Here is a 288,358-nt window from a genome sequence, read left to right on the forward strand (position 1 = left end):
TCATTACAACCGGTTGTTAGGATAAGGGGTGCTTCTAGCTCGCATGGCCCAACAGAGATTGATAAAGGACTAGACACAGGATTGTGAACAGGGGCGCCTGAGAAACCTACTGAAGTGTTCGTTAAGCCAGACAAAGGTGCGCCAGGGAGTTTCGCATGCATGATTGAACTTTTTGCCGCACCAGTATCCAACAGAAACGGTTCGACCACGCCTGATGTAACTACTGCGACATAAGGTCCACTCTGATCAACTGGAACTGATACTACTCCCTCTCTTTGCCTGTGGCTGTCCTAGTACTCGCTTCTCTGAATCTGTTCATTATGATCGTAGTAATCCTCAACATGATACTGTGAAGATCTACTTGGCTGTGCAGGTTGTACATTTCGCTGATCGAAATAATTTGATGGGCGATCGGCCTGTGGTATCATAGTACCACGTCCTCTACCTCTATGAGTTTGCATAGATCCAACACTACCTCTCTGAGCTGGGACACCACTGGTCTGTGCGTGCAGTACTGGACACTCGTTCTTATAATAACCCTCCTTTTTACAATAGGCACACTGATTCCATGCTAACTGTTGTCGAGGAAATCCATAATTAAATCTTTGGGACGTCCCTTGCTGGAATTGCGGCTGTTGCTGAAACGGGGATCGCTGCTGTAAATCTGACTGGTTCGAGCGAGGCGGATATGCCTGTTGCAATAGTACTTTAGTCTTTAAATCTTTTGTTTTCTTTTCTGACTTTTCCTTCTCTTCTTTCTCTCTATTCTCGTAATACTGGGCAGTTGCAAGTATCTGTGCTGTCGTCGATACTGCCCATGCGCTTTCTGAATCCTTTAACTTATTACTAAGCTCAGGTAGTAAATTAAACACGAACTTATCGACAAACAACCTCTGACCTCCCTCAGTACTCATATCTTGCCCACTGTGGTCTACGAAGGTCTCTTCAAATCTAGTGAAGAAGTCAGAGACGCTTTCGTCCTTCTTCTGTTTGCATGCTGATAGTTTATCCCAATTTACCCGTAACGCTGGCATCAGCGTTTTCATCAAATTAATTATTCTGCCAGGTAAGTCAGCAATCAGAGGTTCAGGTTTAGCTCCGCCAACTTGTTGTGCGTCTGCCGCTACAATAGCTGGCCAATCACCTCCTAAGGCGACTGGGTGGTTCTCTTGCCGAATCTTGGCCCATATAGGCTGTGGCACTACGTTGCCAAATAGCATTTCAATATCTGCCAAATTCATGATACACGCTTGGACTGTTTGCGTCAACTCTTTATAATGACCAGCAGGATTTTTACGCGGGTCTGGCAATGCTTGTTTTACTGCTAATACTTCAGCTCGCTTCCAAGGGATGTGTATCCACACTCTCTGGAATTGTGCTGGAGCAGCTACAATATTATTAGCCCCATCAGCGGCAACTGCTTCGCGCCATATGGGCGGAACTTCCCTCATCGGATACTGACCTCGTCTTTTCCTAGTAATCGGTGAACCATCATGGTCCCTTGGCATTCGAAGAGGGGAATCATCTCTATACGCTAAAATCAGTTCTACCGCTTTCCCTACTTCTGAACCTATCACCATTCCTGCGGCGAATTTCTGCTGAATATTTATCAGATCAGAGGGGACAGTATCTAAGTCATCATCATCCCATTCTTCACGTACAAGGGAACACATCACGTCAAAAACATAACGTTGAGTTGGTTCGTTCCATTGCATAAAGGTGTCTAACACTCTTTGTGCATCATACTTCGCAGCTTTCGACATCCACCTAAGAGCTGTCGAATCTAACATTTCTCGTTCCTGGGGACCAGGAAGCTGGCTACGTCTCTGTATAGAGTCAGAAACGGGGGTCCCAATTAAAGACCTGTAGAGAGGAGTTAAGATGTTAGTTACAGAGTCGATTATCTTCCGACGAACGGAAAGCGGAGTCAGAATGACAGGGCTTGGGGACAGGGCAGCTGAAGCAGATGATATAGTAAGGGTGGGAGTAGTAGGTAAAGCAGTTTGTGAAACGACAGGCAAAGGCGGAATAGGCGACCCAGGAAGAGGGGGCGCCGTGGGATCATTAACCACGGGAAGGACAGGAGCTGGAATCAAAGGAAGTGGAGCACCTATTCCAGGCTGACCAGCAGCTGGCTGTACAACAGGTAGTAACTGTGGTGCTGTAATACCCTGTGCATACGGTGGAGGTGAGCTCAACAGGTAGGACAACAGAGGATCCTTTTCGAGGTCCTCTATCGGCTTAGCAGGACAAGATGGCAATACAGGGTAACATTTATCAATTTCCAAATTATATTTACTATTCGCCATCTCTATTGCTTTCTCAGTCTCGTTGACATGCAGCTGCCTAGCAGACTCCATTAAAGTCAACCCTTTCTCTTTCTGTTCTTTCTTTGTCTTCCTAATTTCTCTCTGTTTGGCTTCTTTACGCCATACGCGAAAAGAATCAAACATTGGCGGCCGGGCTTTCCTCTTAAACAACTTCATTTCTAGATTGTCTAGGATTTCACTTTCGAAGCTACCATGCGGTGGCCAACTAAGGACACCATCTTTTCTGGTATAACGAACCCATACTTCATTATACGTAATAGCACCCACACCATGTTTACAATAGAGCTCATATGTAGGAGTTCCAATCGGAGGAACCGAACACGAATCCTCCAACCGGGAATCCCCGTTGCAACGTAACAAGGACAAGAAACAATTACTACTTTTAGTCATGACAAACGAAGACAAATTTTAACCAAAATGCTCAGAGAACTTAGGCCTACCAAAATGAACCAATACCAAAAACAAAGATTATCCTAACAAGAGCAACCAATGATAATCTACGAATCCAAAACAAACGTATCCAGACAACCAAACTGAGCACGACCCACTTAATACTTAACTGAAATGTGGAAGACGTCACCAAGGAGAACCCGTCTACGTCTCGCCGTACTAAGGTCTGCCCCTCGGGTCCAAGACAGGGCGACAGTCAGGGCAGTGGTCCTCTGTAGCCGTCTGGGAACGGGAACCCTCGTGGAAGAGATCGTCGGGCCACTTTTACGACATGCAGGGATCGATGAAGCGGGGTACCTCCCTCCGGAATCTTCACACGAAGCTCCTCGAACTTTTCAGGCTTTGGACCGGTACCGGATGACGTCGCCCCACGTTGGGCGCCAATATGAGGTTCTGGACTTTTAAGAGTCCAGAGGTGTCAGGGAAACAACACCCGAAGACCCCTGAGTTCCACCTGTCTCGGTGCACAAAATAAACAGAGACGCGGGTTTCTCGATGGCGGCGTCAAAGACCAAGGTTTATTTACTGCAGGGACACAGAAGTCATAGGAACCACACAGAGGCAGAATCTAGGAGACTGTTCAAAATGCATTAAGTGGGTTGCTCCTTAAATACACGAAAAATGTCTTGAGGCAACATTACACGAATATTTCTCATGCTCAACCCGGTATCCCAAACAGACAATAAATATACATCAAACAATAATTAGTTGTAGGTTTTCGGTATTCGATCAAATCCCCTTGTCAGTTCTCCATTCTCTGCCCGATCCTCCCCATCATAAAAATCGTAACCTCCCCATTGTAAAAGCCCAGAAGGAGAGGAGTAGAACCAGGTGCAAAGGATTGAAAAGCATGATCAGAGGTGTTTATGGATCATAAACGGGCATGGCTATCGTCTTCGGCCTCTCGGTCAGGACAATGGACACGAGAACCAGTATAGTAGGACTGGCCTCAGGCAAGGGAGGCAGCTTGATTCTGCCTAGTCATGTAGCGTCAGCCTTTCTCGGGACTCGAGCTTACGTGTCCTTAACAAGGTGATCCTGCCGGGGTCATCGTCCGTTCATTGACTATGTGAGGGCAAGAAACAAAATGGACGCCGTATCTAAAATGGATGCCATGACTTGGCAACAGAATGCCCTATTCTTCAGTGAATTCAAGCTCGTTGCGTAGCGAAAATACTGTCATGTATATAATGGATCATTTGCGGTTCATTGGTACCAAAATCGTGTCAGTACTACGATACCGAATACTCGGGTTCGGATCGCTACGGAACCTCAGTGTGATGTGGTTGTGTATAGTTGTGGTTGTGTTGTGGTTGTGTGATGTGGTTGTGTGTAGTTGTGGTTGTGGTTGTGTGTGTAGTTGTGTGTGTAGTTGTGGGTAGTTGTGGTTGTGTGTGTGTGGTTGTGGGTATGTGTTGTGGTTGTGTGTGTAGTTATGGTTGTGTGTTTGTGTGTGTGGTTGTGTGTGTGGGGGTGTGTGGTTGTGTGATTGTGGTTACATTCAATTTGATGAGAGTTAAGCAGAGATGTCTGCATTCAAACCAATAGCAAGTAATTGTAACTCTGCAGCTACACATATCCAGTAAATAAGATATACTTCTGACAGTAAGGTACTGTCATTTCTTTCCCAGTTAAATTAAAGGTGAGTACAAATATGTTCATGTTATAAGGCAAAAGTTAAAGGCCAGAGACAATTGGGAAGCAATCTGGTATATTTTGGGAACCAATGGAATTGTCTGAGTATTCCCAGTTTCCCTGAATTGACAAAATAGATGCACCATTTTTCTCACGATTGGATTTAAAAACCATTATGCTTGCGACTGAATCTAGATGACTGTTGTTTTTTTTCTTAATTGCAACAGATTGTAAGATTTCATTAAGGAAGCTTTTACGGAGAGGTCAGGGGTTCGAGAGTAAATCCACATCCAAACAAGCATTGGCCATGCGGCTCACTGAGAACATCAAAGCGGCCGAAAGGGGAGAAAGGAGGGGTGAGTACAAGCCGAGGTGACAAGAAGGGCTGGGGGAGAAGGGAGGGGGGAATGCCAGCAGCAGAGGAGCCTGATTAAAGCCGACGAAAAGGGAGGGGGAGAAGGGCGGAGGGAGTGCGAGCAGCAGCTGTGCACGTGCACGCCAACGTGCACTCAAGCTTTAGGCCTGGGTAGCATTTTGAAAACCTGTAAACTGAATGCTCTCCGAGCAGCGCATGTGCGCTGGCTCAGCAAGACCTTAAAAGGGGTGCGGTGCATTTTAATAATGGGACACTGTTATTGGGTTCAACCTCCCTAGAAAATGCAGTCATGGGGTGGAAGCATACAGATATCTCACCAGTATCAGGACAAGCATTGGCAGAGTCAATAGGTTTTGGCTAGCTGGTATGAAGGTTAATTAAAAAATGCATATGTACACATTGCAACCATATGTCACAAACGTGGAAACGATATGGCTGGAAGCAAAACAATTTACATTTAAAAAAACACGCACTACACTCTATTTACTAGTGATGTATTTAAATTAGTATTATCATTCACGAAGGAGACAAGAATAAATCACCACCTAACCAGGCACCGAGGTTGCAGGCAGCTACAATGTTATACTCACACTTAAACACTTTATAACAGCATCTTTCAAAAGATGAGAGAAAATAAATCACCATTTTGGGCACCCAAAGTACAGTCATAATAAACAGCTAGTAAAGTTAATATAAAACACACAATAGAAGACACTATGAACTGGATTCATCACTGAAGAGAAAGGAACTATTTTTAGTTGGATGTGAACATCGTGCGCTGGATTTCTGCAGTCGCTCAACGTCAAGGAAACCGATGAGTCCGGTGGGTGAACCACTGCCCGTTGCTGGATACTGTGGTGGGCGGAGCAGACTATGAATGACAGTTTGAGATACCAATGGATAGAGCCTGCTGATGAAGGCCTATGTATATATACTACATTTGGATTTTTCTGAAAAACAATAGTCTGGTGGAACAGACACGGTGTCTCAAAGGCCAGCCCTAAAAGCGATCCCTTTAGAGGTGGGCGCTCTTGGTCATTCCATAGATCACTCCTGTCAGCTTGCCAATGAGGAGACAGATCCCAGGCTGAGCACACTGTGCTGACAGGATCCTACTTCTCTTCACAGGATTCCTGGAGACCTTCTTCCACCTTGGAGTGACAGCAGAGACCCTCCCTCCCTCCAGGCAATGCAAAGACCTGAGTATACCCTCCTGCCCCTCACACTGCTGACAGAACTGATGGAGCCAGATAGAGACACTTGAGATTGGTGAATGTTCACCCTGAAATATGACAGAATGTTTCCCACTCAAACTGGAAACTCACTGTAAATAAAACTAGCCCATTCTCCAAGTGTCTGGCTCTTGTGTCATCTCTCAGCCGCTGTTCTGCAGCCCCCCTTTTTAAAAAAATATCTCCGGCCTCCTCGTTCCAAAATACATTTATCATCTTACAACTCTGCCCCTCTGCTTCATCTTTATAAAATATATTTTTCTACAGCTGCCGTTTGTGACATCCTCAACCAGTTCTGAATTTTACGTTATTATAAATGTGCAAGCTCTTGTATTTCAGCCTATGAAACAAAACCACATTTCCTATAATGTTGCTTGCTATTATGTTTCAAAAAATCCAAAAAGGCGAAAATGTTACACATCACACTTGTTTTCAAAGTCCTGCATTTTTCCATCTGAGGGGAGGCAGCAGTCAGTGCTGCGCCTGCGCACAGGTGTTATTGCTGCTGCGCAGTTTTTCCTTACATGACGCAAGTGACAGGAATCTACATTACACACAGCGGCTTTACCCGATGACAGTAAATATCATTACTTCTCCTTTACATGGTGACAGTGATTGACTTGTACACAGTGCTCTCACCTGGTGGAGTCAACTGTCTCCTACCTCTCAATCCTGTCCTGTCCCCGGCAGGACCCGCAGCGCCCCCGCATTCCTCCCTCCATCCTTGCAATGTGGACTGAAGTAGGGCCGCAGGGTGGGGGGGAAGGAGCCCCCGGAGAAGGTGTGGAGCAGAGACCGGTCAGTCACATTGTACACCGAGAGCCTGCGCCCCTCATAGTCCAGGTAGAGACCCACAGCCCTGGGGGGCACACAGGGGGCCAGGAGGATGGAGGGTCCAGCGAGAGCTCTGTATTCACCATCTCTGAGCCACACTGCCCAGTATCCATTCTTAGGTGATGCTATGATCCCCCCCTTCCTGCTCGCAGCCTCGTCACACACCCCCAGTTCCCAGCCCCTCTTGCCCCCCACCTCCACCTCCCAGTAATGCCTCCCGGAGCTCAGCCTCTCCCTCCCCAGGACAATGATGCATTCATCGAATCTCTGGTCCGTGACGGGCCGACCCTGGTCTCTGCCTCCGTCCCTCACGCTCCTTCCGTCCTCGGACAGGATGAGGTTCCGATGAGCGGTGTCCGGATCCAAGGTCACCGCAGCTGCAGGAGAGAGAAGCAGAGAGATTTAACCATTCAATTAAAGCAGTGACTCACTCAAGCACACGGCACTCGCAACCAGGTACTCACAGTGGCACAAAACCTCATCAGCCTCATAGCTATTCACATTTCTACAACAAGCATTTGCAATGCAATAGGTCTCGCATTTGTGAGAGGTAGGACTATTGATGTCATATATTACAATATCTTTTACCTATGTGTTTTTTGTTTGGAGTGCAGTGGATGTATGTGGTGTGGACTGGTAATATATGGGTTAAATTGGAGTTGTTAGTTGTGGAATTGTGTGTGGTGTGGAGTGGAATTGTGTAGTGGAATAATGAGGCAGGGTGTGCAGTAGAAGTATGTCGATAGTAATTATGTGGTATTGAGTATACTGGAATTATGTGGAGTGGGATTGTGTGTCATGGGGTGTAATTATGTGCAATGGTATTTTGTGTTGTGAAGTGGTATATAGTGGTGTTTACTTATGTGGTGTGCTGTTGAATTTTGTGGCATGATGTGGAATTTTGTGGCGTGGACGGGATGTATGTGGTATCTTGTGTAATTGTGTTGTTGAGTTGAATTATGTGGTTTGGTATTGAATTATGTGATGTGGAATAGAAATGTGTATTGGTGAATTGTGTGGCGTGGAAGTGTGCGGTGTTGAGTCAAAATTATATTGAGTGATATTATGTGGCATGATGTAGAGTGTATTTATGTCGAGTGTTGCTATGTGGCAGACTGGATTTATGTGCAGTGTATTTATGTGGTATGGAGTAGACTAATTGTGTGGGGTTGAATAATATGGTGTTGAGTGCTGTTATGTGCAGTGTAAATATGTTGTATGGTGAATTGTGTGGGGCTGAATTGTAGAATTATGTGGCGTTGTGTGGAATAATGTGGCTTGGTGTGGGTTATAACTGTGTGGAATTGTTGGAAAGCGTTCCCCGGGGAGGCTGCGGAATACGTTCCTGACCACCCGGAGGCCCACCTTTCCCAGAGTTAGGCCTAGCAAGAGCGGGGAGGCCCTTCCTGGAAGGGTCTCGTACCTAGGATCGCACACGCTGCACTTACTCTCTTCAGATAGAGGGACACCACACAGTAATTCTTTGCAAGATAATAGATTTTATCGTTGGTTGTCAGGGATCTTTATGATCCGGAAGGCAGGAGCAGAATTACTGCCACAAGCGGCAGCGATCTCGTGATGAGGGGTAAGAGGTAGCGGGACAGTCTTTGAATCAGTGTCTCTGCGGAGTATTCGGCGCACAGCTCTCAATCCTCGAGCTGAGGGGATGTTGCTTCTCTCGGCAATCTCTGCCGATTCTCTTGGAGGAGCGGGCTCAGAGTCACTCAGCAGGCACCGGAGGTTCGTAATTCGAGGAGCCGCGACGGCGTCAGCAGGGCTCAGATGGTTCAGAGTTCGGGGAGCCGCGACAGCGTCAGCAGGGCTCAGATGGTTCGGAGTTCGGGGAGCCGCGACAGCGTCAGCAGGGCTCAGATGGTTCAGAGTTCGGGGAGCCGCGACAGCGTCAGCAGGGCTCGGATGGTTCAGAGTTCTTCGGTTCGGGGAGCGATCGAGCCGCGACCAGGTCAGCAGGCTCTCGTCAGTCCAGGTCTTCTCTGCCTCCCGTCCCTTCAGCACCCCTTGTTATACTCCCCCTCCTCTTTGAAGTCCGGAGTCCTCGCCGAGAGGGGTCTTGGTGCCTGGGGGCGGTGTGTCGGGACTTCCTGTCGCTCGGCCCTTTGATCTGTTCAGGTGGGTCCGGGAGGGACTCCAGATGCCCAGCAGGCGAGGCGGCCGCTCGCCGGGGGCCTGGTGGTCGATCGAAACCTCCCTCGGGGAAGTGACCAGAGGTGTGACAGGGTCGGCGCCTCTCGGTCTGGTTTGGGGGGTTTCGCTCTCCCTCGGCCGGGCATGCATGTTGGGGATCTGGCCGGCCCTCGGGATGTTGGGCCATGGGGGCCGGAAGTCTGTGACATCGAGGATCGGTGCGGTTGCAGGGTAGCTTGCTGGTTGGGAGGGCCCACGCCATGAGGCCGGTCTCACACGTGCCCCCCCCAGCTGAAAGGCGGGGAGAACTACCCATCCACTTGGGGGTTCTCCTCGCTGAAGCGGAAGAATCGGGACAGGCCGTCCGCGTTGGCGTGGTCCGTCCCGGGGCGATGTTCCACAGTGAAATCCATCCCCTGGAGGGAGATGGACCAGCGTAGCAGCTTGGGGTTTTCCACTCGCATCTGCATCAACCACCGCAAGGGTCGGTGATCTGTTTGTACTCGGAAGTGTGTTCCGAACAGGTAGGGACGTAGCTTTTTGAGGGCCCAGACTACTGCGAAGGTCTCTCTTTCAATTGTGCTCCACTGCTGTTCTCGGGGCAGCAACCTTCGGCTGATGAAGGCTATGGGCCGATCTATGCCTTTGTCGTCGAACTGGGAGAGGACTGCCCCGATGCCGTGTTCCGAGGCGTCCGTCTGGACCACAAACTCCTGGGCGTAGTCGGGTGCTTTAAGCACCGGAGCCGTACACATGGCGGCTTTTAGGGCGTCGAACGCCTTCTGGCAGGAGGGAGTCCATTGTACTTTCTTGGGGTGTTTTTTGGAGGTTAGTTCTGTGAGGGGGCCTGCGATGCTGCCATAGTTCTTAATAAACCTCCGGTAGTAACCGGTGAGGCCCAGGAAGGCCCGGACTTCCGTTTGGGTCGTGGGGGGTTCCCAGGACAAGATGGCGTCGATCTTCGGCTGGAGGGGGGCGACCTGCCCGCTTCCCACCTGGTGACCCAGATAGGTTACGGAGCCGTGCCCAATTTGACATTTGCTGGCTTTGATGGTGAGGCCGGCCCGGCGCAGAGCCAGCAGGACTTGTCGGAGGTGCTGGAGGTGCTCGGTCCATTGGAAGCTGAATACCGCTATATCGTCGAGGTATGCTGCGCTGAACCCCTCTAGTCCGGACAGGACCCTGTTCACCAGCCGCTGGAAGGTGGCCGGGGCATTCTTCATTCCAAACGGCATCACCCTAAAGCGGTAGTGCCCATCCGGGGTGGAGAAGGCGGAGCGCTCCTTGGCTCCCTCGGTGAGGGCAATCTGCCAGTATCCACTAGTTAGGTCGAAGGTGCTGAGGTAGCGAGCGGCCCCGAGGCGGTCAATGAGCTCGTCGGCACGGGGGATAGGGTGAGCGTCCGCTCGGGTGACCGCATTGAGTCCTCGGTAGTCCACGCAAAACCTCAGCTCGGGGGCGACACCCGGGGTAGCCGCTTTCGGAACCAGGACTACCGGGCTGGCCCAGGGACTGTCGGAGGGTTCAATCACCCCGAGGGCCAGCATCTTCGCTACCTCGGTCTGGATGCAGGTTCGGACCCGATCAGGGACCCGGTAGGCCCGGTGTCTCACTGGCGGGCTGTCGCCGGTGTGCACGTCGTGGACACACCAGTTGGTGACCCCAGGGGTTAGGGAGAAGAGGTCCGCGAACTGCCTTAGTAGCTGGCGGCAGTCGTTGGACTGTTGGGCTGTGAGGGTGGTTGATAGTTTCACCCCCTCCACGGAACCATTGGTCTCTTTCGCCCCCAGGGGGTCTGGAAGGGGCTCGGTGTCTTCTTCGGCCCCATCGTCGGTGGCCAGGAGTAAACTCAACTCCGTCCTTACAAAGTGGGGTTTGAGGCGGTTCACGTGGAGAACCCGGAGGGGGTTCCGCGGGGACTGCACATCGATGAGATAGGTGACTTGGCTCTTCCGCTCGACCACCTTGAAGGGTCCAGTCCATTTATCTTGGAGGGCGCAGGGTTTCACCGGGGCTGAAGGACTGGGTTATTCTAAGACCCAGCGGTGCCAGGGAACAACACCTGAAACCTTCGTGGGTTACCTGTTCTGGCGTACGAAACACAGAGACACGGGACACTTCCAGCGACTTCAGAGATCAGCGTTTATTTACTGCAGGGATACAGAGGTCACAAGAAGTACACAACGTGTAGGTTCTCGGAGACTGCTTCAAATTGCAAAAGTGGATCGCTCCTTTTATACACGTTTTTGCCATAGCACAGTATGGCAAACAAAGGTTACAACTCAGTTCCCACAATAAACTTCAAAAGAGTCGCGTTCATGTTTCAGGAGGCCGGAACATAATTACAACAGTATCGCCAGTTCCCAACTGTAAAAACATATCTTCTCTGCAATAAAACACATTCCATCCTGACCGTAAACACATTAGGAGAAGGGACGAAAACAGATGCAAAGAAAGGACAAGGATGCACAACAGATTAGAGAAGAGTGTTAGGAGTAATAAAGGAAACTTGATAACGGGATCAGAGACCTCGTGTCTAATGTATGCATGACTGAAACAATAGACCGGCACGGCAAGATGAGCCTCGAGCGGGGCCATCTGCCTTCGCCGTGTCATTTCCCCCGTTGTAAAAGTCACACTCAAAGGAACACGAGTCCCTCGTGTAAGCTTGGGAGTCCCAGGGTCACGAAGCGGACAAAGTCCGTTCGCTGGCTACTTGAGGGCAAGAAACAAAATGGATGCCGTATCTAAAAGGAACCCGAGGGTTCAGATGAACAAACCCAAAAATAAGACGAACCATATGTGGTTGTATAGCGAAACTGCGTACACCCACTATACTCGTCATTTGCGGTTCGTAGATACCCAACTCATCCATATTCGTCACCACTCAAAAAGTGTCGTTCCGTCCCACACGGAACCTCAGACGCTCCTTTTGCCCTTATGTAGACAAGCACTAGTCAAGATCGGAATCTATTTCAATATTCATCAGATCGTTCAGTTGCTGCTGGAACATCATTCTATTCATTAACGTCTCCTTGGTAACAGATGGCCGTCTTATACACGTTGTAGCACATAGGCCACATAAGGCAGGACCACACTGTACACAAAGACAACACATGAACAGAAACGTTACAACAACCCCTACGATCATCAGAATCTTCCAACCCCAAGTTGACATCAGGCCCCAAAACCATCCTAGAAGCGTCCAATTACCTTCGTCCACGTGTATGGACTCGGAAATCTTGTGCAACTTCGAGATGGCTTGGTAGACAGTTGGAGCATTGTCAGGAATAAAAATGCAACAACTCGAATGGATAACTTTACACACACCACCTCTATCTGCAAGAACAACATCTAGAACCATACGGTTCTGCAACGTCATGAGTCTATCCGCCTGAAGTTCAGCTGTTAAATTACCAAGGGCAGTAATATTAGCAGTCGACTCAACTACACGGGTCAACTGTCTTAGGTTCCTACTATTAACCATAGGTCCCCAAAACGGCAAGAAACCCTTAAAGAAGTCTCCTGCTTCTTGACCGGCAGTATCCTCTTTGCTAATAACGCCTCTCACGACTCTAGTTTTGTGATAATCTGAGGCGACCGTGAAAGTCGGTGGTAAAAGGTTCGCAATATAACAGGTACCCGAAAAATCACGGGGTAACCATGTATATGCGCGTTCATAACATACAAAATAAGTACCCTTAGCGGTCAGAAAAACAGGGGAGGAGAGCATCGGTAGAACATACGTGTCAGTGCAAGCACTGTTCCCAAGTTGTGCTCTCGGATTTCGACCCAAGCCTTTCAAGCAGAAATTACCAAGGTGTGGTACAATCCTTATTGGGGACGAGCTCTTAAGATGTCTATCACCCACTGACGTACTATACTCAGCCTCGCTCAGATCCTTATAAGCCTGCACCTCTTCATTTGGGATAAGCGATGCATCAAAAACATCTCTATCTAAATCCGCTATCGCTATCGCCAAAGGCTTGTGATACGGCCCAGGACCAAAATTGACAGAACGTGGCTCTTGACTGGGGTAGGAATCTAGTGCACTACGGAACATAGTTTGGAATGCTCGAGCTGAACCCTGGGAGCTGTAAGGAAGGACCAAATATGGAATACCCCTATCCATGGTATGTGGCATTAACCCACACACCCAACAATTGGTAGTATTCATCACCAACTGATGCTGATGTAGCAGCTGAACGAAGGAGTTGTTCATAAATTCCGCACGCCTAACCTGTTCATGTTGAGGCAGAGGATGAAAAGAATGTGGGGAAACAGTGGTGAGGGAGCTTAGCTTAGGAGAAAAGGTAGGTGAAGCAGAAGGTAATAACAACTGTACTCCAAAATACACTCCACCCACCAATAACATAGATACGGTCAGAAACAGTAGGAACACCTGAAACAGAAAACATTTTGTTCGTACAACTCTCCTTAACTCTGATCTCTGCGCCGACATCCTTTCTACTTCCAACAGCTTAGAGAATACCATCCTCTACAAACCGTCCGTGACGTACTTGACGCACTTCGTTCTGAGTAGCGATTATCAATCCCCAGGAGTTCCCAGGAATCGACAAAAGTAACCGACCTAGCGTCAGAAACCTGCTAAACAGAAAGGAGTACCCGCACGGCCCTACGGTAACCCGGATGGTAGGGTTTCCTCAAAACGTTCAGTTTTATTACAAATCTCTTAGCAGTGGGACAGCACATAAAAACTCAAAAAGAAAGGATATAATTGTCCATAATGTTCATAGCATCAAAAAGCAAATATACTACTAATTTTTATTAGTCCTTGAACGAAGAAAGTATCGACTTCTTCCAGGTCGAGGTTGCTCTACAAACAATTGTTCAGCTGGCGCAACAGTGTTCGATGAAGTGGACAACGAGTCAGACCTTGGGTTCTCCGCTACCGAGGACTCCACAGGTAGGTTTGGCCGTGACGAATCATCCCCAACAGGTTGAGCGTCACTAAACGGCACAAAGTGCAAAGGAGTCTCAGTTTCTGTTGCCGAAATCCCAGTCCTCACCCAACCGTCCGTTGGTAAGGGGATCGGTACCTTTTTCGTATGGCTGGCGTGGACCCAGTTCTTCCGGCCCTCCAGTCGAACCGCCGTCCTCGTTGTCAACAAGACTTGAAAGGGTCCTACAAATCTTGACTCCAAGTTACGTTTCCGACCGAAATTTCGGGTAACGACCCAGTCGCCTGGCCGGAGCTGGTGTCCAGGACCCTCTGTCTGCGCCGGTAGAGCTTCAAAGACCTGTTGATGGATTAACTGTAGTTTAGTGGTCAAATCGTGCAGGTAATCAATTAACATTGGATACTCAAGACTATCAAAAGCCCTTGGCCTCGGGACTCCCCAAATATTCGCAGGGCGGCCGAACACAATCTCATATGGGCTAAGCCCTACTCGAGAGTGTACGGTCGCTCTGGTCGATAGGAGAGCCAGAGGCAAGGCATCAGGCCATGATAGACCAGTCGTAGCTTGAATCTTGGCGAGTTTTAGCTTCAGGGTACCATTGTACCCTTCAACCAAACCCGCTGCCTGAGGATGATTAGCACTATGGAATTTTTGACGAATTCCAAGGCCCTTACACACACTCTGCATTACACTTCCCACAAACTCGCTTCCATTATCCGACCACACGATCCGTGGCATTCCATACCTAGGAAAGTACTCCTTCAGCAGGATTTTTGCTGTGGACAGGGCAGTGTTATCCTTAAGAGGATAGGCCTCAATCCATCTGGAGAACGCACAAACCACAACCAAAACATACTTCAGGTTATTGCATCTCTCCATATGGATAAAGTCCAGCTGGATAACCTCAAAAGGAAAAACAGGAGGAGCAAAATGACCAGGTGGAGTGGGGGTGCCCTTGCCAGGGTTGTGCATCAAACACACCATACAATTCTTAACCACTCTCTCGGCACATTTAGCAATACCCTCATTCCTCCATACAGGGGACAAGAACTTACATATTCCTTTCGCACTAATATGAGCCATCGTCACAACAGCTAATACGTACGCATCTGGTAACATCCACCTCTGACATTCCGTCAGGTCAACCCAACATCCATGCATATCCAGCTTTCCCGTACTTTCTTTCCACTTAGTCTTTTCGGCTTTAGTAGCCTCATTCTGAATTGCTTTCACACTCTCAATAGTATTTTCACACATAGCAGTCTCCGTCGGCCACCTCACTGAACTCGTGACATACATTCGGGTCGCAAGATCCTTAGCCGTTTCCTTAGCAATCTCATCTGCAAACGCATTACCACGACCAACATCATCCGTCACTTTCCGATGTGCACTACATTTAACAATTGCCACTTGTTTAGGCAATGTAAGTGCATCCAAAAGGTCATTCACGAGCTGCCCATGCTGAATCTTCGTACCATGCGATGTCATAAATCCTCTTTCTCTCCACAGTCTTCCAAAGTTATGCGCAACACCGAATGCGTACTGACTGTCGGTAAACACATTCACTCGCTTTCCTTTAGACAAAACACACGCTCTTGTCAATGCAATCAACTCTGCCGCTTGTGCTGAATTCTGATTCAATCTCACAGTTTCCACAACCGTGCTCAACGTCACTACAGCATATGCAGTCGTCACATCGCCATTCGGTAACTTAAAGCACGAGCCATCCACATACAAAGTACCATCGGGATCTGTCAAGGGAGTGTTTATCAGGTCCACACGACCCTTTGTTTCTTCCTCAGTTCGTAAATAACAATCATGTGGCGGCACATCATCTGATTCCATATTAATCGGCAACAATGTCGCCGGGTTCAGTACATTACAACGTTTGATCTGTATGTGACTTGCCAAAAGGGTCAGCTCGTACCCAGACAACCTTGCACTCGCCAGATGTTGAGTTTTTGTCCGATTCAAAAGAGTGTCAACTGCATGCGGAACCATCACCATTAGCATATTATCCATAACAAGACCTGCGGACTGCCGAATAGACGCCGCTGCTGCCGCTGTCGCCCTCAAGCAACTTGGCAACGCTCTAGCTACTGGGTCTAAGGTCGAGGAAAAATATGCACACGGGCGCTGCTTGCCACCAAATTGTTGCGTTAAAACACTCAACGCACAACCTTCCCTCTCGTGGACATATAATGTGAATGGCTTACTGTAATCAGGAGTACCTAACACGGGAGCCGAACACAGCGCATCACGTAGTTCAGAAAAACTTTTCTGACATTCCTCCGTCCATGGCAAAGGAGTCGAAACGTCCTTGCACGTGAGAGCTATCAATGGCTTCGCTAACAGTGAAAAATTTGGAATCCACTGTCTACAATATGACGCGATACCTAAAAAGGCACGCACATCTCTCTGAGTCATCGGCACAGTCATTCGAGCAATTGCTGCGATTCTTTCAGGGGTCAACCGTCTTCCCGCCTTTGACAATAAGTGACCTAAGTAGGTAACTTCTTGACAACAATATTGCAGTTTAGAAGGTGACACTTTGTGGTGCAAGTCACATAGATGCTGCAACAGAGACACAGTAGCAGTCTTGGAAACTTGTTCAGTGTCTGCAGCTACCAACAGATCGTCGACGTACTGAATCAAAGCCGCACCAGTCGGCAGCACAAATGCATCTAGTTGACTCTTAAGAGCTTGGCTGTAGATCGATGGGCTCTCACAGTAGCCTTGAGGTGCGCGTTTGAACCGGAAACTGCGACCTCCTAACGAAAATCCGAACAAATCACGACTTTCCTCAGCAATCGGAATGCTGAAGAACGCATTCTTCAGATCGATTACCGAGAACCATGATGCAGAGGCTGGAATCAGAGTCAGTAAAGCTGTAATGTCTGGAACCACAGGAAACTGCGGGACAACAATTTTATTTACTTCCCGTAAGTCAATAACTAGACGGTACACAGGAGGCTTGGACGGATCAGTTCGTTTCAGAATAGGCAACACGGGACTATTACACACGTTACCTCGTGTCTCCTCGATAACATCTTTATCGATCAGATCATAAATGATCGCTAATAGTGCCCGTTCACCATCAAGGGAAATACGATACTGTGGTATGCGTGGTAAGCGCGCATCAGCTTTCAATTGAACAACATAAGGTGGTATATCCAGCAGGCCCACATCATTGGGACCTGTCGCCCACAAAGAAACCGGAAGAGAACTCAATTCCAGTGGGAGCTTATCGATCGATAGATACATAGGGGAAATCACACTCTCACCCAATGTAAGCTCCACGCCCGTAGGAGAGCAGTACAAAGTCGCATGCAACCTCTTCAACAAATCCAAGCCCAAAAGATTCTCACCACAACCAGTAGTCAAAATCAAAGGAGCTTCTAACTCATGAGACCCAATCGTAAGGGGCAAGGGGCTAGAAACTGGATTGCTAACAGGGGCGCCAGAGAATCCAACGGAAACATTCGTTAAGCCAGACAAAGGCGCGCCAGGGAGTTTCGAATGCATAATGGAACTTTTGGCTGCACCAGTGTCCAACAGAAAAGGCTCAACGACGCCCAATGTGGCTACTGCAACATAAGGCCCTCTCTGATCAACCGGAACTGATACTTCTCCCTTCCTTTGTCTATGGCTGTCCTAGTAGATACCGTCCATATCAACATCACGCTCGACGTAACAGTCATCCACATGATACTGTGCAGATCTACCGGACGATGGTTCGCGTCGATCGAAACAATTCTGCGAGTCTGAGGAAGTGGCAAAACGCTCGGCCTGATTCTGAGTAACTCCACGACCTCTACCATGGGAAGCCTGTTGAGGACCACTACGTCCTCCTCGAGCCGACACACCATTGTTCCTATCACGGAGAACCGGACAATTAAACTTCAAATGGCCCTCCCCTCGACAATACGCACATTGATTATATCCCAACACAAAACGAGGTGCGGGAGAGTCATTTCGCGTCTGCGATCTGGAGAACTGTGATTGTGATCGATTTAGCTGTTGCGAGTCACTGAAATTCGAGCGCGGAGGATAGGCTTGCTGCAATAAGACCTTAGTTTTAAGATCCTTCGTTTTCTTATCTGCACGCTCACTTTCCTCCTTTTCTCTATTTTCGTAATATTGGGCCGTAGCCAATATTTGAGCAGTGGTAGAAACAGCCCACGAACTCTCAGAATTTTTCAACTTGTTGCTAAGTTCGGGCAACAAGTTCGAAACAAACTTATCAACAAACAGCCGCTGACCACCCTCTGAACCCATGTCCTGGCCACTATGATCAACAAACGCTTCCTCGAATCTCGTAAAGAAATCGGAAACGCTTTCATCCCTCTTTTGCTTGCACGCGGTCAACTTGTCCCAATTGACGCGCATCGCTGGCATAAGCGTTTTCATAAGGGTAATTATCCTCTGGGGCAAATCCACAATAAGCTGTTCAGGCTTAGCCCCACCGACTTGCTGAGCGTCTGCCGCCGTAAGGGCAGCCCAGTCACCGCCTAACTCGGCCGCGTGATTCTCGTGACGAATTTTCGCCCAAATCGGCTGAGGCACTACATTGCCAAACAACATGTCAATATCAGCAAGGTTCATAACAGTAGCATCCACCAATTGGGACAGCTCCTTATAATAACCTGCAGGATTTTTACGGGGATCAGGCAAAGTTTGCTTCACCTGTAAAACCTCCGATCGTTTCCAAGGGAGGTGTATCCACACTCTCTGAAAATGGCCTGGGACAGCAGGGTTAGCATTAGGATTACCTGGCATCCATACTGGGGGAACTTCCCGCATCGGATATTGACCAGGTTTTGCCATCCACTCTGCAGTCTCTTCCTTAAACAATGCTCGAGGTTGCACTGTACATCGAAATGATAACAAGCGTTCTAGAGCAACTCGAACCTTGTCACCTACGATCACACCAGTTGTGAACTGATGCTGGAGCTCAGAAACCTCAGACGGTACATTATCTACCACATCATGATCCCACTCCTCCTTCAACGATTTACACAATTCCTCAAACACGAATCGTTGAGTGGGCGCATTAAACTGAGAAAACGTTTCAAACACTACACGTGAAGTGTATTTAACAGGATTACGAATCCATTTACGTGCCATTTTTACCAGCGATTCACGTTCCCTACCATCAGGAAGCTGGCTGCGCCTCTGAGCGACATCTGAAAGAGTCGAGCCGAGTATTGGCCCAAAAAGCGGAGAATAAAGAGTAGCAACAGCAGTCAGGAGACTGCTACGAACAGAAGGAGAAGAGGAAGAAGATGCAGGCGCAGCAACAGTAGGGGTGGAGGCAGTAGAGGTAGACGCGGCACCAGGAGTAGCGGGAACGACAGACTGAGGAGGGACTTGGAAAGGCGCAGTAGGAAGAGAAGCCGGTAAAAGAGGATGAACGATCTGCGGCACAAGGGGATTCGGGAGAGCGGGAGGAACGGCGGGCTGACCAGCAGCCGCCAAAACAGCAGGTTGAGGAAGAGGTAGAATCACAGGACCCACAGCATCGGGAGCATAGGGAGGTGGTGATTTCAACAGATAAGACAATAGCGAATCCTCTATCGCTTCTTCTCCCGTCTTATCGACATTAGACGGTAGCACCGGATAACATTTATCCACCGCCATATGATGAAGTCGAGCACTAACTTCCTGCTCTTTCTCATCTTTGTCTCGCTGATACTGTTCTGCATTTCGCATCACCGTAATAACGCCTTCTCTTTTATTTTTCTTACTCTGTTTGATTTCTTTCTGCTTGGCCTCTTTCCGCCATAACCGGAAGGAATCAAACATGGCCGGCCTAGCCTTCTTTTTAAACAGTTTAGCTTCCAAATTATCTAAAACGGCAGTTTCGAAACTACCGTGTGATGGCCAACTAAGGACGCCATAATTTTTAGTGTAGCGGACCCAATATTCATTATATACGATAGGATCCACGCCATGGCGACTATAGAGCTCGTAAATTGGAGTTCCGACCGGAGGTATCGGACATGAATCCTCCAGCCGGGAATCCATTCTGCAACATTTGAAAAACCCAAACAAAGTACTACGGCCAGGCATCGTGCACACTAACCGAGTTTACAAACTTCAAGGGCTATCGAATTTATGATATCCTCGCAAAAAAATGCAAGACCCTCGGTTTTTGGCAATTGCAATCGTCAAATAAAACCCAACAACTAAGAACCACGAATGCTATGGAACCATGCAAACAACAAAGGAACACTGGGAGCGACCCACAAATACTTAACTGAGAGAACAATGGCGTCACCAGGAAGGCCCGTCTATCGTCTCGCCGTACAAAGGACTACGCCAGGCGCCAAAACAGGTCGACAGTCAGGGCATCAGTCCGTCGCAGCCGTCAGGAGGCGGGGATCTTCGCGGGAAAAGACGTCGGGCCACTTATTTCGACAACTGGATCGATGAAGCAGGGTGCACCTTCCCTCGGAGATTTCACACGAAGTTCCTCACGATCGTCGGGTGTAACGCCCTGAACGTCTCAGGATCGTTTAACAGACACGATAATGAGGACGCAACCACTTGTGAAGGGTAAGTTATTTTAATGAAGGCACAAATAACACTAAGAATAAACAAAAGTTATAGTCACTGGAATCCTCCAGGCTATGTACGTTACCAGCCCACCGCACGGATGGTCCTAACCGTCCTCTGCATATACGCCGGTCCCGGCGTATGCCAACAGAGGGCAGAAATGAAATGGCCGACAATGCCAATCGGTAGGCTGTGAGGGGCACGAAGAGTGTTGGGGAGAATCGAGGAGTCAGGGAAACACCCAGCCGGGGTCTCTACCTGAAGGGAGCAGCCGCTCAACCTCTTCCTCAGACTGCACCGGGACGCGGAGTCACCTCCTGGTGATGCGTCACCGATACCCCAATCAAAAGTAAGAAGACTGAACCGAGAGCAGCCGCTCGATCGATCCTGTGGACTTCCGAGTCTGTAACGCGGCAAACACCTCCTGGTGTGCGTGACAGCTGGCAGTCCCTGTATCTCTGGTCGGGCTGGGAGTTACGACTCCAACCAGCAAAAGCGCCACTGCGCTTTGACTCAACCGAGTCAAAAAGCGAAGCTCAATGGTTGACCGGTAGAGCTTCCGGGTCCTTCACAGGTGACGATGGGGCAAGACACGGCCCAGGGAGTAACGACTCGACCTACCTCCGTTCTTGCCTTACTGGAGCACCACTCCGGAACACTGCTCTTCACGAAGCAGGTACGTCGGTGTAAACACAATATCCGACAGCGTTGTACCTCCCGGTTCCTCCCTTTATAGGGCGTGTTTTCCTTGAGTTATGTAACAGCTCTCCTGTTTACATAAGGGCGTGTTTCCTTGAGTTATGTAACAGCTCTCCTGTTTACATAAGGGCGTGTTTTCCTTGAGTTATGTAACAGCTCTCCTGTTTACATAAGGGCGTGTTTTCCTTGAGTTCTGTAACAGCTCTCCTGTTTTCATAACCTCTCAACCGCTAAGCATCCTGGGAGATGTAGTCCGTTGTCGCTGGTTACCGTTTTCCTCCCCACGCATGACAGGAATTCTTGACATCGGGCTTTGGACCGGTACCGTTGATGTCGCCCCACGTTGGGCGCCAACTGAAGGACTGGGTTATTCTAAGACCCAGCGGTGCCAGGGAACAACACCTGAAACCTTCGTGGGTTACCTGTTCTGGCGTACGAAACACAGAGACACGGGACACTTCCAGCGACGTCAGAGATCAGCGTTTATTTACTGCAGGGATACAGAGGTCACAAGAAGTACACAACGTGTAGGTTCTCGGAGACTGCTTCAAATTGCACAAGTGGATCGCTCCTTTTATACACGTTTTTGCCATAGCACAGTATGGCAAACAAAGGTTACAACTCAGTTCCCACAATAAACTTCAAAAGAGTCGCGTTCATGTTTCAGGAGGCCGGAACATAATTACAACAGTATTGCCAGTTCCCAACTGTAAAAACATATCTTCTCTGCAATAAAACACATTCCATCCTGACCGTAAACACATTAGGGGAAGGGACGAAAACAGATGCAAAGAAAGGACAAGGATGCACAACAGATTAGAGAAGAGTGTTAGGAGTAATAAAGGAAACTTGATAACGGGATCAGAGACCTCGTGTCTAATGTATGCATGACTGAAACAATAGACCGGCCCGGCAAGATGAGCCTCGAGCGGGGCCATCTGCCTTCGCCGTGTCATTTCCCTCGTCGTAAAAGTCACACTCAAAGGAACACGTGTCCCTCGTGTAAGCTTGGGAGTCCCAGGGTCACGAAGCGGACAAAGTCCGTTCGCTGGCTACTTGAGGGCAAGAAACAAAATGGATGCCGTATCTAAAATGGAACCCGAGGGTTCAGATGAACAAACCCAAAAATAAGACGAACCATATGTGGTTGTATAGCGAAACTGCGTACACCCACTATACTCGTCATTTGCGGTTCGTAGATACCCAACTCATCCATATTCGTCACCACTCAAAAAGTGTCGTTCCGTCCCACACGGAACCTCAGGGCCATGACCCAGACTTGTTGGCCCGGCTGAAACTCGACCAGCGTAGCATTCTGGTCATACCAGCGCTTCATCTCTTCCTGGCTAGCCTCGAGGTTCGCCTCTGCGAGTTCTCGGAATTTCCGGGTCTGGTTGCGGAGCGCCAAGATGTATCGGAACACATCCGGAGGGGTCCCCCGGAGAGTCGTTTCCCAACCCTCCTTGACCAGGCTCAGGGGTCCCCGGATGGGGTGTCCATATAGCAGTTCGAATGGGCTGAACCCCAGGGATTTTTGTGGAACCTCCCGGTAGGCGAACAGGAGGCATGGGAGGAGGACGTCCCATCTCCGGCGTAGGGGTTCCTCGAGGCCCATGATCATTCCTTTCAGTGTCTTGTTAAAGCGCTTGACTAGGCCGTTCCCTTGGGGGTGGTACGGGGTGGTGAACTTGTACGATACTCCGCACTGCTGCCAGAGGGACCTCATGTATCTGGAGATAAAGTTCGTACCCCGATCACTCACGACTTCGCGGGGGAACCCCACGCGGGAGAAGATCCCCATCAAGGCCCGGCCTACCACGGGGGCCGTCACGGTGCGGAGAGGTATGGCTTCGGGGTAACGGGTGGCATGGTCCACCAGGACGAGGATGAACCGGTGGCCCTGGGCGGTCTTGGGGTCCAACGGTCCCACGATGTCGATTCCTACCCGCTCAAAAGGGGTACTGACGACGGGGAAGGGTTGTAGCGGAGCCTTGCGCTTCCCCCCACTCTTTCCGCTGGCCTGGCACGTGAGGCAGGACTTGCAGTGGGCCTCCACATTCGCTCGCATCTTGGGCCAATAGAAGTGGGTGACGAGTCGCTGGTAGGTCTTATCTTGGCCTAAGTGTCCGGCCAGGGGTACATCATGGGCCAGGCCCAGGAGGAGACTTCGGAAGCGCAGGGGTACCACTAGTACTCGGGCCGATCCCAACTCGGCCGACTTCTGTTCGCTGTACAGGAGGCCGTTTTCCCAGTATACCCAGTGGGTGCCGGTCCGGTCGCCTGCTGCTTGGGCCTCGGCCTGTTGTCGGGGTCCAATGAGGGAAGGCCAGGTGGATTGTTCTTGGCAGAATTCTTCTCGGGAGGGGCCTCCTTCGCAGTGCCACTGGGCCATTTCCGGCAGGTCCCCGAGCTCGGTCAGGGGTTCGGGGTCGGAAGGCACGGACCCCTCGTCGGGAACGGTCGCTTCGTCCGGAAGGGGGTCGTTGGCCTCGGGTGGCGCATCCGGGACCTCGGGGATGGTGGCGGTGCTCCGCGGCATGGTCTCCCCCCCCTCGGAGGAAGGCACTCTGAGAGTCATCGAGCGCGTGGTGGCGCATACCCATTCGGGTAGGCCCATCATCTCGAGATGGGCTCTTCGTTCCACTTGTCCCCACGGGGAATTCTCAAGGTCGTTGCCCAGGAGGCAGTCCATGGGCTGGGAGGTTCGTACCGCCACTTTTAACTTGCCGGTGACTCCCCCCCCATTCGAAGGGAACTAGAGCCATCCGGCAGAGGCTCTCGGAATTGTCTGATGATATGACGGGACAAAAGGCGCCGGGCAGGATCTGCTCTTCGGAGACCAGGTGACAATGAACCGCCATGACACTCGCCCCGTGTCCCGGAGGCCCTCGACGCGGTGACCGTTGACCGTCACCTGCTGTCGGTACTTCTTCGTGTTAGCGGGCAGGGACGTTCCGGGGACCATCTCCCGGTCCCCTAGGGAGACCAAGGCCATGGCGGCTGGTTCCCATTCTTCGGAGTCTTCCATCTCTTCCCCCAGGGCTACGGAGGCCATTTGTCGAGCCGGCGGGGTTGTTGTGGCGGTTTGCTGGTACATGGGACATTGAGGGTCGCTGGCATAGTGTCCGGTCTGTTGGCAGCGGAAACAGGTGATCCTCACACGGGGCCCCGGCCTCCCCGGTGGCCCGGTGCTGGCTGGAGGTGGAGCTGGAAAGGGTTGAGGTTGTCCTCTGGGGGGCTGAGTGGGGATCCCCCCGGAAGTTCCCTTGGCCGGCCTTGATTCCCTCCGCCCCTCTGGCGGGGGGGTCCCTGACTGTGGCGACCGTAGTCTCCCACGGGACCCCGGGAGGCCCGGGTGTTTACCCACCGGTCAGCCTCGACGGCCAGTTTTCGAGGGTCTGTGAGTTTGCTGTCCAGGAGGTGCTGGAGCAGCTCTACAAAGCAATTAGCGGACAAGTGTTCCCATGCGATTAGGTCGAACAGCTCCTCAAAGGTGGAGACCTTGCTGCCCTTGATCCACCCGTCCAAGGCCCGGCTGTAAAAGTTCACGTACTCCACCCAGGTGGTACCGGGTATCTTCTTGCAGTCTCTAAACCGTTGCCGGTACATTTCAGGGGTGAGCCCATATCTGGCTACTAGGGCCTCTTTCATATGACTGTAGGAGTTCATCACCGTGGAGGGCAGGTCCAGCAGGGTATCTCTCCCCTCGCTCAGGAACCGGCCCCACAGCCCAGCCCCCCAGTCTTTCTGCGGGACTCTGTGGGAGGTCATGGCGACTTCGTAGGCTTTGAACCATTGCTGGATGTCGTCGTTCTTATAGTATTCCTTCACCACATCTTTGGGGATGTGGACCTTTGGTTCCACGTTGGCGGAGAGGGGTCGGGTTTCCGAGGGTCTGGCCTCCGCATTCTTAGCCTTGAGCTCGATCTCTTTCAGGCTACGTTCGTGCTCCAGTTGGAGTTTTCTTTCTTCGTGTTCTCTCTGTCGTTTCTTTTCCTCGAGTTCTCCTTGTAGGCGTAACTGTTCTACCGCCAGCTTCTTTTCGGCCAGCTTTAGCTCTCCTTCGATTTTTAATTTTGCTAGTTCTAGTTCGTGGTTGCGACCTCTTTCTCGGTCCGCTAGTTCCTCTGGGGATAGGCCCCCTCGGGGGCGCCGTTCCTCCCCGGGGTGCTTCGTGGTTCGTTAGGAGGCTCTCCTTCTGTTTGTGTCCGGGGAGTTCCCGCCTCGACCCAGGTTTGTAATGCTCCCTGGAAGTCCTCTTTCGTGCTTAGTCCGGTGGTAGCGATTCCAAGGTCTTTGCAAAATTGTTTCAGTTCTCGGTGCGTATAAGATTCCAACTGGTCCTCTCGGAATGTCGTGCTCGGGTTGGTGCCTGCGGCACCTAGGGAAGTTTCTCCTTCCATTTCTTCTGGGTAGTGCGTTAGCCGTCTACTGCACGATCTCTAGGTATTGGCTCGGATCCCGTCGCCTGCCACCAAATGTTGGAAAGCGTTCCCCGGGGAGGCTGCGGAATACGTTCCTGACCACCCGGAGGCCCACCTTTCCCAGAGTTAGGCCGAGCAAGAGCGGGGAGGCCCTTCCTGGAAGGGTCTCGTACCTAGGATCGCACACGCTGCACTTACTCTCTTCAGATAGAGGGACACCACACAGTAATTCTTTGCAAGATAATAGATTTTATCGTTGGTTGTCAGGGATCTTTATGATCCGGAAGGCAGGAGCAGAATTAGTGCCACAAGCGGCAGCGATCTCTTGATGAGGGGTAAGGGGTAGCGGGACAGTCTTTGAATCAGTGTCTCTGCGGAGTATCCGGCGCACAGCTCTCAATCCTCGAGCTGAGGGGATGTTGCTTCTCTAGGCAATCTCTGCCGATTCTCTTGGAGGAGCGGGCCGCGAGTCACTCAGCAGGCACCGGAGGTTCATAGTTCGAGGAGCCGCGACGGCGTCAGCAGGGCTCAGATGGTTCAGAGTTCGGGGAGCCGCGACAGCGTCAGCAGGGCTGAGATGGTTCGGAGTTCGGGGAGCCACGACAGCGTCAGCAGGGCTCAGATGGTTCAGAGTTCGGGGAGCCGCAACAGCGTCAGCAGGGCTCGGATGGTTCAGAGTTCTTCGGTTCGGGGAGCAATCGAGCCGCGACCAGGTCAGCAGGCTCTCGTCAGTCCAGGTCTTCTCTGCCCCCCGTCCCTTCAGCACCGCTTGTTATACTCCCCCTCCTCTTTGAAGTCCGGAGTCCTCGCCGAGAGGGGTCTTGGTGCCTGGGGGCGGTGTGTCGGGACTTCCTGTCGCTCGGCCCTTTGATCTGTTCAGGTGGGTCCGGGAGGGACTCCAGACGCCCAGCAGGCGAGGCGGCCGCTCGCCGGGGGCCTGGTGGTCGATCGAAACCTCCCTCGGGGAAGAGACCAGAGTTGTGACAGGGTCGGCGCCTCTCGGTCTGGTTTGGGGGGTTTCGCTCTCCCTCGGCCTGGCATGCGTGTTGGGGATCTGGCCGGCCCTCGGGATGTTGGGCCATGGGGGCCGGAAGTCTGTGACATCGAGGATCGGTGCGGTTGCAGTGTAGCTTGCTGGTTGGGAGGGCCCACGCCACGAGGCCGGTCTCACAGGAATGGATTTATGCTGCATGTTGCGGAGCTGTATTTTGTGGAGTGTAATTATAATTTGAGTGTAAATGTGTGGCATGAAGTGTAATTATGAGGTTTTTGGAGTTGAATTGTGTTGTGTGAAGTGTAATTATATGGGTTGGAGTGGTATTAAGTTGTGTGGAGTGCTATTATGTGCTGTTGAAATATGAGGTTTGGAGTGAATTGGAAGTATGCGGTTTTTAATTTTTAGGATTGTAATTATGTAGCATGGAGTGTTGTAAAGTGGAATTATATATAGCTGAGTTGTGTGGCATGGTATTATGAGATGTTCAAATGTGCTGTGTGTGGTAGAATTATATGGTGTGGATTTGGACAAGCAGTGGACACTATGTCCCTTATGTGATGGGTTATAAAGTTGCTGATTGTCTCTAACTTTGTCAAATTAACCTGGGTGTTTTTTTTTAGCTTTATTATTAGTAATTTACTTATGATGCATGTTTGCAACATTACACCTTCACTATACTAAAGAGAGTGGTAAAAGAAAAGGGTAAAGAGATCATATAAAATAGAATAAGTCTCTGTTCACTACATTTACATGTTTTCAAAAGCTGAAGCTTAATATATGTGACAAGGGACTTGTATAAATATAGGGAACGAGTACAGGTTTTAGGGATTCTCCCTTCTCATGAGCGGAGCGAATACTGTTGAAGATTGTTTCGGTGGTTAAATGAAAACATGTCACCAAACATTGGAACTCCACATGGCTATTCAAAATGCCCATTGTGCACTATAAGTAGGGTGAACACCTGACTAATATGTTCTTGGACAGCCAGCTCATATACACAACTTGGAAAGAAACGGATGACAAAATGATGTGTGCATACAGAGAACATAAAAGAGGCAGCGGAACCTGGAAGACTAAAATCATGAGTGATCATTCGCAGGCCAGCTATCAGACACGCATGCACTGAACCTGGCACACTATTCGACATGTCTACCATTTAGCAATACTATTGTCTGTAGACATACTAAAAGATTTTGTGTAGAGGATCCTTGTTGTTTAAGAACTACTCCTGGGTTGCAAATTATAGCCCTGAATCAGCAGCAGAGTTGCCCTGAAACTTTGATGTAGGTACCCCACTAAGTATTTTCCAGTCCACCACTACTGCTGCAGTGTTTTGCAAAACCTACACGAAAAAAGGGGAAATTTCAACTCGCAGAATCTATAGTGTTGTAATGTAGAATGTTACTGGCATAAAGTGTCCCTGATGACTTGGGGGCTAGTTGAAGTGTTCAGTGACAGCAGTGTAACTAAGGGTCCCCGTGTTAAGTGACTAAATTGCGTCAGTTATCTACTCCTCTCGATTCAAGAGGTATCCAGTTTTAATGTTTGGTGGGCAAGATGGAGATGGGAGGTAAGTATTTAGTAGAAAGGAAAATAGCTTCCGTCACCGGGAAGCGATGCTGCCAGGTGGATAGCTTCCAGACTTGCCTCGCAGCCCCTAGAGGAAACAAAGGTATGGGAGAAGTTCCAAATTGTTCCCTGAGAATGCCACTCATGCTCTCGCACAACACTTGAAACGCCCACCACCATCTGCAGTATCTCTAGTCTTGGAACTCCGATTAACCTCTTCGCTGCGGCGTAAATTCCGCCGCAGCGCTTCCGCAGTGCTGGCATTCCAATCGCGGGCGTGGTCATGACGTCTCCCGGCCGTCGTCCGCACACGCCCACCGTGAACTCATGACGGCCGGGAGACATCATGACATCATGAGCATGGAAGAGGTTAAAGGAAACATATCTATCAATATTTGAGACCAATGGTGGCTCTAATGCAATGGCTCAGAGTGAAAGTGCAAGAATACAAGAACCATTTTCCCTAAGGCCGACTAATGTTCAAATTGCCTAAACCGATCTGACATTTCTTGACAAACAAAACCACATTTTTGGAAAGGAGTATTTGGGGTTGTCTTTCTCCTAGAGGCGAGGATAAGAAAACAAGTCTGGCAGTACCACATCCTGAGAGGTGTGCTAGGTCAATAGCTTTTTGGTTAAAGGAGGGGTCTAGTCCAGGGCACACTGTCTTTGGATATATGAATAAAATAAACCTTGAAAAAGTAGTGGTTCCCACAACTAGAAACATCCTAGTGGATGAAATGGACTCTAGAAACGTAACTTGCATTAGTAGGATTTGATTTTCACTCTGTTATCAGCTTCAAAGGCTGAGATCAGAGGTCTTAAGCAATACTCAAGATAGAGGGAACGAAAAGGTAAGCAGCATGTGGTCCAGAGGGACCCTCCGGCTCCCGGGTAACTCCACAGTACTTTAAAGGCTTTCATAGATACTCACTAGATCTGCATTGCAGCGCAGATGACCCAAACAGAACACTCCAAACTACGGAGAGCGGGCCCTCACTGCCCTGTCATTTCTGCAGAGCACCTCATTGCTTTCCTCGCTTCTTAAAGATAAAGGGGGCATCTGGACTGCTGGATGACGACCACCATTACACTTAACATGCCATGACTCTGTAACCTATCCTATTTGTTTTCCACAGAGAAAGATAGAGTGAGTGAAGTTACCTGTTGATACAAAAGGTCTAGGAAATGATAACCATCCAAAGTTGGGGTACTTCCAGTCAGGGAGCCAACTCCTGCTCTGCCTATACGAAATCACTTGAATCATTAATTCTAGCAAATCCCACATTCAGAGCCCTGTGTACAGGCCCGGTTCTAGCGGGTGAGCCGGCCCACCCAAACAGGAGCCTTGGCCCTCGCAGTGAGGGCTTGAAGGCAGGCGCGCAACGGCATGGGGCTCAAAAGGCTTCAATCCCCACCAACCCCCCCCCCCCCCCCCCCCCCCCCCCGGTCGTGTGTGTCAGCCCGGCTGAGACAGCTTCCCGGGCGCACACAGACAGAAAGACAGATTTCGAGATTATCGCAGCCGCACCGAGTACTTCACAGGTCTTTAAAAGACCATTTACATGTTAACGAGGCTTTGTTTATTTTTTCACCCGTTCATCTCCACATGGCGAAAGGCGACAAATCCTTTCTTTGGCAGGGGTAACCGTTGCCTACTGTCCTGCTGCGTGGAATTTCTTTTCCTATGCAGCGCAGGAGAAAAGAAGTTTGTTTATTCCTATTCACCTTTCCTGACCCCTGCAGCAGCTTATCCCATCAGGCTGTGACACAAAGTTTGACTCATGGAGTAGGTAAGAGAATGTGTCACTATTTGTTTTTCTTTTATAAATCTGCACAGGCCCAGCAGGACACATACTTCGTGTGTGCTTCATTTAATCAGTTTTTATCATTATGATGGCTGATGCAGGACAACAATAAGACAATAACAGATGCCCACATAACGCTGGTGATTAATGATCCTGCTGGAGAGCAATCGTTATGTTATGTTATGTTAAAACGAGTCTTTTATAGCGCACGGCTACTCCGAGGAGTGTCCCGGCGCTTTAGCAAAAACCCGAGAGGTAAAACAGGGTAGATGGAAGCAGCCAAAGATTACTGAGAAAAAAGCCATGTTTTCAGCTCTTTTCTGAAAGTCAGCAAGTTATTGACTTTCCTCAAGGAGACGGGCAAAGCATTCCAACATTGGGGTGCCAGATGACGGAAAGAGCGACCTCCAATTGTAGCCAGTCTGATGGAAGGGACAATGGCCATGGACAAAGAAGTAGATCTCAGAGTTCTGCTAGGAACATAGAAGGCAAAACGCTTCCTGATGTATATGGGCCCTATCAGGTGGAGTGCCTTATGGGCAAGGGTTCATTTGCCTGTTAGTAGTTTATAAATGCAGATGAACTGTATTTTTTATGTGGAAGCTCAGTGGGTTACTGCCTTTGTCACAGAGATCCTTGTGCTACCTGCAGTTCAGAAGTTACAATCCTAACATAGGACAGTGACCAATGAACTGAGTATGTTTGGGCAGATATACATTTTTATCAGTAAAGCCAACCCCAACCACTGGAGTACTCTTTAAATCCTGAGTTTGTGCTTCTCCAGACCAAACCCTCTTAAAATACACCTTGTAATCCTCATTGGCTTATGTGACATTCCCTGTAGACTGATTTACATACTTGTATGATTCGTTGTCTCAGTATAATGCGTGCGTGGTGTATAGTACTGACACGCTTGACTGATACGAGTAGCGCTGTACAACAAATGAAATGCATATGAGAGAGGGGCTATGTAAAGATGAGGGGCACTGTTGGAGGGTGGCAGTGAGGGAATCCGAGGAGGAGGTCAATAGGGGGAGGGGCTATGGAGCGATGAGGGGCACTGTTGGAGGGTGGCAGTGAGGGAATCCGAGGAGGAGGTAGTAGGAGGGGCTATGAAGCGATGAGGGGCACTGTTGGAGGGTGGCAGTGAGGGAATCCGAGGAAGAGGTCATGGGGTGGAGGGGGGAGCTAGGGAGAGATGAGGGGCACTGCTGGAGGGTGGCAGTGAGGGAGTCTGAGGAGGAGGTCATGAGGGGGATGGGCTACAGAGAGATGAGGGGCACTGGTGGAGGGTGGAAGTGAGGAAATCTGAGGTCGTCAATGGGGGGGCCATGGAGGGATGAGGGGCACTGGTGGAAGGTGGTAGTAAAGGTATTTAAGGAGAAAGAGGTTATTGGTGCGGCGCCAAAAAAGACTTTCGCATCAGCGCTGCAGCCGGCCCGGTCAGGGCCTTTCTGTTTTTGTTTATTTAATTAGTAGTCGGGTCATAAGGGCTACTGTGGAACATACTTTAAAGTGTGTGCTAATTATATTTATTGCTATATTCAATGTGTTAAGTTTGAAGGTGATTTTACCGGGAAAATGTAAGTGGAGCCCGATGGTGCCTGATTATAGGGCTGGGGCCCAAGGTCAGCTGTGAGATAAGGTGCACTGGAGAGGAGTAGTGGATAATCAAGCCTGTAAGGGAGTGCGTTGCAGAGCCCGGGGTCAGGTGGAGGTAGTAATGAAGAGGAATTTTCCCTGAAGGCTCGCACAGAGGGCGCCCGAGAAGTGTCACTTGCCTGATACTCCCACCTCAGAAACCTCCTCTTCCCATCAAAGGAACATTACATGGAAAAAACACGTTTTGAGAGTGATAATATTTAGAAAGAGATTTGGAAAAGAGTGCGTTTTACTGGGTCTTGTAAGACTAAGAAGAGATAAAGGAGGGCCCTGAAGCAGGCCTGCCTAGACATATATGCGACAAATCGAGTCCGCAGTGGCACACCCAAATGCACCCTTGGCCCACCCAAATAAAAATTTCTGGAGCCGGGCCTGCCTGTGTATAAGAATTAAGCGTGTGGACACACAAAACAGTCTAAAAGGCAGTTCACAGTCGCAGCATCTTCGCCTATGTTTCGAATACAGGCTTCTGGAACACAATTTCAGAAAGTCACGTGCACATACAGAGGAGTCTTTTCAAATGCAGGCAGAACGCAGACATATCTACTACGAAAATTACAAGAAACCAGGGCATACCTGCAGCACTTTGACACTACCACCATCGCCTGCGTCTAAAACGAATACGCTGCGACACAATCTCTGAAGCGACTGCAGGGATAGAGGTCGTAAAGGAGTGCGAAAATGGTGAAAATAGACAACAAACAGCCCCGCAGAGGTCCCAGACAGCCACCGCTGAACGACGAAACACTGGGCGACCCCACAGCAACGATGTAGAGCAGGAGGGGGCAGAGTCGAAAGCCCTGCTACGAGCGATGCAAGAGTCCCTAGACTCTAAACTGGACACTCTAAACGGCCTTATGGAATCCAGCACTAAATAAAAAATGCCCCGAGGGGACACGATCGAAAAGGCAACAAAAAAAACCAAAGAGGCTCGCGAGTGGTGCGCGCACGTGCGCCACAGCGAGACATGCTTTCAATAAACCACATAGCCTATTGGTGTCTATTATGCGCACCAAGCGCGTAATAGACACCAATAGGCCATGGGCAGAGCAATGCGCCCGCCTTTGGCTAATTGCGTGCAGTCTTTTATAAAAAGACGCAAGCAAAGGCCAATGGGGTAGCACAAAACGAATCGCACAAGTGTGTGCGATTCCTAGGTCAGTGCTAAATCGCCGTTTTTCACCTCCTAAATGTCTCGCAGTGCAACGCTAGGCGCGAGACCTAAAAAATGAAGACGTCATCCAAGAACCATACTGCCCCTCGGTGTGTGCTCCTCCGTTAGTTTCTTTACTGGAAATCAAGAGAAATGACAGTACTCTGGAATAATTAAAGACACAGCGCCCTCCACTGGATATGAAGATGAATGACAGTCTCTCTGAGAGCTGCACGCCAGGTCTGGGATATGGGATACCGGGTCTGGGTTGTAACTTGTAACATCGAGAGTGAGGTGGAGCTTTCATACAGTAACAACAACATAATACTCAGTGAAGATAACTAAAATGAAGAGGTGCTCAATGTAAATAATGAGTTTGCTTAAGCGATGAAATGATGAATAATGAAATTAATAAATAATGAATGCATTATACATGCTGAAATAGGGAGGGATCCCCTCTGTAAAGTAGTGTGCTCTTGTCTCACATATTTGGAAATAAGGCACACGGACACAGTGGTATATGGTACTGGAACTGGCCCAGGGCACGTGCGCGTGGCCCCTTTTATTAGTCGGCTCACCTGACTTGTGACGGGTGGGTGTAGAGCTTATGTACAGCACACTCATGGAACATTGGACATGTCCAGCAGGACACTACATCACTCCCAAACTTTATTTAAAAAGAGATGAACAAGTTCAATCTGTGGTAAAGAACAAACAAACAAAACACAGTACCACTGAAACTATTCAGGTCATCTGCCAGGCAGTACTTGATCTCTTGACCACATGTCCATGCGGTTTTAGTCCACCTAAGTGCTGTCATTGGGACCAGCCTGGTCTCATGTTGGGGGAGACTATTGACATAGTTCAATGTGGGTGCATCCAAAGCAGTGGTTGAGTCCACTGCAGAGATATCTTTGAAGGCACTCAGGCTCCAGGGACGGCAAACCTGCAAAGACGGAGGGCGACATTTATGAACAGTAGTCTTCCTAGAAGTCCTTGTTGCTTCCCAGTGTCCGCTGCTGGAGCAGCTTCAGCCTTCCCTCTCATGCCAGGACTCCCTTCTCACAGGAATTCCTCGAGTCCCTTTTTTGCCAGGCTGCCACAGAACTGGCTCGACTGTGCGGGGCCTCTCATAGGCTGCGCGAAGGCGGCGCTAAGGAACTTCCAACAGGACCACGGCCAAGTCGCTCTTGCAGCCACAAAGGTTGGTTGTCTCAGGGTCTGGATGCTCTGGCCGTCAGGGATCAAGAGCGCAAATCTTCATCAGATAGTCTTTGGGTGGCCAGTTTCAGTCGACAACCTCAGTGCATCCTGGTGCCTGTTGTGGAGCTGCTGCAGACGCATCTCTCTTGTTAGGAATCCCCTCCCACCGGAATTCTCTTGAGGCCCTTGCCCCTGGATTACCACAGGAATGCATGGCTGTGCGGGGCCTCTCGTAGGCCACGCAAAGTGAGAGCTGCGATAACATGTCACTGAATACAAGCGCGTGCCGCATATATGGTAATCGCTGCACGTGCAAAACAGGAAGCCAACAAAGGCTGAGCCCCAGCGCTTCCGACGCCGCAGGCTACAAACATGTTACCAGGGGGTTGAAATCTGTACCGCCACAGAATCAATAACTGTACCAAAGTGTCCAGTGGCGTGGCATAGCAATCAGGGACCCCAGTTAGAGAAAAAAAACATGGTCCGTCTGCCCCATTGTCCAGTTGGCCTTACCTTCAGCAAAGCAGTTTCAGTTCGGCAACGCATTCAGTTCTTCTCCCTGAGGTCCCGTGTCGATTACATTAAATAAATTACGCGGCTGAGGTGAGGTGAGACCCAAGCATGAGCGAGCAGTGGGCAGCACTGTCTGGCAGTGGGCAGCAGCACTCACAAACACGAGCCACGAGGTGTCTGTGGCGCGGTCTGCTCGCCTTCAACGTGACTTCACGGCACGGTCACAATCACACTTGGGCCTTCAGTGTAGAAATGGCCAATCACTGTACGCATGGCTACATAAGCTATGACAGTGATTGGTCATGCTTGGCTACACAGTGCCCATGCGTGGCACCCAATGCTCAGGACTGCGAGCCAAACCAGACGCTGCTCCAGCAGTGCCAGGAGAAAAGGATTGGCTTGGGCAGGGGATACTCCCCGCTCATTAGGAGACCGGGGACTGCGGCATGAAACAACCCTAGGTCTCCTAATGTGCAGCCTAGTGCGCATGTTCGAGCTGGTATGAAAAATAATCAGCCCAAAACCGAACATGCGCACTAGACCACCACCACTAACCCTTGCTGCGCCTGCTGCCAGTGCGTGCCCCACCCCCTTCAGAGCCAGACATTGCATGCCTGTCGCCTGAATGCCTCGGGTGTGGCACGGTGACCTGCACGAGGCCAGATTAATTATTCGAGTGGTCCTGGAGGAGTAAGTTAAATTAACTTAAATTGTTTAAGTTAATTTAGTGACACAGCACCCCCAATTGTGTGTAGTGGGGCAACGCCCAAGCGCCCTAATGGACGCACTGCCACTGGATGCTGGTGCTGGGCTTCTGTGCAGAGCTGGTGGTGGTCGATCAGGGCAACCTTTGTGGAATCCTCCAGCCTTTTCAGGTGAGTATTTAATTGTTGCTTGGCAGTCTTCTTTTTTTTTTAATAAAACATATTTTATTAAATTTTCAATTTACAACCCATCAATTACGGCATGTTGCAGATACACTATATCGTAGTACATTGCAATCATCGCACAACTATCCCATCCCTCCCTCCCAACTTCGTCTGGCACCAACCATTCATAGCGCATATGGCAAGGTGTACTCCTGTCCACTCCCGACTGCAAATAAACATTTAAAGTGTATGTATGCTCCATATGGCGCAGGATCCTATAACTATGGAACTCCATAAACATGAAACCTGGAGAACTGGGGCTGGGCGATGAGACAATTATTAAGTCTGGGCTACCGGCACAAGTGGCGTTGCCAAGGCCCTGAATGCTTCCAGAGTGCTTTCTAACTGGGTACTAGCCCGGCACTCTAAAGTTACTGATGACAATGTCAGTCAAAATGTCTTAGGGTATGACTCAAATACACAGTAATATATACAAATAGTCCTTGCTGTCCCCTGTTACTGCCACTCATTTAAGAACTAAGGCACTTTTTTAGTCCACAAGAAAAAAACAGTAATGTCTTAATGTGTGTTCTGCATAGAAAAACATGGAATTTAATGTGTCTGGTCAAAATACCATATTTATGTACAATTCTAAAAGACCTTTCTCCTTGTTGCGTTAATGAGATTACACAGTACAGTATACACATTCATGTATTGTGTTTGTATACAAATCAAAACAAAAAGACGCCCCGTCTCCTTATTGAGTTAATACATTTCTACAGTACAATATAAACATTTGTCATCAGTCTACACGTTTAGTCTCTTAAAGACGAGCCACAGCCCTGTGCTGTCCCCGTCAAAGAGATGACTCTTTTGCGCAAACCCCGCGCTTCCTCCCGGCGGATGGCAGCACTCTTCGCTCCACCCCATCTCACTACTTCTCCATGCCAGCCGTGAAGCTGCGGTGCTGTGGCCGATTTCCACCACATTGTAACGGCGCGCTTAGCCAGGAGCAAAGACAATCTACGAAGTGAAGTTGCACTTTCTGCGCCTTGGGGCGTCGTATCAGTCCCAGAAAAGACACAGCAGGCGTGTCCGGGACTGGGATCCCAACCGCAGCCGTTAGCAGGGATAATACCTCTGACCAATAAGGGGTAATCACTGGGCAACGCCATAGCATATGTAACAAGTCAGCCTCCTCTAATTTGCATCTAGGACAACAGTGTTGTGTGCCCGGAAAGATACACTGCAATCGGTGCGGGGTAAGATACGCTCTGTGTAAAACCATATATTAGATGAATATGAATTTGGCGTTCCGTGGGATTCTCCTAGGATATGCCAGAGCTCTGTCCCAGTCCCCGTCTGTCAGGTCTGTCCCCAGGTCTGCGGACCATTTATTGCGTAGGTCAGTTAATGGGACTCTAGTGTGGGTGGTAATGCCTTTGTAAAGCCACTTGGTAAGGTGGCGTCTGTTATCGATCAGGTAGGTCATGAAGACCATTTTGTGGCGTGGGGGTTCCTCCCTGCGTGGGGCCCAGTGTTTCTTCACATTTTGCACGAGTGCAGCATGCAATAGGTACAATGCATCCGTGACTCCCTGACGCCGTACAAAGTTACCATGATCCATAAGTATGCCATCATCAAATAGGTCACCTTCCGTGGTCACACCGCCCTCCGCCCAGGGAAGCAGTCGTCTTTTGGTGAGTAGGCCAGTGGGAGTAGGTATCCCAAGAAGTGATGTAGTATCAGAGTAGGGGAGGCAGCTATGTGTGTAGTGAGTGGCTTTTTTCCAATAGGTAAGCGTGGTGCCCAGAAGCAGTGGGGCGTCCATCGGGATCCTAGCCTGCGGGAAAAGCAGTGCGTAGAGCCGTCCTTGGTCCACAACAGCAGAGGAAAAATCGGTTTCCTGTAAATTGCGTCATGCCAGCCAATAAGATAACCATTGCAATTGGCCCGCATAGCAGTATGCCCGGAAGTCTGGAGCACCCAACCCACCCTTATCTGTGTCTAATTGAAACTTGGTTAGCCCTACTCTACGGCGGCCATTACCCCATATCAAAGCGGAGAGTGTAGTGTTCAGGGAATTAAGCATCGGGGTCGGGATCACGACCGGCAAGTTAGTAAAAAACATACAGGAGACGGGGCAGGACCACCATTTTCGAGATCGCTACGCTGCCCATCACGTTGCTTGGCAGTCTTCTTTCTGCTGTGTGCTTCATGGCGCTGGGGTTTGGCACTCCCCAAGGGGGCAGCTGGCAGCAACTTTACACGGCAAGCGGTTTCTCACCTAGACTGCTACACTTCTTTAGGGGATGGGGGGGGAAGGGGAAAGGCACGGCAATAGCTCTGTTCTGCTTCACAGTTTTCTGGCCACAGTGCTCGTTTCCCACACAACACTTTCTGATGGGCAGCTTCTGCTTGCGCTGTCCTTTTTAACTTCTCTTTCTGTGGGGCTATCACACAAGTCACTCTTGCCAGGATAAAGGCGGCAGGTAGCGGGCATCTTACGGGCGCCTCAATGGGAAGAATCAGTCATTGTGAGGCCCTCCGCATACTTTGATGAGCCCGCGGAGCGTCCGACCTTGGCGCTGCTTTTCTCTTGTTGCTAGCTGCGGGTGCTTGGGCGCAGTCCCCTCTAGGGCAGTGCAAGAGGTGAGGTTTCTCTTCTTGGGATCTATGTCGGCGTGTAGTGCAGATACTGTTCAAAGAGAGCAACAGACTCCCCAGCGGGCTGCCTGTCCTTTTGACTGTTACTCTCCACCAAGAACCCCAACTAACCCAGCACAAAGTAGCAAAGCCTACAAAGGCAGCGCCCAAAAAGGATAAACGAACCACGGCAGTAGAGGAGGGTGGTAAACCCTGCAAGTGCAGCCAGAAGTAGCAAACCATAAAACAGAACATCCACCAATCCCTCCTCCCACCCCCCAAAACGCTCAAAGTGCATCCGGAACAGTGTGATAGTGTAGGTGTCATCTATGTGTTCATGAGGCAGTCTCCCTGCCAGTGGTGGAGGCCAATTCTGACAGTCGTAGGATGCGGAGGTATTTGGGGCAAGTCAGCTCTCGGAATTCTTGCATGAGAAGGGATATGTGTGAAGGACTGTTTAGAATAAGATGTTTGTGTGTAAATCGTGTGCTGTGAGTGAGGAATGAGAGCTGTTCTGAGGGCGGTGAGCTCTGTAGAGTGGAGAGATGCGCAGAATGGGACCTCTGTCAAGAACTATGCAGGTGGAGGGCTGTGCAGAGAGTGGAGGATAGTCCACGGAGACGAGGCTGAGCAGAGAGTGGAGGGCTGAGCAGAGAGTGGAGGATAGTCCACGGAGATGGGGGCTGAGCAGAGAGTGGAGGGCTGTGCAGGGAGTGGAGGATAGTCCACAGAGACGGGGCTGAGCAGAGAGTGGAGGGCTGTGCAGAGAGTGGAGGATAGTCCACGGAGACGGGGGGCTGAGCAGAGAGTGGAGGATAGTCCACGGAGACGGGGGCTGAGCAGAGAGTGGAGGGCTGTGCAGAGAGTGGAGGATAGTCCACGGAGACGGGGCTGAGCAGAGAGTGGAGGGCTGTGCAGAGAGTGGAGGATAGTCCACGGAGACGGGAGCTGAGCAGAAAGGTGACCCGAGAGCTCAGGGCTGCCTGTACGGGAATAGGTCGGTAGTGTCTGCAAGGCTGTGCAGAGAGGAAGACTGTACCTGTGATGCAGTTTTCAGATAGAAGGCCTGGCCTGGATTGGGCAGTGCTGTTCAGTGACTGCTCTACAGAGAATGAAGTGCTGTGCTGGGGTGAAGAGCTGTGCGGGTCAGTGAATGGCTGTGCAGGGAGAAGGATGGGTATTTAAGTATCCCAAAAAGTGATCCCTGCAAGTGCTAATCTACAACAGTTTCAGCTGCAGTTTTAGGGTGGCTTATGTCTTAAATAGCTAAAAAGATGGAGCTGTGGTATTTTACCACCTTAGCTGGTCATGAGTGGTTCTGCATCACAGGAATGTAAAAGCTTGTTCCCCTTTCGACTGAAAGTGTAGCAGCTTTTGTTGACATATGAAAAGTAAACAACTGAAAATAATGCAACAGCATACACAAAGTAGCATAACAAAAACATGAAAACATAACAGGGCACAACCCAATAAAACAGCCAAAGCAGAACACAATACAACCGCAGTACAACACGATTTCACTTTGCTTCTCTTTCCCAGCAGTCATAGCATTTCCCAGCAGTGCGGCTGTTCCCAAGAAAGGTGCCGATCTCAGCAGTAGCTCAGGCCACAGCAGTCCTGCAGAAGCCAGCAGCGGTGATGTATATCTGTTCTCTCCCAAATAACTTGTCTATGTTCTGATGCGCTGTACTGCCAAAGCGGGAACACCCCAGAACATGCAGATAGAGCCCCTCTATGTTCTGATGCGCTGTACTGCCAAAGCGGGAACACCCCAGAACATGCAGATAGAGCCCCTCTATGTTCTGATGCGCTGTACTGCCAAAGCGGGAACAGCCCCAGAACATGCAGAAAGAGCCCCTCTATGTTCTGATGCACTGTATTGCCAAAGCGGGAACACCCCCAGAACATGCAGGAAGAGCCCCTCTGTCTAACACAGGCTTCTCCAATAAGTAGCTCGTGAGCTACTGGTAGCTCTCCAGGTGCTCTGTAAGTAGCGCTCCTGGGTGCAGCCTAGCCAACTAAATTAGAACCTTTTAGTCCTATCTAATTAACATACGTATGCCAAAATTGACAAGCGTGCAAATATGTGTATTTTCATAACTCATTAGCTGTTCGGAGAATATGGCTGCATTTCTAAAATATATTTAAAGCTGATATTTGAGTGATACAATTCAATCAGTGTTGGGAGACTTATTACCAATAATATTTACTTGGTGCTAGGGGAACTGCAGCTGTGGATGTTGGGTATTACCCATGTGCAGGCACTCCACATTAACAAAGCATTCTTTCATTACTGGTAGCAGCTATGCCTGATGCACCGAAGGGATCACTGCTGGTAATCTTTGCATATGGCGGCCACCAATGTAATCTTGCCTGATGTGGTCACTATTACATCTCTAATGCTTGCAGCTCGGGAGGATTTTCATTGGACGCTCTTATTACAGAAAAGGCTGGAGACCCCTGGTCTAACAGCAGAGACTCTCCAACATGCTGAACATTGTTAATATATGAATGATATCAAAAGAATGTGAGCAGAGACTCTTAGGTGCAGCTTATTGCAAGTACTTGTATAACAAAAAAAAATTAAAGAGAATTAAGAAGTGAGGAATCATAAAGGACAGTCTTTAGTTACCTGCAAAACTGCACATCCATCTCCACTCTAGAAGAAAAACACAAGAAGAAAAAAGGAATATAAAAACAAGCAGAAAATACACAAATACAGTTCTACAATCGAGGACTAAAATTTAAAAAGAGTCATATTTTTATTGGAAATGTTTGAAATCTAATATACTGAAAAAGACCATTACTCTTATCCTAACCCATACTCCACCCCAAAGCTAATTGTTCAGCATCCCTTAGGCGAATCCTAATCCCATTCGAGATTCATAAACAAAACCAAGCCTAACTCGGTTCTATACCTCACCCTAAATCCATTTCTTACCAAAACCGTAACCTAATTCCATACCACATAACAATGAATCCAGGTCCAACATTTTATCCTAACCTTCACCCATACCACCTAACTCTTAGCCTTACCTTGGCCCTAACCCTAACTATTAACCATGACCCTTCCTTAACCCTATACCATTCCCTAAAATGAACCCTTGACTTAACCCCCCAGACCCTTCCTTAACCCTATACCATTCCCTAAAATGAACCCTTGACTTAACCCCCCACAATCCATTCAAAAATCACTTACAGTTCATTTTTGTAATATTATACAAACTATTTTGTTTATACATTAATCTCTGTTTCATTTGTAAAAAGAAAAATACATCCATTCATTGGAATACATTTTCAGCAGGGGTTGGGAGATGCCGGCTGAGAGCAAGATGGCGGTAGCGTAGAGCTTCGCTGCGGAGCCTTTACCTTGTCCTCCCACACTGGCTAAAAAGCTGAGATATTTCTAAGGGACTAATTGTACCTGCCTGATGCTGCTGACATTGGGAGAGACTGTTTGGAGCATCGCGGCCCCTGCTCGAGCCGCAGAGTTCCAGAGGATCGGTGTTGCAGATGTGCTTTTTCAAAATCCGCGGAACGGAGCGACTTACTGCAGCTTGCCAGAGACGGAGACGTGAGCATCGAGACCCAGAGCGGCCGTGCTAGAAAGTACGCCCATACAGCTGGCGGGATCCCTGCGATGCTCCTTGAGAGTTTGGACTAAGCTCCTGGTAGCTGCAAGCGGAAAAATAATTTGGAAGGCGCAGAGAGCCTTCACCACCCAAGTCGACGCGACATCTACGTGAGCAGAAAGAGATGGCTGGGACCAACACTGTTCTACTGTCCCCCGCAAACATGGAAGCACCAGCAGGTAAGCCCCAAGAGAATCGAACTGTAAAAAAACAACTAGATACAGGGCTGCTAAGCGCAGAGCTCTCCATGATAGAAACCAAGCTGCAGGCAAAAAAGGTGGCATGCTAATGGCCGTAGAAGAAGGAAAGGGGATACAAGAAGGTAACAATTCAAACATTACTCTAACAACACCCCAGCCGGCTATAACAGCATTTTTTAAAACCCGGGATGGAGTGACAAGCAGAGACCTGAACTTGGATAATCTACAACCTAATCTGGATCCTGAAAACAATTCTAACAGCTCGGTGGGCATTGATCATACTTTTGCTGTATTGGGGCCACAAGAGTCACTGGTAGCTAAGCACTTCAGTAAAGACACACCCTGCGATCAAAGGACGGAGACCCAGGATGTAGGACTTAATATTCCAGCTTTAATACAGCTATCTCTACCCGCTGAGGCACAGGATCCACATGCTCAAGACAATAGGGTAGAGGGTTTTTCACAGGAGGGTCCAGGTTGTGGCACGGCGGTTGACAAGCCAAATATAACTGATGCTATATCCGAGGTTGCTACGGACGGGCCGGATAAATTTTATTCTCTGACTGAGGATTCACGATCAGGGACCTCGGACTCAGAAGCAGCATACAGTGATTCGGATCATATTGACACTACCTCAGGGTCTAGTAGAGTTGAAGCCCCCGAAACGACTCGCAAACATCATAAAAATTCACGGAGGACTTCAAAAGGGGCTAAGGACCTTAAGGACACTCGGAAAAAGAAAAATGATGGTGCTTCCGGTCTAAAATGGGATTATTCAGACACTGGGATTATCGGCCCTCTTGATCAAGTTCCGGGGTTGGGTGGTACTCCCTCCTTTTCTGAACATCTCGGGGAGCCTGGAACAATGGGTAAATCGATGGCGAGCCTCATTTTGGAGACTATTAAAGATCTTCAAGCAGAGACTAGAGCAGATGGGAAAAAGACAAGACAGGGCACAAAAAAAACTGGAAGGAGCTATCCGGAAAGTAGGGCGCACATGCGGCAAAATCTGTTAAAGGCTGGATGCTATGGAACTAAGAACTGTCGTTGTCGAGAAAGATCTGGTTGCTGTGAGAGAGCAAACAAAGACCCACAAAGCTCAATTGTCTGATGTAATGTGGAAACTGGAGGACGTAGAAAACCGCCAGCGAAGAAACAATCTTCGAGTCCTCGGGGATTAAGGAAGGCATGGAGGGGGAAGACATTCGGGGCTTTATGTTAGGTCTTTTCAAGGAATCCTTTCCAGAGCTTATCGGCTGGGACTGGGATCATTAGATCCAGAGGGTACATAGGTTCCCCTTTGTCCCCCATAACTTACCTAATAGAGATTCCAGTCAGCCAAGGGCAATTCTGGTATTTTTTGGTAATTTTTCTTTGAGACAGGCTATTTTTGAGAAAGCCCGCCCGGAGGCTAGACGACAGTTTAAAGGGGCCTCCTTTTTCGTACGCCCCGATTTCTGCCACATAACTGTGGAGTGTAGATGACGTTTAAGGCAATTAATGAAGTCATTTCAAGATTCTGGGTTTGAGGCTTTTTTGTTGGTTTCAGCAAGGCTAAGAACGATTGTTAAAGGGGCTGTCAGATTTTTCACGTCAGAGATCCAGGCCAAAGAGTATCTGGAACAAGCTCAGGGGGAGAAGAGAAAGGCATAGGAGGAAAAAAAAAAATAACAAAAAAAAAAAATCTAAAAAAATCTTCACATATGCAGGCGACTGAGCAGCACAGGGGGCTTTTAAGTTTGGTTAAGAGAAAAAGAAGGAAAACCTTAAATAGGATATACAAGGTGGTGGGGAGGTGGGGGTACAGTAGTGCTTCACGTTCGCCCTATCACACAGACCTGTGAGCTCTGGCTGCTTTCACAGGGAGGGGGTGGAGCGAGGGGGTGGTTGGGGGGGGGGGGTGTTTGTTGGCGATGAAAGCAAACCACAGATAAAAAAAACTGATGAGCTTTCTTCGTATGTTTGTGATATTAGAAAGCAATCTGGAAAAAAATGTGAAGGGTACTAAAGGAAAAAAAGGAAAAAGATATACAATTTTGACGACTAATTTATACAGCTATTTTTTGTTTAAGGCTAATAATCTGCATATGAATTGTTTGATCATTTTGGGGAGATGCGCGTTAATGATTTATGGCTAAATTGCGCATTGAGACTGTAAATATTTGTGGTCTCAATGATGGGGTTAAGAGAAGAAGGATCCAAGAAGATCTTAAAGTCTTACATGCAGACTTGATTTGTCTTCAAGCGACTCACATAGCCTGTAATGATCACAAAATATTGGGTAACATAGATTTTAATTTAATGGCCTATACAACGCAAGACGTCAGGACTAAAGGGGTGGCAGTTTTGATAAACTACAAAAATATTATAGGTGCAAGAAAAATTGTGGATAAACATGGTAGATGGATAATTACGGCAGTCAGAGGAGGTACTCGCTTGTTTACTCTGTGTTCAATCGATGCCCCTGTTTTAGATGATCCTTCGGTGCTAAACTTCTTAGCTATGAGCCTTATATAATTTGTGGTGATCTTAATATTAATGGATCGAAGTATATGATTGATAAATCTGCGGGTGCAAGTAGGAATCGCAAACCCCAATCGTCCAAGGCGCTTAAAAATGTGATTAAAGACATAGGTTTAGTTGACGCGTGACCTAGTTTGAGAAATTCAGAGGCTGGATATACCTACTTCTCTGTGCCTCATCTTAAATTTGCTAGACTAGACTATTTTTTGGTGTCTCCCTCTCTCATGAAGGATTCCAGGATTGAAATATTTCCAAGGATAATGTCGGATCATAATCCTTTGGTTTTTGAATTTCCTGTGTCAGGAGTGAGAAGTGTACAGAACAATTGGACTTTTGAGAGAGCATTACTCACTGACCAAGACTATCTGAGTCATATGAAACGCTGTATTATCGAGTTTTTCAGCTTCAATAAAGATAGTGCAACCCCAGGAATGATTTGGGATGCATTTAAAACTTCCGTGAGAGGGGAGACACTGCGCGATATAGCTTGATTAAGCAAAGAAAGAGCTCAGAACAAATTAAAGGCTACTATCAGAAAATCGCTGTTTTGGAGACTGAACTAATTGAGATGGTAAATAAAGGTGGGGACCTCTTTACAGTTACTGGTCTGATAATGGTGACTAAAGCTGCTTTGAATGATTTTTATCTGGATAAAACAGCCAGAAAGTGCCTCGCAAAAAAGCAACAATGCTATGAATATAGCGAGACAGTTGGTCGATTACTAGCTGTTAAGGCGAGACAACAAACAGCAGTAGGACACATTAAACGGATCAGGAATCTTCAGGGAGATCTAGTTACGGATCCAACAGAAATTAGGGAAGCTTTTAAAAAGTATTATGAGGAGTTATATACTGCTGTAGATACGCCAAAAGAGACAGGGATGTCATATGAGTATGAATTTCTATCTAAAACAAAAATATCTCAGAAGGAAGCTTTTTTTTTGGGCACTGAAATCTCGCAGGAGGAGCTTTTTTTAGCTTTGCAAGATCTTCCATCAGGCAAGGCTACGGGCACGGATGGTTTACCATTAGAATTTTATAAGATCTTTATTAGTGAGGTGGGGCTCGAGGTTTTGGGGCTATTTAAGAAGGTTAGAAATGGGGCAGCACCACCAGCATCATAGGGGACTGCCAATATTATTATCTATGTAAAGAAGGGGAAGTACCCTTTGAACCTGGGCTCTTATAGACCTATCACACTGCTAAATAGGGACACAAAGTTATACTCGAAGATATTTGCATCCCGTCTTAACAAGATCATGCCACAACTAGTGACAGCTTGGCAACATGGCTTCGTTCAAGGTAGGGGGACGGATGATAATATTAGGCGCCTCATTGCTCTATTTGATGCGGCAGATGTTTTAAGGAAACCTATGGCTGCTGCCTCTTTAGATGCTGAGAAGGCTTTCGACCGCGTGTCATGGAAATATCTCTGGAAGTAATTGGAAGCCAATGGGTTGGGTTCAGAGTTTATTACAACCATTCAGGTATTATATGCGAAACCTATAGCTCGTTTACAAATAATGGGAGGGGAGTCTGAATCATTCTTTATAGGAAGAGCAACTAGGCAAGGTTGCCCTTTTCCCCCTTGCAGTTCGCACTATATATATATAGACCCTTTTTTGCGCTGTCTTGAGTCTTCTCCCATTATCTCTCCAATTACGCTGCATGTCTGGGAGGTAAAAATAATGGCATATGCCGACGATGTAGCGATAATCACATCCGAACCTGATAGACCAACGGCCGAAGTTGAACTACTGACAGATCGCTTTGGTTCACTTTCAGGCTATCAGCTGAACAGAGCTAAAACTCAGATATTGGCATATAGATACACCACTATTGCCGACAGCAGGGTGGTTGATGAGGCCACATATTTAGGTATACGTATAAAAGCAAAGGTTGACGACATTTTTGATATAAACCTTACCCCCATAATTGGAAAAATAAAAAATGATATGTGCCGATGGGATAACTTAAAACTATCAATAATTGAAAGATGTAATTTGGTTAAAATGACCATTTTGCCAAAATTATTATATATGTTCCGCACGATTCCGCTTGAAATCTCTAATGATTGGTTTAAACTGATCGAGAGGGAGGTTTCCAGGTTTATATGGTCATATAAGCGTACACGGAGATCGAATGCTTTCTTATCCCTTCCCAGGGATGGGGGGGGGGGGGGGTCTTGGATTACCTCATTTTAAATTCTATTATTTGGCAGCTTCTCTACAATATTATTGGCCACTTTTCGGTGTAAAAAAGGAGATAGTTACTGATTCTAACCTCGTGACATCAATCTTTGAGTACTAAATTGGTTCATGCACCAATGGTTGTCTTTTAAAAATGTATGAACCTAGCTATTACAAAAAAGCCCGTTTTAAGACTGTTAGCGGCATTTCGAAATTGGACTGGGATTAGGAATAAAATGGGGATCGGCACAGATATAGCAGATACACACCATTGATTGAAAATGAGCAGATATCTGAGGCCTTGTCAGACTGGCATTTGCAGAGATGGGATAAAGCAGGTGTTTATAGGATAGGCGATCTTTTAATAGGAGAACATATTGCATCTTTTGAGGAATTTAGGATTAAATTCAATATTGATCGTCGAGATTTTTTTAAGTTATTACAAATAAGAGATTTTCTTCTTAAAAAAGCTGGTGGTGGGATGGGATTTTCAGCTATACCATTGATGAAAGTCTTAAGCCATACATCCAAACTCTCAATTTCTTCTCTTTATAGTTTATTACTGGAAAACGTAACGGATGATCTCGAAAAACATGCATTGAAATGGCAGGCTAGGGCTGAAGTCGTAGATTCATGTTTTTTAAAGACTATAGAAATGGGCAATTTGGTTCTATGTACTGCCAATTTGCGGGCACAACATTTTAAGACTTTGTTCGATTTTTATATCCCGCCCGCAAAAATTGTTAAATGGGGGGGGTGGGGGGGCACAGAAGAAACCCACTGCTTTAGGTGCAAGGTGTATGATGCGGACGCAACTCATATTTTTGCAGCATGCCCCATTTTGGATTTATTAAGAAGAGAAATTTCAACTTTTTTTCGAATTGTGCTGAAAAAAGAAACTCCGCTTTCTCCTCAGTTAATGATACTTGGGGGTAACGATACAAGATAGTCACAATAATGAGTTTTTATTTATAGCCATGGCAGTGCTTAGACTGTGTATCGCTTCAGCATGGCTTGACCCTTCTCCCACAACTTTTTCGCAATGGAAAATACGGCTGGTTCATATATTAAATCTTGAAAGAGCACTTTATGCACAAAAAGGTAAAAAGAGCAGAGAATTAGGAATGAAGATTTGGAATCCATTAAAAGATTGGGTTAATGGACTGACCCAGGAATCTTTCTAGGGTATATTGCAAGTATATTATAACCTGTCTTGTGTTTTTTTTTTTTTCTTTCTTACATTGTTGTTGATTTTCTTTTTATATTCTTAGATGACGATTAATTTGCCCAGATATGGAATGCGGATGGAATATGTGTTTTGCTTTCAGTACATTTGTATCTGTTGTTCTATTTAAATAAAATAAAAAATATATATAAAAAAAGGAATACATTTTTAGTATATTAAACTTATGGCAGAACCTCTTTGAGTCATGACTTTTCACATGGTTATTGCAAACGGTGCACAGCATAGAACGCCATTCGAGATCCTGTGCGTCATATATAGGTGCCTGGAAGGCGGATCTCCCACTACCCTTTAGGACAAGATAAAGTGCTCCTAGCCCTCTAGAATAGATTCCCATTGTACAATGTCTATGCCCCAAGTCTCATGATCTGCAAAGCGAAAAACACACGCTTTCATATTGAAACTGCCTGTGCTCCCTGCTACCACATAGGTGGTTTCCTTCGAAGATGTTAAAGATATGTAGCCGAACAATCAGAACAAGTAACATCTATGACATTAGTCCTTAGAAAGCATGCCTCTTACACCAAGGATGACCATGTATCCACAACTGCCATGCCTAGGACAGGGATAACTTTACTTATTGTGAGTTTTGTAAAGTGCTGTTTGTTGCTTTCCTGATACTTCACAGCTGATAGTGTACAAATAAGTGAAGGGACAGGGAGACTGAAGTCCAACCGGAAGGATGGATTTTGTGTCTGATGTTCCTCAAGTGCAACTCTTGATCTGTGATGAGTTCCGTTAGAAATCAAGTCTGGATAGTTCTCTTTTCAAGAGTTTCCTGAAATGTAAATGATGGGCAGAGGGCATTCCACCCATCCTTCATCCTCTTGAACGACTATTGACGGATAAGGTCGGCTGATGATAAGCAGAGGTTTCAGCTGGGGTGGAGCGTACGGGCAATTCCTGCAGGTACTCCGGACCTTTGCCCAAGTGGGCATTGGTTGTGGGACTGAGAACACTGTATACTGCACCACAAAAAATATAACCATATTGCTTCTCTCAAGAGCACCTAGACGTGTGCACTATATAAACAAAACAAACCAACATGAACCAAGGTTTCATGTTATGCATTCTAGAGAAAATGCATATATTCTTTAGAAATGCTTCGGAACATAAACTCCCAAGTTTATGTAAATTGCTATCGCATTTATTGTCCAGGTTGGCCACAAATTGTCTCTGCCCACCGGCCAATGAATAGAGCTACATATTATTGCATGACACTGTACTAGTCCAGCTCACTTTAGCTCTAACAGTGCATCCCAGTGTCAAAAGATGCAAGAGAAAACTAGACACTGGCTGCCTCTCTGTCAGCCTTGTTTGTGCACCACTGGAAAGTAAACCCTAGATCTTTAAACTTTCTCACAGCCTGAGGAAAATGCTACTTACCCTCAACAATGAACTTTTTAATGGGATGCCATATCTACCTATAGATTCTTCACCTCGTGAATCTCTCCAGGTGCTAGATCAAATTCAGGAAATGTATAGCTTTCCCGTACTGACCAGTGGTGCGATGGCTCCAAGTCAGCTCTGACTCTTCATCCCTATACCTCCCATCCAAACCAGACATTATGAAGCTACTGTGCACTCTCAAATCAGTTCTCCATCTTTTTCTCCCCCAGGCCCTGAGAGGCAGAGAGAGGCCTAATGAACTAAAAGGAATCCCTAAAAGGCGGAGAGAGGCCTGACAAGCTTAAAGAAATCCCTTAGATGTGGAGATCGGCCTGACGAACTAAAACAGATGCAGTACACAATACCTAATCTCTTGCTATTTAACCAGCACAGCATCCAATCATCAGAGTGGGGAAGTGTGTGGGTCGGTAAGGAATCAGCAGATAAAAAGAGTAGGCACTAAAGGATTATGCTACTTACCCTGTAAACATCTGTTCTTGGCATGTAGTGCTGTAGATTCACATGCTCTGCAAACTCCTTCCATCTAGGGTTGGGTCCAAATATGTGCAAGTTGTTTTTCTTTAATGTATTTTGAGTCACGAGGTAAAGTGACTCCTCTTGGTGATAATGTGCATGGGCATTGACTTCATAGTTTGATTGTATTCCAGCAGGCAGGCAGGTGAGAATGGAGTGTTAGTAAGTATCAGTAAAGAGATGTCCATGTTTATGAAAAGGTAAAAGGAACTGCAACGGCCACAGGTGTCCAATGAGCAGGGTAGGCAGCATGTGAATCTACAGCTCTACATGCCAAGAACAGATACTTACAGAGTAAGTACCATAATCCGTTTGAGGCATGTGAGCTGTAGATACACATGCTTTGCACAGACTGTATAGCAGTGTCCTCCAAAAGCAGTGGCTAACCTGTGGGTGTTGCAGATGTTTGGTAAGTGTACGACGCACTGCCTGACGCACATTAGCTTGTTGGCGTGCTAGAACATCCACACAGTAATGTTTAGTGAAAGTGTGTGGTGTAGACCATGTAGCCTCCTTACATATGTCAGCTATTGGGATATTGCCCAGACAAATCCATGGACGGCCCTATTTTACTAATACAGTGTGCTCTAGGGGGTGTAGGTGAAGTCCTTTCAGCTTTGACATAATATGTCTGAATACATTTAATTATCCATCTAGAAATGACTGAATTGGATATGAGCTTTTGTTTGTGAGGGGGCGAAAAAACAACAAAGAGTTGTTTGGTTTTACAAAAGTTTTTGGTTCTGTTAATGTAATAGATTAGAGCTCTTTTAACATCTAGTGTATAAACAGCCCTTTACACGACTGAGTCTGGTTGAGAAAAGTAAATGGGTAACAACTGATTGTTAAATGAGTAAAGGAAAAACCACATTTGAAAGGTGTTGGACTTGGCCCTTCTGGCAGGTTCACCCCTGAACTTTTTTGATTTTTATTGGTGACTGGGTATGGTGATTGTTTGGTCTCTGCGCACTTTCCCTGTGTCCCAGGGTAAAGTGCGTGCGTGCTCTGAGTGCATGTGGTGAGATAGGCCTGCCCTCCCATAGGAATGCATGGGGAATGTATGTGTCCCTAGTAGTTCCTGATGCGTGGGGTGTGCAGGCCCGAGTTTGGTATGTGCGGACTCGTGGGAGTGAATGCTGCGCGATGATGTGTGCGGCGTGCATGTACCTAGTGTGGAAGTGCCACTTCTAGAAGTGGGCACTTCTGTGTGCAGTGTGTCTGTCGCGTGATTGGCTGGTCATGTCATGTGACGGGCTAGGGATTCCCCAGTGTCAGGATGAGTCACCCAGTGGTGAATGGGGAGATCAGCAGCTAGATGGGTGGGAGGAGTCCACCTGGGTCCTGAATAGGACAGGGTTTTCCAAACACAATGCTGGCCCCGCCCCCTGTGGTGCGACTGACGACCCTAGCCCTTCCAGTGAATAGAGTGAGGGGCTGAGCACATCAAGGGTGCTCCCCAACCAGCTGCGACTGGTTTTCCCCCTCACCCTGACCCCAGAACAAAGGGTTTGCATGTATAAAAATGGGGCTGTGTCCCCACAGAGACTGTTCTCTGCCAGGATCCTACCGGAGGGGGGCTGCTGCTGCTGCTGGACCGGAGGACCGCCACTTGGACTACCTCCCTGCCTGGAGGCCCAGTGAGCTGGCTCTGGGTCCAGCCTTGCCCCCACCCCTGCCTTGCTGTGTGCAGGGGAGACTTTTTTTTGCTGGACTTTATTACCCTTCTTAAAGCGCTGGGAGCGCTTTATTTGCAGCCCTAAGCGCCTGGGAGCGCTTTTATTTGACTGGGAGCGCTTTGTTTAGGACACCAGCATAGGGGAGCGCCTTCCGGTGTGCCTCGCTGAAGCCTCCAGTGCCTGAAAGTGCTGGAATTGCCTTCGGCGCAGAGAGCGCCTATTTCTGTGCTCTTGGCGCCAGGAGCGCTTTGTTTCTGATGGCGGGTGCCCACCCCGCTTAGTTGATTATTCCTGTGCCCTAGCGGGTGCCCACCCCGCCAGGAACTTGCCGCTTGTTTCTGCCCTTGGATACTTGAAATCCGAAGACGGGAGCCCACCCCGTGCTTCGGAGAGAGCCGTGTTGAATTCACCGCCGGCAGCCCGAGGGTTCGCTGACGTCACCTCCCTGCCGCGCTGGGATTGGTCCAGCGGCAGGGAGCATCACCCATGTGACCGGGGCCGTAGCGAGGAAGGAAGCGACGCTCTGGTTCACGGACCCAGGCGGGAGCCTACCCCGCGCTGGGACGAGCGGTGGAACAAGTCCCTCGGTGCCTAGGAGAGTGGTGCCGGCGTCCGGAGGCTTCCTGAGTGGGACTCCACCCCCAGCACTGCCGGTGACCGAGACCAGCGCCTCCAGCCGGGTGAGTGGGGCTCTGGCCGGGAGGGTGCACAAGGCAGCCGAGGGGGTTGCTGAGCGCTGGTGCGCTCCAACTAGGTTCCCCCGAGTAAGGCTCCAACGAGGCGCCTGGTATTCCTTCAGAGTCCGGTGTGACTCCAACGTCGGGGGCATTTCTGTCGCACCCAGAGCGGCCCCGGAAGGCAGCGGGTCGCTCCCACGAACAGGGGCAATTTGTTCAGAGCCGTGAAGGCTCCAACGAGCGGCAGATATTGTTCAGAGCCTAGAGGGCTCCAACGTTACCGGGGCATTGCTTACGTGCCTGAGTGGCCCCAGATGGCAGCGGGCCACTCCCACCTTGCCCCACATTAGTTACAGAGCCCGGAGAGGTTCTAGGGGGCATATCTTGTGGACTTGAGCCCACGTGGCTCCTACGTTGCCCCCAGTAACCTTTTCCACAGCTGCCCAGCACTTAGTGGGCAGCTGCAACGTTTAGGTGGGGATAATTTACATTCTGGCTGGCGCAGCTGGCGCAGCTTTTCTGAACGCAGGGCGTCCTAGCCCCTACCAGGCCAGTTGGCCCAGGGACTGCCACAGATAGTGGCTATTGTGAGTTTTTGCGCCATTGTTCCTTTCCTGCACCTCTGAATGTGTTTATGCGTCATGTGCTTGTTTTACACCTCTAAATGTACTTTATGCATCCTGTGTTTAGGTGCTTAGACCCCTACAGGTAGAGTGATACTTAGGTGGTTGTTTTCTCCTTAGTACAGGTGGTACTAGTAAGGTCCTAGTTCCCTGCGTGATATTCCTAAAGGTGGTTAGGGTTGCGTAGGTGGTACTTTCTGGTTACCAGTAGTTACTGGTTGTGTGCTATATGTTCTATTTTTAGTGCTACAGTGATTGTATGTGCTATGTTCTAAAATATTATTCCTACGTTCTATGTGGCCCTGTCCCCTGTATATATAATCCCTTGTAAATTCTGCCCGTGCCTGTTGGCACATTGTAAAGTGTGTGTTTTTATCTAATGTGTTGTGTATAATACAAAGGTTATTTTTATATAATACCTTGTGTGGAGTTTCCTTTGTGGTGGGCCTTGGGTGTTGTTGCTGGGTGCGTGCGCAAACGCTTTACACATCGCCTCAGGGATAAGCCTGTCTGCTCGTGCCAAGCTACCAAGGGGGTGAGCAGGGGTTATCTTTGGCGTGTAACTTCCTTGCCCTGACTAGAGTGGTGGTTTCTGCCTAACTTTGGCGCAAGCCTTAGCCAGCCAGAAATCCCATTTCTAACATTGGTGGCAGCGGTGGGATTTGGACTTGCGTTTGCGCTGTACCGCAGCGGCAACTGGCCACACTACAAAACTCTGCATTTAGATAAATCACATGGTATAGGGATTATTGTTTTAAAATTGTTTTTAATTGTCATTTCTTTGGAAATGTGTTTTTGTGCACTGTGAGTTAGGTGTCCCTAGCTCGGGAGGGTAGATGATCCCCCTTAGTGCATTGTGTTTTCTGGATTCACCAGAGGGTGGGATCCAGTGGTGGCAGCGTAATAGTGTCCTGTACATTTGTCCCCCGCCCTGCGCCCAGAGTTGGTACCTGTGTCACGTGGTGGTCAGGTTGAGGAATCAGGGGTGGTAGAAACTGCCTTACCAGTCCGAGGGGAGGGTTGTGTGTGGATGAGTGGTGAGTGGCACTAGGCAAGTGAGTGTGAGTTCTCTGGGTTAGAGAGCTTGCTGAATCTTTTTGTGAAGTGTGTACTCCTGTTAAGCTCAGACCCCTAGGTTCCCTGTGTGATCTTTTCTCTAGAACGTCTGCCAGAATGGAGCCTGCTTTTGATCTCAGTGATCTAGTTTATTACAGTATGCAGGAGTTGGAAAGGTTCTGTAGAGAGAGAAACATAGGGGTGAGCGAGTCAGACACGGTGTACGAATTGAGGAACTACATGATTGGATGGCAAGCAGATGAATGGGAACGTGAGCGCAGTGAGGAAGAAAGGGCCCGGGCCTCACACCTGGAGGGTGGTGGGTCCGTGGGGAGCCCTGAAGATTTAGAAGAAGATGACAGTACCTGGACTCCAGTAGAGAGTGAGGACCCCGTAGGTAGGGAGTCCCTTGCTGGGTCCAGCGTAGGAGATAGCGCCTCATCCCTTTCCTTGTCCCCTGAGTATAGTGGTAGTTTTCTGGATTCCCCAGTGAGGGTGGAGTCCAGGGGGGGCAGCGATATAAAGTGCAGTACAGAGAGTCCCAGTCCCCCGAGTGTGGTACCTTGTTCCCGAGAGGAGGAATGTAGGTTGAAGTTCAGGGGCAGTAAGAAGCTGTCTCACCAGTCTTGGGAGGAGGCTGTGGAGGAATGTCATGATGCACTGGTGGACTGGTTGGTGTTTAACCCGGAGCAGGATTTGGATGGAGTACTAAATATGATTATCAAGGAGCAGATGCTCAGTAGTTGTTCTCCAGGGTTGCGCCAACACCTGTTGAGGTACAACTCTTTTTGTCCATTTGAACTTGCAGAGGAAGCAGACCGCTGGGAAAGGGCCAGAGGTTCTCTAGTGTCATTAGTGAGTGATTCCAACAATAGTGGGTCAGAGATCCTCCAGCCCAGCGTGGTGGAGGAGGCTCAGTGTAGCCCAGCTAGGTCCCAGGATAGCGAGGAGGGTGTAGGGGCTCACTGCCTGGCTCAGTGGAGCAGGAGTGAGGGGGTGACCGAGGGTCCCCAGACGCCCGAAACCCTGCCTCAGGACTTGGATGGTTTCATGAGGGAACACCAAGTTGGGGACCTAGGCTGTCCTGTTAGTCCACTTGAGGAAGATCTCTTAGTGAGTGGAGGACCTGGGGCACCTGTAACCAGGGCTCCTGTGGTTCTGGAGTCTGGCAGTACCGCTCCGGTAGAGAGGGTACAGGAGTCCAGCGTGAGTGATTGGGGGATGAGTTCCCCAGTGGAAGAGCCGGTGGGTCAGGGACTTCCCAGTTGGGCTAGGTTCCCGTGTAGTGACCAGGGTGACACCACTTCTGTTCTGGGGGATCTCCGCGCACTGTCAGGTGGACAGGGGACGGGAGATCAGCGCCAGACAGACAGTCGCTCGACATACGTGTCATTTGATAGCCTCAGGGGGATGGAGTGGAGATCCCCAGAAGTCCTGGAGTGCCAGGCAATTATTCCACCAAAGGTTCTAGGCCGGAGGTTGGAAGGCCAGGTTCGGGATCAGCCTGACCTGAAGGGTGGGTCGTCTGTAATCAGCGTCCCGACCAGTTTTTCTTCCAGAGGTACCGCCCCAGTTGGTAGGGAGCAGGGTTCTGGAAGGGGGTGCAGAGGGTGGGAGAGCCCACCTCTGCCCCCGGTACAACCTGAGGGGTTAAACCCTGGGTTGGAATGGCGTTCTAGGTGTACCCCTCGCCAGAGGAGGAGGAACCCTAGGAGAAGAGGTAGGGGGAGGAGAGCCTTCCCTGAGACTCCTGGTCCGCCTGAGGGTGTAGACCCTAGGCTGGAGAACCAGTGGCAGTCTAGTCCTGTCTTTCAGAGAGGAAGAGTGGAGAATGGCCGCTATGTGCCAGGGGTTACTACCCCCCACTCTGTGGTTAGGCAAAGACCAGTGGCACCTGGGTGGCCTAGGGCCTGGTCTTGGCCGCGGACAACTTGGGAGTACCAGTGGGGTAGCCCAGTTGGTCCAGACAGTGGTGTTAGAAAGAATTCCATGAGTTTGCCGTGGCGTAGAACCGGAGGGTGTCCCTGCAGTTGCGGGCCCGCGTCCGTGTTCTATCGCCCCAAGCAGGGAAGTCCATCACGGTGGTGATTGGGCTGCCCTGCGTTTTGGCTGGAAGGGGGTTGTGTTGGACTTGGCCCTTCTGGCAGGTTCACCCCTGAACTTTTTTGATTTTTATTGGTGACTGGGTATGGTGATTGTTTGGTCTCTGCGCACTTTCCCTGTGTCCCAGGGTAAAGTGCGTGCGTGCTCTGAGTGCATGTGGTGAGATAGGCCTGCCCTCCCATAGGAATGCATGGGGAATGTATGTGTCCCTAGTAGTTCCTGATGCGTGGGGTGTGCAGGCCCGAGTTTGGTATGTGCGGACTCGTGGGAGTGAATGCTGCGCGATGATGTGTGCGGCGTGCATGTACCTAGTGTGGAAGTGCCACTTCTAGAAGTGGGCACTTCTGTGTGCAGTGTGTCTGTCGCGTGATTGGCTGGTCATGTCATGTGACGGGCTAGGGATTCCCCAGTGTCAGGATGAGTCACCCAGTGGTGAATGGGGAGATCAGCAGCTAGATGGGTGGGAGGAGTCCACCTGGGTCCTGAATAGGACAGGGTTTTCCAAACACAATGCTGGCCCCGCCCCCTGTGGTGCGACTGACGACCCTAGCCCTTCCAGTGAATAGAGTGAGGGGCTGAGCACATCAAGGGTGCTCCCCAACCAGCTGCGACTGGTTTTCCCCCTCACCCTGACCCCAGAACAAAGGGTTTGCATGTATAAAAATGGGGCTGTGTCCCCACAGAGACTGTTCTCTGCCAGGATCCTACCGGAGGGGGGCTGCTGCTGCTGCTGGACCGGAGGACCGCCACTTGGACTACCTCCCTGCCTGGAGGCCCAGTGAGCTGGCTCTGGGTCCAGCCTTGCCCCCACCCCTGCCTTGCTGTGTGCAGGGGAGACTTTTTTTTGCTGGACTTTATTACCCTTCTTAAAGCGCTGGGAGCGCTTTATTTGCAGCCCTAAGCGCCTGGGAGCGCTTTTATTTGACTGGGAGCGCTTTGTTTAGGACACCAGCATAGGGGAGCGCCTTCCGGTGTGCCTCGCTGAAGCCTCCAGTGCCTGAAAGTGCTGGAATTGCCTTCGGCGCAGAGAGCGCCTATTTCTGTGCTCTTGGCGCCAGGAGCGCTTTGTTTCTGATGGCGGGTGCCCACCCCGCTTAGTTGATTATTCCTGTGCCCTAGCGGGTGCCCACCCCGCCAGGAACTTGCCGCTTGTTTCTGCCCTTGGATACTTGAAATCCGAAGACGGGAGCCCACCCCGTGCTTCGGAGAGAGCCGTGTTGAATTCACCGCCGGCAGCCCGAGGGTTCGCTGACGTCACCTCCCTGCCGCGCTGGGATTGGTCCAGCGGCAGGGAGCATCACCCATGTGACCGGGGCCGTAGCGAGGAAGGAAGCGACGCTCTGGTTCACGGACCCAGGCGGGAGCCTACCCCGCGCTGGGACGAGCGGTGGAACAAGTCCCTCGGTGCCTAGGAGAGTGGTGCCGGCGTCCGGAGGCTTCCTGAGTGGGACTCCACCCCCAGCACTGCCGGTGACCGAGACCAGCGCCTCCAGCCGGGTGAGTGGGGCTCTGGCCGGGAGGGTGCACAAGGCAGCCGAGGGGGTTGCTGAGCGCTGGTGCGCTCCAACTAGGTTCCCCCGAGTAAGGCTCCAACGAGGCGCCTGGTATTCCTTCAGAGTCCGGTGTGACTCCAACGTCGGGGGCATTTCTGTCGCACCCAGAGCGGCCCCGGAAGGCAGCGGGTCGCTCCCACGAACAGGGGCAATTTGTTCAGAGCCGTGAAGGCTCCAACGAGCGGCAGATATTGTTCAGAGCCTAGAGGGCTCCAACGTTACCGGGGCATTGCTTACGTGCCTGAGTGGCCCCAGATGGCAGCGGGCCACTCCCACCTTGCCCCACATTAGTTACAGAGCCCGGAGAGGTTCTAGGGGGCATATCTTGTGGACTTGAGCCCACGTGGCTCCTACGTTGCCCCCAGTAACCTTTTCCACAGCTGCCCAGCACTTAGTGGGCAGCTGCAACGTTTAGGTGGGGATAATTTACATTCTGGCTGGCGCAGCTGGCGCAGCTTTTCTGAACGCAGGGCGTCCTAGCCCCTACCAGGCCAGTTGGCCCAGGGACTGCCACAGATAGTGGCTATTGTGAGTTTTTGCGCCATTGTTCCTTTCCTGCACCTCTGAATGTGTTTATGCGTCATGTGCTTGTTTTACACCTCTAAATGTACTTTATGCATCCTGTGTTTAGGTGCTTAGACCCCTACAGGTAGAGTGATACTTAGGTGGTTGTTTTCTCCTTAGTACAGGTGGTACTAGTAAGGTCCTAGTTCCCTGCGTGATATTCCTAAAGGTGGTTAGGGTTGCGTAGGTGGTACTTTCTGGTTACCAGTAGTTACTGGTTGTGTGCTATATGTTCTATTTTTAGTGCTACAGTGATTGTATGTGCTATGTTCTAAAATATTATTCCTACGTTCTATGTGGCCCTGTCCCCTGTATATATAATCCCTTGTAAATTCTGCCCGTGCCTGTTGGCACATTGTAAAGTGTGTGTTTTTATCTAATGTGTTGTGTATAATACAAAGGTTATTTTTATATAATACCTTGTGTGGAGTTTCCTTTGTGGTGGGCCTTGGGTGTTGTTGCTGGGTGCGTGCGCAAACGCTTTACACATCGCCTCAGGGATAAGCCTGTCTGCTCGTGCCAAGCTACCAAGGGGGTGAGCAGGGGTTATCTTTGGCGTGTAACTTCCTTGCCCTGACTAGAGTGGTGGTTTCTGCCTAACTTTGGCGCAAGCCTTAGCCAGCCAGAAATCCCATTTCTAACAAAAGGAATTTAGGTTGGTGCGCAGGACCATCCTACTCCTGTGTATTTGGAAGTAAGGTTCTTCTAAGGTTAGTGCCTGGAGCTCACTGACACACCTAAGTGAAGTAATGACAAATAAAGAAGCGACATTGCAAGATAGAAATTGAGGGGAAAAGTTATGGAATGGTTCAAATGGTGGAGCCTTAAGTCTGATAAGAAGGATATTGAGATTCCACGTGGGTGCAGGTGGATTTCTGGGTGAAATTATTCTCTTAAGGACGTCCAGAATCGCCTTCATAACAAAGATAAGTGTTGCCTGTTTTGAAGATAAGCGAGATGTAAGCATATTGAAGTGAAGGGAAGGTCAGAAAGCTATAAATGGAGAAGGTACCAAACAATGTTTTGCACTGTTGCATTAAATGGATCAATGTGCTTATTATGGGACTAAAAGATACATCTTTTCCATTTAGCTGCATAGCATGCTCTAGTTGTAGACCTATGAGCTTCTTAGAGAATGGTCATACATTCAGGTAACTAAATTCTATGACCTCAGGAGCCAAATCGCAAGGTTGAGTTCCTTTGGAAATGGATGCCTGATTTTTCCATGGTTCTAAGTGAGAATGTCCAGACTGAGGTGAAGCTTCTCATGCGGAACTACTGAGAGTTCGAGTAGTGCTGTGAAACAGGGTTGGCGAGCTAGTTGAATGAGGGCGAGAGAAGTTTGCCTGAGCCTCCGAACTAGACACAGAAGAAAAGGGAGAGGCAGAAAAGAGTAGGCAAATATCCTTGACCAGTTCATCCATAGAGTATTGCCTTTGGATAGCGGGTATGGGAAACTGGAGGCGAAGTTTGGTCATTTTGCGTTGTCTGCGGTTGCGAACAGGTCTATCTGTGGAAACGCCCACTTGCGGAAGTATGGGAAGAGGACTAAGGGTGGAGTTCCCACTCATTGAATTGCTGCTGCACCCTGTTGAAGAGGTCGGCAAAGTTATTGTCTGTTACTGGGAGGTGTTCCACTAACCGATGGATGCTGTGACGCATTGCTCAATGCCAAATGGTCTGAGATAGGCGTGATAACTCTAGAGAGTGTCCCGCCAGCTTTCGTAATCAGTACATGGCTGTCATATTGTCCGTCCGGACTAAGACAACATTGCCTATCAGGTGAGGTAGAAATGCTTTCAAAGCTAGGTGAATAGCTTGAGGTAGTTGATGTGGAAACCCTGGTGTTTGGTGTCCCAGAGACCCTGAACTATAAGATCTTGCAGGTCAGCACCCTATCTTGTGAGGGATGCGTCCACTGCCAGAAAGAATTGTGGGAGGGGGTAGTTAAATGGCCACCGTTTTAACAAGTTCCGCCACTGCAGATAGTAATGAGTGCGGCTGTCTATCAACACCAGATTCTCTAACCGAACCTGTGACGGAAACCACTGGCGTGCTAGACGTTCTTACAACGGACGTGTGTCTAATCATGCATGTGGCACTATGGCGATGCAAGAGGCCATCGTACCCAACAGACGCATGACTGTTCTGACCCAGAGTTGTTGATTGGTTTAAAAGTGTGCTAGCCGGGTTTGAAAATTTTGAACCCTTGCAGCATTGAGATAGGCTAATCCCAGTTGTGTGTTGAGAACAGCACCTAGATATGGCTGAACATGTAATGGGTGAAGATGGGATTTTTGTATGTTGATGGTAAACCCCAGTTGATGGAGCAGGACTATCGTGACCTGAGTTTGTTGGTGGCACAGAGGATGGGTACTGGCTTTGATAAGCCAGTCGTCCAGATATGGGAAGACATGGATGTTTTATCTGCATAGATGTGCTGCTACCACTGCAGTAGTACCCCGAATGGGAAGAGATTGAACTGATAATGCTTGCCGGCTATGATAAACCTGAGGTATTTGCAGTCTGCTGGATGGATTGGGATGTGGAAATTGACGTCCTTTGAGGCTCGTGCTGACAAAGTCGCCCTGCTTAAGAAGTGGGATCACGTCTTGGAGGGTGATCATATGGAAATGCTCGGACAGGATGTAATGATTTAAGGGTCTTAGATCTAGGAGGGCCTGTGGTGAGCTTTCCTTTTTGGGATGAGAAAGTACAGGGAGTATACCCCCAATGTTGAAGAGGGATGGGTTCTATAGCTCCTTTGAGCAAGAGAGCTTGAACATCCTGTGTGAGCAGTGTTTAAAGTTCCAGAGAGAGTTTGTGAATGAGAGGTGGAGCGTTTGGAGGAGTGGTGATGAGCTCCAGACAATAACCGTGTAGGATAATTTCCAACACCCACTGATCCGATGTTATGGATTGCCAGGTGGGGAGAAACAGTTGTAATCGACCCCTGGCAGGTGTTAAATAATCAGGGGTAAGGAGAAGTGAGTCACTGCTTTGTGATGGGTGTGGCACCATGTGAGGGAGCAACCCTACCATGATCCTTGGAGTTGTTACCCTTGTACGTGCCCCTGTAATATCCGCATGAAGGGAAGCTGTGACTTTGTGCACGATATGATGAAGAAACATAAGCAGCCCAAGCAGAATTTATCTACAATAGGAACTCCCATCAGAATTAGAAGAAGGCCGGTGAGCACAGTGTCATTACCACCAGATATAATATCCTTCAAGCCAACACGACCAGCAAAGGCAGATTCACTAGAAGATTGCAAACGAGAGGGAGATTCCAGAAGGGCCTCTGAGGCTGGTCAGACAGTCCCAAAATATGACACTGCCCATAGGTAGAGAAGATGGGGAGTAGGAACAGCGTTCTAAATGTTTAACAGAAGTTAATCTCTTATACCCAGCCCTCCAACAACCAGCAGCCTGCCCATATACCCTCCATAATTCATGCATAGGAGAAGTCTGTCATGCACACTAGGAATGAATATGGGCCTGTCTGGCCTCCCACTGTACTCGCTCGGCTCCTGATTCAAAATGATGGGAGCTCTCGAAGGGTAAATTCAGTAAATCAGCCTTGCAGCCCTCAATGTACATTAGGCACCAAACCAAGCCCTAAGATGAAGAGATACAGAGGAGCCCAAGCACCTGGCTGAGCCCACTGTGTCATAACCAGAGCTAAGGGCTTGTTCACCAGCTCCAAAACCATTACACTCATGTGATCAGGAAGAACTGAGACTATCATCTGGTCAAAGAGCACAGGAGTAGCAGACCAGCAGGAATAGAGCATTTCAAAAGTGGAGGGCCATCCCTCCTGAGAAAACCTGTCTCCCAGACAGAGCAGATGAAGAAGAATAATGGAGGTTGTTGTCTAAGTAGGTGTGAACTCAGGGTTAGAACACAAAATAGTTGGGTAATTAGGAGCCAGGCGATAACGGCGGACAACTTGACCTCTGACCAGCATTAAGGAAACCACTGTACTCCAAAACAAGATTAATGGATTCGGTTATATCCTGCTTAGTTACTTATGTTTGTCCTAGTTTACCTAGCTCCTAGCTGCTCAGGCAGTGTAAGTGTTCTGAGTGGAATGTTGATGTGATGGAGATGCATGAAATGCTTGGGTGTCATTGATGAGGACGTGTCCATTGATGAGGACGTGTCCATTGATGAGGACGTGTGCATTGATGAGGACGTGTGCATTGATGAGGACGTGTGCATTGGTAAGGATGTGTCAATTGATGAGGACGTGTCCAGGACTTATTTACTAGCTCATGCGAGGCATACATGTGGCTCCTCTAGGTAACCAATTCAGAAAACTCCTGGACCTGAGGAAGAACAGAACACTACTAGACCTCATGTCTGTGACCCTAGAGGAGCCCGAAAGGACTGGACCTTCTCCCTGTTCTACCCAGGACACAGAAGTGAACTCCAAGTGTCATATGGCTGACTACCAGCTAAATTTACAGGGACACAACAAGCGACAAGAGGTGTTTTCGGCATTTGACCAGAGGCAAATGGACCTGGACCGGACCCTGCTGTTTAGCCTCTGTCTTACACCATAAGTCTCGAAGTGCCTACCCTGAGGTCATAGGTGGCTCTGGAAGTGTACTCCTGTGGTGGATTGGGACTTAAAGGACTAAAGTCAGAAGGTAAAATCTTTGGCCAGGATGAACCTGGATGGTGCTCCATGGTGGTCACAGTTAAATTGCCTCTATGTTCCAGGCTACGCCGACCATTCAATATCATTGGCACTTTCTGCTTCTTTGCACTAATCCTATTTAAAACTTTAAAATATCATAACATTACCCTTAGCGGATTTTGGCATTGTGGTGTCATTCTGTTTACAAAAATGTCCTCTATTTTTCTAATTTGGTTTGGAATTTTTATTGTATTGCATTGCGACTATATTACCATTTTGATACTGCATAAATACTGTACAGTGTCCTAAGTTAAGCCTGTCTTCTCTGTGCCATTGCTACCAGGAGGATGAGCTCAGGTTAATTTAGTAGCTTTGAGGGTTCAACAGGATAACAGTTGTGATTATTTCTTGAGGTGGCCAGTCACCCACTCCAAATAATAATCCAATTTCTTGCACCTTTCAACATTACCCTGGGAGAGGATTTGGACCGCTGGCACCCTTTTTGCCCTAAGAGTGTACATCTGATTACCACCAGAGCCTTTAAAGAGGAACCAAATCAACCAGGGCCCAGAGTGGGCCAGAAATCGGACACACAAAGAGTAGAGAAGCTGGGGTGAACACAGGCTGACCAGGGATTTCAGGCAACCACAAACAGAGCTACAGCACTGCAAAAATATTCAAAACAGAAGACCTTCAGAAGAGAGCTTATTGAATCAGCGTTGAACGGGAATAGATGTCAGAGCACCAGGTGGTGTCATATATGGCTCCGTGATATCAATTCCGGGTCCAATCCAATCCCCACCTGAATAGCAATATATGCTTTACAGATGATGGTAATGTAGAAAATGGACATATAATTTACATTTGACCGGTTATCATACTAAGTAGCATGGACATATCCGATGAAGATCCCTGGCAGTCTGAGGAACATACTTAAGCTGGGCATACATGAGTGGCATACATGAGCAGCATCCTATGGCAGCAGCTTGGCGCATAACAGCATCTATTTTACCAGGCACAATACTGAAATCGGCTTCTTCTATGTGTTTCACATATCAAGTTGGTCTTCTCCTCCTTGACAGTCCCTCCTCCAGCAGGGCCAGGCACACTCCTTTCCTCTTAGAGCAGACACACTACACACTAGCTTCTGGGCTCTATGCAGAACCTTAGCTTCTTGAGCGAGTTGTGCAGGTGATGCCCACTTCAGCTCTGGGAGAATGCCTGTTCTGCAGACACCAGCCCTGGTCGCATAGCAGCTCTCCCAGTGACGATCTGAGTATTCTATTACTTGGCCAATAAGAACTTGGTACTGGTAAAACATCTGCAGGAGTCCGGTTTCTGGAATAGGTATGCAGTGATCAGGAGTCTCAGAGGGAATGCTCAATGAGGTCACTGAGATACCATCAGATCAGCGTGTCCTGCCGGTAGAAGGTTTGGCGTGCAACCAAACCTTCTACCGGCAGGACACGCTGCAAGTTTTTGTCCCATTCGGGGAGATGATACCAGACGATAATCAGTTTTGATATGAACTGGAAATTGGATATATTGACATCGTGAGAATTGACATTGTCAAAGACTATTTTCGCTAAGTTTTGATTTTATGAATACGAGATCTGTGTACTGTAAATTCACCGCTCAAGCCCTGAGGAAGTCATTTGGCAATTCACCATTGACGAAACACGTGTTGGCTGATGAGCTGTATGAACTGAAAATGATTGTACAAATTCAAAACAAGAACTGGCTGTATTATATGATGGAACTGTGAACTAACAAGTCTTCAAAAGAAATTGCGGAACCGGAAAATTAAGACTGTTTATTTATGGGATATTACTATATTTCTATATTGGAGTTTGATTTCTCTTGTATTATATAGACATATACATTTTGATGTTGCTCAGGGAATAATCTTTGTAGTTTCAGCAATTGCTTTGCAATTTTATAGTTTCAGCCTGGGGTAGTGGCCGATTGCATTTCCCTTTGATGCAACTTTTGTGAATATAATTAGTTACTCTAACCAATAGACCGAGCGCAACAGAGACCTCACTACTCTTCTGTTAAATTTATGGTTATTGTATATATTATACTTGTGATCTCCTTGTGCTCCAAGTTTACTAGGTACCAATCTGGAATGTATTTTCTTTTGTAAAATTGATATATTTGCCACCTGTGTATGGCAAATGACTGTCTAAAACTGTTAATCTTGACCTCGTTACTCAAACAATATGCGCAGCCACCTTATCTATCAAGTCTGCTTCACAAAACCACAAAAAAAATATAAAAACAAACTAAATATGAATCCAGCGAGTTACAAATCTATTTGCGACATGTCATTTTACCACATTGGAAGTGTGGTTGTTGCGCACTCAAAGCCTGGTCTTCAGTGGAGCTTAGACTCTGCAAGAGCAAAATCCTTTCATACATCAGCCCCTAATTGCGCAATTTAAGGACTAATGGGAGGGATTTAGAGTTTGACCCACTTTGGCTACCAAGGTAGCTGTGGTTGATATGGTAGTCTGGGGCAGGAAAAAACAGTGGTGGGTATGTTGTTGCGATGGATACCTTAAAATAGGATGGTGTTGGGCCTGCCCAAAATGTTTCCCCTACAATCAGAAAAAAACAGGGGCTGAGACATCAGCCAGTTTACCAGAAATATCTCAATGCTGGCCTCCTCTAAATCAGGTCATAAGAATATCTGAGAAATTAAGTACAATATTCTTATTATGTATTCAAATTGAAGTCAGGAACCACTTGGCAGAACTTTGGGTATCTTGTAGGACTCACCTGAACTTTTATAAAAGATTCACGTCTACTGAATAGAGTTAAGTCAGTTACTGAACTATCAGCTTTCAACATGTCCCTGGTCAAGCAACAGGTCCACTCTGACTCTTATCCTCATGAGGTTGACACTGCGGAGCATGACACTGGATGAACACACAGACAAGCATTTTCAGATCTTCAAAGTTGGAAGCCGGTGGTACAGAGTTTGTTGGACCTGGACCTCTCTGAAATGAAAGGGCACCCCATAATTTTGCCATCCTTTGCTAAAGTCTTTTTTATTGGCTTTTAGGACTCTGCATACTTTTTCCCTGCTAACCAGTGGCACTGTGCTTGTGCAACCCTTCTAAACATGGTACACTTAATTTACTTATAAGTCTCTAGTACATGTACACAGTGACTGTAAATTAAATGCGACTAGTGGGCTGCTGAACGCATTGTGCCACCCACTTATGTAGCACTATAAAAAAATATCTTAGTCCTGCCACTGCAGCCTGTAGTGCAGTTTTACAGTGTCTATAAATGACCCTTTTCCCAGGCCCAAACCTTCCTTTTTAGGTCAAGCCTAAGTGGCGCATTCGCTGCTCTGCCAGGGATGCTGTATTCGAGTATGGACTTGAAGCTCCGCCCACTCTTCGCCCATATTTTTCATTGGCTTGTGTCATTATCCTTTGTAAATGCTGCCTTCTGATTTGTTAATAGGCTTGTTAGTCCCTCCTTAGTACCACCGTGTCTTCATTTGTAACCTCCCATGAGGACTGGCCCTTTTACTTCTGTTGTTACATGGTAGGTCTTATTTAGTCTGTGTGCACTACTTTCTTTCAAGAGTGTCTCTTACTGCAGGCACAACTTGCTTTCCTACAACATTCAGTGGGACCTGCGCGCTTTCACTTTCCAATCAGCCCGGAACACGATTTGATGTTCTTTTTAAAATTAATTACTATGGCACCCACCTCACGTACATCGTTATGCACCGCTTGTTAATTATTTATTCTTGCTCTCTTATGACAGTGGCTCTGCTTCCACTATCGGCACTATGGGTCCACAAATTCCACACGCTGTTCCTTTACAGAGTCTGCGCTGCTCCTCAGCCTGGAAATGTAGCATTTCCTTCTTGTTCTCCATTCCCCGCATTCATAGGATGGAGCCCCGCAGCCAGCAGCAGTTGCCCGTCCCTCCTCCCAGCTCAGCCTCCAGAGAGAGCAAGCCCGAGAGGCACTCTCCCTCCCCATGCTCCGGCACACACCGTAGGGACAAGAGGGGAGCTGGAAAGAACAGCTGCAGCCCTTTTCTGGCTCCAAAGACCGCTTATCCATTCTCTCACCACAAATCCCCCTTTCCTGGTTTCTGCCTGGACAGGCTGGACGTGGGCGGTGTCACCCAGCCCCCACTAAGCTCATAACAAGCATTTGCAATGCAATAGGTCTGGCATTATCGAGAGTTTAAGCTATTTACATTGTAAATGACAATGCCTTTTATTTATGTTTTAAAAACCAACACATAAATAAAAGGCATTGTCATTTAACAATGCCAATAGCTCAAAGTCCTGCAAATGCAAGACCTATTGCATTGCAAATGCTTGTTTAATACTTATAAGTCATCCCTAATGTAGGCCAACCTCCCCTAGGGCAGGGTGCATGGTATTTTAAAAGTAGGACATACGAGTTTACATTTTACATTTCTCGTAAATTTGTTTTTTTTCAATACTGTAAGGCTATCACTCCCATAGACTAACACTGGGTTGCCTTATTACACTAAATAAGTGCTAACTTCAGTTTGGGAACAGATAGAAAAATTATGTTCACGCAAATGAATTGTAATTTTAAATCCTGTTTAAAGGTAAAGTTGGATTTTAAGATAACATTTTGAAAATTCCACTTTTAGAAAGTTGCCCAATCCAACTGTGCCTAGGTCACAGGTCGGTGAATGGCTCTCCTGTTGTGGGTTGTGTATTGCTTCCAGAGATTGAGACAAAAGAGGCCTGTGTGTGAGGGGTTGGCTACTGCAGGGCTGTACCCTGCCCTGATAATACATCAAAGGAACCTGCCTGCATCACACATAAAAGAATATGACACCAGGCCTGGTCTGGCCTTTGTCTCCCTAGAGAGTGTGGATCCAGGCCCAGGGGAAGAACTGACCAGAACCAGTTTGGGCGTAGCTCAGGGAATCTTTCCACACAATGGCTGGCACCAAGGATAAAAGTGGCCCCTTCAGAACATTTCATCAAAACACTCCTGGTACTGTGTAAGATTCAGAAGGACTGCCCTGCTGTCCGAAGAAAAAAAGATTAGAGTTGCTTGCCTTGAACCCTGACACCCCAGAAGTGACTCAAAGAGTCAGTTGGCTGAACAACTGAACAACGGATTTGGGAGGTGGGAGTCAGGGGAAAGGCCCTGGACTGGTTCAAGAACTATCTAATGAACCGTACAACAACAGTACAAATAGGTACCCTGACCTCACATAGTAGGTCTGTAAGCCTTGGAGTCCCTCAGGGCTCCATCCTGAGCCCAGTGCTTTTCAACCTCTATGTAACACCTTTGGCCAGGGTAATTAGGTCCTATGGCTTTGAGGCAGTGTCATACGCTGATGACACCCAGCTGCTAATCACGTTTGGTCCTGGCCCTACAGACACAATGATCCGTTTTAAAATTGTATGAACCACATCAACACTGGATGGGCAATAACAATTTACAGCTCGACGGCAGCAAGACAGAGATCATCCTGTTTGGCAAGGCCGAAGAGTACTGGTCAAATGATTGGTGGCCCCAAGTGCTGGGCCCATGCCCATCCCCTAAACCAGCAGTGCGCAATCTCGGAATAACGAGTGAGAATAAGTTGTCAATGAAAAATCATGTAAATCTTGCAATAGGCACCTGCTATGGGATTTTGTGGAAATTACGCAAAATCTTTAAGTGGATCCCAATTGAATCCAGAAAACCATTAGTACAGAGACTTATTATAAGTCGTCTGGGCTACGGGGATGCCTTACTAGCCTCCATAAATGAAGATCTATACTCAGAACTTCAGATCTTACAGAATATGGTTGACAGACTAATTTTAAATCTTCCATCGAGAACTCCATCAGCCCCTAGTCGGAGGATTCTTCTCTGACTCCCGGTAAAAAAGAGAGTTTGTTTTAAAATTCTATGCCTTACCCACAAGAGCATACACAAACCGGTCCTAGTTACTTAGCCAAAAAACAAAACTGGTATCAGCCAGGTAGACTCCTAAAGATCCAGCACAAAACATCTCCTCACTCCGTGACTAATTCGCATTGTGAGAAACGGGGGTCGATCTTTTTCCTTTCTTGCCCCGACCTCTGGAATAAGCTGCCATCTCATCTTCTTTCCATCTCGGATCATAAGCTTTTTCGAAGGGAACTAAAAACAAGGTTATTTGGCTATCAATAATGTTGTTTAATTCTGATCGCTAGCCCACACGGACTCTTTGCAAGCGCCATGAGACCTATCAGGTGATTTGTGCGCTTAATACGTTTTTTTGACTTTGACATTGGGACACAACAATCTTCCAGAGGACTGCCCTGCTTTCCAGCTGACCAAACCCAACTGTACCTGACCTGGTCTTCTCCACTGACCTCTGTGGTAGTGAGCCCTGTACCCTACCTCATCCCCCAAGTTCTGTACTCATCTGTGCGTTACTGAAGGTCTTACCAGATCTGACGCAGCGCGGTGCAGAACATTGTAGGAACTCGCATCACAGGACCTCACAGCTCCTGATCGGCAGCTTCCACAGAACCGATGCAGCTGACCAAGCAGAACCTCACATTGCAGCCCCATGCAGACCTGGATCAGCAGCCTCACTAGGACCAATGCAGCACAGAACGACACAGAACCTCACAGACCTGCACCATGGACAAAAAGATGCAACTCTCAGCACGCCGAACTGGGTCCTGTACCCGGTCCCTGCTCTATTGTGGTCCGCCTGAGCTTGTGACTTTGTCCCAGGTCAGCGCAACCAGACCACCGCAGTTAGCTCTTTGTGCTTTTTGGTGCCAATTTCACCTAAAACCTTGCAAAAAAGTTCATACCTCTGGTCCTGCCGATTGGATTTTTGTTTTTCTAATATTATTTTATTAATTAATATTTACTCTACTTGTGTAAATTGGGTTGTCATTTTCTTGTGTTAGGTTTTCACTTTTTTACTGTAGGAGTGCTGCATAACTACTTTACACATTGCCTCTAAGTTAAGCCTGACTGCGTTATGTCACACTACCAGAAGGTGAAGCACAGGTTTATTTAGTGACTTTTGAGGTACACCCTGACAACGATTGTGTCTATTGTTTGCGTGGGGCTTCCACGCCCTCTCAAATAACAACCCCCTTTCGTTCAAAGCTATATATATTACTGCATTCATTGTATTATTAGCTTTGATCCATTGAAGCTCTTTCATATGTTGGTATTTATGTGTCTTAGAAACAACACATCTGCCAACTGAATACATTGATGATCTCATAAATGAAGACATTTACTGTTTACTGGACATCCTTTATAGACAGTGGTTTCTCACCCAGTGTTTGTAATATTTTCTGCAGATCCAGTTCCTTTGCCTTGTCTGTCTCCTCTTCTGTCTCCTTAATAGTATTGTGAGTCGCATGCTGAGCGTTCATATTGTCACACCTTGAGGAGAGAAAAGAGTGGATGCTATTAAATGCTCATCTGTGCCGAAGGTAAGAGTAACGGTACTTGAGTAATCCTGTATTGTGTCTGATAAATGAAAGGAAGTTAAACTTTGTAAATAGGTAGGGAGAGTGCAGCCAGCATGCAACACAGGAAAAATGAGGAATGGAACCGTGGTTTTGGAACAAAAAGGGAGCCTGTACCGTGAGATACTTGATGAAGAAGACTTCCCACAGTTATGGAAGGACTAGCAACGCTAATGTGAGATAAGTAAGGAATACAAGACCTTCGCGTGTAAAGAACCCGAAAAAGAGTGCACCTAGATGGATACATTAATGGAGAGACTTCCCAAAGGCAAGTGTATGACTGGGAATCTGGACTGTCGAATGAAGAAATGAGATGCAGCTCAAAAATAAGAATGGGAGATGGAACATATACAGTGAGGAAAAACAAACAGTGCCAGTTGTACTGCATAATACAGGATATGTTAATGCTTTAAATAGTATTATTTACTTTCATACAAGTAAAATATTTCACCAATGACAAAGTGAAAAAATAAAAAATAAGTTGTAGAATAGCTATAAATATGATTTAAAAAACAAAAAAAGTTTATAGTGCATTATATCACACTTCCACGGTTTCTAAATCCTATAAAAAATGAGCACAATAACCCACATTAATGATACTCAATTTACCAATGTCAGAAGAAAGGAAGCCTGAGTTCGTCTTGCTATGATTCAGACATGCGATCTTCTGAACACCGCATGTTTCAACTCATCAAACCATACTGTTCCAATGAACATCAAAATACTGTTTCATAAAATACAATTTGCAAATTAAGATGAAAACCAATACCAAGAAATCGATATACATGTCAAAAAGAGGAAAAAAGGAAGCGTTAAAGAAAAAGAAAGGCAAAAGATGGACTGTAAACAAAGAACAAGCTTTGCAAAGCCAATGGGTCTAAGCAATCCGAGAGCTATTGGTATGGTCAATGATAATGTCTTTTACCCATGTTGAACAGCAGCACATCTGCTGTTCAGCATGGCTGCAAGTGAAGTAAAAAAGCATGAAGCCTGTAGACGTGTAGAATGGCTGTTGGACTGAGCATGTGAACTAACTGGGTGTGTAATAATTTTTAATTACAAAATCAATACAACAAATAAACAAATCATGCCTATTTTAAAAGCATTCCAGACTATTCAGCAAGAAACCACCTTTTTTGTTTTTTGCAGTTTTATATAGCACCAACTGGATCCGAAGGTATTGTAGTGCTGTACCTGTTGCATTCATTATTTTTTAGGAACAGAGAAAGTAATTGCCCAGAATCACAGGATATTGAGCCGACGCCAAGCCTTGAATTTGGTTACTAAGCTTCAAAGTTGGCCGCCCAAGTAGTTAAGCCACATCCTCTCCAGGTGTTTATAAAAGGAAGCATGGGGAAACAGTAAAGAAGAAAGCTGTCAAAGTAGGAGGCAAGCTTTTCCACTGCACACATCAGGTGAAAATAACTACGGGCGGTGGCAAGCAGCAAACATTGCAAGTATAAAATGAGCCAGGATTTGTCCAGAATCGCAGCATGTTGAGCCTGCCGCTGAGACTCAAACTCAGTCTCCAGCTTCAAAGTCGGCCGATCAAGCAGTTAAGCCACATCCTCCCCCAGTGCTTATAAAAGGAAGCATATGGGAACAGTAAAGAGGAAATCTTTTAACAAACTAGGAGGCAAACCTTTCCACTGCACACACTTCTAAACAAGATTTACATGTCTGTTTACAGGAACGGAGCTCTAGGAAGAATACTGAAAGAGGCAACAGCAAACGGAGAACGGAGCGAGTGAAAACACGAGCGCTCGTGTGAAGTGTTCAAAAACAAAGAACAAAGTAGGTCCTAAAATGGGAGCAGTGTGTAGACTAGTACTTGGTCCATGCTCTCGGGAAGGCTAAACACAAGAAGAGGCATGACGCATGAACGACATGGACAAACTGGGAGAAAGAATATAAGTGCGACGAAAGAGCCAGCAAATGGGAATCCTATGGGTGGGCTGAAATGAAATGAAATGAAATCCGATTTATAACGCGCAACTTAGCCCAATGGGCGTCAAGTCGCCTAACAAACATTACTAATTAAATCCCAAATAAAGGTTGCTTACTGATAGGCTTTAACAAAATACCAGGTTTTGAGTGCTTTTTTGAAAAGGGTAATTGAAGGCTGGGCTTTGATCTCTAAAGGGAGAGCGTTCCATAGCCGGGGAGCCACATTACAGAAAGCCCTACTTCCCCATCTGACTTTCTTAAAGCGGGGAACTACCAACAGGTTCATCTCTGAATAACGAAGGGACCTGCTAGGTAAATAGCAGGTTAAGAGAGAACCCAAAGCATTAGAAGGTACAGCCCTTAAAGCTCCAAATACCAGGGTTAGAAGTTTAAAAGAAATCCTATACTGGATAGGGAGCCAGTGCAGGCTTTTCCTGGCTAAGGTGGCCGATAAGGCAGCAGGTGCCGCTAGAACAAATCGAGCTGCCGCATTTTGTAAAACCTGGAGGCGATGGATAAGGCCCCTATTGATATTACAAAGTATTGCAGTAATCCAGTCTTGACCAAACAACGCAACCACCGTCTGCATACGTGACTGGGGGGAAAGATAGTGAACGATTCTCCTAAGAATCTTAATAACCCCCCAACAAGTAGCCACCGTTCTGTTCACCTGAAGAGTCATGGACAAGGAGGTGTCAAATATAACGCCCAAATTCCTGGCAGAGTGGGATGGAATAGGGCAAGTTCCCAAGGAGGGAGGCCACCACTCATTAGACCAGCAATCCTGATTGTTGCCAAAAATCAGGACTTCGGTTTTATCACCGTTCAACTTCAGGGAGTTTTGAATCATCCATTCGGATACTGCTTGCATGCAGTTCCTAAAGTTGATCGCTGATGTATTCTCTGAGTGGGCCAGGGACACCATAATTTGGGTGTTATCGGCGTATGACACGACTTCCATCCCCTGCGATTTCACAAGCCTTGCAAGAGGGGCCACATAGATGTTAAACATCTGGGTTCCTAATCAATGCTAGATCTTTGATCAAAAATAATGTTGCTTTCTACGACTTTGTGACTGCTAGGAATCCTTCATGGGTGTTTGTTACAGAAACTTGGGCCTCCGATTCTTCGGGCCATGATTTGCTGATGGCTATACCTGAAGGTTATGCACTCCATAGACTGGATAGAACTAGATGTAGAGGGGGCGGGCTGGCTATCCTTTATAACATTTCTCTCACCTGTAGTATCAAAGCCCTGTCCGAATCTTTGGATTCTTTTGAAGCCTTGTATTTTTCTATCTCTTGTTCCCCGTCATTATCTTTTTCAGGCATTCTCATATATAGACCTCCAGGACCTAGATCCGATTTTAGCGGTGAACTTCTTAGAATTTTAGAGCCATACTTTGGTAGGCCGTCTTTTACTATACTTGGGGATTTAAATTTTCATCTAGATGACATGGGATCTAAGGATACACTTTCCTTGTTAGACTCGCTGAACGCATGTGGCCTTGCCCAACTGGTTAGTAGCCCTACTCATCATGCCGGCCATATCTTAGATGGGGTATTCTCCAGCGACCCGAGATTGTCGGTTCTTTGTCAGAATCTTAATAACCCCCCAACAAGTAGCCACCGTTCTGTTCACTTGAAGAGTCATGGACAAGGAGGTGTCAAATATAACGCCCAAATTCTTGGCAGAGTGGGATGGAATAGGGCAAGTTCCCAAGGAGGGAGGCCACCACTCATTAGACCAGCAATCCTGATTGTTGCCAAAAATCAGGACTTCGGTTTTATCACCGTTCAACTTCAGGGAGTTTTGAATCATCCATTCGGATACTGCTTGCATGCAGTTCCTAAAGTTGATCGCTGATGTATTCTCTGAGTGGGCCAGGGACACCATAATTTGGGTGTTATCGGCGTATGACACGACTTCCATCCCCTGCGATTTCACAAGCCTTGCAAGAGGGGCCACATAAATGTTAAACAGGGTCGGGCTCAAGGCCAACCCCTGTGGAACCCCGCACTGCAAGGCTTTAACCGGGGAAAGAAACTCACCAAGCCTGACCCTCTGCTCTCTTTGATCTAAAAAGGAGGACAGGAGACTCAGGACCATACCCGTTACTCCTATCTCCATCAGACGTGATTTTAAAGTCGAGGGAGAGAGGGTATCGAATGCTGCCGTAAGATCCAAAAGGACCAGCAGAGTAGTCTGCCCCTGATCAACCTTCATTCGGATGTTATTTGTCACCATAGTCAGTGCCGATTCGGTACTATGGCACCTCCTAAAGCCATGCTGGGAATCATCCAGGTATCCAGAAGCATCTAGGAAGGCCGACAGATGGAAATTCAGGTGGGATTCCAGCATTTTCGCTGGAGCAGGGAGCAGAGATATGGGGCGAAAGTTTTTGAGTATTTTAGGGTCCAGAGTGGGCTTTTTAACCAGGGCCTTCACAATCGCCTTTTTCCAGGCCGTCGGAAAGACACTCTGTGTTAAGGCACCATTCATCACCTCCATCAGGGGGGGTAATAAGGTATCCCTACATGCTTTCAGCACTTTCAGAGGACAGGGGTCGAGGGGAGAGGCCGATTTTATTCTGTTCCACAGATGATCCATCTCCTCAAGAGAGAGCAACAGAAAAGAGGAGAGAGTCTTAGAGAGATCTCTGGACCCAGTTTCCAATTGTACCAGAGCCCGGGAGAATTGGGGACCCAAAGTGGTCCTCTGAGCTTCCAAGGCAAGATATATGTCCTCGATTTTATTATAAAAGAAGTCTGAGATTTTATTACAGAGCTCCTGAGACCCTACCACTGGATCGGGCATTTGGAGAGAGCAGAGGGAGTCCACAATTTTAAATAATTCCCTAGATGAGGTAAGGGAGGAGGTAAGATTAGAGAAAAACTCCTGCTTTTCCTTTATTATTCTAACCTTATATTCTCGCAACAAGCGCTTGTGTGCCTCACCTTCGATGGGGTCCCATAGTTTTCGCCATCTTCTCTCCTGTCTCCTACAGCTCTGCCTCAAGAGTCTTAATGGCTCAGAGAACCAAGGAGCAGAGGGATTACGCCTTGCTGAATACCGGAGAGTGGCGGGGGCTAGCACATCTACTGCTCTAGTAATGGAGTTAGCGAGTTCTTGTGCAGCTTCCCCGACTTCTCTAGAGGAAGAATAAGACCTAACCCCTATAAAAGGAGAGAGGGATTCATTGGTTATGTTCCTGAAACTCCTTTTAGGTTGTCTACTACAGGCATTTCGCATAGGCGCACTTGCAGGGGAAGATGCTAGTTCCAAGGGTACTGCCAAATGGTCAGACCAGGCCAGACGGATAGGGGAGCCAACCGACAATCTCGGGTCGCTGGAGAATACCCCATCTAAGATATGGCCGGCATGATGAGTAGGGCTACTAACCAGTTGGGCAAGGCCACATGCGTTCAGCGAGTCTAACAAGGAAAGTGTATCCTTAGATCCCATGTCATCTAGATGAAAATTTAAATCCCCAAGTATAGTAAAAGACGGCCTACCAAAGTATGGCTCTAAAATTCTAAGAAGTTCACTGCTAAAATTGGATCTATGTCCTGGAGGTCTATATATGAGAATGCCTGAAAAAGATAATGACGGGGAACAAGAGATAGAAAAATACAAGGCTTCAAAAGAATCCAAAGATTCGAACAGGGCTTTGATACTACAGGTGAGAGAAATGTTATAAAGGATAGCCAGCCCGCCCCCTCTACATCTAGTTCTATCCAGTCTATGGAGTGCATAACCTTCAGGTCTAGCCATCAGCAAATCATGGCCCGAAGAATCGGAGGCCCAAGATTCTGTGACAAACACCCATGAAGGATTCCTAGCAGTCACAAAGTCGTAGAAAGCAACATTATTTTTGATCAAAGATCTAGCATTGATTAGGAACCCATTTCCTAACGGTGATCTGTTGGGCAGAGCGTAGGAGGTGTGGTGAGTGTCATTGTTATGACCATAGGGCAGCCAACACGCCTTACAAATGTAACATGAAATGGAACATAGAAGCCCACATATTGAATACAACAGTCTCTTCGAGACAGTGCATGCACTGTTTAATCGAACCTAAAAAGAGTGCAGTGAAAAAGAAAAGCAAAAACAATATAAACAACAAGCAAAAAGTAAAATATGAGGCACATAAAGAGAATGGAAACTGTCAGATTCAGAATGTGCTGAACAGTCTTTGCATTGAAATAATTTATTCTGATGCTGCGTCCAGTAAAATATGTGCTATTTTCTGCGCCTAGCTTGTTCAACTGCTCTGAGCATAAACATTATAAGCTATGACAAAGTACAAGATAAGTTAGGACATGCAACAAATAACCAGTAAAAAAAACTTAACAAAAGAATATGAATAAAATGCACAAAATGATGAAGAAAAACATATTTGTGTCAGCTGAAGTCACATTTGCTCTATTAGCCTTTGAGGCTTCCTAATAATTCTATCGGGGGAGGGAAGTTAGAACTGGTATACCTTCATAAATATAATTGCCGCTCCTGCGGCTCTGCTGCACCATTCAAACATCATTATGGTCACCTGTAACCTCCTCTGATCGATCAGGTTCACTTGCGCATCCTTCATCTTCATCGAGTTCTTGATGTCCCATCATTCCTTTCAAACGTTTAAACGAGATACACTCTTTGTTATAGACCCTGAGGATTTTGACACCATCACCATAATGCGTTTAAATTGAGAGACCTTCAAGGGGCTATTTCTCAACAGGGCCTCGGTTTTACGCAGCTGTGGCTTTTTCACTAGAACCCAATCTTTCTGCCACAGATCAGAGTCTCTGATGATTCAGGTCAAAGTACTCATGCATCTTTTGCTTGGCTGTCTTATTTACAAATACTTTTAGGTTTAGATGTTTGTACCATGTGTTGAGGCAAACAGGTGTTAATTATCCTCCCAAACATTAACTCAGACGGTGACTTTCCTGTAGTATTTTGTGGAGTAACACGGCAGTCACTCAATACATGGCAGATTGGTTGATGTAGTCATATCTGTAATAACTTTGCTTTTCAGTGGCCTTTTAAATTGTGGACATGAGTCTTTTTGCAATACAATTTGTCTGAGGACACATCGGGGTGATCTTTCCGTGGTCTCTCCCTAGATAATGTATAAAACGAAGAAATTCACTCCCTTTAAAAGATGGCCTATTGTCCGATTTGAAAACTGTTGATATTTTCCATTCTGCAAATATTTCAACCAGAACTGGAAGAATTGTTGTTGCAGAAGTAAAAGTAATATGTCTGACTATGGGAAAAAGGGAATATTAATATATATCTACTATCACATACAAATAATGGCTGCTCTCTAAGGGACCGTAAAAATCAACAGCCACAGTTGACCACATGCTGTTTGGGAGTTCTGACATTTTCAATTTTTCTGGTGGTTTCTCATATCCAATACCCTGGCACAAATGACAGAAACCTATGATCTGTTCAACCCACAAATCCATTTTTTCTCAACATTTTTTTTACCTGTGGCATCAAATTCTATTTCCCTTTAAAACTATCCTATTTGCGAAACCATTAACTTTGCTTGTAGCTCTTCAAACTTTAAAATGTCAACACTCTCTACCCGGTTCACGTATGTCATCAATTAATTTATTCGCTTCCACTTACTGACTGCTAAACTCACTATGTTGCATCTTCTCTGGTGGTTTCCTCAAACTGTCCATTGTCTCCTCTGAATATGCTTTTTCTACATCTGCCAGGCTTCGACTTTGATCTCATGCTATTTGTGCAGAAATATGCTTTCCAGGTGTATGTTGAACGAATATTGTCCCAGGAACAACTGGGCAAGTGCCCACAGTCAACTCGGAGCACAATTTTGGATCTAAATAGAGCACATCTCCAGCAGGACACACTTTTCATTCATTTTATTTAACGCATTGTCACTTTCATTGCCCACTAGAAGCTGCGTCCTCTGGAAGTTAGTTCTTATAATGTGATGCAAATTGGGGTTAGTACTGAGCATTATAACTTGCCATTTCCAAAAAGGAACATTCTTTTGACGCCTCTTGTGCTGCCCTTGTTTTGTTGATTCTCTCAGTTTCAGGCCTTTACTAGAGAATATATGCCCAAAACACGAATGGTCTTTTATTGAAGTCACATTTGTCATCATTTAATGCTAATCCTGTTTCCAAGAGTTTCAAACATATGATGGTGATTTACCACGTTCTTCCATAAACTAATATGTCATCACTATCATTTAAGCTATTTCTTACAGGTCTAATGACTTTTCTGATAATTTCCTTAAATTGTCAGCTGATGAGGATATTTCAATATTGAGCCTTTTATGCAGACATAGCCATTGGGGAGTTGAAAAGTCAGTATATATTGTGACTGTTCATCTGATTCAAGTTGGTGATGCCTATTACAGAAACTTTGAGAAAACAACAGCATCTTTAGGACAGCTTATCACATTTGTTAAGAGGCGCCCAGGATGGCTCGTTCTCACTCTGTAGCAGTATTTGACATATAAATATTATGTTAATTTGGTCTTATTAGGCGCAGGTTTCTAAACCCTTACGATAGTTTCCGTAACAGGTTTCAGTCCGAAGTACCATAGGAAGGGAGTTCCACAGCAATGGACCCAGATAGGAAAACGACCGGCCGCCCATAAGGGACAGCCTGATCCTCGGGACCATGAAATTAACCTGTGTGGCTGAACGAAGAGTACGTGAAGGAAGGTAAAGATGAACTAAAGCTCTCAGATATTGAGGGGCTATGCCACTTTTGATTCTGAACATATAGCTCAAGGCTTTGAACTTTAAGCGGTTCTCGACCCTGAGCCAATGTAGGTCACGAAGGGCGCCTGAATCGGAAGCTCTTTTGGGGATATTGCAAAGGCCTAACATAGATATTAAAGAACAACGGGCACAAAATGGAGCCTTGAGGGACACCAAAGGGTGAAGAGTACATTTTGGAACTGGATGTAGGAGAGAAAACTTGGAAGGTGCGATCCACCAAAAAGTCTTTTAGCCAGTTAAGCGCTACACCAGTTACACCCAAGGCCTTCAAAGCTTGCAAGAGCAGCGCATGAGAGACCGTGTCAAACGCGGCACTTAAGGCAAGGAGTATAAGTGCCACGGTATCACAATTATCCACACGGTTGCGTAGCATTTCTGTGACACCTAGTAAGGAGGTCTCTGTTGAAAAGCCTGGTCGAAAACCAAACTGTGAACTATGTAGGAAATTATGCGATTCAACAAAAGATGATAATCGAATATTAACATGTTTTTCCAGCACTTTCGAAAAGGCTGGGAGCAGAGAGATGGGCAGAAAATTAGATAGCTGTGTAGGATCAGCATTGACCTTTTTTAAAAGGTGAAGAACCATTGCGTGTTTCCACATAGATAGTACCTTAGCTTCTATTAGGGAGGCATTAAGCAACTCCATGATTAGCAGCAGGAATGATGTTTCAAATTTCTGGAGGACAGAAAGAGGGACGGTGTCCCTGGGAGAACCAGATTTGAAGCTATTCAAAAGTTGCCTAAAAGAGTTGATGTCTAAAGGTGCCCAAGTTATTAGATTGCTAGTGCCTGTCAAAGATCTACTAGCCTGAGGGGTCGTACTTATAATAGGCTGATGAGAAGTCCTCATGTACTGTTGGACTGGCGTCAGTATGGAAAAGAGTCCCCCCATACCCCAGCCGTTCCCTGGGGCCAATAAAGCAAGATACCAGAAAGAGTAACCTGAGAACTAATGATACGTTTAAATAGTGCAGCTTCACAGCCAATAAAAGGTAAGTCTTTAAATTTGCAAGTGTAGTAATCTTTGTAAATAATAGCAATACCCCCACCCATTTTTAACCTCCTGTCTCTCCTAACTATTAAGTAATTGGGAGGTAAAGCAAACGCAATGTCCGGTCCTGAGGAATCCTGTAACCAGGTTTCCGTAAGAAAAATGGCGCAGGGTGTTCATTGACCAAGAGGTCGAAAATGTCTGACTTGTGTTTGGGGAGTGATCGAAAGTTTATGCTATAGAATACATAGACATTACCGTGATTTTTGCGCTGATTTAGGTCTGCCTTAGCCTGGGTCTTATTAAACCTTACAGGGGCAATAAATGTCGACACAAATGCAAATCTTGTTTCTTTTTTGGGCACTGTTACAGTAGGGGACACCCATTTAGTTGGTCCCAGTACAGGTTCTCTAATGTCTTATTCTAGCAAGTTTTGCATCTCTTCAACTTTCTGCTGGAAATGTATTGGTACTCTTCTACGATTCTGTGCTACAGGTTTTTTTGCATCATTTACATTAGTATGTTATCTGCAAACCTTTAAATTCTTGCAGGCCTTTGAATTATTAAGGAAATCATTGCATTACTTTGTGATCATCAGTGATTCTCTATGGCAACAAGGCCCATCAATTGTACTGTAACTCCGCTAAGTAGACAAGTGGCAGGAGTTTCAAATCAAGTCAAAGTTTACTAACCTATAGACGCTCGTCTTCAAAACAATATTACACATTAAAATGATACATTAAAAATGACCCTAAACTTCCCGCCCCCCTCCACACCTCCCCGATCAGTCCAATTCTACACAATCTGTTAATTCCCACAGATCCCCAAAAAAAGGTATAAAAGAGCTTGTATCATTATATGCCAATTCTTGCACTCAGTCCTGGTACGTGCAATCAAGAATCCTAAAGGGGGGGAAGGCGTGGCCAACTGCCGAGGGAAATGGCTGCACGGTAGTTGAGCTCTGTCACGCCACTCCCGATTAATCCGTCAATCTTCATCGTGCCCTGGCCAATATCGCCCGCGCTGGTGCCTGGCTGCTTCCAACACCTTACCCCACGGCTGGGTTAAGTACGGCCTTAATCAGAGGCACCTTGGCAGGGAGGCGCCCTCCGGTGTGTTTCGTAGGCTCCTGCGGCCCTGTGTTCCTTCCTGCACGTGTGCAATAAAATCTATGCCGCGGCTGTGGTGAGGGGTACGGGCCCTTGCAGCCTGATTTCTCCCTCACCCCGGGAGCGGCTGTGCTCCGGCAAAATCCAACGGCAGGCACGCATTGTCAACGCGGCCTGTGAAGCCTCACGGCCGGTACTCTGGCCCATCCACCAAGTGGCGCCTCCACGAAGTGTTGCAGTACACAACAGTAGCGGTAAGCTCAGAGATGCCCCCCCTGCGATCAGAGAAGCCCAGCCTGGCACAACGGAACTGTGACTGTTTACGACAGGACATCCTGCGCATGGATGGAGTCGCTCCACTATTCCGACTGTGTGTGACCTGAGCCAGCAATCCCCCCTCCTCCCTCCTCTCCCCCCCCCCCCCCCGACGCCTAGGGGTGGAGGCGAGACCTTGGGGGCTCTATTCGCACCTTGTCTCCAGTGGAGGGGACGGTGACACAACTTCATCCTCACCCGACAGGGAGTGGTGGCCACAAGATACTGCTGTGTTGCCGGCGTGGTGCTTATTGGAACTCCTCTAAACGGGCGGTGAGAGCCCAGCCGGCGGAAAAGCGTCAGGGCGGTGTGGGCTAATACCCACTGCAGGCAGCGGTGAGTAGCTGGCGCGTCTCAACACCCTCCCTTCCCCGGCATCTTGAGCCCACCATTGGCACACTGGCGATCGGCCACAGTGGTCATAATGCGGTTCAAGCGAAGCTGGAGAAATTTGCGTGGCAGAAGGGCCATGAGGGGGAGCAATCGAACCCCAAGCCAACGGGGGAGCAGTTGGAACCTACACTGCAGGGCATTTTATCGGATACAACGACGGTGTGTACCTCACTTGAAGCCCGTATCGACAGTCGCCACAGAGGTATCTTTGATAAGAGCGGACATGAGGAAAATGTCAGACCGCGTCAGGGCCATCGAGGACGCCACAAAAGCACTGAAAAACGATGCAGTCCTTCTCAAGCGTCAAGTGTCTGAACTCCAAAATTCACAGGAGACACTGACCCTGCAACTTGATGACTACGATGGCCGCATGAGACGTAACAACGTCTGAATTTTAGGTGTGCCGCAAAGGACAGAGGGTCAGTCAGCTGACCTCTTCGTTGAGGAATTGATTCTCCAGCAGCTTCAGCCAAAGGCTTCTCAACGTGCTTTTCAATTGAACATGCACATCGTGTGCCTGGGGGCAGACCCAAGCCTGGGGCGCCACCCTGGCCTCTCCTGGCAAGGGTGTTAAACTTCCGCGATAGAGATGCCATTCTCCAGACGGCGAGGGCGGCCCCACCACTAGTGATTGATAACAGCGAAGTCACCTTCTTTCCCGAGTTCACCCTGAGAGTTCAGAAACAGAGGCGTAGCTTCCTGGAAGTGAAGCGCGCGCTGAGGGATCAAGAAATAGAGTACTCCATGATGTTTCCGGCCAAGCTGCGGATCGAGTCGAATGGTAAACTGTGGTTCTTTACTAGACTGGAGGATGCATGGGACTGGCTCAAGGGCTGGGGAACTGTCGGTAAGCATCCCCATAAGCCCGTGGGTGGTTCTGGGGCTACCGGCGGGCGACGACAGCTGCAGGGGTCTCCGCCCGAGGGTGAATCGGTGACTCGGAGCCCGGAGGGATAATGTTCACAGAACAGCAAGTATAAGTGACTGCCTATGGAGTCGGTGGGCTCCCTGTGCAAGCATTACGTAGACATAGACTGTCTTGGAACGCATCACCATTTGTAAGGCTACTGATTTGCTGCGAGGGTGTTGCCGTTGATGTCATGTTATTGCAGCAGGAACTCTCAGGTTGTTGGAACTATACGTTGTGGGGTCAAATGGTCGGGGTTGTAAGCGTTTTTCCATTTAGATGCCCCAGGGAGTGGGGTTGTATCACAATCCCCAATCTGTTGAGGGTGGGCGACAGGCACTCTGCAAGTTGGGGTGGTGGGTGGTTTGGTGCCTGTTATGCAGGGAGGCAGGGTTGGGGGGTGGGTGTTGGGGATGGGGGTGGGGGGGGAGAGTGTTTTTTGTGTTTTGCTCTTGGTACTTGTGCAATGATGCTTCTTGTTCTCTTTCACGTTGCTGGGTCCACTAGATTTACGCAACCTCACATCTCAGACCATCTACCACATCGCTGCACTCGCGCTGATACTAGCACAGAGTATTTTAATGCTGCCTGGTTTTTGTATTTAGGTTCGTTTTTCTGTTTGATTTTTCCCTGCTTTTAGCCTGCTTGCCTGTAGCCTGCGCCCCTCTCTCCCCTTACCTGCATTTAAAAACGGCATTTCTGCCTGCCAAGCACCACCATTTCGGTGGGTCCGGGTCCTGGGGGTCATTTTGGGCGCCATCTTTGTTTGGGACACCTCAGCCAGCGGCGGCCGCCATCTTGGAGCGGACTCGCACGCTCAGGGCTGATTGGAGAGCCTATTTAAGGCGGGCTTTGGCGCGGTGCTGGTCAGACCATCTACCACATCGCTGCACTCGCGCTGATACTAGCACAGAGTATTTTAATGCTGCCTGGTTTTTGTATTTAGGTTCGTTTTTCTGTTTGATTTTTCCCTGCTTTTAGCCTGCTTGCCTGTAGCCTGCGCCCCTCTCTCCCCTTACCTGCATTTAAAAACGGCATTTTCTGCCTGCCAAGCACCACCATTTCGGTGGGTCCGGGTCCTGGGGGTCATTTTGGGCGCCATCTTTGTTTGGGACACCTCAGCCAGCGGCGGCCGCCATCTTGGAGCGGACTCGCACGCTCAGGGCTGATTGGAGAGCCTATTTAAAGTCGCTCCCTCACGCGCAGCGTGACGCGCAGGTGGACGCCTTCGCTTAGCCTGAGTCGTGCCGGAGTCCTGCCCGTCTGCGCCCGTCAGCGTCCCGGAGGCGACGGGGCGGCGGGGGAAGCTGGTCCGGTGACACACTGGCTGAGATGATCTGTTATACCTCTGTGATGTTGCGGGATTTGCGGGGCCTCTCTAGCTCCTGCCGTTCCGTTTTCCCGGGGCGATTTAAGGGTAAACGCCGTTGTCCGTGTTGTGGCTGGACGCCTTTCTGGACCCATGTTAATGTTCCTCGCCCTGCAACGGCTGGCGCACAGCATCTTTGTTTGCTGCTGAATACAAGGTCGGTAGGCTGCCATGCCCTGCATATTTACGATCTCCTTGTTAGGGAAAATCCCCTTTGCCTGCTACTTACCGAAACCTGGTTGGGAGAGGCTTCCAATCCGGATGTCTTCTCAGCCATTCCTCCGGCGTACAATATCTTCCGGCAGGATAGAGTGAAGGGTAGAGGCGGGGGAGTGGCGGTAGTGGTGAAAAAGAGCGTTTCCTGCTCAGTTCTTCCTCTTAATTCCATCGGGAGCGCTGAGTCGCTCGCCTTCACGCTCAGACTGTCCCCGGGCCAGGCCCTGAAGGGGTTGTTGGTCTACAGGCCACCAGGCCCTTTGGGTTCCTTCCTGGAAGATCTGCAGACAGCTGTCTCTGAGTTGGTGCTGACCTCACAGCACTGCGTCATGGCTGGTGATTTCAACCTCCACCTTGACGTAGCGGATGACTCGGATGCGGTCAAACTGTTGGATATTACATCTCCACTGGGATTGTTACCGTTCGTGTCGGGGCCAACCCATGAGAAGGGGCATACCCTGGATCAGGTGTTTTCATCTGTCCCTCTTACGGAGGTTGACACCCTGCCGGTGCTCTGGTCCGATCACAGGCTGATCAGATTTTCGGTGCTGGAGAGTGCGCGGCCGGATAACAGTGCCTCAGTCTTGTCTAGACCGACCTCGAGAGCGCTGCACAGAGTGACACCTGACATGCTGGAACAGGCGCTTCTGGATCACCCATGCCATCTTTCGGGCGATCTGGATAGCGACACTGAGGCTCTGCAGCGGTGGCTCTTTGATAGGCTGGACGATCTGGCCCCCAAGGTAGCCCTCCGATCCACGGTGGCACGGCAATCTGCACCATGGTTTACGGAGGCTCTTCGTGTGGCTCGCAGCCAATGTAAGGTGGCCGAGAGGGCCTGGCGACGTTTGTATGATGGGGAGGCTAAACTCGCCTACAAGGTGGTGGTGAAGGCCTACCATCGGGACATTCTGGGAGCTAAGAGGGACTATTTGGCTAGGAGGATCGAGGCATCCGCGAACTCCTGTAAGGAGATCTTCACCATTGTGAAGGAGTTCACGACCCCTAGTTCCCAATCGCCCCCTCTAGTTTCTTCAGATACGTGGGCAGGTGATCTGGCCGGCTTCTTCACTAATAAGATCAAGGCGATTCAGGCCTCCTTTGTGGAAGGACCGGAGGATGGAAGCGGCGTCACCGGGGCTGGGTGCGGATTTCCGCACACACCGACGGCGGTGCTGTCTGATTTTCCTGCTGTTTCCAGCGATGTGTCCAGGCAGCTGTTGGCCAATTTGAAATCTGGCTCGCCACTTGACCCCTGCCCCGCCAAATTTTTGGCTGGGATGGCGGAGGTGGTGAATCCGCTGGTTAATCCCATCCTCAACGCCTCGCTGAGGGAGGGGAGGGTCCCCAGCTCTTGGAAGAGAGCGATGGTGATCCCCCTCCTAAAGAAACCGGGTCTCGACGTCGAGGTTCTGGCCAATTATAGGCCAATTTCACTTCTTCCGGCCCTCACGAAGATCACGGAAAAACACGTCCACGGTGTCCTGTCGCGCTTTCTGGAAGCTAACAATCTGCTCCATCCATCTCAATCCGGTTTCCGTCCTAATTTTAGTACGGAAACGGCATTGCTAGAGGTCACTGAGATCATCAGGGAGACTCTTGATGTCGGCGGGAGGGCGATGCTGGTCATGTTAGATCTATCGGCGGCCTTCGACACCGTCCCCCACAGGGCGCTCTTAGCGAGGCTTTATGACATCGGCCTTAGGGGGACGGCGCTCAGGTGGTTTACATCCTTCCTTGAAGGCCGCCGCCAGACGGTCTGGGTTTCCCAGAGCTCTGCCGAGATGCCGCCATTGGGAGTTGGGGTTCCACAGGGATCTGTGTTGAGCCCCACGTTGTTTAACATCTTTATATCCCCTTTGGCGGCCTTGGTGGAAGCATATGGGGCCCAGATCATCTCTTACGCCGACGACACGCAACTCCTCTTCACATGCGGGAAAGACCAGGAGTTTGATGGAGGGAGAATTCGGGACTGTCTTACATTGGTCTTTGACTGGTTCCAACGGAACAGTCTAAGGGCCAACTCGAGCAAGTCCGAGGTTCTGTTTTTTGGTTGCGGTGTCGATCCGGAGTGGCAGCATTGGTGGCCGTCCGACATGAGCCCTCCTGCACAGTCTTCCTTGGTGGCTAAAAACCTGGGTGTCAAGCTGGACAACCAGCTATCGCTGCGAACACACATTCTGGGTCTGGCTGGCACCTGTTATGGAATTTTGAAAATGCTCCGTAAATTCCTGCCCCTGCTGTCTGAGGAGCACAGGCGTATTACTGTGCAGGCTCTCGTCGGTTCGAGGCTTGATTATGCTAATGCCCTCTTCCTTGGCCTCCCTGATTACCTAGTTCAGCGCCTACAGGTGGTACAGAACTCTGCCGCCCGGGCTATCTTTGGCCTGCGTAGACGAGCCCGAGCTTCCGGGCTGCTTCAGGCGCTACATTGGCTGCCTGTCCGGAAGCGGATCCAGTTTAAATCCCTGACTCTGATGCACAAAGCCCTGTTTGGATCAGGGGCTGGATACCTGCGGCGGAGACTAGCCTTCTATCGACCAGTCCGCTCCTTGCGCTCGGAATCCCTTTACAAAGCGGTGGTCCCTCGGGTGAGGAAGGCCCGCACTGGAGGGCGCTCTTTCAGCTGCAAAGCCCCACAGCTGTGGAACTCGCTTCCTCTTTCGCTGCGCAGCACTGTCAATTTGTTCCAGTTCAGGAAGAGCCTGAAGACCTGGCTTTTTAATCTTTAGGCTGTTCTTATTGCTTCAGTTTCAGTTCTTTTTCTCATTCTTTTGCTGTGTTGTGTTATTTTTATTCTGAGATGCAGGTGGAAAGCGCCGGGACACTCTTTTCGAGTAGCCGTGCGCTATAAAAGAACGCTGTAACATAACATAACATAACATCTTCAGTATGGTATTGACAACTCCATACACTGACTCTATCCACAGCGCCATGGGATACACATATGGGTTTTATGGTTGGATTTGCTTGCCTGCGGGTGGATCCCAACACTGGGTGTACTTACTTTTCCCAACAATGCATGCTCACCTGGCTTTGCAGGCGCAACTGCCCTATCCTGAGCCCGTTGCTTGGCCCTGGACACAAAACTGTCCGCGTTTCACTGCACATATGGGATCACACTTAGAACTAAAACTCCTCACATGGAACGTTAATGGCCTGGGCGACAAGATTAAACGGGGGGTAGTTCTGCAGTACCTGCAGCGCCAGGCGCTAGACATAGTCCTAATTCAGGAGATGCATCTAATTGGCAACTTATGTGGGGCATTATATAGATGGGGTTTTCGTCTGGTTGGTCACTCAGGGTTCACTTCGGGTTCACGTAGGGCTGGGGTGCTCTTATACGTAGGGGAAGTCCATATATTGTAAACAAGACTTGGTCGGATGACCAGAGTAGATATGTGGCGCTCTTGGGCACTTGGGAGGGGCAGGTATTCAATGTCGTGTCTGTTTATGACCCCCTGGACTACAGCGTCCAGTGTTGCGAGACATTGGAGCGCTCCTACTTGACCTACCAGTGGGATTATTGGTGTTGGGAGGAGACTTTAACCTGGCAATGGACGGCTCCAGAGGTCGCCTTCCTCCTCGGAGTGACCCTCAAGCGGGATCTCCGCTGTCTGAGTTCTCATCTGCGCTTGGTGGATATATGGCGTTGTCTTACCCCTACCACTACGCAATTTACTTTTTATTCTGGGGCCCACAATAGTCAATCACGTATTGACCACATGTTCAGTTCTTCTATGCTTTCTATGCGTCTTGCGCGTGGAATCTCAGATCATTCCCCGATTCTCACAACACTAACCCTGGTGCAACCTAAGTGCCGCTCTACTCTCACCATAAATCCTTGAGCACTTAAGGTACCCCACATTAGGGAGAGCATGTGTGCTGTGGGGGGCATTCAGCGCTGTTATGAAGGGCCGAGCCCTGTCGCTTATGGTGGGGCATAGGAGAGAACTCACAAATCGCGTGGTTGAGCTAGAGGAGGAAATCCTTGCTAAAGAAAAAGTCCTGGCGGCTGCCCCTGATCTGGAGGTGCAACACTCGCTAGACATGGTGCGCCTAGATTATCACCAGCTTCTGACTGAAGCAGCTTAGGCTAGATACACCGCCACCCGGCACAAAATATATGATCATGGCGAGCGGATGGGCAGGCTTTTGGCCTGGTTGGAGAGAAAGACAAGAGCATCCAGGTGGGTGTACTCGATCTGTGGAGATGACGGGGAATTGCTCACCGACCCCCAGAAGATCACCGATGCGTTCACCCCTTATTTCTCGTTGGTGTATACACCCGCTGAGACGTCCCCGTCTGCCATGACTACGGAACTTCTGTTGACTTTTAAAGTCACCTGCTTGTCCGAACACGACAGAGACTCCCTTGATGGCGACATCACAGAGACCGAAATTCAGAAAGCTATTCAGGATGTGCGTTCTGGTAAAGCCATGGGACCGGACGGGCTACCAATTGAATTTTTTAAACCAATGGCATCCAAGCTGTCTCCCCACCTACTGCAGATGTATATTGAAAGTTTTGATGCGGGGGTTCTATCACCTGAAATTAGGTCCTTTATTTAGCCTCGCCTACGCGGTCAAACTTGCTCATGACCTAGACCAGTCTTTATCTGACACCAAACATTGGCGATCTCTCCCTCCGACTCTCCTGGGACGTGACGCACTTTTTCGTTCTGGTTTCGTTAATTCAGCCAAAGGAAGCTTTGAGTCTGTTTGTGAGGGAATACAGGGTTGAGTCTCTACGCTGGATGGTAGTCCATAAAATTTCTTGATATGACTCGAGTGCAACCACCCTTTCCTTCCCTCGATTTTCACAGCTGTCCTTGTGGTAAGTAGAACCAACTTCGGTGACTTCCACCTAGGATCCAGTTGGGTCTTCCGATCGAAATTCCTGACCAAAACCAGGTCACCAGGAACCACGTCATGGGGCTTCACCTCAGTATTGTCGGGAAAAGCTGCGGATACCTGTGAACGACAAGATTGTAGTGCAGACATCAAGGAAGCCAGGTAATCTGTCAGCATATTACAGTCAACGTCAGTTATTTTACGAGGTATAGGCGTCCCCCACATATTTGGTGGTCTACCGAAGATCACCTCATACGGGGATAGCCCTGTTCGAGAATGTGCTACCATTCTCATGTAAAAGAGCGCAACTGGTAAGGCTACTATCCAATCGACTCCTTTCTCTCTACATATTTTGGACAATCTAATTTTCAGAGTTTGATTATGGCGTTCCACGAGACCTGCCGCCTCGACAAGGAGGGAATGAGGAAATATGAATTTTGTGATCAGTTATGTCCCCTATCGTAGACCCCAACGGCTCCATGTACATACTATAAGTACATGTATGTTCCCTCCTGCTCCAGTTTTGAAGACGCAAATATATGTGCGTCCACCGTCAATATGTCCTCTTTCAGATCCACCATAAATGGGTCAGATATTCCTTTCCTAAGTATGAAAGGCCACCGACTTTATGTGGTTCACTTTCCACATTTTACAGATTCAGGCGAGTAGGCCCGAATTCTGTCATCAAGCCTTTTCCTGCCTTCTCTCTCTGAAAGCTCCAGTCTGAGCCTGCATCTGTGACCATGAACTTTGTCTTATTCCCTGCGCGGCTAACGGTGCCTGATCCAGCCCGTCGCCTGCCAAAAACTGTATTTCACCTTCAAGATTATCTCCTCCGCCCCTCATCCGATGCATTCCTGTCTAGCAGTTTAGGTAAACATTCCTTCAGCTACCGTGCAAAGGGGCCAGGCCTCGCTGTCCTCATGCAAGTAATTCATAGCCCTGTTACCATGGAATATTCCTACTCCCTCGCATCTAGTGTAGACACTTAGACGCTTGTACACGCACTAACAGTCAGTATAGTCAGTATAGAATAAGATTCTATCCTAAGAGACCTCTCTTTTTGGATAACGCAGTTCTTTAAACATAGGATATTAGATATGATTTGGGATTAGGTTGACATAACCCCAGACTTCTGTCTCCACATGTAGAGCTAAATGTCAAGTCCCTTTCTCCCTCTAGTTGCACGTCAATCACACGTCATGCGGCTGCGCACGCATCTCTGCCAAATATTTCTGCTGACATTGCAGGATTCTCTTATGGATCCACCCACTTTTGATATCATGTATAAATGACGTTTTCTAGTTACGCCTATTCTAGTCACGCATGCATATTCTATTTTGTCTTATCAGTTGATACGCCTACTGCATCTGTTTTACTGTAATGCCTTTTCTATAAAAATGATTACCTGTCAATAATATATGCCCTTCCTTCCTGAACTTTCGTGGTGATGGAATAGAATGCCAACAATTCGAATTGTATTCCTTTGTATAGGAATAAAGCCTTTTTAAACCTCTAATACCACGGATTCTGCCTCTCATTTTACTGAGTTATTCTTAATAGACTTTACCGCATAAAAAATAGTACCGGTAACAAAATATTTACCACATAAATTGGCGCCCGAACAGGGACACTTTCTCATCTCACGCGCCGGCGGTGCGTTGCAGGCCCGGTCTCCTGCCACAGCTGAACGGACAAAAACGCGTATCTGCAGGATTTCCTGTATCTCCCTCCGGCCAAGCGGGGACGACTGAGGCTGCTATCAACACCCAGATGAGGCGGTGAGAAGTGCGAAGTATCCCGACCAGAGCCTAGCTGAGAGAGCAAGATCCGAGGTATACAGAGACCCGCCAGGTTCCGAAGTTCCGAGTCCAGTCCGGTCCAGTCCAGTTTCGATTCCGTTCCGAGGCCTTCCGTTCCGAGCTACCCGGTGAGTACCATTACCGGGGAGGCATTTAACGTGCACATAGTCTGTGCCGGTCAAGACGGGTTTGGGTACACAAATCCGGTCTGCACTGTTTTAGCAGTGTATCTGTACTGTTTAGCAGTATATATATAGTATGTTTTGCATATAAATAAATATAAATAAGTATTATCTAGTGTCAGTATTATGTCAGTAACTAGTTTTCTATTAGTTATCATTGTTCGTAAAATTGTTAAGTGTTAAATGTTTCGAAATACGTTCTATATACTGTTGTGTGAATGACTGTTCATTATTGTGTTTTTATAAAGTGTGTTCTAGTAATAAGGTCTAAAAATGCCGCTCTTCTCGAAACTAAGACAGATCAAAACTAGAAAAGGTGTACTCGAAGAAGCTGTTCCCATCCCACCTAGGGACACTCCAGGGTACTTTATGTATCATAAGCATGGCCTAGATGCCGTATTATTTCTTGATTTATGGGTGGACTACACCAAAGAATTACCAGAGAGTCAGAGATGGCCCGCAACGGGGACCTGGGATGCAGATTGCATCATGAGAGTAGAAGAAGAATTATGGAAAAAGAAAGCCAGACAGTCACAGAAAGATGCCATTGAATTATGGCGTAAAGAATCATATAGACGTACAGAAAAAGCACTCAGACAGGAAGATAAAGGTAGAGAGAATTCAAATAAAACCCGAGAAAATCTATTACTTGAGGAAGGTACCCGAGTAAAATCAGAACAAATAGACAGACAAAGAAACGCCCTTATGAATGGTATGTATCCGCTTCTGGCCGAAGGGTTACCTAAGGCTACTCCGGAAATACCAAAAGACTTGCCATCTCCATTGTTTCCAATAAAAGCACACCCCAAGGGGCATCCCAGAACCGCAGAAGATGTTTTCCTTTCCTCTTATTTAGACGACGCAGCTCCCGAGTATGCAAATACCGCACCACATAGACCGCTTGCCGATGATGCTCATCGCCAAGACTCTCCGTCTGTACCTCCACAACAACAAGCTCGGACACCCATTCCGACAAGCACATCTGTTTCTACAGTTTTTCCCGCTACGACGGTTGCTGTCTCACCTTCAACAAATCCTTTCACGTCCAGCACCCCAGACGGTGCTACAGGAGGTACGACAGACATTTTTTCTACGCCACCCAGAGGGAATAAATTTTCCCTTAGAGAATTAGCACACCAACGTACGCCCAAATTAGCAACCCCCGACATGCTCAAGGAACTTCTAGTAGATTGTAGATATGATCCTGTACCCGGTAAACGGGACGAAATGTTGCTGTCATCATTACGCATTCGACGAGCTGCAATATATTTAACGAAGCTACCAGGAATGGCTACACATTTAGAAAATATATATCACTTTGTCCAGTCAGGACGAGGTCCTGAAAGTATTAGCAGAGCCATGGAGTACCAGAAAGCGGAGGTACAGGGACAACTGTTACGTTTCCTTATAAACTGTGTAATCAGAAATCAAGACCGGCCTGGGGTAAATCCGGAAGAAATGCAAAAACTTGTCACTTGGGGCCAGAATATATCAGAAGGGAGACATGATAAACAGTTATGTATAGTAGCTATGTACCGAAAGATCCACAAAGAAGTAGAACGAATACACGAAGAAAGATTAGAGATAGACGCCGCTGACCTAAACAGAGAGGAGGGGGAGCAAGAATCAGACCAAGTAGATACAATAGCTTATGTAGGTAGAGGAAGACCCCATAATAACACCAGAGGTTTTAACGACCCAATACGTCCAATACGTCCAGAATGTAATAGACATCTTCCAAACCCTATGCTAAATACAAAATCCCCTGAACACTTATTCCAAGCCGCCGATAAATTACTCCGAGATCGAAGGGGGTACCACGTGCTCGATTCCATGGACGAACAAGAATTAGCCAGGTCAGCAGTACAATGGGCTGACAGTCCCGGCGAATACAATGACGATGTACTTAAACACACGTTTCTGAATCTAGACCCATATGAACAGCGTTTAGCTAGTATATACATGATTCAACACCTCCTTATATTATATAAAGGCCAACACTCCGATCCAGGACCCTTACCTGACATATTGACAGAACTGCTCACGAATATATGGAGAGGGTCAGGTACTGATTTGATTAAGGAAATTCTAGAATCCCGAAACCAATATTTAAATTTCGTATGCCCAGAACACGTTCCAGTTCCCATCATGGGAAGAAAAATGTATCACATAGATAGACAAAATCCGTTACGCGAAGTACACCCAATTAGAGGTGCCGGTGATAATTTTACACGAGTGTTTGTATACACGCCTATAACTAAACTGGAATTATTAGAAATGAAGAAAGTAGTACCCAGCCATGACAAGGATCCAGCAGGTTTCCACCGTGAGATAAAAGACATGTTACTCATGGGAGAGTATACCTACCCCGATATTATGAAAATATTAAAAGTCCTATTACCCGCCGGTGTTTATGAGAAACTCAAAGAAAAGGAATGGGAGGTGGGAGACCAAAAGATAGATTGGACAGCATTAGAAAACGAAGAAAAGGCCCGAGCTGCAGGAGCAGGGCTTGGGGAAAAGACTACAGCACTAGCAGGATTACTAATTCAGGTACTGCCACGTTTATTAACTACGAAAAAGGAAGACTGGGGTGCAATCTCAGCCTGTAAACAAAAATCAGATGAAGACACTAGTGATTTCTATTCCCGATTTGAAAAATGTTTTAGTATAAATAGTGGCATAAAAGCCAGTAGTGAGTCATATCCACATCTGTTTGTGACAAAATTAGTCGAAAATTCTCTGCTACAAGTCAAGAATAGAGTATTGAAATTCGAAAGTACCTGGCAAGGTAATACCCCATCACAGATGCTACAGATGTTACAATATCACCACAATAGAATTAGAGAAGAACAAGAACACGAACAAAGACGTATGAAAGATACGAAAATGAAAATGCTTGTTGCACAATCAGTTCCAGTCGATAGTCATCAAAAGGGTGATTCCGCAAGTCCTGCGAAAGGGACCTGCAACTACTGTAAACAAGCAGGTCATTATATACACGATTGTCCAGTCCTGAAACATAATATTGCCACAGGTAGAACGCATGAGAGACCACGTCCACCTAGACAGGATCAGAATCAACAACAAATCCCTCAGAATGCACAACCTAGGTTAACTCCGCAACAATTAGCTCCGCAACAGGCAGCTCCACAACAGATCGTAGCACCACCACAAGCGCAGCCTGTTGCTGCAACACAAGCAACAACACAACAAATGTATCAGTACGCACAAACAGATTATCCCGATTATCAACGATACTCATGAGATAGCCTAGAGAGGGAAGTTGGCTTACCCCTTATTGAGGTTCCTGTAGACCAAGAGGGACCTTATGTACATAGTGAACTATTAGGGGAAGACAGAAAGTTTTTACTTGATACAGGGGCAAGCAGAACAACTATAAGACGCAGTGAAGTTCCAGGGGCACCCCTCTCAGGCTCACAAAATATTTCCCTTGGATTCTCAGGAAAACCGATAATAAATGACGTAACACAACCTCTTCCACTTACAGTCGGTCCATTAACACGTACTACAGATTTATTGCTTACCAAATCATGTCCAGAAAACTTGTTAGGTATAAAAACATTGAAAGCTCTAGGAGCCATAATATGTTGTTCTCCGGAAGGAGTACGACTATTTTTACGTGACTTTAAAGGTCACTACGTATCCAGAGACATGGATCACCGACTGCAGAATTTACCTACACAGTTATGGGCACAAGGCCCCACTGATGTTGGTTGCATGAACATTACACCATATCGAGTTACACTGAAATCAGGAATAGTACTACCACGAATGCGACAATACAAGTTACCCCCAGATGCTGTAGTGGCTTTACTGCAAATCATTGACAAGCTTATTGCCCAAGGAGTGGTTGTCGAAACTGACTCCAATGTATGTAATTCCCCGATAATTCCGATCCTTAAAAGAACGGATCCAAAAGCACCACCAGTATATCGATTGGTTATTGATCTGCGCAAATTAAATAAATGTATTGTACCACAATACCCTGTGGTCCCAGATATCTCCTCATTACTCACAGCTATTGACTCAGAAGCAACGTTTTTCACTGTAATTGATCTCAAGAATGCTTTCTTTAGTGTCCCAATCGATCTGGAAAGTCAATATCTTTTCGGTTTTAGTTTAAATGGACGAAGTTTTAAATTCACACGCGCACCTCAAGGATTTACAGAAAGCCCCAGCATCTATAGCCAAGCACTGAAACGAGAACTTGACAGTATCCACATGCCAGTTAACACTGCCTTGCTTCAATATGTCGATGATCTGCTGATCACCGCCCGAAGCGAACGTGAATGTGAAAAAGCGTCACTGACGGTTTTAAAATTTCTGGCCGACAAGGGGCACAAGGTGTCCCCTTCTAAGCTGCAATTCTGTATCCAGCGAGTTGTTTATCTTGGGCACTCGCTGTCCAAGGACGGAAGGCAGCTTACACCCGACCGCATCCAGTTAATTGCTAACATGCCACCACCCAAGACACAAAAGGAGGTGCGGGCTTTCATAGGCCTCACTTCATACTGTAGGCAGTGGATCCCTCAATATGCATTTCTAGCAAAACCACTCATCCAGTTGACAACACAGGAGGCAGCCACATCGACTGTCCTCCCTTGGACTCCAGAACATACACATGCCTTCGAAAGCTTAAAGAAAGCTTTATGTCAAGCACCTGTCCTAGCAACACCATGTTACAGTAAACAGTTTACACTCTTTGTTACAGAACGCGAAGGTACTGCTTTGTCAGTACTCACTCAGGAACAAGCAGGATCACACAAACCATGTGCTTATTTCTCTAGTACATTAGATCCAGTAGCTCAGGCACTTCCAGCGTGCCTGAAATCAGTGGCAGCAACAGCTTTAGCAATCAGACAAAGCGATGCCATAGTGTTAGGACATCAATTGACAGTACAAGTACCACACGCAGTAGAGGTTCTCTTGAACCGCACACAAACACAACACTTGACTATAGCGAGACTCACCGGTTACGAATTAACATTGTTTCAGCCACACATAGAAATCAGACGTTGTAATACGTTAAATCCTGCCACACTGTTACCAGTAGGCGGAACAGATCCATTGGCACATGATTGTGTCGAAGTCATTACTATCACGACGAAACCCAGACAAGACTTGACAGACATCCCTTTGTCAGATCCAGACTTGACATTATATGTAGATGGGTCATGTATGAGAACAAGTACAGGAGAGTTAGTGGCCGCTTACGCAGTCACAACAGACACTGAAGTCATTGAAACAAATTGTATTAACACTTTGTCAGCTCAAGCAGCAGAGCTCATCGCTCTGACACAAGCCTGTATTCAAGCCACAAATAAAAAAGTCAACATATATACAGATTCACGTTATGCATTCGGAGTCGTCCATGACTTCGGCGTACTGTGGCGAGAGAGAGGTTATTTAACTTCTCACGGTGCCCACATCCAACACGGACCCCTCATTCAAGCCCTATTAGACGCGATTCATCTACCTACTGCAATATCGATTATGAAATGCAAAGCCCACACAAAAGTTACCGATATCATTTCTCAGGGTAATGACCTAGCTGACAGAACAGCTAAACAGACTGCTCAGAATCAGACTCACACAACTGACATGACAAAGACAATAGTCCTGACACCAACACATTGCATGACAGTTAAGGATCCCGCCCTTGATGTAATTGACATACAGACACATGCTACACCAGAAGAAATAAAGAAATGGACTGAATTAGGAGGGATCCAAACAGATCAAGGATGGATGACGAAGGAAAAATCTATATGGTTTCTTCCCGACTCAATGGTCCAAGTCATCATTAACACTATACATAGTCCAGCGCACCTAGGAGAAAAAGCTATGCTAGACAGCATTCAACACATTTGGTTCAACAAACACTTGCGAGCCGCAGCGAAACAAAAAGTTCGTACCTGTATGATATGTTGTCAGTTTAATCCAGGTAAAAGCATCCCCGTAGAACAGGGTGGATTCCAAACTCCCGATCATGCTTTTGAAGTCCTCCAGATGGATTATATCCAGATGGAACGATGTCGAGGATTCAAATATGTTCTCGTAGTTGTCTGTGCTCTTTCCCGTTGGACAGAAGCATACCCGGTTTCAGATTACACTGCCCCGACTACTGCCAAACAGTTAGTTCGAGAATTCTTCCCACGGTACGGTTTACCACGTGTTGTCTACTCAGATAACGGCCAGCCGTTCTCATCCGAATTAATGAAACACGTTTCCCTTCTATTAGGATACCAATGGAAATTCCACTGTGTCCGACATCCCGAGGCGGCAAGTCTCGTGGAACGCCATAATCAAACTCTGAAAATTAGATTGTCCAAAATATGTAGAGAGAAAGGAGTCGATTGGATAGTAGCCTTACCAGTTGCGCTCTTTTACATGAGAATGGTAGCACATTCTCGAACAGGGCTATCCCCGTATGAGGTGATCTTCGGTAGACCACCAAATATGTGGGGGACGCCTATACCTCGTAAAATAACTGACGTTGACTGTAATATGCTGACAGATTACCTGGCTTCCTTGATGTCTGCACTACAATCTTGTCGTTCACAGGTATCCGCAGCTTTTCCCGACAATACTGAGGTGAAGCCCCATGACGTGGTTCCTGGTGACCTGGTTTTGGTCAGGAATTTCGATCGGAAGACCCAACTGGATCCTAGGTGGAAGTCACCGAAGTTGGTTCTACTTACCACAAGGACAGCTGTGAAAATCGAGGGAAGGAAAGGGTGGTTGCACTCGAGTCATATCAAGAAATTTTATGGACTACCATCCAGCGTAGAGACTCAACCCTGTATTCCCTCACAAACAGACTCAAAGCTTCCTTTGGCTGAATTAACGAAACCAGAACTGTATAAACTAAAATTGAGGTCCAGTAAGTCAGACAATTTGATTGTTTAAGTCCTCTCCAAGGTGAATCGGTTGAATTTGTCTCTGACATGTATCCTCTGGACCGGAATAGAGAAAGAAATAATCAAATGCTGCTCAAGAAGCATGCGTATTGTAAATCATTTCGTAGTCATTGTACAGTAACATTATTAATTTTGTTTTTTCTAAGTCTTTTGATCATCATTGTCAGCATCCTATTGCACATGTATTATCCTATTCCTAAGCGTGCTTATAATATAACTGCAGAACATTCTTTTAGTGAATTACCTCCACATGAATTGTCTTATAGATTTGCGCTGCGCAATAACACTTTTATTAGTATGTTACATCATTCTCATCAAACCAGCAATGCCACAAATTGTTGGATATGTGGCCGACTCCCTCCCTATCAGAACTATAAGGGAGTTTTGCCCCTCTTTCCCTATCCGTTCACACACAATGGCTCCTGTGGAGCATGGTTTAGTTTGATTAATTCCCTAGATTCGAATTCCGCAGTTTATCAAGACAACTGGGTATGGGGAAACCTGAACTTAGTTTTGCTTAAAGTCTGCTACCCTAACAAGGAGGGACTTCCCAAAAGAACAGGAACTGATCTAGAAAATGAAGTATATGGATTAGGTAATTTTACACTTAACCTCATGATCCTGAACGTTGAATCTGAATCTACACCAATCTTGCCCGCCATGTCAGTATTCCCAGTAAAAGGGGAATTATGTATAAGAAAGAATGGTTCCATACACATGGGCCATAGTAAATGCATCACTGTAATAAAATTCAGTGATCAAGGCAAGTCTACATTTAGAGCTTCTCGTCATTCCTACTTTATATGTGGCCAGACCGCATATATACGTCTACCTTTAGATTGGGATGGTACCTGTTACATAGCATTCCTTCTACCACCTGTTTTCCTAGCTCCTCCTGATTATCACAGAAATACCCATTTAGTACACAATAGACAGCAGAGAGATCTCCCAATTGTCGATTACACTGAAACAGCATGGGAAAAATACACAGATTTCAATAAAGGTTTCTTTCCCTATATAGGTACAGTCACTAATAGTAAGCTGATACGTAGATTAACCAGAACCCTTAAAGCAGTAGTGAACGAAACTATTTCCGCCTTAGGCAATTTAACAGAAGAGCAGTCTGCTATGCGGATTGTTGTGCTTCAAAATCGTCTTGTCCTTGACGTCATCCTGGCCGATAGGGGCGGAGCTTGTAGGGTCATCGGATCAAGTTGTTGCATTTTCATACCAGAAAATTCGCCGTCAGTATATAAAGCCATAACCCGCCTTCATAAGATTGTAAGCCAGATACACCAGAGTCCAGGCACCTGGACTTGGTCCGGTTGGTTCTGGGGCGTGTTGTCAGCCTGGGGATGGAGAATGCTCTCCTTCCTAGGTATTGGCTTTCTCATACTATTCAGTTGCTGCTTATGTCTACAATGTGGGCCAGCGATTTGTGGTCTGTGTGCCACCTCGTGTATCCCACATCCAAGTTTTCGTTCGAGATCCCGGAAGAAGAAAGAAGAGCAAATGATGCTATATGAACAGATCGATGGATTGATGAAGATCGATATCTCCTAAGGGTCCGAAGGGGACAAGGAGGGAATGAGGAAATATGAATTTTGTGATCAGTTATGTCCCCTATCGTAGACCCCAACGGCTCCATGTACATACTATAAGTACATGTATGTTCCCTCCTGCTCCAGTTTTGAAGACGCAAATATATGTGCGTCCACCGTCAATATGTCCTCTTTCAGATCCACCATGAATGGGTCAGATATTCCTTTCCTAAGTATGAAAGGCCACCGACTTTATGTGGTTCACTTTCCACATTTTACAGATTCAGGCGAGTAGGCCCGAATTCTGTCATCAAGCCTTTTCCTGCCTTCTCTCTCTGAAAGCTCCAGTCTGAGCCTGCATCTGTGACCATGAACTTTGTCTTATTCCCTGCGCGGCTAACGGTGCCTGATCCAGCCCGTCGCCTGCCAAAAACTGTATTTCACCTTCAAGATTATCTCCTCCGCCCCTCATCCGATGCATTCCTGTCTAGCAGTTTAGGTAAACATTCCTTCAGCTACCGTGCAAAGGGGCCAAGCCTCGCTGTCCTCATGCAAGTAATTCATAGCCCTGTTACCATGGAATATTCCTACTCCCTCGCATCTAGTGTAGACACTTAGACGCTTGTACACGCACTAACAGTCAGTATAGTCAGTATAGAATAAGATTCTATCCTAAGAGACCTCTCTTTTTGGATAACGCAGTTCTTTAAACATAGGATATTAGATATGATTTGGGATTAGGTTGACATAACCCCAGACTTCTGTCTCCACATGTAGAGCTAAATGTCAAGTCCCTTTCTCCCTCTAGTTGCACGTCAATCACACGTCATGCGGCTGCGCACGCATCTCTGCCAAATATTTCTGCTGACATTGCAGGATTCTCTTATGGATCCACCCACTTTTGATATCATGTATAAATGACGTTTTCTAGTTACGCCTATTCTAGTCACGCATGCATATTCTATTTTGTCTTATCAGTTGATACGCCTACTGCATCTGTTTTACTGTAATGCCTTTTCTATAAAAATGATTACCTGTCAATAATATATGCCCTTCCTTCCTGAACTTTCGTGGTGATGGAATAGAACGCCAACAATTCGAATTGTATTCCTTTGTATAGGAATAAAGCCTTTTTAAACCTCTAATACCACGGATTCTGCCTCTCATGTTACTGAGTTATTCTTAATAGACTTTACCGCATAAAAAATAGTACCGGTAACAAAATATTTACCACACTACCTGTGAAGCATTACACCCTGTTTTTCACAGCTTCCCCAGACATCTTGCACCCTTTCGAACACCTATTAACCACACCATCCCCCAGAAAATTAGTTACCAGGCTTTATGTCAAGACGCAAGCACACTATGGGCGGATCCGGGGGCATTGGAACAGTGGGGATCGGACCTTGTTGATCAGCCCACAGACAAACAGTGGGCGTTCTGTTTACAAATGAAGCTTCTATCCCCCAATTACAAATTGAGGCTCATACACTTTAAATTCCTTCATCGATACTACCGCACCCCTTTACAACTATTCAAATTAAAGTTGAGAGCGGATTCCAATTGTTGGAGGTGCAGACATGAGGGAGCAGCCTTTTAACATATGACACCCCTCTGGTCACGTATACATCCCTTGTAAAAGGTACCTCTGGTACCAAGAGCCTTGCGACCAGAGAGGGCCTCTGAGGAATGCAGCATGAACGGTGCTACCCTCAGAGACCCCTCACCTTAACACACACACACAGCCATTGCATGCTGTGTGTTTTGGTGCAGACAAAACTGAAGAGTCAACATGGCATACATCCCGGTATGCCGCGCCCACAAACACTGCCTGGGGCCTAGGCAAGTCACCGCTCTAGCAGGCCTCACAGCCCTAAGCAGGGGTGCAGTATACCAGAGGTGATGGTATAGCAGCAAGGGCAATATGCCCACTCAATGTATGTATGCTCTGTGGGATAGCAGGATGCACACCATGTTTATCACTTTGCTCAATGTTTTCCATTTCTTTTCATACTTGCGTGCTGACTGGAACCGTGCCTCAACTCGATGCACGTACATAAACACTGAAACAATTGCAGCAACTGTGTACCACATTTCCAATCGCACAGCCAATTAACCCCTTCCCTGCGGGGGTATTTCCCCCACGATGTGGGGGTGGAGGTTTGGGGGGAGGGCCGCGGCGCCGCTGTGCTCGTGACGGTATCAGCTCGTCATGACTCACAGTGGAGCCGCCCACTCAACAATTCTTCCACACAGGCGGGGAATTAATCGCGCGTGGGCGGGCCGCGGCCGTTATGACGAGCTGAGCTCGTCATGAGCACAGCTCCACTGTGACTCATGACGAGCTTAGCTCGTCATGAGCACGCAAGAGGATCACAAATTGCTCTTATTAAATAATCCTTGTTTATTCCATGTATTCTGTCATTAATCACACTTTTCTTTTGCTGTACATGATCAGGATATCCGTCATCTAAATTTTTTCAAATGAAACAATTATGCCTTCCAGGCCTTTTACTGCTTCACGTGGGTAACTCAATTCATGTAAAACAGTTATAATTGTCGTAATGTCCCAATGCGTTTCAGGCTCGCTTTCGGCCTTTGTCAAGGGTAACTGTTAGATGAAATTAAAAACCTCTATTAGTGTTCCATATGTACAAAGCTGCAATGTTTTTGTACAGAGATCCATACAATAATTAAATCAAATTTCGATATAATAATAAATTCCATAACTTAAATGTTCTACCACAAAAAGGTAAGAACTCCAGAACCAGCTCAAAAACAAAACCTAATTTGTGCTGCAACTTGTTGGGTGTTTACTGAACGCGGTAAGCTCCCCCGCATCCATCCTCGATCTCGTACTGCCGATATAACCGCGTTACTAAGAAAATACCCAATTGTGCATTGTTTTCTATATTAGCTTCCAGTTTTGTATGTACCCCGCCTGAGTGCGTGTCTCATACCACAACTACATAAACAAACTGCTGACCACTCTCACCTCCCTAAATCCCAGTCTCAACCCCGTAGCTGCTTTTACTCCATTTTAAATACTATTCGATCTCGCGCCTGCTTTCTTTGTGAACGAGTCTCCACACAGGTACTCCAGCACTTAACCCCTCCCTGTGCTCTTCCCCAGGCGTGGTTTCCTCCAATCACTCAACCAACTGATCTTAAAACATAGCAGGCCTACTATTGTTGAGACAGCCCGCTTCTCCACTAGATCTTTATGTAGAGTCCAGTTTAACCTTTTAGAGAACATCATACCCAAGTATCTGTATGAGGGTACCACCTCCGCGTACGTATTACCCAGATGCCATTTAAACAGTGATGATTTTTCCCAAAGGCTATTATCTTAGTCTCTCCATGTTTACCGTGAGTTTATGGTCTTCACAATATCTATTACAGCTACTCAAATTCCTCTGCAAGCCTACTGGGGGTCAAATCCAAAATAGCCAGATCGTCTGCATAAAGGAAGCACAATTTATGCCTACCCCAGATTTTTGGAGAGAAGGAGCTGGTTGAAACAAGTGCTCCTGGGAGATTGGCATCTTTAAGAAAGTGCCCCGTTTGCTCCACCTGGGCCCAGTTCTGTCAGTGCAATTCCTAAGGAACTGCAAGTAAGCTGGAGGGTATCTTCAATTGCTTTAACTTGGCCCACAGGATACTTCGATCGACCAGATCGAAAGCCGAACTAAAGTCCCTGTAGTTTCCATCGCCTTCTGTGACAGGGCCCATGAGCTGAGACTATGATCAACCCCAGAATGCCTTTGTATTTTGGGACCATATCATTGCACTCAATCCAGCTCTTAAGTGAAATGAGGATTACCTTTGAGTACACTTTGGCACCAACGTCAAGGCGGCTTATCAGGCGGAAATTACTCGGGACATCCGCCTCCCTTTTTTTTCATGTATTAGTTCAATTATTGCATCCTTCCAGCTTGGGGGGAATACATCGGACTTTGTCATTGGTACAAAGACTTTGGAGAAGAAGGTTGCCCAATACATAGGGTTTGACTTTATTTCAATTACCAACAAATTATCCGGCCCCGCGGCCTTAGTTAAATTTAATGAGAATATCAGTTTAGCTATAGCTTGCACATAGAAAGAGTCCAAAGACACCTCCTCCAGTTACCTCTCAAAGTTACCTTCCCTAGCCTTATAGATATTACTTAGATACACAACCCAATTGTTTTCGGGAACCGTACACCTTAAGGGGGCAGAAGGTTTCAAGTTACTCATATCTTTATCCTGGAGGGTGCTAATCATAAGGTCCCAACTGGATAAATAGTAGGCCTGCTTTTTAGCACTAATTAAGATCTCATACTCCTTTTTCCTGCAATTGTAGCCCTCTCTTCCACTAGACGCCTCGATGTAGTGCCTCATATTCCCTGCTTTCCTCAACTTCTTCCTTGCGTTTAAGCATTCTTTATCAAACAAAGGCTAGATTAGGGGCCGGCCCGGGATTATCTTTCTTAACCTCATAGTTACACCTCCTAACTGTAGGAGTCAACAGCTTCACTACGTCAGCTACGGTTTCCAAATACCATTCTAGGATTTCTGGGCCTGAATCCCCCCACTCAAGACCCAGGTCATCAGACTCTTGGAATTGCATTAACTGGACCATATATCGTTCATTGATTCTCATTGTCAAACGCTTAGGGAAGTCTACTTCCATTGGGGTCCCAAGTTCTCTTTGGTAAGGGGCTGTTTTCTGGCCACAATCGTCGCTACCTCTAATTTTAAGTACCTTAAAACTTGTACAGATGGAAAAAAAAAACATGCATGTATAAACATATAGTCTATGGGCAGGTCTGATTCCCATACAAGACTGTTTGAGCTGCCGGTATGCCCTCTCTGAACCATCCTAACACAGAGAGACATCCTATTAGTTGCAGGTCATACTTAGATTGGGCACAATTTACCTTTCAGGGCATATTCCTCAACAGAGGATGTATTTATCTTCAAGTTTTAAAGATTTTCTATGGGATTTCTTACTCCAAATTGGAATATATTTGCATTTTGTTGCAGCTGTCTAATACAAATGTCTTTAAATGCGGTCCTATCTATTGCCTTGCAAGGAGTTTTGAATTGTTTCTGTGGTTTTTTTTATTATTCATAAAAACAAGAAAATTAAAAGAAAATGTAAAACCTAAGCTAATAAAAGAAACAAAGTGGACTCTAAAACAAAATGGAAATTAATGGTGGAAAATGTGAAAACATTGTAACAAATAATACAAATAAAAAAATTGGAAGAAAGCAGGAGAAAGAAAGATAAAATAGATAACTTATGACACAAATAAAATACGAGAAAGTGATGAGGCAAAGACCTGCAGCAAACTGAAAAAGAAAGATTATATAGCAACATACTAGTAAGAAAAAGTGAACAAACAATTAAATGAAGGAAAATGAGAAAAGGAAATGGAAGAAAAACAAACAGATTTAAGAAAAAATAAACAAAACAGAAGAAAGAAAATTAACAAAAAAAAAGAAAAACTAAACAATTTATAGAAATGGGCGAAATTTGATGTAGATGTCGTGCAGCTCCGCCGACTGGGTTCTTAATATCAGGAAAAAATCTGCTTTAGCACCAGTGGTCGCAAGGAAAAACACCCCTAGGCACACATGAAGGTCAGGAGATGCGGTTGAGCCATGTTTGGACCCCTGATTCTTGAATACCCAGAGTGGAGGCGAGAAGGAAGTGAGGCCGTGACACGAAGGTGAGAAGCCAGGCATCCTGAAGTGCGCAACGCCCAGAGACGCGGCTTCTCTGACCGAAACTGACATCGGTGCCGTCGGTAGTCGTCGCTGAAGGTGAGCCAGCACCGAGGCATTGCGGCGGGGGAGGCGCATCGGCGACCGGGCGTGTACGCACAAAGAGCAGCAACGGGCTACGATAGCCAGCGGAAGCGAGTGGGGCCCGCAAATCTAGCCCGTGGCGTCAAGAGGCACAGTAGGCCTAACGGGGGGAGCCGCAACCAAGCAGGTGATAGCGGCACTGCGGGAGAGGACACCCTTCGATTACGAGGATTAGGAGGGGGAACCCCAGTAAAGCCGGTGAGACGAAACAGGCACCACAGAGCCAAACAACACGAGGGAGGCGCCACTTGACACCAAAAACCTTCCAATAAGGCCCAGATAAAGAGCAGGCTCCAGCCCACATAGTAAGGCCCACGTGGAATAGAAGAAAGCCTGAGGTGGAGTAAACAGCCCCAAAACAAAACACACAAACTATATTATAGCAACTCACACTCAGCACTGTCCACTGCCTGTGGTACAGTAGTGGACAGGAAGTACTACAGCTGGATAAAACCAAGAGTTACAGAGAGCTGGGCTGAATTCTGGGATCAAATCTAAAATTCACAACGGTGGCGCAAAAACAAAAATAATGGAGAAGTGCTGAAATATAGATACCGCTGCACCAACATCTTAGGGAAGAACATATAATTAACAGCGCTGGAAATTAGGGGCAAGATCGTGAAACTGCAAAAAGGCACAAAAATGGGGAAGGCAGAAAAAACGCAAGCACGTCTAACATTTGAGACAAGAATCACCACGAAACAAACTACAGTGACGGGCGCGGCAGGAGGGCAGATTAGGGGGACAGCTGAGAGTAGCACCCTCGAAACAACGTTGCTGGCCATGCTGAGTAGCCTGCAATCCATTGACAGTAAAATACACTCCCTGAACTTGCGCATAGATAATATGGAGGCAAAAATGGACAAGCAATCGGCAACAAATCATGGAAACGGAACAAAGAATCTCAAAAGCTGAAGACGAACTGCAAACGGTGAGCACGAAAAGCCTGTATATGGAACGTGTCCTGGCGGTCGTTCAAGCAAAGAACGAAGACTTGGAGGCACGCTCCAGCCAGAGCAATTTAAACATATTTGGGGTGCCGTAATCCACAAGTACAGGCAAAATAGAGATATAGATTAAAGACATGTCATTATTTGGAGCCGAAAACCTCTCTGCAATGTTGGTAGTAGAGCGCATCCATCGAGCACTCATGACTCGTCCTCTGCCGGGGGCCCCACTGCGTACCATAATAGCAAAGTTATTAAATTAGTGGGACAGAGACACTGTTCTGAGACTGGCTAGCGCGAAAGGAGAACTACAATTGCAAAACAACCAAATCTCCATTCACCCCGATTTTACGGTTGCTCTGCAGTCAGCAAGGAGAGAGTTCCTACCAGTCAAGCGCCAACTGCAAAAGGCTAACATAACATATGCAATGTTATACCCCGCTCGACTACGGGTGGAGCACAATGGCAAACAGCATATATTTGTGACACCAAAAGCAGCCAAGGACCACTTGAAACAGATAACAGTTAACAAGAAGGCCCGGAACACATCGGGTGGAGAGGACTAACACTTGGCAACACTGAGACCAAACACGAGGATTGCACACCACCCGCAAGTATATGAGGTTTATTAACGTGGCAGGGAATGTTGTGGATGAACTATATGAGAAACCCCTACATGGCTACTGGAACTATATGAGAAACCCCTACATGGCTACTGGTTGCAGAAGATGAACATTACATGGCAGAACCCAGCCACCTTCGTCCACCTGGAGGATGTTTGGACACTGGCGAACCCCCGCGAGGGAACACCCCAGTTGAGTCCAGCACATAGTGCTGTAATTTTGTAGAGTTAAGCGTATGACGTAGTTGAATGTATGTTTGAGTGTGTTTAAGGGGGGATGACTTTAGCTAGTTAGGGTTGCTAAAAAGGGAGGGGGGATGATGTGGGGATGTTTTGACACAGCTTACATACACATGGAAGATACCTTCCCTAGGTTGCACACCTCGCACGATATACAGCGCATGTTTCAGCACCAAAGCATTGAGAAGTTAATGTAGCACCTGTGGGGGATAATGTAAACTTTTTGACATGGAATATAAGTGGCTAAATATACCCCCACAAAGTCAGAATGGTACTCCAGTTCCTAGGCAGACACAACAGTCACGTGGTCCTCTTACAAGAGACGCACTTGACTAAACATCAAGTGCAAAGTGGGCCCCCACTGGGTGACATACCGTATGGCCTCCTCCTACTCTACATACTTGCATGGTGTTTTACTGCTAGTTAAACAAGGGACTCCCTTCACACCCATAACTTGCCACAATGGCGATCAAGGCAGACTTTTGCTGGTACAAGGGAAGTTGGCAGGTAAAGATATTACACTGGTAAACACGTACGCGCCAAATGTAGACGACCCAGAATTCTTTAAAGGGGTGTGGCGACTCATACACAACATCACACAAACACATTGTTTGGGGTGGCGATTTAAATACCTATTTAAACCCTGTGGTGGATCGTTCAGCAGACACCAACTGGCAGGGTAAACAAGCACCTAAGGTCATATGGGGCAGGATGGATGATAAGAGTCTGGTAGATGCCTGGAGATTGATGAACCCCACAAAACAGGAGGGCACATTTATTTCATCTGTACACGGCACATGGTTTAGATTAGACTATTGACTCATTTCTACAGAGGTATGCCAGTGGATAGATGACGTGCGACATCTCCCTAAGACACTATCTGATCATGCCCCGGTCCTGTTGAGGCTGAAAGATCCGGATGTAGCCCCCAGGACATTTACATGGCGCTTCCGTCCAGCGGCTCTACTGGATGCGGTCTTTAAGGAAGAATTGCGAGGCGCAATATTTGAATACTTTAAAGTTAACAAGGGGTCAATAGTCAGCAGCGGCTCCCTATGGGAAGCCTTTAAGGCCACGCTTAAGGGGAAAATGTATATGCACCCAAGCAGGAATATTAAAAAGTATAAGGACCCAATTAACAAAAACTGAGGATACCTTACACTCTCTGGAGAGGGAATATGAACAACAGCCCACAGGGGCTACAATGGAGTCAATTAGAGAACACATGACTTAACGTTGAGACAAATCGCCATGTGGCCCGAGCATATGGAGAAGGGGGAGGCCTGGGCACAGTCTTGCTCAAAAATTGGAATTGCAGGCAAGTGCGGATGCAATAGTTCAGCTGCTTGATTAAGGTGATAAAGGACACTACTCCAATTCGGAGATACTTCATTTAATTAGGGACTTCTAAGCTAAACTGTATGGGCCCAGAAAAACTGCCTCAGTGTCAGAATTGGGCTGTTTGGACGATGTGGTTCTGGCGTGGTTGTCACCGGGACAGAGAAAGTATCTGGGACAACCAATAACAGTAGAGGACGTGAAGACTGCAATCCATGCTCTGCCAAATGGTAAGGCTCCTGGTGTGGATGGCTTTACTGGGGAGTTCTATAAAGAATACTCAGACTTACTAGCTCCGCACCTGCATGCTGTATACGAGGAGGCATACGACAGTGGTATATTACCGCTGTCGCATAGGGAAACACTTACGGAGCCGCTGGCTTGTAAAATAAGACAGAAACACGCTGCTAAAGCACTAGGCTTCCACCTACGCCCATTGATTACTACTTTATATCCAGACGACAACATGGCACTATATATTAGAGAGCCAAATACCCACCTAGCCCTGATAATTTGTGACTACATAAAATTCAAAACAACAAATTTTTTAGGAGGGTCACAAGAAAGGGACTTGGTTTAAGGACTGAAACAACTCCGATCCCCAATAGACACTATGAAACCAAAAGGAGGAGTACAGTCCATTCAAAACAGAAATAGCAAACTAATGGTTATTGTAAAGGTGTGTACGTGATCCTGCGAATAGTTGAGGCACCCCTGCAGGAGATAGGAGTCCATCAGCCCACCCTTACTGGCGGAGCATCGTCATCTGGAACTCCGAGGAATCACTGTCTGAGCCCGAGATAGCAAATCGCCCAGGTGCACAGGCTAGTGAAACCCAGAAGGAAAATAAACTCCTGCCAGGGTGTATACCCAAATAGTCGAGGGCTCCTGTGAAGTGCAGTGCTAAGAGAGTGATGTGAGGTTAAAAATGAATACTTGATCAAAAATGAGTTTAATATGGATTAATCAAGTTTCATAACTAAAAGAACCTATAGTCTGGTATGAATTTTACAGGCTAATTTTTGGTTCGTGTGACAAAAGTATGGTCGACATGTTTCAGCCGGAGCGGTCACTTGACCCGGCTTTCTTCAGGACCTTGAAATTGAAAAAGAGCTACTGCTTAAAGTAATCACATAAAGTGAAAAAACAACAATAAATAAACCCATGCAAACCAAATGTGAATGTGGGATATGTATGTGGCGTGTGCCACCCTACCAGAACAGCTCAAGCATTGAGCGTGAGGACAATGTCTTCATTCCTAAAAATAGAATACACACATAAACCTCATGCACATCAGAACAAAACCATCAGTTGAAAAACAGCAGGGCTAGAGTTAGACGTGCCTTGATTATCAAACAAACTCTTAGCGATGTTTGGAAATACAATTTGTATGTCAAAATAGTGGAAGAAAATTGGCAAAAAACTCACCCAGCTTTATGTGGGAGTAAAGCCTCACCTCACCCGGCTGACTACTCGGAGAAGGAGGCACCGCTCTGTTTGAATGTGGAGAAAGAACCCAGACAGATTGCTGATTGATACCTGTCTGCTTTGAGCTCAAAACACGTATTTCAAACATATTAAAAAGAACCTACAATAATTAAAATGTCCAAAACCTAAAAAACTCCTGACTCCCAAGATGTATTTAAGGTATAGATCTCTGCAGACCCTTGTTATTCTGGGGTCATGTCTCTTAATAAGCCAGTAACATAGTAGAAACCAGTAATAGGTAGAAACCAGTAATTGGTGAAATTATGTATGGTTATTGCCCATATAAACTAGGGGAATACTGGGAATTAGTGAAGGATAATTATAGTGGCTATAAGTGTCCACTACGCTCTGCTTGTTAAATCTGGGAAGATAATTCGTTTCTAGAGCAAAAATAGCATGAGCTCCCAGCCTTCTCCCTTACCTGTCCGTCGATACCTCTGACTGACTCACGAGCTGTCTGGGAGGTATCGACCGGAACGGGAAGGGGCTTTTTATAGCGCTCGCGTGTGAAATAATAGTCCGTGATCGAGATCAGCTGTGTGTCTCGATCGAGACAAGCGAGCGTGTCCATACTGGAGCGCATGCGCCTCAATGATGTGCTAGCGGAGAGACAATTCTCCACAGCGCATGTGTCAGAGCTTTTGCATTGTGAAAATAAATCCCTGTTTGCCGGGAAACTGGCCGTTGTAACCGTGATCAGGCAGAGCCGATCACCAACATGATGAAACCGCACGCAGTGAGTGTACGGGGAGCATACTAGATAACGCGCCTCTAGTGAAATTATTTTTTCTTCTGTCGCGCATGCGCGAGGAGTAGATGGCAGTTACTAGCGCATGCGTGCGCGTGAATAATTATGACAATGGAGCAGCTCTCGAAAACAACAGAAACCAAGAGCAGGGTATAGATGTTAACCCTGATTGCTTTAGCAATTGAAAAGATAATTCGTACTGTTTGCTCACAGCGGAGTCAATAATTATGGCGCAGTGGCTTGGAATCCTAGAGCCAATGTCATGCAGAGTAGGTAAAGGTAACGTGAGGTAAAGTCACCATGTGAACACGATACCAGCCAATCACTCCTGTTGGGAAGGCTAGTAATTACAGCCCCTCTCGTGCCAGTTAGGTACAGGACTGACAGCTAGGTTGTCATTTCGGGGGTCAAGTTGGTAGTGATGCCCAAAAGAGTAATCCAGTACCCTGGTAGTGTACTAGTAAATCGTGTTTAGCCTTTGATGGTATAGAATGACTAGGTCATCAAAACAGAAAACCCCAAAGAGGACGGACATGGAGAAGTTCAGCACGTCCAGATAACTAATCAATAGATATGAAAGGGTGTTTTGCTTAGTGGAATGCGACCCAGTCATTTAACTGGATATGCACAATTAAAAATTGCAAGTAATCATTCAGTATGGCAGTAAGGCTGTCTTAAGTGTAAACGGAGGCCCACGGTATGTTATCATTCAGTCCTTGGGTGTCAGTCTTCAGCTTATAAACCCATTTTTGTTCTTTGGCAAATAAGAATTGAGAAACGTCCGTTATATGTTGGGGAATAAATGGACGTTCCAAGACAATCCACCTGAGGTCCTCAGCTTTGTGTTTCTTAGCTAGGAAATGTTCAGTCAAACAAGTGGATTGTCTCATGCAGCGGATGGTGCTTTTGTGTTCGCTTATGCGAAGCTTGACTTTCCGTGTGGTGTACCCTATATAATGTAGGGAGCAGGGGCAAGTGATTCTGTAGATTACGCAATCCGAATTACAATTCGTGTGGTTGCGTAATAGCCAGGGGCGTTCTGTGCCTATGTCCACAGATGTAGTTTTAATGGTCTGTGGACAGACACTACACATGCCACATGGGAAATGGCCCCGAACAGGTGGTAAGGACCACAAAGTACTGGTCTCACAGACAGGATGTGATAGTGGTCTTGTGTGGACCAGACTGTCTCGCAAACTTGGGCCCTTCTTGAAAGCAAATAGGGGAGGCGAGATACTGCCCGACGCTATGTTCAATATCGGCCAATGCTTGCGTACTGTCTTCTGTATTTGGTTGGACACAGTGCAGAATGTAGTAACAAAAGTGAGTCTCTCGCTGGTAGTCCTTGACACAGCGGTATCCAGTAAGGCATCGCGATGGTTATTAGATGCCCGTTTCCAGGCTTTTCGTACTAGATGTTTAGGATACTGTCGCGATTGTAGTTGTGTTGCTAGTACTCCAGCATGTTTATCAAACAACTGTCTGGTGGAGCAGTTTCTGCGGATCCGCAGAAACTGGCCGACTGGAAGGTTCTCACGGAGTGCCCTTGGATGATGGCTGTTGAATGACAACAAAGAGTTCTTAGACATGGGTTTTTTGTATAGTTCCGAACTCAATGAGTTTTCATGAACAAAAATGGAGATATCAAGGAAAGCCAGACGATGTTTACTGTATTCAATGGTGAAACGTAAAAACGCATTCTGTTGGTTTAGCCAAGAATGAAAGGCTAGAATTTCGTCACCTGTGCCTCGCCATACCACCAGGATGTCGTCTATGTATCTCTTCCACAGCACCACATGATGACGATAAGGGTTGCTGTGGTTGAGTACATAGTTCTGTTCGAATAGGTGGACATATAGGTTGGCGAGGCTGGGCGCAAAAACGCTGCCCATTGAAGTACCAGATGTCTGGAGGAAGATCTGATCTTCAAACTTGAAATAGTTCTCCATCATGGCCAGTCTGGCACATTCCATGATAAAAGGCACAGGGGTGATGCTATCCAAAGACCGTGCTTCTAAGAGTCCTCTGATTGCATCGAGGGTCTCAAGCTGCGGAATGCAAGTGTACAATGACTCTACATCCAGGCTGACTAATAGATCGGTATCAGAATTAAATTCAACCTCAGGTAAAATACGGAGGACATCAGCCGTATCTTTCAGATATGTAGGCATCTCGGTAACCATGGGTCTTAAAAACACGTCTACAAATTTAGACAAAGGTTCCAATAATGAACCAATCCCCGAGATAACGGGACGTCCAGGAGGTGGTCGTTGCTGTTTGTGAATTTTCGGGAGGCAGTAGAAATAGGGTATGACTGGGTTGTTGGTCACCAGAAATTTCGCCTCATGTGTTGTTATCCATCCCTCTGCCTCCCCTTCCTCCACCAGCTGTCTAATCTCTAGGGAGAGTCTAGATGTAGGATCTGACTCTAAAGCCCGATAAGAATTAGCATCTGACAACTGCCTCAGACATTCAGCCCGGTAGATGACAGTATCTTGTAGGACCGTAGCCCCACCCTTGTCTGCTGGTTTTATGATGATCGACGTGTCCTTGATGAGATTTTTTAGGGCGGTTTGATCCTTCTTTGAAAAGTTACAGAAGGAGTGGGGGCGGGTGTCATACAATGTCATTAAATCATGAACCACCGCCTTTTCAAAAGTAAAGACTTGTGGGGGGACCTGATGAGGAAGAGGACTAAACGTACTTTTAGGACGTAATCCAGTATTGACCACCATGATCTCGTTGCCAACGGTTGTGACTGTTGGATCTTTCTCTTTAAAGAAGAAATGCAGCCTGATCTTCCTGAAGAATTTCTCGATTGACCAATCAACAACCACCCACGAACTCGACCAGCGAGTAAACGACCTGGTAGTCAATCTGAGTTCAAAAGTCCTGACGACCGATGAACAAAATGTCCTCAACAAGGGTTTGGGTTTTGTTCCCACACACTCAGGGGATCCATTCACCCTGAGATGTGAAATCGAGAAATTCTTCAGGAAGATCAGGCTGCATTTCTTCTTTAAAGAGAAAGATCCAACAGTCACAACCGTTGGCAACGAGATCATGGTGGTCAATACTGGATTACGTCCTAAAAGTACGTTTAGTCCTCTTCCTCATCAGGTCCCCCCACAAGTCTTTACTTTTGAAAAGGCGGTGGTTCATGATTTAATGACATTGTATGACACCCGCCCCCACTCCTTCTGTAACTTTTCAAAGAAGGATCAAACCGCCCTAAAAAATCTCATCAAGGACACGTCGATCATCATAAAACCAGCAGACAAGGGTGGGGCTACGGTCCTACAAGATACTGTCATCTACCGGGCTGAATGTCTGAGGCAGTTGTCAGATGCTAATTCTTATCGGGCTTTAGAGTCAGATCCTACATCTAGACTCTCCCTAGAGATTAGACAGCTGGTGGAGGAAGGGGAGGCAGAGGGATGGATAACAACACATGAGGCGAAATTTCTGGTGACCAACAACCCAGTCATACCCTATTTCTACTGCCTCCCGAAAATTCACAAACAGCAACGACCACCTCCTGGACGTCCCGTTATCTCGGGGATTGGTTCATTATTGGAACCTTTGTCTAAATTTGTAGACGTGTTTTTAAGACCCATGGTTACCGAGATGCCTACATATCTGAAAGATACGGCTGATGTCCTCCGTATTTTACCTGAGGTTGAATTTAATTCTGATACCGATCTATTAGTCAGCCTGGATGTAGAGTCATTGTACACTTGCATTCCGCAGCTTGAGACCCTCGATGCAATCAGAGGACTCTTAGAAGCACGGTCTTTGGATAGCATCACCCCTGTGCCTTTTATCATGGAATGTGCCAGACTGGCCATGATGGAGAACTATTTCAAGTTTGAAGATCAGATCTTCCTCCAGACATCTGGTACTTCAATGGGCAGCGTTTTTGCGCCCAGCCTCGCCAACCTATATGTCCACCTATTCGAACAGAACTATGTACTCAACCACAGCAACCCTTATCGTCATCATGTGGTGCTGTGGAAGAGATACATAGACGACATCCTGGTGGTATGGCGAGGCACAGGTGACGAAATTCTAGCCTTTCATTCTTGGCTAAACCAACAGAATGCGTTTTTACGTTTCACCATTGAATACAGTAAACATCGTCTGGCTTTCCTTGATATCTCCATTTTTGTTCATGAAAACTCATTGAGTTCGGAACTATACAAAAAACCCATGTCTAAGAACTCTTTGTTGTCATTCAACAGCCATCATCCAAGGGCACTCCGTGAGAACCTTCCAGTCGGCCAGTTTCTGCGGATCCGCAGAAACTGCTCCACCAGACAGTTGTTTGATAAACATGCTGGAGTACTAGCAACACAACTACAATCGCGACAGTATCCTAAACATCTAGTACGAAAAGCCTGGAAACGGGCATCTAATAACCATCGCGATGCCTTACTGGATACCGCTGTGTCAAGGACTACCAGCGAGAGACTCACTTTTGTTACTACATTCTGCACTGTGTCCAACCAAATACAGAAGACAGTACGCAAGCATTGGCCGATATTGAACATAGCGTCGGGCAGTATCTCGCCTCCCCTATTTGCTTTCAAGAAGGGCCCAAGTTTGCGAGACAGTCTGGTCCACACAAGACCACTATCACATCCTGTCTGTGAGACCAGTACTTTGTGGTCCTTACCACCTGTTCGGGGCCATTTCCCATGTGGCATGTGTAGTGTCTGTCCACAGACCATTAAAACTACATCTGTGGACATAGGCACAGAACGCCCCTGGCTATTACGCAACCACACGAATTGTAATTCGGATTGCGTAATCTACAGAATCACTTGCCCCTGCTCCCTACATTATATAGGGTACACCACACGGAAAGTCAAGCTTCGCATAAGCGAACACAAAAGCACCATCCGCTGCATGAGACAATCCACTTGTTTGACTGAACATTTCCTAGCTAAGAAACACAAAGCTGAGGACCTCAGGTGGATTGTCTTGGAACGTCCATTTATTCCCCAACATATAACGGACGTTTCTCAATTCTTATTTGCCAAAGAACAAAAATGGGTTTATAAGCTGAAGACTGACACCCAAGGACTGAATGATAACATACCGTGGGCCTCCGTTTACACTTAAGACAGCCTTACTGCCATACTGAATGATTACTTGCAATTTTTAATTGTGCATATCCAGTTAAATGACTGGGTCGCATTCCACTAAGCAAAACACCCTTTCATATCTATTGATTAGTTATCTGGACGTGCTGAACTTCTCCATGTCCGTCCTCTTTGGGGTTTTCTGTTTTGATGACCTAGTCATTCTATACCATCAAAGGCTAAACACGATTTACTAGTACACTACCAGGGTACTGGATTACTCTTTTGGGCATCACTACCAACTTGACCCCCGAAATGACAACCTAGCTGTCAGTCCTGTACCTAACTGGCACGAGAGGGGCTGTAATTACTAGCCTTCCCAACAGGAGTGATTGGCTGGTATCGTGTTCACATGGTGACTTTACCTCACGTTACCTTTACCTACTCTGCATGACATTGGCTCTAGGATTCCAAGCCACTGCGCCATAATTATTGACTCCGCTGTGAGCAAACAGTACGAATTATCTTTTCAATTGCTAAAGCAATCAGGGTTAACATCTATACCCTGCTCTTGGTTTCTGTTGTTTTCGAGAGCTGCTCCATTGTCATAATTATTCACGCGCACGCATGCGCTAGTAACTGCCATCTACTCCTCGCGCATGCGCGACAGAAGAAAAAATAATTTCACTAGAGGCGCGTTATCTAGTATGCTCCCCGTACACTCACTGCGTGCGGTTTCATCATGTTGGTGATCGGCTCTGCCTGATCATGGTTACAACGGCCAGTTTCCCGGCAAACAGGGATTTATTTTCACAATGCAAAAGCTCTGACACATGCGCTGTGGAGAATTGTCTCTCCGCTAGCACATCATTGAGGCGCATGCGCTCCAGTATGGACACGCTCGCTTGTCTCGATCGAGACACACAGCTGATCTCGATCACGGACTATTATTTCACACGCGAGCGCTATAAAAAGCCCCTTCCCGTTCCGGTCGATACCTCCCAGACAGCTCGTGAGTCAGTCAGAGGTATCGACGGACAGGTAAGGGAGAAGGCTGGGAGCTCATGCTATTTTTGCTCTAGAAACGAATTATCTTCCCAGATTTAACAAGCAGAGCGTAGTGGACACTTATAGCCACTATAATTATCCTTCACTAATTCCCAGTATTCCCCTAGTTTATATGGGCAATAACCATACATAATTTCACCAATTACTGGTTTCTACCTATTACTGGTTTCTACTATGTTACTGGCTTATTAAGAGACATGACCCCAGAATAACAAGGGTCTGCAGAGATCTATACCTTAAATACATCTTGGGAGTCAGGAGTTTTTTAGGTTTTGGACATTTTAATTATTGTAGGTTCTTTTTAATATGTTTGAAATACGTGTTTTGAGCTCAAAGCAGACAGGTATCAATCAGCAATCTGTCTGGGTTCTTTCTCCACATTCAAACAGAGCGGTGCCTCCTTCTCCGAGTAGTCAGCCGGGTGAGGTGAGGCTTTACTCCCACATAAAGCTGGGTGAGTTTTTTGCCAATTTTCTTCCACTATTTTGACATACAAATTGTATTTCCAAACATCGCTAAGAGTTTGTTTGATAATCAAGGCACGTCTAACTCTAGCCCTGCTGTTTTTCAACTGATGGTTTTGTTCTGATGTGCATGAGGTTTATGTGTGTATTCTATTTTTAGGAATGAAGACATTGTCCTCACGCTCAATGCTTGAGCTGTTCTGGTAGGGTGGCACACGCCACATACATATCCCACATTCACATTTGGTTTGCATGGGTTTATTTATTGTTGTTTTTTCACTTTATGTGATTACTTTAAGCAGTAGCTCTTTTTCAATTTCAAGGTCCTGAAGAAAGCCGGGTCAAGTGACCGCTCCGGCTGAAACATGTCGACCATACTTTTGTCACACGAACCAAAAATTAGCCTGTAAAATTCATACCAGACTATAGGTTCTTTTAGTTATGAAACTTGATTAATCCATATTAAACTCATTTTTGATCAAGTATTCATTTTTAACCTCACATCACTCTCTTAGCACTGCACTTCACAGGAGCCCTCGACTATTTGGGTATACACCCTGGCAGGAGTTTATTTTCCTTCTGGGTTTCACTAGCCTGTGCACCTGGGCGATTTGCTATCTCGGGCTCAGACAGTGATTCCTTGGAGTTCCAGATGACGATGCTCCGCCAGTAAGGGTGGGCTGATGGACTCCTATCTCCTGCAGGGGTGCCTCAACTATTCGCAGGATCACGTACACACCTTTACAATAACCATTAGTTTGCTATTTCTGTTTTGAATGGACTGTACTCCTCCTTTTGGTTTCATACTACATAAAATTCGACTACTATTATGGACTAAGCATTAACTGGGCAAAATCGATGATCCTTCCTCTCACGTGAACTATACGATCTAGTAGTACCGATGCAGATGGTCCTGCTTCCCCGCACCATGGCGTAGTACTCTTCCAGACCTAGAATATTTTTCGACTTTGAAATTGTTTACTTGGGAGTCACCGGTAACTCCCCCACGAAGCCTAGTTCCTTTCTGGGAAAGAGCCGCCATGCTAATAAATCAAGCGGAACAAGTATCACTTACTATGGACAATTGGTATCCGTGTTTTCAAGGTAGCTGGATATAATAGAGGTTTCTTTTTGCCCCAGTCCTGATGAGGCCCAAAACATATGGGCTGAAACGCGTCGACTCCACAGTTTGGAGAAGTCCTTCACAAGTGGGAATTATTTGTAAAGAAACTATTGCTCAGACTAATTCAAAAAGAGGGTTACAATTTCCCCTCTTTTGTGTTTTTGCTTAGGGCTATCTCCTTTTTTGTATACGGATTGCTATCAATATTAGTGTTTTTTGGATTTATTCCGCATCCGTAATAGTAAATAGGGTAACAAGGATTGATGTTTATGTACAGGTATATGTGTTGTTTTTAGTATGAACAATTCTTGTATATATATGTGTGTGTATTGTCTCATTTAAAATATATATATATATATATAGTCCTTTGGACTACATTCTGGTATTGGTTGCTGAATAAGAAGTTGTTTTCGGATATTAATGTCCATGTGAGGGACTAATTTACTTTTCCCTCAACAAATAATCCTTTTCCTTATCTATTCCTTTGCATAATGTTTTGTATTTCCTGTGATTCTTGCCAAGATGCGGGTGGAGTATTAGGGAAAACCCCTTTTATATCAGAAGAACCTTCCTTTCACGATGGCGGCAGAACCCTGTTTAGTAGACTTACCATTGGAATGGGCGACAGACCCTATTAAATACCTGGGGGTGTGGGTTCACAGGGATCCCGAGGTGGTGTTTCGTGAAAACTATGGTAGGGCAATGTCCTGATTAGAAGACCAAATATGTGCTGGATTGTGCTTCCACTGTCCCTAGCAGATAGGATAGCCGTCATTAAAATGATAATTTTGCCCAAAAATCTGTTTAATAATGTTCTACTAGTGCTGACGGAAGCTTTTTTCAAACAACTGAGAACACACTTAAAACTTTGAAATGAGCAGGCAAAAAAAAAGAGAATTTGATGGGAGGTACTGGTACGACCATATACGGATGGAGTTTTTAGCCACCAGACTTAAAGTTATGTTATTTATGTGCGCAGGCACAATTTGTACACTTCGGGTACATGCCATATGACTATATACCACATGTAGCAACTGAACAGGACGATGCTGCTCCAATATCGCTTAGGGATCTCCTTCCACACAAGCGCACCCCACGTCCTCCCGAACGGAAATAAATACAGTACACACCATGTTGACGGCTTGGAGGGCACTAACTAAAGAAGCTGGAAAAGCTATAATATATGCCCCGGAGATGCCTCTCCTACATCACCCAAACATGACAGTAATTCAAGAAGACAAAATTGCTTGAGATGCTACAGGAGGCGGGCTTGACCACCATGGGGGAATGATATATTAATGCCGGGCTCGAAAAATCCACTCGCCCCCTCGCATTTGCGAGTCAGATTCAATAAGGTCGGGCTATTTTTAGGTCCTAGGAAGACAAACTGACACTTGACCTCTGCCTCTGAAAGCAGAGCAAATGTGACAAGATAGCAAGATTTAAAGGCATCTTTATTGCTCATAAAGTGAATGAGCAATAAAAATGCTTTTAAATCTTGTTAGCTTGTCACATTTGCTCAGCTTTCAGTCAGAGGCCAAGTGCATTTCAGTTAGGTCGAGTAAATGTTTCACGTTAATAGACCTGCAGGTCTTTTGCACTTTTAATAATTTTTTTAGCCCTGTGGGACGTTCTTGACACTAACAGATGCTGCGGCACAAACAGCAGGCTCCCCACTTTCCACATTTCTTTATTATAGGCTTAGATCGGCAGTGCAAACACACAGCCCATATTTCTCCGGTGAACCCCCCACCCTCACGACACTTCATATCTTATTAACAAGTACAACTAGAAAACACCTTGTAACTAAAGTCTATAATGCGGCACAAAAAGAGGAAATTCCTGGCGGTGGGAAATTGACGGCGCAGTGGAGTGCACTGCTGGATCAGCCATTAGGAGAGGAGGAATGGAGGGTTGTTGCGCACAATTCAGCATGCTAACGTCGAACTGTAATTTAAGGATCATTCAGTTTAAATATTTGCATCAAATGTACTACACCCCGTTACAATTGTATAAGTATGGACTAAAAACCTACTCAAATTGTTCTCGTTGTGAGGTGGAGGGGGCTGATTTTAGCCACCTTGCTTGGGGTTGCCCAAAAATGAATTATGTCTGGATACAGGTCACGGATGTATTAACCGAAATGATCAGGATGAGGGTGGCCTGTACGCCGGAGGTTTGCCTCCTAGGGTTGCTTAAGGAGCTCAGTTCGCTCAATAAGAAACTGGTGTAGTGTGTTTGATAATGGCAAAACGTGGAGTGGCACTGCACTGGGGGAGTAATATTAGCCCCACGAAGGCAGCATGGCTAAAAGATGCAGCGTATTGTAAATCACAAGTGGAACGCTATGCGGAGGAACAACCATTGGCATCGAGGACAGAACACTATTGGAGTCCACTGATGGCTTATTGCAATCAAACATAGGAAATGGAGGATAGGCGGGTTATGGTGCATACTCGAATGCTATTAGAGTAAATACATGGAGAACTGTACGCTTATTCTATGCACTGTGTATAAGATCATATGGGTTAACAGAGGTAGAGGCAACCGATGTGGGAAAGATGTAGAAGCTGAACTGCTAACAAAGAGTGATGGGTAATGCTGTGTTTTGTTATGTGAAGTCGACATGTTATGCGTATGTGTGTAATGTCATAACTTGTAAAAAAATGAATTAAAAATAAATGGATGTAAAAGACAATTTAAAAAAAAAAATGTGATAACACCTCTCCCCGTTGAGTAGTAATTTCCCAAAGATGATTGGACTTTCGCATTTGTGCATTTCCAAATATCTGGGCCAAAGCCAGCAACTCATGCTATCAGGGTTGCAAATGCTATGCTGTTAGTTTCTAATTAGAAGATGGTGAGCTTTCAAAATTTGCTCACCCAAGGGGTAAAAGCACGTTATTTATTTATTTTAAAGGTCTTATATAGCGCAGGCTGGACCCAAGGGTATCAGAGCGCTTTACAAGGGCCACATGAGGAGATATAAAAATAGCAAAAAATACCATGAGGTAGCATTCAGGTCCAATTAAAACAATAGATAACAGCTCAATTTATACGATCTGGGTACAACAAAATGCGAAATTCAACAGCAAGTCAAGAGAAGTGAGGTTATCGTGGAGAAAGGGGGGGAAAGAGTAGAGGGGGGCAGGATGTAAGATTGGTGAGAGGCTGTGAGGAAAAATCAGGAGTATCAGGAAGGGCTTATGAAAGGGATTAGTGCGATAGAGGGAGAAGAAAAGAAGGAAGAGAAAAAAAGAGGTGGGGAAAGGGCGTCAGGAGATCAGAAGGGGGGATCCAGTAGGAAACCGGGTTGGGATATGAACCCAGAGAAGGGCTTAAGGACCCCAGAATTTGCTGAGAAGGTGTAGTTTGAGATCTTCTTTGAAGCTGAAATAGGAGGGGTTGCAACGAAGTTATTTAGGGAGTGCATTCCAGATGGTAGGCCTGGGGTACACCCAGCGAGACAGGCACTAGTTTAGAGAGGCAGTCGTGAATTTTAATTTGCTGGGTTCTGTGTTGGAAAAAGGAGGAGAACCATTTGAGAACTGAACCTTTGAGGCCAAAACGATCTTTTAGAGTGTTAAGTAAAGTAGAGTGGTTCACGGTATCGAAGGAAGAAGAGAGATCAAGGAGAATGAGAAGGGAGGACTCGCCCTTGTCGAGGGAGTGATGGATGTCATCAATTATATTGGGCATGGCCGTTTCCGTACTACAGCCCTTTCTGAAACCTGATTGCAAAGAATCCAACAGATTGAATGTGTCGATGTGGGTGTCTAATTGGCGCAGGGCACATTTTTCAAGGGCTTTAGAGAGAAGAGGAAGGTTAGAGATAGGCTGAAGATTATTTAGGTCGTTAGGGTCAGCAGCAGGATTTTTGAGGATGGGAGTGATTTGACCAGTTGGAGGGGAACAGGGACACATCCCGTGGCAAAGGAGGAGTTGATGATAGAGGTCCAAAAAGGGGCAATGATGTGTTGTAAATCTTGGACAAGGTTGGCAGGGAGCGGGTCTCTGGAGTGAGAGGATGGTTTAAGGCTGGCAATGACGTTGAGGACTTCGAGCTCAGTCACTGGATGGAAGTGATGCCAGGAAGCATTGTTTCTTACTCAAGTATGGTGGGGTCGGGTTCAGAAAGAGAAACGACTAGAGGCAGAGATGAAGGGTTGTGAGGAAGAGTGAAGAGGGCCGGAGAATTGGAGGAAAAATCTGGGGGGGGGGGGTAGTGTGCAATGTGGAAGGGGAATTAATACGAAGGAGTGATCTATTTTGGAGATTTTTTCTGAGAAGTAGCTAGCGATTTCTTCACGTCTCTCAATAGTGGCCTTCACCTTGGGAGGGGCAGAGGTAGTTTGGATTTAATAATGCTGAATAGTTCCCTGGGTCTGTTTTTTGCTTGGTCCAGTTGTGAGCGGAAGAAGGCAGCCTTAGTATTAAGGATATGCTTTTTGTAATTGAACCTGGCGGATCTGAGGAGGGCGAGATTTGGGGGGGGATGGGTTTGGTCTCCAAATGCGTTCAGTCGACCCAAGGGCGTGCCTCTGATTGTTGAGATCCGTATTAAACCAGGATTTGGAGGAGGTGTTTTCCTAAACTTTAAGTTTGGCTGGAGCTATTTGGTCAAGGACAACCACGATGGAATTATTAAAGTGCTCAGCAAGGTCATTAGCATTTAGGGAAAGAGGAGGAAGTCGAAGTTGCGCTTTGACTTTAGTCTCAAGTTCGACCGGGGGAATAAGATGGAAATTTCTGTCAGTTTCTTCTGTTTGCTGATTTTGGGGGGAGGGGGCAGCATCGTGTTAGAGATAGTGAAAAAGATAAGGTGATGGTCAGACCAGTCGATGGGTACGATGGAGGAAAGGGAGGCCAAATCAGTGCTTGTAATGATAGCGTCCAGAGTGGCTCCTTTTGTGTGAGTAGGCGAATGGCAGAGTTGTTTCAGGTCATTAATATCAAGTAGATCCGTAAGGAGGTTAACCATAGGATCATCCTTTTTGTTCCAGTGGAGGTTAAAGTCCCCAGTGGAGGTTAAAGTCCCCGAGGAAGAGGTTTTTAGAAATGGAAAGCGAGGATTGAGAAAGAAGGTCGGACAATTCTTCTACAAAGGGAAGTGAGTCACTAGGGGGGTGGTAGATATTGTGAAGACGAATTGGCGGGAAACCATGCACTCGAAGTTCCGCACCGAGGTATTCAAAAGTAGAATAATCGGAGCACTGCACAAGTGAGAGTTGGAGTTAGTTTTTGTAGATGATGGCAAGACCACCTCCAGTACTGGCAGGTCTATCTCTTCTGAGGATGGTGTAGCCAGGGGGAGAGAGCAGGTCAAGAATGGAGGAAGAGTGATCATTAAGCCAAGTTTCATTTAGAGAGGCGATGTCAGTGGTATCCCTAAGGATAGTTTCCGATATTTCAATCGCATGACAAGCAGCAGAGCGACAGTTAACCAGCAAGCAGGAAAGGGGTTTAGGATTGGATTTGGGAGGGGGGTTGGAATAGACAGTGGTAAGTTGCGGAGGCAGCCTGGGAGAAGCTGGGGAGGTTGGCATTCTGTTAGTTACAAGGATCACAGGGATGGATGCGTGGGGGACAGGAGGGTCTGTAATCAGAGAGTTATGGGGGAAAGAGTGACCGAGGCAACAGAGCTCAGGAGAGGGGAGATGACTTGAGGCGTGGGATGTACTATCTATATCGTTACAGAGGGGGGTAGATTTCCGTTGTTAGTGGAATGAGTTGTTGGTTTGGACAGAGCCCAGGGAAATCGAATGGTTGACACAGAGATCATGAGAGGGGAGAGGTTATGTTAAGTAGTCTTGTAGAGCGCAGCAGCTACCCAAAAACGAGCTTCCTGGCGCTGACTGAAGGAACTAACAAACTCAGGGTTGTCTAAAAGATGCGACTCCATATTCATCTAAAGAGGTGAGTTTTTAATTTGCTCCCTGAAACTTAGCAGAATGTTTTTTGAGCTGAACAGGGAGAGTATTCTGCAGTTTAGTGGTGAGCTAGGCAAAGGGGTGACCACCTCTTGCTCATAATTCTGGGGACATTCAGAAGGGAGCGGTCATTTGATCTCAATGCTGTGGAGGAATGAGATGCTGTAGGATGTGTGTGCCTGGTGAGTATGTTACCTAAGGGCAATGCATAGGGAATTCAATTCAATTCTTCTTTTGATTGGTAACCAGTGAAGTTCAGTGAGCGATGGGCACGCTGAGTTCCTTTTCAGCACACCTAGTAATGCTCGTGCTGCTGCGTTTTGAATAGCCTTCCGTTTGTTAATGACATATGCTGGGCTACTCAGATAAGGAGTTGCCATAGTCCAGGTGTGATAGAATTAGGCCTTGGACCACAATCCTGCGACACTCCAAAGGACGCCATTTGAGCGTTTTCTTAAGGGTTCTTGGCAGCCCGAAACACCTGCGTGATGGCCTTCTTTGCCTGAGCAACGACGGTCAGATCCTTAAGCAGAAAGACACCAAGGCTCTTGACTTCAAGTTTAGGAATAAAGGGTTCTCCCAAACAAGAGGGGGCATAGGAGTTGGTCCCAACTCGAAGGGTTGTTTCCAACCACCACCACCGCTGTGGTGTTACCGTTAAACTTTAAACGTGCTACCTGTTTCACGCATGTAGTAAGCACCTTAGAGATGATATTGGTATCCGGTGACAACGAGATGGCAATCTGCGTGTCTTCTGCGTAGGATACCATAGTGAATCCATAGGAGCAGATGATATCAGAGAGAGGACAAACATATACGTTGAAGAGCATAGGTCTCAACAAAGAACCCTGTTGTACCCCACAATCCAACTTACATGTGATATAATAAATGGCGTGGCATGCAAAGAAACAATGGATTTAACCCAGATATGTGACTGGGGGTGAATGGTTTATTAATTCTGCATTCCGCCCATCATCTGTTCTTTTTGCAATAATAAATGCAATGGCTGCTCTTTACATTTTTGTATGGGACTCTGTAAATCAAAATATTCGTACCTGTTCAACACGCTCTTCACATTCTGGGGAGAGAAACACAAACAAATTAATATGGATCAATAGGGTTAACGTTCACAGTCAAATGTATATTTTAAAAATATTATTTAGTATTAACAAATAACTTTATGCAAATATAAATAAATATATTAATAATGAACACACACACGTTATTCCTGATCTCTGCAGATGAAGGCTCGAGCACAGATTTACTTCATTAACCTATGAATACATTCAGTCTGATAGTTTTCAAAACCAGACTAAAGAGGAGCAGCACAGAATGAACAACGGGACGGACGATCTTGACCTTTCCTTTCGTGAGGCGTTGGGAACATTCCCGAAGGCAACGCTAAATTGGGTTTCGGACTTTAATTCACACTTGTAACTGAGATATTCAGATGAAGTGCTGCAGGAGGTTTCAAAGAATTATCATGTACCCACAGGTTCCTTCCCTTGGGTCCACTCTAGAAGGAGGAAAGGGCAATGAACCGTTGGTAAGGAATAGGTTTCCATATCTGAATGGTTCAATTGAGAAGGAAAACCGAGCAGCGCAAACTTTTCCACCTTGGCTTCGATGGTCGCCCTACTGACTATATCTTTGTTCCTGTCCGGCAGTTTGAATTCTATCTGGAGTTTAAAGCAATGGACCATCAGGGAAGCGACCACTGGGCAATCCCTGCCAACCTATGTGTAAGCTTCCCGCAGAAACTTGCAACACGTTTAGATCCACCATTCTTACAGCTCCTGGCCGCGTACCATTTCGGACTGAATCGATGCAACGACTGGAAGAAATGAAGACAGAATTGATTGGGAAATCTGAATAATCATGTGGTGCGGAAGAAAGGCTAAGACAGAGTTGATGGGTGGTTCAAACATTTGTCAGACCATGAAATCCCATTTGAGGTAGGTAACTAGACAGCACAGCCTAGGGGCTAATAAACATCTATTACAGACTTGAAGCATTTATATAGTCAGTATAGGCAATTACAAAAATTTGCCTTTTTTATAAGCATTGGCATGAAATGTTAGAGGTAATTCAGGCATGGGATCAAGCAGCATTCTGGCAAAAAGTGAATAAACCTATTTACTCCCATCAGGGGATACTTACATATAGGATTGTTGAGGATTCTTGGCTATCATAATTGAAGATTTTGTAGGGTTCCCTGGCAATGCAAGCCAATTTAGAGTTGGTCCCCACCATGAGTATGGAGTGTGATTGGTTACTGGCCAAAGAAATAAAGATGATAAATCGATCGCCTCAAGCTTACCAGGGCAGCAGGGCGGATAATATTCCAGCGTTTTTAATTACAGTAAATATTGATCGGTAGGCTAGGCTTAATGCGCTTCTGTTTGGTTGGATAGCCACAACGGGGATCTATCTTCCATCATATAAAGGATCGGTTATGAAACCAATTCTGAAAAAAAGGGAATGGTAAATGTTCCTCACATTATAGATTGATTAGTCTACAGGATATTTCTGAGAAGGTTTTGCAAAAATCTTACGGACTCCTTTGGAGGGATGGACCTGTAAAAATTAGATCCTTCCTATCGAGCAGAAAGGTTTCCGTGAAGGACACTCGACTGTGGATCGCTGTTTTCAGGAAATCTGTTGCAATAAATCTAAAGCTGTGCTACCGTTTTATAGATTTCCGCGCAGCCATTGGAACTGATGCTAGGGGACTATTCTGAGAGAAACTCAGCTACTGGAAGATACCATATGAGTTACTCAGTATGATCCAAGCATTACATACCGACAACTGGGCGCATATAGAGTTGGATAAAACCGGGGATTATCCAGGAGGATTGCAAATAGGAACGGTCTTCAGCAGGGGTACATTTTGGCCAGACCCTTTTTAGTTTGCTTTTGACGGATTAACCCGCAGTTTTAAAATTGTATAAATCATTCCCATCAAAAGTGGCGGCTGTACATATCCCTGGTCTTTTGTATGCAGACGATCAGATTTTGTTGACTATACTCCACTGGGTTTGCAAAGAAAGGTCTCTTGATGCTTACAGTAAAACCAATTCCCTGAAAATAAATATGGACAAAACAAAGGTAATGGTTTTCAGGATTAGAGAAACCAATTTTACGTGGTTCCTGGACTCTAATCCAGTGGTAGACTCAAATATCTTCGGCTGCTACCCACTAGGAATCTAAAGTGGGATGTCCACATGGAGAGTACAAGGACTAGAGCTTTGCTACAAACAGGGTGCCTGGTTAAGTTTAACCAGGTGCATGGGGGCATGTCGCTGGCCCCTCTTATGAAAGGTTAGGAAGGGAAAATCCCTCCTCTTGGGCAGAGGTTATTGCACTCGCCTCGTCCTCCATTTGGAATCCAGTGGAAAGTGCAGTCCTTAAGAGTTAACTGAGTCTTACCCAGGGAACAATGGTGCACGGTATAAAGAGAGAGGTAAACTTGGTACCTTGGCATGTAATGAGAGTGGGCTGTAACCCCATCGTTTCTAGCTCAGATTGGTGTAATGAGGCACGCAATATAAAAGGTATTGGTGTGTGCTCTCAACGTAAAATGCTCATTATGTCACATTTTGTTGGATTGTTTTTTATAAGACTGCTGGTATTAAGTTTTAAAGATAATTATTTTTCCAATATCAGACACGCTTGAGGTTGCATGCGATTGCGCTCCAGTATGAGATGCGGTTTTATGATGTTACAGTGGGAATTTAACGTTTATACCTTCAATAAGCAGTGTTTTAAGTCTGGATTGAGTTAAGCTAGTTTTAAGTGTATGTATTTATAGTTGTTTTTATGACTTTTTATGGACTATTGTTTCAATAAACTTATTGTTACTACTACTACTACATACCAAAGTGCACCAATAGCACAAAACAATAAATGCTCTTTCTTGAAGATAAGATTAGTTCAGATAAGAGAAGCTTAATATGTGGGGGCAGAATAAATTAAAACTGGTGTGCTTTGGGCTTAGTATGGAAGTACCTCTTTCTCTGGCCACAGGAGCGGTTTCGGGCGTAACTGCATGAGGCACCTACACCCTTCCGCACCGCTCCATGTGGGCCACTGTCAATCCTGAAACAGAAGTGGTTGGAACCTATGTGGTGGTCACCTGTGGAAATCTTAGTTTGGCTGCCTCCAGCCTAGCCAATGTTTGTGCCGCATTGGTTAGAAGGGTGAACCACTAGACCATACAATGAAACGTCCTGTAATGTGGTCCTGTGAAGAACCACTCTTTCAAGGTGGGAAGAAAAGAGTCAACAAACCATTACATGATGCAATGCAACACTCTCTTTGTACATAAAGCCAATGGCAGCTCAGTAATCTTGTGCGAAAGAACACAAGGGAAGAAACACACTGAGCAACAATCACCAGCTCACAGAACAGAAAGCAGATTTAAATGTCGTTCCGAAGGAACATAGCAAAGGGTGAATGAATAACCTTAAATGTACATGTGGAGACACACACACCTGTTGGGGGAAGAATGCAATCTGTGATTGTGAGGGAGAGTGAGAACAAATATATATGCTTCCTCCATTAATAGATAAAAATATGTGCACATTCCTTCATGTGCAATTAAAGCCCTTTATTGGCAATCCGTCCCACATAGGGGTTACCTTTTAAAGAGGTTAGCCCCAAATGGCTAGACCACTTCTTCGGCTAATGGAAACATTGTGTACACACACACTGCTTTGCAATTAAAAAAATCCTTTACTGGCAAATCTGTACCAGGAAAGAGTTGCATTTTAAGGTCACAGGGTACATGTGGATGGACAGGGGTGAATGGCTAGTCTCTCAGTGATGTGTGAGACTGTGTTTGCCTCACATCCCCCCTTAAATGTGCGGAGAAATAACTTTTCTGTGCACTGCCTGAATGATGATGCTGTTTAGGGCCTTTGATCTCACAGCTTTCAGTCTCCACCAAGCCCCGATGCATGTACTGCCTCTACTACTCCAGGCCAGACAAATCGCTCCTCTCTTCTGTCAGAAAACATTCATGGCTCTCTGTGTGCTAAACTCGTGTCACCCAGTCCCTCTCACTCCATGAAGAACCTCAGGTCATCCTACATGGTTCCCTTTACTTCAGATCAATACATTGTGTACTCTATAATACATTTCACTTTGCCAAGCTCCAATGTTGCATGTACACATGCACACCCTCTGCTTAATATAGTTCCATTGGCATGCATTCTATCTTTCAAATTGGTGTTTCAAATAAATGGAAACCTCACTGTAGGAAAGTAGGATCTGCTTTCATGGTTACCCCCACTTTTATCTGGTGTCATAGTGTTTTACTGACTAGTCTGACTGGGATCCTGCTAATCAGGACGCCAGTCTCAGAGCTTCTCCCCTAAATTGGACATGTTGAGTACTTGGGAACACTCCAGATTCGCTACTGGTGTACCCTAATAAGTCCCTTCTATATGGTACTAAGATACCCAGGGCACAGGTACACCAGGGGTCCCCGATGGGCTGAAGCATGTATTATGCCACTCATGGGAAGCCACTCAAAGTATGACTACAGGCCTGCCATTGCAGCCTGTTTAAGTTGGTGCTTGCACCACTTACGACTGATATGAGTTTACTTATATCTGAGCTCACTGCACTTAAAACCTATAAGTCACCCCAAAGGCAGGCCTTTCAATCCTGAAGGCAGGGTGCTCAGTTATAAGTTTGAGGGTACCCCTGCATGAGCAGGACACTGCTACAATCCACGGAGACCATTCCCCCAGATTGTAAGTGCAGCAGCCATTACAATATATAGAATGGCCATGCGTCATTACGAAGGTATGAAAGGTGTCGCCACCTGGATGAAGAAGAGCTGCCTGAAACTCAACTCGGAGAAAACAGAAGTCCTCATCCTTGGCTCCACCCCCTCAGCATGGTGGCCCCCTGCCTTTGGAAACTCCCCCACCCCTACCGACCATGCACAAACTTCAAGTTGGTGGGAATTTGCGATGTCCTAGAAAAATGCACTTTTTTGCATTTTACAAAGTGCCCTTTGGGCATGTATGTGCGCCACATGTGCACGCATGCATATTTCAGAGGTGCAACAGGGTGTCCTTTTGGCACCCTTGAAATTGCGTTTGCGAGTACCTATTGGGTACCCGCAAATTGCGTATGTCTTCCCATTCATTCCTATGGGACTCAAGGCCCATAGGATTGAATGGGAAGGTATTCCTTAATTGTGCGAATCGCAATTTGAGATTCGCAATTAAGGAATATGTAGGAATCACAATTATTATTGCAAAACCTACATACATTGGATTTTGCGAGTCCTTAATAGCGAATCAGTAAAATTCGCTATTAAGGACTCACAAACTACAATGATGATACATCTGCCCTATGGGGTCCAGTTTACGAGGTTGGTATGTTTCGACACGAAGGAAGGTTGAAGGTATACTGATCACCTTGTTCTCTAGATTTATAACCTTTTCTTACCTTCAGTAACTCCACATCCTGCTCCTCACACTTGGAGTCAATCTCTGCGATCAGGTTCCTGAGGGCAGATTGCTGTTCTTCATATTTGGTCAGTGTCTCTTTGAGGTTCTGCACGCTCTTCTTCTCTTCCTCCTCCAGGCTGCTGAGGTGACAAGACTTCTCTTTTTCCAAAAACATCTGGAGTTTCTCAAACTCATTAGTGATTTGCTCTCTCTGGCTCTTGAACTTGTCCTGCAACATAAAAATGAATCTCCTCAGAAATATGAAATTAATGTATCGATCCACTCTGAGGCAGACCCATTATGACACAGGTCTGATGCAATGAATGCATCAATCCACTCTGAGGCAGAACCGTCATGGCACAGGTTTTATGCAATGAATGCATCAATCCACTCTGAGGTAGAGCCATTATGACCCAGGTCTGATGCAATGAATGCATCAATCCACTCTGAGGCAGACCCGTCAGGACACAAGTTTACTGCAATAAATGCATCAATCCACTCTGAGGCAGACCCATCATGACACAGGTTTGATGCAATGAATGCATCAATTCACTCTGACATAGGTTTGATGCAATGAATGCATCAATCCACCCCGAGGCAGACCCATCATGACACAGGTTTGATGCAATGAATGCATCAATCCACTCTGAGGCAGACCCGTCAGGACACAGGATTGATGCAATGAATGCATCAATCCACTCTGAGGCAGACCCGTCAGGACACAGGATTGATGCAATGAATGCATCAATCCACTCTGAGGCAGACCCGTCAGGACACAGGATTGATGCAATGAATGCATCAATCCACTCTGAGGCAGACCCATTATGACACAGGTTTGATGCAATGAATGCATCAATCCACTCTGAGGCAGACCAGTCAGGACACAGGATTGATGCAATGAATGCATCAATCCACTCTAAGGCAGACCCATCGTGACACAGGATTGATGCAATGGATGCATCAATCCAGTCTGAGGCAGACCCATTATGACACAGGTTTGATGCAATGAATGCATCAATCCACTCCGAGGCAGACCCATCATGACACAGGTTTGATGCAATGAATGCATCAATCCACTCTGAGGCAGACCCGTCAGGACACAGGATTGATGCAATGAATGCATCAATCCACTCTAAGGCAGACCCATTATGACACAGGTTTGATGCAATGAATGCATCAATCCACTCTGAGGTAGACCCATTATGACACAGGTTTGATGCAATGAATGCATCAATCCACTCCGAGGCAGACCCGTCAGGACACAGGATTGATGCAATGAATGCATCAATCCAGTCTGAGGCAGACCCATCTGTACTGCTCGATTTTCCCGGCCTTCCGGTGTTGCAGGGCAATCCATATGACTTCAGTCTCTTTCCATCCGAGTCTAAGGACTGGAGTAGTGAGTAGGGCCTATCTATTAGACATTTGTGACACCATCCCGTGCTCCTAGCCTTAGCTCAGGGCCTACACACATAGCCTAGGGGATAGATTCGTTAGCCTTGAGGATAATTTGCCCTATAGTAAGGTTGTTTCATGGAGCTGTGTTGAATTCAGGCCTGGTAGGCCTCAAACGGGAGAGACTCCATCTTTCTTTCTGCTCCGGCAGCCCGGGACCTTTCCAGAGGGAGGGGGATGTTTTAGTTATGAGGTGTTATTCGCTCGGAGAGAACCGGTTCAGGCCGGCCCTTATCGAAGGATTGTATTTTTCTTCATGCCGAAGACACTACATCAGGCCGGCCGGCTGGGAAAGTGTCCTTGGTACGGGGAGGTACAGGAATTTGGTGGGCGGCAGGTTTCGAGCTGGAAATTTCCATGAGGGAATGCACTTCTATATTAGTGAAAGTCTGAGTGAGATAAGGGCACTTGCTTCTAGACCATAGGCGGCATCTGGCCGTTAGCAGAAGAGCTATTACTTATTCCAGGGAAGACTGATGATGAACTTGAATCCAAAGAGGAGAGAGTAGCCGATAAGGACGAGGTTCCAGTGACTCGGAGAGGGAGAAGGGAGCAGACCCACAACTGCAGAGGGGTGACTTCCAGGCTAAGCCTAGGCATAGACGAGAAGGGAACCTAGATGACCATTGAGTACAGGCGACGTACCCTCAAGGTGAAGTCGATCCCTTTTTCTTTGAAGTGTATAACTTAATCTTTTACTTTCCTTGCAGGTTATATATGTATGATGTGTTCCGTAAATGTGCATGTGGCATTTAAATAAAGTATTTAGCTTATTGTACGTTAGCATGTGTTGTGTACTTTTGTATAGGAGGATAGCCTATTCTTTAGTCAGAGTTGCCTTAGAAATGAACAGAGGTTAATCCTGGTCAGGTAAGTGGTAACTGGATGAGGGGGAAAACAAGCCCCTCGAACTAGAGAACAGGTTGTGCTCAACTAATAGTCTTTGTGTGATCTGATATATAGTCCCAATTCCCCTGTCGTGTACTAATAGGATGAGCTCGTGCTAAGGCTGCCGTGTAGGTAGGAGATTCTGGGTCTGACTGAGGCCGCGAGATCGTGTGTGTGTCGCTGCCGAATGGGTAGGAGATTCTGGACCTGACCTAGGTCGCGAGACTTTGTGTGTTGCTACCGAATGGGTAGGAGATTCTGGGTCTGACTGAGGCCGCGAGATCGTGAGTGTGTCGCTGCCGAATGGGTAGGAGATTCTGGACCTGACCTAGGTCGCGAGACTTTGTGTGTTGCTACCGGATGGGTAGGAGATTCTGGGTCTGACTGAGGCCGCGAGATCGTGAGTGCGTCGCTGCCGAATGGGTAGGAGATTCTGGACCTGACCCAGGTCGCGAGACTTTGTGTGTCGCTGCCGAATGGGTAGGAGATTCTGGACCTGACTGAGGTCGCGAGATCGTGTGTGTCGCTGCCGAATGGGTAGGAGATTCTGGACCTGACTGAGGTCGCGAGATCGTGTGTGTGTTGCTGCCGAATGGGTAGGAGATTCTGGACCTAACTGAGGTCGCGAGATCGTGTGTGTCGCTGCCGAATGGGTAGGAGATTCTGGACCTGACTGAGGTCGCGAGATCGTGTGTGTGTCGCTGCCGAATGGGTAGGAGATTCTGGGTCTGCCTAAGGCCGCGAGACTGTGGTTGCTGAGATTGCGAGGCTGTGAGGTCTTGATATATATATATAATAGGAATTCCCTGTCCTTAGGTGGTACGTATATATGTGGTTATTTGGGTGTAAAAAGACCCTAGGGAGGGGGTAACGTTCTGTTTTGGGTCAGAAGGGCTCTGTAAAGCGGGTTCCACCCGATCCGAAAACCCAAGCAGAACATTTGGCGTCACGAACTGTTTACGTAACCTGTGTGCGTTGTGGTTGTCTTGTGTTTGCTTTCGGCGTGTGCGTGATTTTTTTTTTTTTTGTACATTTGCGTTTATACTTTTTCTTTCTCTTTCTTTCTCTCTTCCTTTCTTTTCTCTGCGTTTCTTTTTCTTTCTTTTTCGCGATGTTTTCTAGGAAATCGAAATCTACTCTTAAATTGTCCGTTGATATTCCCGGATGGGATTCAACGCCTTATGGTGCCTTGGCCCGAGAGTGGGCTGACTCTACTGGTCTGAGTGAAAATTGGAATTCTTCTTTGGAGTCGGCGGAACCGGCTGACGTGATTACTTGTTTGCAGACGGCACCTGTATTGAAGGGTGAGGAGGTTCCCGCTTTGGGGCGCAGAGGTTGGGTTATTCTGTCTGCGTATCGGATTCTGCATGAGAGGTTGCTGAAATTGCAGGTCTCTTTTAAGGATGCGGAATCACACCTTGTTGAGATTCAGAATTCTAATACTTTATTGCGTTGTCAGAACAAGTTGCTTTCCGACAAACTTGACACTTACCAAACGGTTGCTGAAAGGGCGGCTGTGCGGATTGCTCGTTACAAGTACAAGAACAGGCGTGGTCGGGTTTCGTCGCGTAAGGTGCGCCTGGCCGTGGCGAAGGCTGGACTGGATTGGAATCCTGATGAATGGGATGGTAATATCTGGGACTCGACTACGTCTTGTTCCTCGGGTGAGGAATGTGCTATGCATGAGCTTTCTCGTTCCCGTCCTGACAGTAAGTCTACTTCTCGCACCTCTGATGGTGCACCCCGTGATTGCGCTCGTTCTTCGGGCGGGATTGATACTTTTCACACTGACTGTCCCTCTACTTGTACTGCTCGGGCTCCTTGTGATGCTCGTCCCGTTGTTTCTGCGCACCCGGTTTTTCGTCGGAAGTTGCAGCAGTCTCCCAATGCTCCGCAGGGTATTTCTTTGGATTGTTTGGAAGATTTTACCCAGCAAGAAATTAGTGATATTTTGCAGCGCTTTCGGCAGCGGACTGGTGAGGCTTTGCTCACATGGATGGTGCGCCTTTATGAACTAGGCGCTGCTGGTATTATGTTGGACACTGGCGATTGTTTGAAGTTTTGTTCTTTGAGTTTGGATTCTACTGTACAGGATCATTTTCGTAACTATAATGGTGGTGGTCAGATTTCTTTGCTCCAATTGGCGACTGAGGGTTGTAATTTGAAGTATCCTACTGAATCTGACTGGCCTGTCAATGACAAGCCGTGGTATACCTTGCGTGATGCTGCGCAACGTCTTAAGGAGGAAGTGATGAAAACGGCTATTTTTCTGGGCACTGCTGACAGATTGCTTGATGGGATGTTGACTTCTTCTGTGCGGAATCGTATCATTCGCTCTTCTCCTGTTGCCTACAAGCAGGTCATGATGACTTTGTTGATTAACCAGACTGGTAATGTACTATCTACGGTGTTGGAGTCGGTACGCCAACTCGGTGAGTTGGGTGAGTGGTTTAAACCTGAACGTCAGTCCCGGCCTGACACCCGTACTCCTGGTGAATATAAATTTACTAGACGTGATATCTTTACTGGTCTTTTGGCTGATGGTGTGCGTCGGGAGGACATTGATGGTGAGACTACTGCTCGTTTGTGGGAAATGTTTCGCAAACGGGGCTTGGACCGGAAGGAGGGTGCCCGGCGTGTTCGGACGACTGAGTGTGATCGTGGTTGTTCTGATGGTAGCGGTGATGATGATCGCCGTGGGCGCTTTGATCGTCGTGATGATCGGCGTCCTGTACGTGATCTGTCCCCTCGTCGAGAGCGGGACAGGGAGAGAGAGGGGGAAAAGGAAAGGGGGAGAAATGATCATGCTTACAGCAGACGTAGAGATGATAGGGATCAATCCCCTGAATTGAGACGGAGGGAGGATCGATACAGTTTGGCCGATCGAAACTCGCAGTGCAATGTAGAGGACAGGAATCCATTTCGTAATAGAGATGGATATGAACAGGAGGTACCGATACCTAAGAAACGTGAGAGTCTTTATCCTGATTTGTCCTGGTACACAGAATGCAGTAAGAATGACTAGGAAATAGGTCAAGCTCCGGTACACAGATGGGCTCACAGAGATAATAGACCCTATGTAGATATTGATATTTTTTGGAGACATCGTAATATCCAAAGGGCCCGAGCATTAGTTGATACAGGAGCGGAGGCCACTCTTATTCATGGAAAATCAAAGAAATTTACAGGGCAGCCTTTCACTATTACCGGATTAGGAGGAAAGGAAACCCCTGCAGTTCAAACTTTGCTTGAAATGAGAATAGGTAGAATCCCTAGAAAGGAATATTCTGTATTAGTGGTGCCACTTCTAGAATTCATAATTGGAATTGATATTTTGAAGGGAATGACATTGCATCTTGATGATGGGTGTTACCAATTTGGAACGACGCATTATATCTCGTCCAGACCTATACGGGTTGGTCGTTTAAGGATGCCCCCCATACAAGTTCCCCAGGCGACCAAAGTGGTTTGTCAGAAGCAGTATCGTATTCCGGGTGGTCATGAAGAGATTAGTACCACCATTCAGGAGTTGGTTGATGCAGGCGTTATAACTCCAGTTACTTCTGCTTGGAATAATCCTGTTTGGCCGGTGCGTAAAAGTGATAATTCTTGGCGCATGACTGTTGATTATCGAGAATTGAACAAACACACGCCCTCTTTGACTGCTGCAGTACCGGATGTTATCACCCTGATTGAAAGAATCCAAACACATCCAGGTACATGGTATGCGTCCATCGATATTGCTAATGCTTTCTTTTCTATTCCAATTGCCCCTGAGTGTCAGGAACAGTTCAGTTTTACGTGGAACGGGCGTCAGATGACGTTCAGAAGTCTTCCTCAGGGCTATGTGCATAGCCCTACGATCTGTCACCGGCTGGTGGCAGAACACTTGACTGAGGTACCAGTTCATCCCAAAATTCAGATATGTCATTATATTGATGATGTTTTGATCCAAGGCGAAACACAAGAGGATGTTCAAACACAATTAGATAGAGTCATTGAGTGTCTGCGTGGGAAAGGTTGGGAGATCAATCCGGACAAATTACAAGGTCCGTCCCAAGCTGTAAAATTTTTAGGTATTAATTGGCATGAGGGACATCGCGAGGTGATCCCTCAAGTTAAACAGAAGATTCTTGATTTTTCGGTTCCGAGGAATAGGAAGGAAGCCCAGAGCTTCATTGGTTTATTTGGTTTTTGGCGCCAGCATATTCCTCATTTGAGTCAAATATTGGCCCCGTTGTACCGTGTTACACGTAAAAAGAATGCATTTGAATGGGGTAAGCAACAACAAGATGCATTTAGTCTAGCGAAAGAGGCAATTCAACATGCTATGGATCTTTGGCCTGTACGTGATGGTGATGTGGATTTGAATGTGTCTGTGCAAGGCCCTTATGCAAACTGGAGTCTGTGGCAGAAGCAAGGCAGGTGCAAAGTACCATTAGGGTTTTGGACCAAAAAGCTACCTGATGCTGGTGAGCGTTATACACCCTTTGAGAAACAGCTACTTGCTTGTTATTGGGCTTTGGTGGATACCGAGCAATTAACATTGGGACATGACATATTCTTGCGTCCTGAAATTCCTATTATGCAGTGGGTTTTGAGTTCACCAAAAACTCATCGAATTGGGCATGCTCAGGAGGCGAGTGTGATTAAATGGAAATGGTACATACAAGACAGGGCACGTGTGGGTCCGAAAGGAGTTGCGTCTTTACATGAGCAAGTGGCGCAAGCACCATCGACTGAGACTGAGAGTGAGTGTTCTGTACCTTTAGAACAGGAGTCTCCTGTCAAGTGGGGTAAACCTTTTGATGATTTGTCCGTCGAGGACAGGAACCATGTGTGGTTCACAGATGGGTCAGCAAAATTTATTGGAACTACACGGCACTGGAAGGCGGTGTCTTATAATCCGGTCACACAAAAACTGTTGAGCACAACTGGTGAAGGGAAGAGTAGTCAGTTCGCAGAGCTCTATGCCGTTTATCAAGTTTTGAAACAGGAGTTACCTGGTGTATGCCATATTTTCACCGACTCCTGGTCCACTGCCAATGGACTGGCCGTTTGGTTACCGACCTGGCATTCCCATAATTGGAGGTTACACTCCAAAGAGTTATGGGGAAAAGAGTTATGGCAAGAGATTTGGGAAATGCTCCCACAGAGTACTGTTACCATCTTCCATGTGGATGCTCACACCCCCATAGATTCTCTTGACAAATTTTTTCATAACATTGCAGATGAGAAATCTAAAACTGCTGAGGCAGTGGTGGACAGACAAGATCCTGATATTGCGGGATTGGCGAAATGGGCACACCAGAAGGCAGGACACTTTTGGAGAGAAGGCCACTAGCAGGTGGGCTGCTGATAGAGGAATTTATATTCCCCTGGACCTAATCAAAAATGTTATTCTACATTGTCCCGTCTGTCAGCATATCAGACAGCGTAAAGTACCCCAAATTGTTAGAGGTCATTTACATCGCGGGAAATTGCCCGCTCAAATCTGGCAGATTGATTACATCGGACCCCTTCCCATGAGCAGAAATTGTCAATATGTTTGCACAATTGTCGATACATATAGTGGTTTGCTGGTAGCTTTTCCATGTAAGCAAGCCACCCAATTGAATACCATTAAAACATTAGAATTGATTATGATGTATTATGGTGTGCCATTCCAAATTCAATCTGATAATGCATCCCATTTTCGTGGAAGATTGGTACAGGAATTCTGTGTGGAAAACAATATTGAGTGGATCTTTCATATACCTTACTACCCGCAGGCCTCGGGCCTGGTGGAGAGATTGAATGGCCTGTTAAAGGACCAGCTACGTAAATTAACAGATGACAAGTATAAAAATTGGCGAGACTTTTTACCCCAAGCACTATTAATCCTGAATAATCGTCCTTTTTTAAATGCTGAATCTCCACTTATGCGTTTGTTCCCCCCAAAGGTTGAGACTATGCCTAATGTAATTAATGAAACTGTGATGTATTGGGAAATTACTTCCGGAGCTCTGGCTCCATGCAGAGCGACCCCAGGGTCGGCAGGCTTAGATTTGCATGCTATGGATGACACCGTTCTGGAAAGCAAAAATCGGGTCATCATTGCTACCGGTGTTGGTATTCATATACCACCGGGGAATTTTGGATTGATCGCCCCTAGATCGGGGCTGGCTGTAAAAGGCATCCAGGTACTTGGAGGGGTAATTGACAGCGACTATCAGGGAGAGATTAAGGTACTTCTGCTAAATAGCAGTGAGAATGACTTGCTGATACACCGCACCGACCGAGTGGCTCAATTACTCATTATGCCTGTTTTCAGTGGTGAAATAATGAAAGGCACTGCCCCAACTTTGCTAACTGTACGAGGCCAGAAAGGCTTTGGCTCTACGGATAACCCTGGAGCCAAGATTTGGGTGCAATCGCCTAAGACTCCCCCTGAACAAGCAGAGGTTATTGCCACCGGTCAGGATAATACTATTTTGGTTATGAGGCCAGGGAAAGATAGCTGGGAAGCTGTCCCAGCTGATAAATGTTATTTACGAGAATGATTAATGCCTGTGTTTGGTTCTTTTTCAGATCATTCTTTGGATTGTTGCTGCAGGATGTGTCGGTACTGGACACCGTTCGGTCTACTTCGGAGAGAGAGAAGGGATCCCATTAACCCGGGATGAATTGGGAACCAGAGTGTTGCGTTCCTTCAATGCGTGGGACTCGTCATCGAACTTTTGGACACTGCTGGCGAAAAGAGTAACTGATGCCCCTCACTTCTGTTTGACACCGATGAGATCTGTGCACGATATCTTAGCGACGTGCCTAGTTGCTGTCCCCGCCTCGCTGGAGACGTTAATAAGCATCTTTAACGTTTCAAAGGCTCGTCCGAATATTATTCTGGGTGATTTTGCTACCCATGCCTATTGTCCTCTATGTACTGAACTGCCGAATGAGCAACTTCCCATCCAATCCCAAATAACTACGTATAACATTACACAAGGTGATCTATGCTTTTTCCTCACATGTAATCCTAATGCAATTTCTGAATGTCTACGTCTCAAGTTAAGAGGCGCCACTGTTCTCACATCTCATGAACGAACTCTGTGTTTCCAGAGGACACCGACCACATGTGCTTCAGTCCAGAACAATATGACTTGCAATAGTTTGGTAGTTACTCCCAGTCACTATCGTGCAATATTGCTACCTGCCGGATGGCTTTTCTCATGTGGTAATACTTCCTGGCCCTATGTCCCTGCGAACATTTCCGGAGGCCCGTGTGCCATTACTAGACTCAGTTTACTTATGTTCTCATCACATCCAAATGCCAACTCTCGTGTGCTCCGAGATACAACTACGTTACAGGAGGATTGTGACTCATCTTTGCATTTATATTCCAAGTCTGAATACCTTAGTCTAGCTGTTTCAATTATTGGTGTCCCTGCTTTGGCGGTTTATAATGCTAAATCCATTGGGAAAATGGCTTGCTGGATGGTCAAATCTATTAATCATACTTCTACAGTCTTGTCTGACTTGCTATTAGACGCCCAGGGTGAACGTAGGGCCATTTTGCAAAATAGAGCAGCCATTGATTATCTTTTGCTTAAACATGGACATGGTTGTTCAGATTTCGAAGGTCTCTGCTGTTTTAACTTATCTGATCATACACAATCCATTCGTGCACACATAGATAAATTGCATGACCTAACTAATGAAGTTAGGAAACACATTGATCAGAGCTGGTTTGACTGGCTCTTTAACTGGTTGCCAGACATGAATATGCTACGCCACACATTAGGTGGCATTTTGATTGCTCTTGTTGTTTTAATTTCTATTTGTTGTTTTATTCAGTGTATCCCTTCACTGCTTCAATTCTGCACATCTGGTACTAGACATAGATCAGTTAGTTTTGTTTCATATTATTCTTCCACAGATGTTAGTTCCGTTTAGTATATATATAATAGACTGAAGTCAAGGGTGGAATGTACTGCTCGATTTTCCCGGCCTTCCGGTGTTGCAGGGCAATCCATATGACTTCAGTCTCTTTCCATCCGAGTCTAAGGACTGGAGTAGTGAGTAGGGCCTATCTATTAGACATTTGTGACACCATCCCGTGCTCCTAGCCTTAGCTCAGGGCCTACACACATAGCCTAGGGGATAGATTCGTTAGCCTTGAGGATAATTTGCCCTATAGTAAGGTTGTTTCATGGAGCTGTGTTGAATTCAGGCCTGGTAGGCCTCAAACGGGAGAGACTCCATCTTTCTTTCTGCTCCGGCAGCCCGGGACCTTTCCAGAGGGAGGGGGATGTTTTAGTTATGAGGTGTTATTCGCTCGGAGAGAACCGGTTCAGGCCGGCCCTTATCGAAGGATTGTATTTTTCTTCATGCCGAAGACACTACATCAGGCCGGCCGGCTGGGAAAGTGTCCTTGGTACGGGGAGGTACAGGAATTTGGTGGGCGGCAGGTTTCGAGCTGGAAATTTCCATGAGGGAATGCACTTCTATATTAGTGAAAGTCTGAGTGAGATAAGGGCACTTGCTTCTAGACCATAGGCGGCATCTGGCCGTTAGCAGAAGAGCTATTACTTATTCCAGGGAAGACTGATGATGAACTTGAATCCAAAGAGGAGAGAGTAGCCGATAAGGACGAGGTTCCAGTGACTCGGAGAGGGAGAAGGGAGCAGACCCACAACTGCAGAGGGGTGACTTCCAGGCTAAGCCAAGGCATAGACGAGAAGGGAACCTAGATGACCATTGAGTACAGGCGACGTACCCTCAAGGTGAAGTCGATCCCTTTTTCTTTGAAGTGTATAACTTAATCTTTTACTTTCCTTGCAGGTTATATATGTATGATGTGTTCCGTAAATGTGCATGTGGCATTTAAATAAAGTATTTAGCTTATTGTACGTTAGCATGTGTTGTGTACTTTTGTATAGGAGGATAGCCTATTCTTTAGTCAGAGTTGCCTTAGAAATGAACAGAGGTTAATCGTGGTCAGGTAAGTGGTAACTGGATGAGGGGGAAAACAAGCCCCTCGAACTAGAGAACAGGTTGTGCTCAACTAATAGTCTTTGTGTGATCTGATATATAGTCCCAATTCCCCTGTCGTGTACTAATAGGATGAGCTCGTGCTAAGGCTGCCGTGTAGGTAGGAGATTCTGGGTCTGACTGAGGCCGCGAGATCGTGTGTGTGTCGCTGCCGAATGGGTAGGAGATTCTGGACCTGACCTAGGTCGCGAGACTTTGTGTGTTGCTACCGAATGGGTAGGAGATTCTGGGTCTGACTGAGGCCGCGAGATCGTGAGTGTGTCGCTGCCGAATGGGTAGGAGATTCTGGACCTGACCTAGGTCGCGAGACTTTGTGTGTTGCTACCGGATGGGTAGGAGATTCTGGGTCTGACTGAGGCCGCGAGATCGTGAGTGCGTCGCTGCCGAATGGGTAGGAGATTCTGGACCTGACCCAGGTCGCGAGACTTTGTGTGTCGCTGCCGAATGGGTAGGAGATTCTGGACCTGACTGAGGTCGCGAGATCGTGTGTGTCGCTGCCGAATGGGTAGGAGATTCTGGACCTGACTGAGGTCGCGAGATCGTGTGTGTGTTGCTGCCGAATGGGTAGGAGATTCTGGACCTGACTGAGGTCGCGAGATCGTGTGTGTCGCTGCCGAATGGGTAGGAGATTCTGGACCTGACTGAGGTCGCGAGATCGTGTGTGTGTCGCTGCCGAATGGGTAGGAGATTCTGGGTCTGCCTAAGGCCGCGAGACTGTGGTTGCTGAGATTGCGAGGCTGTGAGGTCTTGATATATATATATAATAGGAATTCCCTGTCCTTAGGTGGTACGTATATATGTGGTTATTTGGGTGTAAAAAGACCCTAGGGAGGGGGTAACGTTCTGTTTTGGGTCAGAAGGGCTCTGTAAAGCGGGTTCCACCCGATCCGAAAACCCAAGCAGAACACCATCATGGCACAGGTTTGATGCAATGAATGCATCAATCCACTCTGAGGTAGACCCATTATGACACAGGTTTGATGCAATGAATGCATCAATCCACTACGAGGCAGACCCATCATGACACAGGTTTGATGCAATGAATGCATCAATCCACTCCGAGGCAGACCCATTATGACACAGGTTTGACGCAATGAATGCATCAATCCACTCCGAGGCAGACCCATCATGACACAGGTTTGATGCAATGAATGCATCAATCCACTCTGAGGCAGACCCATTATGACATAGGTTTTCTTATCATTCAACATGTGATGAACAACAGTGCGCTATTAACTGTGTGTAGGAGTTAACGGAAAAAACAGGGAGTCTGTGTTAGTAGAAAGCATGCCGTAGACAATCACAACACAAATGCACGCAAGCCTGTGTCCCAAACTCTACCAATTAGGCAACTAGTGCTAAGATTTCACTTTCTTTTTAGCACCTTTAATGGAGAGGACAAGAAGTTCACTTCTTCCATATTACCGCATATTTAGGTTCACTAGAGGTATTAAAAGGGTTTGCACCAGAGGCTTCTGGCGATTTTAATAATTGCGGGGGCCAACGTGGAAATATGTCCGGAATGACAACCTTTTGTAAAAGATTAAAAAATCCTTCATGTTATCTGGGTTTTAGGATTGTCCACCTCCCTTCATCAGCACCCATGGGTGAATTTACACCACAGGACGGTGGGACCAACTTTTGAAATTCCAGCTCTGCTCAGAATCAACAAAAAGCCCTGGATGTAATGAAGGGAGGTTACAGCAGAGGCTGGAGCAATGCAGGCCCTCTGAATGACCCCTGTCAAAATAAATGCAGAAAATACACCAAAGATTAGGAGGGAAACCGGAGACTACATTAAGTCACCTATGTAGGATTACTTAACACGTAGTTATGCACTTAAACAATAATATCCTCAACACCATCAACCCTGCACTGTGGTCATATCCCGTAAGAAGGTAGCTATACATAAATCAGGGATATGGTTAAAGCAAGGCGTTAATAATCTTTACACACATCCAGACAATAACTGTGGCAAACCCCTGGGTGCCTAGAGGGACTATGTTTAAGGAAGATGCAGGTGATCGTTGCAAAGCACAGTCAGGATGCCCTTAAGACATGTATGGCTAATCCCTCAGATGAACGCTATGGTCGCCCTTTAAACACATGATTAAGTGAGATGATGTTTGGGGTCCTCGCTCTATGATGCTGCTATATCAATTACGGTTCTCTTACCTCTAGTTGGGTCACTTTCATCTCTTCCTTGAGATGCAGTTCAAGAATATCCTGAAGCTTTTTCTTCAAACAGACCAGATAGCTCTGAAACTTCTCCTAAAAACAAGAAAGTCTATATTTTAAAAGCCATAAAGATATTGTGCAACTATCCTTCAAGAGGTTGAGATACTTACACAGGGGGGTGGAATTTTGTAAAATACCTATTCATTCAATTTTAACAATTAGTCTATTAAATTTGAAATGTTTAACTATGTCTAGACATTATGTAAACATTACAGTCATGTTAAACCTTTTAAAAATGCAATCAAATACATGATTGTCAAACATACTTTTCTGGTTAGATAGGGCTTATAAACATGTAAAAGTAATCACAGTGTGATTATCCGAAATGGGGGCGGGGAGGTTTGAAGAATATTTGGAGTCCTTTACCTTTTGACAAATACTCCCCGCCAAACATAAATGACAAAGGATGTTAGTGATGGCCCATTACAGAGAGGCTACCGCTGATCATTGGTTTTAAGCTCAAAGCACTGCTATCCGCATGGTGCTTCTTTTAACCAGAGCCTGGCACCCCCCTGGGATCAGTCAAAGTCCCCCTACTGGGGCTCACTCCCCTAGTTTGAAGACCCCTGACCAATCCTGTAAACAATCAGCTTGTCCTTTTCAGCACCATGGTGAGATGTGACAAATTATGGCAACATTCACATTATTCCAAAGCACTGACAAGTGCTTCTCTGATTATGTTAGGGCTTATATTATATCAGGGTTTGGACTTTAGCAACGTTCTGATTTTGAAAATCTACATAGGCCTTGAATATGGGTTGATGGGAATTCCCATAGGGAATTCTGTTGCGCTCAATCATGAGGGGGCTGTACTTCCTGCATTCGGGTTTACCTGCTCAAGGATCGAAGGACCCGATTTTAGCAGCCGGAAAATAAGTCCAGTAAAATTGGTTTGGAAACCAACTACATTACTGTAGTGGCAGGAATGAGGGAGGCGAGACAGGATTGCTGGCAAGTATAGTTGCTTTATTCAGTTACATAAATGATAAGGCCCACGAGGAGCAGCGGAGATCCCAACCGCCAGCCAGCGTCCTCGCGCTCTTTCTGTCCTCCTCTCGCCGCCCCCTGACGTCACAGCCATCCTCGACATCGGATTGGCCACGACGTCAGGAGGCGACATAACAAAGAAAGAGGAATACGTTCTGCTTCCCACAACTAGTACGTTAACTCACGTACGACATCTCCCTTCATTAACAAATTAAGAAACACATTAAGAAACATACAGAGCTTCATCTCATCACAAAATCTTCGAACCTTTTGGGAGCTCTGATATGCCTTGTTGGCCTGCTGGGAGTAACATATGGGTTTGACCCCCCCCCCCCGCCAGCGCCCGTACCATCTTGGCCTGAACTCGTTACATTGTGACTGTCACTCTTCACAGTTTTGGGGCTGCTGCCACTACGGCCTTCGGCATCCCCGAGGCCGCGCCACGTACGCTCACGCCGGTCTGCACTCCCATGTCCGGTCCGCCCTCGTATGGGGGGCGTATTCCCACTCACACCATCACCAGTGATTCCATCATTGGCCTCATGATCCTGCCACTCACACATACTGTCATGGCTCTCGGCCTCACGCACATGGTTGCCTCTCATGATGATTTCCTCTTGGCCAGCCTTGAGCCTGACAATATCGTCCTTGCTACGCCATCCCCCTCCTTCCAAACAGACAGCTCCCCTTGTCACTCCTTGCAAACGTACAGGGGTTTGAAATACAGATTCTCCTTTCATCACCTTGGTCGGTTTCTTCACCAATACCCAATCCCCCTGCACTATATCTTTAACTTTGGCTCTGTTTACCATATCAGCATACCGTTTGTTGCTTTCCTGTTTAGCCACAATCCTTTCTTTGACTCTCAACCTCTCATCAGGTATTTCCTCAGGTTCCTCCCTCATGTCATACCACTTATTAAATTTGGGGGTAAGCTCACTCATACACCTTCTCCCTCTCATCAGGTAGAACGGAGTGTGCCCCGTAACTTCATTAGGCGTGTTATGGAAAGTGTGCACCTTGTCCGCCAGAAATGCTTTCACATCTAAGTTAGAGGCAACCGCCTGTTGTACACCCTCCTTCAGGAATCTATTCATCCGCTCGACCTGCCCATTGCTCTTAGGGCTGTAGAGCGGGGTCTTCTCCTGCTTGATTCCCAATCTGGCCAGGAAGTCCTTCATCTGTCTGGAAACCAGCTGGGTGCCGTTGTCGGACACCAAAATCTTCGGCTGTCCCTCACTAGCGAAAATTTTCTTCAGCGCCTTGATCACTCGTTCAGTGGTAACCTCCCTGACGAACTTGTAGTGGATCCACTTGGAGAAGTAATCCGTGAGAACAATGAGATGTCTGCAGTCGCCTGGCAGCAGGGTAAACGGGCCTGCGAAGTCAATGGCAACCTTGATCCATGGGCCGGCAGGAATGTCCACCAGTTGCAGCTCCCCTTTTGCCGTCTTCCAGTGCTTGTCGGCCCTTAAACACGGTCCGCACCGATCAATGAAGCTGCCGACGTCGCTGCACATCCCTGGCCACCAGTAGTATTGCTTGAGGAGATTCTTCGTGGCAGTACCGCCCGGGTGGCCCCTGTGAGCTATCCTGATTGGCTTTTCTCTCAACCCTTCCGGCGGCACAAACAGCTCATGTCTCTTCACAAAGCCGCCCTCGATGGTAAGTTCAGGGCTAACCTGTTGGAATCTCCTGAGAGCAACGTGCAAGTTCCATATCGGGGGCCAACGAGCCGTCAGATGGTCCATCACCCTACGAATAGTCATGTCCTTCTCCTGGGCTGTCAACCATTCTTCCTCAGAAATGGATCCCTCGCAAATGGCCGTAGCGTCCACCAGTGCCACCACGCACTCCGTGTCATCCAGGGAAACGTCCTCCTCGCCAATGACCGGCATGCGCGACAGGCAATCCGCCCTGCAATTGAGGCCACCCTTGATGTGTCTGATGACGAAGTGATATTCCTGCAGCTTGGACAGCAGACGTAGAAGCCTCGAGCTGGCTTTCCCATTGCCGCGACCTTCGCCGTCCATCATGTAGATCAAGGGCTTGTGGTCAGTGACCAGTTCGAACTCCATACCCCACAGATAGTTCTTCAGTTTCTCCACGGCCCATACGCACGCGAGCGTCTCCCGCTCGATGGTGCTGTAATGCTTCTCAGCTTCACTCAGTGACCGGGATATGAAAGCGACCGTGTTCTCCTTCTTCCCTTGAAACTGGCAAAACACCGCGCCGATACCCTTGGCGCTAGCGTCAACTGTGATCACGTTCCGGAGGTCCTTGTTGTACGGTTGTAGCACTGGAGCCGCCGCGATGGCCTGCTTGATGGATTCGAAAGCAGCATGTTGGTCCTGCGCCCATGTGAATTTTTCGTTCTTCCTCAGCAGTTTCCTTAAAGGCTCCACCTTGGTCGCGTATCCCTGAATGAATTTGGAATAGTATTCACTGAGCCCCAGGAACGATCGCAAGGCGTCTTTGTCTCCTGGACATGGAGCATCACGTATGGCCCTCACCAAGTCATCTTTAGACGCAATGCCCTCTGGGGTCAGCACGTGTCCTAAGTATTCGATCTTCCCCTCCATGAACTTGCATTTGTCCTTGGAGACCGTCATCCCTTTTTCTCGCAGCACCTCCAGCACTTTGCCCAGCAGCTCCAGGTGCCCCTCCTCATCCGCCGTGTGGACTAGAATGTCGTCCTGGAAGGCTTCAACACCATTCATGTCGCAGAAGAGCAGATCCATCAGTTTTTGGAAGACACCGGAGGCAGAAGCGAGGCCGAACGGGAGACGGACGTACCTGTACGCTCCGAACGGGGTAATAAAGGTGGTCAGTTTCTTGGAATCCTCCGTGAGGCACACCTGGTGGTACGCGGACTTCAGGTCTATCAAAGTGAAAAACCTCGATCCTGACGTGGAAGACAAGATCTCTTGAATGTTGGGCAGAGGATGGCAGTTCACCAGGATATTTCTGTTCAAGGATCGCAGGTCCACACACAGCCGAATGTCCCCTGTCCTCTTCTTCTTGAACACCATGATTGCGGACACCCACTCTGATGCGCCTGCTTCCTCTATCACTCCCTCTGTTTTCAGCCTATCAAGAACAGCCTTCAGCTCCCCTCTGACAGATAGGGGAACCGACCTGACCTTGTGCTTTATCGGCACAGCATCCTCTTTCAACCGTATGGCGTGCACGAATCCTCTCACACATCCTACTTTGTTTTTAAAAACGGATTCAAATTTGCCGATGACCTCAGCTAAGCCCTCATGCAAATCATCAGGCTGCACGTAGTTGACCCAATCATCCCTCAGAACTATGGGATTGTCCGCCCCCGGGACTAGCATCACCCCCAGCTTGGCCAGGTCCTTCCACCCCACCAGGCTCCTTCCTTTTTCAGCCACATAGATCTTTATTCTCACTGTTCGCCCCCTGAAGGTGAGGGAGTCCCAGAAGTACCCCATCATCACTATGTCTTGTTCCCCAAAGGCCTTCGGATTCACATCCGTCTCATGCAATCGCACACCCTGCCATTTCAAATCAAATGTCGTATCAGATATCAGGGTAATAGGGGAACCAGAATCTGCCGTAAATGGCAATTCAACTGCATCGATCAGGACGGAGCCAATAGGCCCCTTCACTCTACCATCCTCAGCATCAATGGACAGCACGATGTCCGCATCCGCATCCACATCACTATCGCTCACCGAGCTCACTTTCATGCCCCCACCAGGTTTCCTGGCTTTGCACACTGCCGCGAAGTGGCCCACCTTCTTGCACTTAGAGCAGCTTTTGGACAGGGCCGGTGCAGGTCCTGCTATCCGCCAAGTGGTCCCTCGACCCACATCTAAAACAAGCGAGCGGCCTCCTGCCCCCCCCCTCTATCACTCGCCGCCCTGTCTGGAGTCTTGGGTGCACTTTTATGTCTGTCCTGCACATAGAACACATTAGATGCCTGACTCGTGCTCGCAAGTTCCTTAGTGGACACCATGGAGCGTTCAACGGCCTTTGCAATGGCCACCACATCCTTCAGCGAAGGGTTCCTGCAAGAGAGCAACCGTTCCTGCACCTTCTTAGAATGGCAGTAGAACACCACCTGATCCCTGATGTAGGTGTCCGTCATCTCCGCAAATTCACAGTCTTGGGCCAAAACGCGCAGACATGCAATATATTCTTCGATAGTCTCTCCATCCTCCTGTTTCCGCAACGCAAATTTATGGCGCCCCACCATGTTACCCTCCTCAGAATACTGCAGTTCAAGCCGCTTAACCGCCTCCTGGTACTCATTCAGAGGAACGAGGGCCCCCGGAGGGTCCACGTAAACTGGTAAGCTGTCGAAAACCTCTTGGCCAGCCTTCCCCAACAGTCCGAATAACAGCGACTTCTTCCGCTCGGGGCTATACCCCTTACCATCAATGGAGACGATGTAGTTCTCAAATGCGCGCAGCCACCCCTTCCATTTCATGCACGGCTTACCCGGGGAGTCCAGGAAGAGGGGAGGCACGCAGATATTGATGGGCTGCGCCATGGCCGGAGAGCAGGCACACACCTAGAGCAGGACCACGTGGAACAGGAGCAACAGCGACTCAGGAGGCTCCCAGGCAGCGCAGAAGAACACCCCAGCACCTGGGAGAGCAGGAGACCAGGAACACACCGGCTGCACCCCCGGCGGGACACACAGGGACTGGCAAGGGTCCGGCGCCACGGCACACTGCCTGAGCCTCACGTGGCAGGGACCGCTAAGGAACAGCAGAAGAGGCGCACCTTCCGCAGCAGCTCACCGGAGGCAGCTCACGTGGTCACCAGGGCGCAGGGCGCGATCGCGCACACCTGCAGCAGACGTCAAAGCGGGGCTCATCAGCAGGGGCAAGCATCCAGCAGGCAGGGGCAGGAGCGAGGAGTCAACGAAGATGGAGCTCTCAGCGTAGGAGCAAGCGAGGAGACATCGGCGCGCCACCGCAGCAGCAAAGGAATACCAGGCACGCCGGAACTCACTCGTGGGCCGCAACAGAAGCTTTAACCCTCGTCGACATTTGTAGTGGCATGAATGAGGGAGGCGAGACAGGATTGCTGGCAAGTATAGTTGCTTTATTCAGTTACATAAATGATGAGGCCCACGAGGAGCAGCGGAGATCCCAACCGCCAGCCAGCGTCCTCGCGCTCTTTCTGTCCTCCTCTCGCCGCCCCCTGACGTCACAGCCATCCTCGACATCGGATTGGCCACGACGTCAGGAGGCGACATAACAAAGAAAGAGGACTACGTTCTGCTTCCCACAACTAGTACGTTAACTCACGTACGACAATTACAGCCTGGACTCGTTTTCTGGCTGCATCAAACTCCAAGTCATGGCACAAGGGAAGCTTGAAATGCCCCCCTGCTTATAGAAGATAGTCTATCTTGGCCCACCCAACCGGTCCCCTATTCTCACTCGCCCCCCTTGCTCCAAAGCCGTCCTTGCTCATATCAACCACCTGTTAAAACAGGTGGTAAATGTGAGAGATAATCCCCACAGAAACTATAATGCCATAAAGAACTGCATCCGATAAAAACCGGGTCTGCAACCGTTATTTCCCATTCTATATGGGTAAACTCATTATTGGAGTTACCGCTAAAGGCTGTTTTTAGGAGTACTATACACCCCAGTCAGAGCCATATAACACGTAATCAGGGCCATACAGTCTGGAAATAGAAAAGAAGTGGTAGTGGGATTTCCTGAGAGTCTGCGCACACCTACAAATGCCCGTTTATGGGTATTCACTAACTCCTCTCCAATCTTTTCCCACATGGGAAGATGTTGAAAATGTACTCCTGAAAAAGGCAGAAGTACACTTCTTTCATGGTGGGAAATAGACTGGGAAGGAAAAATGAATTTGCAACTTTTTAATGAAAATCAAAAAGTTGCTAGGAGTAATTCTTTCAGGCTTACTTCTGTAAACTCTTATGAATTCCTGAAAGTTGTAAATCTGAACTAATGCAATAACAGAGGGTGCACTTTGGTCACTTTCATTATAAAAAAATATATTGGCTACAAATATGATTTACTAAATCATTGCTCTAACAAATGATATTTAGAGTTGCAATTTCCTTTTTGTACATTTTGTTTTGAAAGTAATCACCATTGCTGTGTTCGCGCTTCTGCAAGCATTTGCATACACTCCGGGAGAAATCTGGGAGAATTGCAAGTAATTCCATTGTACAATTTTACAAACGTGTTTTTATTCTGAAAACTCTGTCAGTGATGCAAGCTGGGCTCTCAGTTGACTGCATTACCTGAAAGCACTCACATCAGCAGTAAAGGCTTGTGCATAGATTAATCAAATAAATACAAACCAGGGAGCCTGGCAATAGGAATTCCATACCCCTGCCACTCTAGGTTTGTTTAATAAACCTCTTGCCGACAGCCGCCCTTCTCCCAGTGAGGGTGTCGACCATTGGCCAACACTGGGGAGGGTTCTGAAGCCCCTATAGTGCTCTGCACCACAGGGACTCCTATATATATGCAATGTCGATCGATGCACAGGGCGCGCTGACATCATTGCAGTAAAAGTCAAAGTAAATACGAGCTGATGGGTTCGTTTTACTTTCATTGAATCAGTGCTCAGGGGCATATCTCAGCCACCACCCTCATGTAACGAGGACTGGTGGGGGCCGCCATTTTGGGTGGAGAGGGGGTTAGTGTTGCAGTCTTTTAGGGCTTAGTCTCATTTAAACGCGCATGGCGCTTGCGCGCAGCGGACGCACGCAGCGGGCGCGCCTAAGGCACGCCCGTCTGCACCCGTCCGCGCTCGTACCGCGCTATGCGCCAAAAACCCTGGCCAATTTCCTCCTGATGATTTTATTTTATGTAGCTTTTCTAGTGGGTAATTACGAGCCTTTAACACTGTTCCTAGGCAGCTTGCTTGTGTTTGTATCTCACCTGCCTCGGATTCGGGGCCTACACCTCAGCTATGCCCGACCTGTCTCACGCCTTTGCCAGAGCTTGGCTTCGGAAAAACACTTAGAGAAGTTCGCGATTTTGACTCCAAGTTATTTAGGGCAGGTCTACGGATGTGCTTCAATGCCTATTAATTAATTCACGTTCATTGGCTAAACATAGTGTTGAGTGTGCAACACTACTGGAGGATAAGAATATTAAAATAGCTTTCATCACCGAGACTTGGTTGGATGAAGCTTCTGGACCAGATCTTGTGAAAGCCATACCTCCTGGCTTCTCTTGCTACACGGCAAATAGACCTTCTAAGAAAGGTGGAGGGTTGGCTGTGATTTATGATAGCTCTATTAAAGCCACTTTCGTTACATGTACTTATTCTAGTTTTGAAGCCCTCTCCTTCGTTCTCACCTCTTATCATGGTCACATTTTTAGGGTTTTTTTAATCTATAGGCCGCCGGGACTTAGGAGTCCGTTCTTAGCAGAAGTGAGATCTGTCCTTGAGGAGGGTTTGTCATGGGACTCATGTACCATCCTGGGCGATTTCAACTTCCATCTAGAGATAGATGGGGATAGAGATACTGAAAAACTGATTGATCTTATGGGTAGTCTTGAACTTAAACAACTGGTTCAGGCCCCCACACATCAGGCTGGGCATACCCTGGACGGGATTTTCTCTAATTTTTCGCAGCTCGTGGTTTCTGACATCCTGCCTCTTGCCTGGTCTGATCATCATGCTATCAGGTTCGATGCTATTGGACTGGAAGATCAGGGTAAAGCCCCGGGGGTGCTAAAGCCCAAGGAAATTAGATCCTGGAACAGGGTGGAAGGAAATGACCTGAGGGATCTTCTTTCCTCTTCACAAAGACCCCTCCCTGCAGAGGTTGACGAAGCTGCCTCTATATATACAGCTTGGATTGATGAGGCTTGCCTCACCCTTGCTCCCAAAAAAATGATAGTCCCCAAGAGGCTAAAACCCTCAGCACCATGGTATTCACTAGAGTTGAAATCTCAAAAATCAAAATGCAAACAATTGGAACGGGCATGGAGGAAGAGCTACTCCCCTTTAGCCAAGGATATTTATAAACAAAGTATTTTGTGTTACAAACACTTACTGATGGAAACTAAGAGAGTTTTTTTCACGTCAGATTAAATTTGCAATTAATTCCACAAAGGAACTTTATAAAACAGTAACTAGGTTAGCGCACCCATCACCTACTCCCCTTACACCTACTAGGGATTTTTGCGAAGAAATTGCTATTTTCTTTCAATCTAAAGTGGCAGCAATCTTCAATACTTTTAAAACTCCGGTTAGTGTTAACTTAGGCCCTACTGATTGTTTGGTTCTAAAACCCTCTTTGGATATTTTTTCTCCCATAACATATCCAGAGACCCTCAATTTTTTGTTAACTGCAAAATCTGGATCACCTGTTGATCAATGTCCAGTGGCAGTAGCAAAGTTGGCACCCGAACCCATAGCTTCAACATGACGGTGCTTTATAATGCGATGTTCTCTCTTGGGCAGTTCCCAAAATGTTGGAAGGTAGCTTCGGTACTACCTTTGTTGAAAAAACCAAACTTGGACATGAATGACCCCAATAACTTTCGTCCTATTTCGCGCCTTCCCCTACCGGCAAAACTGGTGGAAAGATATTTGAACACTAAGTTAAGTATCTTCTTGCGTGATACGAACGCCCTGGATCCCACCCAGTTTGGTTTTAGAGGAGGACACAGTACCGAGGCCGCTCTTCTCAAATCTACGGATGAGATTAGGAGAGGGCTTGACCAAAATGGTAAGGCAGTGTTGATTCTGCTGGACCTCTCCGCGGCCTTCGACACGGTCCATCACGGTGTTCTAATGGACCGGTTATCGGCATATGGCATACGGAATAAAGCCTGGTCTCTTCTAAAGTCGTTCCTTTCTGACAGACGACAGTCAGTGGCTTTGGGTGACTTTGTCTCAAATCCATTCTCTCTTCCCTGTGGGGTCCCACAAGGCTCTTCCCTCAGTCCCACGCTCTTTAACGTGTATGTTTCTCCTCTGGCCCCGTTGATTGAATCGTATGGCTTCTGTCTTACATCTTATGCCGACGATACTCAGATAGTAATTTCTATGTTACCAGGTCAGGAGAGGGCGTCTGGGGAGAGACTACATGATTGCATGGGGGCAGTAGGAGACTGGATGTCTCAAAACTGCCTTAAACTGAATGCAAGTAAAACTGAGGTGATGTTATTCGGAAATAATGCCAATATGTGAACTCCTAGTTGGTGGCCTGAGGCCATGGGTACTCTCCCAGTCCCCTCCCAGAAAGTAAAAAATCTGGGGGTGGCGTTGGATGATTCCCTCTCCATGCAAGCTCAGGTAAATGCGGTTGTCTCTACCACCTCGTACGTTCTTAGGAGCTTGAGGAAAGTACTCCCGCTCCTGCCTGCGGATAGCAAATTTACAGTGGTTACAGCTCTGATTATGTCTCGTCTGGACTACTGCAATGGTCTTTATTTGAACATGCAGGAGGGTAATCTTTATAAACTTCAGATGCTTCAGAACTCAGCAGCCAGGTTGCTTACGGGCACATCGAGATCTTCCCCGATTTCCGGCGCAATAAGAAAATTCCACTGGCTGCCTGTAAAAAAGCGAATCCTTTTCAAGGCCTTGTGTTTTGTTTTCCGCGCCTTGCAGAACACAGGCTCTCTCTATATGAGACAACAATTTCGCTGGTACGTTCCGGCTAGAACTCTGCGCTCCTTGGGAGCAAAACTCATCATCCTCCCTAGTACAAGGAAAGCCAAATGGGGTGGGAGAAGTTTTGTTGCGGGTGCTGCTAGGGCCTGGAATGAACTGCCTTTTGCCTTGAGGAATTCAAACGATCTTCTTTCCTTTAGGAAAGCGCTCAAAACTTGGTTGTTTTGATTCTCCTTTTTGCTGAGTGTTGGGAGAGCTACAGCAAGTGCCGGGACACCCTAGGGTAGCTGCGCGCTATATAAGTTCGCCTAACATAACATAACATAACAAGTATCGATTCTCATGGGGGAGGTATCATTGGAAACGGAACACTCTCCCATTTCCAAAGGTACTTCTACCCAGTGGATCCGTGCTTGGGAATCGCCACAGGAGAGCGACCCCAAAGCAGGGATCTACCCACTAGCCACCAGGGATAGGGGGGAGCAGCTACTTGGGCAAGGACTTGTGCTCCCACTTGGCAATTTTTAAATTTCAGCCTTTCTGCCCCCCTGGGGAGCAGATGGGGGCAAATACCCCATAACTGCCCCGCCCGGAGGGTGGAGGAGGGGGGGAGGGGGGGGGGGGGGAGGCAGAAAGCCCACTAGACACCAGGTATTTTTTTTTTTAATTGTAAGTTATAGGGGTGGGGGCTGTCCAGCATGGTCATAGCCATGCCCCCACTCCATGTACATGGGGAAACAGTCTGTCTGTCCCCCTTGGGAGCGAATGTTGGTAATTATCCCCCATCTGCCCTCTAGGGGGCAGAAAGCCCAAAAGACACCAGGGAAAGTTTTTTTAAATATAGGGGTGGGGCTGCCCACATGCTCCCACATCATCTAAATGGGGCGACAGTACTTCTGCTCCCCCAGGGTGAAGACTGGGGTAATTACCCTTTATCTGCACCCCACCTCCCCGGAAGGCAGAAGACCTATAAGACGCCAGGGAATGGCTTTTTAAATAAATATAGGGGTGGGGGCAGTCCAGCATGGGGTAATTAACCCTAATATGCCCCATAGGGAGTGCTGAAAGCCCACTAGATGTCAGAGAACAAATATAGGGGTGGCATCTGCCCAGAATAGGCATGGCTATGCCCCTCTCCCCAAGTAAATTGGGCAACAGTCTTTCTGACCCACACCCTCCCCCGGGAGGCAGATGGGGTAAGTACCCACGATCTGTCCTCCTAATGGAGCAGAAAGCCCACTACACACCAGGAATTTATTTCCTAAAAAGTATAGGTGTGGGGCCAGCCCGGCATGGTGAATCGGGTAAAAGTCTTTCTGCCCCCCTGGGGGCAGATGGGGTTAATTACAAAAGATCTGCCCCATAAGGAGAGCAGAAAGCCCACTGTATGGCAGGAATTTATATTTTTAATAAAATAACGGGGTGAGTCTTGCCCAACCTAACATCAGGCAACACCCTCACCCCTAAAACCTCATCAGTTGTTCTGCTGCCCTGCAGACTAAAGCATCCAATCCCAATGGCAATCAAGAGGACATTTGATTGTTTGGGGTGTTTTTTTTACATATGGGACAGCACGGTGTGGCTCACTCCCAAAATTGTCCCGTTTGCAATGGTGAACGGCTGCACTTTTTAGGCTTGGGTAGGCTGCCACCTGGAAAAACCAAGAAGACCCAGACAGTGCTGAAAACTAGACAATCGGGGGAGTCCAGGGTAGTGTGATTTGCATTCATGCCACACCATTGTCTTACCCACAATGCCCTGCAAACCATAAACTTTAACTAAAAACACACATTTTCCATGCACGTCCTACCACACAGCATTCCCGCAAGTCTCCTTATTGAAAAATTGTACCTCACGTGTGTGGGTGGGATAAGAGACCTTGACACAAAAGGCCCTTAGGTCCTTCGTGGAGAGATTAGCAAAAGGGCAGCTGTGGAATTTGGGGCCCTGCTCGGCCACCACCCATGGAAACCTACCAACTACAGACATTTGTGAAAAGTGGACAACCAGGGGATTCCAGGGTGGTGTGCCTTGCGTGAATCCCACATGGTTTCCTCACACACAAGGCCCTGCAAACCTCTAACTTTGCCTGAAATCACACATTATCCTTACATTTTTGTGATGAAAACTTCTGGAATCCTCAAAATTCCTAACATCCAGCCTTGCCCTACTTGTGCCGATAAAAACACTGCACTACGTCTGTGGTTGGGCCTAGTGCCCGTGACAGGAACAGAGCAAAGGTCAATTGGAGTCCCCATGCCCGAGAATGGCACCGCCATCTTCCTCTCCCACATCCTCCGACCGCTGCACACAGAAGCCAGAGCTTACATCCGTCCCTGCATTCCCCACATCCTCAGGTGTAGGCCAATACTTGCTACTCTCCCAGAGCCCTAGTAGCCTCCAACTGCAACCTATTACTGATCCTGGCAGCAGTTCTCTATGAGGACATTGTGAGTTTCTGCTGAGTGCCCAGCACCACAATTGGCTTAGGTAAACATAATCTACGAAGAGAAATTAGCGCATGCACAGTTTAGCAGGATGACTGGCCAACACAATTATATTAAATAGGCAGTCATACCCGCAGTAACATGCAGAATCGGTGAAAAAGGTTCTGCGTCTCATTTGCTAATGATTTCTTCATTTGAAGGGGATCAACCAAGCAGAATGCACATAGTTTGTGAAGCCGTGTGAAGGGTGAAGATACAATAACCGGTAAATACATAGAGGTTACAATGGAAATGTGCTTCTGAACACACTGGTCAAGCAATGCACAGATAGTTATCACTGCTATAGTATCCTTCAATAAGAAATCAGATTATTGGTTGGGGGGGGTTGTGAGCCCTTCTTAAGCAACAACTGCAACCCTTGTCAAGGCAAACCACTAAAGTCACAAAATTAATCTGTGCTTAACCCTCATGCACCTAGGCAGAAAGCAGTCAGGCTTAACTTAGAGGCAAAATGTAAACTATTTATGTAGCACACAAACAGCAATAAAGTGAATACACAACACAGGAAAAATCCCATATAGATTCAGATTTAATAAATCATTTGTGAGCAAAACGACATAAATACAATTGTTAGAACCGGAGATATGCCGTCATCAAGATTTGGCTAAAATAGCACTTAGAAGGGCAAAGTGCCAGCAGGGTTTATGTGGTCTCGCTAGACTGGGACAAAGTCACATGTTCAGACCTACCACGATGGAGTGCAGTCTGTGTATAGGATCAAGTTTGGACCACTGAGAGTTGTACTTCATGGCCGTGGTGATAGGACTTTGCAGCATGGCTTTGTGTTGCTCGGCGTCCATTCTGATGGAGCTTTCAGCTGTGAGGTGATGCTTTGCATCGATGGTTCCAATGAAGCTTTTAGCTGGGCAGGGAGGCTTTGCGGACCTTGCATCGGTTCCAATGAAGCTTGCAGCTGTGTGGCACGGTTTTGCATCGCTTCACGCTGGATTTGATTAACCCTTCATTTAGGCTATGATGAGCTCTCTATGATGCCAGTCAAGGGTCCACTACTTGCGGAGACACCATTTGGGGATCAGGCTCTCATTCCAGCAGAGGCCAGGAGGCCTCAGAAAGGTCCAAGCAGGTTCAGAGCAGCAGGTCAGCTGGGAAGTTGCATGGTAGCCTTTGGATCTTGTTGTGTCCCTGCAGCTCAGGGGGTCAGCAAACTGACCCATGGAGCCATTCAGGTAGCCTGGGGTGAAGACAGCAGGTCCAGTCTTCCTTCTCAGACAACACGGCAGTCCTCAAGCAGCAGAGAAGTCCTCTAGCAGCTGGGTAGTCCTTCTGTAGTGTCCACAGGTCCAGGTTTGATTTGAGGAGTTGGTTTGAGGGTCCAATATATGTATACCTGGTGCCAGCATTGAAATAGGAGAATCTTCTAGACTTCCCTCAACATCTGGTTCCGTAATTACCTTCGTTCCCCCGCCTAGACCCCAAGATGTCTGGGGTGATAAAAGCTCAGTGGCAAAGTATTTGTGAGTGTACTGAGGGAGCCCCTTCGAAATATAAGTTGGACATGGAATAGCTCAGCCCTCCCATCCTGGCAGGTTGGCCTATCCTGTCAACATGTAGTCCCCCTTTGTTACAATGCCTGGGAGAAATACACAAAGGCCAACTGCCAACTATACCTAGTGACCCAGGACACAGACTGTAGGAAACAAATGGTTAGGACAAATGAATGTCAACTTTCTAAAAGTGTTTTTTTTTTTAATTGTGACTTAAAATCCGACTTTACCATTAAAGGAGTCTTTAAATTACAAGTCATTTGTGTAAATATGTCATTCCTACCTGCTCCCAATCAAAGGTAATCACTTGGTAAATTTAATCATGTAACCCAAGGTATCCTACGGGAGAGGTAGGCCTTGAGGTAGTGAAAAACACATGTGAGTTTGTCACTACCAGGACATGTAAAACTTGAAAGTATATGTCGAACTTTTTAAATACTGTTGCAAAGTCATCCTGTGCCCTGGGCACCCCCAAACTTTATGCTGACTGATGCTGGTGGTAACTGACTATGACTGACTCTGGGCTCTGTCTAACCAGGCCCAGGGTCAGTGCTATGCTGAAAACAACACATTAGAATGCAGTTAAAACGCCTAACATACACTAGGGTACACTATGGTATGGTGGGGTATCCCTGTAATTGGCATGACCTACCCCATAGGCCCGTAGTATATAATACGGCAGGGGATTGAAACAACCTAGAAGTCCCCAGTACCCTGGGGCATGACAGTTAGAGGCCAGCAGCTTTTTCTGCACTTTCATTTGTGCACTGCTGAAGCCTGAGGTCAGTTTAAAAACAGCCCTGGGTGCCAAGACTGCTTTTAAACAGTAAAACTCGACTTTGGTGGTAGGGGCACTTAAAAATGGATAACCTACAATGTTTTGGCATATTTGGGACCCCCAGGGTCTCCCCTAGGTATCCCGGGGGTGGGTGGTCAGATTTGTATAAGGTACACCCTTATAAAATGAGTTTTTATATGCCTCTGTAAAGTGAACTTTCACATTTCACTCCCCACATTGTGTTAAAGTGCTGCTCAAATTCGAATTTGATGCTAGAAGCACTGTGGAAGGAGGATCTGCAATATTTCCGCAGATTCAGAACCCCTAAAGTCTCCCCTAGTTGCACAGGGGGTGGGGGTCCTGTAGAAATTCGGGAAATACTTATGAAATATGTTTTTATACGCCCAGGTGCTAGAAACTGGCCCAAGTCATTTTCCCCACTTGCAAATCCCCTGGCCCATAGGTTAACATTGCAGAAAGTTATTAAATGATAAATACTGATAGGAAGGAGATAGGCCTACCATTCAAAGACTTCTCAGAATGGTAGTGCTAAATCCAACAATATCATATTGTTGAATTTCTCGTAAAGTGTACATACAAGAAGTTATAAGACTTTCTTGTTTGTAAGTCCAAATTCAGCCTTCCAGTGGTCTGCCCTGATTGGTCAGAGTTAAGTGGATTAGCCAGGCTGCTTTTAAGAGGTGATAAAGGGCCCCTGGGGTTACAAGCTCTGCTGGGAGGGCAGTGTGTTATTCCATAGGAATGCCAGGCCAGGGGAGGAGTCATAAACCATGCTCTTCAAAGGCAGAGGGGAGGCCTGGGTGTCAGTTACACTTTTACACTCTTGACCCAGAGTCAGGGCTAGGCTTAGGGAAGGTATGTGCAGATGGTTGGGAGAGCGTCCATGGAAATAAGCCATCGCTGGGGGTGTGTTTAGCCAGGTCTTGACTCTCTGCAGGTAGATCAGCCATTGTGGATTTGGAAGATTTGATGCACTCTGGGACACAATAATGCCACACACTTCAGGATGTGGTCATCGCCTTGAGGAGTTACCCTGCTCCCATTGCTCAGGGCTCCATCGCGCCCGGCCTGGATTTTTATTATGTGTTGTGTCTTAATTAGTCGCTGAAATTGTGTTTTTAAATGCTTTACATACCTGTCTTTGAAGTTAAGCCTGTCTTCACCAAGAGAATTTTGAATAAGTATCTGAGAGGGGCATAGCCCTCCAGATCTGCTGCTTGAAAAACTTACTGAAGCAAGAAGTACCCTGCTGAGAAGCTTTTGCTGTGCAAAGAATTCTAAGGCTTGACCTGTGAAGATTGCACCATCTGAAACTGCAGCCCTGAGGATTACCTTGCTGGAAAAGAACTAAAGAGTGGACTCCCTGAAAGCTACAAGTTAAAAGAGCTCTACTGGAACATCACCAACTAAAATCTACACCTTGGAGACCCATCAGTGGATTTGTAAGTGTTTTGTACCAGTGGATTGTGGGAACTGACGTCCTCAACTTTCAAGTACCATCTTGGAGCTTCCAGACCCTTGGAGTAGTTTGAGACACGCTGGGACCCCTTGAGGAACTTCAGGAAGAAGTTCAAGAAATTTGGAGCAACTTTGAAAAAAAGCTCCATAGAGGGACCGACTCAACCTGGTCAGCCAGGCTGCCTGCCTTCAACCGCGAGCCGGCCAAGCCATCCAGGTTCGTCCCGCTAAAAGCTCCATCGCATCAACTTCCAGAGATTGACTGGGACTAGAGAAAATCTGAAGCCGGCGAACCCTCACCGGATCCGGCAACATGAGGAGCATCGAGAGACCCCACGAGAAAAAGCTCCAGAAAAGTTTCTAAGTCCGCTCGTAGAAAAGGTGACCGGGAGCAAACGTGAGAGCCAAGCCGCCTGCCTTCCATCGCGTCTGAGACTGGATTCCTGGGTTGTCCCGCTGAAGCAAACTTGAATGTTTTCTAAGTCCGCTCCAGGGAAGTTGACCGGGACCTCGTCACAAGTCAAGCCGGCGAACCCTGACCGGATCCGGACTGGCTGGGAGCTTCGAGGGGCCTTGCGAGAAAAAGCTCCAGAAAAGTTTCTAAGGGTGAAGGTAGAAATTGAGACCGGGACCTGCTGGGAGCTGTAGCCGCTCAGGGCTCCATCGCGCCCGGCCTGAAACTTTGACTTTGCCCCGATCTATCGCGAGCAGGTAGAACAATATGGTGCTATAATCTTCTAAGTGCCATATTTTATTAAAACTTTAGAAATTCATATCTCCGGTCCCCTACATTGGATGTTTGTCGTTTTGGTGTCATTTTAAAGATAAACATATTTCCTATTATTATAAATTGGTGTTGGATTTTTATTATGTGTTGTGTCTTAATTAGTCGCTGAAATTGTGTTTTTAAATGCTTTACATACCTGTCTTTGAAGTTAAGCCTGTCTGCTCGCAGCCACGTTACCAAGGGTCGAGCATAGGAATAATTTTCTAAGACCTATGCTGAGTCCTATCATGTGTTAGTGGCCTTATTGCCAGTGGCAGACCTACATTTGCCCCTACCAATAACCCAATTTCCAACAAATACACTGTACCCTGCCCTATGGAGTGTTTAGGGTCTACCTTAGGGGTGACTTACATGTGTTATAATGGAAGCTTTAGGCTTGGCAAAAGGTTTATTTTGCCAAGTCAAATTTAAAGTTTACAACTGCACACAGGCTACAATGGCAGGCGTTGGACATATTCTTAAGTACTAATTAAGTGGATGGGGACCATAAGTGCTACAGGTCCACTAGTAGCATTTATTTACAGGCCCGGGGTATATCAAAGGACTCATAAGTAAATGTATTGTGCAAATTATATGCAAGTCAATTTTACAATATTTAAAAGTGTGAGCACAAGCACTTGTCACCAGTGGTAAAGAGCACAAAATACCAAGGCCAACAAAAACAAAGTCAGAAAAAACAAAGTGAGGGCAAAATATTTGGGGGAGACCACTCGCAGGTCTAACATCTTATTATTATTTGAATACATTAAACATTGTTTTCCGTTTTTTAATTATTCTATAAATATTTTTGATGATTCTGCACTACATGATGTGGCATATCAGGCCAAATCCGAAAATGCTTTCATTAATAGCTGAATTTGAAGGAGGGTAGTGGATAATGAACAGATTGAAGAATTTTACTTTTGAATAATCTGAGTTATGTACACTTTGTTGGGTCAGTGTCATTCAGGCACCAAAAGAGGTGTTAGCTGAGCAACCTATTGACATGGGAAACCTTTGTTGGTATGACTGCTCATTCCCCAATCATTATACATGAAGCCTACTCTTTGAGACACACTTTAACAGAAATAGTATTTTTAATCATGCATAATGTACAAATGGTATGTAAACTAAGCATCTAGTTACACTTTATAAGGTGCAGAATGAGCACACATAACAGGGTGCTAATCTCCCAAATGCTCCACTCCACTCTTTCGCCCATGGGGTACCACAGGGGTCCATTCTCAGCCCCTTGTTATTCAATCTCTATGTAAAACCACTTGCCGTGATAGCTGAGAGTTCAGGGCTATCTCTCTTTTCCTATGCGGACGATTCACAAATCATTTCTTCCCTCTCTTCACACAAAACCACTTTGCCTTCCACCCTCAAAATTGGATTGAGTAAAATAGCTTCTTGGATGCAAGAACATTTTCTCAAACTAAACGGTGAAAAAACTGAAATACTGGTACTGGGAAAAAATAAGGATCTTTGGAACCCCCAACACTGGCCTTGTGAAATGGGTGTCCTTCCTTCTCCCTCTCCCCAAGTCCGTAACCTGGGTATCACAATCGACGACTCACTTAGTATGCACCCCCAATCTGTTAAAGTCGCAGCGACCTGCTTCACCATTCTTAAATGGTTAAAAAAAATCTGTTGGATGCTTCCGGAAACCACAAGGAAAACCGTAGTCAATGCTCTTATTACATCCAGGCTTGACTATGGAAATTTACTTTATTTTGGCGCCAACAAATCTGTAGTCCAGAGACTACAGACGGTACAAAACGCGGCAGTCAGACTCCTGTGTGGAGTCCCTAAGACCGCCTCTATTTCATCTTATCGATGCAAGCTGCATTGGCTTAAAATCGAAAATCGGATTAAGTTCAAGGCACTGAGTTATATGCACAAAATTAAATCTTGTTGTGCTCCTAGCTATCTTCAATCCTTAGTCAGTCCTTATCTTCCCTCCCGAAATCTCCGCTCTGCCACCCAAGCAAGGTTTGTCATCCCAAGATTCAAATTAGCTCGGATGGGCGGCAGATCCTTTTCTTACCTCGGCCCTTTGTCCTGGAACTCTTTACCCACATCACTCCGAAACTAGACGAACTATACAATATTTCGTAAGTCTTTAAAAACCTGGCTATTTAACAGATAAAGTTTCTACCGCTCTCTCATTCCATAGTTTTCTGACTTCTGGTCCCTTGCGCCGGGAAACCTTTTTGGGTAGCTGCTGCGCATTACAAATTTAAAAACTAAACTAAACTAAATGCTGAACATGAAGGGTCTGATAATCAAATGCAGACATCTGCTACCCACAGCATTTACAGATCCCATAATAGGCATTTGTGACTCTGACAAACATACACAATGTGGTTCTCACAAAGTATAACACTTTCTGTAGCAAAGAGGAGCGCGTGAAGTAGGGAAAACTCCCCGGGAAACAATAAACACCAATGCTGAAGAAGTGAGAGCATACACAAGGCAAGTGAATTGCTCCTCAAAGAAGTGACAAGTCAAACTAACAAACCAGACAAGCCATTTGTAGGGGGTGAAAACCCACTTTACATTCTAATCACAATCCTTGCAACAGTGAATCACTAAATAAACCTGTGCTTAATCAACCCCTCGGTAGATATGGCACAGAGCAGTCAGGCTTAACTTAGAGGCAATGTGTAAAATGTGCAATGGATGCTTCATCCTGCAGGATTTGCACTTGCATGCCTGTGGTTGGGGGGCGGGTTTAGCTGTGAGCAGAGGGACGTTAGACAACAATCAGATTTGTTCGACCTGTTTTATCATGAGCAGAGACTACCACAATGTGTAGCATTTCTATCCAGATTTACCAGGGCCTTGAGAAATATAGAACTGCTGAAGAGCGTTACAGACCTGACGTCACCCACTTTGCAATATCTGAGTAAGTGTGAGGGATCGCGGGACGGCCTCCCGAGAATGACGTCGCGGAAGCGCTCTGGTCGTAACCTCCCGCACATCGTTCCTCTTAAAGAAAAGAGAGACTTACCGGAACTACAATATCCATGCTCCTCTCTGGTTTGTCCACAGACGGGAGCCGAAGACCCGGAAGAGGGCGGGGTTAAACCCGGAAGTACAAACCAAACACCAATGAAAAGCGGAGGAGAAGAAGCGTCGTCGTCGAGGACCAAACGCGAGAGAGAGGAAGGAACCCGGAACGAACCACACGGAGAAGACGAAGTCAGAGAAAGGTCAGCGGAAAGAGTGGACTCCGAGGACGACAAGCAGGAAGAAGGCAGAGACGACGCGGAGCTAGAGGACCGCTGGTACGAAGATTGGTGGTGCCCGCCGGAGGACGCTGAGGAGCGGCCGTAACTCTGGAGAGTTACGGCGGGGGTCGGTGAGTGAAACCGTCACCGGGGTCTGAGCTGAGGGAGGCAGCGAGAGGCAGCTAGAGACCTGACGGGAAGATTGGGTAGAGAACGGGGAGGCCTGAGTTACTGTGTATACGTGGTAGCCGCGTTAAAATCGATACAGTCTCTATCTTGATAAACTGTCTGACCTCGCTACCTCTTCCCATAGCCAAACCTAACTATACTGTGGAAATATGGATTTTTCTGGTCAGTTATGTCCCCTATCTTGGACCCCAACGGTTCTATGTGCATGTTACAAGTACATGTATATTCCCTCCAGTTCCAGTCATGAAGACGCAAACACATGTGCGTCCACCGTCAACATGTCCTCTGTCAGATCCGCCATGAATAGGCCGGATATTCCATTCCTAAGTATGAAAAGCCACCGGCTTTATATGGTTCACCTATGCCATTTTACAGTCCAGGCAAGTAGGCCCTGATTCTGTCATCAAACTCTTCTTGCCTTCTGCCTCTGAAAACTCCAGTCTGAGCCTGCATCTGTGACCATGAACTTTGTCTCATTCTCTGCGCGGCTCACGAAGCCTGACATCAGCCTATTCTCTGCCAAGAACTGTATTTCACCTTCGAGTTATCTGCTTCACCCCTCAGCCGATGCATTCCTGTCTAGTAGTTTAAGTAAACATTCTTCCAGCTACCGAGCAAAAGGCCCGGCTTCTCTGTCTTTATGCAAGTAATTCATAGTCCTGTTACCATGGAATATTCCTACCCCCTCGCATTTAGTGTAGACACTTAGACGCTTGTACACGCACGCACGGTCAGTATAGAATAGATTCTGTCCGAGAGTCCTTCTTTTGTGGATAACATAGTTCTTTAAACATAGGATGTTAGATATGATTTGGGATTAGGTTGACTTGACCCCCCAGACTTTTCGTCTCCACATGTAGAGCTAAATGTCAAGTCCCCTTCACCCCCTAGTTGCACGTCAATCACACGTCATGCTGCTGCGCGCGCATCTATGCCAAGTATTATCTTATAGATCCACCTATATATGACATCATAACCAATTATGTTCCTTTTTACTCCTTATTACACCCATTTTCGGTTACGCATATGAATCGTCATTTTCCTTATCAATTGTTACGCCTACTGCATTCGCTTCATTGTAATGTATGTACTATAAAAGTCATTTCTTGTCAATAAAGTATGTACTTCACTTCCTGAACCTCCGTGGTGATGGAACTTGGAGCAACCGATTATAATCGATCATTGGAATAAAGCCCATTCCGAACCTCTATAACCACGGATTCTGCCTCTCATTTTACTGAGCTATTTTATTATGTTTCCGTATCAAATTAAGTCCCGGTAAAGGAATTTTATTTACCACATGAATGGCGCCCGAACAGGGACACTTTCTCATCTCACGCGCCGGCGGTGAGTTGCAGGCCCGGTCTCCTGCCACAGCTGGACGGACAATAACGCGTACCAGCAGGATTTCCTGTATCTCCCTCCGGTCAAGCGGGGGCGACTGAGGCTGCGATCAACACCCAGACGAGGCGGTGAGAAGTGCGAAGTATCCCGACCAGAGCCTAGCTGAGAGAGCAAGATCCGAGGTATACAGAGGCCCACCAGTTCGAAGTCAAGTCCAGTTTCCGACGAGTCGAGTCGAGTCCAGTCCGGTCCAAGTTCAGTCTCCGAGGCCTTCCGTTTCTGAAGCTACCCGGTGAGTACCATTACTGGGGAGGCATTTCTGACGTGCACATAGGTTGTGCCGGTCAAGACGGGTTTGGGTACACAAATCCGGTCTGCACTGTTTTAGCAGTGTATATGTACTGTTTAGCAGTATATCAAGTATTCCGAAGTATCTAGTTATTGTCAAAGAATTATGCTTGGTGATTAGTTATGCAGACGATCATCATTGTTGGTTATTTTAAAGGTTAAGAAATGTTAAATGTTTAATGTGTTAAACGTCCTGCATATTGTGGTATGAATGGTTGTTCATTATTGTGCTTTTGTACTAAGTGTGTTCAAGATTAAGTATCAGATCAGTTCTCAATATGCCGCTCTTTTCGAAACTAAGACAGATCACTACAAGAAAAGGGGTACTCGAAGAAGCCGTTCCTATTCCTCCTAGGGACACTCCAGGGTACTTCATGTATCATAAACATGGCTTAGACGCTATATTATTTCTTGATTTATGGGTAGACTACACCAAGGAATTACCAGAAAGTCAGAGGTGGCCCACAGCGGGAACCTGGGATGCAGAGTGCATCATGAAAGTAGAAGAAGAGTTATGGAAAAGGAAAGTCAGACAATCACAGAAAGATGCCGTTGAGTTATGGCGTAAAGAATCTCATAGACGTACAGAAAAAGCACGTAGACAGGAAGAGAAGAGTAAAGAGAATTCCAATAAAGTTCGAGAAAATCTATTAATTGAGGAAGGGATCCGAGTGAAATCAGAACAAGTAGACAGACAAAGAAATGCCCTTATGAATGGTATGTATCCCCTTCTGGCCGAAGGATTACCTAAAGCTACTCCAGAAATACCGAAAGACTTGCCACCCCCATTATTCCCAATAAAGGTACATCCTAAGGGGCATCCTAGAACCGCAGAAGATGTTTTTCTTTCTTCATATTTAGATGACGCAGCTCCCGAGTATGCTAATTCCGCCCCACATAGACCGCCTATCAGGGAAATTCAACGCCAAGATCCAGTGCCCGTATCCCTACAGCAACAGATCGTGTCACAAGTTCCGGCAAGCACGTCTGTTTCTACATCTGTTCCTACAGCTGCTTCTATAGCTGTGTCCACACCTATAGTTGCTGTGTCACGTTCAACGAATCCTTTCACACCCGACACCCCAGATGGGGCTACGGGAGGTGCTAGTAACATTTTTTCTACGCCACCCAGAATAAATAAACTTGCTTTTCAAGAGTCAGCACATTCACGTACCCCCAAACTCATAAATGCCCGTACGCTTAAGGAACTTCTTATAGATTGCAGATATGACCCTGTGCCCGGCAAAGAGGACGAAATGATCCTGGCATCATTGCGTATCAGACGAGCCGCAGTGTACTTAGGGAAGTTACCAGGAATGACTGCGCATCTAGATAAAATATACCATTTTGTCCAAACAGGGCGAGATCCAGAATGTATTAACAGAGCTATGGAATACCAGAAAGTGGAGATACAGGGGGAACTGTTACGTTTCCTCATAAATTGTGTGATCAGAAATGAAGACCGACCGGGGGTAGACCCGGAAGCAATGCAAATTCTTACCAGATGGAGCCAGAATATATCAGAAGGTAGACATGATAAACAAAATTGTATAATAGCCATGTGCCGAAAGATCCGTAAAGAAATAGAACGCCTACACGAAGAAAGATTAGCGGTAGACGAGTTCGAACAAAACGAGGAGGAAGAGTCAGGACTGCCCGCAGGACAGTCAGACACCATAGCCTATGTAGGTAAAGGAAGATCTTGTAATAGTAATAGATGTCCTACTGACCCGATACGTCCGATATGTCCAGATAATAACAGGAATTTCCAAATACCTATAATTAACATCAGGTCTAACGAGCATTCGTTCCAAGCCGCCGACAAACTACTCCGAGAACGAAGGGGTTATCATTTCCTCGATTCTATGGATGAACAAGATTTAGCTAGGGCAGCTGTCCATTGGGTGGACAGTCCCGGAAAATATAGTGATGATACAGTAGCACGCGCATTTTTGAATCTCACCCCAGATGAACAGCGGTTAGCTGGGATTTATATGATTCAACAACTCATTATACTATATCAGAGTCAGCATTCGGACCCTGGTCCCTTACCTGACATATTGACTGAATTGCTTATGAATAGATGGAGAGGTTCAGGTACTAAATTAATTAAAGAAATTCTAGAATCAAGAAAGCAGTATATTCTTTTTGTATGTTCAGACCGTGTCTCATTGCCCATCAAGGAAAGAACCACGTATTACATGGACAGACAGAATCCCTTACGAGAAGTGCACCCAATAAAGGGCGAGGACAACGAGTTTAAACGCGTATTTGTATATACGCCCATATCGAAAATAGAATTGTTAGAAATGAAGAAAGTGGTACCCAGTCATGACAAAGATCCAGCGGGTTTTCACCGAGAAATTAAAGACATGTTACTCATGGGAGAGTATACCTATCCCGACATTATGACAATATTAAAGGTATTGATGCCTGCTGGCATTTATGAGAAACTCAGGGAAAAGGAGTGGGAGGTAGGAGACCAAAAGATAGAATGGTCAGCATTGGAAGCAGAAGAAAGGGCCCGAACTGCAGGAGCAGGGCTTGGGGATAAAACTAAAGCACTACCAGGTTTATTAGTACAGGTACTGCCACGTTTATTAACTACGAAAAAGGAAGATTGGGGTACAATTTCAGCCTGTAAGCAGAAGCAAGATGAAGACACTAGTGATTACTATGCCCGATTTGAAAAATGTTTTGGTATAAATAGTGGCCTAAAAGCAAGTAGCGAATCGTACCCACATCTGTTCGTAACAAAATTAGTAGAAAATGCCCTGCCCCAAGTAAAGAATAGAGTATTAAAATTCGAGAGTACCTGGCAAGGTAACACTCCATCACAAATGTTACAAATGTTACAGTACCATCACAATAGAATTAGAGAGGAACAAGAACATGAACACAGACGCATGAAAGACACGAAAATGAAAATGCTAGTTTCTCAGACAGTTCCAGCTGAAGGACATAAGAAGGGTATGACACATTCCGGTGATTCAGCAGGACCTGTAAAAGGGACATGCAATTATTGTAAAAAGCCAGGTCATTACGTACACGATTGTCCAGTTTTGAAACATAATATCAGCATAGGTAAAACACAAGAAAGACCACGGCCACCTAGACAGGATCAGAATGAACAAGGAGCTCCGCAGCATGCACAGGCCATGCCAGCTCCACCACAGTCTATACAGTTTGTGCCAGCTGCACCAGCGCTGCCTGTTGCTGCCACACAAACCACGACACGACAACTGTACCAGACCGCACAGTACGACTATCCTGATTATCAACGATACGCATGAACAAGCCTAGAGAGGGAAGTTGACTTACCCCTTATCGAGATCCCGGTAGATCAAGAAGGACCTTATGTACATAGTGAATTATTAGGCCAAGACAGAAAATTTTTACTCGATACAGGGGCAAGTCGAACAACCATAAAACGTAGTGAAGTTCCAGGGGCACCCCTCTCAGGCTCACAGAATATTTCCCTTGGTTTTTCAGGAAAACCTATTGTTAATGAAGTGTCACAGCCTCTCCCACTTACGATAGGACCTTTGACCCGAACTACAGATTTATTGCTTACTAAATCATGTCCGGAAAATCTGTTAGGAATAAAAACACTGAAAGCTCTAGGAGCTATAATATGTTGTTCTCCGGAAGGAGTAAGATTGTTTTTACGTGATTTTAAAGGTCATTATGTGTCTAGAGACATGGATCCCCGACTGCAGACTTTACCTACACATCTATGGGCACAAGGCCCTACTGATGTTGGATGCATGAATATTACACCATATCGAGTCACATTAAAGGCAGGAGTGGTACTACCACGAATGCGACAATACAAGTTACCACCAGATGCTGTAGTGGCTTTACTACAAATCATTGACGAGCTCATTACCCAAGGAGTAGTTGTAGAAACAGACTCCAATGTATGTAATTCACCGATAATTCCGATTCTTAAACGAACAGATCCAAAGGCCCCGCCAGTATATCGATTGGTTATTGATCTGCGCGAATTAAACAAATGCATTGTGCCGCAATTTCCTGTGGTCCCAGATATCTCGTCATTACTGACAGCTATTGATTCCGAAGCGACATTCTTTACTGTAATCGATCTCAAGAATGCCTTTTTCAGCGTCCCAATAGATCCGGAAAGCCAATATTTGTTCGGATTTAGTTTAAATGGACGTAGCTTTAAATTCTCACGCGCACCTCAAGGATTTACAGAAAGCCCCAGCATCTATAGCCAAGCACTGAAACGAGAACTCGACAGTATCCACATGCCAGTTAACACTGCTCTGCTTCAATACGTCGATGATCTGCTGATCACCGCGAGAAGCGAACCGGAATGTGAAAAAGCATCACTGACAGTTTTACAATTTCTAGCCGAAAAGGGGCACAAGGTGTCCCCTTCTAAGCTGCAATTCTGTGTCCAGCGAGTTATTTATCTTGGACACTCGCTGTCCAAGGAGGGAAGGCAGCTTACACCCGACCGCATTCAGTTAATAGCTAACATGCCAATACCCAAGACACAAAAGGAGGTGCGGGCTTTCATAGGCCTCACGTCATATTGCAGGCAGTGGATCCCTCAGTACGCATTTCTAGCAAAACCACTCATTCAGTTGACAACACAGGAGGCAGCCACATCGACTGTTCTCCCTTGGACTCAGGAACATACACAAGCTTTTGAAAGCCTAAAGAAAGCTTTATGTCAAGCACCTGTTTTAGCAACGCCATGTTACAGAAAACAGTTTACACTCTTTGTTACAGAACGCGAAGGTACTGCCTTGTCAGTACTCACACAGGAACAAGCAGGAGCACACAAACCATGTGCTTATTTTTCTAGTACATTAGATCCCGTAGCTCAGGCTTTGCCTGCATGCCTAAAATCAGTGGCAGCGACAGCTTTAGCAATCAGACAAAGCGATGCCATAGTGTTAGGACATCCATTGACAGTTCAAGTACCACATGCAGTAGAGGTTCTTGTAAATAGAACGCAAACACAACACTTGACTATAGCGCGACTTACAGGGTACGAACTTACATTGTTTCAGCCACATATAGAAATCAGACGCTGTAATACATTGAATCCTGCCACACTTTTGCCAGTAACCGGAACAGACCCACTAGCCCATGACTGTATTGAAGTTATTACAATAACGACGAAACCTAGACAAGACTTAACCGATGTCCCATTGTCAGACCCAGACCTGACATTGTATGTAGATGGTTCATGTATGAGAACAAATACAGGAGAGTTGGTGGCTGCTTACGCAGTCACAACAGATACTGAAGTCATTGAAACTAATCGTATAAATATTTTGTCAGCTCAAGCCGCAGAGCTTATTGCTCTGACACAAGCCTGTATTCAAGCCACAAATAAAAAAGTCAACATATACACTGATTCACGTTATGCATTCGGAGTTGTACATGACTTCGGCGTGCTATGGCGAGAGAGAGGTTATTTAACTTCCCACGGTGCCCACATTCAGCACGGACCCCTCATTCATGCCTTATTAGATGCAATACATCTACCTACTGCAATATCAATTATGAAATGTAAGGCTCATACGAAGGTTACTGATATCATTTCTCAAGGCAATGATCTAGCCGACAGAACAGCTAAACAGACTGCTCAAACCCAAACATCCGACATGACAAAGACAATAGTCCCGATGCTGACACATTGTATGACAGTTAAAGATCCTACCCTTGACGTAATTGACATACAGACACATGCTACACCAGACGAAATAAAGAAATGGACTGAATTAGGAGGGATCCAAACGGACCAAGGATGGATGATGAAGGAAAAGTCTGTGTGGTTCCTTCCTGATTCAATGGTCCAAGTTATAATTAACACTATACATAGTCCAGCACATCTAGGAGAAAAAGCTATGCTAGACAGCATTCAACACATTTGGTTCAATAAACATTTACGAGCAGCAGCCAAACAAAAGGTCCGTACCTGTATGATCTGTTGCCAGTTCAACCCAGGAAAAAGTGTTCCCGTAGAGCAAGGTGGATTTCATCCTCCTAATCACCCTTTTGAAGTACTCCAGATGGATTATATCCAGATGGAACGATGTCGAGGATTCAAATATGTTCTCGTAGTTGTCTGCACTCTGTCCCGCTGGACGGAGGCATACCCGGTTTCAGATTACACTGCCCCGACTACTGCCAAACAGTTAGTTCGAGAATTCTTCCCACGATACGGTTTACCACGTGTTGTTCACTCAGATAACGGCCATCCGTTCTCATCCGAATTAATGAAACATGTTTCACTTCTGTTAGGTTATCAGTGGAAATTTCACTGTGTCCGACACCCAGAAGCAGCAGGTCTCGTAGAAAGACATAATCAGATACTGAAAATCAGATTGTCCAAAATATGCAGAGAGAAAGGTGTCGACTGGGTAGTAGCGTTACCAGTTGCACTCTTCTACATGAGAATGGTAGCACACTCTCGAACAGGGCTATCCCCGTATGAGGTGATCTTCGGCAGACCACCAAATATGTGGGGGACGCCTATACCACGCAAAATAACTGATATTGACTGTAATATGCTGACAGATTACTTGGCTTCCTTGATGTCTGCACTACAATCTTGTCGTTCACAGGTAGCTGCAGCCTTTCCCGACAATACTGAGGTGAAACCCCATGACGTAATTCCGGGGGACCTCGTCCTTGTGAGGAATTTCGACCGAAAGACTCAGCTGGAGCCCAGGTGGAAGACACCCAAGTTGGTCTTGCTGACCACAAGGACAGCCGTGAAGATCGAGGGCAAGAAAGGATGGATTCATTCAAGTCATATCAAGAAATTCCATGGACTTCCTTCAGATGTAAACAGCCCACCTCGTGTGTCCTCACCAATTGACTCAAAACTACCTCTGGCTGAGGCCGACAGTAAAGAACTTTATAGACTAAAATTAAGGCCTAGGCCGTCGGACGATTTGATTGTTTAAGTCCTCTCCTAGGTGAAGCGGTTGAATCTGTCTCCGACATGTATCGCCTAGACCTGAATCATGGACAGTCGCGAAAAATGATGAAACGACAGGCGTATTGTAAATCACTGCGTAGCCATTGCATAGTGACATTATTAATCTTGTTTTTCTTAAGTCTTTTAATAATTACTGCAAGTATATTGTTGCACATATATTACCCTATTGCCAGAAACGTTTACAATGTTACTGCTGAACATTCTTTTAGTGACTTACCCCCGCATGAATTGTCTTATAGACTTGCGCTGCGCAATAACACTTTCATTAGTATGTTACATCATTCCCATCAGACTAGTAATGCAACTAATTGTTGGGTGTGTGGCCGGCTCCCTCCCTATCAGAATTATGAAGGAGTCCTGCCTTTCTTTCCACATCCGTTTACACATAATGGCTCCTGTGGAGCATGGTTTAGTTTAATAAATTCCATAGACTCAGATACAGCCGTTTACCAAGACCAGTGGGTATGGGGAAATCTGAACCTAGTTTTATTCAAAGTCTGTTACCCTGACAAGGAGGGTCGCCCCAAAGGAACAGGAACTGATCTAGAAAATGAAGTATATGGATTAGGTAACTTTACTCCTAATCTCATGGTTCTAAATGTCGAAACCGAAGTTGAACTAGTTTTACCAACCATGTCAGTATTCCCAGCGAAAGGTGAATTGTGTGTAAGAAAAGTCGGTTCCATACATATGGGCCATAGTAAATGCACTACTACAGTAGAATTCAGTGATCAAGGCAAATCTTCATTTAGAGCTTATCGCCACTCCTACTTTATATGTGGTCAGACTGCATATATGCGTCTACCTCTAGATTGGGATGGTACCTGCTACATTGCATTCCTGTTGCCACCTGTTTTCCTAGCTCCTCCTGATTATTATAGAAATATTCATTTAGTACACAACAGAGAGCGGAGAGATCTCCCAATTGTCGATTACACTGAAACAACATGGGAAAAATACACAGATTTCAATAAAGGCATCTTTCCCTATATAGGTACTGTTACTAATAGTAAGCTGATACGTAGATTAACTAGAACCCTTGAAGCAGTAGTGAATGAAACTATTTCCGCCCTAGGCAATTTAACAGAAGAGCAGTCTGCTATGCGGATTGTTGTGCTTCAAAATCGTCTTGTCCTTGACGTCATCCTGGCTGATAGGGGCGGAGCTTGTAGGGTCATCGGATCAAGCTGCTGCGTATTCATACCAGAAAATTCGCCATCTGTATATAAAGCTATAACTCGCCTTCATAAGATTGTAAGCCAGATACACCAGAACCCAGGCACTTGGACTTGGTCCGGTTGGTTTTGGAGTGTGATATCAGCCTGGGGATGGAGAGTTCTATCATTCCTAGGTATTGGCCTTCTCATACTATTCAGTTGCTGTCTATGTCTACAATGTGGACCAGCGATCTGTGGCCTGTGTGCCACATCGTGTATTCCACCACCAAGATCTCATTCGTCACGGAAGAAGAAAGAAGAACAAATGATGTTATACGAACAGATCAATGGATTAATGAAGATTGATATCTCTTGACGGGCAAGTAGGGGACAAGGAGGGAATGTGGAAATATGGATTTTTCTGGTCAGTTATGTCCCCTATCTTGGACCCCAACGGTTCTATGTGCATGTTACAAGTACATGTATATTCCCTCCAGTTCCAGTCATGAAGACGCAAACACATGTGCGTCCACCGTCAACATGTCCTCTGTCAGATCCGCCATGAATAGGCCGGATATTCCATTCCTAAGTATGAAAAGCCACCGGCTTTATATGGTTCACCTATGCCATTTTACAGTCCAGGCAAGTAGGCCCTGATTCTGTCATCAAACTCTTCTTGCCTTCTGCCTCTGAAAACTCCAGTCTGAGCCTGCATCTGTGACCATGAACTTTGTCTCATTCTCTGCGCGGCTCACGAAGCCTGACATCAGCCTATTCTCTGCCAAGAACTGTATTTCACCTTCGAGTTATCTGCTTCACCCCTCAGCCGATGCATTCCTGTCTAGTAGTTTAAGTAAACATTCTTCCAGCTACCGAGCAAAAGGCCCGGCTTCTCTGTCTTTATGCAAGTAATTCATAGTCCTGTTACCATGGAATATTCCTACCCCCTCGCATTTAGTGTAGACACTTAGACGCTTGTACACGCACGCACGGTCAGTATAGAATAGATTCTGTCCGAGAGTCCTTCTTTTGTGGATAACATAGTTCTTTAAACATAGGATGTTAGATATGATTTGGGATTAGGTTGACTTGACCCCCCAGACTTTTCGTCTCCACATGTAGAGCTAAATGTCAAGTCCCCTTCACCCCCTAGTTGCACGTCAATCACACGTCATGCTGCTGCGCGCGCATCTATGCCAAGTATTATCTTATAGATCCACCTATATATGACATCATAACCAATTATGTTCCTTTTTACTCCTTATTACACCCATTTTCGGTTACGCATATGAATCGTCATTTTCCTTATCAATTGTTACGCCTACTGCATTCGCTTCATTGTAATGTATGTACTATAAAAGTCATTTCTTGTCAATAAAGTATGTACTTCACTTCCTGAACCTCCGTGGTGATGGAACTTGGAGCAACCGATTATAATCGATCATTGGAATAAAGCCCATTCCGAACCTCTATAACCACGGATTCTGCCTCTCATTTTACTGAGCTATTTTATTATGTTTCCGTATCAAATTAAGTCCCGGTAAAGGAATTTTATTTACCACAATACTACAAGTCAAAACAATTACTCCAAATACTTAGCCGGACTACGTTTAAAGTTTACTATTTCCCTTCACGTCCCTATTTCCCTTCACGATCCTATGTCTGTTCAGGGTCCTACAACTGTTCCCGAACAACACTCGGTGGTGTGGTGACGGTATTAAGGAAGTGTAACGTATCAACAAATACCACCCTGACAAACCCCTTTCTTTTCCCTCCTATGAGCCTCCGGGAAGACGGCCGCGCCACTGCCAAAGAAGTCCCCGATACATCCAAGTTGAATCCTACAGATCCATCGGACCAGGGGGAAGAAAGACTCTCAGGAGGGAAACTAGAAGAGCCAACATCATCCAGAACTCTATTGTCACAGAAACCCAATAAAACACCTTCCTTGGGCAAATATATACAGCCTCCTCGCCTGTTTATTAAGCCTGCCCTCCCACAGTAAGGAATGGTATGTGAACACTGAAAACCAGGCTACGGTTGTGTAGGTCATAGTGAATGGGACATTGTTGTAGAGGATAGAGTCTTTGGGCCACATGTATCAAAATTGGAAATTGCGATTTTCTAAAAATCGCCATTAGGTAATCAGAATTTCCAATGTATGAAACTCCATGAGTTTCATATACCGATTCAGAGTGGGTCGCCAACCGACCTACCTCATTTATATTAATGAGGCAGATAATTTGCGACCCCGTAGGAATTGCAAAAATCACTGGGGTGGTGGCCTGCTGGTGTCAGCAGACCACCATGCCTGTGAGTGCTTTTAAATAAAGCAATATTTTTTTTCTAAAGTAGTCCGTTTTCCTTAATGGAAAACGGGCTGCTTTACAAAAAGAGAAGTTTGACTTTCGTTTTGGGACCACTGCCTGCTCTTAAAAAACAAACATTCACAAAGGGGAAGGGGTCCCTTGGGGACCCGTTCCCATTTGCGAATGGGTTACCACCTACTGGAAGTAGGTGGTACATGCGAATGTTTTGCAACCACATTCACGGTCACAAAACATTCATACATACCCTTAGGATTCGCTATTTGGAAGGGACGCCCTAAACACGCCCCTTTCAAATAGCGAATCGCAAACCCATTTTGCGAGTCGGTAACAGGTTACCACATCGCAAAATAGGGTTTGATACATGTATCAAGCATTTTTTGCGATAGTAAATGGGCTCATTCCGCGAATCGCCCATTAGCACACACTAAAATGATTGATGCATGTGCCCTTTTGATTCCGCACTTTACGAGTCTCCTCTCATGCACTGGAATGGAGATTCATAAACGTAGACATCAACACTTCATCTGTGGATCTAAAGCATCCCTGGCTGCCCCAAGAGTGGACTAGAACTTGGTATTCTGGCTATGTTGTACCTCCTACTAGACATTTTATTCACAGTTGCAAAGGCGGTGGGCTGTCATGACATTCCTAAAGTGTATTTATTATTCTCATTCATTTCAATGGAGTGTAGTTCAGTCTTTCCGAAAGATAAAATACAACGCTGAAATATTTGAAGAAGTAGCAAACAAAATCACATCGGGATTAGTTAATAAACAGATAGATGCAAACAAGGAAAGGCTCCTACAACATAAAATGGCTTTAGATGAGCTTTTAGATGCAAGAGGCGGTGTCTGTGCAGTAGTAGTGAATGAATGCTGCAAACTTTTGCCCAACACCTCGTTCTGCATGCATGAACAAATGTACTCTTGCAGGCACATTCTGAACTATCTGAAGGTGCTTTAGGAATGCCTTGGGGACCCCCAAATAGAGGATATTTGCATAATTCAACCAAGACATAATCAGTTCTTGGATCACTGTTCTCTGAGTAGGGGCAGGGAGGCAGACAAGAGTTTTCATAAGCCATCACAGCACCCCCACCCACCCCCGAAGCAGGAGAACACTACCTTAGTAAACGGATGCCTCATCGAGAGCTCATTATGCACTAGAAACTAAGATTCTTAACTACGTGGACTGTGGTAGGAGCTATGCCTATAGCCTCCGGCCACAGATGAGGCACCCAAAGGTGAGGTTGGTTGCCCACTTAAAGAATATCAGTCTTGTTCTAACTCAGTCTGAGGGAATTACTGTTCATCCAGGTGACCACTTTTATGAGGCAACTATTTAGAGCATTAGCACTGAGATTTTCATTGGATGACAACGGGTTTCAGCAGCGTACAAAAAAAAACTAGAGACTGCAGTTCTCCACGATACCGCCAATGTTCGCACATATATATATTAAAGAGGGTCGGGCAAGTGTAGAACCCTGCGGTACACCTGATGAAAGCGCTGTTTCGTGTGGACCTGAAAGGAGCAGTCCAGCAAATATTACTTTAATCAGTGCCTGCCCATGCACACCCAGCCCATACAATCATTGATGCAGTATATTGTAGTTAACTGGGTCAAATGTGGCACTAAGGTATAGTACAATCAGGACCGTAGTACCGTCAATTTCTAGCTGGAGCTTAAGTTGTTCAGTGACACCAAGTAGGACTCAATCTGTACTGTAGCTGGCCCTAAAACCTGATTGAGTGGGATGTAGAAAACGATTTGGTTCGATCAAACCCAGAAGTTGTAGATTTACACGTTTTCCAAGAGTTTTACGCAGAATGGGCAAAAGCGAGATAGACCTATAGTTGGATCAGTTTAGGAGGTCAATATTGTTGTTTTGTTAGCAGTGGCCTTACCATTGCACGCTTACGGAACACGACCTTCTATAAGGGAGGAGTTCAAATGCTGGGCTCTTAGTCCTGCAGTTGTGGATATAATTTACCAAGAGTCAAAGGAGAAAGGGAGTCTGGGGGAGATCCTGATTTCATGGTGTAAAGAAGCAGGTTAAAAGTCGAAAATTGAAGTAGACCAAGTAATGGCACCTGGTGACTGTGATTATGAATCAAAATAGAATGGACCACTTGTCCTGTGTTCCCAAGGTCTTGTCGGTTGTTACCGTCATAAAAAGACCCTCATACATTTACACAGGTCGAGGGCGGTATATTTGCATTTTCCGCCTTTAGTGTACTGTTTCAGCATCATCATTGGGTCATTTTTTTGTAAAATGCTGACCTCCACCTGGAGGAAGACCTGGTTGGTACTAGCAGTAGTGGTCAGAGATAAGAGTGAATATGTGCTCGTGATAAAGTGAAAAAAATAATAAAATCCCTAAGTCACTTTCAACCTCAATGATTTATTCGGAGGCAGTGATTGGGAGGTTAAAAAGTGAGGTCGTGCGTTTAGAATGAGTAACTTATCGTATGCACTTCTATATGGTCATTGGTCAACATGTTTCAGCCCTCTGTATAGTCTTGGGGCTTTCGTCAGGACCGGATTGTGAGTGCAGACTCTATTTTGTTCTGCACAGAATGGTGAACTCACCACTCTCAATTATGGGAGGTCAGATCAATAGTATCTGTACCTAGAATGGAAAAGAAAAACATTACAGTGTAACGTGCGGTATTACCCCATGTCTTGTTATAGGTAAAGAATTGCTGAAACAGCATTTTTTCGCATTGGAATAGTGTCGCGCTTTGTTGTGCGCGTGATTAATGGTGAGAAATAGAAGAAGAAAGCTAACATGGTTGTGCGGTTTACAAATACAAAATTAAAAGTGTCGTTATGTACTTGTTCTTCAATTGTACACATTCATCCCAGTGTCAAGTGACCAGCCGACATCAAAGTCAAACTGAGAACTTAAAACTCCTGTCTCACATTGTCGGAGGATAGAAACATTTCTATCTACTACATCCAAACTGTCGAGTGGTTCATGTTTAGGTTGTTCTCTAGTTGCGGGAATAAAAATAGTGCTACGGGAGAGTTATCGCATGCACGGTGATAGAACAGTGAAACAAACCGAAAAACACACAAACAAACTGTCGTGAGGCTTCGGAGCCGTCTAGCGTTCTTATTTAGTCATGCGGGTTTGTGATGCTCATTACCTTAAGCGCTTGGTCTATGCGCCTCATGGAGTCACCGGCAGGCTATAGAATGTAAGTTCATTCTAGGGGGAGAGAAAAAAGGTTAACGCTTCTTACTTGGAGACCTTTGGAGTCTTTAGAAAGGTCCGCTCGTACGCGGTTCTCACCCGTTACTTCTTCATAGTCTGCTTGTGCTGCCTCTAGCTACGGTGCTCCGTGTGACGCGGGTGCCGGTTTCGGCTCGTTTATCATCCCGGTCATAATGAAAAGTGACAAGGGACTGTTGTGTGAGTGGTTGGCATCAGTGGTTGGCATGATGTTAGTAGTTCCAAAATCACACTCGTTTTTATATACTTGCCATTAGGTTAGTCAAATCGTTCATTGGTGTTTATTTTCTTTTGTTAAGCTGAGACTATGCATTATGTTTATTCGGTATGTATACCTGCATGATGGTTGCAACGTCCACAACAATTCTTGTAAGGATTATTGTTGTCGCTCTCTCACAAAAGTCTGTTTTGGATTCTCCTCTGTTTAATATTTCATGTTATTTGGTCCGGTGAGAGCCCAGTTTTATCTTCATTGAAATTAATTCAGGGCTACAAAAGAATTCCTTTTTAATACCTATGGAAGACAGACTTCGGTAGTCATGGAGACAAATTTCCAAAGGGTTAATATGATTAGGAATTCTAACTTTATTGAGAAAGAGTGTGCCATGGGACATTATCATTCATCTCTTCTGTGTCTGTGTGGAGCCGATAAACCCAGCGTTGTTCTTTTTCGTAAAGAATCTTTTCTGCGTTGTAGGGTTTGGTTGTCAAGGTCTCTAGGACTACCCATTTTAGGTCATCAGGGTTATGGTTCTGTTCGATGTAATGATTGCTCATTTTCGTGGTGATGCGTTTACATGTTACATTACTCCTGTGTTCGCAGATACGGACCTTTACTTTTCGGCAGGTCATCCCTATGTATTTGAGACCACAGGGACATACGATCATGTAAATTACATGTGTCGTATTGCAGTTCGTATGGTTGCGTAATGTCCAGGTTAGGTTGGGTAGGAGTTGGAGTGTCTTCGTTGTTTTTGTGAGTTTACAGACTGAACATGATCCACATGGATAGTGTCCTACTACTGGTTTGTAATTCCAGAGAGTATTCACAGTAGTTTCCTGTTTGATGGTTTTAGGTCTTGTATGTACAAGAATATCTTTGATATTCTGCGTTCGTCTGTTGGCGAAACGTGGTTTGGGCCAGTCTAGGTTATTCGATGTTAAAATTCTCCAGTTTTTATTAATTATTTTCTTCACAGTATTTGTGAGTGTGCAATAGGTGGTTACACATGTCAATAAATCTACTTGATCTTCCCGTTGAACTGATTCAAGTAGGCTCTCCCTGGGCTGATTCCTAGCCCTCTTTTGGCATTTTTTGATGATCTTCAAGGGGTAGTCCCTGAGTTCTAGTTTGTGTTCCAAAGCTGCTGCTTGGATTTTGTAGTCTGTTAATTTACTACAGTTTCGTTTCAATCGTAAAAATTGACTGTAGGGTAAGTTTTCCCTCAGCGGTCTGGGATGATAACTGTTGTATGACAGAATGCTGTTTTTAGCTGTTGGTTTATGAAAAGTTCTTGTTTGTAGTGTATTGTTTTCAGAGAAAATAGTGACATCCAGGAAGTCTATTTTCTTGTTGTTTGAGGTATAAGTGAACTTTAGGCACTCATCTCTTGTATTGATCCAGGTCATGAAGTCCTCTAGCGTTTCTTGTGTGTCTTCCCAGATTAGTAGGATGTCGTCAATATACCTTCGCCAAAATCTCATCTGGTCTAGGAAGGGATTGGCAGGGTTTTGTACCCATTGTTGTTCGAAAGTACTGACGTACAGCCCTGCTACACTTGGAGCAAATGTGCTTCCCATGGAAGTACCGTGTCGTTGGGCATAGAGGGTCCCTTCATACTCAAAAATTTTTTCAGTCAGAGCCATCTTACAACACTCCAAGACAAAATGTCTTGGTGTTCGATATTGCCAGTCTTGGGTAAAGAGAATGTCCTCTAGGGTTTCTAGGGTTTTCTGTTGTGGTAGGCTTGTGTACAGGCTCTCCACGTCGAGACCCACTAAGAGCATTGTTTCTTCATTATATGTTAGATTTAATAACATGTTGAGAAGATCTCTCGTATCTTTCAGATAGGTGGGCGTTTTCTGTACTATTGGTCTCAGGAATTGATCTGCAAATTGTGATAGTGGTTCAAGAACCGATCCAATCCCTGAGACTATAGGGCGGCCTGGACCTGGTGACTGTGGCCAGAAACAACCGCAACACTAATCGTAGTGTGCCTGCCTTCAACAAGAGTCAAAGGAGAACATGTTCCAGGACGATTCCTGAGTAGCAGAACATGTACAAGTCAGTGTACAAAGACTACTGTGATGCAGGTTCAGGCTAAGAGAATTCACCTAGAAGCTCACAGCCAAGGAGGATAGGCCCAGATTGAGACTGCTTTCCCAGTCTAACTATCCCCGAACCCTAAGCCGCAGCAGTGTTCCCTGGAGCACAGGGATCTCTGGTGCTCCAACTATCTGAGGCGTTGGCGCCCAATACCGGCTTTGCCCTAAACCTCAACCCGACAGAGACTATTCCATACAGGCATGTGCCGCCATAACTCCTCGCAATGAAGTGCATGTTGTTATTCTATTCGCATCTTAAGGATTGTGGAGCAACATTATTTTGCACACTAAACATGGGATGTTGACCCTTTAACTAGAGCACGGTCTCTCCCTTATGGTGTGGGATTGCACTGGTGACATCAGACCGGGTACAATGGCAGTTTAAAAGGGATGTTGTTGAGTCAATTAATAAAAAGAAACACCTGCTTTAGTCTCCGCATTAAACCAATGCTTTAGACTCTTGCCGTCTCCGACATACGTAGCACGTGAAACGATACCTGCCGAGAGGAGGAGGAGTGGCGTGAATGGTGCCGAGAGGAGGAGTGGAGTGAATGGTGCCGAGAGGAGGAGTGGAGTGAATGGTGCCGAGAGGAGGAGTGGAGTGAATGGTGCCGAGAGGAGGAGTGGAGTGAATGGTGCCGAGAGGAGGAGTGCAGTGAATGGTGCCGAGAGGAGGAGTGGAGTGAATGGTGTCGAGAGGAGGAGTGGAGTGAATGGTGCCGAGAGGAGGAGTGGCGTGAATGGTGCCGAGAGGAGGAGTGGCGTGAATGGTGCCGAGAGGAGGTGTGGCGTGAATGGTGCCGAGAGGAGGAGTGGCGTGAATGGTGCCGAGAGGAGGAGTGGAGTGAATGGTGCCGAGAGGAGGAGTGGAGTGAATGGTGCCGAGAGGAGGAGTGAATGGTGCCGAGAGGAGGAGTGGAGTGAATGGTGCCGAGAGGAGGAGTGGCGTGAATGGTGCCGAGAGGAGGAGTGGAGTGAATGGTGCCGAGAGGAGGAGTGGAGTGAATGGTGCCGAGAGGAGGAGTGCAGTGAATGGTGCCGAGAGGAGGAGTGGCGTGAATGGTGCCGAGAGGAGTGGAGTGAATGGTGTCGAGAGGAGGAGTGGAGTGAATGGTACCGAGAGGAGGAGTGGTGTGAATGGTGCCGAGAGGAGGAGTGGCGTGAATGGTGCCGAGAGGAGGAGTGCAGTGAATGGTGCCGAGAGGAGGAGTGCAGTGAATGGTGCCGAGAGGAGGAGTGGCGTGAATGGTGCCGAGAGGAGGAGTGGCGTGAATGGTGCCGAGAGGAGGAGTGGCATGAATGGTGCCGAGAGGAGGAGTGGAGTGAATGGTGCCGAGAGGAGGAGTGGCGTGAATGGTGCCGAGAGGAGGAGTGGCGTGAATGGTGCCGAGAGGAGGAGTGGAGTGAATGGTGCCGAGAGGAGGAGTGCAGTGAATGGTGCCGAGAGGAGGAGTGGAGTGAATGGTGCCGAGAGGAGGAGTGGAGTGAATGGTGCCGAGAGGAGGAGTGGCGTGAATGGTGCCGAGAGGAGGAGTGGCGTGAATGGTGCCGAGAGGAGGAGTGGAGTGAATTGTGCCGAGAGGAGGAGTGGAGTGAATTGTGCCGAGAGGAGGAGTGGAGTGAATTGTGCCGAGAGGAGGAGTGAAGTGAATTGTGCCGAGAGGAGGAGTGCAGTGAATGGTGCCGAGAGGAGGAGTGCAGTGAATGGTGCCGAAAGGAGGAGTGGCGTGAATGGTGCTGAGAGGAGGAGTGGAGTGAATGGTGCCGAGAGGAGGAGTGGAGTGAATGGTGCCGAGAGGAGGAGTGGCGTGAATGGTGCCGAGAGGAGGAGTGCAGTGAATGGTGCCGAGAGGAGGAGTGGTGTGAATGGTGCCGAGAGGAGGAGTGGAGTGAATGGTGCTGAGAAGAGGAGTGCAGTGAATGGTGCCGAGAGGAGTGGAGTGAATGGTGTCGAGAGGAGGAGTGGCGTGAATGGTGCCGAGAGGAGGAGTGGAGTGAATTGTGCCGAGAGGAGGAGTGGAGTGAATGGTGCCGAGAGGAGGAGTGGCGTGAATGGTGCCGAGAGGAGGAGTGGTGTGAATGGTGCCGAGAGGAGGAGTGGCGTGAATGGTGCCGGGAGGAGGAGTGGCGTGAATGGTGCCGGGAGGAGGAGTGGCGTGAATGGTGCCGAGATGAGGAGTGCAGTGAATGGTGCCGAGAGGAGGAGTGCAGTGACTGGTGCCGAGAGGAGGAGTGCAGTGAATGGTGCCGAGAGGAGGAGTGGAGTGAATTGTGCCGAGAGGAGGAGTGGAGTGAATGGTGCCGAGAGGAGGAGTGGAGTGAATGGTGCCGAGAGGGGGAGTGGAGTGAATGGTGCCGAGAGGAGGAGTGGAGTGAATGGTGCCGAGAGGAGGAGTGGCGTGAATGGTGCCGAGAGGAGGAGTGGCGTGAATGGTGCCGGGAGGAGGAGTGGCGTGAATGGTGCCGAGATGAGGAGTGCAGTGAATGGTGCCGAGAGGAGGAGTGCAGTGACTGGTGCCGAGAGGAGGAGTGCAGTGAATGGTGCCGAGAGGAGGAGTGGAGTGAATTGTGCCGAGAGGAGGAGTGGAGTGAATGGTGCCGAGAGGAGGAGTGGCGTGAATGGTGCCGAGTCAGAGGGAAACAGTGGAGGGAAATGCGTTTGAGCCGAGTGCCGTCTGGTGTAGGCTGCCAGACTCCGTGCGGGCGCCGGTGCGGGTCTCGTGGGGGTGCGACCCCTCAACAAAAGGAGTCCGGCAAGCTTGTTCCCTCATGCCGGTGCGCTTGGCTGGGTGTGGAAGGGGTGGCGATACTGCTGTGGCTGGGTGAGGTGGGGTGGGAATGGCCCACTGTCACCTGGTATTCCAGATCGCCTTCCCAGTTTGTTTAGGCCGTTTTCTCTCCGACTCGCTCTAAGTGCTGTACTGCTGTATCTTGTTAGCTCCTTAGTGCCTTTGAGTGCAAGGGGCTTCATCTCTTTGACCTATACATTTGAAGATAGTGGCAATGGTGGCAAGCAGTGTGGACTGGGTAAGCGTGGGACTGTATTCAGCTTCACAGTGTGAGCCCGATCCTTGGCAGAAGCGGTCTAGCTAGGTCTAGATGCGGCTTGCTGGGGGTTTCGGTGAGCTCCTCACTTTAATCATCAGCAATAAACAAACAAAAGATTAACCACAAGAACCTAAAAGAATGAGAGGAAAAGGTACCTGGGTCCACACCTTCACATACCGCTTGTGGTTACTCCAAGTTGACAAAAAGCGAAAAGCACTACGCTGCAGAACAAACAAAAAAAATAAAAGAATCACCAGCCAATGCATTAGGTCTCGCCTTGCTATCGCGTAAGCGATCGCAAAGCGAGACTATTGTAAGGGGCTCCCAAAAGTGCTCCCAAAAGCGGATTGCATGGCGAGCACGCGCACAATCACGTGCATCGTGCCGCCATGCAATCCGCTTTTGGCATCGTACTCCAAAGGGTCCGCTCACCCTCCTCGAATGCGCTCCCCCGCCCCCGTCAAGCGCGCGCGCCACGCTCCGCCGGGCTTGTTATTTTTCCTATCAACGTGTGGCAGACATCTTCCTAATCAAATCTGTTGCCCTTTCCACACTGGTGCTAAATTCCAGATTGAAATGAAACACACACAGCCACACAAAGCTGCATTCCACTGAAGCACGCATGCACACACAAAGCAGCACTTGAGGACAAGAATGGTTAAAAAAAAAAAAAAACCCTTTCCAGTAAATGTCTAGAAACAAAGAAGTTCCATTTGTATTTGATGATGGTTGCTTTAGGGAGGCAAACAGAAACACCCCCCGTGAGTCATTCCTTAAGGATGGAAATTGTAAAAAAGAAGAATTACAAAACGATGCTCCATTTACAAAGGCATCTGCCTCTCTGGGGCTGTAAAGAAAATATTGTTGTTTGAGCAACATCCCTTCATGCTTTCAGAAAATGCAGCGCACAATTAATGAATTGTAAATGGGGCCTGTTGTTTACTCAAATGGGGCGGGCGAGTATCTGATTACTATCTCCAGAGGGATCCTGTTCTCTGCCTTTGCTGTCGGGTAGGTTTGTCATTATTATCCATTAAACGTGATCGTTGTAAAAAAACAGAGTTGGTAAGTAAACACATATTTTAAAGTGATATAGAGAAACACATTTACCAACCTTTTCTGGCAAGAATGTGACGTACTACAAATCCAGCAAACTCGACATCTGGGCATTTAATTCCTAGAAACTGATTTTTATCTCGTGGAGTTTTATATAGCACGAACTAGACCCGAAGGTATCAGAGCGCTTTACATGAGCACCAGTTACGTTACTGGCTGACACATTCATTTTTGTTACGTACGGGGACATTAACTGATTTGCCCAGAACGACATAACGTTGAGCGTCCCTGCCAAAACTCGAACCTGGTTCCCTAGCTTCAAGACCCACCGCCCTACCCCTTAGGCCACATTCTTTCCTTAACAGGCAGCAGTTCTTAAGAAGGGTAGGGGATGTGGCCTAAAGGCCCGACTTGCAAACTTTGGAGCAGGAGAGCCAGGTGCAGTTCCCGGCCTCTTCTCAACATCCTGTGATTCTGGGCAATTAGACGCATTAGGCACATCTCCCTGTGGCTAACCTAAAAAAAAAAACACAAGCATTGGCGAAACCAATAGCTCTCTCCTATGAAAGCTACTGCTTTTGGCAAGGTTTTTATTAGCCATGCTGGACAGCAGTGTGGATGCAATGCATTGTGGCTAAAACAAAATTCAACAAGCATTGGCATAGCCAATAGGTCTCGCTTTTGGGACTTTATAAGTATTTAGTTATGCAGCACAATATCCTTGGTGCAACAACAACAACTGTTGCATGGCTAAACATTTATAAGGTTCCAAAAGCGAGAACTATTGGCTATGCCAATGCTTGTTTCACTGGTTGCTTGGATTGCAACTTTTGATTTTTAAAAAATAGGAGTGTGCGTGTGCCTCCCTCGACCTCTTTCTTCTTCAGGCGAACGTGTACCAAGATATCCCATTTGAAATTTTGCCCAGAATACTACTAATAACAAACTCAGACTGAAACTGACTGGTGGCAATTAAGTACTTTGTTAGGATGCTGTAGATACCACCTGGGGGCGGCCAGGCTACAACGCCTATATATATGGTAAAATTCCCAAACAAATACTATTGCTACTACTACAGGGGAGATAATAAATAGCCATATCTTCATTGCTACGGTTAAAACAAAAATCAAGCTATAAGGTCAGGAAGGGAAAGGATCCCACATAATACAATAAAACGGAAGAAAAGGCGGCAAATGTGGCAATCAGCTACTAAAGTGAAATATGTGAGGGAAAACCAACCGTTAATTTTACCACTATCCCGAATGTTTGGAAGATCTCAAATAGTTCCAATACGATTTGAGTTTCTAAAAGATCCAAGCAGTATTCTGCTTTCCACTCCTAGTAACTCGAACAAATAACTGGACCCTATAACACCGCTAAAAACTTAACGCTGCGACCACGGGTGAAGATTCCCTGCAAAATGGAGGAACCTCTGCAGCCGCACCCAGTCCAAAAGCTGTGCCATCTTTCTTACCACAGCTCGAGCAAGAAATGAATAAATCTCCAACTGGAAATACATTACAATCTGAACTAAAATACCAAAGAAACAATGTTAGAAAAAATGCATAAAGCAAGAAATAAACAAAAAGCAAACCGCGTTAAATCACTTGGTATTTCTGTAACAAACCAGGGAGGTAAAAGGAATAGAAGGATTAAAGAGGAGGAAAAGAAGGAAAATAGTGACACAATGACGGTCAAAATAGTTCAGTCTTTCCCAATATTTGAGTCATACGAGGATCTCACAAAAAGAAAGAGACAAATGAAGCTCCGGACAGTGAGAATGCTTAATATATGCAACCTTTACAAATAAAGTATAGCACAATTAATAAATCATTATGCATGAAAACAAGGGCTTCAAATAAAATATCCAAGCTGAATCTGGGAAAATCTCAGACATAAAATCTACATGGACAACACAAAGTGCAAAAAGAGTCAGTCGATCAAGATAAAATCCTTCTTCCCAAGTGCAATTCTACATCAAAAATAATTTTTACTTCTAAATAACAATCGAGAGGAAGACAGGATATCTTGAACAGAGGTAATATAACATTCTTACAGGCTGTTCCCGAACTAACAGAAATCACTTCAGTGGATATAGACTATCGAATTTATAGAAACGTTAGATAAAATCGACCCTAATTATTTGGTCAAACCCTGCTGTGGCAAAAAAGGTATTCATGGCAAAAGAATATTTACAGACTTGGGGGATCCTAGTGGGAATGGTCCCCCTTGCCGTATATCCAGCCCCATTTGCCTTAGAAAACATTGACCGAAGGATGAATAATTATGGGAACCAAAGACTCCCTTATTCAACCCTGGTCAATCCAGGAGAAAACGCTTTATCCATTGTATCCCCACATCAAAAAATGAAGTTACTTTCAGATGAAATGGGAAACACAAAATCAAACATAGGCTGGCTAACCTAGGCTCTCCATGGGAAACGTGGTTCATGATATCAGAAGTCTGTCAGACTTGAGGGATCTAAACTTTCAGATGAAAATGAAGCATTCCTCAGCAATAAAAATGAAGAACGCAGGTCGCCCAAAGGGAGGTAGAGCAATATTTATAGCAGGAGTTCTACAAATTGAAATCGAACCAGCCAAAACTCAGGACGAGAATATTTGTGGGGGCTTTTGCCCCTCCCTTATATCCTATACAAGAGAATATGTTCGCCACTTTGGAGGGTCTTGATGGGCTACACTGACTAAAGCACACCCCCTCTGGTATGCCAAGCATAGTATTTTTTTTAAAACTCTTTTTTGGGTAAATCTCTAAATTTCACAAACCTCCAGAACGAGGCATCAATGAGTAACGAGACACTGAAAATAATCCTTGAATCTCCACAGGAGAGCTCACTTCCAGAAGTTGTAACAACAGGGGATTTTAATATGAATTTACTACAGTCTGTTTACCGAGACGGTTTGATTACCCAACAGACTATTCATGGTCAGTTCCGACACAATCAAAAGATCTTGGGGTGTAAAAGCTATTTCCTTAGTAAAAGATCTTGAATCCCTTGGATTACGAATCCTTAAAGGGAGGTATCATCAAGACTCCACTCCAGAATGGACCCACTATCCCACCTTTTCGAATTCCATCTTAGATTGTACGTTAGTATCTCTTCTGCTTTTACATCAAGTGGTATCTTTCAGAATATTGAAGACTCGCAAAAGTGACCATGGACAACAGATGATAGAAATTGGGGTCCAAAACTGCTTTCATCAAAAAGCGCCATCTATTCCCGGAAAACATACAACAGCTAAATAGACAAAGGGACTCGCTAATCACAGAGGCTAACAATAAGAACAGCAAAATATTTTGGACTGCTGGTAAAGAAATGAAGCAAACAAATATAAAAGAGTAACATTAATTGTAACATCACTAGTCAGGACTGGGAGGCACACTTTACTAGCGTAATACCCTGGATCAATCGGATGTAAATACTTTGCCAAAGCCCAACTTTGCTTTAATACAAATCACTTTAGAAGAAATAGAGGTGGCACCGCATCAGAGTGCTGGGGGTAAGGCCCCTGATCCTGATGGGGTCCCTATCGACTTCTTAAAATGTAACCCTGGTTTCTGGGCACCTTTATTACTTAGGGCCATATGTAGGTAGCCTCACATTTACCGATTCATAAATAACAAATTTTACTGATTCGGTATTTATGAATCGGTAACTGTGATGTAGGTAATAATTCGGTAAAGTTTACCGAATCGGAAAAATTTGATAATTATGAATCGGTATTTACCGATTCGGTAATGAGGCATACCTTCCCATTGATTCCTATGGGCCTGGAGGCCCATAGGAATCAATGGGAAGGTATGCCTCATTACCGAATCGGTAAATACCGATTCGGTAATGGGGGGAGCATATTCAAGGGTGGCAGGGTGTCACATTGACACCCTGTTGCACCCTTGAATCTTGCATGTGTGCACATGTGGCGCACATACATGCCCTAAGGGCATGTATGTCTGCCACATGGCACTCTTAAATCTGCAAAATATTACTTTTTGCAAGGTATTCGTTATTTATCACCAACCTGTATTTGGTGGTAAATAACGAATTCTTAATACTAATTTTCACTCTTTAGAGTGCTCCCTACATATGATTTCAGGATTCGGTATTTACCGAATCGGTATTTTACCGATTCGGTAATGATTCGGTAATTTACCGAATCCTGAAATATGCCTCCTACATCTCAAATAGCTAAATACCGGTCGGTAACGGGATATTTACAGAATTTCGGCCGTTACCAACCGGTATTTAGCTACCTACATGAGGCCCTAAATGTTTTTATAACAGTTTAGTTTTTGCCTCTGCACCCCATACATGGTCTTTATCTATAAATGTGTAGATTTTTAAAAAGGGGGACCATTCCTTGCCCAGTTGTTATAGGCCCATATCTTGAAATTATATCACCTTTAAACGTTTTAGGCCAGGTCCTATACAATTGTATAAATGAGTGGGCCAAAGAAAAGCCCATACTTTATTCCAACCAAAATGGGTTCAGAGCAAAAGTTGGTACAGTAGAGCAGTGCCTCAACTTAAATTTGATAATAGGTAAATACACAGTAGCCAAAAACTCTCCAATGTATTCAGCCTTTATGGAGCTCTCCACTGCATTTGACAGTGTGAATCGCACAATGTTGTGAGCCACCTTGAAATGCATATGATTAGACAAAGCACTAGTGCACTTTCTGGCACATTTGTACAGCGGCATGAAAGCGAGAATCAGAATTAATACCCAGGGGGAAGTATCCAGAGATGTTAGTATCCCTAGAGCCGTGAAGCAAGGATGTGTTTTAGCCCCACTTTTATTTATTTTATATATAAATGACCTCCACCCATTTTTACTAGTTCAGATGTCCCAAAAATCAAAGGCTCTCTTTTACCGTCACTACTTTATGCCAATGATGCCATGTGGATGGCTTGTAATCCTAGTGCACTTCGGCAGTTAGTAAGTGGCTTTGCAAATTTTATGGCGTCATTAGACCTGTGCACACATTTAAAAAAATCATTCATAATGTCTTGTGGCCATACAAAGTATTAACTGGCTACCCTGACAGTGGGTAATTCATCTCTTCAATGCACAAGCACTTTTTGTTACCGTGGTACGATCTTTTCTGATGGTGGCTGTTGGCAAGTCCACATAGCACATAGTGGGAGTAAACTTTCCAAATCCATAGGCTTACCTCGCCCCAGGAACGGGAAGCCTTAATCCCTTCATTGAACATTTGTAAGACACAATGTCCCCCAGTTGCCACCTATGGGGCTGAGGTATGGGGCATCGACAAATGCTGCCAAATCCAGTTGGAAGAGCATAGATTGTGTAGGACAACCCTGGGGGCGCCAATCTCTAGCTCTACCTTTATAAGCCGCAGTGAACTGAACATTCCCTATGTTGAGGATTACATCAGCGCTCGTCCATTGCTCCTATGGTTAGCAATTTGGAATACCATGGAGGCAGCTCTCACAAGAGACATTAGAACAGACTGCCTCTCTTGTGATAAAGGTGGAAACATTCCGTGGTTGGCAGATGTTAAATCCTGCATGTATAAGATAGGCTTTCAACAACTGTGTGAGAACCCGGATGGCCCTCTCACTATCAGTAAAAGACAGTTGCATACTGCCTGGCATGAAATGTACACATTTGGAGAGATTGAAGAATGAGCTTGGTAAATCAAGAGTGGAAGCTTACATGAATATGAACAGTGATGGGTGCGCCGCCATTGAAAGGGATTTGATAAGCCCAATGGGGCAATGGGAGCGCACTCTGTTGTACAGTTTTAGGGACGGTATTTGTTAAGCTTCCTACTAGGACCCTGACAGAGTAGCGACTGCTCTCTACCACCGTTTTTAAAAAAAGTACAACTGCGTATTTGCACATCGTTTATGTGTTATAGGGTTGATGCCAATTTTTAGCCTAAAATCCTTCCGTGAGGAATGGATGTATGACGATATTATTGCTGCTATTTGTTTTTAGATCGATGTTTTAAATTGGTCACTGGGGTGTTAAAAATCCTGTTTTAATACTGTGGGGTGAATCTGAATTTAAATCTGTTGATATTCGAACAAAGCGCTGCAAGGGAAGTGGGAAGTGGGAAGTTGGGAAACGATCTTTATGCTCTGACGCGCCTACCCTGGCCGCCATTTTGGGGCGGGGAGCGGTCTAGTGGTTACACAAGCTGGCACATATAAAGCGGGACACTGCGCGAGAGCGCACAACCCTGACAGAGTAGCGGCTGCTCTCTGCCACCGTTTTTAAAAAAAGTACCACTACGTATTTGCACATCGTTTATGTATTATATGGTTGATGCCAATTTTTATCCTAAAATCGTTCCGTGAGGAATTATTGCTGCTATTTGTTTTTAGATCGATGTTTTAAATTGGTCACTGGAGTGTTAAAAATCCTGTTTTAATACTGTGGGGTGAATCTGAATTTAAATCTGTTGATATTCGAACGAAGCGCTGCAAGGGAAGTGGGAAGCGGGAAGTTGGGAAACGGTCTTTGTGCTCTGATGCGCCTCCCCTGGCTGCCATTTTGGAGCGGGGTAGTGGTTACACAAGCTGGCACATATAAAGCGGGACGCTGTGCGAGCGCGCCACGGGCGCGCCGAAGGCGCGCACAAGGCAAGCCCGTCTGCGCCTGTCCGCGGCCCGGGAGAGACCAGAGCAAAAAAAAATTTGGTTTATATCCAGTTAATGCCGCGAACTGTCATTGTGCATTAGCGTACAGTAGCCATCAACTGAGGGAGCTGGACAAGGAGGGATGTCAATGCCCCCGACACTGTTTAGCGGCTGACCTGAGCGAATTGTTTTGTAACAGCTGTCTTCGGAACTTTAGTGTCCAGCCTAGTGACCAGGATTACCAACTCGGGAAGGAGTGTGTAAGTGCGCCAGGTGTGGCTGGACAAATGAAAGGAAAACTAAAAATTGCTCTATTGAATGTAAGGTCGATGAAAAAACACGAACTTCAGCTGTATGATCTCCTGTTGGAGAGTCAGCCGGAGATAATGTTTCTCACCGAAACATGGTTACATGAAGGGTCGAACCCTACTGTCGCCAGTGCTCTCCCTCCTGACTATAGGATACTGAGGAAGGACAGAGAGGGAGGCAGAGGTGGAGGGGTTGCGATTATTTATAAACAGCCTCTAGTCTGTCAACAGATATTATTAACGGATCCTATAGGAGCTGAGTGTCTTGGCTTCAGCGTAACAGTGTCCCCCCCTCAAACGATTGCTGGGGTCTTGATTTACCGCCCACCGGGCCAGGCCGGTAGTTTTTTAGAATCAATTGGCCTTGCTATCACGCCAATTATGGCCAAATTTGGACAATGTCTGATTTTAGGGAATTTCAACATTCATTTTGACCAAGTTATGGATGCACATTCTGTAAAACTCCAGGAGTTATTTAACATTTTTATGTTGGCCCCTTATGTAATACACCCCACGCATGAAAAAGGCCATACTTTAGACCAGATCTTTTCCACTACGAAGTTGGAAGTAGAGGTCCCTGAGCATATTATCTGGTCTGACTATTTTTTGGTCAATTTTACAATAGCTAAGATTTTAACCAAACCTTTGAGATATTGTAATCCCCGTTCAGAGACTTTCAGGTCTTTTAATCAAATAACCCCTGAATCAACTGCTTATATGCTTAATAAATTTCCCCTGGTGGTCAAAAACAATCTGGAGCACGATGTTTATGCGCTGGAAAATTGGCTCCGGGAGTACAGCATGGAATTGGCCCCTATCAAACTACGAGTAGCCAAGCAAGGCCGGAACTCGGCACCATGGTTCACTGAGTCTCTGAGAAAGAGTAAAGGTGCATGTAAGATCCTAGAATGGCGATGGAGAAGGAACTTCGATCCAGAGGAAAAACTAATATATAAAGGTGCGTTGAAGGTCCACTATGCTAAGATCCGTGATGGAAAAAAACAATTCCTGGCCAGGAAAATTGAACAAGCCGAGAACTGTGCGAAGGAATTGTTTAAGGTTGTAAAAGATTTCATGGTTCCCCTTGCCTCAAAAAGCCCTTTTTCTCCCACGGCCATGTGGGCTAAGAAAATGGCCCAATTCTTTTATAATAAAATCCAAAAAATTCAAGACTCGTTTGGGAGTTCCGGACAGAATGTGATTAGTAGCTTGCCTAACTCTTCTCCTATAAATGTTTCTAGTGGGAATACTCTGTTGGAGTTTGTTCCTATGACTAAGGAAACCTCCTTAAAAATCATGTCAGCCTTAAAGTCGGGATCACCCACTGACCCTATTCCAGCAAAAATACTGGCAACAATTGCCGAAGTCATAAATCCTGCTGTGAATAAAATATTAAATTTGTCGTTGTATGAGGGAAGGTTGCCTGAAATTTGGAAACACGGAAAAATTCTCCCAAAAGCCTACTGCAGATCCGCTAGTAGTCAGCAACTACAGGCCGATATCTCTACTACCGTTTTTTTTTCTAAAGTGGTAGAGAAGTATGTCAATGCAACCCTGACTGATTTTATCGAAGAAAATCAGATGCTTCACCCGAGTCAATCAGGCTTCAGGACGAATTTCAGTACTGAAACTGCCGTTAGAAGTTGTTGAAACCATCAAAAATGTACTTGATACCGGAGGCAAAGCAGTACTGATATTACTGGATTTATCAGCAGCCTTCGATACCGTGCCCCATGATAGGCTCCTTCTTAGGTTGAAGGAGAGTAATATCGGGGGCACGGTTCTCAGATGGTTCATCTCCTTCTTAAGTGATCGTCAGCAGACAATTTGGGCCCGCCTTTCTCTAGTCCTAATCAAGCCCTAAATGTAGGGGTTCCACAGGGTTCAGTGTTGAGCCCCACCCTTTTTAATATATATATGGCCCCCCTAGGCCCACAGGCTGAAAAATATGGGCAAAAATTATATCATATGCTGGCGACACACAATTGCTTTTTACGTGTGGAAAGAAGGAGACGTTCAATGGAAATAAAATTAACATCTGACTGACTGAGGTGTTTAACTGGTTTAGCCAAAACCAGTTACTTTGTAATTCAGATAAATCTGAAATCATCTTCTTTGGACACACCCCAGATAATGAATGGCACCAATGGTGGCCAATAAATTGCGCCCCCCCTGCGAAGCCGGCATGCACAGTAAAGAATAAAAATTGATTCCGATCTGACTATGAAAACTCAGGTCCAATCTATGGCTGGCACATGCTTTGGACTGCTAAAAACTATGAGAAATGTCCTCCCTCTTCTCCCAATTGCACACAAGAAAACTGTGGTCCAGGCTCTGATTATGTCCAGACTGGACTATGTAAACGTATTGTATCTAGGTCTTCCAAACTACCTATTGAATCGTTTGCAGATAGTTCAAAATGCCGCGGCCAGGGCAGCTCTGACAGCTGGGCCGAGAGACCATATGTCTTCTCACCTGAGCACCTTACATTGGCTGCCAGTAAGACAAAGGATATGTGTAGGACTTGGCCCTTTTTCCCTCAGTTGTTTTCATTTTTCATGCTGATGAAGATTCAGGGAGCCATTTTATCTACCCCTGAAACTTCTATCTGAGGGCCTGAAGCACAAAATGGTGGCCACCTGTGACATCACCAGCATCCACTGGAACCTACCAGCACCTTCCAGAACATTCCAGGAGCTTCCAGAACCCTGTGACCGTTGGAGGCGGTTTAGAATGTTGGGAGGACAAGAGAGGCAGTTGGCAGTTGGAGCTGGCAGTTGGCACCTGACTGGTGAAGAGAGAGGAGCACAACAGCGAAGGAGGAAGGAGTGAAGCAGTAGGGGTGGAAACTTGTGCCTGGAGTGGGGTCCATAAACCCACCCTTGATACTTGTCCCTACTGATGGATCCCAGCCTATAGCCCTGTGTGGGAAGAAGTCAGAAGAAAACCATCCTAAGGACCTGGACAGCAGGAACAGGCCTTAGAAATAAGAAGACAGCAAGATTCTGACCTGAGAACTGGTTTCCCTGGAGCCTGGCGTCGAGTAGCCGAAGACCTGGAGCCCGAGGTGGAGAAGCGGCGCTGACTGAGGTAGCAGACGTCGTACCCGGAGCCGCCTGAGGTCGTAAGAGGGCGCCGGCGGGGGTCGAGAGGAATACCAGAGGTCGAGGAGGAAGTGAACCGAGGTCGAGTGAGCGGCGTCATCGGAAGGGTGAAGTCCGCCCTCCGGAGTCGTCGGAGACCGAGGTCGAGGAGCACCGGAGGTCGGGAGTGAGGATCGCACTCCGGAGTCGCCCGGAACCTGTAAGGAGGAACACCGGAGGTCGGGGGTGAGGATCGCACCCCGGAGTCGCCGGAAGTCGACAGCGAGGCCAGGCCGGCCGACGTCATCGGAGCCGAGTGCGCCATCGGACCGGAGCCGCCCGAAGTCGACATCGTGTGAAGAGACTGCCCGACGCCGTCGAATCGGAGGTCGAGTTCGAACCGAGGCCACCGACATCGGACCGGAACCGCCTACCGGCGTCGTCAAAGAACTGACAGTGTGCCGAGGCCGCCGAGACCGAACCGGAACCGCCTCACGGCGTCGACACGACTCCAGCGGCGTCGGAACATCAGAAAAGGGCAGTAAGTGGAGTAGAGGGCGCCTAAGGCCCTGTGGAGACCTGAGAGACTACTCTGAGGGGCTAGGGAGGTGCTGAAACCCACCTGACTGTGCCTGGGGTGAACTGGGACTGACCTAGAGAGGTTGTGTGGAGAGGGAAGCCAGGGCATTGGAATTCCCCCCTTTTGATCTACCTCAGTTTAGGCCTCAGCCTTTGCCTCAGCCAGGGAGTAGCCCCCCTCAAGCCTTCCACACCCTACAAGCTGTACCTGGGCCAAATCAGCCCTTAAGAGTTGAAGTGCCATCTGATTCACAAAGTGTACTGTATACTTCTAATTATTTATTGGGGATACTGTATTTATTAAGTTCTTATCTATTTATTGCTGCACTGAATTCATAGGTCCACGGGACTTGTTGGTGTACAGTATTTATTGGTACAGTATTTATTGGTACAGTATTTATTACCTCAAAGTATTTAATTGTCTGTATATATTGCACTTGTATTTATGCCCTGTTATTTATGATCACCCCTATTTATTTCAGCAAACAGCAAATATTTATTTGACCTGCTCTATTTAAAATGTATATACTGTGATTGTTATTTATTTTCCCAATCAGCAACTAAGAGAAGAAAGATAAAGAAGAATATTTTCATAATTTTTACGGTGTAGAGTCGTTTTTGGAACGGATGCACGCATGGTTATTGTATGGGTATATTGTATGCTTAGCACTGCGCCTGTTTCCTGACCACTCGAGCCAAGCTACCCCATTGTGTTGGGAAGGTCCACCACCACCCTGCGGAGTGGGAGTGGGGCTGTTTCCAACAATATGTTTTAAATCCCTGGTCTTAACGTTTAAAGCCATTAATATAATTGGAGCACCTTATCTTAGAAATAAGATTCAGCTCTATAAACCCCTCAGAACATTACGTTCGGTCTCACAACAACTAGTAAATGTGCACAAATTTTTCCTTTCTCGTAAGGGTGGTCGCTCCTTTCAGGTGGGCGCAGCAAAACTATGGAATAGCCTCCCTCTCAAGCTGCGACAGGAATGCGACCTCTTAAAGTTTCGTAAGGGCGTGAAAACTTGGCTTTTTCAATACTAGAGTGGTAATATATGCTAATTCTGCTTTCTGTGTTGGGGTCAAATCAGCGCCGGGACACTCCTAGGAGTAGCTGCGCGCTTAATAAATTCCCCATAACATAACATAACATAGATTTCCAATCTAACTTAGATTCCTACCACTGTCCCTGTAACGGGAAGTCGGGTCAATCAGTCAAAGTTACATTTTTTGCTTTTTTTGATTTTTATTCAATGTACACTGAAAGCATTTTTTACCATTAATTAAGAGACATTGTATCACAGATTTTAGAGAAGCCGATGATATCTTGCTCCAGATGAATAATGAGGATTGCATCTATCATGTGGGATTGTTTTTTGAAAAACGCGGTGAGGGCACGAAAAACAATGGATGCCTTTTAGGGCTCAGGTTTTCAGTGGTATTAGGATATGGAGACTGGATTGATTCTACCATGATTAGGACTATAGCACAAGTCTGTTTTAACTATTTTAACTATGTGTGTGCATGGTTTGTATTTTTATGGTTGCTTATGCAACTGAATAAAGATCTGTGAAATTGAATTGAATGGAATAAGGCATCTACAAGAAGACTCTGTAGACTGAGTAACAAAGGGGTGGAGATCATTGTCCATATTGTATGTGTATGCCCTGGTCTAATGATAGGAAGGAGAACAGGGAATCCTTCCTTGTATGCAAGCGGTCATTGTATGCCTTAGACCCAATGATAAATTGTCATTACGCAAACATTTTAAATGTGGTTGGAAAATTATTATTATTGGGTACAGAGGATCACTTGAAGTGTACATGAGTCCATTCAAACTGTATATTGTTTTGTTATCCCATGCTCTATATTTTATATAGTAGTGCAAATATTATTGCATTTTAGCTATTGTATAGGGCACATGCACTTAAGGGCAACGTAATATTTTTGTCTTCGGAATAAATAGCAAGAGTTTCTAGTTTTACAAGTAATCCGTCTATATTTTATAAACATTAAATGTTTTTATATTAGTGTTTTTGGGTCCCAAACTTCAATGAAATGTTGCTTGATGTATATATTTTAATAATAATGTTTTCTATGCTATGACTTTAAATACCAAGGCATGAATAAATAAACTTGAAACATTAAGAACTTTATTCCAAGAAATTCACCTGGACACGGAGCAATCTAGGAAATTCCTGTACTCTGCGCTTTCCAATCAACTACTGTCCTCTTCTCTGAACCAAGCCTAGCATGGCCTCTATTCTGGAACAAAAGGACGACTGAAGAGTGAAGCACAACAGCAGGGCCGGCTTTAGGGCAGTGCGACTGGTGCGGTCGCACTGGGCGCGGACCTGTGGAGGGGGGCGCTGTGACCTCAGGGGGGCGCTGTGTTTAGCAATATCTTAAGATGAGACAGATAAGGGGCACTTTTGGAGGTGGTAGAGATAGAATCCGAAGAAGTGGTCAAGGGATGTGGGGGCATCAAAAGTGATTGTCGCACAGGGCGTCATCTGCGCTGAAGCCGGCCCTGCACAACAGAACAGACATGATTTGCTCAAGCAGTTAGTTTAAAACTATAGCTAGTCTGTACCTGACCCGCATGCCAGCATCTCCACACAGCTTCACCGGGAACCAGGACATGATCTAAGAACACCCCTAATGAGAAAGCCACTATGCAATGGACCAATGACTAATGAAGCATTCATTTCATATTCCTCAAAGCATAGTCGGTTTTGTCAACGACATAAGCTTTGCGATGAATGGCTCTAATGCACACAACAGCTAAACCTAACATTATTATTCTACCCTCAGAATGACTGGCTGCAAGAAAGTGCCAAAGTGGCCTCAGCGTCACATTGTATGTTTTTGTCTAAGAACCCCTTTCCTACAACAGCAAAATGAGGGCAGCCTCACTCTGTGACCTTTAGCACATACACCTAGGACAATTTCTGCAACTCCAATTGGTATATTTCTAATGCATTGCATTACTTTTTGATCCATTGTGTGATTATGACCCGTTTAAAAAAACTCTGTACATCCGAAGTTTTATTTATGTTACTTTATATGTGTAGTGTAGGGTCAATAGTCCACAGCGGCCCCCTAAAGCACAAGCCTATGTTCTCAAAAGTATTTTTATCATGTTAAATACCGTAAGCAAGCAAACAAGTGTAAAGGGTTTAAAGGCACAGCCTCTAAACATACAAAAATATCCTATTTGCAGTAGTGCTTTTAAATTAAGCATACTAACTGTATGAGGTGCAGTGAAAAACATATCCAGACAAACATTGTTTGTGAGAGATAGCAGGATACAGGAATATATTTTAATTATTAAAATGTAATGTTGGTGTGGTCCTGGGCAGCCTCTTAAAGACCTTTGGTGTAGCCCTAGCCAGCCTCTCCAATGGGGAGCATCGTGTAGTCTGGTCCCAATTTCAGCTGCTCCACCTCTACAGCACACATACCTTGTGCTCCTCTGCAGCCTCTGGAATGGGAAGCAGTGCAGGTCTCGCCCCGTTGCTGCCCTGGATTTACAGCACACACACCTTGTGCTCCTCTGCAGCCTCTGGAATGGGAAGCAGTGCAGGTCTCGTCCCGTTGCTTGCTGCCCTTGATTACAGCACACACACCTTGTGCTCCTCTGCAGCCTCTGGAATGGGAAGCAGTGCAGGTCTGGCCCCGTTGCTGTCCTGGATTTACAGCGCACACACCTTGTGCTCCTCTGCAGCCTCTGGAATGGGAAGCAGTGCAGGTCCGGCCCCGTTGCTGTCCTGGATTTACAGCACACATGCCTTGTGCTCCTCTGCAGCCTCTGGAATGGGAAGCAGTGCAGGTCTCGTCCCGTTGCTTGCTGCCCTTGATTACAGCACACACACCTTGTGCTCCTCTGCAGCCTCTGGAATGGGAAGCAGTGCAGGTCTGGCCTCGTTGCTGTCCTGGATTTACAGCGCACATACCTTGTGCACCTCTGCAGCCTCTGGAATGGGAAGCAGTACAGGTCTGGCCCCGTTGCTTGCTGCCCTTAATTACAGCGCACATGCCTTGTGCTCCTCTGCAGCCTCTGGAATGGGAAGCAGTGCAGGTCTGGCCCCGTTGCTGTCCTGGATTTACAGCGCACACACCTTGTGCCCCTCTGCAGCCTCTGGAATGGGAAGCAGTGCAGGTCTGGCCTCGTTGCTGTCCTGGATTTACAGCGCACATACCTTGTGCACCTCTGCAGCCTCTGGAATGGGAAGCAGTACAGGTCTGGCCCCGTTGCTTGCTGCCCTTGATTACAGCGCACATACCTTGTGCACCTCTGCAGCCTCTGGAATGGGAAGCAGTGCTGGTCTGGCCCCGTTGCTGCCCTGGATTTAAAGCACACATACCTTGTGCTCCTCTGCAGCCTCTGGAATGGGAAGCAGTGCAGGTATGGCCCCGTTGCTGCCCTGGATTTACAGCACACATGCCTTGTGCTCCTCTGCAGCCTCTGGAATGGGAAGCAGTGCAGGTCTGGCCCCGTTGCTGTCCTGGATTTACAGCGCACACACCTTGTGCTCCTCTGCAGCCTCTGGAATGGGAAGCAGTGCAGGTCTGGCCTCGTTGCTGTCCTGGATTTACAGCGCACATGCCTTGTGCTCCTCTGCAGCCTCTGGAATGAGAAGCAGTGCAGGTCTCGCCCCATTGCTGCCCTGGATTTACAGCACACACACCTTGTGCTCCTCTGCAGCCTCTGGAATGGGAAGCAGTGCAGGTCTCGCCACGTTGCTGCCCTGGATTTACAGCGCACATGCCTTGTGCTCCTCTGCAGCCTCTGGAATGGAAAGCAGTGCAGGTCTCGCCCCGTTGCTTGCCCCCCTTGATTACAGCACACACACCTTGTGCTCCTCTGCAGCCTCTGGAATGGGAAGCAGTGCAGGTCTCGCCCCGTTGCTTGCTGCCCTTGATTACAGCGCACATGCCTTGTGCTCCTCTGCAGCCTCTGGAATGGGAAGCAGTGCAGGTCTGGCCCCGTTGCTGCCCTGGATTTGCAGCGCACATACCTTGTGCTCCTCTGCAGCCTCTGGAATGGGAAGCAGTGCAGGTCTGGCCCCATTGCTGTCCTGGATTTACAGCGCACACACCTTGTGCTCCTCTGCAGCCTCTGGAATGGGAAGCAGTGCAGGTCTGGCCCCGTTGCTGTCCTGGATTTACAGCACACACACCTTGTGCTCCTCTGCAGCCTCTGGAATGGGAAGCAGTGCAGGTCTCGCCCCGCTGCTTGCTGCCCTTGATTACAGCACACACACCTAGTGCTCCTCTGCAGCCTCTGGAATGGAAAGCAGTGCAGGTCTGGCCCCGTTGCTGTCCTGGATTTACAGCACACACACCTTGTGCTCCTCTGCAGCCTCTGGAATGGGAAGCAGTGCAGGTCTCGCCCCGCTGCTTGCTGCCCTTGATTACAGCACACACACCTAGTGCTCCTCTGCAGCCTCTGGAATGGAAAGCAGTGCAGGTCTGGCCCCGTTGCTGCCCTGGATTTACAGCGCACATACCTTGTGCTCCTCTGCAGCCTCTGGAATGGGAAGCAGTGCAGGTCTGGCCCCGTTGCTGTCCTGGATTTACAGCACACACACCTTGTGCTCCTCTGCAGCCTCTGGAATGGGAAGCAGTGCAGGTCTGGCCCCGTTGCTGCCCTGGATTTACAGCGCACACACCTTGTGCTCCTCTGCAGCCTCTGGAATGGGAAGCAGTGCAGGTCTGGCCCCGTTGCTGTCCTGGATTTACAGCGCACATACCTTGTGCTCCTCTGCAGCCTCTGGAATGGGAAGCTGTGCAGATCTGGCCCCGTTGCTGCCCTGGATTTACAGCACACATGCCTTGTGCTCCTCTGCAGCCTCTGGAATGGGAAGCAGTGCAGGTCTCGCCCCGTTGCTTGCTGCCCTTGATTACAGTACACACACCTTGTGCTCCTCTGCAGCCTCTGGAATGGGAAGCAGTGCAGGTCTGGCCCCGTTGCTGTCCTGGATTTACAGCGCACATACCTTGTGCTCCTCTGCAGCCTCTGGAATGGGAAGCAGTGCAGGTCTGGCCCCGTTGCTTGCTGCCCTTGATTACAGCACACACACCTTCTGCTCCTCTGCAGCCTCTGGAATGGGAAGCAGTGCAGGTCTCGCCCCGTTGCTGTCCTGGATTTACAGCACACATGCCTTGTGCTCCTCTGCAGCCTCTGGAATGGGAAGCAGTGCAGGTCTCGCCCCGTTGCTTGCTGCCCTTGATTACAGCACACACACCTTGTGCTCCTCTGCAGCCTCTGGAATGGGAAGCAGTGCAGGTCTGGCCCAGTTGCTTGCTGCCCTTGATTACAGCGCACATACCTTGTGCTCCTCTGCAGCGTCTGGAATGGGAAGCAGTGCAGGTCTGGCCCAGTTGCTTGCTGCCCTTGATTACAGCACACACACCTTGTGCTCCTCTGCAGCCTCTGGAATGGGAAGCAGTGCAGGTCTCGCCCCGTTGCTGTCCTGGATTTACAGCACACATGCCTTGTGCTCCTCTGCAGCCTCTGGAATGGGAAGCACTGCAGGTCTCGCCCCGTTGCTTGCTGCCCTTGATTACAGCACACACACCTTGTGCTCCTCTGCAGCCTCTGGAATGGGAAGCAGTGCAGGTCTGGCCCCGTTGCTGTCCTGGATTTACAGCGCACATACCTTGTGCTCCTCTGCAGCCTCTCGAATGGGAAGCAGTGCAGGTCTGGCCCCGTTGCTGTCCTGGATTTACAGCACACACACCTTGTGCTCCTCTGCAGCCTCTGGAATGGGAAGCAGTGCAGGTCTGGCCCCGTTGCTGTCCTGGATTTACAGCGCACATGCCTTGTGCTCCTCTGCAGCCTCTGGAATGGGAAGCAGTGCAGGTCTCGTCCCGTTGCTTGCTGCCCTTGATTAAAGCACACACACCTTGTGCTCCTCTGCAGCCTCTGGAATGTTAAGCAGTGCAGGTCTGGCCCCGTTGCTGCCCTGGATTTACAGCGCACATACCTTGTGCTCCTCTGCAGCGTCTGGAATGGGAAGCAGTGCAGGTCTCGCCCCGTTGCTGCCCTGGATTTACAGCGCACACACCTTGTGCTCCTCTGCAGCCTCTGGAATGGGAAGCAGTGCAGGTCTCGCTCCGTTGCTGCCCTGGATTTACAGCACACACACCTTGTGCTCCTCTGCAGCCTCTGGAATGGGAAGCAGTGCAGGTCTCGCCCCGTTGCTGCCCTGGATTTACAGCGCACACACCTTGTGCTCCTCTGCAGCCTCTGGAATGGGAAGCAGTGCAGGTCTCGCCCCGTTGCTGCCCTGGATTTACAGCACACACACCTTGTGCTCCTCTGCAGCCTCTGGAATGGGAAGCAGTGCAGGTCTCGCCCCGTTGCTTGCTGCCCTTGATTACAGCACACACACCTTGTGCTCCTCTGCAGCCTCTGGAATGGGAAGCAGTGCAGGTCTGGCCCCGTTGCTTGCTGCCCTTGATTACAGCACACACACCTTGTGCTCCTCTGCAGCCTCTGGAATGGGAAGCAGTGCAGGTCTGGCCCCGTTGCTGTCCTGGATTTACAGCGCACATACCTTGTGCTCCTCTGCAGCCTCTGGAATGGGAAGCAGTGCAGGTCTCGCCCCGTTGCTTGCTGCCCTTGATTACAGCACACACACCTTGTGCTCCTCTGCAGCCTCTGGAATGGGAAGCAGTGCAGGTCTCGTCCCGTTGCTGCCCTTGATTACAGCGCACACACCTTGTGCTCCTCTGCAGCCTCTGGAATGGGAAGCAGTGCAGGTCTCGCCCCATTGCTGCCCTAGATTACAGCGCACACACCTTGTGCTCCTCTGCAGCCTCTGGAATGGGAAGCAGTGCAGGTCTCGCCCCGTTGCTGCCCTTGATTACAGCACACACAACTTGTGCTCCTCTGCAGCCTCTGGAATGGGAAGCAGTGCAGGTCTGGCCCCGTTGCTGTCCTGGATTTAAAGCACACACACCTTGTGCTCCTCTGCAGCCTCTGGAATGGGAAGCGGTGCAGGTCTGGCCCCGTTGCTGCCCTGGATTTACAGCGCACATGCCTTGTGCTCCTCTGCAGCCTCTGGAATGGGAAGCAGTGCAGGTCTGGCCCCGTTGCTGTCCTGGATTTACAGCACACACACCTTGTGCTCCTCTGCAGCCTCTGGAATGGGAAGCAGTGCAGGTCTGGCCCCGTTGCTGTCCTGGATTTACAGCACACATGCCTTGTGCTCCTCTGCAGCCTCTGAAATTGGAAGCAGTGCAGGTCTGGCCCCGTTGCTGCCCTGGATTTACAGCGCACATGCCTTGTGCTCCTCTGCAGCCTCTGGAATGGGAAGCAGTGCAGGTCTCGCCCCGTTGCTTGCTGCCCTTGATTACAGCACACACACCTTGTGCTCCTCTGCAGCCTCTGGAATGGGAAGCAGTACAGGTCTGGCCCCGTTGCTTGCTGCCCTTGATTACAGCGCACATACCTTGTGCTCCTCTGCAGCGTCTGGAATGGGAAGCAGTGCAGGTCTGGCCCGTTGCTGTCCTGGATTTACAGCACACATACCTTGTGCTCCTGTGCAGCCTCTGGAATGGGAAGCAGTGCAGGTCTCGCCCCGTTGCTGTCCTGGATTTACAGCACACATGCCTTGTGCTCCTCTGCAGCCTCTGGAATGGGAAGCAGTGCAGGTCTCGCCCCGTTGCTTGCTGCCCTTGATTACAGCACACACACCTTGTGCTCCTCTGCAGCCTCTGGAATGGGAAGCAGTGCAGGTCTCGCCCCGTTGCTTGCTGCCCTTGATTACAGCGCACATACCTTGTGCTCCTCTGCAGCCTCTGGAATGGGAAGCAGTGCAGGTCTGGCCCCGTTGCTTGCTGCCCTAGATTACAGCACACACACCTTGTGCCCCTCTGCAGCCTCTGGAATGGGAAGCAGTGCAGGTCTCGCCCCGTTGCTGTCCTGGATTTACAGCACACATGCCTTGTGCTCCTCTGCAGCCTCTGGAATGGGAAGCAGTGCAGGTCTCGCCCCGTTGCTTGCTGCCCTTGATTACAGCGCACACACCTTGTGCTCCTCTGCAGCCTCTGGAATGTGAAGCAGTGCAGGTCTGGCCCCGTTGCTGTCCTGGATTTACAGCGCGCATGCCTTGTGCTCCTCTGCAGCCTCTGGAATGGGAAGCAGTGCTGGTCTGGCCCCGTTGCTGCCCTGGATTTACAGCACACATGCCTTGTGCTCCTCGGCAGCCTCTGGAATGGGAAGCAGTGCAGGTCTGGCCCCGTTGCTGCCCTGGATTTACAGCGCACACACCTTGTGCTCCTCTGCAGCCTCTGGAATGGGAAGCAGTGGAGGTCTCGTCCCGTTGCTTGCTGCTCTTGATTACAGCACACACACCTTGTGCTCCTCTGCAGCCTCTGGAATGGGAAGCAGTGCAGGTCTGGCCCCGTTGCTGCCCTGGATTTACAGCGCACATACCTTGTGCTCCTATGCAGCCTCTGGAATGGGAGGCAGTGCAGGTCTCGCCCCGTTGCTTGCTGCACTTGATTACAGCACACATCCCTTGCAATCCTGTATTTTATTTCGAACAGGGAGCAAAGCATGAGGCTGGCCTAACCCTTCTCCAGACCCAGTGCATACACACCTTGCACTCCTGGGCAACATCTCGATTGTAGTGTAGTACTTTCTGTCACAGCATCTGAAGCAGACCGAAAGCACACATATACTCCTGGGCAGCAGTGGAATGGAGTGGCCCAGCGGCCCCAGCCTACTTCTGACACAGCACTAGAGCACACACACCTTTTACTCTTCGGCGGCCTCTCGAGTGGGAGCACCGTTCAGTGCAGCCTGGTCCAACCCCTGAACCAGCTCTGTAGCACACATACCGTGTACTCCTTGGCTGCTGGCAGCCTATCGAATGGGAGTTCCGTGTAGCCTAGTTCCACCCAGCTCTGCAGCACACATACCTTGTGCTCCTGGGCAGCCTCTTGGAGTGTTGTGTTGCGTGATTCCACCCCCCTCATTAGCAGCACACATACCTGGTACTCTTGGTCAGCCTCTCCAATGGGAGTACCGTATAGCCTAGTTACACCCCTGCCCCAGCTCTCTAAGCACACATACCTTGTACTCCTGGGCAGCCTCTCGAATGGGGAGCACCGTGTGGGGCTTGTGGTCACGTGACATGCTGCAGACCACACAGATGGGCTCCTGGTCATCTTCACAGAACAATTTCAGTTTCTCTTCGTGTTCTCGGCACAGATTCGCCTCCTGGGGGGTCGCACTCGGTAACTGATGCTCTTTAAGGATTTCCACCATGTTCGCCAGGTGTCTGTTGGGTCGGAGGGATTTTGTCTCGGAGACTGCTCTACACTGAGGACACGGGAAGTCTCTCTGCAGCCCCTGCCAGCACCGAGTGATACAGGACAGACAGAAGGTGTGTCCACACTCCACAACCACGGGGTCTGTGAAATATTCCAGACATATGGAGCAGGTGGCCTCCTCCTTTATGCCTCTGAGGTGGTTTGCAGTAGCCATGATGTCGTCCCGAGCAGGTAAACGTGAAGTTAAGTTTCGTTTCTCACAGTTTTGTGAAAGGGGCGTGTCTGTCTCTCCTTCCTTATACACCCTCCAACTTTCATTGGCTCCTGCACATCTACAGAACTGCCCGTCACTGTGAGGCTGATCTGGGCGCGTCTGCAGCGCAGAAGTGTCTTTGGATGAGCTGAGATCGAGTGCAGCAGAGTTGAAGTGTGAGCCTCTAACCAGACACTGTTTGCAGCAGAGCAGGGAGTGTCTGTGGATGAGCTGAGATCGAGTGCAGCAGAGTTGAAGTGTGAGCCTCTAACCAGACACTGTTTGCAGCAGAGCAGGGGCGGTCTGCATCTGAGCTGGGAATAAACCAATCTGCACTCGAGGTACCTGTCTGCAGATGAGCAAAGGTTCCTTGAACCCGTATTGGAGGTGCCCCCACCTGGGAGTGTCGAGGTCTGTGCTCTGAGTGGAAGGGAACGGATAACCTTTATAAAACGTAGTGTTCACCGAAGAGGGCATCTTGGCACTAGAAATAGAAACACACATAATTTGACAGGAGACAGAGGCATCATGAGGGGGGAGCGAATGCAGCAGAGCAGGGAGCGTCTATGTGTTGGCTGGGGTGGCATGAATGTTTCCTGTGAGTGCCACCAGAGGCGCAACTAGAGCCAAATTTCGGGGGGGGCTGAGCATAAATTTCGGGGGGGGCTGAACTTTAAGCAATAGGCAGAGTGGAGCTGCAGGGGCTCTTAGAAGGGGTGAAACAACAGCGAGGCCTCATTAACATGCAAATGGTCTTTTAAAGACCTGTGAAGTGCTCGGGTGCTGCTGCTTTTTTGCCCGGGAAGCTGTCTCATCCCGGGCTGCCACACACGACGGGGGGGGCTGAAGCCCTGTGAGTCCAATGGGTGTTGCGCGCCTGAGTGCCACCATTATTAGAAGGCCTGCAATGCTGATGAGTGACACCATATCAGGTGTGACACCTTTTTACAGTCTTGGTTTTTCATTGAACTGTACCTTGCACGCTCGGATTGAATGGTAAAACAAAACTACAAGTCCCAGAATGCAAACCACAGTAAGCCAGACAGTCAGACCTGGCTGTAAGTGTCATGCTGGGCATGGGGTCTCTTCTCAGCTCTGGTTCAGGGTACCTGCCCCAGTAGTGTTGAGTGTCTGAATCTAGGGTGTCAGTGTCTGCAGCGTGAGCTCAGAGTCCTCTCTGCGATAGCAGTGTCTGCCACTGAGACGGGAGGGTTATCTGGGAGGATGGACCGCTGACCTGGCAGTGTCTGCCACTGAAACAGGAGGGTTATCTGGGAGGATGGACCGCTGACCTGGCAGTGTCTGCCACTGAGACGGGAGGGTTATCTGGGAGGATGGACCGCCGACCTGGCAGTGTCTGCAACTTGAAAATGTGAATGGCTGTTTTCTTAAATGGAAAACCAATGAAACACTGAAAATGCCACTAGTTTAGCCTATAGCTGACACTTCCATCCATGAAGACACTCATCCATCCATACACTAAGTCACAAATGCATGTGTTCATCCACCAATTGGCTCATTCTTGCATTCACCCATTTACCACCCATCAACAGCAGCAGATACAAACCTCATTCAATCAAGAGGCCTGCTTTGCTGTGCTGCTAGATTGTGAGGAGTGTGAGAGCGCTACGGTAGTGTATGCCTGCCACTCTGTGAGCGCTTCACCTGCTGCCATTACAGTGTGACTCCAAGTCTGAGGAGTGTCAGACCGCTACCCAGTGAGGGGAGTGAGAGTGCTGCTATTACAGTGTGACTCCAAGTCTGAGGAGTGTCAGACCGCTACCCAGTGAGGGGAGTGAGAGTGCTGCTATTACAGTGTGACTCCAAGTCTGCGGAGTGTCAGACTGCTACCCAGTGAGGGGTGTGAGAGTGCTGCCATTACAGTGTGACTCCAAGCCTGAGGAGTGTCCGACCGCTACCCAGTGAGGGGTGTGAGAGTGCTGCTATTACAGTGTGACTCCAAGTCTGCGGAGTGTCAGACCGCTACCCAGTGAGGGGCGTGAGAGTGCTGCCATTACAGTGTGAGTCCAAGCCTGAGGAGTGTCAGACCGCTACCCAGTGAGGGGTGTGAGAGTGCTGCCATTACAGTGTGACTCCAAGTCTGAGGAGTGTCAGACCGCTACCAAGTGAGGGGAGTGAGAGTGCTGCTATTACAGTGTGACTCCAAGTCTGCGGAGTGTCAGACTGCTACCCAGTGAGGGGTGTGAGAGTGCTGCCATTACAGTGTGACTCCAAGTCTGCGGAGTGTCAGACCGCTACCCAGTGAGGGGCGTGAGAGTGCTGCCATTACAGTGTGAGTCCAAGCCTGAGGAGTGTCAGACCGCTACCCAGTGAGGGGTGTGAGAGTGCTGCTATTACAGTGTGACTCCAAGTCTATGGAGTGTTAGACCGCTACCCAGTGAGGGGTGTGAGAGTGCTGCTATTACAGTGTGACTCCAAGTCTATGGAGTGTTAGACCGCTACCCAGTGAGGGGTGTGAGAGTGCTGCTATTACAGTGTGACTGCAAGTCTGCGGATTGTCAGACCGCTACCCAGTGAGGGGGGTGAGAGTGCTGCCATTACAGTGTGACTGCAACTCTGCGGAGTGTTAGACCGCTACCCAGTGAGGGGTGTGAGAGTGCTGCCATTACAGTGTGACTCCAAGTCTGCGGAGTGTTAGACCGCTACCCAGTGAGGGGTGTGAGAGTGCTGCCATTACAGTGTGACTCCAAGTCTGAGGAGTGTTAGACTGCTACCCAGTGAGGGGTGTGAGAGTGCTGCCATTACAGTGTGAGTCCAAGTCTATGGAGTGTCAGACCGCTACCCAGTGAGGGGTGTGAGAGTGCTGCTATTACAGTGTGACTCCAAGTCTGCGGAGTGTCAGACCGCTACCCAGTGAGGGGTGTGAGAGTGCTGCTATTACAGTGTGACTCCAAGTCTGCGGAGTGTCAGACCGCTACCCCGTGAGGGGGGTGAGAGTGCTGCCATTACAGTGTGAGTCCAAGTCTGCGGAGTGTCAGACCGCTACCCAGTGAGGGGTGTGAGAGTGCTGCCATTACAGTGTGACTCCAAGTCTGCGGAGTGTCAGACTGCTACCCAGTGAGGGGTGTGAGAGTGCTGCCATTACAGTGTGACTGCAACTCTGCGGAGTGTCAGACCGCTACCCAGTGAGGGGTGTGAGAGTGCTGCCATTACAGTGTGACTCCAAGCCTGAGGAGTGTCCGACCGCTACCCAGTGAGGGGTGTGAGAGTGCTGCTATTACAGTGTGACTCCAAGTCTATGGAGTGTTAGACCGCTACCCAGTGAGGGGTGTGAGAGTGCTGCTATTACAGTTATGTTATGTTATGTTATGTTATGTTAAACGGGGTTTTGTTAAGCGCTCAGCTACTCAAGCAGAGTGTCCCGGCGCTGTCAGACCCGAAGCCACAGAGCTCTGAACAGGGGGGGGGGAGGCTTATTGGCTAAAGAGCCAAGTCTTGAGCTCTTTTCTGAAGGACAGCAAGCTCTCACTCATCCGTAAAGAGAGTGGGAGGGCATTCCAAGCCCGGGGCGCAAGGTACTTGAAGGAGCGTCCACCAATGCGGGCACGCCTAATTGCTGGGACCTTGGAGAGAGATAGAGACGCTGAGCGCAAGGCTCTGGCTGGTTTATAGAGGATAAACCTCTTTCTGAGATAACTAGGGCCCATGCCATGAAGGGTTTTAAAAGCAAGGGTGAGCTACAGTGTGACTCCAAGTCTGCGGAGTGTCAGACCGCTACCCAGTGAGGGGGGTGAGAGTGCTGCCATTACAGTGTGAGTCCAAGTCTGCGGAGTGTCAGACCGCTACCCAGTGAGGGGTGTGAGAGTGCTGCCATTACAGTGTGACTCCAAGTCTGCGGAGTGTCAGACCGCTACCCAGTGAGGGGTGTGAGAGTGCTGCCATTACAGTGTGAGTCCAAGTCTGCTGAGTGTTAGACCGCTACCCAGTGAGGGGTGTGAGAGTGCTGCCATTACAGTGTGACTCCAAGCCTGAGGAGTGTCAGACCGCTACCCAGTGAGGGGGGTGAGAGTGCTGCCATTACAGTGTGAGTCCAAGTCTGCGGAGTGTCAGACTGCTACCCAGTGAGGGGTGTGAGAGTGCTGCCATTACAGTGTGACTGCAACTCTGCGGAGTGTTAGACCGCTACCCAGTGAGGGGTGTGAGAGTGCTGCCATTACAGTGTGACTCCAAGTCTGCTGAGTGTTAAACCGCTACCCAGTGAGGGGTGTGAGAGTGCTCCCAGTTCGGTGTGACTCCAAGTCTGAGGAGTGTTAGACTGCTTCCCTGTGAGGGGTGTGAGAGTGCTGCCATTACAGTGTGACTGCAACTCTGTGGAGTGTTAGACCGCTACCCAGTGAGGGGTGTGAGAGTGCTGCCATTACAGTGTGAGTCCAAGTCTGAGGAGTGTTAGACTGCTACCCAGTGAGGGGTGTGAGAGTGCTGCCATTACAGTGTGAGTCCAAGTCTATGGAGTGTCAGACCGCTACCCAGTGAGGGGTGTGAGAGTGCTGCCATTACAGTGTGACTGCAACTCTGCGGAGTGTCAGACCGCTACCCAGTGAGGGGTGTGAGAGTGCTGCCATTACAGTGTGAGTCCAAGTCTGCTGAGTGTCAGACCGCTACCCAGTGAGGGGGGTGAGAGTGCTGCCATTACAGTGTGACTGCAACTCTGCGGAGTGTTAGACTGCTACCCAGTGAGGGGTGTGAGAGTGCTGCCATTACAGTGTGACTCCAAGTCTGCGGAGTGTTAGACCGCTACCCAGTGAGGGGTGTGAGAGTGCTGCCATTACAGTGTGAGTCCAAGTCTGCGGAGTGTTAGACCGCTACCCAGTGAGGGGTGTGAGAGTGCTGCCATTACAGTGTGACTCCAAGTCTGCTGAGTGTTAGACCGCTACCCAGTGAGGGGTGTGAGAGTGCTCCCAGTTCGGTGTGACTCCAAGTCTGAGGAGTGTTAGACTGCTTCCCTGTGAGGGGTGTGAGAGTGCTGCCATTACAGTGTGACTGCAACTCTGCGGAGTGTTAGACCGCTACCCAGTGAGGGGTGTGAGAGTGCTGCCATTACAGTGTGAGTCCAAGTCTGAGGAGTGTTAGACTGCTACCCAGTGAGGGGGGTGAGAGTGCTGCCATTACAGTGTGAGTCCAAGTCTATGGAGTGTCAGACCGCTACCCAGTGAGGGGTGTGAGAGTGCTGCTATTACAGTGTGACTCCAAGTCTGCGGAGTGTCAGACCGCTACCCAGTGAGGGGGGTGAGAGTGCTGCCATTACAGTGTGAGTCCAAGTCTGCGGAGTGTCAGACTGCTACCCAGTGAGGGGTGTGAGAGTGCTGCCATTACAGTGTGACTGCAACTCTGCGGAGTGTCAGACCGCTACCCAGTGAGGGGTGTGAGAGTGCTGCCATTACAGTGTGACTCCAAGCCTGAGGAGTGTCCGACCGCTACCCAGTGAGGGGTGTGAGAGTGCTGCTATTACAGTGTGACTCCAAGTCTATGGAGTGTTAGACCGCTACCCAGTGAGGGGTGTGAGAGTGCTGCTATTACAGTGTGACTCCAAGTCTGCGGAGTGTCAGACCGCTACCCAGTGAGGGGGGTGAGAGTGCTGCCATTACAGTGTGAGTCCAAGTCTGCGGAGTGTCAGACCGCTACCCAGTGAGGGGTGTGAGAGTGCTGCCATTACAGTGTGACTCCAAGTCTGCGGAGTGTCAGACCGCTACCCAGTGAGGGGTGTGAGAGTGCTGCCATTACAGTGTGAGTCCAAGTCTGCTGAGTGTTAGACCGCTACCCAGTGAGGGGTGTGAGAGTGCTGCCATTACAGTGTGACTCCAAGCCTGAGGAGTGTCAGACCGCTACCCAGTGAGGGGTGTGAGAGTGCTGCCATTACAGTGTGAGTCCAAGTCTGCGGAGTGTCAGACTGCTACCCAGTGAGGGGTGTGAGAGTGCTGCCATTACAGTGTGACTGCAACTCTGCGGAGTGTTAGACCGCTACCCAGTGAGGGGTGTGAGAGTGCTGCCATTACAGTGTGAGTCCAAGTCTGAGGAGTGTTAGACTGCTACCCAGTGAGGGGGGTGAGAGTGCTGCCATTACAGTGTGAGTCCAAGTCTATGGAGTGTCAGACCGCTACCCAGTGAGGGGTGTGAGAGTGCTGCTATTACAGTGTGACTCCAAGTCTGCGGAGTGTCAGACCGCTACCCAGTGAGGGGGGTGAGAGTGCTGCCATTACAGTGTGAGTCCAAGTCTGCTGAGTGTCAGACTGCTACCCAGTGAGGGGTGTGAGAGTGCTGCCATTACAGTGTGACTGCAACTCTGCGGAGTGTCAGACCGCTACCCAGTGAGGGGTGTGAGAGTGCTGCCATTACAGTGTGACTCCAAGCCTGAGGAGTGTCCGACCGCTACCCAGTGAGGGGTGTGAGAGTGCTGCTATTACAGTGTGACTCCAAGTCTATGGAGTGTTAGACCGCTACCCAGTGAGGGGTGTGAGAGTGCTGCTATTACAGTGTGACTCCAAGTCTGCGGAGTGTCAGACCGCTACCCAGTGAGGGGGGTGAGAGTGCTGCCATTACAGTGTGAGTCCAAGTCTGCGGAGTGTCAGACCGCTACCCAGTGAGGGGTGTGAGAGTGCTGCAATTACAGTGTGACTCCAAGTCTGCGGAGTGTCAGACCGCTACCCAGTGAGGGGTGTGAGAGTGCTGCCATTACAGTGTGAGTCCAAGTCTGCTGAGTGTTAGACCGCTACCCAGTGAGGGGTGTGAGAGTGCTGCCATTACAGTGTGACTCCAAGCCTGAGGAGTGTCAGACCGCTACCCAGTGAGGGGTGTGAGAGTGCTGCCATTACAGTGTGAGTCCAAGTCTGCGGAGTGTCAGACTGCTACCCAGTGAGGGGTGTGAGAGTGCTGCCATTACAGTGTGACTGCAACTCTGCGGAGTGTTAGACCGCTACCCAGTGAGGGGTGTGAGAGTGCTGCCATTACAGTGTGACTCCAAGTCTGCTGAGTGTTAAACCGCTACCCAGTGAGGGGTGTGAGAGTGCTCCCAGTTCGGTGTGACTCCAAGTCTGAGGAGTGTTAGACTGCTTCCCTGTGAGGGGTGTGAGAGTGCTGCCATTACAGTGTGACTGCAACTCTGCGGAGTGTCAGACCGCTACCCAGTGAGGGGCGTGAGAGTGCTGCCATTACAGTGTGAGTCCAAGTCTGCGGAGTGTCAGACTGCTACCCAGTGAGGGGTGTGAGAGTGCTGCCATTACAGTGTGACTCCAAGCCTGAGGAGTGTCCGACCGCTACCCAGTGAGGGGTGTGAGAGTGCTGCCATTACAGTGTGAGTCCAAGTCTGCGGAGTGTCAGACTGCTACCCAGTGAGGGGTGTGAGAGTGCTGCCATTACAGTGTGACTGCAACTCTGCGGAGTGTTAGACCGCTACCCAGTGAGGGGTGTGAGAGTGCTGCCATTACAGTGTGAGTCCAAGTCTGAGGAGTGTTAGACTGCTACCCAGTGAGGGGGGTGAGAGTGCTGCCATTACAGTGTGAGTCCAAGTCTATGGAGTGTCAGACCGCTACCCAGTGAGGGGTGTGAGAGTGCTGCTATTACAGTGTGACTCCAAGTCTGCGGAGTGTCAGACCGCTACCCAGTGAGGGGGGTGAGAGTGCTGCCATTACAGTGTGAGTCCAAGTCTGCTGAGTGTCAGACTGCTACCCAGTGAGGGGTGTGAGAGTGCTGCCATTACAGTGTGACTGCAACTCTGCGGAGTGTCAGACCGCTACCCAGTGAGGGGTGTGAGAGTGCTGCCATTACAGTGTGACTCCAAGCCTGAGGAGTGTCCGACCGCTACCCAGTGAGGGGTGTGAGAGTGCTGCTATTACAGTGTGACTCCAAGTCTATGGAGTGTTAGACCGCTACCCAGTGAGGGGTGTGAGAGTGCTGCTATTACAGTGTGACTCCAAGTCTGCGGAGTGTCAGACCGCTACCCAGTGAGGGGGGTGAGAGTGCTGCCATTACAGTGTGAGTCCAAGTCTGCGGAGTGTCAGACCGCTACCCAGTGAGGGGTGTGAGAGTGCTGCAATTACAGTGTGACTCCAAGTCTGCGGAGTGTCAGACCGCTACCCAGTGAGGGGTGTGAGAGTGCTGCCATTACAGTGTGAGTCCAAGTCTGCTGAGTGTTAGACCGCTACCCAGTGAGGGGTGTGAGAGTGCTGCCATTACAGTGTGACTCCAAGCCTGAGGAGTGTCAGACCGCTACCCAGTGAGGGGTGTGAGAGTGCTGCCATTACAGTGTGAGTCCAAGTCTGCGGAGTGTCAGACTGCTACCCAGTGAGGGGTGTGAGAGTGCTGCCATTACAGTGTGACTGCAACTCTGCGGAGTGTTAGACCGCTACCCAGTGAGGGGTGTGAGAGTGCTGCCATTACAGTGTGACTCCAAGTCTGCTGAGTGTTAAACCGCTACCCAGTGAGGGGTGTGAGAGTGCTCCCAGTTCGGTGTGACTCCAAGTCTGAGGAGTGTTAGACTGCTTCCCTGTGAGGGGTGTGAGAGTGCTGCCATTACAGTGTGACTGCAACTCTGCGGAGTGTTAGACCGCTACCCAGTGAGGGGTGTGAGAGTGCTGCCATTACAGTGTGAGTCCAAGTCTGAGGAGTGTTAGACTGCTACCCAGTGAGGGGTGTGAGAGTGCTGCCATTACAGTGTGAGTCCAAGTCTATGGAGTGTCAGACCGCTACCCAGTGAGGGGTGTGAGAGTGCTGCCATTACAGTGTGAGTCCAAGTCTGCTGAGTGTTAGACCGCTACCCAGTGAGGGGTGTGAGAGTGCTGCCATTACAGTGTGACTCCAAGCCTGAGGAGTGTCAGACTGCTACCCAGTGAGGGGTGTGAGAGTGCTGCCATTACAGTGTGAGTCCAAGTCTGCTGAGTGTCAGACCGCTACCCAGTGAGGGGGGTGAGAGTGCTGCCATTACAGTGTGACTGCAACTCTGCGGAGTGTTAGACCGCTACCCAGTGAGGGGTGTGAGAGTGCTGCCATTACAGTGTGACTCCAAGTCTGCGGAGTGTTAGACCGCTACCCAGTGAGGGGTGTGAGAGTGCTGCCATTACAGTGTGAGTCCAAGTCTGCGGAGTGTCAGACTGCTACCCAGTGAGGGGTGTGAGAGTGCTGCCATTACAGTGTGACTCCAAGCCTGAGGAGTGTCCGACCGCTACCCAGTGAGGGGCGTGAGAGTGCTGCTATTACAGTGTGACTCCAAGTCTGCGGAGTGTCAGACTGCTACCCAGTGAGGGGTGTGAGAGTGCTGCTATTACAGTGTGACTCCAAGTCTGCGGAGTGTCAGACCGCTACCCACTGAGGGGTGTGAGAGTGCTGCCATTACAGTGTGACTCCAAGCCTGAGGAGTGTCAGACTGCTACCCAGTGAGGGGTGTGAGAGTGCTGCCATTACAGTGTGAGTCCAAGTCTGCTGAGTGTCAGACCGCTACTCAGTGAGGGGGGTGAGAGTGCTGCCATTACAGTGTGACTGCAACTCTGCGGAGTGTTAGACCGCTACCCAGTGAGGGGTGTGAGAGTGCTGCCATTACAGTGTGACTCCAAGTCTGCGGAGTGTTCGACCGCTACCCAGTGAGGGGTGTGAGAGTGCTGCCATTACAGTGTGAGTCCAAGTCTGCGGAGTGTCAGACTGCTACCCAGTGAGGGGTGTGAGAGTGCTGCCATTACAGTGTGACTCCAAGCCTGAGGAGTGTCCGACTGCTACCCAGTGAGGGGCGTGAGAGTGCTGCTATTACAGTGTGACTCGAAGTCTGCGGAGTGTCAGACTGCTACCCAGTGAGGGGTGTGAGAGTGCTGCTATTACAGTGTGACTCCAAGTCTGCGGAGTGTCAGACTGCTACCCAGTGAGGGGTGTGAGAGTGCTGCCATTACAGTGTGACTCCAAGTCTGCGGAGTGTCAGACCGCTACCCAGTGAGGGGCGTGAGAGTGCTGCCATTACAGTGTGAGTCCAAGTCTGCGGAGTGTCAGACTGCTACCCAGTGAGGGGTGTGAGAGTGCTGCCATTACAGTGTGACTCCAAGCCTGAGGAGTGTCCGACCGCTACCCAGTGAGGGGTGTGAGAGTGCTGCTATTACAGTGTGACTCCAAGTCTATGGAGTGTTAGACCGCTACCCAGTGAGGGGTGTGAGAGTGCTGCTATTACAGTGTGACTCCAAGTCTGCGGAGTGTTAGACCGCTACCCAGTGAGGGGTGTGAGAGTGCTGCCATTACAGTGTGACTCCAAGCCTGAGGAGTGTCCGACCGCTACCCAGTGAGGGGTGTGAGAGTGCTGCCATTACAGTGTGACTGCAACTCTGCGGAGTGTCAGACCGCTACCCAGTGAGGGGTGTGAGAGTGCTGCTATTACAGTGTGACTCCAAGTCTATGGAGTGTTAGACCGCTACCCAGTGAGGGGTGTGAGAGTGCTGCCATTACAGTGTGAGTCCAAGTCTGCGGAGTGTCAGCTGCTACCCAGTGAGGGGTGTGAGAGTGCTGCCATTACAGTGTGACTCCAAGCCTGAGGAGTGTCCGACCGCTACCCAGTGAGGGGTGTGAGAGTGCTGCTATTACAGTGTGACTCCAAGTCTATGGAGTGTTAGACCGCTACCCAGTGAGGGGTGTGAGAGTGCTGCTATTACAGTGTGACTCCAAGTCTATGGAGTGTTAGACCGCTACCCAGTGAGGGGTGTGAGAGTGCTGCTATTACAGTGTGACTGCAATTCTGCGGAGTGTCAGACCGCTACCCAGTGAGGGGGGTGAGAGTGCTGCCATTACAGTGTGACTGCAACTCTGCGGAGTGTTAGACCGCTACCCAGTGAGGGGTGTGAGAGTGCTGCCATTACAGTGTGACTCCAAGTCTGCGGAGTGTTAGACCGCTACCCAGTGAGGGGTGTGAGAGTGCTGCCATTACAGTGTGACTCCAAGCCTGAGGAGTGTCAGACCGCTACCCAGTGAGGGGTGTGAGAGTGCTGCCATTACAGTGTGACTGCAACTCTGCGGAGTGTTAGACCGCTACCCAGTGAGGGGTGTGAGAGTGCTGCCATTACAGTGTGACTCCAAGTCTGCTGAGTGTTAGACCGCTACCCAGTGAGGGGTGTGAGAGTGCTCCCAGTTCGGTGTGACTCCAAGTCTGAGGAGTGTTAGACTGCTTCCCTGTGAGGGGTGTGAGAGTGCTGCCATTACAGTGTGACTGCAACTCTGCGGAGTGTTAGACCGCTACCCAGTGAGGGGTGTGAGAGTGCTGCCATTACAGTGTGAGTCCAAGTCTGAGGAGTGTTAGACTGCTACCCAGTGAGGGGTGTGAGAGTGCTGCCATTACAGTGTGAGTCCAAGTCTATGGAGTGTCAGACCGCTACCCAGTGAGGGGTGTGAGAGTGCTGCCATTACAGTGTGACTCCAAGTCTGCGGAGTGTCAGACCGCTACCCAGTGAGGGGGGTGAGAGTGCTGCCATTACAGTGTGAGTCCAAGTCTGGGGAGTGTCAGACTGCTACCCAGTGAGGGGTGTGAGAGTGCTGCCATTACAGTGTGACTGCAACTCTGCGGAGTGTCAGACCGCTACCCAGTGAGGGGTGTGAGAGTGCTGCCATTACAGTGTGACTCCAAGTCTGCTGAGTGTTAGACCGCTACCCAGTGAGGGGTGTGAGAGTGCTGCCATTACAGTGTGACTCCAAGCCTGAGGAGTGTCAGACCGCTACCCAGTGAGGGGGGTGAGAGTGCTGCCATTACAGTGTGAGTCCAAGTCTGCGGAGTGTCAGACTGCTACCCAGTGAGGGGTGTGAGAGTGCTGCCATTACAGTGTGACTGCAACTCTGCGGAGTGTCAGACCGCTACCCAGTGAGGGGTGTGAGAGTGCTGCTATTACAGTGTGACTCCAAGTCTATGGAGTGTTAGACCGCTACCCAGTGAAGGGTGTGAGAGTGCTGCCATTACAGTGTGAGTCCAAGTCTGCGGAGTGTCAGACTGCTACCCAGTGAGGGGTGTGAGAGTGCTGCCATTACAGTGTGACTCCAAGCCTGAGGAGTGTCCGACTGCTACCCAGTGAGGGGCGTGAGAGTGCTGCTATTACAGTGTGACTCGAAGTCTGCGGAGTGTCAGACTGCTACCCAGTGAGGGGTGTGAGAGTGCTGCTATTACAGTGTGACTCCAAGTCTGCGGAGTGTCAGACTGCTACCCAGTGAGGGGTGTGAGAGTGCTGCCATTACAGTGTGACTCCAAGTCTGCGGAGTGTCAGACCGCTACCCAGTGAGGGGCGTGAGAGTGCTGCCATTACAGTGTGAGTCCAAGTCTGCGGAGTGTCAGACTGCTACCCAGTGAGGGGTGTGAGAGTGCTGCCATTACAGTGTGACTCCAAGCCTGAGGAGTGTCCGACCGCTACCCAGTGAGGGGTGTGAGAGTGCTGCTATTACAGTGTGACTCCAAGTCTATGGAGTGTTAGACCGCTACCCAGTGAGGGGTGTGAGAGTGCTGCTATTACAGTGTGACTCCAAGTCTGCGGAGTGTTAGACCGCTACCCAGTGAGGGGTGTGAGAGTGCTGCCATTACAGTGTGACTCCAAGCCTGAGGAGTGTCCGACCGCTACCCAGTGAGGGGTGTGAGAGTGCTGCCATTACAGTGTGACTGCAACTCTGCGGAGTGTCAGACCGCTACCCAGTGAGGGGTGTGAGAGTGCTGCTATTACAGTGTGACTCCAAGTCTATGGAGTGTTAGACCGCTACCCAGTGAGGGGTGTGAGAGTGCTGCCATTACAGTGTGAGTCCAAGTCTGCGGAGTGTCAGACTGCTACCCAGTGAGGGGTGTGAGAGTGCTGCCATTACAGTGTGACTCCAAGCCTGAGGAGTGTCCGACCGCTACCCAGTGAGGGGTGTGAGAGTGCTGCTATTACAGTGTGACTCCAAGTCTATGGAGTGTTAGACCGCTACCCAGTGAGGGGTGTGAGAGTGCTGCTATTACAGTGTGACTCCAAGTCTATGGAGTGTTAGACCGCTACCCAGTGAGGGGTGTGAGAGTGCTGCTATTACAGTGTGACTGCAATTCTGCGGAGTGTCAGACCGCTACCCAGTGAGGGGGGTGAGAGTGCTGCCATTACAGTGTGACTGCAACTCTGCGGAGTGTTAGACCGCTACCCAGTGAGGGGTGTGAGAGTGCTGCCATTACAGTGTGACTCCAAGTCTGCGGAGTGTTAGACCGCTACCCAGTGAGGGGTGTGAGAGTGCTGCCATTACAGTGTGACTCCAAGCCTGAGGAGTGTCAGACCGCTACCCAGTGAGGGGTGTGAGAGTGCTGCCATTACAGTGTGACTGCAACTCTGCGGAGTGTTAGACCGCTACCCAGTGAGGGGTGTGAGAGTGCTGCCATTACAGTGTGACTCCAAGTCTGCTGAGTGTTAGACCGCTACCCAGTGAGGGGTGTGAGAGTGCTCCCAGTTCGGTGTGACTCCAAGTCTGAGGAGTGTTAGACTGCTTCCCTGTGAGGGGTGTGAGAGTGCTGCCATTACAGTGTGACTGCAACTCTGCGGAGTGTTAGACCGCTACCCAGTGAGGGGTGTGAGAGTGCTGCCATTACAGTGTGAGTCCAAGTCTGAGGAGTGTTAGACTGCTACCCAGTGAGGGGTGTGAGAGTGCTGCCATTACAGTGTGAGTCCAAGTCTATGGAGTGTCAGACCGCTACCCAGTGAGGGGTGTGAGAGTGCTGCCATTACAGTGTGACTCCAAGTCTGCGGAGTGTCAGACCGCTACCCAGTGAGGGGGGTGAGAGTGCTGCCATTACAGTGTGAGTCCAAGTCTGGGGAGTGTCAGACTGCTACCCAGTGAGGGGTGTGAGAGTGCTGCCATTACAGTGTGACTGCAACTCTGCGGAGTGTCAGACCGCTACCCAGTGAGGGGTGTGAGAGTGCTGCCATTACAGTGTGACTCCAAGTCTGCTGAGTGTTAGACCGCTACCCAGTGAGGGGTGTGAGAGTGCTGCCATTACAGTGTGACTCCAAGCCTGAGGAGTGTCAGACCGCTACCCAGTGAGGGGGGTGAGAGTGCTGCCATTACAGTGTGAGTCCAAGTCTGCGGAGTGTCAGACTGCTACCCAGTGAGGGGTGTGAGAGTGCTGCCATTACAGTGTGACTGCAACTCTGCGGAGTGTTAGACCGCTACCCAGTGAGGGGTGTGAGAGTGCTGCCATTACAGTGTGACTCCAAGTCTGCTGAGTGTTAAACCGCTACCCAGTGAGGGGTGTGAGAGTGCTCCCAGTTCGGTGTGACTCCAAGTCTGAGGAGTGTTAGACTGCTTCCCTGTGAGGGGTGTGAGAGTGCTGCCATTACAGTGTGACTGCAACTCTGCGGAGTGTTAGACCGCTACCCAGTGAGGGGTGTGAGAGTGCTGCCATTACAGTGTGAGTCCAAGTCTGAGGAGTGTTAGACTGCTACCCAGTGAGGGGTGTGAGAGTGCTGCCATTACAGTGTGAGTCCAAGTCTATGGAGTGTCAGACCGCTACCCAGTGAGGGGTGTGAGAGTGCTGCCATTACAGTGTGAGTCCAAGTCTGCTGAGTGTTAGACCGCTACCCAGTGAGGGGTGTGAGAGTGCTGCCATTACAGTGTGACTCCAAGCCTGAGGAGTGTCAGACTGCTACCCAGTGAGGGGTGTGAGAGTGCTGCCATTACAGTGTGAGTCCAAGTCTGCTGAGTGTCAGACCGCTACCCAGTGAGGGGGGTGAGAGTGCTGCCATTACAGTGTGACTGCAACTCTGCGGAGTGTTAGACCGCTACCCAGTGAGGGGTGTGAGAGTGCTGCCATTACAGTGTGACTCCAAGTCTGCGGAGTGTTAGACCGCTACCCAGTGAGGGGTGTGAGAGTGCTGCCATTACAGTGTGAGTCCAAGTCTGCGGAGTGTCAGACTGCTACCCAGTGAGGGGTGTGAGAGTGCTGCCATTACAGTGTGACTCCAAGCCTGAGGAGTGTCAGACTGCTACCCAGTGAGGGGTGTGAGAGTGCTGCAATTACAGTGTGAGTCCAAGTCTGCTGAGTGTCAGACCGCTACCCAGTGAGGGGGGTGAGAGTGCTGCCATTACAGTGTGACTGCAACTCTGCGGAGTGTTAGACCGCTACCCAGTGAGGGGTGTGAGAGTGCTGCCATTACAGTGTGACTCCAAGTCTGCGGAGTGTTAGACCGCTACCCAGTGAGGGGTGTGAGAGTGCTGCCATTACAGTGTGAGTCCAAGTCTGCGGAGTGTCAGACTGCTACCCAGTGAGGGGTGTGAGAGTGCTGCCATTACAGTGTGACTGCAACTCTGCGGAGTGTCAGACCGCTACCCAGTGAGGGGTGTGAGAGTGCTGCTATTACAGTGTGACTCCAAGTCTATGGAGTGTTAGACCGCTACCCAGTGAAGGGTGTGAGAGTGCTGCCATTACAGTGTGAGTCCAAGTCTGCGGAGTGTTAGACCGCTACCCAGTGAGGGGTGTGAGAGTGCTGCCATTACAGTGTGACTCCAAGCCTGAGGAGTGTCAGACCGCTACCCAGTGAGGGGCGTGAGAGTGCTGTCAGTACTGTAAAAGTCTGACACAGTCGTCATGGCTAAGGGGGTAGCGAGGGGCTACCACTTGCATCTCAGTGTGTGTCCACTCCATTCTCAGTGGTGGTAACCAGCCAGCACCCACCAAGGGAAAGCCACATGTTCCCCAACAAAACAGTACATCACATGCACCAGAGACAGTAAACTACGGGGCCCGCTTCAGAGGAGAGCGCGCTATATACAAAGAACAATAAGAGGAGAGGACTGGGACAATAAGTGGACATGCTAGCGTGCATGACAGCAATGCTAGTTGACACCGGAAGTGCAGCAGCTCCTCTTCTACTTGACACCAGAAGTGCAGCAGCTCCTCTGCTACATGACACCAGAAGTGCAGCAGCTCCTCTGCTACATGACACCGGAAGTGCAGCAGCTCCTCTGCTACATGACACCAGAAGTGCAGCAGCTCCTCTGCTACATGACACCGGAAGTGCAGCAGCTCCTCTGCTACATGACACCGGAAGTGCAGCAGCTCCTCTGCTACATGACACCGGAAGTGCAGCAGCTCCTCTGCTACATGACACCGGAAGTGCAGCAGCTCCTCTGCTACATGACACCGGAAGTGCAGCAGCTCCTCTGCTACTTGACTCCGGAAGTGCAGCAGCTCCTCTGCTACTTGACACCGGAAGTGCAGCAGCTCCTCTGCTACTTGACACCAGAAGTGCAGCAGCTCCTCTGCTACATGACACCGGAAGTGCAGCAGCTCCTCTGCTACATGACACCGGAAGTGCAGAAGCTCCTCTGCTACATGACACCAGAAGTGCAGCAGCTCCTCTGCTACTTGACACCGGAAGTGCAGCAGCTCCTCTACTACATGACATCGGAAGTGCAGCAGCTCCTCTGCTACATGACACCAGAAGTGCAGCAGCTCCTCTGATACATGACACCAGAAGTGCAGCAGCTCCTCTGCTACATGACACCGGAAGTGCAGCAGCTCCTCTGCTACATGACACCGGAAGTGCAGCAGCTCCTCTGCTACATGACACCGGAAGTGCAGCAGCTCCTCTGCTACATGACACCGGAAGTGCAGCAGCTCCTCTGCTAGTTGACACCGGAAGTGCAGCAGCTCCTCTGCTACATGACACCGGAAGTGCAGCAGCTCCTCTGCTACATGACCCCGGAAGTGCAGCAGCTCCTCTGCTACATGACACCGGAAGTGCAGCAGCTCCTCTGCTACGTGACACCGGAAGTGCAGCAGCTCCTCTGCTACGTGACACCGGAAGTGCAGCAGCTCCTCTGCTACGTGACACCGGAAGTGCAGCAGCTCCTCTGCTACGTGACACCGGAATTGCAGCAGCTCCTCTGCTACGTGACACCGGAAGTGCAGCAGCTCCTCTGCTACGTGACACCGGAAGTGCAGCAGCTCCTCTGCTACATGACACCGGAAGTGCAGCAGCTCCTCTGCTACTTGACACCGGAAGTGCAGCAGCTCCTCTGCTACATGACACCGGAAGTGCAGCAGCTCCTCTGCTACATGACACCGGAAGTGCAGCAGCTCCTCTGCTACATGACACCGGAAGTGCAGCAGCTCCTCTGCTACATGACACCAGAAGTGCAGCATCTCCTCTGCTACATGACACCAGAAGTGCAGCAGCTCCTCTGCTACATGACACCGGAAGTGCAGCAGCTCCTCTGCTACATGACACCGGAAGTGCAGCAGCTCCTCTGCTACATGACACCGGAAGTGCAGCAGCTCCTTTGCTACATGACACCGGAAGTGCAGCAGCTCCTCTGCTACATGACACCGGAAGTGCAGCAGCTCCTCTGCTACATGGCACCGGAAGTGCAGCAGCTCCTCTGCTACATGACACCGGAAGTGCAGCAGCTCCTCGTGCTATTTCAATTTAGCAGCATCTTCTGTGACAACTTTGAGTCTTGCTGGACCTCCCACAAGACTCTCACATCTTAGCAGTCATTTTTAAAAACATCCGTATCAATAAATCAGGATGTACAAAGCGTGGCTAGTCAATCGATCCAGGCGCTTGCAGGCCCCAGAGGCTCTTTCTAACTGCCAGGTCTTGAGAGCCATTCAGAATGCTGGAAGGGAGTTGATGCAAAAAGAACAATTGATGGACAGAATGCAGAACAATGTCATACATTCACCCCAGTACAGAGATCTGGGCCTAAATCCATCGTTTTTTTGCTCACCATGCCAAAGGGAGTTGATGGTTCAGAGGTGCGTGGGAAGGCTGTTCCCGGTCTTTGCTGTGATGTGGGAGAAGGAGCATCCTCCACTTCTGCTTCAGTAGATGCGGGGAGTATGGGCAGTTACCGGTCTTTGCTGTGATGTGGGAGGAGGAGCATCCTCCACTTCTGCTTCAGTAGATGCAGGGAGTATGGGCAGTACCCGTTCTTTGCTGTGGTGTGGGAGAAGGAGCATCCTCCACTTCTGCTTCGGTGGATGCGGGGAGTATGGGCTGCTCCACATCTTTGCCTGTGATGTGGGAGAAGGAGCATCCTCCACATCTCCTTCAGTAGATGCAGGGAGAATGGGCAGTTCCCGGTCTTTGCTGTGATGTGGGAGAAGGAGCATCCTCCACTTCTGCTTCGGTGGATGCAGGGAGTATGGGCAGTTGGTTGGTGGAAGTTCAGGTGGTGGCTAATTTTGGCGTGTCCTTGGTTGTGTAGAGTCTTAAGTGCATGGGTCAGCAGCTTGAATTGGCAGCTTTTCTGTATGGGGAGCCAGTGAAGTTTCCTGGGGTGGGATGTTGGTTCATTGGGGGAAGGCCGAGAATGAGTCAGGTTGCTGTGTTCTGTATGGTCTGAAGTCTCTGTAGAAAGTGTGTGGTGATTCCTACATAGAGGAGTATAAATGCCCTACTAGCCTCGTACCACCACTCTAAACTATAGCACAAATCCAAGAATGCGCACAGATCAAGTCTGACATACCTCTGAAAAGGTGAAATCAGGCATTTACAAGGGTGATTGAATTGGGGGTGGTAAAAAATGCTGTCATGAGGGGTGAGAAGTGTATACCCCCCTTAGTGTTGAGGAAGTAGCTTGTGAGGCAAGGTCATGATGGGCATTTAGGTATCTGGAATCAATATAACAAGTAAGCCTGGGCAAAGCACTACGCTACGCTCGCGTAGTTTGCGAAGTTCGCGCTACTTCGCACTACGCGAATTGCACGTAGCACAGTGCGAACACGCGTAGCGTAGTGTTGCGTAGTGCTGCGGTCATTTTTTGCTTGCTCGCGGTCCTCAACGTCAAGTTGGCGACCGCGAGCAAGCAAAATGACATCCCCGCGAGACTTTTTCCTTGTTCGCGATCAGCAACATCAAGTTGGAGATCGCGAGCATGGAAAATAAACCTCCCGGCGAGATTCCCAACGCGAGGAGGTCAGGTTTCTCATTGCAAGTGGTCGCGTATGCTCGCGACCGCTCGCGATGAGAAACTACCAGTTCGCGTTGAGAAAGCTGCCGCTCGAGTAAAAATCTACTCGAGCAGCAGAAAACTACAGCTCGCACTGTGAAGATGCCATTTTCAATGATTGCACAGTGCCGGTTGCTTGTCCGCACTGTGCAATCATTGAAAACGACATCTTGCACAGTGCGAACAAGGTACTACGCAGTTCGCGAAGTGCTACGCGTAGCTCGCGTAGTGCGAACTGCACTTTGCGTAGCATCGCGAAGCGCTACTTCGCGAACTACGCCCAGGGTTAATAACAAGTTTAGGATGGCAGACACATGTTTGAAAATTCCCAAACCACTTACTTGTGAGCGTATAGTCCCTTGGGAATTGGTGGTTATTGACATTATGGGACCAGCTGGGGTTTCCGAAAAGTATGAGCAGCTGTTATTGCACACATTTTCTTTTTGTGTTTTTTGCCGGTCTTCAAAATTGTGGAGAGGGCTGGTATTGGTTCAGTTCTAAGCTTCTCAGATGAGGTATTTATATGAATAAAGTGCTGCTAAGTGTCTGCAGTGTTGCTAAGCGACAGTGTTCTTCACCTAAGGTGAAAGCCTATTTGGTAGCTGTGGACGAGCAGTCAAAGACTCCCTCTGGAGGAAGTGTAGATACAGGGAAGCAAACACAACTCATAACTCAAAGTGCACTAAGTAGGAACAATAAATCAATGTCAAGTGAAATACTCGCTTTTATAAGAGAAAGAAGTATTCTATTTCTAACTCTACCCAGTCAAAGGAATAATGATACTCATATGCAACAAAACACTCCCCTAGGGGTCAGGGCTCAGGTAGTTGTCAGACAAACCCTTGTCCCACCGTTTACCTTGTAACGTGTTTAGGGTTATATTCCTCATTCACTGGTGGGTGCATCCAGGGAATGCTAATAGGCCCCTTAGACTTTGAGTTCTGAGTCTGAGGTTTCTAGGGTGCCACAGGCCCAGTTCCGGTCTTACCAGTTCCGGCGGTATGGAAGTGTTGAGCAGTGCAGCGAGGGCCCTTTTGTGGGTGCAAAGACACGCCGCACGCAGTTCACATGGCAGCCCCCGGCAGACGCCTGCTTTCTCCAATCAACTCTGCTGTCTCATCCAGCAATTGGAACTGCTTTGCTCGGCCAACATGAGGCAAGTCCCTCTTCCCCTAACCGAAGGGCATTTCTCCGTCTCCCAGATGGAGCAGTGGCAAGAGTGCAACATTGGTGGCATCCTGTGATCCTTAGGGAAGTGGTCAGGTGCGGTTGGTGGGCTTGGCCTACAGCTCACAGCAGTAATCTCCTCTTTCTGGCCATGATCCGAAAACATGGCCACATGAGCATCTGCAGCCCTGTTAGATTTAAAATTCCCTTTCCCATAATGCTTCTGTTGCGCTGTTTTAAGTTAGCAGTATGTGGCTAAATTACATACAATGATGTTCACATTCTGTAGCCCGTTTAGTGTTTCTCGTAGTAGGAAGGCCTCATGAGCAAATGTGCCTCCATCTTGTATTTCGTAACCCTTATTCAACTACCAGTGCCAAGCTCGTGTTAGGCCTTAAGATATAGAATTGCTCGCCTCAGCAGGACATTTATTCTGTTATATTCTGTTCATGTTCAAGGCTGTGACTCGACCGACTAACAAAGATGGTTGTTTTGCTTTGCATTCCATTGTATATGTGTATTCCTGTTCTCACGTTAAGAGACGCTGAGACGCAGCGCAGCGGCCTTGGGCCACTGATAGCATGACCATCTGGCAGGTGTTCTCTCTGTGCCTTCTTTGATCGTGCCTGGCTCAGGGCGGTACTTTTCCAGAGGGGGCGTGGCTGAAGTCTCCTGAAGGGTTTATCATCTATTAGCAAATGTGGAGAGGGCAGTCCCTCGCCAACCATTCCAGGGTGCGGGTATGATGGACTCCTCTGCAGAGTAACGGTAATAAATGATTGTTTGTATTCTATACTGTCTGACCGACTCTTCATTTGGGAAGGCATTGCAGGTGGTCGTAAAGTACCCGCGTGGCCCTAGATGGTCGCGTCCTTAAGCCCCTCATACCATACGGATTTGCCGCACTACTTACTGCCAGACACAGACACTTATGGTGCAATCGCCTTTACTACGATGGGCACTCCTGGCATATGGAGTTGACGATCTCACCTGACACAAGTCTTACACTCCCGACTCCAAATCAGTACAACGGCGGTGCCCTGTGGCATACGGGGCCATGGCGGTGCGGGCCTGGAGCTTCCCACACTGCGCTTTTCACGTTGCTGAGGTCACGGTGGACCTCTCCAGGCATACTGAAATCCTGAAATTGTCCAGCATCCATTACCACATGTATGCTGATGACACCCAATTGTGCCTGAAAGTCTCCTCCCCGAAGGAAATAAGGTCCCTAAACTAAACTCTTCAGGAAGCACAAAGCTGGTTGACTCTCAATCACTTGAAACTAAACGCCCTAAAATCCGAATTTCTCCTTATCCCCCCAGCCAATCACTCCCCAGACATCAAAGAAGGAAGCATCAACTCACAGCTCTCGACTGCACTCCAAACATCATTGATTCCGCAAGCTCTCTGGGAATAATGCTAGACAAACATCTGAACATGCAAAAGCACATTAGTGCTCTCACTAAAGGTGCGAACCTCCAACTCAGATTCTTGAGGGAAAAAAAACCGTTCCTACCCCATAACGACTTCAAAAATGCGGTGCAAGCCCTAGTGATTTCTAAACTGGATTATGGTACTGCTACCCTCTGCGGCCTTCCTAGAGCGAAGACGGTGCCACTTAGGGCCTCTCTCAACTCTGCTGCAAGGCTCATTGCAGGCTCCAAATGCTATCATCACATCACGCCTGAGTTGAAATCTCTTAAATGGCTCCCGTATGAAGCAAGGATTCATCTGAAAATTGCATGCATGACGCATAAAGCTTTACACTTCAACACCCCAATTTATCTTGCACAAAAACTTGAGCTTTCTGGGGGCTCTCGTTCCTCTAGAGGCTCTAGTACCTAACTGCTCAAGCCACCAAAATTCCGTAAAAAGAAAACTTACAATCGAGCATTCTCGGGTATTGCACCAAGAATTTGGAACCCCTTGACACCAGAAATTAGACTTATTAATTCCATAGGTTCCTTCAAAAAGGAAGCTGAAGAGTTATCGATGAAGACATTTTTGGGCTAGTTCCCAATCACCTTAAGATGCATTTGCTTTCATTTGCTCCCTAAAGATCTGTTATGTTTTCATGATCTGCTATGTTTGTTTCTTGTTCAGGTGTTGTTATGATTACCACGGGGTGTACCTGCTGAACTGCCAAGATGTAAAGCACTCTGTTACCCATTTCTGGTCATGTTCACGCTATATAAAACTCTTTAAATAAAATAAAAAATAAATACTGGGGTTGACTGAACTGTTCCTGCACATGGGTAACAACCCAATCGGTGCAAAGTCATTCTCCTCACACCTCGCACATGGAGTCCTCTCTGTAGGGATCACTGACACAATATTGAGGTGAACAATATCATTTGACACAAATATCGTGTCAATAATATCGTTTACCAAAATATCGTGTTAATATACTTATAATGGTACGTACAATAATATCAGAAATAAAATATTGTTAACACTAATATAGTACAGCAGTCGCCAGTAGGTAGTTAAAGTTAGGACCTAGTTTCCATATGAAAAAGGTTTTTTGTTTTGCCACAAACTTTGACGATGTTTGACGAATACTAGTTTGCTGCTCACTAAAGCTGCTGTCTTGAAACTTTCAGGCAGAATTGTCAAGCAAGGGCCAAGTAAAAGGGGAGTTCCAAAGCGCGTTTTTCCCATGTTCATTACCATTGAGATTTTAGACACGACTACAGCCCGAAGTGCTGGATGAAATTACTCCAAATTCAGCAGAAAACTTGCTCCTGATCAGTAGTTTTCGAGATATTAAAGGAAAACCAAATGTGTATATTTAGAGATATGGACCCTCCACGAATCTTACCAATCTCATGCAGTGAACTGATTGGATGCCAACACTTCAATCAGGAATTGTTGGCAGCCAACTTGGGACTCGCACTCAGCCGAGTTACAAACAAAAACATTAAACAAGCATTTGCAATGCAATAGGTCTCGCATTTGCGAGAGTTTAAGCTATTGGCATTGTAAATGACAATGCATTTTTTAGCCATTTTGAAAAACAACATAAATAAAAGGCATTGTCATTTATAATGCCAATAGCTCAAACTCTCGCAAATGCGAGACCTGTTGCATTGCAAATGCTTGTTTCTGTATTGTTAAAAGGGGGAAGCTCATTCAGCTGTCCGCGATGCACATAACCAGAAGGTAGGACTGTAGATGTTACCCAGGCGAATAATTGCATTTTAAACGCACCGTTTTTTAAAAAAAATGTCTGTGGTGCCATGGTTTGGTTTAACGTGCTTTTTTAATTTTACACTAACTTCGTTTGAAAAAGGTAGAACCGGTTTTATTTTACGTGCTGCTTGAAGGATTTTTTAGCTGTTTAACCAATGGTTGAGTGATATGCATTTATAAGAACTGATTTACTGGAGTTAATAATTTTATTGTACTATGCAAACCTGCCTTCTGCCAGAGTCCTAATGTACATGTTATGCAAATACATCTTGCTCAAATCGGCACCGCTGTGTCACTCCATTTTGTAACTGTTGCAATCTTGCAATCTTCTTAGGTGCTTTTGTTGAACCAGGACTGTTTTGTTCACTTTATTGCTCAGCATCATCATGTTCTGGAGTGTGTTGTGTTTCTAACCTACTTGGCAGAGAATAGCTGTGTCTGCCTCAAGCCATCATTTAAAAACCTAGATCTTTTGTTGACACGTTCTCAATTATATGATAAGAGGCATAATGCAGGCCCTGCGGCCAAGGAGAGCCCAATATCCTTCAAGGATTTAGGGGTGGGAGATGTGTTGGGGGGGGTGATAATCCTTCACGGACCCACATTGAGCCCAACGCCAGTGAATATCTGTGAGAGATGGGAGGCTCACGGGCACTCGTTACATTTGGAGGGTTAAGTAGATTGGCCTATCTATGTTGCTCAATTGTGGGCAGTGATGTTTAACAAGGAATCTTACTGGTGTGGAAAAGAACAGAATTTAATCTCTTTCGTGAATGCGTGTCAAAAAAAACACCACTCAAAGGCGTTGATACAACCTACTTATTTACATACATATTTATGCACTATCCACACGCCACAGCCAGGGCTTCAGTTCATTGGTATGCAAAGTCATACATCATCCATGCAGCCATAATTTCCTAGGGACTTCCCTGCTTTGAACAAAGTTCATAACACAATATTGTGTTTGATGGCATGAGCAGCAGTGTGAGATGTCGGTGGGGATTCAACAGAAAATACAGAGCCTCACTTCAAGGGGCTCTTAACCTCCATTCAAAGTTCCATCACCTCCTGCTGCTGCATTCAATAAGGTAAATCTGAGCTGTTCTGCAAGATAAGTCTCCCCTAAGTACTCTTGCTGCTGCATTTTTTTTCTGATGTATAGAAACATAATGCGTATTTTTTACACTTCTTTCATTTCTGGTGTACTCTTACGGTGTTTTTTAAATTTACTCACCAGTTGCTGAATAATAATAAGATTTTTATTTATAGCTATGAAATTTGTACTAAAGTATGAAAAAAAAGCATTTCCGAAAAAGATTGGAAATCTACTTTGTCCCAAAATATGCTCATGTCGACCGCTGTTTTCAGACTAACCCGCTTATGTGTATAGACATCTACTTTCCAATATGAGACCCCATTTCCTGAATATTCCTAGAACGGAACTTTCACACAATTGAATTCACAAATAATGGCGGCGGATTGGATTTTGGTGGGGTCATGGGGGTTGACGTTCTATATATAAATATATATATATATATATATCTGGGACGCGGCACCGCTTTAATGGGTGACCGAGCTCGTGCACCTAATTAAGGAATCAATGGGGAACAAATGGCTGCCAGGCACGGAGTTGATATCGCTGGTTTTTAAGCAGCGAGACATTGGAGATGCGCAGACACTCAGCCGTGGCATTTGATGTTGATTAATGGTGGTCAGCGAGACATGAAACGGGAATCACGGGAGCATGGGTCAGAGACGAACGTCTTGGTCCGTCCTATCACATCAAACCACCCTCTTTAAAAATCGTATGTGTTTGCTGCTAGGCCGTAGTTGTCCGATGCATTTTTATTGTTTTGAACAGTGCGAGTGAAGCGGAGTGTTCAGGGCAGTTCTCAAATGATATATTTCTTTCTAATTTCCAGACAATTATGAAAAATATCACAATCCCTTCTCCCCGGCCGTCACGCTGTGCATTTGAGACTCTTTTTCCTGTCTCTGAACTCTGTCGATCCATACTTTAATGAAGAGACTCTGGCCTGGGGTAGAATCGTGAAACTAGACCAGGTAAAATAAGTTATCTGCTTTTAATTGGACATTACAGCCTGCTGACAGGCAAACAAAGGAGGGCGAAGTTCGCAATGGAGAACCACAATGCACAGCGTGTAAACAAAATAGAGGCATGAACTGTTCCACAGTATGTCAGCAGAAAGCTCCGAACCCACTAATGCAGACTATCCCAGGAGAAATGTTCAAATCCTTTTAATACCGAAGAATAATAACAGCTGACCTGCATGTTTTGGAAAGCCTCGCAGGAACATTGCACACCAAAACCACATGCCTCATGAAAAGCAGCCTTGAGCCTGCTCCAGTGGACACAGCCAAACACAAGCGCTCGCCAGGCAGCCGAGGCACCCGCGCTTTTCTTTTAACATTAAAAGTAAAGCGCGGGTGCCGCGATTATACCAAAAGTAAAGTAATACAAAAAACATCTATTTGTTTACTTTTGGTATAATCCCGGCACCCGCGCTTTACTTTTAATGTTAAAAGTAAAGCGCGGGTTCAGTGATTATAACGTCATCGCGACCAGAAACCAACATTTGGATAATTAAGCACTGCTTGAAATTCTATCATTTTCAATTCCCTAATTTCTTCAAATGCAAATTACTCCATAAAAATAAAGCACGGTTATGATTACACATTGTAGATGTGTTTTGTCTTCATTTTAACCAAAACGTCTCGATAAACCCTCAGAAAATGTAGTTGCCAAACAAAAAATGTCATGCCAAAGTTACTTTAATGAAACTTTTCGTTACTATACGAGTGGCACGCTTTCATGCAATGTGGCGCGTTTTCAGTTAACAGAAATATTACTTCAGGGTGAGTGAATCTATTTCTCAGAAGTGTATATTGCTCTGTGTGACTTGTAATCGCCACCTCGATGTTGCTCGTGTTGGTACAGAGAATGATTCAGCATTTACTGCATCCAATTCTGCTGAGTAACGCCAGAAAGGGACCATATTCAAGCTGTGTGTGACCTAAAAAGCCATTAATCAAGCAGGATGGCTCTGTCTCCCTTCACGCCCAGGGAGGAGGGAGATGCGAGCAGAGCATCAAATGGGTGAGAAGGGAGGGGAATGCAAGGGTCAAAGCGGCGAAAGTGAAAGTAATCGAGCAGAGCATCAAAGGGCTGGGTGAGAAGGGAGGGGGGAATGCAATGAGCAGAGGAGCAGCTGTGCACGTGCATGTGATCGTGCACTCAAGGTTTAGGCCATGCAAAACTGTGGGTAGCACTTTGAAAATCCCACATATAAAATGTCTCTTCAAGCCTTTGGCTCGCGAGACCTAAAAAAGAAAAGGGGCAGAGTAGGAATATGCCGACCCCCCCCCAGGCCTTCCCACAAATGGTTTTTATCATTTTTTTAAAATGCGTGGTCTCCTGCGCTTCTTTAAACAATGGTCCCCGGGTGGGCCAGGTCCCGGGGGCAAAAGTATATGCATCACAGGGGGAGGGGGAGGGGGACGCATGCGGCCCTCCTTCCCAAGGGCAGTTTGCCTAGTGGAGATAGGTGTCAGAGGCTTAGCTATCAATATCCTGTACTTTTCCCTTAGGGATAGAGTGCCATCAGTTTTCTCAGGAGACTTTACCTCCAAACCCTTTTCCTTATCTTGTGGTGTTCCGCAAGGGTCTTCATTGAGTCCCACTCTATTTAACATTTTTGTGGCTCCTCTTGCAAAATCGACGAGATCCTTTGGCTTTTCAAATATTTCCTACGCAGACGACACGCAAATAGTAGTGTTGATTACTAGTAGCATGCCGGAAGATGCTCCACGCTTTAATAACTCCATAAGAGCTGTTGTCTGTTGGATGAATAGCACACACGGAAGGGAGTCCGTTGAGAGAGAGAGTCGTGAGCACTCAGGAGAGCTCCGCCCGACCTCAATGCCCCGGCAGGTCTGAGGCCTCGTGCACAATACTGTAGTGTGCGTCACTACTTCTTTGGGCGATGTGAGTGTCGTATGGATGTCCGATTCCGACCTTCTCTTGACTCTGACAGGAGTCCAGCCGTGAGGGGAAACGGCTCAAGGGCATACCGGCAGGTCCCGCCATGAGGGCAACGGCAATAGCGGCAAACTACAATCCCCAGCAGGAATTGCCTGACGCTTGCTGGGGACGTCATTGCGGCGCCTGGAGGCGCAATATCAGCCGAGCTGCCCTCCCGCAGCCCGGGACGCGCACATCTGTCTTGAATCCAGTGCCGTGAGGGGAACGGCTTCTAATTTTCCCTTTCTCATTTTCCCTTCACCAGCAGGAGTCAAGCTGTGAGGGGAACGGCTCAAGAGCATACCGGCAGGTCCCGCCGTGATGGCAACGGCAATAGCGGCAAACTACAATCCCCAGCAGGCATTGCCTGATGCTTGCTGGGGACGCCATAGCGTGCCTGGAGGCGCAATATCAGCCGAGCAGCCCTCCCACAGCGCGGGACGCGCTCGGGCGTGCCCGGGCACTGCCCGGGCCAAGGGCGGGTCTCTCTGTGCCCGTCCGCGTCATGATGTGGCAGGGCAGGGCCACCCCCATGATTGTAAGATCAAAAACAACGGTAAGAAGCCAAGCCCTCAGTTTTTGTTTGTGTGATTACCCCATCCCCATTTAACATTGGCAAAAGTAATTTGACTATGCTAGGTGGAAAGTTACCCCCCAAAATTGCCCCGATAAACTATTTGTGGGCATCATTGACAGTGAAATTGTGCAAGTGGAGGAACAACTGGCAGCAACCAGATCTGCATTAGACGGCGTGATAGGGACAATGCATTAGAGAGTGACGCATTAACACAAACTGGTACACATGAGAAGCGTGAAAAGGAAAAGAAGAATGGATGTGGCAGAAGGACTGATTCTGATCTTGTAAATCCGTATGGACGAATACATGGACATCCTAACCCTTGTGTACTCACCTCAACATTAGAGATTTCAACACTGTCTAATGATACATCATTAATATCCCCAACGGCCAAAAAGAAATAGAACCAATTAGTAACGGCTAGCATCCCATCTACGAAAGAGCAGGATGAGGGGCATGTACAAAAGCCTGTTCCTATTCCTACTTCTACGGTAAAACACAAACCTAAGAAGAAGAGGGGGGTTATTAAATCTGCTCGCAAAAAGGATGAATGTAATAAGGACAGTCAGGTGGTACATGACCACGACTATGAAAAGTTGTTAAAAAAATTCCATAGCAAATTAGATAATATGGAAAAACAACTTATGTCTGAAATTAAATCATTACAGAAAGACGTGGCTTTTTAACAGATTTGATTTTAAATAACCAATTGTCAAACATTAAAAATAAAACACCTGGTGCCACAGGCCTAGACCAAAATATACACAGTAGAGTCGTAGAGGTAAGGAACTGCATGAAAGATAGGGAGTCACTTAAGACCAATAAGCCGAATAAGCCAAATTTGAATAAGGAAATAATAAAACGACCGTCAGAAGGCCAGAGTTTGGAGAAAGAAGTCAAAACGCTCGATAATCTCCATACTGTAAGGGAATCTGATACCTTACAATTATCCAGCAGAGTATTACCTGGCGAGAATGATCCTATTCGTAAAGTATCTTTTAATCTTCCACCCCAGGCGACACCATATGTGATGGTTTTAAAAAATGTCCCAAAACTTAGTTCTACTCAGAGAGAGTCATATGATAGTTTAAAAAACCAAGTGGTACATTGGTTTGCTACAAACACTGCTGCCGGGGCGCATATTCTCTATCAAAATATAATTCTGTTAAAAAGAGTTGACTGGGTGGGTGACTCGAGGAAATCATGTGATGGAGACTGTAGTGGTCAATTTTCAAAACCACAAGTTGGTGGGCAATATACTAAGGGGCCTGGTGGATAACTATAATGGATTCAGTCTAGCCAGGAATGATCATATTGTGGCAGTCCCACTAGGTTTCTTTTATACACCCACTCCAAATAAATACCCTATAAAACAGATGCCAACCGATGTTTAACCTCCCCCTGTATAACAGACTCTCCCCACTCCGCAGGTGTAGCGAAGTGGATTGACTCAGAGAGACAAGGGGCGTCCATAGGAATTTTAATAAGAGTGATGATGCTAACTCTTGCTCTCCTGCCGTGTATACGATTACACAACTAGAAGGATCAAACAAAGTGGTCCATATGCCTGCCAGTGATGATTCCCCTAAAGTAATCAACTTGACCATTAATAAGGAACATGAAAACCAAGCGGGACCACAAGAGTGCGGGGCTAAAGCGCATCCACACGTTATTAAACACTTACAAAAGGATGAACAGGAGAGTGGTGGGATTTTGCTAGCTACTGGTGATACTTTTAAACTTATGACCTGGAACGTGGCGGGTATTAAAAGTAAACTTAAAGATAAAGAATGGTTTAGAATGATAGATGGATACAAGATCATTCTTATCCAAGAGACATGGTGTATTGAGCCTTTCTTTATAGATGGCTTTCAGACAATTATTATTATTATTATTATTATATGTTCTTATATAGCGCTCAACTACCCTTGGGCATCTTGGCGCTTGCCTTGGGAACCCTTCCTGGTTTTTCCCTGTGAGATAACCCGTACTCAGTACCAATGCTAGATCATCGAGTATGGGAAGAGCCAAAGGTGGTATTGCTACCTTGATTGCGGTCACTTCACCTCTTTCTATACGTAATACCTTTGTAACGTCTGAATTTTACCAATTTGTGGAACTCTGTTCACTAGAAAACCAGGTATTCGTCATAATTAACTTTTAAAACCACATCGATTGACAAAACAAAGTGTAAAGTTATAATGTCGCTGGAAAATGATCTGGACAACTTTCTGAAGAGTGTTAAAGGGGATTATAATCTTATTTGGGGGGGTGATTTCAATTGTGCTAAGTGTGCCCATGAAGTGGGCAATCCTTGTGGGTATTATGATGCTTTTGGGGATAGGATCCCACATTTCATACATGATGGGTAGGGTGAGACAATTAACTATTTGTTGCATAAATGTGACTTATCTGTTTTAGAACCAACAGATACGGATGGGAAACTTTCAGTACCCTCTTTTGTGGGGAGTAGGTCGTCTTCTAATATAGACCACTTTATTGTATCCCATAATTGTGGTAATAATGTCATTACTTCTTACATTGAAAACAGCCTCTTTAGTGATCATAACCCTTTAATTGTTACAATCAGGATGGATTTTGTCCATAGAATAAGAGATAAATTATTGGATGAAGAAATCATTACCCACGGTAACAACGGAGTATCTATAAAATGGAGTGTAGTAAATCCAGTAATTTTTATGGAACAGTTAATTGGGAGATCACAAAGCGATATTGATACTGGTTTCGAACCCACTTCTAGTGCCCCGGCTATTATAGATGCTTTTTGCAATATTACCATTACAATTGCGAAGGGTCTTACTAACAAAAGGAAAAAGCAAATGTGTAATACAAACCCTAGAGGGTTTAAATGGACAATGCGACAAATTAGAGATCTGAAACTGGCATTAAAAACAAAAACCAAGAGATAATGCCAGGATTCGCACTGTGAGGAAAGATTATAAACAGGCCCTAGTAGAAAGCAAAATAGAGATACGCGAAGGGGCGTGGGCAACACTGACCCAAGCAGCAGCCACGAATGACCAAGTCCTGTTTTGGAAAACCGTAAATCATCCTTTTTTTAATGAGAATACTGTTGCAAATATTGACACAGTTATTGCCCCGGAAGCCTGGGTTTCGCACTTTGAGCACATTTTCAACCCAGGTCACATAAAAAATACTAATACCAATGTAGATAAACCCATAATTATAGAACCGGTTGGAATGGCTCCTATAACTAGATAAAAACTGCACTGGAAAAGAGTGCAAATGGTAAAGCGTCCGGAGCAGATGGTGTGCCAATTGACGTTTTTAGGTCTAAAATAGTTTTTGGGATTTCTATTTTAAAGAACGCCTTTAACGCAACCTTAAAAGGTGCTGTACCTGCAACATGGATAGAGAGCATTATCGTACCCATTTGAAAACAAGCATTGGCATAGCCAATAGGTCCCGGCTTTGGGACCTGCTGCATAACTAAATACTTATAAGGTCCCAAAGGCGAGACCTATTGGCTATGCCAATGCTTGTTTTACTTAGCTTTGCTTGAGCATTACCCGATCCTGATTGTCTGCCATTTTATCCCCGTCCCTATTGATTAACATTAGCCACGCCCCTTCATTTGCCAGGTTAGCCCCCCCCTGGAAAAATTTCTGCGGAAGCCCATGGTCACGACCCACAGTTTGGGAAACAATGGTGTAGGGTGGAAGAGGTACTCGCAGACGATCTCTCCACTTTGCAATGTTGCCCTGTTTGGCAAAATCGTTCCTGGTAAAAGCTCACCCACCCATTTACTCATTGTTACAACTAATCACGCATCGACTATCAAAGCAACTCAATTGCACTATCAATCCATTCAACTCTCCATAATCAACCATTCACTAAATCGACATCCTACTCATCCAGACGACGCTGTCCTTATCTCTAGGACAGCATACGGCCTGCAACTTTTAATTGATAACTTTGTTAGATTTATGACTGATAAAAGCTTACAGTTAAACTTAAAAAAAACTTTTGTGATGACTTCTTCAAAAAAATAGACCTAAGGTCAAACAACATCAAGTTGATGGGGTGGTCATAAATAGAGTCTCCACCTTTTCATATTTAAAAATGCTTTTTAGTAATACAGGCCGATGGAATTTGCACATTAAACTGAATAGCATGACATTTTTAAAAGTGACAGAAGGAATTTTTAGATTTGCCAAAAAACTAGATAATAAACCTATACGAGAAATGTTAGTCCTATATCGGAGCAAGTGTATTACTGGGGTTTGCTATGGGGCCGCGATTTAGAGAAGAGCATCTATTGTTACACTACAAACTCAAGAAAATAAGTTTTTTTAAAGATTATTAGCGGTCCACCAAGCTACAGCAAATGACATAGTATATAAAGAGTTATCAGCCCCACATTTAAGCGACACAATCAACTTAGCTGGCCTGCTCCTGTGGCAAAAGATATGGTCCAAATTCTCGAAAGAAATTATAATGGATTGGCTGACACTTGACCGTACTAGGAAAATCCCATGGTTGGATCATATCTCCAACTATTAACTTGCTGTAGAATCAATCTCGACTATAATATTCCCTTGAATATTCAAGATCATAGCAAAAGAGATCTGAAGGCCAGTTATCTTGAATTTGTAAAAAATGATAGGGATAGAGTTGCTCATTTAAAAGAAAGTGTTGCCTCTTATCAAGAACGGGTGGTTGTGTCTGGCTTACCCATATATTTAATATCGGTGAAAAATATACAGCACAGATTCTACCTAACAAGGCTAAGGTTTGATATAATACATTTTTTAGTAGCCTTTCCAAAGATGGAACATTGGAATAAAACATTACCTAAATGCCCATGTGATGGAAGATCTGCACAAACAACTATGCACTTTATCCTTTTTTGTAAATTTTATATAGACACTGTTTTTAAACCCTTTTTAAAACCTTTATTTATATCTAATAGACTTTTTAATTATAAACATGCTTACTTGTACTTGGGAAATGCAAACATTATTTATATATCTAGGCCTGTCTAACTGTGTAGAGATAACTTGCCAAAGCTTTTTGATAATTTTATATATATCTGTTTTACAAATAAGTATTTGCTCTCCATGTCAGAATTTTATCTATGAAATATTGCATTACTATTTTATTGTGATTTTTATTATTGAACTGTTGCTGTTTGGACTTTGTGCTTTTATGGTGATTTTTCTTTATGCATCGAATAAAGCTGAATTGAACTGAACTGAATAGCCAGTGTCTTAAACTAAACTCCGAGAACACAGAGGTGCTGCTCTTTCGGAACAAAACGTGTTTCTGGAGCAGTTCTTGGTGGCCACTGACTCATGGCCTCTTCCCACTCTGGTCTTGAAAGTGAAAAATCTGGGAGTCATATTTGACTCGAAGCTTACTTTTTCCGACCAGACTAATCAGATCATCTCCTCTTGTTTTTTTCTTTTAAAATTCTGTCATATATTTTGTATGAAGGTTAGACTTCTGCAATGCCATGTTTTTGGGCAAGCAACAAGGCCTTTGAAAAAAGCTTTGGAGGCTACAGAATGCTGCAGTTCGCCTCCTTAAAAATATCAGGAAGTTTGATTCAGCCTCATAAGTGTTGGACGAGCTGCACTGGCTCCCAATTAAAAAGAGAGTGGCTTTTAAAGCACTCTGTTCTGCACACAAAGCTCTTCACTCTGCTGGCCCAGAATACCTTGAGACAACATTTTCCACGGTATTCTCTCAGAAGATGCATCCGTTCATCAGGCTCCAAGACAATATTGGTTGCTAAAATTAAAACAGCCTCCTGGGGCGGCAGAACATTTGTTTATGCCACATCCAAGTTATGGAACCAAATGCCGTGGGACCTGAGGTGCAAAGCAAGTCTGCAGATTTTTAAAAACGCCTCAAAACATGTTTATTTTCTCTTTCATTAGAGACACCTCTGATTGGGAGCTCTTAGCAGAAACAACCTCAGTGGATGCCAGCACCAAGACGCCTTTGGGCATTTGTCAATGTTGGAGGGAGGCCCACCGGGTAGTCGGGGAGACTTTTCCGGCACCTTCCTACCGCAAAGTTATAGCCGAGTGCTGCTGAGAAGCCCCCTCGGGGAGGTCTTTCTCCTATGATCGTACTAGGCCCAGTAACACCACCACACAGGACTCAATAGCTGTTGCGAGATTAGATTCTTTATCGGCAGTAATACGTGCAATATTTACAGTGGGATCGAGGGATCCTGTCAGAGTCTCAGTGTCCGTTCAAGAGGGTAGGGTAGCGGGACAGTCTTAGTGCCAGCCAGGCACGGGAGGGCTCTGCGCCAGACCTTGGATGCTGGTCTCAGAGCGGCTCGGACGTGGAGAGCCGCGACGTCGTCTGCAGGGCTCGGATGGTAGTTCCGCTTAGGTCGAGCCGCGACGAGGTCAGCTGGGCTCTGGTGGTAAGGTTCAACAAGGTCGGTCCGCGACGGCGTCAGCAGGGCCCCAAAGGTTCGTGAAGGTCTTAAAGCACAGTGGAGCTGCGACGTCGTCAGCAGGGCTCAAGTGGTGGTTCAGGGTGAGTCTTCTTCCGTAGGGTCAGCCGCGATCCGATCAGCAGGGCTCTTGACTCCAGGATACAACTACTGCCCTGTTGTCGGGTCGCCCCAGATATAGGACGGGAGCCCTTTGATGGCCGGACCCGGGCGCCCGGAGGGGGCGGAGAGGCCGGGTAGGGAGCGGCCAGACGCCCAGCAGGAGAGGCGCCAGGCCCCAGAGAGCTGTGGAGTGATCACACCTAGGTGTGGAGAGACGGTAGGGGGTCCCATCGATACTGCCCTCCGCCGGGAGTGGGAAGGGCTCACTTGGTATCCCCCGAGCCAGGGGTTGGCGTCTCGATGTCGGGCCTCGCTGGGACCGAGGCCGGGTAGAGCAGGGTCATACAGGTGGTCACGTGGAGTGACGTGCAATCCAAGATGGAGGAGCCCCGATGTGCATGGGACCTCGTGCGGCTGAGCGCGGGGAAACAGGACCACGCCACGAAGCCGGCTCCCACACGCGTCCCCCCCAGCTGAAGGCAGGGAGAGTCACCCATCTTCTTGGGGGTTCTCCTCGCCGAGGCAGAAGAATCGGGACAGGCCGTCAGCATTGGCGTGGTCGTTGCCGGGCCGGTGTTCAACAGTGAAGTCCATCCCTTGCAACGAGATGGACCAGCGTAACAGCTTGGGGTTCTCGCCCCGCATTTGCATGAGCCACCGCAAGGGCCGGTGGTCAGTCTGGACCCTGAAGTGGGTACCGAAAAGGTAGGGCCGGAGCTTCTTGAGAGCCCATACCACAGCGAAGGCCTCCCGCTCGATGGTGCTCCACCTCTGTTCTCGCGGCAGCAGTCGGCGGCTGATAAAGGCCACCGGTCGGTCGAGGCCCTTGGCGTCCAGCTGGGAGAGGACTGCCCCGACCCCGTACTCCGAGGCATCGGTCTGGACTACAAATTCCTTGCTGTAGTCGGGGGCCTGTAGCACAGGGGCAGCGCACATGGCTGCTTTGAGGGCATCAAACGCGGTCTGGCAGCGGGGTGTCCAGTGCACCGCCTTGGGTTGTTTCTTCGAAGTGAGTTCCGTAAGGGGGCCCACAATGCTGCCGTAATCCTTTATGAAGCGTCGGTAGTAGCCTGTGAGGCCCAGGAAGGCCCGGACAGCGGTTTGGGTTGCGGGGGGCTCCCACGCCCGGATGGCGTCGACTTTTAACTGGAGGGGCGCCACCTGGCCACTCCCCACCTGGTGGCCCAGATAGGTCACAGATCCTTGACCGATCTGGCATTTACTGGCCTTAATGGTGAGCCCGGCTCTTTGGAGAGCAGCCAGGACTTCCCCAAGGTGTCCGAGGTGCGCGGCCCAGTGGTCGCTGAAGACAGCAATGTCATCGAGGTAGGCCGCGCTGAAGGCTTCGAGACCGGCCAGGACCTTATTTACCAGCCTCTGAAAGGTCGCTGGGGCGTTCTTCATGCCGAAGGGCATCACCCGGAAGTGGTAGTGGCCGTCGGGGGTAGAGAAAGCTGATCGTTGTTGTGCGCCGGGAGTGAGCTTGATCTGCCAGTACCCAGCGGTGAGATCAAAGGTGCTTAGGTAGCGGGCGGCCCCTAAGCGATCAATCAGCTCATCGGCTCGTGGCAAAGGGTGGGCATCGGTCTTGGTAACTGCGTTCAGGCCCCGGTAGTCGACACAGGATCTGAGTTCGGGGGCTGTGCCGGGGGCGGCGGCCTTCGGCACCAAGACTACCGGGCTGGCCCACGGGCTGTCGGAAGTCTCGATGACTCCGAGGGCGAGCATCTTGGCGACCTCTGTCTTTATGCAGGCCCGGACTCGGTCAGGCACTCTATGAGCGCGGTGTCGTACAGGGGGGCTATCCCCCGTGTCTACGTCGTGGACGCACCAGGGGGTTACCCCGGGCGTGAGAGAGAAGAGGGCAGCGAAGGGTTGCAGTAGCTTCTGGCAATCATGGCGCTGTTCTGGTGTCAGGGAGGCAGAGAGGTGGACGCCCTCCAAGGAGCCGTCTTGGCTCGAGGACCCTAGGAGGTCGGGTAGGGGCTCGGATTCACTCTCACCCCCATCGTCGGTAGCCAGTAGTAAGCTTAGTTCAGTTCGGGCAAAATGGGGCTTGAGCCGGTTGGCGTGCAGGACCCTGAGGGGGTTCCTCGGAGACTCCATGTCGACCAGGTACGTGACGGGGCTCTTTCTTTCAACTATCTTGAAGGGCCCGGTCCACTTGTCCTGCAGGGCGCAAGGGTTCACGGGTGACATGACCCAGACTTGCTGGCCCGGCTCAAACTCGACGGCTGAGGATTTCTCGTCATACCAGCGTTTCATATCTTCTTGGCTGGCTTCAAGGTTGGCTTCTGCCAGGGCACGGAACTTTCGAGTCTGGTTCCGCAGGGTCAAGAGGTACCGGTAGACGTCGGGCGGGGCACTTTGGACGTTCGCCTCCCAACCCTCCTTGACCAGGCTGAGGGGCCCTCGGACGGGGTGCCCATACAACAGTTCAAAGGGGCTGAAGCCCAGGGACTTCTGGGGTACCTCCCGGTAGGCGAACAGGAGGCAGGGCAACAGGACATCCCATCTCCTCCTGAGGGGCTCTTCCAGGCCCTTGATCATCCCCTTCAGGGTTCGGTTGAACCGTTCGACCAGTCCGTTCCCCTGGGGGGGGTAAGGGGTGGTGAATTTATAGGTGACCCCACATTGTTGCCAGAGAGATCTCATGTACTTCGAGATAAAGTTCGTCCCCCTGTCGCTCACCACTTCTCGGGGGAACCCCACCCTGGAGAAGATGCCCATCAGGGCCCGGCCCACTACTGGAGCGGTCACAGTTCGGAGGGGGACAGCTTCTGGGTACCGGGTGGCGTGGTCGACCAGTACCAGGATGAAGCGGTGGCCCAGGGCGGTTCGGGGGTCGAGGGGCCCCACGATGTCTATCCCCACTCGTTCGAACGGGGTGTGGACGGCTGGAAATGGTTGCAGGGGGGCTTTCACTCGTCCCCCAGTCTTCCCGCTAGCTTGGCAGGTCGGGCAGGACCGGCAGTGCTGGTCCACGTCTCGTCTCATTCGGGGCCAATAGAAATGGGTCACGAGGCGGCTGTAAGTCTTGTCCCGCCCGAGATGTCCGGCGAGGGGCACGTCATGTGCCAGGTTCAAGAGGAATTCTCGAAATCGGAGGGGGACCACCAGCACCCGGCTGGCCCCTAGTTCGGCGACTTTCTGCTCGCTATACAATAAGTCATTGTCCCAATAGACCCAGTGGGTTCCCGAGGGGTCCCCCGCAGCCTGGGCGGCCGCCTGTTGTCGGGCCCCCTCGAGGGACGGGCAGCCCTTCTGTTCTTGCTGGAATTGTTCACGGGTGGGGCCCCCGTCGTGGTGCCACTGGGCCAGCTCGGGGATCTCGCTGAGGGGAGCGGCCTCATTGGAAGAAAGTTCGGATGGCCCGGCCTCCTCGTCAGGTTCCTCCGGGCTGGAGGAGGTGGATGGTTCAGGGCCCGCCGGTTCGTCGGGGGCCGGGGCCGCCGCTGGCTGGACGGTCATGGACCGGGTGGTGGCGCAGGCCCACTCGGGTAGTCCTAGCATCCCCAGATGCTCTCGGCGTTCCACCTGGGCCCAGGGGGAGCTTTCTAGGTCGTTCCCTAGGAGGCAGTCCACCGGGGCGTCGTCGCGGACAGTCACTTTTAGGGTGCCGGACACTCCTCCCCACTCGAAGGGGATTCGGGCCATCCGGCACATGCTCTCGGTGTTGTCGGGGGTCCGGACAGGGCAGAGGACATGTGGCAGGATCTGTTCGGGGGTCACCAGATGGCATCAGACAGCGGTCACACTGGCCCCAGTGTCCCGGAGGGCCTCGGCCCGTCGCCCATTGATGGTGACCCACTGTTGGTACTTCTGGGTGTTGCTTGGGATGGTGGCGCGGGGCACCATTTCTCGGGAGCCTAGGCATACAAGCGACATGGCGGCTGGTTCCCACTCGGGGGACCCGTCGTTGTGGTTCTCCTCCTCCCCCAGGGCTGCGGCGGCAATTTGTCGGGGAGGTGGCCCCGTGGTCCCGTTCCGTCGGTTCACAGGGCAAGCCGGGTCACTTGCATAATGGCCGGTCTGTTGACATCCGAAGCAGGTTACTGTTGGTCGTGGTCCAGACCGGGTGATCGGGGTCCCTCTTCGGCCCTGGGTCGGGGAAGCGGGGTTGGTTGCTTGCCCTCGTGGCGGACTTCTGGGCGGTCCAACTGGGAATTCTCGACTGCGGTGGGATCCCCCTCCTCCGCCGCGCTGGCGGGGAGGTCCCGTGGTGCTCCGTTGGTAGTCCCCCACGGGGTTCCGGGGGACCCGGGTGTTGACCCATCGGTCTGCTTCGGCGGCGAGCTTCCGGGGCTCGGTCAGTTTACTGTCCAGGAGGTGTTGCCTTAGTTCCACAAAGCAGTTGTTGGCGAGGTGCTCCCAGACAATGAGGTCGAACAGTTCGTTATATGAGGTGACCTTGCTCCCCTTGATCCATCCTTCCAACGCTCGACTGAAGAAGTCCACGTATTCGACCCATGTGGTACCGGGGATCTTCTTGCAGTCCCGGAAGCATTGCCGGTACATCTCGGCCGACAGTCCGTAGCGTGTGAGTAGGGCTTCCTTCATGTGGTCGTACGAGGTCATCACTGCGTCGGGGAGTTGCAGCAGGGTATCCCGTCCCTCGCTGAGGAACCTCCCCCATAGGCCGGCGCCCCAATCCTTCCGGGGTAACCGATGGGAGGTCATGGCGACTTCGTACGCTCGGAACCATTGCTGGATGTCGTCATTTTTATAGTACTCCTTGACGACATCCTTGGGGATGTGAACCTTTGGCTCGGTCGGGGGCAGAGCGTCCCGGGCTCCGGGGTTGCTGGTCTCCCCAGTTTTAGCTTTTAGTTCAAGTTCTTTAAGGCTCCTCTCGTGCTCGAGGGTTAGCCGTCTCTCCTCCAGCTCCCGATGTCTTTTCTTCTCCTCGATTTCTTCTTGTAGTCGTAGTTGCTCCAGGGCTATCTTTTCCTCCGCCAGTAGGAGCTCACCGTCCAGCCGGAGCCGGGCAAGGTCCATTTCGTGTGTCCGGGCCCTTTCCCGTTCTCGTATCTCTTCGGGGGAAAGGCTGGTGTCTGGGATGGCTCGCTCCCCGTTTGTCGGGGTCGTGGTCGGCAGGTTTCCGTCCCGGGCCGGGGTCTCTTCGGCTCGGGGTGGAGGGGTCTCGGTTTCTGCCCAGGCTTTCAGGGCTTTCTGCATTTCCTCCTTGGTGCCCAATCCTGTGGTTGGGATCCCTTTGTCTTTGCAGAATTGTTTGAGTTCCTTGTGGGTGTATTCCTCCAGTTTCTCCAACTGGAAGGTTGCGGCCACGGTTGCTTCTTGGCCATCCATGGTTCCCTTTTTCTCTTCTCGTCTGGTCAGGTAGTGGTTGCATTACTTGCTTGTACGATTGCGTTTGCTCGGATCCCGTCGCTGGCCACCAAATGTTGGAGGGAGGCCCACCGGGTAGTCGGGGAGACTATTCCGGCACCTTCCTACCGCAAAGTTATAGCCGAGCGCCGCTGAGAAGCCCCCTCGGGGAGGTCTTTCTCCTATGATCGTACTAGGCCCAGTAACACCACCACACAGGACTCAATAGCTGTTGCGAGATTAGATTCTTTATCGGCAGTAATACGTGGAATATTTACAGTGGGATCGAGGGATCCTGTCAGAGTCTCAGTGTCGTTCAAGAGGGTAGGGTAGCGGGACAGTCTTAGTGCCAGCCAGGCACGGGAGGGCTCTGCGCCAGACCTTGGATGCTGGTCTCAGAGCGGCTCGGACGTGGAGAGCCGCGACGTCGTCTGCAGGGCTCGGATGGTAGTTCCGCTTAGGTCGAGCCGCGACGAGGTCAGCTGGGCTCTGGTGGTAAGGTTCAACAAGGTCGGGCCGCGACGGCGTCAGAAGGGCCCCAAAGGTTCGTGAAGGTCTTAAAGCACGGTGGAGCCGCGACGTCGTCAGCAGGGCTCAAGTGGTGGTTCAGGGTGAGTCTTCTTCCGTAGGGTCAGCCGCGATCCGATCAGCAGGGCTCTTGACTCCAGGATACAACTACTGCCCTGTTGTCGGGTCGCCCCAGATATAGGACGGGAGCCCTTTGATGTCCGGACCCGGGCGCCCGGAGGGGGCGGAGAGGCCGGGTAGGGAGCGGCCAGACGCCCAGCAGGAGAGGCGCCAGGCCCCAGAGAGCTGTGGAGTGATCACACCTAGGTGTGGAGAGACGGTAGGGGGTCCCATCGATACTGCCCTCCGCCGGGAGTGGGAAGGGCTCACTTGGTATCCCCCGAGCCAGGGGTTGGCATCTCGATGTCGGGCCTCGCTGGGACCGAGGCCGGGTAGAGCAGGGTCATACAGGTGGTCACGTGGAGTGACGTGCAATCCAAGATGGAGGAGCCCCGATGTGCATGGGACCTCGTGCGGCTGAGTGCGGGGAAACAGGACCACGCCACGAGGCCGGCTCCCACAGTCAAGCTTATACAAATAAAAATAAAAATCAGTTTGAACCCCGGGGACCACCAAAACCCTGGGCTTTATTCATACAATAGCAAGGGGGCCGCACCGATCCCCCCCCTCGTAGGGCTCATAGGAGCCCAAGGGACCACCACCTCCCTAAGGCTTTAGCAGTAAATTGAAGGGGAGTTGTGCACACCCCCCTCCTTGGCCCAGTAGGGCCCTGAGGACCACCACCTCCCGGGGCCAAATATACAAACTAAAGGGGGGAGTGGGACCATGCAGCCCTCCTCCCAGGCCTTATTCGGCACTGGGGCACACCATCTCTCCGGGGCATGTGCTTCAAACTGAAAGGAGAGGTGGCAGTGCGGCCCCCCCTCCTGGCCCCATTAATGGACCACCATCCCCCAGGGCTTTTCCCTATCTCCCGAGGTGCCCACCCTCGGGCGATAGGAGTTTGCTTTTGCTTGTAAGTCCTCTCCCAGCGGGCGGGAGCAGGAAATCTGCTCCCGCTCGCTGGAAGCAGATGTTTCATATGCTTTCCTGCCGCTTTATAGCAGGCAGGAAAACAGATGTAAATATTGCTCCCACAGGCATGGAGCAGCATTATTTGCTGCTCCCTACGTGTAGGAAAAATGCTGACTGCTGCTGGAGGCGGGGAGTCAGCAGGGACCGTGGGGGCATTGAGGCTACCCCGCGATCCCCAATGCTGCAGACTGGGTGCCCTGGGTGGGATCCAGGGCACCCAGGATCAAGAGGCCGGGGAATAGGGTCCCCGAGCCTAAAAACACAAAGGACCCTAACTTCTTGGGCTTAGCGAAAGCAAAGCAAATGTTTCCTCTCAAATTCATGTTGAAAAACTAACTGAAATCCTTATGGAGACGAAAGCATCATTGATGTATTGGAGCACAAACGGATCTATAGTAACTGTGAAAAGTGGTTTCTTTCTTGTCTTGAGAGCAGAGTCCATGGTTCTCCTTTTTAATTACCCTGAGTATGCAAATGTCCAAAATCATCTTCAAGGCCCGCTCATTTGGCCCCACCCCATTTTCCTTAGTAGTATGTAAAGGTGTTTCCACCTTTTCCCACGTTGATGAATAGCTTTCCAAAAGGCACCTCAGCACGTTTCTCGACGCTTTTGGTGTGCATTCTTCTAGATGCCGAGGAACATGAGGACATCACCACCAAACAAAGAAGCACTTACTTCATATAGTTAACCAGAAGTAATCTGGTTTCGTGGAGATTCACCTCTTTGTAGTCTTGTTGTGTTCTCTATAGGATGATTCAAGTTATGACACATTTTGGGATAAAGATGCACAAGGAACAATCACATTACCAAAATGTATGCAAGGTCACTGGAGACATTCCCTCATGGTCCATTACATACATGTAGTGTAGAATACGCGTCAAACATTTACCCAATGACGTAGCACTTGTAATTAACCAGTAGTAAGTACTCCAGTTGGGCAGATAGTTCGTAAAAAACTGTGGAATCTTGCTGGATAAAGGGACAGGTGAGGTTCTATTGTGGCCCAGTCACTCACTCAGCTACTGACACCCTCACAAACACCCCCTCACACACCCATTCTGTCACTCTTACATCCACTCACATACCCACACAGCCACATACACACCAATACAGTTACTCACACACCTACAAACTACTCACACACCAACTCACAGACCCAAACCGTCACTGACCAACCCACTCCTATACCTACATATCCACTCACAGACTTATACAGCCACTCACACACCCAATTTCCAACCTATACAGTCATACAGTCATTCACACATCCACTCTCAAAGGTTACAGGTTACAGTTAGGAAATAAAATAAAAAAACTTTAGCAATTCACTGACAATTCCAAAGGTTACAGGGACATTCTAGTTAGGAAATAACATTTAAAAATCTTAGAAATTCATTGAAAAAAAATAAAGGTTACAGGGATGTTATAATTAGGAAATAGAATTTAAAAAAAACTTAGAAATTCACTGAAAAAAACAAAGATTACAAGGACATTATAGTTAGGCTCAGATTTCAAACGAATGAACCCACTGAAATTATCATTTATAGTTACCTGAGTTAACTATAACTCACACCCCAGCAATGTACTGCTTATGACCTCACATGTTACATCACCCATAACATGGCCAATGACATGAGTGATAACATCTCAAATGATCATCCACAGAATAACTCACACATCTACTCACATACTCACACAACCACTCATACACCCAAACACACACCCATATAAGCGCTCACACACCCACTCACTCATCCATAGAGCCACTCACACACTCACCCCTACAACCACTCACTTACCCATACACCTACTCTGACAGCCAGTCGCTCACCCATACAGTCATACACACAGCCAGTCTCTCACCCATACAGCTACTTGCACACCCACTCACTCACCCACATGGCCTCTCAACAAAGCCACTCACTCACCCATACAACTACTCACACTCCCATACTAGCACTCACTTTTACTCACTCACCATTACAGCCATTCACTCTCCAATACAACCACTCACTCACATACCCACTCAGTTAACCAAACACCCATTCAAACAGCCACTCAGTCACCCATACAACCACTTACACACAAAGTCACTCACCCAAACAGCCACTCATATAGTCACTTAGTCACCAATACAGCCTCTCACATATCCACTTGCCCTTCCATACAGCCACTTACCCACCCATACACCCACTCACTCACCAACACATGCACTCAGATAGCCACTCACTCACCAATAGAGCTACTCACACACTCACTTATTCACCCATACAGCTACTCACAAACCCACTCGCAGACCCATATAGCTACTCACACACCGATTCACATAGTCACACAACCACTCAGATAATATATATTAGAAATAGTATCACTCATTATTAGTACACAAAGTATACAAATTTGACTTTTGTAGTACCTTAGTAAATATGTCTAACACTCTTAAACCTTTAGAACACACTCACAGTCACTGGATGATTCTATGAGTGATGTCATCAGTGATGTTATTTGAGATGTAATCAGTTATTTCATCAGTGATGTCACTGATCATGTCATGAGTGATCTAATATGTGAGAACATAAGCAATGCATTGCGGGGCATAATTTATAGTTAGTTTAGGTAACTATAACTACTGAATTTCACTGGTTTTGTACGAGTGAATCTGAGCGGTAACTATAACTTCTGAATTTTGGAGCCCCCCCGTTTTTGTCTTTGCACCCTTTTGACCAAATGACACAAAACACAATATATAACTAAGTTTTATATACTACTAAATATTCACATTTCTTCGTTATAATTTATATTTTAGCTCCATAACATTGACATTCTTTCACCAAATTTCACATTATGTCTGCTTAAATTTACACACTCCACTTTTTGCCAATCCACTCTAAAACAGTTCACTTTATGTCACTCCACTCTACGCTATTCAGTCCACACCACTCTTTTTTATGACACTCTAGTATAGGAGGAGTAAGAGGGCGGGGCTCATATTGCGCTATGCTCTGCTGCTCTAATGTGTTTTTAAAAACTGTAAAACCTACCTAAAAGCTTGATTGTATGTGCTTTTAACTCACGGCCGAGCCTAAAACTCTCTCACTCGTCGCTGATTTCCTGACACTCCCCTCCCCAGGCCCCCAGCCTATCGGCCGCAAGGAGGAGGAGTAAGAGGGCGGGGCTTAGCTATTTATGTTCTTGGCAGCGCGGGAGCGGGGAATTGTTGCCTACACTACCGCGTGGATTGCCGCTCATATTGCGCTATGCTCTGCTGCTCTAATGTGTTTTTAAAACCTGTAAAACCTACCTAAAAGCTTGATTGTATGTGCTTCTAACTCACGGCTTAGCCTAAAACTCTCTCACTCGTCGTTGATTTCCTGACACTCCCGTCCCCAGGCCCCCAGCCTATCGGCCGCAAGGAGGAGGAGTAAGAGGGCGGGGCTTAGCTATTTATGTTCACGGCAGCGCGGGAGCGCAGCGGCCCGCCAAAGTCAAGCCCGTCTGCGCCCGTCCGCGCCCAGCCGGGACCGGGGACCGAAAACCATGGACATATTATTACTTATTCCTCCAAAATGCTGTGTTCGCTAGCCACCCACAGCTCACCCCTCAATCTGTCAATTTCTAAGCGTCTCAGGCAATCCAGTATATACTCCGAACCTCATCTCCAAGACATTCCCCTTATCCCAGGCCCTCACCATCCTATTACCATTATTCCCAAAAACCCAACGCTTACCGCTTTACGTATTCTATATCTTAACACCCGCTCGTTGGTCAAACACCAACTGGATATCTTTTTACTACTCAGTCTGGAGAAACCTGATATTCTTTTGATTACTGAGACCTGGCTCACCCAGGATTCCGCACCCGATATTTTAGCAGCACTCCCCTCGGAATACTATATATTAGCGGCAAACCGACCTCAGGGCAAAAACGGAGGTGGAGTCGCCGCCATTATCCACAAAGATTATGTTTTCAATGCTCTTACCCCTCTGGCCCTCCCTGAGGTGGAAAACTTAGTTATTAAATTAGACGCTGGGACCGGCTCCATCATCAATGTGTTATTGTACCGACCCCCCCATGCCATGCCCACTTTTCCGTCTGCCCTTAGTGAACAAATGGCCAACTTGTTTACTAACTATGCCAGCATCTTACTCATAGGCGACCTGAACTACTGATTCAATGACTCCCGGGGCGGGTCACATGCAGCGGAACTCACGGAATCCCTCGCCAATCTAAACTTTACTCAACACGTCTCCTCTCCTACCCATGCTAAAGGACACACTTTGGACCAAATTTGGTCTTCTAATCTCAACCTCTCGGAGCTTACTGTTTCACCCTGTATATGGTCTGACCATTACCTAATTAATTTCACAATCACCACCATCACTAAAAACAAAACTTCCTTAATAGGCGGAGGCATGTCTAGAAAATGGAGTTCTGTTGATAAATCAGGCTTCACTAACTTCTTAGCAAGGTCCATACCCCCTTTTAACTCAGACTTTAACTCCATGAACACCGCGATCTCAGATTGGCTATTAAAGGCCTGTGATGCTCATGCCCCTCTCACTAAATTCACACGGTCTCGCCATACTGACGCACATAAGTGGTTCTCCGCAGAGCTAAAAAAACAAAAACTAGAGCTACGGCAAAAAGAAAGAAAATGGAGACTAAATTACACCACGGAGGATAAATCTCTGTTTTCCCTAGCCCGAAATAATTATAAAAAGGCTATACGTGAAGCCAAAGCTGCATTTTTCTCGGACAGAATACTCAATGCACAAAACAAATCTAAAGAAATGTTTAATATAATCAACGACCTCTGCAACACAGACAGAACTCACCTCAATCAGCCTCCTTCTCAGAAGTTCTGTAACTCCCTCAATTCCTATTTTTTGGACAAAATATCTACTATCAAAGCTAGCATTCCCGCCATCTGCTGCACAGATAACACAGACTCTTTCACATCCAACACCATTGTCCTGGATCATTTTCCTGCTTTATGTCCCCAAACCTTATCAGATCTGCTGGTTCGTGTCAAATCTGGTTCCCCCAATGACTGCTGCCCTCCGCATATTCTAAAAGAGGCTCTGTCTAAACTCCCCCACGGTGTGCTTCCCTTCCTAAATGAGTCTCTCCTCCAAGGCAAGATCCCCACGGCTTTTAAAAACGCGATTGTGGTCCCGTTACTAAAAAAACCTGGGGCCGATCCCCTGAATCATTCCAACCATCGCCCCATTTCCTTGCTTTCTTTTCTCACGAAGATTCTTGAGGCCCACATCGCCAGGTCCCTCTCGAACTTAATCGAACAATCTGAGCATCTAGAACCCAATCAAGCCGGGTTTCGCCCCGCACACTATACTGAAACAGTCATCCTCGCCGTGTTAGACACCTTGCGAGCCAACGCTGACAAAGGCATCCATCAGGCACTTATTCTTCTGGATCTGTCGGTGAGGTTCGACACGGTGGACCATAACATCTTACTGTCCCGTGTCGAAAAAGCAGGCATACAAGGCCCGGCATATAACTGGATCCAATCATTTCTTGAAAACAGAACACAGGCCGTTCGTCTGGGCACTTCTATTGCCCCCAGGATCGTCACCTCCTGTGGGGTTCCCCAGGGCTCATCCCTCTCCCCTCTCTTATTCAATCTTTATCTTAAACCCCTCATCAACTCCTTAAAACACAGGAAGGTTACGACCTTCAACTATGCCGATGATCTCCAACTTGTCTTTACACTGGATGGCCCAAACTCTGCTTCTGAATTCCAAGCTACCATGCTCAACATCCAGCGCTGGATGAATACCAACCACCTTAAACTCAACCCCGGCAAGACCGAACTAGTCATACCGGGAAAAAGCGCAATCATGTGGGGGCCCCATTTTTGGCCATCCGATTTCGGACCACCCCCCATCCCCTCTCCCTCAGTAAAAAGCCTCGGAGTCACCCTAGATGCCGACCTCTCGCTTAGAGGACAGGTGGGGACTGTAGTCTCTTCATGCATCTTCCAACTGAGGAAAATTAGGAAAATTGCTCACTTATTCACCCCCCCGGCCCTCATCCAGGCAGTAATAGCCCTAGTACTGTCTCGCCTTGACTTCTCTAACGCCATTTACCTCGGCCTGCCTATGTTTTTATTCAGACGCCCTCAAATAGTGCAGAACCAGGCTGCTAGATTAATATTTCAGCAACCTAAATGGCATTCCGCCAGACCCCTTTTGGCTAAACTTCACTGGCTCCCAATTGCACAACGTGCAGCTTTTAAGAACAGATGCTTAATCTTCAAGGCCCTACACTGTAGAAGCCCCAAATTTGTTAGTGACCTGATCGTGAAACATATCCCTCGTCGCAACCTACGGTCTAGCCTCCTCCGGTTGCTTGCTACCCCCACCATCAAACTTAAACACCAGGGGAGGCGCAGGTTTTCGTACCTAGCGCCTGGATTCTGGAACTCTCTACCCCTAGACATTAGAGCGCAGGAAAACTTAATGGGATTTAGAAAGGCCCTTAAAACATGGTTGTTTGCGCTCTCACTTGACTAACTTCCCCGCCGCGTCACTTTGCAACAATTAGCTCCATCAAACCTTCCGGTGACCGTGCGCTTTATAAGTGTCTATTAACATAACATACTCCACTACACTGTACACTAATCCACTGTATGCCACTCCACTGCACTCCACACCACTCCAGTGTATGCCACTCCAGTCTACATCACTGTTCTCTACGCTGTTAGACTGTTCACCACTCTATTCTAGTATACTCCACTATAAACCACTTTTCTATATGATCCTAACTGCAAGGCTCTCAACTGTACGCTATTCAACTGTACGCCACTCCAATCTACAGCCCTCCATTGTACTGAATGCAGAATATGCCACCCCAGTCTACCCCAATGCACTGTATACAGTTGCACTTTAGGTCACTCCACAAATAATGTGAGAGGTACATTAAGATACGCAGGGGATAGGGTCAATAAACAAGAAATTAAGATAGTATCCCCCCCGTGGCACTAGATACTCTATGTAAACCACACACTCACGTTATTCACACCTTACCCTTTCAACCTAAGGGACTGAGCCCAAATTATATGCAATATTATAACATTTTATTGTTTTAGCAGTATAAAAGATATATAATAAAAAACATCACTTATTTTAGAATACACAGCTTAGCGGATACTAATATTTGATCACACAATAATGTCTTGTTGTATCAAATAATCTATACTTCAATGTACATGAATTAAAAACAAATTGAGTCATCCATATGTTTTCATATTAAACAAGCATTGGCATAGCCAATAGGTCTCGCCTTTGGGACCTTATAAGTGATTAGTTATCCAGCACAATATCCTTGGTGCAACAACATCAACTGTTGCATGGCTAAACACTTATAAGGTCCCAAAGGCGAGACCTCTTGGCTATGCCAATGCTAGTTTTTTACCGCCGGCGCAGTAGGTGCCAAATTCCTGCCCACCCTGATGCCATGAATATGAAATGAGTGACCATATAAAATGAGAAAACGGGATGCCCTCAAAACATAGTACTGTCACACCGGTGTGAACTGTAAAAATAACGAGAACTACAAACGTAAGCGGATTCTGTATACAACAGATACACACCTTAGTGCAGCCAGACTGGCTTACAACCCGGTCTGAAGATTGGTGTACAAGAAAACAATAAAGCACGAATAACGAAGTGCGTGCCTGAACAGGAGCACGTGTGATATGCACCAAAACCAATCAGCAAAATGTACCGTTTTGGAAGCACTACTTTTGATGAGAGAGAATATTTTTTGTAATATCTGAACTAGTTAAACTCGAGCTTGAACTTGCAGGCTGAACAAATCATACCGACAGATGTTTTGTTAACATGTCTTGTCTGTAGTCATACCACCAAGTGTAACATACTTTGCAACAGCAGCATTCTTATGTTAAAAACGAAAGACTTCCGAAAAAGGTAAACATGACAGTACCATTTGAAAACAAAACTTAAATCCTTCACTCTGCTCTACTTATCTTAGTGAGCAAGAAGAGTGCATTTATCGCCAACTCACTTCAGCACATTCTGACAGCACGCACGCATTTTAATGCTTTCTACCAAAGACTTGAAGGACTCGAGATAGCGAGATGGAACAAGGGGCAGAAGAGAAAGAGAGCAATGCGGGCGGTTAGATGTTTGTAGGGTGACCAGATTTTAACAAGTTAAACACAAGCGCGCTCGCCTCGCCCTTAAAGTTAAACAAGAAGCGCAAGCAAAAAGTGAGTGGGTGGGAGAGAAGCGCGTGCTTGGGAGAGCAGTCTGCTAATTTTTTAAGCACATACTCGTGCTTGTGGCGCGCCGCTGCGCACTCCCACAAGGCGTATGCCGCCACAAGCACGAGTATGTGCTTTGAAAAAGAGCTGCACGATGGCTAAAGTTCTCCTATGCAGTGCATGCGTGCCGCATTGGAGAGACCTAAAAAGGACATTAAAAAATGACATTATGCCGCTGTATGCTTCTCCACTCTACACCACTACACAACACGCTATTTCACTTTAACTCGCTACACTGTACCTTTCTCCACTAGTTCACTGTAGACCACTCCACTTGACACCACTCCACTCTACGCAACTCCAGTGTACGCTATTCCACTTTATGCCACTCTACTTTACCACACTCCATTGTACACTATTCCAGTATCTGATATTCCAATGCATGCTGGTACACTGTACAACACTCCAATCTATGGCACTCCACTGTAAGCCCCTACACTGTACGCTAACACACTGTACAATATTCCACTGAATTTAACTCAACTCTACACTATTCCACTGTATGCCACTCCATTCTTCAGCCCTTCTTTGTACCTAATTGAAGTATACACCATTGCACTCTACCACAATCCAGTGTATGCTATTATACATTACAGGACTGCGAAGTGCGGCACTCCATTAAACACCTCTCCATAGTACAAAACTAAACTATACGCTTCTACAGTTAACCCTATTCCATTGTATGACACTGCACTCTACACTACTCCAGTATATGGCACTCCAATTTACGTGTCAATAATTAACGCCACAAAACTCAACCCTATTACACTCAACCCCACTCCAGTGTATGGCACTCCCCTCAATGCTACTCCACTATACGCCACTGCACTGTGCCCTATTACACTGTACCCTGCTCCAGTGTACGCTATTCCACTGTGTGCCACTGCACTGTATGCCTGTCCACTGTATGGCACTCCACTGTATGTTATTTTAGTATACAGTATTCCAATATATGTACTCCAGTCTTTAGCACTCCACTGAAACCACTACAGTGTAAGTCAATACACTACAATATTCTGAGGTGTAGTAACTTCACTGTACCACACTCCACAGTATGGTCTACCACTGTATACTACTGTACGCCACTACACTCTATGCCACTCCACTGTATGCCACTCTACTCTACCGGATGTGACTCTATTCTAGTCTAAACCACTCCAGTCTACCTCATTCCACTCTACTCCACTGTGCGACCCTATACTGTTTCACAGTACACTCTACAACATGATTCTCCACTATATTGTACCACACCCCACTTAATGACACTCAACTCAACAACAGTAAACTGTACGAATATTATAAATGCTTTATTAACATTATAAAAACCACTGAAATTTCGAAGCAAAAACAGAGATTAAAATACAGTTATAGTTAGGAAAAACGTTATTTATGTTTGGTATACAAACCCAAATTAAGCAACACAAACATTTGAAAATCTAAAGTTATAGTTATCTCTTAAATGTATGATTTACGCACCACCAACGCACTGATTTATTTCTTACTGTCACAAACCCAACTCAAACTACACAAACATTAGAAATTCAGAAGTTATAGTTATGTCTTAAATGTATCATTTATACACTACTTTCTTATTACTATAGCCATACATATAACTCACATTTATACTTACATACCACCGTCAAATTAATGTAACTCATGCTCCTTCGTACACAATCTTGTCATCTCACACACCGCACTACATTGACTAACACTCCCCTCATGCATTAGCTATACCCTTGCATATTGCATAAGTTATAGCATGTGAAATCATTGCATAAATCACAACACTTATGACATCTGAAATAATATGATTTTGCAGGGCACAGTGCATTGTCCAGTGGTGAATTATAGCCTCCCCCCCCCTTTCTTGGACATTTTGGCTCTGGGCTCCCGGGGCTATAATGGCTCGGGAGAGGGGCTGTGCGCCCCTCTCCCCTTATGGAATGCAGCCTCTGGGGATGGGCTCGCCAGGGCCTCTAATGTCTCAAAGAGGGGGTCTACGTGCCCTGTGCCCTTAGTTGTAGAAGGACGGTCACATGCCGCCATTTTCTTTTGAACGGCAACCCAAGGGAATCCCACAGCATTAAGGCAAAAATTAGCTTTCTTGTATTTTGGCCCCAGGAGGGTCCCTTTCAGTCCCCGAGCAGCCAATCAGAGCATCTGACTCCCACGAGAGCGAGAAGACCCAAGCAAAAAAAGGTCCCCGAGCCAATCAGATTGCTCCAATTTTCTTGCGAAACCAACCGCCCAGATATACAATTATCTTTGAACCTTCATTTCTCAACAACTACTGAATGGATTTTCAACACAAATCACAATCTGCGGACCAAGATCTAGTTTTCTGCAAAATTTGGTGCAACCACATTCAGTAGTTTTTCCTGTAGCCCTGCCTACAGACGTCTATGTTAAATGCATGGCGATTTTGCATTTTGAGACCCCCCTTTTTCCTTGGCCATTTTTTAGACTGAGTTCCTCACTGTATCAGCGAGCCTGTGGTCAGGCTCTTGCCTGTGGATTGCATTTAAGGGGAGCCAAGGTGTTAGTGCATGTGGTGATCCAGCTGTTGAGGTTTTTGATGGCTTTCAGCAAATCGCTGGTGTGTTCAAGCAGATGCTTGGAGCAGGTGAAAGCTCATTCTGCTTCTGAGATGCTTTTCCAGCTCCAGTGGGAATTTCCTGTGGTGGTAGGTGTGTGATGGTGCAGGATGGGTATACTGAAACTGACGAGGTTTGGTCTTCTACTTCATAGTTGTTAGCTTTGAACTGTGATGTTGCTGATTGAGTGGAAAATCGGGTCCAACAGGGGTCCAGTTGTGTAGGTGGGTTCTGTAACATGCCGGGTGAGGCCAAACTCTGACTTTTACTGTTCTTGCTGTGCATGCCCCAATTACTATTGGCCCAATGCCCACAACTGCAGGAACAGTAGGTGGAGGAGCTGCAGCAGCGTTTATCCCTACATTGCAAAACTCGCAAAATACTGTTTGGATCCCCCCGCAACATACACAACCCCAAGGATCAGGAGGGTGACTTGTATTCACGACCCCAGTTGCCCAAGGTGGCATGGTATTGCTCAGTTATGAGACTTCACCTCAATGGTTTGAAGAGTCCTGGGAGACTGGAGCGACAGATAAGGTTGAGTGGCCTGCAGCAAGTCAGCTTAAAATCGACCCTTAGATGTCCAAATTGAAGATAAAATTGGGGACACTTACCAAAGGGACCTTAGATCCAACACACCTAAATCAGGATCAAAAACTTGAGATTGTGTGCTAAGTAAAGAGATTACTATACGTGCAGCAGGGACACATGAAAGATTGACAGAATTGTCAGGGAAATATGATGTGGGCCTATCGCGGAGTCTTCCTTTGCAGAAGAGTTTCCGAGCTCAGCTAGATGATGAAGCGATTATCACCCTGAGGTCATCAGGAATAATGTTACATATTACAGAGCTGATCAAGTGTATTTGGAAATGACATGAATGATAGGCTATAGGGTAAGTGGGCTGAGAGACAAGAAAATAAGAAAGGCCGACAGTGAAGGGGTGTTAGACCTGGCACCATTGGCGTGGGTCACCCTCCCATTTTTGTCTGTGCCTCAATGTATTTTTGTGCTGGTGTTAGCTGCTCAGGGCCCTGTGCCACTGCCATCCTGTGCCACAGGGCAAGTGCTCCCTATGGGAAAATGTATTATGTGAATTGACTTCCATGTTTGGCTTATTTGGTTTACTATCAGTCCCTAGTAGAGTGCACCAGGGGTGCCAAGGGCGTGTATATCCAAATGCTGCTAGTGGGCTTGCAGCACTGGTTGTGCCACCCACAGAAGCAGCCTGGTAAAATGTGTCTAAAGTCTGCCATTGCAGAACCTGCATGCAGTCTGATACTGTCATGCTGACTGGGCAAGTGTCCCCACTTGCCAGTCCCTAAACATTCCCTTACCTTCATGTTAGTCACCCCTATGGTAGGCCCTAGGGCAGGGTGCATTGCAAGGATAAGGTAGGACATGCCCTGAAGTGTTGGCATGTCCTAATAGTGAATTACAGCCATTTTCGTTTTTCACTATTGTAAGGCTACCTGCTCTCCATAGGCCAGAATGGGCTGCTAGATTATAACTCTCTATAATCCTAGCAGGCTCATGAAACATGGTAGAAATTCGTGTTTAGTATGCCTGAACTCAGAATAATAAAATACATCTTTTAGCAAAGGTTATTTTAATATCCTGGGTTTGCAAATGCTATTTTTAGAAAGTTAGCCTTTGCGTGCCTAACCATTTCAGTCCGCCTCTGGAGGGGAGGGCTATCTTCTTTGTGTGTAGCTTGAGTGACAGGGCTGGGAAGTTCCAGGAGACAGGCTGGGGCTGCCAGGTGGTGAATAGAGAGATTACACCAGGATGGGTGGGAGGAGTGCACCTTGACTCTGAATAGGGCCGTGCTCTGCCCCCACAATGCTGGCTCCACCCCCTGGGGAGCGTCTGATGTCTCTGCCCTGCCTGCTGAAAGAAGAAGCCAGAGTCCCAACAACAAAGTGCTCCTCACTGAAAAGAACTGGACTGGGATTATGCAAAGGCCCCCCTGGCCTGTAAAGACAAAAGAAACTTGGTATAAATGTAGGAGCCCTGCTCCTAAGAAATCAGATCCTGATTGAACCACGAAGAAACTCTGCCTGACCAGAAGGACCTGGAAGAAGCTGAAGGAGGAGTAACTTTCCCTAACCTGGGGATTGGCCTGCAGTTGGTGCCTTGCTGAGAAAGGAGAGGAAAAGACTAAGAGAGACTTTGCACTTTGTTTTCAACAAATCTCCAAGGGCTTGGAAGAAGAGCTGGCCCCCTGAACTCCCAGGACTATTGGACTCATCTGCCTTCCAAAACTGAGTTGCCTGGACAATTCTTGCTTGTTTCCCGCTGGATTTGGCCCCAGTACGACTCGTTCCCCATCCGCCGCGAAGCTGTGTCTTTGCCGCCCGGCACCGTGTGTCTACGCTGATTTAAAAGCGTTAGTACGCACCGTATCCCTCCCGGCCGCATCGCACCTAACCTTCCCCGCCGATTCGAGACGTACAACTCTGGCTGCCGAACCCTGTACGCCGGACCCAAGCTTCATTGTCCCGCAGGTACGGTCCGTAGGCTGCTAGACGTACTGTACTGTGCCGTGCTCAGAGCTGAGACGCCGCATCGCACCGATCCTCCCCGTACGCTGTACGGCATCGAGAAGTGTCGCCGCCTATCCACACCGAAGGTACGGCTCGAACGCCACGCACTCTGCAAGCCGATCCGGGCCTTCCGCACGTATCCCTGAAGGTCCCATACCAACGCCGTGTCCCGACGCCACGACCCGACCAGCATCTGAATAGGCTGCCGAGCTACGACCCGGACCCATTGACTTGTCCCGCAGTGTCCGTCACCGACCCCACAAAATCAAGGTACTTTGTTCTGTTCGCACCGCAGCGTGCACGCTACGGACCCCGCAGTCCGCTACGATTGTTTGACTCGTACTTTCCTTGTTTTTAATGCCAACGAGTCGCACATCCAGGTACGAACCGTACAGAGCCTGAAAAGAAGCGTAATTGACTAAAAGAAGCCTATTTTTGTATTTTAAGCCTTTCTACAAGAACATTGAACTTTAAAATAATACTGTGGTCATTTTTTTCGTTAACTATTTTTGATACAACCTTGACTGGTGTCCATTTGTGGTGTGTCATTGCATTACTGTATGTGTTCACAAATGCTTAACCTATGACGCCCTGAGAATAGTCTTGACTGCTTGCGCCACACTACCTAAAGGGTGAGCAGGGGTTATTTGAAAGGGTGATCCCCTTACTCTGACTTAGAAGTAAGAGTCCCTGCTTGTCACAAGTACATACCTGTGCCAACCAGAGATTCCCAATTCTAACAAGGGGTGAATGGGAAACCTCCTCTAGCACTCCCAGATGGAAGTAAAGCTCAGACTTTCTCTATGAGAGAGGTACTAGATGGAGGGTTTGTTCATGCACCTTGTAGGTGAGGTGATCTTGTGACATTCGCAATTTCCTCAAGTTGAGGGAGAATCGTGCTTCATTGTATACCCAAGTTGATCTGTTTGTTGAGATCTTGAAAGTCGCCTGGCTACCTTTGAACACCTTTTTCGACATTGTGGTATGGAGTGATTTATGGGCCAAATGTAAAGTATCCATACAGTGGCCCAATGCTGAACCGACCAGGGAAGCGCGGACTCATGCACCATCTCCTGAGGAGATAAAGAAGTATGAGCAGGGGATAACTTTCCTGAAGGGAAAGGTTCCGGCAAGGGATAGTGACTGGCTAAAAATCCATAGAACTACTCAAGAGGCTAAGAAATCAGTGCATGCTCATTATGAACGATTGTAAATTCTTTTTAACCTCCCACTGCTGCTACTTACTTGCTCGCCGCCTTGCCATCACTCCTCGCGCGCTCTGTTACACCCTCGCGCCGTGAAGGAAGGGGCCGGCCATCTTGGGTGAGGGAGGGGTAGCGCTGCAGCTGCTCGACGCCTCACGCCCTCCTCACACGGATAAATGGGAAAGAACATTCGTCCGCGCAGCGGGCGATCGCAGCGGGCGCGCCGGCGGCGCACCGAAGGTGCGCCAAAGGCAAGCCCATCTGCGCCCGTCCGCGCCTGTTCCGGGCCAGGGGCCACGACCCCTGTTGCATTTACTCCACAAATTAAACAAACTTATGACCGTTCAACTCTCATGAGGCTCCAACCAGCCCCCGCCTCACAATGCATTATACATGATCCTTCACTATTAAATAAGGATGCCAACTTGACTTGCCCACACTGCAGCACCACGATTCGGTTTCTTAATACCATGGCGGCCGTTCATCAGCAAAATGACAGTGATGAGGTGGTCATTCTCATGGCACTCATCAATGCGCGCTCCTTAGTTAAACACAGTCAAGAAATTGCTGACCTTATTACCGACAATAACCTGGATGTACTGTACATCACGGAAACCTGGACAGATGACGCTTCAGGCCCCGATCTTGCTGTGGCAGCTCCCTCAGGTTATAAAGTCTACCGACAGGATAGGCTTGGCAAAAAGGGAGGGGGGCTAGCGATCATAACTCGAGAGCGCCTTGAAGTTCGCATTTCGCCCATCCCCGTTACCGCTTGCGAAGCTATGTATTTCGATATAAAGCTCACAGCCCTCTATAATTTTAAGGGTGTACTTCTATATCGTCCCCCGGGGACCAAAGCAAACTTCCTTACCAACCTTAGCGTTATAACAGAAGTTATAGCTACAGAAGCATCTGTTACAATGATGGGCGATGTGAATTTTCATCTAGAACAACAGAATGACAGGGACACCGTTGCCCTCCTCTCAGACATAGAAATCATGGGTCTCAGACAACTGGTCACTAACCCTACACATAAAGCAGGACATACGCTGGATGGTATTTTCTCCAACGCAGAGGGCCTATATATATCACACATCTTGCCCATGCCTTGGACGGATCATTATGCCATTTTCTGCGGTTTAAAATCAAGAAAGTGAAGAACAAAGCTGTATCTCCTATAATACTCCCCTTTAAAGTTTGGAAGAGTTTAGACCAGGATAAACTCGCGGCATTCCTAGATGAAAGCCGCCCTATCCTATCTGACGATCCTACCATCGCTACCAACCAATTTCATGACTGGTTCAGCAAGGCTTCAAACCATCTGGTACCCACCAAACGTTATTCCATGAATAGAAGTACTCCTACTGCTCCGTGGTTCACGGATGAACTACGAGCGTTAAAACAAATAAGCAGGAACAAGGAAAGGCACTGGCGCAGAAGCTATGACCCCAAAAGTAAGAGCATCTACAAAGAATCACTGGCCATTTATAAATCCACGATTGTGGCCACCAAAAAAACATACTACTCGGAGCAAATTGAAACATCCAAAAACTCTAGTAGACAATTGTTCACCATAACAAAAACCCTGAGTGGTAATGTGCCAGATTTACTTTTTGAGAGCAATAAGAAATATATATACCACGCCAGCAGCAAAAGTACTTATAAATGGTAGTTTATCAAAACAAATTCAGATTAAAAGAGGGACGAGACAGGTTTGCCCCTTATCTCCCCACCTTTTTAATGTATACATAGAACCACTGGCTAATGTGACAAGGAGATCTGAAGAAATTAGCCCATTTCAATTCAAATGCTGGTTGAAAAAAGTGGCACTATATGCTGATGAATTCATGGTTTATATGAGTGACCTAACTAAGACCCTCCCAGTTATTACGAAGTTGTTAGCTGATTTTGGAGAAATGTCGGGCTATCAAGTAAATATTCAGAAAACCGAAATAATGTATTGGAATGTAGAAAAAAAAATAGTGGAAACAAAAAACAGAATTAAGGATTTGGGAATAGAGGTCTTGAAAAATATTGAGGAAATTGCACAGGTAAATCTGAACTTAAAAATTAAGGAAATGAGGAAACTACTAAAAGCATGGAGTTGTTTATCCCTGTCCTTTTTGGGGCGATCAAACGTAATAAAAATGTCCATTCTACCAAAGTTTACGTTCTTATTTAATGCTATACCTTTAGAATTCAAGACCCCATGGCTAAAAAAGATACAAAGCGAAATTAATGGATTTATCTGGGCCTCTAAAGGGGTGAGAATAGCATGGAGAAAACTTTGTCAGAGGAAATACCGAGGGGGTATTGCAAGTCCAGACCTGCTTTCTTACTATAGGGCCTTTCATTTCAAACATATAAGGAACCTTTTTAGACTTCATGCCGATTATCCTTCTTACTGGAAAGCTGTTACAGAGGAAGATCATTGTCTATATAAGTTCGGACATCCAAAATACTTCAAGAAGATTCAACTAAAAGTACTTATTACAGCATATAAGTTATGGTATGAAATCAGAAGAATATGGAAGATTCCGTACTACAGCTGGTTAGCTCCTATTTGGAGGTCTCCAGGAACCCCGGGAAGGCGACTATGCCAAATTTCATTTAGAACTTGTGAGAAGCTGGCCTGATATATGATGTCCACTTATTTATGTAAGTGGGTGTGAGAAGTTGGCCTGGCATATGCTGGTCACTAGTTATAGTGGCCACCTTGCACCAGTCCAATTCGACTCTTATGGTAGATAGGTTTAAGACAACCTTTTAAAGAAAGCTATCCTAGTGGTAGCTGTGGAGAGCAGCCTTCAGGCTAAGTCTCAGAGGAATGTAAAGCAGCTTGTTTTACCTTATAATCTCTTGAATTACCAAATGAAAGGACACCACACAGGTATATATATCAAATATATATGTGTTTATTACTAGACACACTCTACTAATCTCTTTATCAGATTAGAAGCCAGATACACATTCAAATGTCAACGTTTCACAATAAATTAAGCACACATATGGCTGGAGCCCTAGGGGCGTACCAGACCATATACTAAAAAAAATGGTATAAGAATGTCGACTTGCAAAATGACAAGGCCTAGGGCCCGGGGAATCGCTGGGGCTTCACTACTGCAGTGTTAGCAGGCAAGTAACAGGCCCACGGGAGACGCATGCAGTGTGTGAACACAGCCGCAGGTTCCCTATTGATTACAATGGAGCAAGTCGCGGTTTGATTTTTAAAGTTCTAGGGTACTTCAAGGAAGTCTACAAGCAAGCCACTTACAAGGTATGTACTTTGAGGGCCAACACACACTAGGGCACCAGAGTGCACGAGTTACCTCACCCAGGGAAGCCGAGTGCATAGGTGTCTTTTGGTGTCGGGTCGCGTCGCTGTTTTCTATGGAGACCAAAGAAGACTTGTTGCTTGCGTCGACTGAAGAAGTGTCCGGTGGAATCCAAGGGTGGATTCAAGATGCAGAAGACCTGAAAATTGAAGGGACAGTGTTCAAAGTCACTTGCCAGTGTCCAGTGGCCAGGAAGATGGATGACCACAGCTGTTGGGTGATTTCAGGTCATTGATGGTGTTTTGACTCTTCGCTCACGAGATCCAGGAAGGATCGACGATGACCAGCAGCTGGATTCAGAGTGTGCCACGGTGTCTGCAGCTGACTGTGGTGTCGGCAACCGGATTGGAGCCAACAAGCCTTGGCAACTGCAAGTCATGTGTAGACTGAAGAAAGTCAATGGTGCAGACCAGCAAGGTCTGAGGGACTCACCCAGCAAGGGTGAGTGAGGGCCGGTCTGGAGCAATCAGGGGAGTCCTTTGAGTTGATAAGAAAGTCTTCGGGAGACCCACTAGCCACCAGGCAAGTGATCGCAAAGACGCCTCTTCAGGAAATACTTCACAGGAGCCCACGGTCACTCGGGACGGGGTAGGCCTCTGCTTTTTGCTGCAAAACCTGCTGGAGGCTTGGGCCACAAATGGTCCAAAGCACAAATTCGTAGAATGTCGTGAAGGGACTGCACTTGACAATAGTGCACGGTCCCCGGGTATTGCTGTTTCTCGTCACTCGTGGGGTTCACTCGCCACAGCTTTACTGGGGGACTCACAATGGCCGTCAAGAAGTCAGGAAATCCACTTCCGGGGCAGCAGGGACTTCGCACTCCGGCGGGAGCGGTAAAGTTTGCAACTGTTGATTAAGGTTTTTGGTGCCTGCCAAGCAGGGGAGTCACTCCTTGACTCCAAGGGAGATTCTTCTGTCTTCCAAAGGTAGTGGAACATCGAAGGGCCAGGATTCTTCTTTGTAGAGCGTCGTCCAGGGTTATCTGATGTGCAATGGCAGAGTTTGCTATCTTATAGTGAAGATAGGGGAGGGACTAGCTCTAGGACCACTCCTCTAAGAGGGTCAGGGTAGGGGGTGGTTACACCCACTTCCCTTTGTCCAGTTTCGTGCCAGAGCAGGGACAGGTAGCCCCTGAACCGGTTTCAGCTGGCATATGCACAGAGGAGCCTACTGCTCCCCCAGTGCAGGACTTCAAGGCACTCTAAGAGTGCACCCACCTAGCTCTAATACACTAAATCCTGTCTGGAAGGTGGTGACACCTCCCTGTGACAGGATGCCTTTTGTTGGGCCTCCTCCACTGCGGGTTTCAGTCAGCAGCAGGAGGGCAGCCCAGTGTCTGTGCTGGTGGCATCCATTTTGTGATGCCAGGGCTCTTTCATATTTCTGTCGTTTTAGTACATGTTGTCCCCTCTAGAAGGGTGGGATCATACTCCCACACCAGTTACTGGTGTGGGGGTATGATTCCAAGTTGTTTGACACCAAACACGACATGTTTTGATGCAGTCATTCCAAAGTTAGCATTTACCGCTGGGTTATAATGCACTTAAGAGTATATGGTTTAACCGCATCCACAAACAGCCATAGGGAATAGACTGCAGAGGGGTCCTGCTCATGCAGAGGCACCCCCTCACATAGTAAACCAAGCACCCTGCCCTCAGGATTGATAGGGCCTGCCATAGGGGTGGCTGATAGGTTTATATGTGTGTGTATGGTGAGATATAGAACCCTATATCTCTGTGAGGAGTGCTAACACTATCTCACACAGGCTGCAGTAGCAGGCCTGTGGTGTCAGATCGAGAATGCTTCCCAGGGGTGTAATAATAGATGCTGCAGCCCCTGGTAGGCCTGTGAAGTGCCTATGCCTATGCCCTAGATACCTAAGGTACCATATACTAGGGGCTCATAAGGTACCACCGTATCCAATCACTAGTGCATCTAATATGCACACCAAGTCGTTTAGAGAGAACAGAGAGACTGGGGCCCTGATTAGCAGGGACCCAGCCAGACTATAGCCAGAAACCAGTGTATACATCAGAAAAAAAATTGGTGGCAACATAAGTGCAGATCCTACTCTCCTACACAACCCCCCCAAACGCAGGGACAATAAACTAACCTTGACCAGTTGAGTCTTCATGTTCTAAGTGGAAATACCTTGAGAGTCCATCTGCATTGGCATGTTGGGTCCCAGCTCTATGTTCCACTGTATAGTCCATCCCCTGTAGGGAAATGGACCACCTGAGCAATTTAGGATTTTCACCTTTCATCTGTTTGAGCCATAGGAGGGGCTAGTGGTCAGTCTGAACTATGAAGTGAGTGCCAAACAAGTATGGCCTCAACTTCTTCAGGGCCCACACCACAGCAAAGGCTTCCCTCTCTATAGCTGACCAATGTTTCTCCTTCTGCTTATGAAAGCTACTGGCTGGTCTTGACCTTCATCATTAAGTTGAGACAGTACAGCTCCCACACCCAGCTCTGAAGCATCTGTTTGAACAATGAAATTCTTTTTGTAATTTGGACTCTGCAAGACGGGGGCAGTGCACATTGCCTGCTTGAGGTCATCAAATGCCTTTTGACAGCTAGCTGTCAACTGAACCTTTTTTTTGGCATTTTCTTAGAGGTTAGATCACTTAAGGGGGTCACTATAGATCCATATCCCTTTACAAACCTCCTATAGTACCCAGTCAGGCCTAAAAAGGCTCTAACCTGTGTCTGGGTTGTTGGAGCTACCCATTCCATGATGGTTTGGATTTTGCTCTGCAATGGTTGAACCTGGAACCTGGGCCACCTACAAGGTGGCCCGGGTACACAACCTGACTCTGCCCTATCTGGCACTTAGTGGCCTTGATAGTGAGGCCTGCTTTCTGCAGGGCCTCCAGTACATTTCTGAGGTGATCCTGCCAGGTGGAACTAAAGACAGCAATATCATCAAGATAAGCTGAGCAATAAGTTTCCATTCCAGTCAGAACTTTATTCACCAACCTCTGAAAAGTGGCAGGTGCATTTTTCAAACCAAAGGGCATTACCACAAAGTGATAGTGCCCACCAGGGGTTGAAAATGCTGTTTTGGCCTTGGCATCATCAGCTAACTTGATTTGCCAGTAGCCAGCTGTTAGGTCAAATGTACTAAGATACTTGGCTGAGGCCAAAGTGTCTATAAGTTCATCTGCCCTGGGAATTGGATAGGCATCAGTCCTGGTGACTGCATTGAGGCCTCTGTAGTCAACACAAAACCTCATTTCTTTCTTACCACCCTGGGTATGAGGTTTTGGCACAAGGACTACTGGGCTAGCCCAAGGGCTATCTGAAGGCTCAATAACACCTAGTTCCAACATTTTCTGGACTTCAGTCCTGATACAATCCCTGACATGGTCAGGTTGCCTGTAGATTTTACTCTTTACAGGCAGACTGTCTCCAGTGTCCACCTCATGGGTGCACCAGGAAGTCTGACTTGGGGTCAGGCTAAACATATGTCTAAACTGTTGCAGAACGTGTCTGCATTCAGTTTGCTGATGCTCAGTGAGGCTGCTTGCCAAAGCAACACCATCAACTGACCCATCATCAGGGTTCTGTGAGAGCAGGTCAGGGAGAGGGTCACTCTCCTCCTCCTGGTCCTCATCAGTTGCCATGAGCAAGCCCATGTCAGCCCTGTACACATATGGCTTAAGTCTGTTGACATGGAGCACCCTAAGGGGGCTCCTGGGAGTTCCAAGATCCACCATGTAGGTGACTTCTCCCTTTTTCTCAACAATTGTATGGGGGGCACTCCATTTGTCCTGGAGAGCTGCTGGGGCTCCAACACCCACACTTTCTGGCCTGGCTGATAAACAGTCAGGACAGCCTTTTGGTCATGCCAAGCTTTTTGTAATTCTTGGCTAGCATCAAGGTTTTTAGTTGCCTTCTTCATGTACTCTGCCATCCGGGAGCGGAGACCAAGTACATAGTCCATCACATCCTGTTTGGGAGGTTTGAGAGGTAACTCCCATCCCTCCTTCACCAAACATTATGGTCCTCTAACAGGGTGCCCAAACAGAAGTTCAAAAGGGCTGTAGCCAACCCCCTTCTGTGGAACCTCCCTGTATGCAAACAGAAGGCAGTTTTTATTACTGAGACCTGGCTGGACGCTAATAATACTCCTGACATTGTCACCGCCCTAGCATTTGGATATAAAATTCTGCAACTTAACAGGAAGGGCGGCAAGAGAGGAGGGGGGATTGCAATCGTGTATAAAGACCACCTCACCTGTACTGATATTTTGGTCACCAAAGCCGGTACACATGAGATTCTAGCGTTCTCAGTGTCCGCTAGTGACCACAAATCATTCGGAGGGGCGGTCATCTATAACCCGCAAGGGTATCAGCCTGCTTTTAGTGCTAATTTACTTTCACAACTACTTCCTCTCTGTCTGCACTATAATGAGTTCCTAGTCATAGGAGATTTTAATCTTCATTATAAAGGACCTACAAATCCAGGTGTTGGACACCTTAATAATGTTATGGCTATATTGCAATTGTCTCAAATGATTTCAGAACCAACCCATGTGGCCGGCCACACACTTGATCTTTTATTCTCTAAAATAGAATCACTAAGTATTCAGGAAATTAAATCCCTGACATGGACGGATCATTCTCTAATCTCTTTTTCTTTTGGCTTATTTAAATATACTCTACAAATCGAGATGTCGGGTCAATTAAGGTCTAGGGCCTGGAACCAAATTACGGAGGAATCATTTAATGCCTCTCTTTCTATCTATCTAAAGCCCCTACAACAAATTTCTACAAACACAACGGCGACACAGCTTCAGTCTGCTATTGAAGAAGCACTTGATCGGTGTGCTCCTAGAATGACTCGGACTTCAGCCATAAAAAAATCCAAAAAATGGTATACTTCAAATTTAAAACTCATGAAAAGAGACTGTAGATCTAAAGAACATAAATGGAGACTTTCAAAATCTAATACAGATAAATGATTCTATATAGCCAAACAAAAAGCTTACTATGGAGCTCTAAAAAAGGCCAAAATTGAGTAGTACTCTAAAAGAATTGAAGAAACCGGTGGCTCTTCTAAAGAACTTTATAAAATAATTCGAGAACTCCGTAAGCCTTCTCTGCTCTCACAAGCCATGATACCCTCCCCTGAGAATTGCGAACTCCTTAATAATTATTTCATTAACAAAGTGACAAAAATCTATACTACTTTTGCATCCTCAGATTTGGATGACGGCAAGGATTGGAGAAAATTAGCTCCTCATCCTGCAGCCAATAGTCATCTTGATAGGCTGACCCCTTTCCCTGAGGAGCAAGTGGCCAAAGTTATGACCGAAATTAAGGCAGGCTCACCATTGGACCCCGTCCACATTTTATCTTCTCACGGCTGGTGCTAACACTCTGTCCTTATGTTACTAATTCTCTCAATCAATCATTAGAAGACGCTGCTTTTCCAGATATTTGGAAAAAGACAGTTGTCTTCCCACTCCTAAAAAAGCCCGGACTCGAAATCTATGACCCAGCCAATTATAGACCGATTTCGCAACTACCATACCTATCTAAGGTTTTGGAGAAACTGGTCAATAGACAACTTACGGCCTTTATCGAATCCAACAATTTACTTGACCCTTCACAAACTGGATTCAGGGCTAATAATAGTACTGAGACCACTTTGTTAGCCGTATCAGATAATATCAGATCCTTAGTTGATCAGGGAAAAACGGTGGCACTGATCCTTTTGGACCTCACAGCAGCATTTGACACCGTATCTTGTGATAAATTATTGCAAATTTTACACGAAAAAGGAATATGTCGAAATGCGTTAGCATGGTTCGCTTCATTTCTAAAAAACAGAACTCAGATAATTCAGATGGGTCCCTATTCCTCTACGGCTAAGAATACTGACTACGGAGTACCACAGGGTGCCACCCTGAGACCTACCCTTTTTAATCTATACGTATCTTCCCTGGCAACTATCAGTAAGAAATGGGGCTTTGATCTATGTTCCTATGCAGACGACACTCAATTGATAGTCCCTTTGTCTGATAAGCTGCATAAAGGGGACTCTAAGGACAATCTAATCAATTGCCTTACCGAAATAGCAAAATGGATGTCGGGACACTGTCTAAAACTTAATGCCGGAAAATCAGAGATTCTACTCATTGGAGGAGCCCAGACAATTTGGGATAATAGCTGGTGGCCCCAGGCTTTGGGAACTGCTCCAGAACCTAGGCAGGCCGGCAAGAATCTGGGCGTTATTTTTGATAATGCCCTGTCCATGCAGAACCAGGTCCGGTCGATATGTGGAAAAAGCTTTGCTATATTAAAACTCCTCAGAAGGCTTTTTCCTTGGATTCCCTTGAACTATAGAAAAACTGTGACCCAGGCACTATTGATGAGCAATTTGGATTACGGTAATGCATTATATGTTGGTATGGCTGCCTTTTTGTTTAATAGACTGCAAGTAGTCCAAAATGCTGCTGCCAAACTGGTATGTAATAAAAGCAGATACAGTTCTGCCTCTCTCTGCATGAGGGAACTACACTGGCTCCCTGTACGTCAAAGAGCTAATTTTAAGCTTTTGTGTTTTCCTCATAAAACTTTATACAAAACTGCCCCTCAAATTTTGCATGGAAGATTAAAATTCCATGCACCTTTGTGTAATTTGCGATCACGCCATTTGGCATTGGCCTCAGTCAAACGTACATCCAAAGCTAAGATGGGTGACAGATCGTTTTCTAAAGTAGCAGCTACAAATTGGAATGTGCTTCCTTTGCATCTACGTTTGACTGAAGAATACTCAATGTTCAAAAAGAAATTAAAAACATATTTTTTCCCAACCTACTAATCTGTTTCAGAGTGCTCTTACCTCCCCTCTCACTTTTAGTTAGTGTTTTGTTCTCTAGCGCCGTGCTGTCCCTTGGGATGAATGTCGCGCTTTATAAATACATAAATACAAATACATACAAAAGGTCCCATTTTCGCCTAAGCTTTTCTGGTAGGCCTTTAATCATTCCCTTAAGGGTTTTGTTGAATCTCTCAACTAACCCATTGCATTGTGGGTGATAGGGAGTAGTGAATTTGTAGTTGACACCACACTCCTTCCACATTGCTTTTAGATATCCTGACATAAAGTTGGTACCTCTGTCAGAGATGACCTCCTTAGGGAAACCCACCCTGGAGAAGACTCCAATGAGGGCTCTTGCTACCACAGGCGCTGTGGTAGTCCTGAGGGGTATAGCTTCTGGATACCTGGTGGCATGATCCACTACCACCAGTATAAATCTGTGCCCAGATGCAGTTGGAGGGTCAAGGGGACCAACAATGTCAATCCCTACCCTTTCAAAGGGAACCCCCACCACAGGTAATGGTATCAGGGGGGCCTTTGTTGTGCCACCTAACTTGCCACTGGCTTGGCAAGTGACACAGGAGCAACAAAACTCCTTGGTGTCCTCAGACATGTGTGGCCAATGAAAATGTGAAACAAGCCTGTCCCAGGTCTTGTTTTGGCCCAAGAGTCCTGCCAATGGGATGTCATGTGCTAGGGCCAAGAGGAACCCCCTAAACTTCTGAGGTATTACCAACCTCCTGGTGGCTCCTGGGATAGGATCTCGAGCCTGAGAATATAGGAGGCCCTCATCCCAATAAACTTTATGGGACCCACTAGCACTCCCAGCAGCCTCAGCAGCAGCTTGCTGTCTGAGGGGTTCAAGAGAGGGGCAGCACTGTTGCTCCCTGCTCAGATCTTCCCTGGAAGGTCCCCCTGCCCCCAAGAAATCAACCTGATCAGTCTCCAGTCCCTCTGGGGCAGTTTCTTCTTCAGGATCTGCTTCTCCTCCCTCAGGAGGGGAATCTGAGATCTGAGACAGAGGGGAAGGCACAGCCTTAACCCTACTGCTCCTCCTCTTGGGTAGCATCTGGTCCATAGTTTCAGGATCCAGAGCTGGTTCAGCTTTATGCATTTTGGCTTGTGACCTGGTCACAGCAAATACCTCTGCAGGTATGCCCAACATCTCAGCATGAGTCCATAATTCTACTTCAGACCAGGCTGAAGTCTCCGGATCATTGCCCAACAAACATTCGATAGGGAGGTCTGCACTGACTACTACCTTCTTGAGGCCAGTTACCCCTCCCCAGGAGAAATTCACAACTGCCAGACTATGGTTGGTCCTGTGGATCGGGCTTCTGGGAACGGTGGCCATCTTGGATAGGCAGGGGCGGTTTAGGCGGTCTAGTTGTTTTAGCATAGCTATATCAGGGGCACTGGCGCGACCGCGCTGCGGGCGCGCTGCTGGCGCACCAAAGGCGTGCCTAAGGCAAGCCCGTCTGCGCCCAGGTCGCGCTCAGCGCTCTACGCCCTGGCCATTTTCACTCAGGCGACCAGAAACGTATCGTCTACTCTAGAGCCTCCTTGATGGAGTTAAATTCGATGGCGACTGCTCTCGCGTACCGGCAGAGATTCAACACGCTCGGTCCCCGGCCCCTGCCCCAATTGCTCTTTGCCTCTACCTTTGATATTCCCCGAATACATCAAACCCAGGACTAATGATGTCCCCTCCACTAATAGGGTTTCAGAGACTTTTCCTTGTATCCTAATTAACGCCAGATCTCTGGTAAAACACAGCACCGAATGCTCTCAATTATTGCTGGAGTTAGATATTAAAGTGGCATTTATTACAGAGTCCTGGACGGAGGAGGCATCCGGACCAGACTTAGTTCAAGCAACCCCCCCGGGTTATTATTGCGAGGTTCTTCATAGATCTAACAAGAGGGGTGGTGGTGTAGCCATTTTATATCATAGCTCAGTGGAACTTTCAAAGCACTATCGTTGCCAGCATGCGAAGCACTTGCTTTTAACCTGAGATTAACGAGTCATTTTTCCTTTAAAGGTACCCTCATCTATAGACCCCCGGGTACTAAGCAGCCTTTCTTTCCCTCCCTGGGTATCCTTTTAGAGGAGGCCTTGCTGGGGAATTCGTATACCATATTAGAGGACTTTAACTTCTACCTTGAGCGGCCAGAGGATCCAGATACAGCACGACTCCTTAATATTATGGAAACAGCAGAGTTGTTACAACATGTAAGAGGTCCATCCCACCAGGTTGGTCATACCCTCGATGGGATTTTTTCCAACATTTCGGAATTAGCTTTCGCAGCTTTGATACCTCTGGCCTGGTCAGACCATGCGGGAGTCCGGTTTAACATCATACCCACACCCCATTTAGCCAATAGACGACACCAAACAGTGTCCAAAGTAGTCAGAGCTTGGAACAGGGTGGAAGCCGAGACCTTATCTAGGGTACTTGCCACCTCGCTTACACCCATTTCCAGCAACATGGAGGAGGCGGCCTTGTCATACACAAACTGGCTTACCCAGGCCTGCGTAAATCTGGTTCCACCCAAACTAGCGGTTTTTAATAGAACTGTGCCGTCAGCCCCATGGTATACGAGCGAATTAAAATCTCAAAAAAGCATATGTAAGAGATTAGAACGCAATTGGAGGAAGGCATACATGGATGAAGAAAAACTGTTATATTTGGCAAGCTTGGCCAAATATAAACGTATGCTAAGGGAAGCCAAGCAAAAGCACTATGCCTCCCAGATTTTAGCAGCAAAAAATGCTACAAAAGAGATTTTCTCCACCATAAATAAGCTTTCCTCAGTAAAACCGGCCTCTGTGCCGGCTAGTACAGAGCTTTGTGAAAAAATAGCATCATTTTTTCTGACAAAAGTTAACACTATCTTCACTAGTCTCAGTGACCCAACTGCGAGGGATCAGGAGGGCGAGACTGAGACCTGTGGAATTCCACCACCAGTTATCCTTAAGGAGTTTAGGCATCTCACCCTTCAGGACACCTTGGAGCTAATAGCCAAAGTTAACTCCGGGTCCCCATTGGACCCCTGCCCTCTGAAAATCATCAAACTGGTGCCAGTACCGATTGCCACCCACCTCACTTTAATCTTTAACGGCATGTTTGATGGAGGGATATTTCCAGTTGTCTGGAAAAAGGCTTCTATCCTCCCCCTGTTGAAAAAACCTAGTTTGGATCCCTCCGATCCAAATAATTTCCGGCCTATCTCTCGTCTCCCATTTCTGGCTAAACTAATTGAAAGGGCGTTAAACCAACAACTCACAGCCTTTGTGAGGAACACCTTCCTATTGGATCCTTCTCAGCACGGATTTCGGGAAGGACACAGCACCGAATCCACTCTGATCGCGGCTACGGATCAGATCAGGTCCACGGTGGATCAGGGAGGCAGAGCAGCCTTGATCCTTCTGGATCTATCTGCTGCTTTCGATACAGTCCATCACGGTTTGTTGATGGACCAACTTAGGAAAAGTGGAATTCAGCAAAAGGCATGGGACCTATTAAACTCCTTTCTTTCTGATCGGAGCCAAATAGTATCCTTGGAAAACTTTTCTTCCCGACCTTTTTCGCTGCCCTGCGGGGTCCCACAGGGATCCTCGCGGAGTCCCACACTATTCAACATTTACGTCTCCTCCCTTGCGCCCATTATCAAAACCACGGTTTTAGCGTTACCTCCTATGCGGATGATACGCAAATTGTCGTCTCTCTGCTACCCGGCCACGAACTAGGGATGGACCAGAACTTTTAGTCCTGTATGTCCGAAGAGGCTAAATGGATGGCAAGGAACTGCCTCAGGTTAAATTCCAACAAAACCGAGGTTATGTTATTTGGTAACAACCCTAGTTTCTGGACCCCAGTATGGTGGCCGCAGGAACTGGGGGACCTTCCCACTCCGGTAAATAAAGTAAAGAATCTTGGGATGGTAGTGGACGCCAAGCTATCCATGGTACTACAGGTGAAGGCTGTAGCTTCTAAAACCGGCTACATCCTGAGAATGTTGAAAAAGATTTTGTTCCTTCTTCCTCAGGAGCATCGACAGACTGTTGTAGTGGCCCTGATAACATCTAGATTGGACTACTGCAACAGTCTATACCTCAACATTCAGGATGGCCTGTTACATAGATTGCAGCTTCTGCAGAATGCCGCTGCTAGACTCTTAACTGGCCTCCCCAAATTCTCTCCCATATCAAAGGCCATTCGAGACCTACACTGGCTTCCTATTAAGTGTAGGGTCCAGTTGAAGTCCCTTTGTTTGGTCTTTAAGGCCCTACACGGAGTAGGTCCAGACTTCCTTATCAAGAGTTTCAAAAGGTATGTCCCGGCCCGACATCTCCGTTCTTCTCATGCCAGTCTGATTACAGTCCCTCTTATAAGGAAAGCTAGTTGGGGAGGCCGCAGCTTTTCACTTGGTGCAGCCAAGCTGTGGAACGGTTTGCCACTTCACTTGCGATGCAAGGAAAACTTACTTCAATTTAGGAAAGCGCTGAAGACTTGGTTGTTTGTTAAATAATTCCGGTTTTATGGTCTAGGGAGAAATGGACAGCGCCAGGACACCTATTTGGTAATCGCGCGCTATACAAATCACAATAACATAACATAACATAACATTGCTTGCATTGGTCACCTGGTACATTTCACCCAGGATGATCTGTGCAGGGTCCACTAGATTCTCTGCCACCATGGTGACACTAGCACCTGTGTCCCTGAATGCCAAAGCCTGTTTGCCATTTATGATAGGCTGCTGTTTGTACTTGCCCAGATTACTGGGGCTCACTAGGAAGGACATATCAAGGTCTCCCTTACAAACTAGCAATGCCTGTGTTGGTACTCTGACTAGGCCAGAGTCCACATCAGAACCCAGGGTCAACCCTACTACACCCTTATTCTGGTTACCACCTCCACCAATGACTGCACTAGGGGGAACAGCTGCCTTGGGGGCTGGAGTGGTGGTGGTTTGGTCTTTGGACTTGGTACAATCAGAAGTCCAGTGCCCTTTCTGTTTACAGAATTTGCACCAGGGCTTCTTTTGGCCTTTTCCCTTTGTAGACTGTGAATCCCCACCAGATGCAGATTTTTGGGGCCCTTGTGAAGACTTCTGGTCTTTTGACTTATCCCCACCTTTATCTGAGCCTTTAGGATCTTGCTTCTTGGTGTCACCCCCTTGGTTCTGGGTTTTCTGCCTCACCCTGGTTCTGACCCATTTGTTTGCCTTCTTTCCCAATTCTTGGGGAGAGGTCAGATCAGAGTCCACCAGGTACTGACGCAACAACTGGTTTTGGCAATTATTAAGGATCTGTTCTCTCATTATAAGATTATACAATCCCTTAAAATCAGTTACTCTACTACCAACCAGCCAACTGTATAGAGCCTTGGTTGCACAATCAACAAAGTCAGTCCAATCCTGAGTCTGTGCTTTCTGGGTGTCTCTGAACTTCAACCTGTACTGTTCAGTGGTTAAGCCAAACCCATCTATTAATGCACTCTTCAGGGCTTCATAGTCATTAGCATCCTCCTCTCTAACAGTGAGGAACTTGTCTATACCTTTATCAGAATAGGAGAGCCACAAGATTGCTGCCCACTGTTTCTGGGGGACCTGTTGAACTTTACAGGCCCTCTCCATAGCAGTTATCCATTTGTGGATATCATCCCCACTCTGGTAGGGAGGAACAACCTTGGACAGGTTCCTATGGTCTGGAATATATTCTCTACCTCTAGGGACACTGTTGCTGTCACCAGGGGTATCTACCCCCTCCTTTCTAGAAGCTCTCTGGAGCTCAAAGGCTTCTCTATCTAAGGCCAATTGCCTGGTTCTGAGGGTAAGCCTAGCTTCCTCATACTGGAGCATCTTGTACCTTTTTTCAGAGGAGGTCTCTCTATGGAAGTATGAGTTCCTCTGATGGACAGAATCCTTGTCAGAGTGATATGAGTGGTTAGATTCCCTTGATAGGGACCTAGGCCTCTCTTCCACTCTGTCAACTCTCTTAGGGAGAATTCCTCTGTCCTGTTCAGACCTTTCTGGGTCTGGCCCTTCACAGACTCCAGGTCATCATCAGACCCAGAGACTATGGTTGACCCACCCCCTGATCCAGATCAACTAGCTCCTATAGGTAGTCTAAGATCATCTGCTACTAACAGATCTATCAGGTGTTGGGATGAGGGACTCCGTCCTAGCTTCAGGTGTCTTTCAACACACATGGCCTTTAAGTCAGTGTAGGCCATATCCTTGTACTGAGGCTTGGTGGACCCACTGGCTCCACTTTTTAAGGACATTCTAGTGTTGTGCAGTGTTGTACTACCTACACTAGTTTGTGGCCTACTGAACCTAACTTGAGCTGTAGCAAGGTTGTGCTATCCCTTCACAAACAGCTATAAGTTCTGTAGAACTTATTGATACTAAGCTTGACTTTATATGTACCTTGAGTACCTTTAGTGATTTTCAGTTAGTAATTCAAATAGAGATTTTCTGGTAAAACAATGGCAAGCTGTAATCCCACACGCTGCCCACCAATGTGAGAAGTTGGCCTGGCATATGCTGGTCACTAGTTATAGTGACCACCTTGCACCAGTCCAATTCAACTCCTATGGTAGATAGGTTTAAGACAACCTTTTAAAGAAAGCTATCCTAGTGTTAGCTGTGGAGAGCAGCCTTCAGGCTAAATCTCAGAGGAATGTAAAGCAGCTTGTTTTACCTTATAATCTCTTGAATTACCAAATGAAAGGACACCACACAGGTATATATATCAAATAGATATGTATTTATTACTAGACACACTCTACTAATCTCTTTATGAGATTAGAAGCCAGATACACATTCAAATGTCAACGTTTCACAATAAATTAAGCACACATATGGCTGGAGCCCTAGGGGCGTACCAGACCATATACTGAAAAAATGGTATAAGAATGTCGACTTGCAAAATGACAAGGCCTAGGGCCTGGGGAATCGCTGGGGCTTCACTACTGCAGTGTTAGGAGGTAAGTAAGAGGCCCACGGGAGATGCGTGCAGTGTGTGAACACAGCCACGGGTTCCCTATTGATTACATTGGAGCAAGTCGCGGGTTGATTTTTAAAGTTCTAGGGTACTTCGAGGAAGTCTACAAGCAAGCCACTTACAAGATAAGTACTTCGAGGGCCAACACACATTAGGGCACCGGAGTGCACGAGTTACCTCATCCAGGGAAGCCGGGTGGATAGGTGTCTTTTGGTGTCGGGTCGCGTCGCTGTTTTCTGTGGAGACCAAAGAAGACTTGCTGCTTGCGTTGACTGAAGAAGTGTCCGGTGGAATCCAAGGGTGGATTCAAGATGCAGAAGACCTGAAAATTGAAGGGACAGTGTTCAAAGTCACTTGCCAGTGACCGGTGACCAGGAAGATGGATGACCACAGCTGTCTGGTGATTTCAGGTCATCGATGGTGTTTTGACTCTTCGCTCACGAGGTCCAGGAAGGATCGACGATGACCAGCAGCTGGATTGGGAGTGTCCCACAACGTCTGCAGCTGACCGCGGTGTCGGAAACCGGATTGGAGCCAACAAGCCTTGGCAACTGCAAGTCTCGTGTAGACTGAAGAACGTCGATGGTGCAGACCAGCAAGGTTTGAGGGACTCACCAAGCAAGGGTGAGTGAGGGCAGGCCTGGAGCAACCAGCGGAGCCCTTTGAGTTGATAAGAAAGTCTTTGGGGGACCCACTAGCCAACGGGCAAGTGATCACGAAGACGCCTCTTCAGGAAATGCTTCACAGGAGCCCACGGTCACTCGGGGTGGGGTAGGCCTCCGATTTTCACTGCAAAACCTGCTGGAGGCTTGGGCCACAAATTATTCAAAGCACAAGTTCGTAGAACGTCGTGAAGGGATTGCACTCGACAATAGTGCACAGTCCCCAGGTATTGCTGTTCCTCGTCATTCGTGGGGTCCACTCGCCACAGCTTTGCTGGGAACTTACAATGGCCGTTGAGAAGTCAGGAAATCCACTTCTGGGGCAGCAGGGACTTGGCACTCCGGCGGGAGCGGGAAAGTTTGCAACCGTTGATTAAGGTATTTGGTGCCTGCCAAGCAGGGGAGTCACTCCTTGACTCCAAGGGAGATTCTTCTGTCTTCCAAAGGTAGTGGAACGTCGAAGGGCCAGGATTCTTCTTTGTAGAGCGTCGTCCAGGGTTATCTGAATTGCAATGGCAAAGTTTGCTATCTTATAGTGAAGATAGGGGAGGGACTAGCTCTAGGACCACTCCTCTAGGATGGTCAGGGTAGGGGGTGGTTACACCCACTTCCCTTTGTCCAGTTTCGCGCCAGAGCAGGGACAGGTAGCCCCTGAACCGGTTTCAGCTGGCATATGCACAGAGGAGCCTACTGCTCCCCCAGTGCAGGACTTCAAAGCACTCTAAGAGTGCACCCACCCAACTCCAATATACTAAATCCTGTCTGGAAGGTAGTGACACCTCCCTGTGACAGGATGCCTTTTGTTGGGCCTCCTCCACTGCGAGTTTCAGTCAGCAGCAGGAGGGCAGCCCAGTGTCTGTGCTGCTGGCATCCATTTTGTGATGCCAGGGCTCTTTCAGATTTCTGTCGTTTTAGTACAGTTGGTACATGTCGTCCCCTCTAGAAGGGTGGGATCATACTCCCACACCAGTTACTGGTGTGGGGGTATGATTCCAAGTTGTTTGACACCAAACCCGACATGTTTTGATGCAGTCATTCCAAAGTTAGCATTTACCACTGGGTTATAATGCACTTAAGAGTATATGGTTTAACCGCATCCACAAACAGCCATAAAGAATAGACTCTGCCAGCTGCAGAGGGGTCCTGCTCATGCAGAGGCACCCCCTCACATAGTAAACCAAGCACCATGCCCTCAGGATTGATAGGGCCTGCCATAGGGGTGGCTGATAGGTTTATATGTGTGTGTATGGTGAGATATAGAACCCTATATCTCTGTGAGGAGTGCTAACACTACCTCACACAGGCTGCAGTAGCAGGCCTGTGGTGTCATATTGAGAATGCTTCCCAGGGGTGGCATGATACATGCTGCAGCCCCTGGTAGGCCTATGAAGTGCCTATGCCCTAGGTACCTAAGGTACCATATACTAGGGGCTCATAAGGTACCACAGTATCTAATCACTAGTGCATCTAATATGCACACCAAGTCGTTTAGAGAGAACAGAGAGACTGGGGCCCTGATTAGCAGGGACCCAGCCAGACTATAGCCAGAAACCAGTGTATACATCAGAAAAAAAGTGGGGGCAACATAAGTGCAGATCCTACTCTCCTACAGTGGGCATCTTGCACCAGTCCAGACAACCCTAATGGTGATTTAAGGGGTCTTAGACAAACCTTAGAAAGCTCTCTAAGTGGTAGCTGTGGGAAGCAGCCTTCAGGCTTAGTCCAGAAGGAGTGTAAAGCAGCTTGTTTTACCAGAATGCAATCTTATAGTATAGATTAAGTGAAAAGAACCACACTAAGGGGTCTATTAGGATATAGGGTGGATCGCGACCGGCCGCATGGCGGTGGCGATCTGCCCTACAACACACCCCACCCGCCACCCATTACCCCCGCCATATTAGTATGGTGGGGGATCCCAGCGGACGGAAAGACCGTCCACCGGTTTTCTGCCGGTCGACCAGTCGACCGGGCAGAAAAGGGGCTGGATATGATGGCGGTGTCTGCTAGACACCGCCATCCATATTAGCATGGGCAGCGGTGCAGGGCTTTCCATGGCGGAGACCCCGCCATGGAAAGCCATGCGGAGTTTGCTCACGGGGGCCCGTTGCAGGCCCTCAGGGTATTGGGGAGGTGGGGGGTGCACATGGGGGGTACCTATGGTACCCCCCTACATTGTCATGGACAGGTTGGCAGGCACCGCGCGGTGCCTATCACCTTGTGCATGACAATGTACAATGTGCATTCTCAGCATTGTGGCGGGCGGTGCTGTGAGCACCGCCCGCCACAATCTGGGAATGGAGGATGCTACCGCCAAGGTGGCGGTGGCATCCTAATTGCCGGTGCGGGTCCGCCACACCACTGCCGGCCGGTCCCTGCACCGCTAGGGTGGCGGGCGGACTTCTAACAGGCCCCTAAGTATTTATACAAATATGCATTTATTATATAATACTCTCTAGTACGTTCAAATATCTCCAACACAGAGATAAACACAATGCACACAATACTTTAGCAAGAAATACAGTAAATAGCACGAAATACACAGTGCGCCCGGGGGGGGGGGGGGACCAAACCATATATTAAGAAAGTGGTATAAGATCCATGACTCCAGTCAGAACGATGTCGAGAGGACGTAGAATTGCTGGGGACCCACAGAACCACCCAAGGTATGTAGATAGGGACCCCACGGAGAGAGTGTGCAGTGCATACAACTGCGTGCTCCTTACAAGGCTATGTGCAACTCGCAGTGTGATTTTTTAAGATTAAGGACCCTTCCCAGTGGACACTGAAGTAACCCCATGGAAGACAGAAGGTTGGAGAGCCACCCCACTTGTGGATAACCTAGTACCCACGTTACCTACACCAGGGAAGCCAGGTGCGTATGTGTGAAGTGGTGTCGGAACCTTCGTCGAACCCAATGGAGGACTTCAGGAAAGTGCCGCTGTGAAGGAAGGAAGAAGTGTACGGTGGAATAGGAGGATTGATTCTTGATGAGAGATACCTGCAAGCAGAGGGGACAGAGTCTATGTCACTTAGGAGTGACCAGGAGACTTGGAAGACGAATGCCCTCCGATGTTGGGTGTTGCAGGATGGATGACGAGGACCTTGACTCTGTAGCTGTGAGGACCAGGCGATGCTGAGGAGGACCAGGACCCATTCACGAGCTGTCCCACAAAGGATGTCGAGTGCTGAGGGGTCGGCGTCCGGCGGGAGCACCAACAAGCCTTGGCAAGGGCAACCAATGCAGGAATCAAAGAAGGAGCAACGTCGGGACCAGCAAGGTCCAGGGGACTCACCACAAGCAGGGGAGTCAGGGCAGGGCCCAAGCAATCAGGGAAGCCCAAAGGAAACAAAAGTGACCCTCTAATGGACCCACAGGCCAGAGGCACAAGAGTCGCGAGAGGACCTCAAGCAGCTCACCAAAAGATGCAGGCCACAATTCACAAATTTAGTGTGGCTGAAGATTCTGGTCACTGGAGAAGCTCAAGGTTGGGCTACTTGGAGCCTGAAGCTCTTCTTGGAAGGAAGCCAACAAGCCTTTGTAACTGCAAGTTGGATGCAGTGCACAGGGGTTCAGTTATTGCAGCCCCCACGAGGGACAGTAGCGGCCCGTGGTGGGAGTGCTGCCAGGCGCTGATGTGGGGTGGGGGAGGGGCAGGGTGTGGGGTAGTAAACTACGGATTATGGTCGATTAGAGGTAAGTTAACATATAAATAAATAACACGAATTTCGTTGCACGCGCTGCATCGCATTTGCCCAAGCCCTGGCAAGCGTACCCACCCGGTCCTAACACACCAAATCCTGTCTGGAAGGTGGTCACACCACCCTGTGACAGGATGCCTATTGTTCCACCTTCCTCTGCTTGAGCTTGGCTCAGCAGCAGGAGGGCAGAAATGTGTCTCTAGTAAGCAGCAACCATTTTGTGCTGCCCGGGTCAAGAAGGTTGGCACCCGAAACATTGAGAGCCCCTCTTTAGAGTATATGGCTGCTTCACTGACAACCTGGGAGAATGGACTCCATAGGATGCAGGAGTGTCCTGCTCATGCAGGAGCACCCTCTCACTTAGAACCAAGCACCCTTCCTTCAGGATTGCAAAGGCCTGCAATAGGGGTGACTTATAGGTTTTAATTGCAATGACCCTAGATATACGAAACCTGTATCTTTAGTAAGTGGTGTATGCACCAACATACACAGGCTGCAATGGCAGGTCTGTAGTTCTCTTTTGCATGGTCTCCCATGGGTGACAAAATAGATGCTTCAGCCCATGGGAGACCTCTGTGGTACCCATGTTCTGGGTCCCTTAGTACCACATACTAGGGTCTGATAAGGATACCCCAGTATCCAATCTGGGATGTACCTAAGTACTAAACACAACAATTGTGGACAAAAGCAGCGACTGGGGTCCTGATTAGCAGGATCCCAGTCAGACTGGTCATAAACAGCATCACATCAAGCAAAACGTGGGGTAACCATAGAAGCAGATCCTACTTTCCTACAGAACTGTACTGAGTTCTTCGTACTTATGACATATGTTTCGCTGCTACATTTGCTCACAGCACCTTTTTTGTATTTTGCTAATTAATACTTTTATGAAGCATTGAAAAGCGAACTTTTGTCGGTTATACGTATGAGAATGATTCAACATCATTGAATGAATCTGTAGTGTTCTCTCCTCGCGCATGGTCACTCTCCTGTATGCTGTCTCGCACTGCCCGTTGGCACGCAAGCCTTTCCCCTGGTTGACAGTTGGTTTGCTGTGACAGTTGCGGTGACAGTTGGGTACAGCCTCTGAGGTGCTACACACGATCGGAGAGGCTCTGCTCAGTGTCAGAAAGGAGGTCACCCGGAAGGGGTGCCCTTGTGCTCCGCCCCCACCTGACGTGTCTCATGCTGGTAGGAGAGCGGAACACCATGTGAGCCGGCTGTCCATGACGCATCATCATCCCTGTGAGGTTCGCATTCTTCCGTCCTCAGCACCTACAGCCTTCGCGTGTGAGTTCAAAGTAGTGACCCGTTTCTTCTCCAAAGGCACATACACTACAAAGCACTTGGTAACAACCTGGCTTCATTATAAAACAAAGTTCTCTGCGACGCAAGGATCTTTCAGGTACTGCTTTTACTTATATGCTTAACTTCACGCTCCACAGTGCGCGCATTCCATCTCGGTGACACGCACACCTTTGACTTTCCACTATGAAACGCACACCTGTTCATTTATAAATGTGAGCATAGGATCGCGGCTGATCGGTGACACCCACTCCCTTGTCTGTCCACTTATCCATAATAAGCGTACACTGGCTTACAAGGTGACATGCACACCTGCTCATTTACTACCTCTCATAAGGTTTACTCCATACCTGGTGTTATTCAATGATTCCTTTCTTTTTTTTATCGTTTCTTGTGCCATTTTCCTGCATTAACCCACACATGTTTTTTCTTTTACTTTGCTTCTCTCACTTCACCATGTCCAGCCTCCACCTCCATTTCTAGACTCACCTGGAGGAGAACCACCTGTAAAATGGCGACATTGGCTTGATGCATTTGAGACCTATTTAGGGGCAATTGGTGCACACAGGTTCAGACCAGAAAGGAAAAAGTTTTTACTTTTACACTCTTTGGGATTTGAAGGGAGGGCTCCCCTCAAGCACTTGCCAGAGCCTGAAGCAATAGAAGGCGAAGAACCAGACGAACATCAGAGCACCATCAGGAAATTAGCAAAGATATATGATGTCCAGCCTAGTGTAGTTGTGTTAAGACATAAATTCTTCAAACGTGTGCAAAAGAATGATGAACCTGTTGACACATACATCACAGCTCTTAGGAAAATGATTGCTGATTGAGAATTCGAAAACTTCAGTGAGCAGTTGGTTTGCGACCAGTTTATATGCCAATGCTCTGACTTATTAGACAAAAGCTCCTGTGCTTAGAAAACCACTCTTTGGAAGAGTCCATTCACATTGCCATAAGTATTGACACTTCTCAAGCATCAGTGAAGGAACT

The 288,358-nt window shown here is 47.5% G+C and overlaps 1 protein-coding gene across 1 annotated transcript; it reads right to left on the reverse strand.

The window, feature by feature from the left end:
• Positions 1-5,268: 5,268 nt before the first annotated feature.
• On the reverse strand, positions 5,269-208,485 carry LOC146869492 (E3 ubiquitin-protein ligase TRIM39-like). Its single transcript, XM_085600308.1, has 7 exons — positions 208,022-208,485; positions 144,387-144,482; positions 130,837-131,067; positions 125,427-125,449; positions 69,931-70,040; positions 40,658-40,684; positions 5,269-7,234 (listed from the first exon to the last, which is right to left on the reverse strand). The coding sequence occupies exons 1-7, from the start codon at positions 208,433-208,435 to the stop codon at positions 6,690-6,692; spliced, it is 1,446 nt and encodes a 481-aa protein (XP_085456434.1). The 5' UTR covers positions 208,436-208,485; the 3' UTR covers positions 5,269-6,689.
• Between the last annotated feature and the right edge of the window lie 79,873 nt (positions 208,486-288,358).

The sequence above is a fragment of the Triturus cristatus genome, chromosome 1_1, assembly GCF_964204655.1.
Source record: "Triturus cristatus chromosome 1_1, aTriCri1.1, whole genome shotgun sequence".
In the NCBI taxonomy this organism is placed as follows: domain Eukaryota; kingdom Metazoa; phylum Chordata; class Amphibia; order Caudata; family Salamandridae; genus Triturus; species Triturus cristatus.

Excerpts from the sequence above, each read along its gene's own strand:
- LOC146869492 (XM_085600308.1), bottom strand. The coding sequence starts at position 208,435 with ATGGCTACTGCAAACCACCTCAGAGGCATAAAGGAGGAGGCCACCTGC. Across the intron at positions 125,450-130,836 it reads AGGATGTGGAGTTACTGAAG|AATGTGAAGAGCGTGTTGAA; the intron begins GTAAGAAAAGGT and ends TTCTCTCCCCAG. Across the intron at positions 70,041-125,426 it reads GTGAAGAGCGTGTTGAACAG|GTGTGACAATATGAACGCTC; the intron begins GTACGAATATTT and ends TCTCTCCTCAAG.